This window comes from Gouania willdenowi, chromosome 5 (genome assembly GCF_900634775.1).
Source record: "Gouania willdenowi chromosome 5, fGouWil2.1, whole genome shotgun sequence".
Lineage (NCBI taxonomy): Eukaryota > Metazoa > Chordata > Actinopteri > Blenniiformes > Gobiesocidae > Gouania > Gouania willdenowi.
Genome location: NC_041048.1, coordinates 31,789,119 through 32,074,389, shown reverse-complemented (window position 1 = coordinate 32,074,389; position 285,271 = coordinate 31,789,119). Strand labels below are relative to the sequence as shown.

The 285,271-nt window shown below is 37.4% G+C and overlaps 1 protein-coding gene and 1 pseudogene across 7 annotated transcripts; one reads left to right on the top strand and one right to left on the bottom strand.

Moving 5' to 3' along the window:
- Positions 1 to 111,322: 111,322 nt before the first annotated feature.
- On the top strand, positions 111,323 to 261,366 carry chl1b (cell adhesion molecule L1-like b). Of its 7 annotated transcripts, none has more exons than XM_028446725.1 (28): positions 111,323 to 111,443; positions 186,148 to 186,322; positions 189,002 to 189,019; positions 191,644 to 191,752; positions 191,889 to 192,079; positions 194,566 to 194,688; positions 196,747 to 196,917; positions 197,147 to 197,170; positions 197,247 to 197,358; positions 198,367 to 198,548; positions 201,732 to 201,863; positions 205,028 to 205,168; positions 209,119 to 209,230; positions 210,973 to 211,139; positions 211,235 to 211,400; positions 211,498 to 211,622; positions 215,110 to 215,211; positions 220,838 to 221,035; positions 221,259 to 221,329; positions 222,114 to 222,336; positions 226,075 to 226,190; positions 226,298 to 226,502; positions 226,644 to 226,766; positions 240,985 to 241,164; positions 253,285 to 253,416; positions 255,685 to 255,757; positions 255,909 to 255,977; positions 260,050 to 260,174. In XM_028446725.1, the coding sequence occupies exons 2-27, from the start codon at positions 186,229 to 186,231 to the stop codon at positions 255,967 to 255,969; spliced, it is 3,351 nt and encodes a 1,116-aa protein (XP_028302526.1). In that variant the 5' UTR covers positions 111,323 to 111,443; positions 186,148 to 186,228; the 3' UTR covers positions 255,970 to 255,977; positions 260,050 to 260,174. The 7 variants fall into 7 exon arrangements, with proteins under 7 accessions (XP_028302526.1, XP_028302527.1, XP_028302520.1 ...); XM_028446726.1 differs by having other exon boundaries at positions 255,909 to 255,988; positions 260,050 to 260,167; XM_028446719.1 differs by lacking the exon at positions 255,909 to 255,977 and having other exon boundaries at positions 260,050 to 261,366.
- LOC114464150 (uncharacterized) lies at positions 244,344 to 244,461 on the bottom strand (annotated as a pseudogene).
- Positions 261,367 to 285,271: the final 23,905 nt, after the last annotated feature.

The following is a 285,271-nucleotide window of genomic DNA, read 5'->3' as shown; positions in this document are numbered from 1 at the left end:
GGGCCATTTTCAATTTGACTGAGGTTGCCCAAAAGGGGCGGTACTTCATGGAGCACGGCCCTGTGTTGATTGGACAATGACATAGAGAGCAGCTTAAACTGTCTAGAACTGGCACAGCCCTGTAACACTGTGGAAGAATATGATTGAAAAAATCCCTCCTTTTTCCCTTTTGGTAAGGCATCGCCCTGATTGCCCTTATGAAGAAACCGCACATGCTAAAAGTTAAAATGTGTATTTGAGTGAGAAAGGCCTTTTCCAGCCACTTGAAGGTATTCTTGATATCAGCCACTTCCTCTATCTGATAGTGGTATTCTCCATGTTGGGGCTTACCCCTCCATGCTGCTTACTCCTCCACCATGATGCCCTTTTCTGGAGATTGTCTGAATCATTCACAGAGCAGCTTATCTTTTGGATGTATTTTCTTCTTGATTTACTCCTGGAGTTTGGATGTTTCAACCTGGATAGTGGATAGTGGTTCTGATGGTTCTGATGTTCAATAGTCGTCAGACTCCCTCTTTCTGCGAAGTGTATGTGCTAGACTTTTTGAACAATAACGTCACAGTATTTGCAGCAGAACTGCCAAATTAAGACATCGACTCCAGGCCCAACACTTCGAGCAATCCGCCATTATTATTTCTCGCTTTTATTTTGTAGTCCAAGCTCAAGGATGCCGAAGTTACGAGAGGTTAAGTCAAAATGTTCGGTTGTTGGATATAGTAACTAACACGCTTCATTACACCGTCTCCCAGCATCAGAACCTTTTCGAAGTGCCTGGTTGAGTGCGCCGTGTGATCGTTTTAGATCCTTGATGATATGGCCTACGTGATTTAATTTAAGTCTAAAGTTTTCATTAGTCATTTCATTTTGCCGTTTTTCTCTCCGAAAAGACTGTATTAAAATGCATTTTGTGACGTTAGCTTGGCGCTAGCGTTAGCTCAGCGCTTGTGTTAGCTCACTTGTTAACATCCATATGAAGACGTTGTTCTGCAGGTTCATCATCATTTTCATCTCGCTCCGCCGGGTCCGACTCTGGCTCGAACATGTAAGGCTGGATGGACAAGTCTTCCTTTGTTGCCATTTTGTAAATAACGTGTGAAGAAAAAGTTTCGGCGCCGCTACATAATCGTATATCTCCTATCAAACTACAAAAATGGCCGAACAGGGTGGAGTTGAACCAAGTGTCACCTCTGCAACCTGGAGAGGGGGCGGGGTATGAAGTGTCTCATTTGCATTTAAAGAGACCACACCAAAACGAGTTGCTCTCAGAAGCACATCAGAAAAGGGGTAGAAAAGGGGCCTGTGGAGCTATAATAATGAGGAATTCAGACCCAAGCATTGCAGTTCCGCTTTATATAGACCACAACTGTATGATTTATATGTAAAAAGGAAGGATTTAAAAGCACGATTTGTCTCCTTTAAAGGATAAAGTGTATTTTAACACTTAAACACATCAAATCTTTCTCTATAACATGTCAGTGAATGAAGACCCAAATATTCATTGCAAACAAAAAAAAAGAAAATTAATCAGTGCAATCTTTTAGAAACTTAATAGTTTTTATAGTTCTTGTAGTTTTTAATAGTTCTGATGCATCAGGTTTATATATACTAGTACAGTGCCCGTTGGAAGAACGCATTCATGTGGGAGCATGAGGGGTATATTTGCGGGTGCAATTTTCCTGGTTTAATTCTATGGGACATGTGCATGACTTCATCATCACTTTTATATTTTTTTGTTTGGTGTATTTTTCTGTAACGTATGTTTTTTGGAGTCATGTGTATTTTTGTATCTTTCTGTTGCGTTTTTGTGCATTTTTTGTATAATAATTGTTTTGTTGCCATTGTAGTGTGATTCTGGAGTCATTTTGTGTGTAAATATTTAGTTTTATGTATTTTTAGTATAAATATTTAGTTTTGTTGTATTTTTGTTGTATTATGTGTAGTTGTGTTACATTATGTGTAGTTGTGTATCTTTCTGTTGCGTTTTTGTGCATTTTTTGTATAATAATTGTTTTGTTGCCATTGTAGTGTGAGTCTGGAGTCATTTTGTGTGTAAATATTTAGTTTTATGTATTTTTAGTATAAATATTTAGTTTTGTTGTATTTTTGTTGTATTTTTCTGTAATGTATGTTTTTTGAAGTCATCATTATGTGTATTTTTTATCTTTCTGTTTTCTTTTTGTGCATTTTTTTATATAATTGTTGCTTTTTTGCTGCCATTGTAGTGTGATTCTGGAGTAATTTTGTGTATTTTTGTTAGTTTTGTTTTGTGCCTTTCTGTTGTCATTTTAGTGTATTTTTCTGTATAAGTAATTAGTTTAGTGTATTTTGAAGTCATTTTCATATTTTTGTTGTTGTTTGGTGTTTTTTTCTGTAATATATGTTTTTTCTCTCTCACACGCGCTGCAGAGAAATGTGTAGCTTTCAACACAGCAGCCATTGCCGTCAATCACTTCCGGGTGAGGTCCGTCCGGTCTAAATGGCGTACGGTCAAACTAACATTTTGAAACGATATCTCTAAATAAGAAAAGGTGTTTATTTTCAGGTGCAAAATAAAACAGCGTGTGCGATTTCCCTGGTTTAATTCTAAGAGACATGAACATGATAAATGTGTTTGTTGGCTCACTTTTATATTTTTTTTGTTTGGTGTATTTTTCTGTAATGTATGTTTTTTGGAGTCATTATGTGTAGTTGTGTATCTTTCTGTTGTGTTTTTGTGCATTTTTTGTATAATTATTGGTATTTGTGTATTTTGAGTATTTTCATATTTTTGTTGTATTTTTCTGTAATGTTTTTTGGAGTCATGTGTATTTTTTATTCTTTCAGTTGTCTTTTTGTGCATTTGTTGTGTTTCATTTTACTCATTCAGTATTAGCGCCAATCAGAAAAAGAACCAAACTGCGCAAAACAAAATGTAAAGTTCCAAAACTACATGAGTGAGTAAGTAAATTAAAGTATTACCTACAATTCGGCTGCCTTTGTTAAAAAACAAAAATAATTTTTTACCTAAGAACCGAGTGGTCAGAGCTTAGCTTCCATGCACGGCACCACAGAGAATCTGCAGTTTTCCAGATGGAGTATTGAACAGGTTGAGGTCAATACTGACTCTAGTGAAAGAGCGCGTTATTGAGCAACAGTTATATGGTTTAAACAATGGGAAAGTTGTCTGCAAAAGACTCACCAGTGGCTGATCGTTTTAAACGATCTATTCAGAGAGCTCCCGTGTTTGAGAAGCTAACGATAGCATGGCACAGGAGGAAGTGGAGGAGGAGTGGCTGCACACGTGACTCTTGCTCGGGTGAGGAGCTGTGTAGTGAAATAGATATAGATGGTGCGCTAGCGCCCCCTCACACCCTGAGATCAAAAGTTGAATAGGTTTCATTTCGGGGCCGTCCAGAAGTGAAATCAAATTAAAATAAATAATTTGAAATGACCAAATTACTCCAAAAAAACAGATACACACACTTGGGGTATTTGGAACCCGTTGACCGAGTTTCAGGTCGAACTCGCACCAAAAAATTAGTGAATCCTGCAACGAAAATGTGAAATCCTTTGTTTGTCCTACCACACTCCTGGAAAACAGGTGGTCACCAAATCCGGAACGTCCTTTGCAGACCTCTCAGGTAGCGGCATCACGTTGGCGTTCCATAGGATCCAGTCCGTGGGTTGCACAGCTCAGTCCTTGGATGATTCAATCAATGCAATAATAAAAAAAAACCAGCCTGCACAAAACCGTGCAGAACTATTACTCAATATGCAAAAAAACTAAATGTATAATCAACTGAAATAAATGTGCATCACATTTGCAATTTTCAAAAAAATAATAAACCATATATCTATATCAACTGTCGTCTTTTTAAATTATCTTATTTATTGACCAATAATCAATAACTTCAATAATAAAAATAACAGCGTAATAAATGACAAACAAAAAGAAATAAATGTATATTACACTCGTACTGGCCCACAGCATCACCCAACACCTGCGTGTGTTAGCTAGACCCACATGTTGTGCATCTGTTACAGGCCACGTGTGGGTGCGCTAGCTTAACTCGGCTAACAGAGGTAAAATCTTATTAACATACTGTAAAAATCATATTGGTCACAAAATATCATATCCTGAGTGGTTTATAGTTTCAAAGTTCACAAGAATTCACATTATTTGTTCCCTCATAACAACAGAAGTGCTACATGCATACACATCCAGCAACACTCATCAGGATATTCTTTGAAAATACTTTGCTTTCCTTGGCTCAAAACATCACAGGACTCGACAACATCACTTTCCAGTTTACAGGAAAAACTTCCAGCGCTCAATGTTTCCAGAGCCGCTTTTCCTCACTGACTCGCGGAGAAAGTAGTAGAAAGTTCTGTCTCTCTCTAACGCAAAATGACGTGTGCAGAGCTGCGGTGCATTCATGGTGCATGGGAAAAAACAATACTTTACATAACAGTCAAACGTCACTTTCATCATAAAATAAAATAATGATTCTAACAGTAAAATTACCCTGAGTTACACTTTTATCGCCAACAGACTGGACTATTGTAATGGTTCAGAATGTTGCAGCTCGGGTCTTAACCAGAACAAAGAGGTCAGAGCACATTGGTTCACAATGTACTTAAAAATAAGTTTAGGTTCATAAATCACACTGCTTTGTAGCATATCTATCAGTGCATTGGGTGGCCATGACAACACAAGTGCAAATCAGCAAAAACAAAAAAAAAAATATTTATTTATTTTTCTGATTTCAGTGGAAATTATTGAGATAGTCCAGAGTGTTTCTTACTCTAAATGAGTGTTCAAAAACAGGACACTAGTGGACACTATTGTTATTGAGCCACTGCAAGATCATGCTTAGTGTTCAACTTGTGTCTACTTTGACTCCAGTTGGACCAGTGCACAGAAGCCTTTTTCACACAAGTTTCAGGCCATTCTTTATTGCAGAATTGTTTAAACTGCAATATTGGGCACAGATGGATACAGCCATCACATCACTGCACCAGAAGTGGGAGAGGCTTGCCAGGCCAGATTTGATTTTCATCATCTGTTCACTTTAGCTCATCTAGTTCAATGCTTTCACTGGGCAAGCATGTGAAACAGTAAAACGCTTTTCAATTGTTTGTTGGTGTGGTAAACACCAGTAAAGAGACAAACAAAAGAGAGACTGGGAAGACGAGAAGTGAAGTTTACTGCAGAGAAATGAGCGGGGGGAAAGGCGCTGTGTTGCAGCGTATGCTCTTAACAGTTTCCACGCAGAACCGCAGCATGCACACGCTTTTGTGTGCACAATGATTGGGGAACCACAACTGACTCTACTGTGTGACGGTAAACCTTTATAACTGAGGGAACCCTGTGTGCAAAGACAAGTCTTACAAGTTGTGTGTGACAGCACATTTTGTGTTGAATATCCACTGGCCTGGCCAGAAGGGAGTCCAGGGATGGCAAGTTCATATCCTAGAAAGAGAAAATAAATATGATAAAGGCGCAGGCTGGGATTGTTAATACTGTAATATAGTTGATTATTTTTATATATTTTTTTATCTACTATTATTGTTGATATTGTTTTTATTTGAGAATATTTTACCAAATGAAAAACGCAATACCTTGTAGCATTTATATTGGGGGTCAGGCAGGATAAGCTGCCGAGAAAATTGTTATCCTTATGTTCTTCTTTTCTTTTTCTTCTTCCGAGTGAATCGTACCTCCCATGCAATCACCAAATTTTGCACAAAGCTCCAGGACCATGCCAGATTGCCTCAGCTGCAAAAACAGTTCACTAGTTCCAAAGTTGGCACTACAGGAAGTCTCTAAGTTTAGCATTTTGAAGATTCACAACAAATCAACCATATATGTGCTATAAATTTCCAACTTTCACCCAAATGTAGCCTCAATACTGAAGAAACATTTGTATACTCAAACCAATTGCAAAACTTGCCTTTTCCCCTCACCTATCCTTCAGTTGTTTTCCCATGTTTCTTTTAAATACTGGGTGCCTTCCATGCCCATGAGGACCCACAGTTTCTTCCATTCTTGTCCTCCCATGTTATATGTGATTGTCTTTCCATGTTTCTTTGGACGAGATGGTCTTTACCTGTCAAAAGCACTTTATAAATTAAATGTATTTACTTAAGACTTATTAAACCATCTCTTCCCACCAATTTTGCTCACTACAGCACATCTTTAAGACCTACTCAAACAATCCACACATATTTTAACTTTATTGAATAGTTGAGCTTACCTTGACTGAAACAATGTTGTAAACATATAATTGCACATTTTTTCCAAATAGATTTTTAATGTTCCTCAAAAAATCAACAAAATTTATGAAGATGTTTGAAAAATATCTGAATTGTGTCTCAAAAGAAAATTGAATAAATTCAAAAACAGCATTTTCAAATATCAGTTTTTGACCTATGGAGCCTATAAATCAATGTGAAAAACAAATTACCATCATCTCCATGCTGTTTGGATGCAATGTGTGTATTTTTGAACTTTTGTCTTGGTGAGTTTTTGAAAGCCATTTGAAATCTGCCTTTAAACATTAACAGCTGCTGTCTTGCACTTAGGTGACTGGCTTAGTCTATTAGGGGTCTAGGCGTAAGTCCAAAAAGCCGCGTAACGATGCTGTTTTTGGCTGCGCGCTATTCTCCCCCTGTAGTTAAGTCAGTCGCTGCGCGCCTTCATCCCAGTTACGCACTGTGGGTGGAGCAGCACTAGAAAAATGGACTTTGTTACATTTGAAGCCACACGGACTTGTGCGTCGTGCAGCAACAGCTGTCATCTCTGCAGCTGCATGATTAATTAAAACTCTGACAGACACAGACTTCTGTCCACGTTGGTCACAGTGATTCAACTATTTTCATACTATGTCCAACGTAAAGTCACAGTTTGATCCACTACAGAGTGAAACAAGCTGCCATATGCAGATGAGGATGGACCACAAACTGTTCCCACACATATATTGATGAGGCTCAGCTCAGGTCGCTTTAAACTATTTATATTTAAAACTGTATAATACGGAAGCCAATAGTTCTGTTTCACTGCAAACATCCCTCTGTATTAAACCAGGACGCACTGCGGCCAGGTTATTTCCTCATATCTCCAGCACATCTAACTCGGTCACGCTTTACAGCGATGATGATGATGATGATGATGATGATGATGATGATGATGATGATGGTGATTATAATTATGAAGACGATGATGCTGTCGAAGTGCTGATCAATAAGAGAGATTTTAACTGAGACTCAGACACACTACAATAATCTGATCAATGATTTGATCAAATCAACCAGTTACATTGTTTATCAATGAATGCGTTTCAAATTAAAAGTGAACTTTATCATTTTCACGGATTTCAATGACATTTACAAGCATTGGGAAAACTCCATGTTCTGTGATTTCTAGACAACCCAAAAAAATGACATCACCGCCTCCTTTCCTTCAGCCCGCCTTCATTTACACATACGCCTTTTTTTGGCTCCTTATGTGTGGTGGGCGTGTCAGGAACCTGGACCATAGAATACGCGTAGGAGAGTAGTGCGTAACTGCAGGCACGCAAAAAAGCACTTAAGTCCAGACGGGAGAATAGGTCCCTAAGTGCAGCTAAAGGTGACACTTCTCCGCCACCAGGAGATGTTCCACGATTAAAGGGGGAAACATTGAGGAATGGTGTTCTCAATGTTGGGTCAGCTGTTGGGTCAATGTTGGGTCATGGGTCAGCTGAAGAGTCATCAGCCAGAAGGCTGATGACTCTTCAGCTGACCCATGGGCACTGGAGTATGGGGCACCGATTGTAAAGTTTTCAATCTGTCCTGCTCATACCTGTCAAGTTTTGGATTTGAAAATAAGGGAAATTTTCTGGCGCCCACTACGAGCCGTCCCACCCGCCCAACTAAGCTCCAGTATCCCTTATATTTTAAAATAGGTGTATAAGAAATCTAAACACCCACTTGTCAACCACTTACTAAATACAATTATGTGATTAGAATCTGGTAGGTCACCCTTTATTAACAGCTGCACAATATCTGCACTCAGAAATCCATCTAACTGAGCTTTACATGCTGTTCTGAGAAGTAAAAGGAGCGACTCCTAAAACTAGTATTTTGATTCATAATAAGCTATATGAAATATTATGGTTTAATAGAAAACTCGATACATCTTGTATCTCGATATATATTGCCCAGCCCTAATTCCTAAATTATACAACAGCCTAAATAAAAACATAAATGTGTATATGAAGCACATGTGTTTATTTAATATACTTACAGTTTATATACAAGTCAACTAGTTGCATATTTACTGTTAATTTCACATTGTTTGTCTTTAAGTTAGACATTAACATTTGATTTTCATTACATATTTTCTTTTAGTTTCTCATGCTCACTCATGTGGTTCTCTGGTATTCACTAATGACTTATTAGACATATTTATTGCAGACTTTGCATCCTTTAACACTTTTTGAAAGCAGTGTATATTTGTGACGCTTGTGATTGGCTGATTTTTCATGGTGACTTCTTTCTGCTGTGGTAGACGTTAAAATCTCAGTTATTAATCTAACAGAACATGTAACTGTGTCCCATCATGCTGCTCTTTAGGAAGATAAACTAAAATACTAATACGGGAAGATGGCGGGAAAGAGGGGTAAAATACGGGAGTTTCCCGGCCAAAACGGGATACTTGACAGGTATGGTCCTGCTATCTGCGGACCGGTGGGTGCCTCCTTCCTACGGTGGTGGCCACCGGCGCGCGAGGCATTGCCTTGTGGCTTGCGCTGTCCGGTGGGCAGCGGGGCCTGGGCTACTGTCCTTGCGCCGTCTGGAGCTGTGCGGTCCTGCTAGACTGTGGCCGGTTCGTCGGCTGGGGTGGGGGGGGGGCGCTCCCCAGGGGGCTTCGCTCGAGGTCTCACCCTTGGGGGTTCCCGGTCCCGGGGGTGCTCTTGGGGACCGGCCGGCTTGGCCGTTCCTCACAGGGGTCTTCCGGGGTGGGTGCCGCGGGCCGCGCTCTTGCATGCCAGTGGGTGTGGCGTGGGATGGCCCCTGCTTGGGCGGTACCCGGTGAGGCCAGGGTCTGAGGATTACCGCCTCTGGTCTGCAAGTGCCGCATGCGGGTGTGGCTTTCTGGCTGGGCCCTTGGGGCGCTCTGGGGGGCTGGGTCGGTGCGCCTGGGGGCTGGCGGTGCGGCATGCAGTCGAGGAGATGAAGCACGAAACGTAGATTCTAATTATTTAGCAGGATCCAGCAAAGAGCTTCTGACAGGGTGTCACATATTTTTGGGCTAGCTGAAATATATATATAAATATAGATAAAATAGATGCCATTGGGAAGGGTGCAGAGGCATTACTTTAAATGCATCTGTGATGTCTGTTTTAGCCAGCCAAGCGCCCCTGCCTGCTTTTTTAATGAATGTATTGGCGTCGTCCACGAAAGCACAAAACAGGGAAAAGGGTGCCAAAGGAATGAGACTGTTTATGCTTGGAGTTTTATCATTGTGGGGAGCGAACAGGTCGATGATGAGGCACTTTTTCCCGGAGTATTTTCGAGTTGCCTATTGGATTATTTCGGGTAGTTGGAAAGGGAGATTTCTAGAATGGTCCAATCATGAATCCTTTTTCCTGTTGGGAAAACTCCATGTTCCGGGATTTTGAGACAGCCCCAAAAATAATGACATAATCCCCCACTCCTCCTCCTTTCCTTCAGTCTGCCTTCATTCACAGACTACCCGCTTTTGGTCTACTTACGTGTGGTGGGTGTGTCAGGAACCTGGATGGGAAAATACGAGCAGGAGAGAGGTTCGTAACTGCCGGCACGTAAAAAAGCGCTTAAGTCCAGACGAGAAAATAGATCCCAAAATATTTAATTTCAGCCATGATATTTAGATTTAACATTTACATTTAGATTTGTTAACATATAAGATTTGTTAACATATAAGATTTGTTAACATATAAGATTTGTTAACATATAAGATTTAGATTTATCACTTAGCTTTAGCATTTGTATTTAACATTTATATTTATATTCAATATTTAACATTTAACATTTAGATTTAGATTTAACATTTACATTTTACATTTACATTTTTTACAAGAAAAAATATATCACAAATATTCCTGTAAATCAGGTTAAAATTAACATGTTTTTTAAACGTGGTTTGTTGCTAGAGTTGCTGTTTATTTCAGCATGCGCAACTTTACAATCGGCACCCCATAATGGAGGAGGTGCAACAGGCAGAAATGCCGAACAGGAAACACCACCAACCTGTACTGAAAGAACACAAACTGCAGACCCCCGGCCTGCCGTAGCAATCCTCAATAGAGATAACAATCCAGACCATCCCCAAAATCAAATCACATGTTTCTTATTCCATTTTGGATAGTTCCTGAAAATGTCACTAAAATCTGTCCATTGGTTTTTGAGTTCACAGACAAATACATAAACACCAGCAAAAACATAATCATTTTGGCGGTGGTATTTATCATTCTCTACACAAGTGTTGAGTGGTAATTTCAGTATGGCTCATCCTTAAGATTTTTAGGTACAATGCTGAATATTGTCACTTAGTCAGCAGATGTAAATAGCTCAAATGAGTCATGTAAAAGCTCAGAAGCATGGAAAAGAAGGCAGTAGCAAAATAGATGACTTTGGGTGGGCTGTATGAAAGGCTGGGCAACAAGGTAGGAAGCCATTCACTAGTATAAAAGATGTGTAGCAGGTACAGTGATAGAGGGTAGAAATGGAAATGCATTAGTAGGTGAACAGAGTGTGCTGTGCGAATGGATGGAAAACCAGAGAAAAGGTCACAAATACAAAAACTGGCTCGGACTCTACAAGAAGGAAGTGAGGGCAGCATTGAGGAAAATAAAGTGTGGTCCACACAATGTATCACTGGAAGAATTGAAATACCTGGGAGAAAGTGAATCCTTAATCCGTGTAACCTTCGTTCTTTGGTTATTCCATTTTAAAACCAAATCAAAATAACAAATACACAGTGTGGTTATTTTAAACTGACTTATAGCCAAAACAAAAATACAGGAAAATAAAAAAAACAGACAATCAGTGTTCTTCTGTTTTAAAAGTAAATATTCTGCTTGTGTGATATTTGGGTATTTAAGGGAAAACTATGGACGAGAGCTTCATGTTTTAAGAAGGGGGCGGACTTTTACTCTGCTGCGTTTGATAAAACTGATCTTGTAGCATGTTGTCCACCTCCACCAATGGCAAAGAGGCGTCATTTGTGTTAATGACGTTTTGTTAAAAATTATTGATGCTGGAAGTCCGAATCTGTGAATTGCGTGCCAACTTTACCGAACAGTGTTACGGTCCAAATAGTATCCAAATAAACCGGTGACTGACTAGCTACTGTGAGGCTGGTGTGAGGAAAAAAGATGTGACACATTTGACACTTTTGCAAAAACAATTTTACAGCTTTTTTCAGTAAAACAAGTACGTTTTAAGTCCGCTAGCCACTAATGGCAGCAGTACCAGTAGATTCATTACACCACCTCTGGTTCCTTTAATCACATATCATGTGCATGCTTTTTGTAACATCCATTTAGATTTATTTATGCATTAATAACGTATCAATTAATCAGTAATGTCACTTATGCATTGCTCCTTTTTTGTCAGGGAGTAAACATCAGCCCCAGTCTCTGGGTCCCCTCTGTGTAGTGAGCTTAAAACATGAAGCTCTCATTCTAGTTTCCCAGTAAATATCAAACAAGCAGAAAAAGATAAAGTTTTAAAACAGAAAATGCTACTTGTCTGGTTGTTGATGTTTCTATATTCCTGTTTTGGTTTTAATTCAGTAGAACAAAATAACCACACAGTTTATTTGTTATTTTGATTTGGTTTTAAAACAGAATAAACAAAGAACAAACAATACACAGATTAAAGTGCTGTAAACTCTCTAACCAACTGTTAGATAACGAATATCATGCCTGCGGTGTTTACTTTTTTCTCTTCTTTTTCACTTCTTATTCAATTATTCCACATTCTCTCATCAAGCTCCTCCCCTACATGAGCCCTATCTGCAGTGAATGTGAGGGGAAATAGAAAGCTGGATGCCATATAATAAAGGACATTAAGGAAGAACAAAAAAGAGGTGCAAATTGATATCACACATTATTTAAAAAAAAAATTCCATCCACACCAAACCTCTTAAATGTGCTATCCACCAGTGAATGGACATCACTCTCTGTTGTTGGCAGCTTTCTGTATTGGGGTCCAAAGTGCACCGTTATAGCTTTGCACACCTGCCTAACAATGTTTGAGACCCGAGAGGATAGATGGTGCAGGCGGCACGCACCTAGCTGCGGCACCCCCCCGAACCACACCAGACCCGCAGAGCACGGCAGCACCCCCCACTCCCCAGGCACAGCTGGGCCCCCGAGTGGCCCGCCCCGCCGCAACAGGGTACGACCGCACAGCAGAGAAACCTTGGCCCACACCAGGATCAACACAGGCCCGCACGGCCCCATGATACAACAACGTCCACAGGGAGGTGGACCTGCCCCCCCCGGCGACAAAGGACACCATTAACCGCCAAAGCAGGGCCATCCTGCCAGCCACAGACCGACAAACGACGTACCAAAGTACCAAAAGTGACAAAAACGTGGCACGAAAACACTGAAAACTGACCAAAATGGGCAATAAGCAGTCAAGAGTGCCAAAAAATGGGCAAAATAAGGAAACAGGTGGTATGTATTTGTAAAAGATAACTTAAATGGGCCAAATGTGGCAAACAATGGTGAAAAAAAGCCAAAAATGTGAAACAAAATGAGGCTAAATGTAAGGAAAATGGAAACAAGTAGTATTTATTAGGCAAAAAGTAGCTTATTTGGATGAAAAGTGGCAAAAAAAGTTAAGGAAAGGACATAAATTGGATGAAAGTCAAAAAGAACTTGCAAAAATTGACAAAAAAGGAAAAATGTATTATTATTAGCAAAACGAAGCTTAAGTCTGAAAAAAGTGTCAAAACTTTTTAAAAATGGGCAAAAATAGGAGAAAGGAACTTGCAAAATGTCCAAAGAAAATATGTAAAAAGGGGTTTTCTGGAGGAATAATAATTAAAATGAAGACATAGAGCCAGATGTTGAGCATTATTGACTTAACGTCTTGTACGTGGTGTCCGCCCAGGCGGAATTTTTTGTCCCAGTCCACCCCTGTGTGATTGTACGCCCGGGTTTAGATGAAATTACATTTGATTGGGGCTCACTTGTCAAACCACACTCCAGAATCAGAAGCAGGTGGTGATGAACGAAAATAATAGCTAACCACTATTAAACAACAAAACAATGTGTCATTCATCCATGCTGAGTGTTTAGACTTGTCATTTGTCTTGTCCTTTATTCCTGGTTGTCATAGGGAGCCTATGCCTCTATAGCAAATCTGACTTGATGTCTCTCTGAAGATTTTGGTGTTTTAACTCATTCTCCTCGTCTGCCTAGATGTAGATCGCTCATCTAAGCCCTCTGCATCCTTCTTTTCTGCTTCTACAGTCTGCAGCTGCATGCAGTCAAGTTTCTTCCTGGAAGCGTTTGAATCCAGGCTCCTTTTGTTCTTTGAGCCTTGTTTACTTACTGGGGTTAGATTCCTATTGTTTTTTTTTTTACCCACTGAGTTGGGTTTTGGACTACATCTCATCCTACGTTTGTTTTTTGTGACCTGTTTCTATAGAGTGCATGGGATTTTTTTGTTTTTGCTGGAGAGCCTTTTTCTGCACCTGAAGATACTACACTGTGATGCCATACCCTGGTGAAAAATAAATCAGCCAAGTGTACTATCATTTGGCATACTTTAGTGTGCTTGCGGCCACATTAATCATTACTATACTTCAAGTGTGTTTATCATTTGTTAATTTGGAGAATGCTATTTTGGAACAATTTTGTACTAAATTACTTTTTTCAACAATCTAGTTGAAATTAAAATACAAGAAAAATAGAAGAAGCGCAACTTAACATGTATTTAGTATACTTTTATGTGCTAAAGTGGAACAACTTAAAGTACATGACTTTATATGCACTAATATATGCTTAGTAAAATGTAGGTGTTTGTAATATAAGTAAGATAAGTTAGTTGTTAGTGTCTTAAAAATATATAAGCTATACTTTTGATATTGTCTTACTTTGGTAATAGTATGTATTAATAGAACAGAATAGAATAGATAGACTTTATTGTATGTCCTGAACAGTGCTGGGCGGAAACACGTTACTTGTAACGCGTTACATCACTTTTGACAGTAACTAGTACTGTAACGCAATATTTTTCTAAAGAAATAACGCCGTTACCGTTACAATATGGTGCGTTTGTCTGTTACTTTGCTAGCAGCAGTGTACTTCCTGTTTACAATGGTGCTACATATTTTGGCGGGATGCCGTGCCAAACACGGTAAAACAGTAGAAGAAGAAGCATTGTCAGCGTGTTTCTGTTTACATCACGTGCGCCAATCATGGCGAGTCAATGCGAGAACAGGACGAGCTTCTCAGAGTGGAAATACGCGCATTATTTTTGTCTCCAAAAGATGCATCAGTGAAGCTAAGCTAACGCTGCGGCTGGATATTAACTGACCAGGGACAGGTCAGCCATATGTTGTAAATATGCAGCCTGTCGCAGCTGCTGAGTCACTGCTAAAAGCAGCTCATTAACCTGATATGTTTAGCATTGTGTAGCTGAGAAAAATAATGTGAATTAGTTTTTCCACATTTATTTTTATAAGCATTTTCAACAGCAGAATCTGCACCTGGAATATGCACAGCTTACTTTACATTACTGTGTTAAGGCTGAAAAATGACTGTCTTAATTTTGGGGCAGCTGTTATATGCACAACATTTATGGTTATTTTATAGCAGTTGATCAACAGTGGATTATTATATTACTACAGCACTGATATGAAGCTGTATGGACACAAATGACCAAAAATAAATAATACATTCTTTAATTCTAAGTAACTCAAAAGTTACTTTTTTCCAGTAACGCATTACTTTTTGGTGTAAGTAATCAAAATAGTAACTGAGTTTCTTTGTGAATGAAGTAATTAGTAACGTTAATTAGTTACTTTTTTCAGTAACTAGCACAACACTGGTCCTGAAGCAGTGACAAAAACTTTTTTTTACATGGCCACAACAGCAACACATTCAGCACAATAAAACACATAAAATTGGCTTAAAAACACACAATGAGGATCATTTTAAGAATAACAGATACAAATTGTTTGCAGTGTAATGTCTATCTTGTGTATCTTGTGTTGTTCAGAGCAGTTATTGCGGAGGGGATGTTTAATTGGTGTCATAGGGTGAAAGTGTGATGTGACAATACATTTTTATAGTGACAAAAAGTACAATTTCAGTAAGCTACTACAGAAAATGTGAATATACTTGATTACAATAAATTGCTTTTTTTTCACCAGGAAATAGTGGATCCAGATGAATGGCTTTATTCAATGAAGGGTTGGGGTACCGTTTGTTTTGTTTTGAGATGTGAAAAAGCATTTACATCCTATTAAATTTAAATCATATTTCCTTCCTATTTACTTTTGACAAACAACATAACAAGAAAGAAACATAAAAAGTAACGATTTCTTAAAGGAGTTCAAAAAGGAGTAGGAAGAAGCAGATTCTTTTTGAGTCCCCCACTAACTCTCCTCCTTTTGCATTAACAACAATTATTCTTCTACAATAGTATCTTAATATCTACTCAACCAGAAACATAAATTATATCGTTCCAAACAATGGACACTTTGTTTTTCTATATATGCATACCTACACATACTGTATATGTATATGCACACATACACATATACACACATACCTACAGTACATACGTACACTATTGGTCAAAAGTTTTGGAACACCCTCATTTTTCCAGTTATTTATTGCAATTCAAGTCGTGCAAGTCCAATGAATAGCTTGAAATGGTACAAAGGTAAGTACTGAACAGCAAAACCTACACACATTTATACACAACGGCTTAACTTACATTTTTATTACATTTTTGAACAATAACTTGCAGTAATTTCAAGGAATATAGTATTAAAAGTTCTACTTGATTGACGGGTTTTATTTCCTATAGTTGAAGAGATCACTAAAACACTCACGTCCCATGCAGGTTAAGATAAATTAGAGCCCAAGCAAACCAGTCTAATAAATGCTTTATCTATATCACATTAATAGTAGATTCATGTTGATTGTTGTTGTTTTCATACAGGAAGTGTGTTGTTTGACCACTGTAAACAGGTTCCTGCCACGACACTTCAGTCATGTTGCTGAGCTGTCTTCCTTGAAATAGCAGATAGCCCTGCTGAGGTAACCTGTGTCTGCAAGAGAGATGAAACTATTGGGTGGGATGGGGAGGAATAGATGGACAGCTAGTGTAGTGGTCCAGTTCACGTGGGGCCTTAACAGGCACAGCACTACAGCTGTTTGGACACAGTGGTGGAAAATGGATCAAAAAAAAAAATTCCCAGTATTGCTGAAAAGCTTGAGACTGATGGAGAGTGCTCATAAAAGGCACTGTGCTTTGATGTTCCTACAACTGAGTAGGAGGGCCATTTTAAAAAATTATACCCAGAGTCAAGGACATCACATGAGATTGTGATTAGAAATAATAATCCCACCTTCTTTTACTTTATGCCAGACATAGGCAACGTGCGGCCCTCAGTCTAATTCTGTGCAGCCCCCAAGACAAATCTACCAAAAATTGTAATTGGAAGTAATAAAACGCCCAGCATAATACAAAAAAATAACTCCAAAAACACATAAAACAAGAGCAAAATGCACAGAATGTTAACAAAATATACACAAAGCAAGAACAACAAAAACACAAAAAAAGATTACAAAAAATACACAAAAACAAACTCATAACACACACAAAAGGACATCAGACACACAAAACAACCACTTAAACGACAACACATACACAAAATGTCATCAAAGGGAACACACAACGCTAAACATTTCACAAAATGACAGAAAAAAACCCCAAAACAACAAAAATACTGAAAAGAAATCACCAAAAGGCACAGATCGACAATAAAAAAAAAAAGCAAACACAACACACAAGAAATAACAAAACACATATAATTCGCAAAATGACAGTTAAATACACAATAAGACAACAAACAATGACAAAAAAACCCTTTGTTCTTTCTTGTGTTGATGCTCAGATTGGATCAGACAATCACATTTTTGTGGCCCCGCTGTAATAACAGTATCCCATTTCAGCTTTATGCATTTAAAACAATACGTTTACAGGCTAAAAAGTGGGATTTTTGTAGTTATTTTATGAGACATGGATCAAGGTTTTACAGGGTGAAATATCCAGAATTTCTATTTGGTCTGGAAATATCATAAATATATTTCAAATAATTAAACTTTGGTATTTTGGTATTACAATCCCTTGGTAAATGAGTGTGGAAAAAGAAGAAAGCCCTGTTATAATGACACAAATACTCCATGCACTGCAAGTCTGGGGGAAATGTGTCAAGACTGCAGCTGAGGCACACGTGCATAAGTAAATCCTACCCTGGGTGTATTAATGATGCATGGAGTAATGCCTGAAGCGCAGCATTTTTTCTTATTACTCTGGTTTGACACGTTCATTCACACTGCACTTTCTAATCATCTTATCTGCGTTCTAACCTTTAGGGAATCCCACTTTATCAAGTGAAAATAATGTTACAATGCATTTTTTTTGTATCCTATCTTAATATGGTAGATTCATTTCTTAAAGCAGCACAAAAATACAGTCGTGTCACCCATGATGAAAAATTTTACCACCACATGTTTAGACATTTAGAGGTCCTATATGGGATTAACATCTACTAGAAGTGAAGGCCATGAGACATCACGCATTTTTCTGCTGGTCAGATATATAGTATTAGGTAAGGGTAAGAATCAGGTCATCAATGGGATGTGGTAAAGCAGGACATTACCTTAAAGGGGCAGTATTATGAGAAATGTACTTTATAATGGTTTTTCTACAGTGATGCATTCTTTTAGCCTCACTCAGACGGCCAAAATTGAAAATGTTCTGTTTCCTCCCTCCCTTGTTATTCCACATTTTGTAAAAAGTCAGCTCCAGACGAGCGAGTTGGATTGTTGCCCCCTTATGACTCATTAAGGCGGAAACTCCTCCTTCTGACAATCCTGGCTCCTCCTACCCTACATAAGAATGTGAGCTTCTCCCTCTCAAACTACCTCACAGGGAAAACAAACATGGCAAAGTCAGGTTTAATCATAGTTACTATCTTTACGTACAGTATATTATTATATATACTATTATATAGCAGCCGTTATAGAGCCTCGTATCATCTTTATGACATGATCTGTTTGTGACCAAATATGACGCAGTGGTTGGACAAAACAAATGACTATCACTTAAAAGACTACTCCTATGGTCAGAAGAGGTGAAGAGGACCAGAAAGAGACATAGCAGCGCTGGTGAGCGTTTGAAACAGCTGACTGTTAATTATTTACTCTCCTGCTGCTGATGTGATAAACACACACCCTGAAGCAGCGTTTGTCAGACTCACAATCATGTGTTTTACTGTAATATCTTGGCTGATAACAATAACAAGAGTGTGTGGATAGAAAAAGACAATTGCTAAGGTAATCAGCTGTTGGAATCCCACACACCAAACACAGACACAATATAGTATGAGTACAAGCCAAACCCTCTCCAAGAGTGAGGCATGGAGTCAATGTCTACAGTTGTGCCGACTCATGCGTAAACCACTGCCTGTTTTTAGGAGCGGTCTGAAAGTGACTTTTCAGAGGGCTAAATCTCTGGAAAACAGGTAAGTTTGGGAAAATAAACCTCAAATGCTATGTTGTTAGGGTTCTTAGAACAATTGGAGATGGGTGAAAAATAGCATAATACTGGACCTTTAATGACTGAGCTGCAGCAAATTGAGCTTTCAGCAGTTTGTTGAATCGCTAGTACAAATATTTACCATGGATTTCCACTGGATCCATAAGTGCACAGCACTGTAACAGCTGCAGCATGCTGGAGCCCTCGGCAGTAAATACGCAGCACTTCTATTACTGCTGGATGCTGTAGCTGTGCTGCAGCAATTTAACAAAAATAAACCTGTGCGGGTCAGGAAGTAGTGCATAGACAGAATCAAATATCCAGATTATTTTCAAAATAAAATACTTTGTGTTCAAGGCGGATCATAATTCCATCCATTGACAGAGGTTTCCCTTGACAGAGGAAAACACCGACCTTCCGGGACCTCCAGCGGGCCCATTTTGGACTACATCCAAAAACCAAGCATACAGTATATTCGGACTCGAGAGGACCAGACCTTTACATTGATACCATGGTTCGCCCGATCTGAGCACTTTTAAAATTGTATTTCACAAATAGTATTGCATTTATCTATGGTTGAATCACATACTGTATATGTATCGTGCGATTACAGGTGATTTAGCGGGATCTCCTGAGTCCTTGTTGAAACAGATGGATAATACTTCAACAAATGCTCAGCAAAACCTGAGGCAGTGGGGATTGCTGGACTGCAGATTGCGCTAAAGTTACGCAGCGGAGCAGTCTTCTTCTTTATTTACGGCAGAGGGGACGACTCTCCAAATCGTCGAGAACGTGCATCAGCATGATTTGACATCATGTCCGCAGGACTACGTGAGAAATTTGGGCCTCGAATTGCAGAACAAAATGCATCACACAGTCTGTTCAAGGCTCATTCTCTTGGGTTTTAAAAGCTTCATCAAAGCATTAGCATTGAATGTTTATTTTATAACAAATCCTGTCCTATGCTCCTTTAAGATCTGAATTCTAAAACTTACGAGAAAAATGTCACATCTGCCCTGGCTTGTATTTATCTTACTAATCTGGTAGTTAAACAATTTATTCATTTGCTGATAACTGTCTAAGGCTTGAGGATATTCCAGTATGTCACACTGTACACCAGCTTTCCAATCTGGAAAATCTGATCCTTTAAGAGCCAACACAATCTACATATAATCCAACATTTAAAGGGATGAGACAGCTGATGCTGTGACACAGTTATTTATTTACTCACCATTCACTTGACTGTTTACTACAAGACCTCCGCAAAACCAAACAGAAGTTTGGTCCACCGTGCTTATCTTTTTTTGGTCTCCAAGCGGAGGACACGCATTCAGTGTCATTTGACGTCACATCTGCAGAACTGCTTGGGAAATTTGTACCACAAATTGCAGTTCATAATGCAGCACAAGGCAATAGGGAGATATGTGTGTGAGCTCATTTTTTCTGGTCCCTTTAAAGTGTTTGAATCAGTGTTGATCTGTTTAGTAGTTTAAAGCATTCGTTTGAATGATCAAAGCCATTGTCATTTTATGATAAGACAAATATGGGAGTAAATGTGTTTCTTGCTACCAGTGTTGTTTTTGGCTGCTTTTTCAGTTTTTTGTCTTTGTCTTATGGATGGAAATTTATTCATTTTAGTCACATTTTTGTCATTTCTGGGCCTGGTTAGTAGTTGGATGGGAGACTGCTGAGAGTTCCAGGTGCCACAGTGCTGTGGCAGTCACTGCAGTGGTATTCGTCATTGTGTCCTTGGGCAAGACACTTCACCCACATTGTCTAGTAAGAATGTTGTGTGTTGGTGGTGGTCGAAGGGGTTGATGGCGCATTATGGCAGCCTCGCTTCCGTCAGTCTGCCCCAGGGAAACTATGGCTACAATAGTAGCTTACCACCACTAAGTGTGGAGTGAAAGAATAATCCCTTAATTCCGTAAAGCGACTTTGAGTGTCCAAAAAAACGCTATTTATGTATTATTATCATCATTTCAAAATGTGATAGTTTTAGTCGACAAAAACTCAAAAAGGTTTTAGTCTAATTTTAGTTAGGTTTTTTTAAAGTGCATTCAATTTAGGTCAACAATAATCATCAATGAGTTAATAAACTCAATCGTGCTTATGTGTGACTAGTGACCACAGAGGTGGGCGTGACCAAACAAGGCATTGCTGATATATATATTTTTTTAGCTTTTGACAGACAGGTTACCTGCACAGTAGAAGGAAATGTTGTGCATTTTGAACAGCTGACAGGTCATTCACTGACGTTTTCGTCCAGTCTCGTCACGTCAACGAAAACTTAACCATGTATATTGTCATGTTTTAGTCATAAAAGAGCCATGTTTAGCTCATCACTGTCTTGTAACCGTCATGAACAAAGTGGCGTCGATGAAATTATTTTGTCATAGTCATTGTTGACGAAGACAACACTGCCCTGTACATCCGTGACCAAAGTACATTTTCTCTGGACAGTTAAGATTGCTGTGCACTTGAAAAAGTCTTGCAGGGATTTGTACAGTGTGGGCAAAATGCAGACATCACACTTGTAATTCCTGAATTACCAAAAATATTAAAATAAATAATTCAGGTCAGCTAAATAAAGGCATGAATGGATGGAAGGTGGGAAACCAACAGCCTCCCTGTTGCTAAGGATCGGGGTTGCTAATGCTAACATGCAGATGCTTGGATTTCAACTTAAGTAAAGCAAAGCATTGCTAACCTCAGTTCATCTAGCAGCCCAGTGCCATCGATTAATATACAATAGGTTCTCAGCCTGAAACTCAAAGGTTCAACAGTCTTTCAAGCAATAATAGTTTGTCTTCATATAGAAATACATTTTTTTGTCATGGTGTGATTATCTTAACCAAACCTATGCTAATTCAATTTGTCAAATAAAAAATGGAAGAAAAGATCTAATTCTTACTGAAGTGCTGGACTTGTATGGGTTTGGAAGCTAAATGTAGGGAGTGCAGATGGATGAATACAATGTAGTTGGATGTTTTAACAACTCTACACAAGCTTCTTTGATTCAGAGAAAGACTTGAAAATGACTAAATGAAAACTGAATATGGTCAAGTTCTATAGTTATAAAGGAAGGACTTTTTCTATGAATACCAAACAGATTTACTGGGTGGAAAACCTTTCAATACGGCAGTACAGATGCTGGCAGCGGGATGAAGTATGTGAGTCTGAGAGCTTTTGTTGTTGATAATGAAGAAATATGTGACCCGGTGAATGGTGTAAGGGTGGCTTTTTTTTGTCCGTTCAGATGACAAAAGAAAAAAGGAAAATTTGTAACAGGCTTTGGCTGCTAAGCCAATACTTGGTATAGGTAACACAATGTGAGCCGCTTAACTCTCCCTGCTGTGATTGGGGCTTTATCCTTAGCTTCAGTCCAGGTCAGTTTGATGTTTAGTTTTCACATTTAGGGTAGGTAAATTTATGGAGCAGTGGTTTAGTTAGTCAAAACTTGTTTGTTTCGTCAGTTGTTTGGTTGTGTATTAAGGTGGGACACAATTTCAGTTTGTTTCTAATTTTCTTTCTGTTAATTATCTTTTAGTGTTTTGTCTGTCTTGTGTTTTCTTAGTTTCTAGATACTAGTTTTATCTTTGTCAATTGAAAGGGACCGGATTCTTCTCTGTGTCTTCACACCCTGTCTGGTCAGTATGTTTGTGTGAGAGATTGACTAATTTTTCCCGGTAGTACATTGGTGTTCCTCATCACCCAATTATCGTCCCTGCTAATTTTCGCTGTGGTTAAATAAACAGTCCAGTCAGGACCGCTTTAGTCAAAATAAAGGATTTATTTACAATAATAATGCAATCATTTTATATTGCGCCTTCAAGCGCTTTACATTGATGTGCATGCAATCTTTTATTTGGCGGTATGGGTCTGTTCAGGGACCTCCTTGTCCTTTTCGTGTGTTTACGTGGAAAACGGAAGGACGGGAGCGCACTCCCCCCTGATCTTTCATGGGCCCTAACTAAAAGGCTAAAGCATAGGCAGCAATTAGCAGAAACCCCCTAGAACAAAGCAAAGCAGATGTTAATGCCAGCGAAATGACATCCAGTTAGTTGATACATACTGACCTGGAGGGGTCAGTATGTAATCTCCAGGTGGGTTGTGAGATGCTTGCTGAGGAGGTATGAGGCAGCTGTCATGGTTTAAGTAGTGCATCCTGTATGCTTTGGCCAATAGCGAGCCAATCTGGGCTGTTGGTTGATTAAAAGTGTGTCTGGCTTGACATCCGCAGCTTGCCTGAACTAACTCTACGCTCAATGTTTGGTTAAATTAGTTCATCAGTAAATACTTTTGATTTTGGATATCTTAGATTTATGCTTTGTTGTAGTGACTCCTTTAACTCATTGACTGCCCAAAACATCTAAAGACGTCTTTTGGTTTAGTAACGTTGACTGCCAAAGACGTCTAAAGACGTTAATTGTGCTTTTCGGCTGGGGTTGCCAGGAGACAGTGTGAAGAAGCTCTCCTGTGAATATCGAGCTTGTACCATGATGTAGTGAGCAACTGGTGCCATGTAGTCTGGTAGCTCAGGAGTTGGTCTCCGATCTTTTAAAAGCTGTTGTTTTTCCTCAAAAGAAAGTTTCTTTATCGTCTATAGTGCTGTCATCCTCCCTGTAATGTTATCCCGCTTCTAGCTAGAGAACGAGGCAGCGGTCACGCTGTATTAATTCACTAATGCTCTGTGAACGTATGTATAGCATTTAGCATAGCACAGTTACGTCCAAAGGCAGCGTAGCAGTCTTCCTTTTTTACGTAAATGGTTTTCACATTGGGGAACTGACTGCGCATGCACAAACACATATAAACACAGGCTATGAGAGCAGTGTGCCTTTGGGAGTGGGTGTGGCCTCCTCCTGCCTTACAGCAAAGTGAGACTGCGCAGCGTCTCTACCTTACCAGGAAATTGCAATGTTTATTCATTTGGGCTATGAAAAGTACAAAATGCTGACACTTTCAAACGTATAGGTACTTTAGGCAACCAGAAATTGAAAAAAAAAAAAAATATATATATATATACATTCTAATTAAAGCAAATAATCAAAATATCAATTCACCTTTGGGTAGGCACTGCCTACCCTGACTGCACGTCACTGGTCTTTATCCATGCTGGGTCTGATCTTGACTTTTGTAAAAGGAGAGAAAGCAGAATTATTCAATTTCTCTTTCTTCATTTTGCTTCTCTTTCTATCGTCTTACGGCTTCACCTGTCAATCAGACACTTTATGATGAACGACGACTGTGACGTCAGTCCCTCACTTGGTGGGAGGGTGGTGTTATGTAAATAATCCGGCTGCATTCAACTCTGCGCAGCTGCAGACGGTCACCCCATTGACTCGTACTGAAGAGGAGTTACTGCGCATGTACAATTTTTAACCAGAGTAAATGGGTAAAGATTAGTGCGCCCTAGGACACATAGTATTTTTATTCATTAATAATATATATTATTTTTTTCATGTCTTACTCAAACAAACGTGGTGAGTGGGGGGGCGGCGCCCTAGCGTCCTTTGTTGGCCAGCCGCCACTGCCTGATGTTGAACCAAAGCCTTGGTCAATGCTCAGTTCTTAAATAATTGTGAGAAAGAGGACAACAGATAGATGTAAAATAAGAAGGTTTGTCTTTGTGTAGTTTTTGTTTAAATCTTGTTAGAGATGTTAAATGTTAAGTAACAGTAAAATGGCAAGGGACAAACCAAATTAGTGAAATTATTTGATTACATGTTTAAAAGGAACTCTCATCCTAAAAATCAAGGACTCAACTGAAAGACTTTTGTCTGAAATCTTTACTTGTATAAATGAGAGGTGATTTAGAAGCTGCATATGCAACATAAATCACTTTAAATGCATGCTTGTGATGTAAAGATTACTCAAGGAAGGGCCCCATTCATGTAACTGGTTTGGTTGAGGTCAAGGGCTTCCAATGGTAGCATAGACTTACCCGTTTTAAGGTATCTTCTGGTTTCAGCGGGAAAGCATGCCTGATTCTGTACGAGAACATAATATAATATGTGAATGATGATTGGCAAAAATTTCCAAAATGACTCACATATTGAAGATTATTATATGGTTTTGAAGACTTAAAGTTGATACAAAATGTGTTCAAAGATATTTCCCACATTTTAATAGCAAAGTTTTATAATTTTGCTTTAGACCTATTATTTAAGATGTGATATTGCTTTAAGAAGTTAAATGCTGATGTCTGAACTCTTTCCAACAATAAACAATAATTTGAAGAAATTTCACTCTGATGGATTCTTAGCGAGGGTGGATGAAAGGATGGACTGAAAAATACGTATTCTATACCTGGTTTGTGAAAACATTGGCTTGCTGCAGTCTGCGTGTCCTTGTTTTTGAACCCAAACACTAACAAATACTGCATCCACATAATACAGACACCTGAATAAAGCATAAGTGTGCTAGCTTCGTAATATATTGTGCTCTGTGAGAATAAAGGTCATCCAGCCTTTATTAAGATGTCATCCAGTCTTTATCAGGATGGAGAGCTCTAGTGGCAGGTGCATAGAAAAGTCTAAGTTGGCCGTAAAGGAGAAAGGCCATACGTGGGCGAGCTGAGTGAAAAATTGCACAAAAGACACATCTTGTAAATGGATAGTGTTGGTCAAGGCTGCAACCTTGCATCAGATGACAGTATTAAAATTATACTGTAATCAAGACTGGATTATATGAAAGTGATAATTTGTTTTGTGTACTTTTGCTGGAGTACACAGCTTTGCAGAGCTATAACAAATAACGTGTGTTGTTTGTTAACGCATCACTGGATCCCTCTGGTCTCTGCATCAAGGACAAGATGTGGTGTGGCTCTGGTGGAATAGCTCTGCTGAAATGGATCACAGCTGTGATTATTCTCTATATACCTGAGACAGCACGAAGAGAAACAAGCGCCAGAGGATTTATCATCCATAACACGAAGCTTGATGGAGAAAAAAAAAGACAATTTCAGGAGACCCTCCTGCTTTGTCTAAAACACGCACAAAAAATAGTTTTTTTTTTTTACCAACCGCACATGAGCTCTTCTATAGTGAAATACGACAGAGCAAAAGCTACAGTACATGTTTATATTCAACTGGATGTCCCAGAAAGGGGACACAAATTCCAGATGGTGTGTCTCGTGTTTTTCTGAGGCTGTCACTTTGTTTAGGCTGTGACCTTTAGTGAGATAATGCAAAACCCCTTTTTGCCAACCTTACAGCCAAGATTAAAATTAATGGATTTTTCTAATCATGCCATGAGTTGTGTTTGATAATCACATTTATATGAGAGCATTTACCCAAAACATCTAAATAATGTGATGATGAAAATCCATTTTATTTGTATTATTTTTGGTTTTCTATAACATTTAAATTAAAAAAACAAACAAACGTAGAATATAGATGGTGAGATAATTTCTAACATTTGAAATAAAACCATAAAGATGTGTTTTAAATGCAGACTTCCATTTTTAATGTGAGGTTGTTTGCACCCAAGTGTAGAAAACAATGTACAGATATAGTGTATATAGTGCATGTATATAAGTAGCATCTTTTTTAAGAGACATAAAGCAAATTGACAATTCACATCATAGCTGTTACATGATCTTGTGTGTTTTATTTAATACTTCATTTTAAAAAAAACATATAAAAGGGTTCATTTCCAAGGTGAATGTTTGGAATCTAATGAGGTCAACTTCAATACAAAGACTTAAGTTCACAATCAAAGAGCCAAGCTCTCAAAAGAATGAAAATTCAGAACAAACCAGAGCATGTGAGCAGAAGAATTTCTCTCTGAACCTCTGGCTCTCTGAACTCTTGGCTACATAGCATAGCCAGGAGCTTTGGGTGGTTTTGCAAAAGGCCCTTTGGAGACACTGATGTGTTACCAGTAGACTGGGGCAGCACAGCTATGGTGTTAAGGGAAAGAAAAATGTGAGGTGTTTTTTTTCTCAAAAGATAAGGGCATGTGAGGGTGAGGTGGTGGAGGTACTGGTAAATACCAAAGGGTATTCAAAAAATCTGTAAAAGGAGGAATAAGATAAACACAGAAATGTGGGGAGCATGAGGGAATATTAAGGCCCTGCATATGAGAGTATTCAAGTCCAAAAAGAAAGACAGAATCAAAGAAGATGCTGTGGGCTAGGGAGAGAGAGTTCATGCCCTAGTGACTGAACACAGTGTGCTGAGAAAATGGAACAAGAACTTTGGAAGCTGATTGATTGGGTGGGAGAATGTGAAAGACATACAGTGAGTGAAAGGTGGTAGGTCCAAATAATATCCTGTGTTAACAATGGCAAGGGAGGAAAATTTGAAGAATCAACAAGAAGGTTGGTCCAATCATCAAAACAGTTATTGTAGCTCAAAATATTAAATGGAGTTTGCAGTGGGGTCAAGGGTTTTCATTACAGTTTTTCCAAATTCATTCACTTTGACTTTAACATATTACTGTTAGTTTCATGTCACAGATGTCAGTTCTACCTCAGGTGTGTAGTATAAGTTTTCAGTGAAATGGTCCCAACTTTTGAGACTTTAGGTTGGTTCTTCTTCTGTTGCACAGTTCTTCTTCACAATGTAAATGGTGAAGCGAATTTGTAGCCAACATCATCTACAGTATGTTACTAATCAGTTTTGCATTATTGTATATTAGTACAGTGCCCGTCGGAAGTATGCATTCATGTGGGAGTATAAGGTGTATATTTGCGGGTGTAAAATGTGGGTGCAATTTTCCTGGTTTAATGTCATCATTATGTGTTTTTTTTTTTTTTATGTTTCAGTTGTCTTTTTGTGCATTTTTTTGTATAATTATTGTTTTTTGTTGCCATTGTAGTGGGATTGTGGAGTCATTTGGTGTATTATTTGTAAAAAATATTGTTTATTTTTTGTTTTACTCATTTAGTATATTATAAATACTGTGTGTGTGTGTCTCTCCATCCATCTCCTCAGTGCGTTATCTCATGCGCCCGTCTTGCACATAATCCATTGCAGGTTGTTAAGAGAGAAACAGAAGTACCACGAAAAGTAAAAGTTTTGCAACACCAAAGTCGCAACTCTCAAAACGGCTCTGTGTGAGTTCAGTATTTTCATCCCGGTGTAGTGCACGGACGTGCATCAGCCATGTGTGTGTGTGTGTGTGTTTACATTGTAGCTGCTAGCATCTTTCTTAGCACATAGAATAATATAAGAAAGACTCACCCTTGAGCAGAACAAACAATAATAGTGGAGCCGTGTTGTGGACCCATTTTTATTATTATTATTATTATTATTATTATTATTATTATTATTATTATTACTTCAGCCACTGCTTGTTACAGAAAAACTATGCGCTGATATGTAAAGCGCTTTGAGACTGCTTCAGTGTGGTGATAAAGCGCTATATAAAATCAAGTCCATTTACCATTTACAGTACGCCAGTCAAGTCAACTATTCATCAGCATGTATGGCTACGCTGTACACTCCCTCGACCAAAAAATCTGTGACCGCAGGGGGTGACAGTGACAATTCTGTGGTTTTGTAGACGGCATGAAGAAGAGAAGAACAACAAATAATCTGGACTTAAACCATTAAACCATACCTTCAACCATTTCTGACAAGAACACCGGTTCTTTGCAACAGACACATTCAACTTGGGTCGGAATTATTTAGCAGCAGTCGATTCTGATTTCCTGTATTTACATGCACGGAGCTTTTCTTATCTTCATGCCGTCTACAAAACAGCAGATTTGGAACTGTCGCCCCCTGTGGTCACAGATTTTTTTCGGGTCATGGATTTTGTTTATCAAATTTCGGTAAACAAAATAGGTTTACATCAACTTTTTTAACTTTTACTGATTTTTAGAGCAACCCAAAGCAGTACAAGTTGTCATTTTGACTGAAAAAGCTGCTAAATGATCCTAAATGCTTCACTACTTATAGAGCTCAATGGGCTGAAAGGGCCGATTGGCATCTCAAACGGTAAACTAGTCCCATTTTAAAAAGTTAATAAAATGAATGTGGTGCAAAATAATGCGTTTTGTTAGGCATAGATCTTCTAATAAGGACATTTCAAAGGTTTTAGGCCACATTTGTAAAAACAGTGGAGAATACCTTTAATAATTCAACATGATGAATTTTTAACCTCAAAAAGAGCTTTCCTGAGCATTAGGGCGAGAACAGGATCAGCTAAAGTTGAGAGACAGGTATTATCTACGGCTTATTCTAACTCTCCTTCCTTCACTTTTCTGTTTTTTTCCTACTGTGACGGCAAAAAAGAGGAACGGTGGAAGTAGTACAAATTATAGACAACAGTCAGATTTTGTGTTTCCATCCTGCAGTAAAGATTTTTTATCCAGTGTTCCAACAATAAAAGGACAAAATTAGGTCCTTTGATTTATGTGCAGTGGTTTGCTGTTTTTATATTTCAATTGCTGCAATGGACACCCATTGCCTTGTGCGATCAATGAATCAGGAACCCCTAAACCGAACATCATAGGGCTTGTGTAAGGGTGGTAACACTCGGTCTGTGCTCATAGTTACAAAGATAATAATATCAAAGTCAAATTGTTTGCTCTAATTCACTGTGAAAAGAAAAACCCTGTAATTTCCCATAAAATCTGTGCCTAATACAGGCAATTAAAATATTTTATTCTGTAATTTAATTGTGTTTTTTATCGTGTTAATGCATATATCTTAACACTGATAAAAAATGAAACTCATGTTAATCACAATTTTCTGTTCCTTTTAAGCCGTCCATCGTCTATAGTCCATCAGAGGTCAGTTCATATTCACTCAGTAAATTCATGTGATTAATCTCAATGAAAAAAAAAATATTCATTTAACAACACTTTTTTTTTATTTTTATTTTGTTTGTTCGACATCAGACATCTTTATTGACCATAATTATGCTTAAAGAGATTGACTCTTCTTGATTTCTTGTGTGACAGAGTTTTTTTTTGTTATGAATCCATAGATGGTAACCCCTGAGACAACAAACCCTTGTTCTTGCATGAGAATTTATCTTCTTTGTTTTTCGTTTTTTTGTTTATTTTTTCCCCAAATGTATTCTATTTATGTAATTCTTTTTAATAATGGCATGTATGCATTAAAAAAATAAAGACCAAATTAAAGCTAAACAATTGTCTATTATTAAGTGTCATTTTACAGTAGCAAATATATGAAATAAAACATTTCTTAAAAGTTAGTTTTGAGAAGGAGGAACAAAATAGCAACAGAAAAAAATAATTATGGTACAGTACTTTTCTTTAATCCAAGAAGCTGTACCAAGAAAACTGAAAAGAAAAATGATATAGTCTTTTAAGACAAAAACCAACAAACCAATTAAATAGAACTAAAAAAAAATACTGTAATGAATTTTAAAAGTGGAAGTAGCTGTATAAAAAGGATCTTAAAGTTGACCATAATGCTGTTTAAGGAGAAGTGGCTTTCCAAGGTTCTATTTTGATAATTTCATCCCCTTTTTGTTATTTTTGTTTAAATCTAATTCAAGATTTCAACTTTTGTCTTCGGTGGAAACCATCAAATATTCCCCTGTACTTCTGTGGAGTTCTGACTCATGCAAAACGTACATGTGGCGTTAATGTTCCTATTGACCAAAGCAGAATACAGTGATACCCATAATCTCTTCTAATACTCATTTAAGCTTTTACTCTGTGTGTGAAAATCATCATTTATAGTCATTTGCATTAAAATGAGCATGTTGTTAGCTCACATTGTGAAACAGCTGTGGATCTCACGGTGCTGGAATAGTGAGGATGTGAAATAACCTTTACATGATTATAGTATGCATTGCTCATTAGTGGCTTTTAACCCTCATAAACCACATGTTTCCCCCAATGTCTGCTACATTGATGCTATTTATTTGTGTGCACGCTGGGAAGTCGCTCACACAACAAAGCATGGTGAGAACACCAGTTAGCCATGAGAGGAGGTATGTGTTGGAGAATGAATGTTGGAAAGCGAAGTGTTTTGACCTTACAGCTCAGGATTGATCTGCGGTAAAAGGATTTTAACAGCGATCTCAAATTTGACTGAGTCAGGCTTCTGCACTGATAGTATCTTTCCAAATGACAAGCTGTACTTCACATTGGTGCATTTTTCACTTCTTTCTCACATTACCCAGATGATCTATAAACCCAGGGAGTGGTCCAGCCATCAGCAGACTCTGAGATGGGACTCAGTGACAGATTTCAGGAGATATCAAGTTTAGTGTCAATGTTTTTTGCCTGTCTGACCACAAAATGCGTCGTCAACCCATGTGTCTCAAATTGTCTCTTGCTTTTGATTTCCACTTGATACTTGAGTTGCTAAATATTGATGTGCAGTTGGTCCACTAAATTGACTCAATGCCACTCTTTATTCTAGATTGTCATCAGTCACTTTAAAACTACTTCTTGGGATGCATTGCTCACAATACACGCTTTACAACGTGGTATGACAGTATCTATCTATCTACCTATAAAAGCAAGGGAGGTCTGTGTGGATGTGTGGATGTGTGTGGAGCAAATATCTCCCCGACACAGTGCCAGTTCGACCTGAAACTCGGTCAACGGGTTCCAAATACCCCGAGTGTGTGTATCTGTTATTTTGGAGTAATTTGGTCATTTCCAAATGTTTACTTTAATTTTATTTCACTTCTGGACGGCCCCAAAATGAAACCCATTCAACTTTTGACCTCAGGGTGTGAGGGGGCGCTAGCGCACCATCTACATCTATCTCCACTTCCGGTTCTGGGTTCATGACGTTTGTTTGGGTTAAAAAAAAAAAAAGGTCAATATTAAAAACGTTTTTGTACCGCTAAAAGTCATTTAAGTTAATATTACATGGTTATTTAATATTATTCCCGTGATTCCAAACTTACTTTAAATCTCGGGTCACAGACTTCACTTCCTCCTTCATCTCCATGAGTGTGGGCGGTGGCTGTGCTGACGGTCGTTAGCCGATTATTTCACAAACATTCTGCTTCTTCAGACAGAGGAATGTAATGTTTTTGTGAGCGGATGGGTCCACTATGATTATTGTTTGTTCTGCGCAACGGTGAGTGTTTCTTCTTATATTCTTCTATGTGCTAAGAAAGATGCTAGCAGCTACAATGTAAACAAACACACACACACATGGCTGATGCGCGTGCGTGCGTGCACTACTTCGGCACACACACACAGTATTATATTATCTCTATCTAATCGTACTACTACCGTATTCTTGTTATTGCTATTCTTATATTATTTTTTTTTTTGTATTATTCTTTTATCCTATAGTTACTGGTATTCTCATTGTATTATTTTCTATTGCTATTACCTTATTTTTTTATGTTGTTATTGTTTTTACTGTATTATACTTACTGGATTTTCATTATATTATTTTGTTATTGTATAATTTTACTAGTATTAAAGTTATTGCTATTCTTATAATTACCATTATATTCTTTTTCATTATTAATATATATTTTTATTATCGTTACTGGTGTTCTCATTGTATTATTAGAATTGGTATATTATCATTATATTACCTTATAATTATTTAATATTGTTTATTATTAATATTGTTTTTAGTGCATTATTATATTATTTTGTTATTGCAATTATTACCATTAATACCATTACAACATTACTTTTATTACTATTACTACTTTCACTATTAATATTATATACCTATCAACATATTTATTATTATCAGGGCTCTACACAAACTTATCCAGTGGTGGCACTGGTGTGACAAACTTTCTCTGTTAGTGGAGGGGTTGTACAGCATAGACATACATGCTGATGAATAGTTGACTTAACTGGTGTACCGTAGTTACCGTGTCTCTCTTAACAACCTATAGGAATTACAAATTGCAATCCTTTGCTCTCTTTTTTTGTGTATTACTGCTGAACTGCTAACATGCTAAGCTAACCTCCTTGTCCGTGTGTGTTTTTCTCCTGTAGCAAAGGCATGTGCACGCAGACACATGCTCACAAGCAGCTTCAGAGCTTTCAATTGTGTCTTTCTTATCCATTTACCCGTATGGTTTACACCTCAACTCACACCAGAGCGCTACTGTTTACCTTGACAAAGTTTCAGGTCGAACACATACAGCAGCATCTCAGAACATCTCACAGTTCATATCAACAGCATTACAGTATTTGTAGGCTAGGAGCTAATGGGAGCAGGGTTCAAGCTATAATACCATGGCGTAGATAGGAAGAGAGATAGTCTTGAATGAAGAGTTTTGTTTTTTTAATGTTCTGGAGGTGAAAAGAGTGTCACACAAAGTGATAAGTTTGACGCTACAAATTAAAAGTTGATGCTCAATGTTGTTAGTGGTTATGCACCACAGGTAGGATGTGAAATTCTGGTGTGTTAGATGAAGTGACACTGAGTATCCCCAAAGATTAGAGGGTGATGATTGGTGCAGATCTTAATTGCTTTGTTGGTAAAGGCAACAGAGGTGATGAGGAATTGATAGGCAGGTTTGGTATCTAGGATACAAACACAGAATATCTGGTCATCTATTACAAAGCATTTTAGAGCACAATCCTACCAACGTTCTAATGCAGCTCGCATTATAAAAATTGGAAAATTAGATGATGACATCTTTTATAAGAGGATGCTATTGCACAGGGAACTGAATTATATAATGAATTGGAAAAACGGAACAAATTTACTCAAATTTACACACAAAAAAAACCTCTAAAGTTTTAGTAGACTGATGTTGCCATGGTTCAGGGAAGAACTATGGTACCTATTCAAAAAATAGGCAGCTTTACAAAATAGCCCTAAAGTTGGAAATAGAGGCAGAATGTTTGGTTTTTAAAGAAACCATACAACTCAGACAGGCAAAGGCCAATTCTTTTTTTAGACATAATAAGGCAAGCCCAAGGAAACAGCAGGGCAATTTGGAGCAGTATTGTCAACTAACTGGTAAAAAGAGAAGCAGAACTAAGTCATAGAGCATACAGGACTTAGCCAAAATGAATCCTTTGGCCATTGTGACATGTTGAGTGACAGCTTAGAGGTTATAAACTGTTGTAACAAGTACTTTATTAACTCAGTAAAACAAATTAAATGTTAGTAAAATCCTTGCTTCATTATGTAATTCCAAAGCAAAGGACACATGATTACTTACCCTTAGTGCTAGTAAAAAACAAGGAATTTTCTTCCACATCATAAATACATGTATGGACAATCTGCAATTGTGCATTCATTTATCAATTTGGTGAGCGACTTGAAGTAAGCAACTACTCGCCAATTAGCGTATTTGCCCATGAAAAGTTGGAAAAAGTGGTTGCAGACCCAAAAAAAAAAATGCATTGAAAAGGAACAACCCTATTCAATTCAGATTCCGTGCAAAGCATTTTACTGAAACAGCCTGCTGTTACTTACTTAAAGTCATGAATGCCAAACTGGACAAAGGAGGAGTGGTAAGGGGCCTTCTTTCCGGACCTAAGCAAGGCATTAAGATTTTGGAATCAGAACAACAAAATAATATTTGTGAAACAGATCGTGTGCATTTGTGAATCTGAAATACAACTGCGAAACAAATATATATTTGTGAACCAGAGTGTGTGCATTTGTGAAACAGATCGTGTGCATTTGTGAATCTGAAATATATATAAATATAAGACAGTTAACCATCACATTTAAAACTGTCTACAAGCACAATCTAATGGTTTCAGTCATGTCTGACTGGTCACTCCCAATCTGTAGAAATGAGGGACTAACATCGACCCAGTAATTTTGCAGTGTTGGAGTGCTGCAAGGGTTGAGTCTAGGCCCTTCACAATTCAGCATTTACATCAGTGATCTGCCTGCTGTCCATAGTGATACATAGACAATAATGTAAATCACATACCCCTTAAGGTCCACTCAGATTTCTGAAAAACGCCTGTCCAAGACACTCCAAAATAGGAATGATAACTGTTTCAATCCTTTGGTGAAATACAGTTTCAACCTCTTTTCTAGAGGATTTTTAACACGGTAGGTTCAGTAGAGGTGAGTTATATGAAATATGAACATGAGAGTACAAATATTTAAATTATCACCTGGCTTATTTGATCATAAACAGTTAAAATTTAGATATGTGTATCGCCCTTAAATAAAATGTATTAATTATTATCAAAAAAATATTATCTGTCATCTGATTAATTTTTCATCTTGGTTACCTTTTTAGGCTTCCTAATCAATGAGAATATTGGTAATAATATTTTTGGTGTCAGCGTCTGATCCTTTTATTCTGTCAGAATACCACTAGATTTAAATTTTGCTATAGAAATGGTAAAATGATCCTAATGAGAACTGACAGCTGGTGGGAAAAGTTACTATGAAACATATTTTAATAATTGTTAACTACGTATGCAAAAGTCAAAGAACTGTAAAATGGCTCTCCAGGTTTGCAGTTAATTATCTGTAAATGACAGTTTTTATAAAATTTCCATGCCAATTAAAATTACAAAGTCAATTATCTGAACTTCATTCCAATTCAATTATGAATACAACAGCAACAGATTTATTAGAATTACAGTTTACATTAATAATCACATCATGATTGTGATTAATTACTAATTACGGGATTACAATTATAATTGACCTTAACCCTGGTGTTAGATCTAGGTCAGGTGGTATATCTACTACTAGTGTATGGAAACACTGCATTACACAATCTGGAAATACTGTATGTATACAGAGCTGAATAAAAGATGATGTGATTTTACAAGTACTGTGATTAAAAGTTAAGTATCTCTATAAAAGCAAGGAATCTCTGTGTGTCCGTGTGTCTGTGTGTGCCTCAAATATCTCTGGTGTTCAGGGACAGACAGAGCTCGTACTTGCTACATCGCTGCAGCTTGGTTTAAAGCTGTGTGAAGTGGGATTTGTTTGGACTGAAATAGTCCATTTAAGAATTTCATAAAAAAATGTGTCCTTTGCCAGAGCCTTTAGTCATGCCCTCACCACACATAAATGCACAAAGATATACAAAATGACTCCAGAAACACATGAAATTACAACAAAAAACTACAAAATAACTGTAAATATACACAGAAATGCTCCACAAATACACATAATGACTCCAAAACACATAAATTACAGAAAAATACACCAAACGACTAAAATATAAAAATGAATTAAAAAAAACAACAACAAACAAATTTATCACGTGCATGTCTCATAGAATTAAACCAGGGAAATTGCACACGCTATTTAACTTTGCACCCGCAAATATACCCCTTTATAACACTACAGAGTACAGATTATGTACACCTGTTTGTACATCCAACCTTCAAACACATACTCATTTGGCCATAAATGACAACTCTACTCTACTTAGGCTCCCACTATATGAATACATACTTCGGACGGGCACTGCACTCGTTAGGTTCAAAGAAAAGGCACACAATGTGGAAAAGTGTGGCCTCCTGGCTGATAGTCAAGCAACTTTTACAAAGACTAAGACCCGTCTTATACTGTGTGATTCCTTTGGGGAATTGGGGAAATAACCGCTTCCACTGAGGATTGGAAGTCAGTGGAGAGTTTCTGCTTTAGGAAACTTTAGACAGCTTCTGTCTATCCTCATAGAACTACCCAATTAATTTGGGAATAAACTCCCACAGGGTTAAGTGTTTCATGGAGAATCTTTGTAAAAAGTAATAATGATATTCCTGAACTAACTAATCCCCTTTAACGTTTGCCGAAACAATAATTTTGATAGTTGGTGATTTTATTTTGGGTGACTGTATGAGAAGCTACACCACCTGATTAAAAGGTGTGTCATGAACAGAATGTCAGAATGTCATTGTGTAACTCAGGCCTTCCACCACTGAGAGCCAAACATGCCAGCACTGAAACAGACTGTCCACCCCCACACACTTCCCTTTCACTGTCAGACTAATAATAATAATAATAATAGTAATAATGGTGCAACGCCGCTTCTTGGCCTAGGGTCTCTGTGGCGTCAGTCTCCTTGGCTCCCATTGGGTGCTGCCGGCCTGGCTGATCTTGCAGGTCCATTGCAGCACCTAGGTTCACAATAGCGACTCTTGCACGCACATCAGCCGTGGATGCACTAGCATGCCTTATGGTTTTGTGATAAGCTCGTATTATCAGTTCCTGGTGTAAGCACCACCCTTTCCTTCTGTTCATGGCCTACTTAAGCAGGGTGTTGCCTCACCCTCTTTAACATTTGTCACCAGACTGGTTTAGTAGATTAAACCCCACAACACAATATACAGAATAGTAGCATTGCATTATACTTTTAGCATAACCAAAATAGCTTAATGTCTATCAGTCCTTCTAATGTCCCACCCTAACTCCTTCTTCCCTATTCTTTTTCACCTCACCAAAGTGAAACACTGCTTTATTTTTTTATATCATCTATCCATCCATTTCCAGACCTGCTTGTTCCTTTTTTCAGGGTCGTAGAAGTCTGCTGCTGTTTGAACAGATGCCAGTCCATCGCAGGACAACACACAGACAACCATTCACACTCCCATTTAGAGACTCCAAACAGCCCAACTGTCATGTTTTTAGATTGTGGGAGGAAGTCAGAGTAGCCGGAGGACACCCACGCTGCACAGGGAGAACATGCAATCTCCACACCGAAAGGACCCAAGTGTCCAACCCCAGGCTTGAACCCAGGACCTTCTTGCAGTGAGGCGAACGTGCTAACCACTAAGTCACCAATTACACAACTAAGCAATGAAATAAACGTATTTGTTTCATTTGAAGAATAAAACATGCATAGCTGTACATATAGTGTTGACCTTCAATAGCTTATGCAGGCAAGGTTGAAAAAAAAGTATAAAAGATAATATACACAAGCTTATTATCTGATAATTAGATATTTTGTTGTGATTGTATACCACAAACAGTTACAATTTTACATGCCAAAAGCAGCTTTTTGAAGTATAAAAGACGCAGGCTAATATTATCATTTGGCACTCAAACGTTTAAAAACCTATTCTAAAAAAGAAAATACTGAATACTTTAGGAGACAAACTCAATCAAAAATAATCACAGCGTACAGAAAGTAAAATAAAACTATAACAAATACAGTAAGTCTTTGATTTGTGTTGCCTTGGTAACCCATCCATACATGATAGAAGAAAATAGAAATGATTGAGAGGAGCTCAGTATGTAGCGTATGTACCATGTTGATTATTCTTCGCACCACTCGCTAACAAGTCTTCAAAGTATTTTTATGTGTCGAGGGAAAGCGGTTTCAAAAAAAATCAAATGTGCTGGGCAGTAATTATTGCCTCTTGCTCTCTCTCAGGGATTGAGGGATTTCATTCATGAACTTCCTCTCATTGGGCTTCAGAAAAGCAGACCTTGTGTGTGTTCTGAAAGACAAGCGAGCGCGAGAGCCGAATGTCAGTTTAATTGGTGTTTGCAGCTCCCACTGCATATGGCTCGCCAGCTGCAAATTAGTTTCAGGGTGCAACTGAAGGACAAAGGGCCTGACATGTTGAAATGTGCACACAGCTATGATCAGTTGTTGTGGGGGTGATTCCTTGAGGATTTTTACGTGTAGCTGATGTAAACGGGACATCTGAGGCTGTGCTAGAATAACCTTAAAGTAATAATCTTATAGATATGGCAAAAAGATTCACTTCTGGAAGAAAGTAATATGGTAAGATTGAAATTCGCAATATTGAGCACAATTTACAGTATTTTAAGGTATATTATTGAATTCCTTGACCCTGTAAACCTATAATTTGCCTCTAAGATCATACTTCTATGTCAAATAGAAACAAAGTTATGACAAAATATCCAAATTGGCTATACGGATGGTGACCTTCTTGGATTCCTTGATTTTGAATTGGAACCGTTGTTTTGCCAGCATGGTTTCCATTATAAAATAGATTCAGCATATTCAATAACCAGCATGTACAAACTTTCATGCTTTCTTCCAGAAGTGAATATCTTGCCCTATTACTGCTACATATCTGCCGAGCTATTATAATGCTGCTACCACGGTTTGGGTCATTTACATTTTTCAGTTACAATTGCGTTTTCAATTATCCATGTTCAATTACAGTTTAGAAAACTTGATCATTTTAATAATTGTTAACTACATATGTGTAGAACTGTTCATAGAACTGTAACATGGTTCCCCAGTTTTAAGATATAATTGACATGTTTTATAGAATTTTCATGGCAATTACAAAGTAAATTATCTGAACTCAATTACATTTTTATTATGATTACAACAGCAACAGATTTTTAAAATTACAATCACAATTATAATTATGCCATAATTGTAATTTATTATCAATAAGGCGATTACAATTATCATTGACTCCAACCTTAGCTGCTACTGTTGGGGTTATATTGTTTTTTGTATATTGTTGCATTATTATTATAATTTTATTTGTATTACTTTTTATATTTTATTTATATTAATGGTGGTTTTCTTATTTATTAGTTTTTCTATCTTTATTCTTTCATATTATAATTTTTTTACTCAATTATTTCGGGACTCATTATTAGATTGTTAGTTATATACGTGTTATGCACATAATGACAGTTAAAAATCCTTGAACCTTGAAAAGGGGGAAGTGTTGTCAGTGGACCATTTCTGCTGTAAGCCATTATGATTGATTCCTTTTTTGATATATATACACTCATTTTCAAAACTATGCATAATATTTCATGTGGCTTATTAACAACCAGTCTCTCTCTCGCTCTCTCTCTTGCACTGAATTTAAAAAATTACACTCATCATTGGGTGCTGATAAAGTTCCATCCCTTCTGATGCAGTTTGCCTCAAACCAAATTATTTTTGTTCACGACAAAGGTGCACTTTTACACCCCGAACGTTTCCTTCAACACCTACAGCTGAATATCCGGTTCAAGCATGATTTCACCAACACCAAGTACAAATGCACAGGAGCTGTTCGTCTATTCTCTTTGTGCTTTCCACACGGGCAAAGGAAGCAGGTGAAAGGAGAGGGTTTGAGACACAGCATGAAACAAGAGCCCATATCTTCTGGATATAGAATATAAGATAGATAGTGCTGCACGTGGCACATACTGTTGAGCTTATCTGTTCACGGTTCTGATAAAGTTCAGATGGAATAACTGGGGTGACATGAGATAAAGTCTCTGTGATAGATTGCAAACAGTAAAACAAAGATAATCATTGATTTGATGAATGACGAATGATAAGTAACATGCAATTACTGCAGGATAATACTGGTGAACACAAAAAAATAATTTTCTCTAAATGTGTCAGAAATTTTTTTATCATGTGAGGTAACTGAGCTCAGGTCACTATTTTTAAATATAATATTGTTGCTGATTTATTATCAGACTAAATCAATGTGTGTTTTTTTTTCATCATCTACATACGTACACAACCCAATTTAGATTGAAATATATGTTTGAAATAAATGAGCACTTCATCCGATGGTTATATATTATTACTTACTCATCTTACTAGTTTATCACGTTTTTAAGACTCAATTATTAAAAAAATAAAAATAAAATAAAACACTACTACAATTCAGCATCAACATATACTGACTGGTATAAATATAACACAGGAAAACAACACTACTGCTCATATACAGGGCTCTAAGTAAACCATTTGGGACCACAAACGTATTTATTCATCGACACAAATAGGCAGCACATAGAGGATTTTTTGATTTACATTTGAATTTATCATTTCTTTCCTCTGTGAACCTGTATGTCAACATGTTTAGAAGTCAACCAACATCCCACCTTACACTAGATTTAGTTTAGCACACCAAACTATAAATCACCGATGAAAAATGATTAACCATTCAGTTATCAACAACATTTACAGTAACATTCTCACACCTCAACTATATTCTATTGTGCGTCGGCAGCAACTACATTTTAATCAATGTATCAGTGTTATATTCTGAATTTTTGCCTTTACATGTATCAAAAATGGATTTAATAAAAGATTCTGGTGACATTGTGAGAAAATATTATGCAATGACTTGAAAATATATATTGATCATTAATAATCAAATCAACTAATACAAAGTAATTATTTTCCTTACATTTTTGGCTTATGACAAAGAACGTAACACTGTATGCACTCCCCGCCAAAAAAATTACTGCAAAGATTTTTGACAAAATTTTAGACAGCAAAAAAAGACTTAGGGACAGATTCACTAAAAGATTATGGGTATTAAACGTGTGCAAACGTCACTCCACGCGCTTATAAGGAGGAAAAAATCCCAGAGAATTAGTAGAAAATGGGAGGAGGAAATGCAAATAAATTAATGCAGTGGGTGCAATGCAATTCATCAAACTGGAACTGTTTGCAGTGACTGTTTCTGCGCTGAAAGTAATACGACCCGCAAAGTTACAGTCTTGACGGAGCAGCCACATTAAAATAGGGAGTAAAAAATAACATTAGCTTTTTATTTGTTTTTTTTAAATGAGCAAAATGTTAATTTAAATAGGGCGATCTCAACCATGCCTATCTGCGCAGCTATTAGTGGCGCAATGTCAGTGAATTCCCCACAGCAGGTGAAGAAACAGCGCCACCAAAGGATTCAGGGAGGCACCTGGTTTACCACCCTTTATTTCAGATCTTAGTGAATCTGCCCCTTAGAGTTTTAAAAACACAATAGGTTACCATGTCACCTTGTTTTGTAAAATAACTAATGATTGTAGTAGACTGAAAAAGCAGCTCATTAGCTTATCCCTGCTTACATCAGCACATAACAGGATCCCGCAACACATACCGGATCCAACAATCAAACAAATGCTATCATCCCTTTAACCTTTTTTGGAAAGTTTTCAAGCCAAACTTACATTTTTGAAACTATAGGAAAAAAACGTATGTACCCCGCAAGCAACTCCTAATGAATGGAACCCAGGGCCTTCCTTCTGTGACGCCAATGTGCCAATCACTTCATCACTCACATCAAAAAGCACACCTTTAAAATGTGTTTTCATTTTGGCATACTACACCAAAATTAGTCAAGAATGCAAGCCAAAGACAATTGGCATTTATTTCTTTTACCCCACTTGCTGTCTTGTGGCATTAGCAGCACATTTAGCAGCTGAACCAGTGAGATTTCCAAAGACAGGTCAGAGCACCAGGTATGCAAATTTGAAATTTCAGAGGTCCAAGTAAATACAAGCCTGTTATTCTGGCTGAATATTGGTTTGATGAAAAGGCTGTAGCTCTCTGAACAGCACTGATGTATTCACACAATCGTATTTTTCCTTTATGAAAAAGTTATTCAAAAATGAATGGTTAACTATTTTGTTTTACATAGCAGAGTAACAGATAAAGCGTCCTCTGTGCAGTCTTTATTTCATTAATTGATGTAGGCGGAAAAAGTGACACTGATTCTAACTTAGAGTATTAAAGCTTGCAAGACAGAAATACCCACATGTACAGCCCATCTGCTCCTGTGGACCACTGCTGTTTTGAGATGGTAGAGATGGTATGGCTCTGTCAGTGTAATCTGACAGTACCTGAGCAGCAGGATGTCACCGCCGCTGTCATGTCCTCACCCAATGCAGGGACCCTGAAGCAGGGACACATTTTGTCAGTCGAGCTTTTGACAGCTCCTTTCTTAAGACACAGGGACTGCTAAAGTTACCATTCAAAGATGACAGAACATCATGTTAATGTAAATGCTTCACTGAATACTGCTCTACCTATGCATGATGTTCATGAAAAATGCAAACACACAGATAATGTTCTACCAGTTGTTTAGATACAACCCTTTATATATAAAGTTTAACATCAGGGACAATGCCATCTGCTTTCACTAATCCTAATCAGTGTCTCATGATACTCGCATCTATTCTCATGAGCATTTAAAAAAGCAGATTGAATAGTTTTCCACCCCTTGAGCAGCAAGATGGAATAGCAGAACTGTCCCTGTTTGTGCAAGAAAGTTGAAATAATAGTTAATGATCTCATTTATATAACACTTTTATTACAACCAAAGTAGTCCCAAAGCGTTTTACAACTCCTTCACCAATTGTCTTACGCAAGATCACTTTGACAAGGTCACTGCAATAAATTTAATTAGAAAAAAGAACATACAATAAAAATTAAAAAAGAATAAGTGTTGTTGCAAGAGTAGAAAGCTGAGCCTATAGGGCAGACATAGGTAATTGCCAGTGGCGTGCCGTCAGGGTAGGCAAGGTAGGCAGTGCCTACCCAAGGGTGAATTGATATTTTGATTATTTGTTTTAATTATAATATGATTATAAATTATTTATTTTTCCATTTCCAATAGCCTACAGTACCTATAAGTTTGAAAGTGTCCGGATTTTGTGCGTTTCATAGCCCAAATTACTAAACAGTGCTATTTACTGGAACAGCTGCACAGTCTCACTCCGCTGTAAGGCAGAGGGAGGCCACGCCCCCTCCCAAAGGCACGTTGCTGCTCTGCCTCTGTTCCCATTGCATGGTTTTTACGTGTTTGCGCATGCGCAGTCAGGTCCCCAAGATGACAATCATTTACATCCAAAGGCAGCTCTCTACGCTGCCTTTGGACGTAACCGCGCAATGCTAAATGCTATACGTAAGTTCACAGTACATTGGTGAATTGATTCCATGTGACCGCTGCTGCTACATTCTCTAGCTAATGGGTGGGATAACATTACAGGCAGCATGACAGCGCTAGAGACGATAAAGAAACTTTTTTTTGAGGAAAAACGACAGCTTTTAAAAGATAGAGACCAACACCTGAGTTACCAGAGCTTCAGCAAAGGTAAGGTCAGAAAATGCTTCATACTTTTCACAGTGAATGGTACAAAAGGAAGGATTGGCTTTGTAAATGCTCCTCACTGAGGCTGTTCTAAGTTGTTGTTGTTGACATTTTCTCCTTGTTTCTGTGTTTCCAACACAAACAACGGATGGGCTGCCATGTCATGAGATACATCTTGTTGGGAGAGTATGGAGGCTATATTGAATAGTTGTTTATGTTTCTTTAATGGTGTTTTACGATGTTGATTTTGTTAGATGGCTAAATGCTTGTTCATGTGGATCTTGTTGGGTTTTTTCTTTTCTATTATGAATTTTATATTTTGATAAGCGCATTGAGATGACTTGGTTGGAAATTGCTTTATACAAATAAAGTTGATTTGAATTGAATTAACACTTGCCAGCAGAAACATATGAAATTGTCATTGGTGATGATATGTAAAGCGCTTTGAGACTGCTTCAGTGTGGTGATAAAGCGCTATATAATTCAAGTCCATTTACCATTAACTAATGTATAACCAACTATATAAACTGATTACTAGACATATGACTCTTGGAAAATAAGTAATAATGATATTAATAACACATTTTATTTGTAATGCACTTTACTTCAAAAGCAATCTCAAAGTGCAAGAGTTTTAAAAAATAAATAAATAAATACAATAAAATAAGCAAGAAGCCAACCAAAGAGGAAAAACAAAATGATTTGTTCAAAAATAAACTACATCCTTTAGCGATAATCTACCAGCAATAATTCAGTAATGTAAAGTCTTGTACGGTACATTTCAAGTAATTACTAGAAATAGTAACACTGTAATGTTACTTTTATTTTGGAACCACAAGCAGGAAGATATATACCTTGAGAAGAACAAGATAAATAATGACTGAATATGTTTTTTTTTTTTTTCATTTGTTCAGATTAAAAAGTCTAATATTTTCCATATTTTGTAGGATCATTAACAGTTTTGGTAACATGCTGTCATTAATTAAGCATCATTAGCAAAATTATGACACCTTTTGCTAAATTATGACACCTTTGGGGCTATGTTGGCATTAGGTAGAGTTAAAGGTTAGGGTAATGAAGGGTTAAGGTTAGGGAAACGAACGACACTTAATGACAGCCTTCGTGACACTTATTCTCTGTTATTATTTCTCTAATGCGTATGATTGAGAGGGAGATTTTTAATCATGTTATTGTTGATTTAACGTTTTACTGCTGATTTTAAACGTTTTTACTGCTGATTGTAATGTTCTTCTTTTCAAAAAACTATTTCGAAAATAACTACAAATTCGAAGTGTTACCAACAAAATGGTGTAGATACCACTTATATGATATGCGATGGGTGGTTAGCGTCTGCCTGCAGTATCATTAATTTCCCAGTAGAGGGCAGTAATGCTGAGTTGACGCTCTTTGACACGCGGACAACTGAATTAAAAAAACACAGAAGAAGAATTATCTGGATGCTGGCGGCGAGATTGATAAAAACAGGCTTTTAAAAACTGTTGTCATTTAAGACCAGTGGAGAAAAAGTTCCTTAATAGTTTTAAAATGACGGGAATTCCTCCTGACACGTGGCAGCCGCCCACAGTTGCTTTGGAGACCACGTAAGTTTGAGCTAGGATGTGTAATGCTAACAGAGCTAGCATTACAATGTGAGGTCCTACTGGTCCTGATGGGTGGTTTGTTTTAATTGTATTAGTCTTTGAATCGTGTATTTATTTATTTTTGTGCTCTATACGTGTTTTTCTGATATACTGGCTGTTGTGTTGCAGGATGGGGACACTGGTGGTGGAGCTTTACTGGAGCCATGCTCCCATTACCTGCAAGAACTTTGCTGAGCTCTCGAGAAGAGGCTATTACAACGGCACCAAGTTCCACCGGATAATAAAGGACTTTATGGTGCAGGGAGGAGATCCCACGGCTACAGGTAGATGTTTAATCCGATTGTTATCTAATGCAAATAACATAGCTTCACTACAAAAACAAAAAAAAGTATGCATCTTTATCTAACTAACTAATAACTGTTTTCTTGTTTTGTTTACTCTTGAATATCTTGTTGGGAGAGTATGGAGGCTATATTGAATAGTTGTTTATGTTTCTTTAATGGTGTTTTACGATGTTGATTTTGTTAGATGGCTAAATGCTTGTTCATGTGGATCTTGTTGGGTTTTTTCTTTTCTATTATGAATTTTATATTTTGATAAGCGCATTGAGATGACTTGGTTGGAAATTGCTTTATACAAATAAAGTTGATTTGAATTGAATTAACACTTGCCATCAGAAACATATGAAATTGTCATTGGTGGTCTCGATTTGCAACGTGCCTACCCAACAGTAGTGGTCACGACATGTCACTGGTAACTGCAGGCCCGAGGGCCACATGTGGGGACGGTCCAAAAACCTGCCTTTTTAGAAAGTGTCTCTTTCTAATTTTGTACGGCCCCCAATTAGCAAGATTTCTCTAAAAACACACAAAATGAAAAAAAGAAATACCAAAAATTGCAAAAAAAAAAAAAAAAGAATAAAAAAAACGTACAAAATTACAGAAAAAAATGCTAAAAGGACAACAACAAAATACATCAGTGTGCGCTGTCCTACAAAGCTGGCTAACGTCTTACAGAGCTAAATCATTATGGTAATTTAGGATGACCGACTAACCTGAAGCAACCTGTCCATTGTTAGCAGATCCTGGTTGGTGCAGATCTGACAGCTGCATTTAGGAAAGAAAAATTATTGAATGCAATCAATAATCAATATTAATATAATCAATATAATCAATAGTAAATGCAATCCTTTCATTTACCAATGACATCCTTGTGGAAAGATATAGATTTTGTATCTCATGGACTGATCTACAGTCAGCTGATGAAGCCCGTGTCTACAAAACACTAAAACACACAAAACAACAACAAAGACACTCAAACCCTTTGTTGTTTTCTGTATTAAAGCTCAGATTGGTCTTCATTCTAAACAATAACATGAATGTTGATAGTTTGGCCCTTGGATTGGAAAATTTACCTTTTTGTGGCCCCTAATGTGATAAAAGTTGCTAATCTCTGCTCTAGGGTCATCTTCCTGTTGATCTTGTATAGTTCCAGACATTCAGTGTGTGCTGCACTGAGTTGTAGCCTTTCTTGTTGTCAATCCATGAGGTGTAGAGACTCAACTCAAAGCTGATTGCCCAGGTCATGTGGCAAACACCATGGAGACACACTCTCAGCTCTGCTGTTCTGCATAGGCCTCAAACTTCTCGGTCAGATCATCAACAAGACAGGCTATGGATATCAATTTTGAATAATCAGTCCCCTGTTTAGCTGGATGGGTTCAAATAGAGGCAAGATGATCAGGGCTGAAGGAGTTGAGCTACCAGAAGGAAACACTGAAGATGTTCAGGACAGCTACAAGTACATTACCTGGGGATCAAGGAATTCAATCACAACCAAATACCTACAGCCGGTCCCTGGAATAATGAATCTATTCCTTGTTGTTGACACAGTGTTTAATAGTGGCGGGTAAGTTGATTCAAATATCAATACCAAAATTAGTATTGATTTTAATTAATATCCATGTAATGAGATCAATTCCCTACTTTCAGTTTCTCTCCTGTATGCGCTACGATATGAAGGATTGGTATGTCCATTTGTTTTGTTGTTTCTGTTCAAAAATGTGTGATAGCAAATGTTATGTTATTTTTATGATAAATTGAATAACAATAGTCTAACTTTCTCATTTTGTCGCGATAGCGGGGCCCTGAGAGTTTTTTATTCTTCAAAGAGAGTGCACCAGGAAGTTTGGGAACCACTGCTTGTTCGTTTTCCCATTGCTTCTTTGTTTTCAAACCTCACTCCAAACCCCCATGGAGGTTTTGCCATCCAGAAGGATCTTCCTCCTGTTGTTTTTCAAAAAAATACTCCAGTATTTGGTCTGGAGAAATCTCCAGCAGAACCAGGTTCAGAGGTGGCAGCCATCTGCTTCGAGTGGTTGGGGTTAGTGGACAGAAGGAAGAACAGAACAGGATAGAGAGATAGAACATCAGGGTGTCCCAGACTAGTTGAGCTTTGAGTTTAACATTTTAAAAACTTGAAAATGAGGGACCTGACTAACAGAAAAAAGTTCAAACTACCACCATTTTTCATTTAGCCTCAAGCGAATCATGTTCTCAAAATTAACAAGCTCATTTTTAAAATGTAAGGAGTAGAAAGTACAGATGTTTGTTTTTACAACTAAAATAACTACAGTAAAGATGTATTTGTACTTTGTTACTTGTCACCTCTGCATTTAAGGTGAATAATACATTTTAAAAGAATGGATTTACATGATGTTAATAACACATAAAGTTTTAATTATCTACCTTGTGTAGCATTAATATCCCATATAATACTATATGAAATAAAACAACAAAAAATATAAATAATGATAATACAAAAAATAAATAAAGCTTGTTGTAAATCTAGCAATACAGGCAAAAGCCAATAATAATTTTTTTTCCTCAGGGACAGCAGTGGCTTGACTGCATTTTCCTCCCTACGTTTTGCCGAGGGCAACACTCCATAGCTGCTGTCTGTGAAGAAAACATATACAGTTTTAATATTAGCCTACTGTTGATATCAGATTATATGGTGAACACAACTTTGCAGGGTAAAAGCTTTAAAGCAGATCATAAAAAAATAATTACCCATGTTCTAAAGTGATGGCAATGCTCTTGTGCTGAAAACAACACCAATTTAAAACCTACGTCAGATGTTAGATGTCACCGTGGAGGAAACCTCCGAGAACTGGCCGTTAGCTTTGGTTGCCTTATGTGGGAGGATAATTAATGTCAAAACAGCGCTATACTGTAAACAGACTTTGGCTGTGCTTGCGGGGCCTGACATGGCTATAACGCACCAGCAGGCTTCAGAGCCCTTCCAGTGTTTTAGCAGAGGCACATTCCAGCAGACTGCATCACAACAACCCACCTCCAAATAGTCCTCTAATGAGGTTTGGGACTGTCAACAGTCTTCTTCACTGCTTCTTCAGCTCAGCTTGGGTGCTTGTTCCCCATCCTTTCTGTCCCGCTCCCTCTGGGCACGCCACACACTTCACACTGGCTGCACCGATTAATCAAATCAGGTTCTCTGCTGCTTATTTTAGCATATTTTAAAACACTGTAGCCCTTGAGAAGTGGGCCTGACACTAATAATTGGGAGCTCTGTTGGTCTTGTTAGCCAGGCTAAACTAGAGTGCTCTTGTGCTGTAATTTAATATCTGCAGCAGCAGTTGCAACTCTTCCATAATACAGCTGAATGTTGTTATTGCATCATCCTGCTACACAATTTATACTGGGAACATTGAGCTGGGTGTTATGACAAACTGATTTTTTTTTTTTTTTTTTTTTTTTTTTTTTTTACCTGCCTTTAATTAGGCAATTTTCATGCTTGTTTTTTGGAATGTTGTTTCCAGAAATACTGAAATCTCACCCACACAAAACTGCTACAGTTACATGTATTTTCACAAACCAAGTAACAATTGTGCTGATATCTTGTAAGGCACTTGGAAAGTGTGGTCACAGGTACTTCAGCTGTCACACATTCCCTTCCAGCAAAACAGGCTGTTTTCAATTAATCCCCGCTAACAGATGCTCACTTACCCACCAAAAACTAAATAAGTCATCACCCTGAAGCAGAAAATACTGCACTGGGTTTTGTTAACAATTAACATCTGATTTACAACAGTTATGATTCCGCTCAGAGTAGGGAAACTGTCTCTGCTTGTCTTTTCTGACTCTATTTACTGGAAAAAGCATTTACAAACCAGCATGGTGCTTAAAAACAATAAATGAATGAAAAAAAATAATAGTTACCGTATTTTCCGGGCGATTGAACGCACCGCTGCTTAGCAATTTTCCAAGAAAAATCCACAGAAAGGCCGCACTGTGACATAGGCCGCACCCTATTGGCTGATGAGGGTGCCCTTCAAATGACTTGGCCAATCAGAACGAGTTTCCATCTCTACATTACGTCTCCTCCTCACTGTCCCACTTCTGCATATCGGTCCATTTACAGCTTTTTATGGTCACTTGTTACTGGAACCAAACTGATATACCGCTTTGTCCGCTCCCCGTGCACCATTAGCCTCAGCAGCAATCACGTTAAGTCATTGATCGGACTCTGAGTCAGACACGATCGCTTTTGAACAAACGTGGTTGTTTGACAACATTATGCTGTTTATTGTTTCTTTCTATCATTGACCGGCTGATTTTTTACTTCATCCGGAGGGTTTCACCCTCTCTCTCTCTCTCACTGTGTGTGTGTCAGTTATGTCAGCTGTCAGGCTGAGAGTCCAGTGTGCGATCGCTCCTCATAAACATAATGCAGTGATTTGACATCTTTATGCCGTTTATTATTAACTACTATCAAAAAGTGGCTGAGATATCTTATATTTTAAACCTTATTGTGCTGTTTATTCGCTCTTCCACCGTAAATGCTTACATGCGCACCGCTCCCCCATATTTGATTTTTATTTAAACAATTATATATAATAACATATTTATTTACAGAAAACAAGTATCACTAATCAGAACAGGTTACATGGAGAGTTTACAGAATGACTGACATCTGACAGGACTAATGGTTTGACAAACGAGTGGCCTTTCATTTTTGAGGTTGTTGCAAATAATCTACACTAGTATATATCATCAGTGTAAAACCTTTACCCTGTGGCAGTAAAGGGAAAAATAAAAAAAATCAGATTTATTGAGATTGAATGACACAACATTAGGGTTGAGGCCTTAACTTGGCCTCCACATTCTCCAGAATTTAATTAAAATTAACATTTGTGTTTGACAATACAAGTGTGATTTATGGTGGTTCTACCTGATTTCCATTTACCAAGGGACTTTGACATCATAGATCATAGGCAGGTGGTCATATAAAGGCTTGGTGTAAAACAAAATAAAAACATGTGAAATGTTATACACAACAATGTTGTACTTAAAACAGAGATGGTGAACTCCAGTCCTCAAGGGCCTGATTCCTGAAACATTTAGACGTCTCTGCCCCAACACACCTGAATCAAATGAATGGCTTGTTATCAAGCTTCTCCAGAGCTTGATGACAACACATTGGTTTAAACAGGTGTGTTGGAGCAGGGAGACATCTAAAAGGCTGCGTCCGAATAGTCCCTCCTATCTCCTTCCCCTAGGTCCAAACTGGAACAAGGTTACTTGAGAAAAACGAGCCCAAAAATATGAACAAATGAAAATGTGACACATACGGCAAAACAAGTTGGAGACATAGTTATGAGTGCTGATTTGTTCATAGCAGTAAAATATGTTGATTCAGCCATTTTAATTTCTTTCCTTTATTTTCGCCAATCAGCACATTAGTGAAATAGTATTAAAAAAGTGTCTATTCCCAATGGAGCACAGCCATCTGTTAAAGGAGGTTCTTTGTGGTAAAAAAAAAAAAAAAAAGTAGTCCTTGCTAAAAAAACACTATAGTGCTGATTAGTTTCTCATGCAATATAAAGTCTGTACTATTTATCACACAATGAAGTGATGGATTAATGAGTGGAGCAGTGAATTAGTCAATGAGTGGGTGGTCTTTCGATTTCAAAGTTTGTGGTTCAGTGCTGGATTAAAACTGCCAAACCTTGTTGAACTCTCTTGTCCAAGACACCAAACCATACAATGATCCCAATGCAGGGCTAAAGCTTTAGATCTTTTCACTACCGCATTACCCGGGAACAGTTATCAGTTGTGTCAAGGGTGAGTGATGTATTCAAGTGCTTAGAACGTATTCTATTATTTATTATAGGATCTGCTTTGTGTGTGTCTGGGCTCTACAGTTACCAAACTTCTAGTTAGTAGCATGCATGCTAAAACGTCTGAAATAGTGCATGGGAAAATACATATATAGCTCTTTACAGATGATAAGATGAATTAAAAAAAAGTGCACATGCGCAACCATGCATGCTGCCTGTTACAGCCTCCTACTTTTTTTTTTGGGGTTTTGTTTTGTTTTTTTTAGTTCATAGTTTTTCAACCTTTAACTCGTTTTAAGTCAAGCAATTTCCCCCTGGGATTAATAAACAAAATACAAAAGAGAGTCATAACAATGGTTCATTATGCTTGGTACCTTTATTTGATCCTTTGCACAGCAAAAACCTGTTATTAACGGTCATCCAACGAATGTTCATGGTTAGAGGGAGAATACAATTGAAGAGGGAATCATTATTTTAATAAACCGACTGTGGAATAATCTAGATGAAGACACAAAAGTGTGCATTAACCTAAATTAATTCACACACAGGTATAAAAAATCACTCTTGGTCATATATAATGAATAGGACAGCTAAGTTCATGCTTTTTATTTGCTTTTGATAGCAGAGCCCTATTTTATGTTCAAGTTGATGGTTTATTGTTATTATTAAACATTTTGGGATTATGTACAGTATGTAGGGTTGGGCATCGTTTGGATTTTAACAATTCAGATTCCGATTCTCAATTTCGATTCCTGTTGTAAACAATTCTTGATTCCGATTCTGTTACAAGGCAAAAGGTTGTGTCATGGCAAGCTTAGGACAAAGTCACTGGGAGCAACTCAGGTTTAAAAAAAATAAGTCCATTTACTTTCTGCTTTCAGTCCAGACAGCATATCTTCTTTAAACAACAGGAAAAACAAGGAGAGAATCATCAAAAACAAATACTCCATCAAGGGGTTCAATTCAGACGTGCTCAGACCTTTCCCTCTCCATGTGTGCTGCAGGAGCCATCTTGGCTTGTTCTCCCCTCCTCACCTTCACTTCCTGCAAAACTGAACCCTTCATAATTGTAATAAAACAAGAATTTTACAAAATATATTAAACACAATTTCTCACTTGCAAAACAAATTAAATACATGTTTGAAATCTACATTTAACAAATATTCAACATTTTAGTTGTGAGGGAGTTTTTGCTTCCTAACAGATTCTTTGAATTATGCAGGCAAACAGGTCACAGATTTCACAGGATATTTTTTCATTTAAAAAAGCCTTTACACGGAACATTTTTTATTGATTCACCTAGTTGATACAGTTTAATTTGGTTGCTGTACTGTAACTAGGGTATTCAATTACAAAGGTCCCCAACTGTAAACTTGCTTAAATAACACTACAAACTAAGAGCTACAGCCCAGGCAGTCATGTGACAAATCAATCAACAGTTCTTGTTGAGAAAGATTATTATTATTATGGATACAGTGGAAACAGAAACTATAAAAAAAAAAAATAGTTATATTTTGAACATGTTTATATTGTAGGGAAGATATACATAAACGTAATTGGAGTCTAAAACCACACAAAATTGCACCACTTTAAAAAGAAAAAAGACTAATATAAGACTTCTTTACATGGAGTATAAAACAAAAGAGCGGTGGAAACTTTGGACATTTTAGAATCCTTAAATCTGTTGAATAAAGTAAAAGTACCCCAAGTATTTTTTCTTCATGTACATATGTAAATTGTATTTGTCTTTAAATGATTGGTTTAAATAAACAGGTAAATGTGTGAATTGTATATATTGTAATAATTGTATGGAGTGCACATATATATCAGAATCAGAATGCTTTATTTGCCAGGTAATGTTTAGAACAATACCAGGAATTTGACTTGGTAGTTGCAGCGAAAGAATACACATCAACAACCGGAGCAGCCATTTGCTGCGCCCACAATCAATCAATCAAAAAATAAACAAAAAAAAGCAACAACTGGCCGTCACTGTCTGTAATTCCGAGGCAGCAGCCCCTCCCCCACTACAGAGAGACGCCAGCAGCAGAGGACTGTCCTACACTTCCTCATTTAGCGGGGCTAAATTAAAGCTGTTAACTTCTAAGTTGATCATTTGAACCAGGGAAGCAGAGCTGTCTATGATACGGCTGGAAAAGAAGTGATCAGCGCTCGTCTGTCAGCAGCTTCCAACCACACACACACACACACACACACACACACACACACACACACACACACACACACAGACTACAATCGCTACAGTCACGTTCTGAACGCACCTTACACAAACAGAGCAGGCTGCAGAAACAAACTAGTGCCGGCATTTAGGTATCGAAAAAAACAAATCGAAATTCAAACATCTTTGTAACGGTTCCGGGACCGGAACCTGTTAGGGGCGGTGCCCAACCCTAACAGTATGTGCTTATGTAATCCGTTTTGAAAGACATAGTTTGCGAATGTTTGGTTCGTTTAAGCCTGCTAACAGAGAGGAAACCATGTTATGTTCATCTAGCTTCATTGTACAGGGCCTCAGTGTCCAGTCACACCTTAATTATGGTGTGAAGGTAATTAAGAAGATGGGTTTCACCTGTGGAGATAAGGTTAATTAAAACTCACTTTGCACCTGCAGCAGACAGGAGTAGACACAAACCAAGGTAAAGCCTCAACTTGAACTGAAACAAACCTTTCAGAAAACCAATTATTTTAAACATAACATAGAGATTAAATTAAAACCCAACTTCCTAAAAAAAAAAAAGAAAATGTAACAATCCACATTGTGACAAGAACGTCATGAAACGTAAGCACCTCACTACAGCACAAAGGAAGGCCATGTGTTCTCGTCCTGGACAATACATCTGGAACCTTTCTGTGCAGGTTCTGCATGTTCTCCCTATGCTTGCAGAGGCTTTTCTCGAGGTAATTGATGTGTTAATAGTCTGTATTTATGTGTTGGCTCTGTGACAGACAGGAGAGGATATGTCAGTCAGTCACTGTCACAGGGCCAACAAATAAAGAGCTTTACCCTGCCTTGCACCTCATTTGAGTATTGACAAGCACAAGCAGACCCCTGTGACCCCTGTGTCAAACTAATTTTCGCTCAGGAGCCAAATGTGGCACAGTTTGATTTCCAGTGGGTTGCAGATTTTAGGAGGGAAAGAGAGCAAATTCAACATTACTTTGCCCTTATAACTAAATTATAAAGTATGTAAGCCACTGACAATATCCATGTGATAAATGACAAGTATTAGTCCCTGCAGGATTTTTACTTAAAGCTAGGGTAGGCGATTTTCTCCAGATACACTTTTTAAGTTTTTGGTTGAAATTGTCTTTATGTTAAAAAGGAATTAAGAAAATATGTCAACTGTACCAGCTGTAAACCTGTAATAAATTTGACCAATAGAAAAAAAAAAGTTTTTTTTAACCAATCACGTCTCTCTGTCTCCCTGATCGTTCTTGATCCCTCTCATGCACGAGCTCACACTGAAAGCGCGTCAGTTTTTGTTCAAATTTTTTAAACATATATAATGATAAACTTTATTGTTTACTCACTGCTGAGTGAGACATGACGACAATGTTTCTACACAACACAAGCGATAAGCTGAGCTCCTCTTCTGCAGCAGCTGTGCGCATGCAGAAGTGTGAAACGGAGCACAGAGGGGAGGGGGGAGGGGGACGTCAGGGAGGCTACATCAAATCATACTAGCTTTTGAAAATTGCCTACCCTACCTTTAAGAACATCCTTGATTCTGTGACAAAAGTTTCTGTAATTTTTGAGCAATGTTGTGGTATTGTTTGTGAGAAATTGCAGGATTTTAGAAAAATATAACTTAATTTACATAATGATTGTTTTTTTTCTATCATTTTGACTTTCTACTGCGGGCCAAATTGGATGCTCCAATTGGCCGGATTTTGCCCCCGGGCCTTGAGTTTGACACGTGATAAATAACATACAAATAGAAAGATGAGGATGCAGTGTTTTCAATAAACTGAAAAATATTGTGGCGAGTTTGCTTGTTCTGGTTCTTTTAGTTGAATTGTCAGCTGTTTTTTTCTTTGTCGCTAAGCCCTGTAAAAACTTTATTTCCTGTGCAGTTGTGGACTTCAAATGGATGTGTTGTTTGTTATCCAAAGGTTTTCAAAGAATGTTCATTTTCTGTGTTTACCACAAACTGTGGCCAACTTCCTTTCCTAATAATTGGTTGTTTTTTCTTTCTTTACTTTTCATCTTCTTTTTTCTAGACCTGTTACTGGTTTAAATTGTAACATTTGTGGATATCACACCAGGGCTCACAACTGGGTTTCACCTGAATAAATCCATCTCCTATGAACTCAATAACAATATAATTATTAATTATATGATATAGAAATACCATTTAGCAAAGTTGCCACATCAAATGACGGCAAATAATGTGGTTTATTTCATTTTTACTTCATCCACAGCTGCAACACACATTAAAAAGCTAAATCAATGTATTCTACTCTGTCATATATTGTATGTTGAACACATCTAATTAATTAACACAACAACCTTTTATAACAATTTTGGTCAAAATCGGTGCTGAATGATTGCATTCCAGCATGATTTAAAGCAGGGGTGTCAAACTCATTTTAGCTTGGGGCCAAATGGACCAGTTAGAGCGTAAGTGGGCCACAGATTTTAGGTAGCAAATTCAACAGTAATGAGCTCTGGTTTGCACTTTATAAGTAAGAATTATAGATATATGATATAGTATGTGAGTATATCTTTCCCTGCAGGATATTCGCTTAAATATCCCTGATTTTGGGAATTTGGGGAAAATTTGTGGAATAATTGGAGAAAAATTTGCTAGACTTTAGAGAAATTTAGAGTTCTTTCAACAATTTGAGATTAGAAAAAAAAAGGAGAGCCATCATGTGATATAAGAAATGGAAAACAAAGCTCTGCAAATATTGTGGATTTTAATTGATTTTTTGTATTTGGAGGAGCTGAGATATGTGTTTAATGGTTTTATTTAATCATTTTTACTTTCTCGAGCGAGCCAAATCTGATGCTCTAGACTCCAAGACTGGAGTTTGACACATAGGATTTAGATTGATTAGATATGATTTTGGCTCAAGTACCCCCTTTTCTTAGATCGAGATCTCATTTGAATATCAAGAATTTCTGGCGACTCCAAAGACATTTTTTTATTCTTTTATAGTTTTTGATCATGTTTGTGCTCAGATATGTTTTTTTTTTTACTGCATTTTAGTTGAACTAGATTTATATTTCACAAAGTGAAAGTATAGAAATACAGTTGTTTAAGATTGTGTTGTTTTAATTAACAAAAAGAATAATACTTTAAAAAGAACCTTTTATTCAGAAACTTTAGGCTACCCCATTTTAACTCTAACTAGTTTTCTATCATTTTCAGTCATCTCAAGCCTGGCGTGGAACCAAGACTGACCTTTTGATTGGTCATTTTCAACTCTCTCTCTCTAAAATATCCCCTGTATTGCCATCACGTACTCTTAGGGGTACACGTACGCCCATTTGAGAAACACTGATTTAGAGGAACAAACCTGAATCTGCTTAATGTGTCATCGGTCTGTCTAGGAAGAAGCCTCTGCTTGAACTACAGTGTTTTGTAGCAGGAAGATATTTGAGACGTGTTTGGACATGTTTGACTGATGCCTTCATGTGGAGGTGAAGGAGAATCCTTGATATTGATATAATATTGTAGTATCAGTGTGAGGGAAAATACAAGCTTCCCCTTCACTGAATTAAGATACATTTACACAGGAAGTTTGTTTGTACATTAAAAAAAAAGGCTTTAATTTTCTGCACCTTAAAGAGTCCCTAGTTGTGATGAACTGGGAACTCCTGATGCCAATGCACTAAAGTGGAAGATACCAAGTTAGGAAAGTCAGAGGGGTCTTAGTGTTGTTAGCTGTCACTTTCATAGATGGCATATTGGTTTTAGGATTCTAGTTCATGATTTATTTAAGAAATGTTTGGCCTATCAAATATGTTAAAGCTGATATCCGAAGTTTCTGAGAAATTTATGTTTATGTATGATTCTTTTGAAATGTGAAAAATACCTAACTAGTATTTTACTATGGTCTACTGCGGGTGGTCATTCATATACATTAAGGTATATAAGTCCCTCCTTTGTCCTATAGACCCTTATACAAATGAAACGATCGCCGAGTGCGCTCAGCCAAAAAGCTTCAACTTCCTGTTTTTGAGACTGTCAATCAAAGTGAATGCAGAACTGTGCACAGAAACAAGGCTGTGGTAGATTGGGAGAGGCAGTGGGCGGAAGTGAGGCTGTTTAGGGCGGGACATCGAGACGTTCCTCAGAAACTCCGGATATCAGCTTTAAGGGACAGTGCTATAAATTGGTCACTTTAATCCTGATTTTGGGTCAGAATAACTAAGACGTGTTGTACACCTGGGCAGGATAGAATGAGCGAGTGATGCGGCAAAGTGGGAAGTCCAGAGGACTGCCTGAATGATGTTACTTTATGATTGATATTCTGCACTACTGAAGAAATGTATCTTAATTCAGTGAAGGGGAAGCTTGTATTTTCCCTCACACTGATACTACAATATTGTATCAATATCAAGGATTCTCCTTCACCGCCACATGAAGGCATCAGTCAAACTGTCCAAACACGTCTCAAATGTCTTCCTGCTCCAAAACACTATATATATATATATCTATATATATATGAATCAGCTCATCAGACAGCCAGTCACCTGCAAAAAAACAAAAAAAACAAACAAAAAACAAGGAGAAGCTTAAATATGAAGGTGTGTTTTATGCTCAAAGCTAACATGTCATTTGCCTAATATCCCTGACATGTTCCTTATAGGTTTTTAATTCAAGGCTTTTATTCTTATGATAATATAAGAATTTATGTATCAGTGTGAGAATTGTATGGATTATCGCCTGGATTGTAATTTTAAAAATCTGTTGCAATCATAATAAAAAATGTAATTGAGTTCAGATAATTGACTTTGTAAGTGTAATTGCCATGAAAATTCTATAAAACACGTCAATTATATCTTAAAACTGGGGAACCATGTTACAGTTCTATGAACAATTTTACACATCATTTAGTTACCAATTATTAAAATGAGTTTCATTTCAAATTTTCTCACATTGTAATATTAAAAAAATAAATAAGACTAGTGTTACTGACACAACAAGGCTCAGACACCCACACCAAAAATATCTATCTATTTAACTTTAGTCATTGAGAAAGTATTTGCAATTGACTTTCTCAGGATAAAAATAACTGTAAATGCTGGTCACTATAATCCTAACTTCATTGCAATTGAACATGGGTAATTGAAAACGTAATTGTGGCTAAAAAAAATTTAATTGACCCCAACCCTGGTAGATAATTAAGTTATTATTAATAAAGGTTTAAAAAGCATCAAAAATAATGTACACAAAGACAAGCTACAGAAAAGCAGAACATTTATTCATCCAGAAATGTAACTTATTTTACCCCTAACTTCCTACGATCTAAGTTTCTCCCAGTTGCTCCTTCACTTTCAAATCCATCTCTGAACCTCGATGGAGGTTTTATCATCCAGGAACATCTTCTTGCTAGAACTTTTTCATTAAATCCACCGGTATTTGGTCTCTTTCAATCCATCTTAGACTTTAGGTTTTTTCTTCTCTCTGCGGCGTGTCACATCGAAACAAAGCGTCATCTTTAACGATTCTGTCATGTGTGTGTGTAAAGATACTGTAATTACATGATTACATGATACATCTCCTTAGCTTTCAATTAGTGGTGGAATTTCTTAGATAGAGCAAATATTAGCCGAATTACGGTGATACGTACTGTGTTTACCTCCGTACTGAGATTATAACCCGAACCCTAACATAACACCCCAAAACAACAAAAATAAACAAAAATGAATTATTTTTTTTAGCAAAAAGTCATTTTTCGGTGATATGAACTCATGACATGACACCGGTCTTTTAAATTAACATGCGTTCAGGATCTCTCGGAAACCCGGATATTTTTAAAATATATTCAGAGCATTGAATGAAGTTTTTAAAATCAAGCCGGACGATTCGGACAAGACGTGAAAAGAGGACACGTCCGGGCAAAACCTTTGGTAACCTGCATCCAGTCCCATGCCAGACTGAGTCAGCAGTAAAAACAGGTTAATAGTCCTAAAGGTGGCGCTACGCCAAGCTTTGTTTGTCGCTTGGTTCCCATTACAGATTTTTGCAAAATGAAAGAAATATTTATAAATGTCGACAAAGTATAATTGTGCTTTGAATTGGTTTCCATTGAAGGTTGTTTGGCAAGGCGCCTCGTAATTCCCGTGAAATCTCATCTCGCAAGACTTTGCAGCCGGAAGAACTGCTCCAAAACCTCCTTATAACACTCTATATTCCTTTGTTGTTTCACATCCTAATGTGGCAGTAATCATTTTTAGATATAATGCTACGAAATGTTCTGATCTCCTCTTCCGTTTACATGTACTGCATAATGTTTTCGCAGAGAAAAGTGGTCCTGTGATCAAGTACCTCACGTTCTGTGACTTGTATTTGCGGAAAAAGTGTTTCCATAGCTCTATTGCAACACATTTCGAAATATCAAAACATCTGAAATTCCTCCTCATGAGAGCGTCAAAACTTTATAGTAATATTTGTGTTTTTGGGTTGTTTTCCTTTAAATAAATAAAACGAATTGATTGAAGAGATGTGTTCTATACCCCTTATTAATAGTCAGGTAACACAACAACCTTTTATTTATTAATATGATTCTCTTGAAGTTCATTTTACCAAATTTTTTTTTCATTGCGCTATTTAGATTTTGCACATTTCCAAGGGTAATGGAAACACACCTTCTTGTGCCAGAAATTGTGAGTTCAAGCCTCAACTGTTTTAATTTTTGTCTTGTGTTAGGGTCAGCACCGACCCGTTTTTTTGTTTTTAAATGCATAAAAGAGCCACAAAAATGTGTTTATTGCATCAGGAACCTCTATTTCAACAAAATCAAAAAGTTTTCACTAAATTATTGAAATTATGACCTTTGTGTTGTTAGGGTCGGTTTCGACCCAGTTATAATAATGAGATTATAAAGCAATTATTAGAGCCAAAGCTGAAATCATAAGTGCCCTGTTAGCTGACACACACACGCACACACACACACACACACACACACACACACACACACACACACACACACACACACACACACACACACACACACTTTTACTCTGATTTAGCTTTGTATTAGTTTTGGAACTAGTAATTGATTTCTATTGGTTTGATTTGCTAAATGGGTTGTTTTATATTTGACCTAGCAAATCGCTAATTTGTGTAATAACCTGTTCTGCTTTTCATTTTTTTTCAGTTTACATAAAAGTTTTAAAGTTCTTTTGCTGAAAAAAATACTTTTTTGCTTTTTTTTTCTTGATGCAAATATATATGGGTCAAAATTGACACCATAGATGTTACTATGGTTGGAAAAAAATAAATAAAACATGTTTATAAAACATAAAACGTGTTCAATACCCCTTATTAATAGTCAGGTAACACAACAACAAATTGAAATTGAGGGGTATACTGACAAAAAAAAAATATTAAAACCAACATTTTCAAGGATAAGGAAGCCTAACAAGATAACAAAGAGATGAGAAACAATTTGAATGATAACTTATTGTTTTAGTTTATAGTTTAGTTTATTTTATAGCTGATTTAATACATGGGTCAAAACCAACCATTAACATCAGAGATAATAACAGAAAGCTAACACAAGAGAAAAGTTAATCTTTCTATGCTCAGCTTGTTGCTCAGAATTGCCTAATTTGGGCTAAAATTTGCCCGTAAGTCCAAAAAGCCGCGCAGCATCCCAGTTGCGCACTGTGGGTGGAGCAGCACTGAAATGTGGGCATTCCCATTCAAATCTGGCTTTGCGCAATCTCCGGTGTGCCTAAGTCCTTTTCCTCTTACGCGCTTCTAACCCTGGAATAAGTGCAGTGCCCCGATAAAGTGAAATTGCACTAGAAATATGGACTTAGTTACATTTGAAGCCACACGGACTCATGCCTTGTGCAGCAGCAGCTGTGATCACTCAGCTGCTGCTGAACGATTAATTAAAACTCTGACAGACACAGACTTTTGTCCATGTTGGTCACAGTGATTCAACTGTTTTCATACTATGTCCAATGTAAAGTCACAGTTTGATCCACTACAGAGTGAAACAAGCTGCCATATGCAGATGAGGATGGACCAGAAACTGTTCCCACACATATTTTAATGAGGCTCAGCTCAGGTCGCTTTAAACAATTTATATTTAAAACTGCATATTATGGAAGTCAATAGTTCTGTTTCACTGCAAACATCCCTCTGTATTAAAGCAGGACGCTCTAACATTGAATAGTGAGTTGGAGGTGTGGTTGCTGTTGGCAGATGGTGTGGGGTGTGAGATTAGACCAGGCACTGACACATGGCAGGAGGCATTGCTGGTGTGAAGCTGCTGTGGGTGAAAGTGAAGTTCACATATCTTCTCTATGGGATTTGCCTTTAGCTTTGAGGAGGAGTGGATCTACATACAGTATGTCTGCATCTCAGGCTTGGCTCCAGACTGGTTCTCTTCTACCTTAAGGGACCACTGCTAATTGCAACTGATTTCTCTTAAAGAAATAATCCAAACAGTCATCTAAAACTGTTGTGCTGTGTGTGTGTGTGTGTGTGTGTGTGTGTGTGTTTTCTTTCTCTCCCTATCACTGCGTCACTTTGGGTAACAAACACGTCAGATCAAGTCAAAGGCAATACGAGGCGATATAACGGGTACTAAAAATGGAACTGCTACGGAGGAGAAGTTTCCGCTCGCTGACATCAGCAAACTGAAACAGAACTTTTTCAACTTTGACCCTCTGAATGAGGCTAAAGGGATGTATATCACTGTAGCAAAAATACTGCCCCTTTATAGTGGAATTAAAAAAAAATATTTACCATGCAACTTTTATGTGATTACTTCAATAATAAGTAAATATGCTCTCCTTTGTAAAATGTAGCTAAATATTGTTTCCTATTGTCAGAAGTGTGATGGCCTCTACAGCACTGTAAACCTGATAGTGTTGTGTTCAAGACCGCACTATCCGAGACCAGAATGTACCGAGACCAAGACAAGACCAAGACTTTCGGGAGCCAAGACCGAGTCAAGACCAAGACCGAGACCAAGACCAAGACCATAAACATTTTTTTTTCAATTTAAAAAAATATACAAATAAATAAAATGATGGCAAGGTTCAACAGTTAAAAAACATTCTCTTTAATTTTAGTTTATTTTAAATACATTTGACGGACAAAAAAGGTGCCTGCAAAAAATGTACTAAAATATTAAAACTACTGATAAATTCACAATTATTCTACATATTTGAAAACAAGATTTTTATGTCAGCTGAATGTACAGCAAGTGTTTAAAAGCATTTCTGCCAAGAAATAATGATTCTTGATTCTGATTCTTTGAGTTGTACAGGTCACAGATTTCACAAGATAATTTTTTAGTTTGAAAAAGCCTTTACACAGGCCATTTTTATTAATTCACTTAGTTGATATAGTTTAATTTGGTTGCTGTAATATAACTAGGATATTCAATTAACAAAGGTTTCCAACTGTAACAGGTAGATGTGAAACTAAATAAAACAAACTCAAACCCTGGAAAAGTCATGTAACAAATCAATCAATAGTTCTTGTTGAGAATTATTATTATTCTGGATGCAGTGGAAACAGAAACTATAAAAAATAATTATATTGTGAACCTGTTTATATTGTGGGGAACATATTATATACATACATGTAATTGGAGTCTAAAGACACAAAAAAAACACCACTTTAAAAAGAAAATAGACTAATATAAGACCTCTTTACAGTTATTTGAGTCATTCTGGCTTGTGCAACTCTGCGGCGATGACGCGCTGGTGACGACATAAACCAAGATGAAGGCGGCCCGGACTACAGCCGACATTATGTAATAAAGCCTTAAAAGACATGGATATAATGAAAAGATTGGATGGACAGAGACATAAACATGCAGACTTTCACACGGACACACACGGACTTATTAAACACACACGGACTTATTAAACACTCACAGGCTGTAATATCATCAGTTTATCATTTTACCAGTTGTTAGATCTACTGTCTTTACCAGGGAGATAATATTTATTACTGGTGATTGTTTTCTGGAGTTTTACTGGGATTTTTACTGGTGATTAGTTCATATCTCCCTTGCGCTCCGTGGTCCAAACTGACACCGTAGCCACACACGTATGAGTGTGTCACACACGTCACTCAGTCACATTAAGGAGGTTGTGGTCATTATACAGGGTGGATTAAATAATGAATAAAAGATTGTTTTATCCCGTTCTTCTCCGTGTTATTATCACATTATAAAAAAGTTTAAAAATAGCAGGATTTAGTGCTGGTCTCAAACGGTCTTGACGGAAAATCCCGAGTCCGGGCAGCCCGAGTCCGAGACAAAGACCGAGTCAAAATGCTTCAGAGTCCGAGACGAGACCAAGACCTTTAAAATTTGGTCTCGAGACCAAGACCGGTCTTGACTACCACAACACTAAAACCTGAACATTCAAAATAATTAAATAGATTAAATAGTTTATACTCAAAGCTATAAATGAAGTTCTACTTGTTTAATTATCTCAAGTTGGTGTAACATTTTCTTCCTTTTTGAGCAACTTTAACTAATATTTTTTGAGTAAATGGAACTATATTTGTTTATAAGTAAGCATAACTTAAAAACACAAATTAAGTACAACATATAATTAAGTAAGCAAGATAGTCCTGTTATTTATGTTGTTTCAAATAGGGATTATTTAAAAAAAAATAAGCGTAGTTCATATAGCACTTTAATTAAACTGTTATCAAAAAGTACAAGTAGCCAGTCATCCTTTGTTTTTGTACTTTTAGCAACTTATTTGGGTTTACATTAAATAATCCTGTTTCAATAAATTACAAGAAAATATAGTATGTTATTGAGCAATAGTAATGTTTGTTTGTGGTGAATTTGTCCAAAAATGTAGCCTAAAAAGGAACGAGGAACATTTCTCAGATTATTCATTAATTTTAGATTACATTTTAAATCTTTCCGAGTACCCCCTGTAATGTGCTCCTGTACTGCCAGGGGTACACGAACCCCTGTTTGGGAAACAGGGTTTAACAATATTGCTATAATAAAGGAAATAATTGTGCTAAATGAGTTATTTATTAACAATTTGACCTCATAACTCTCTAAGATATATCATGTTATATTTCAGTAGGGACAACTTGTAATACCTGCTAGAGACACTGGAGAAAAAGGGCTTTAATGATATATTCAAGAGAAAAATGGATGATGGGAAATAATGGGATTCCCCAGTGGCAAGGAGAGCTCAAAGTCAAGATGAGCTAAAAAGAATATTGGATTATGAAAAAAAAAAAAAAAACATATTTCTGTTTGATCCTACACTGCAGGTAGGTGGTCATAAATCATGATGCTTGATCATTGTTTAGGATTTGACTACATTAACAAAATGAGGGATCCATTTGCAGCAAGGGGTTGCAATTCATTCAATGCTCTGGAAATGTTTTAGCTTCAACATCGAACACAAAGTGGCTGATTTATTTATTTTTTCTAAACATGTGATGACATAAATGCCCTGAAGAGGGAGACAAACACAAAGAAGAAAAATGAAGGCGTTATTCTAGAGTTTAGAGCTAGAGGGCAGAGGAGGATCACTTTTACTCAGTTTATGTCTGAAAGGAAACTGCATTCAAAGCTTTTTTTTATTATTCTGACGGTGAGTTTTCTCAGAATATGCATAAAACAAAACAATGCCAGTTAAACCGTTTAATCTTAAACACTTATAGACTTGATTAAGCTGCTTATTTCTTACCCTTTTTAATAAGAAAAATACACTGTTTTGAGGAAATCCAAAAAAGAAAATATTGTCATATTTATACTGTACAACTGTTTGAAAAGTAATACTGCCCTAGAGTGTTAAGCCTGTGATTGCATAGGCCAGTATTCTTCAAATGGGGGTACGTGTACCCCTTGGGATACGCGATGGCACTACAGGGGGTACTTGAGGGAGAGAGAGTGGAGTTGTTCCCACACATGGTGAGAGATGTCTGGAAAAGATAAAAACTGTAAAAATAAATCTGTTCAGGAACCACAAAATCAGAGTTTTTCAACCTCAGGTTGGGACTTCATGTGGGGTCACCTGGACTTTAAATGGGGTCGCTTGATTGAAATTTCTGAAAAATGAAAAAAGATTTTTGAAATGTTTTCATTATTGTTACTTCTTTAAATTAAAATAACACACAATCTTAAACAGCTGCATTTCTATACTTTCACTTTGTGAATCTAGTTAAACTAAAATATAGTAAAAAAAAAAAAAAAAGGAATGAATTCTAGAAAAAAATGTCTTGCCAGAAATTCTTGATATCAAAATGGGGTCACGATCTAAAAAAAGTTGGAAAACACTGAACTAAATACTGTTTCAGTCCACTTATTTTAAAATGAGATTATTTAAAATGTGTGTTATCACTCGTTCTATCCATCAATATGATATATGTAGTTGTTTTTAAATAGTTTTCTAAACAAAATATTGTATTCGAGGGGGTACTTGGATTCAGAAATAAGAAAAAGGGGGGTACTTGAGCCAAAGAAGTTTGAGAACCATTGGCATATGCCATGTGTCAAACTCATGGCCTGGGGACAGAGAAAACATAAATGTGTGTAAGTGTGTAAATGAAACTCAGTATTTGCAGGGGCTCACAGTTTTCTTGGTGCTTATACTGCGTCATTTTTTAACTCCAAATTTTTACAACACACAACATTTTCCTCAAATTATGACATAACATTTCTCTTAATTTAATAGAAATTGGTTACAAAATGTACGAAATTTAAAGTGAAGATCCTCTTGGGACTGATATATATCACTTATTGCTTGGACATGTTGTATTTTATGTATATGTAGAACTGCAAACTGGCACAATAATGTTGAAATCACTTGTTTGCCGTGTGCTCTGTATTTGGCCCCTGAACAAAAATGAGTTTGACACCCCAGGTATATATGCTAGGCAGTGATGTGCAGTCAGGGTAGGCAAGGTAGGCAGTGCCTACCCAAGGGTGAATTGATATTTTGATTATTTGTTTTAATTATAATATAATTATAAATTATTTATTTTTCAATTCCCATAGCATGTTTTTATGTGTTTGCGCATATGCAGTCAGTATCCCAATATGAAAACCATTTACGTAAAAAGGCAGCTCTTTCAAAGTTAAGGTCAGAAAATTGTTCGTATTTTCTACAGTGAAAGGAAGGATTGACTTTGTGGATGCGCCTCACTGAAGCTGTTCTGAGTTGTTGTTGTTGTCATTTTCTCCATGTTTCTGTGTTTCCAACACAAACAACGAATACGCTGTCGTGTCATGAGATCTCTTGTTGGGAGAGTATGGAGGCTATATTAAATAATTATTTATGTTTCTTTAATGATGTTTTACGACGTTGATTTTGTTAGATGGCTAAATGCTTGTTCATGTGGATCTTGTTGGGTTTTTTCTTTCCTTTTATGAATTTTATATTTCGATAAGCACATTGAGATGACTTTGTTGTAAATTGCACTATACAAATAAAGTTGAATTTAACTGAATTGAATTGAATTAACACTTGCCAGCAGAAACATATGAAATTGTCAATGGTGTTGACATTGGTGGTCTCAATTTGGAACGCCCTGCCTATCCTACCCTAGTGCTCACGGCACTTCACTGATGATAGGCAAACATTAAAAAGAGCCAATGGAAGAACTTTATGGCTTCCCAGAGATGCCCCGTCATACAGTTAACAATCCATTGTAGGATATGCACACACACAAAATAGATAATAATTGATTGGCACCATTATGATTTAAAGTACTACCAATAAACCTGTTGGCCACAAGCTACAAAACCAACCCTTTCAACTCTGCAAGCCTTTTAGCCTTATAGCACACTGTAGCTTTCTATAGACTACTAAACACAAAGGAAGTTTAGTGTGTTTATCATTGGAGCTTTGATCTATGGATGGAAGCATACATTAAGCTAATGTCGTTTACATCAGAGGCTAAACCACTGGCTTTCCCATTTTCTTTTGTGGGATATAAGTAAATAGAATGGATTCTATAAAACATGCATACTGTATGTATTGTGTGACAAAATCGAGGTCAAAACCATAACAGCTAAGAAAGTTGGACATTAAAAATACATCAAAACTTGGATGCTTTGCAAGCACTGACACTTAATATAGACGTTTCATTTAACTCAATGTGGTTGTCCATCCAAATAGTGTCAAAGCTTATTGTGCTAACTACTAATGTTAAACAAATGTGATGGTGGGGACAGTGAATATAGTTATGGAGTATTCCTATTTTAGGCAATGATAGAGAAGTCACATGACCACTGATAAGGTGGTCACATCAAACACCAGGACGCTATGAACTTGAGCTAGTTTACTTTTCGGTTTGTAGCTTTGTAATTTGTTTCAAACCATGTTGCAACAATTAATGACACAAATTAATATGAACATTTGGTATGTATTCAAAGTGCAAATAATGGAAGACAACCTGAAAACAGACCACTAAAAAAAATGTTTAAGTAATATTGTGAATCCTGGCACTAGTGAAACTCTAACACTAGTTCACAGGACAAACAAATATGGCCATAGCTACTGGTACGTTAAATGTATCCGTAGACTGCCACTCTATGGATATGCAGCCTCATTGACCTGTTTAGGTCACATGATAGGTGCACCACGTGACTTAAAGTTCCATCATTTTTATTTTTAGCTACTCCGTTAACTCTTTTATTTCAGCCCTAACCCTAACTCTAACTGTAGCTCTATCCCTGTTTATTTTTGTCGAAAATGTATTTTTAAAGGTGGAATTTGCCATGTTAAATATGTTAAAATGGCAAAAAAAAATTGGCAAATGTGGGATTCAAACCCACGTTAGCGTAACCAATGTTAGCGATAAGTGCGGCACCTAGACCACAAAACTATCCTGGCACGATGGTAAAATAGGCACATTGCGGAGCTATGGCTACGTTTAACGTACCTCCAGACACTTTCAACAAATATTACAGCGAATGAACAACATATCCATTTCTGTCAGAGAAATGAATGTTTGCTTCAAAGGAACAATAGCATTATGATAATCAAGATCCCTGTAGTGTTTTGTATTTTTAGCTATTTAATGAAAGCCCAAATGTATTGCATTTCATAAGCGCTTTTGTGTCCATGGTAGAAACTTTATCTTAAAAGATAAGCTCGATTAAAAATAGATTAAATAGATTTAAAAACAGATTTTGATTTGCTTTTATTTACATTACATTACATTTACAAACTTTATGGACAAAGTACATAGTGATAAATGAACAAAGGAGATTTTCTTATCAGCTTGTGTTTTATTTATGAAATTCAAACAATTTAACTTTGAGAATGAAGTTGCAATTTGACAGTGTGAGGTGTCTTTTGCTGGCCTAGCTGTAGACTACTGTATATCTACTGGTTTTACATGTATAACCAAATATAACAAAATACAACATTTATCACTCTTTTCAGTATGTGAAAATGACTAATGTGATGAAAGTGACTTAAGTGCCCATTCTGACACTAAATCTGTCAAACAGTTTTTAGGTTTTTAGAGTTTTAGGGACTGCTAGCACAAAGAAGCTAGCTGCTAGAATGTGTTCATGATTGGTCAGAAGATTCATAAAGAACAATATCGTTACAAGCTAATTTACACAGAATATATTTTGATCATACTTTGTCATTTTTGTTCCATATCTTAAAGTAAATAATTAAAATTTTATTTATTTGGACATTGTTGTTGTTCAAGCTAACATGGGGTAAATAGGGGGCAAAATAAATAATATAATTAAATATATATATACTGTCTCAAGATTCACGCCTACCACATTGTGTTTAACATATAATATTGCAAAAATGATTGATAACATAATTTGTAATGTTGACGAGACCAAAAAATTGTGTTGACGGATTGTTTAAAAAAAACAGGCCAGCGGCTGCTTTCTGCTTCACTTTTGCAGCAGTACCATACATGAACTGCTGGGCACACCATTTAACATTGTGAAGATGAATTGTCCAACAAAGAAGAACCAGCCTAAAGTCTCAAAAGTTTGGACCAATTTTACTGAAAACTTATACTACACAATTGAGGTAGAACTAACACTGTGACATGAAACTAACAGTAATATGTTAGCATCAAGCTATTTGAAACAATTATATATATATATATATATATATATATATATATATATATATATATATATATATATATATATATATATAAACTCAGCATACCCCTCCATTGCTCAAATGGAATATCCTGACTGAAAGACACAGCATGATAGAAATAATGTATGTGTGACAAAAATATTACTGATAAAAACATGCAAGATAACAAAACTCATTAATAATTAATTTCTGAACACATCCACGCTGTTACTACAGAAACAGACTACCTGTTAAGAATGGTGATGAATATTTATGATGTGCACTCAAGAGAGAAATCAGAAGACACAAACAGGGTTTAAGGAGTGCCGTGCTGTACAGAGAACAGTAAAAAGAAAGAGCTGCTGTGGAGGAGTGACTTCATCGGCGCACAAAGGGGCCGAGACGGAAACTCGATTACTGGGAAATGGAAGTCTGTTGTCGTGTGATGGTGACAGTGCAAAGGGTGAAGGGTGGGGGGTTTTACTCCAAGATGATACCATCAAAGTCCTCCTTTATTTTTCCTCGATGAGGAATAGATGCTAGCATCCCCAGAGCAGCTCGAGGGCAAGCTGATGTCATCTGCCTGTCAGACGCAATGACAGGAAGTCTGGCCAGTGGCGACAAGCTCCAGTGAAGTAATGAATGAATAAATGGACTCTGCTGGTGGATTCATCAGGTCCCACAATGAAACTGGTCCAAGACACATGACGGAAAGCGCATTAGCATTTTTCTCAGATACCGATATGCACTGTGATATATCCTGTGCTCGTGATAAGATGCGCTCTGGCTTTGATGAATTCATATTGCTTTTCATTAGTGCTGCTTTACTCATGTGAGGCTGCTTGGAATTCAGTGAGACACTCAGAGGAACTACGGTACTCTTGGGAGTTAATACGATACTGGTTGTTGCATTGCTGCTTGATTGAGTTGCTTTTATTGGTACATGTACTTTTTTTTAGTATATTTCTAAATCAGTAGTTTTACTTGTATTTAAGTACATTTTAAAAGAAGTAAAGTCATTTGTTACATTTCTACTCCCAACCATTACTGAGTAAATTCCCTTTTTTCTTTTTTTTCAAATGATCAATGGACATCGTGAAACAACATAAAATGAAATAACCAGACAACAAACAAATGCACATCATAGCTGACTAACCAGATTAAACGTAATACATTTACCTATACTTAGAGCTTGAGAATTTTTATATTTTGAATTTAATTCAGTGGTGTTAGAATTGTACATTTTGACAAAACTTTTATACAGATGCCTTTGTGGAAATTAAATAAAATTTCAATTGTTCAAGATCTCATCTCTTCCTTTTTAAGTTTATACATGAGATATTTACTGTATGGGAACTGTGACGAGATTTATTTCCAAAAAAAAATGTGGGGGGATGAAAGTAACTTGTAACTTTTGCTTGGAGTACTATTTAATTTAGCTACTTTTTAATTGTACTTGACTATTTAATGTATGACTTACTTGTACTTGAGTACAATTTCAATCAAGAAACAGTAGTTCTACTTGAGTAGGATATATCAGGACTCTTTACACCTCTGCTGATATGCACTGATACTGTATATCCTGTGCTTGTGATAAGATGTGCTCTGGCTTTGATGAATTCATATTGCTTTTCATAGCGCTGCTTTGCTCACGTGCGGCTGCTTGGAATTCAGTGACATACTCAGAGGACCTACGGTACTCTTGGGAGTTAATACGATACTGGTTGCATTGCTGGTTGGTGCTGCTCCACCCACTTATTCTCAGAGACACAACAGAGCTGCAAGTATTTTTAGTTATGCAAATTGTCACAACTTTTACAAACAAAAAAGTGTTCAACCCTCACGCCGGTGACAGGGCCACAGACGCACGCATCACTTCCTGAATGCTCTGTTGGGTAAGACTCCCATGAATGCTCATAGGAGTAAATCTCTGTAAAAATAAATCCCAGCCTTAGATACTCACCGCTGCCAGACATCATTTAATGAGATGCAGCCAGATTGCTAATTGACTTCCTCAAATTCCACGTAGCCTAGATTTCCATGGTAACTAAACCAGCCACCTCTTTTCAATCTTAAGGAAAGGAAGAAAGTTTTTTTTTTTTTTTTTAAGCTAGAGGGCCTCCATTCACTCCTTTCTCTTCTCGATACTACATCGACGTTACATTGCAAGTCTCATTTTAAGCTATTTGATTCTAATGTTATTAAAGAAGTAATGAGGTTCAATCAAAGCACGACATAATTAAACAGATTATATCTGTAAAGAGCATGAGCATTAATAAAGGCAGGCTTGTGGAAAAGGCACTGTGAGGTGAGCCTATTAAAAGAGAGACTATGGTGGAAGGATGAAGGGTTGGGTGGGGGGTGGGGGCGTGGGGTGGAGCTTGTCGACTGTCTGGCTTCCCTGCTGACACTGACATGGCCCCTTCTGTTCTCTGTCAATGTGACATACCCCAGCCCTGAATCGCGGTTGTTTGCCTCTTAATAGCGACTCTGTGAATCACCCTCCCTAACTCCCTAACTCGCCGACCCCCTCCATGGATCAGATGGTGTCCCCATCAGACGGGTAACGAGATCCAGGACGCAGCATCCTGTGAAAGAGACGCATGAAATGGGCAGTTCCTCCAAACAAACTTGATTTGGTTTAGGTTTCGCTAAGCTATGTTTGTAACAAACACCCGCTTCCTTTTCTCACGCCGGATATCATTATAACAGACATTGTATTTAATCCACCCAACGTTCATTTGGTACAGACTTGCTTAGTCTGAGTGAATTGACCCAATTCAGGATCAGTAAGCATGAAAATAGATTCTCAAATTTGTTCTTAAGACATTTCAAAACAGCCCTTTCAGGCAACTATGCATTTTGCCATTGTCCTCTAGAAATATGTTATATGTTTTTTTCTTATATGAGAAAGGCTGTTATTACAGTTGAAATTGGAGAAAGTGTTTTCTTGTAATTGATCTCTAAAAATATATTTTTAAAACTGTCACACTGGTCCAATACTTTTATGGTAAATTGAGTTATACTTTTAACGTGCAGAAATGAACCAACCAAAAAATACTAATTTATAAAAGAAAATAAATTATATAAAACATTATAAATGTGTATAAATATTTAAAATATCCGTCAAAATATTAAAGCATGCTTTGTCCTGGGTCAAAACAAGGCACATTCTTAATCAAAAAGAATTGCACACTCTTTATTGTACTGTTGTTTTACCATATTTGAGTTACTTTCTAGATGTTTGGGGAAATACACACATGACGAACATCCAACCATTATTCATAATGCAAAAAAGAGCCATCAGACAAATACATAACGCAGGATACAGAGAACACACAGATGAATTATTCTTAAAAACACCAGATTTAGAACACCCAGATCTCATCCAACTCAAAACTGTCCAAATGATTTATAAAACAAGTAAAGGTTCACTTCCAAAAGGGTTGCAGGAAAGATTTTCAGAGAGAATATAATTTAAGAGGAAAACTACATTTCAAGATCCAATATGCTAGAACAACTTTGAAAAAGATGAGTATAACAATAGCAGGTGTTAAATTATGGAACTGCCTAAAGGATGAAATAAAACAACTCACCAACATAAACCAGCAACAGTTTTACCTAGGACAGCAATAATATATAATATGTATATAAATGTATCAAATATATTAATGCATAATAAAAAGGTTTTTGTTAATTAATTTATTGCCACTCTAAATTTAATAGATGTAATTTGTGTCGTCAATATGAAATGTCAATAATAATATAATAATATTAATTAGTATTAATGTTAATTTTATGTTAATGTTATGTTAATGTTTTGCACATGTCATACATTCATATACATACATGTCTGATGTGAATGTATAAACTGTATATATAAAACTTGTGCAGAATATATATTGAATATATATCATGAAAATAGTAATATAAGATAAACATTTTTTGTGTGGGGTAGGTATATAGTATAAGCTTTGCTTCAACTCACACCCTTTCAGCTGAAGAATTACACAATTGAGTTTTTTTTGTTTTTTTGTTTGTGAAGATTGACAAAATTAAATTCAAATTAATTTTGAATTTAATTCAAAATTTTGAATTTAATTAATTCAAAATTTTTGAATTAATTAATTTGAATTTAATTAATTCAAATTAATTCAAAGCAGTGGTAAATTTGATAGATTTAGTTTACAATGGGCATGGAACATCATCTAGCTGGAGATAGGCCCCAACACACCCCGATGACCATGAGTGGAAAAAGAATTTGGTATAGCAATGGACGCATGAACATAAGATTATTTTACTCAATATTACTGAAATATAAAATCAATAAAGATGCAGATAAAGAAAGATGAGTTGTTTTTGTCCCAATTGTCTTTCTTCCTTAACAAAGACAGCAGATGCCCAACTTTCTTAAATCCTATGAGATTATTTTCTAAGATTAATTTGTGGTCTGAGATGTGTAAATTTGTCCAGAGAGTCGGTTCCAAACAGGGTCAGGGCAGACAATCGTAAATATTAAACCTGTTAAATATTCACAACCAAAAGTCTTCATGTGTGTTGGAAAGCCAACGACTGACGATTCCTGACGACGAGAAATGTGACTTTAAACGTAATGAAGCCAATCAAATCTAACCGGCATGGAAGCAGGCGAACAATGATTGTCTTTCTTCTTAGTTTGGGATTTTTCTGCAAATGAAAATGCCAAAATCCACTTTATTCCAACCTCTTGAATGTCAACTTCCATTTGTTGTGTTGTGATTTAGGTTGCTGTGCTGCAAAAGTTTCTTCTTCTTCTGTTTTGTTAGATCACGCTTGATCACACAAGATTTCAGACTCGGAGGTTGGACAGAATTGTTGTGTGTGTGGTGTGTTGAGATTATCTGTGACAGATAGAACTTTTTTTTAAGATTTAGAAAATCCTTTTTTATCCCTTACTGTGTTTAACTCAACTTGGAAATACCAAGATACTGTATCTCTCCATCTAGCTGCCTCAGCAACAGGACAACACTAAACCACAAAATTATTTTTACCACATAATAAACATGTCACTTGTCACTTTCTCAAGAGTCAAACACTGTCCTTTCTCTTTGAAGAGACTGTAATCATGTTGTCATGTCGTGTGAAGTATCTGTTGTGAATGTTATTCTAGGTGTTGAACACTTGGCCTTTCTTCATAAATGAATATACAACAAAACAAGAAGAGATCTTATGTAGAAAAATTATGTTACATTTTGTAAAATAAAAAAATAGATCATACCCACAAAAGTATGGGTGGATAGACAGTTTGAATATTAAATAATAATAATAATAATAATAATAATAATAATAATAATAATAATAATAATAATAATAATAATAATAATAATAATAATAATAATAAAATCAAGGTTTTGGTAAATTAGGCACAAAACAGCACAAATGAAAATTAATAGAAAATAGCTTCCTTGAAAGATCGTGATAGACACAAATCTGTACTCACTGAAAGTAAAGACAGGCTTGGTAACGTGGGAGGATGTGTTAGCATAACTGGGAATGTTGGTGTAAGTAATTAGGGTGTGCCAGAAAAAGGTAGGGGGGAAAATGTGAGGAAAGACATAGATTAGGAATCAGACTGGAACAATGATGTCTCAGTAGAGACAAAATCCCCAAAGGAGCAGCGCTAAAGAAAGACCCAGAACAACACAACCTTAATTAGATTTTTTTTCCCCAAAAAACTAAAAAAGACTAAAGAGAATGACAGACAAACAAATCATTCAGTGTGTTTATATTTACCTTGACTGCTGTTCCAAGTAATGATGTGAAAGTGGAAAAATAATGAAGCAAAATGGATAGATTTTACTTATTGATTCCTGTTGTTTTTTTTCTAATTAGCCCCAGGGTGGTGGGCGTGATTAGATGAATGTCTGATCCAAATATATTGATTTGTTGGTCCCTTAAGGCCACTGTGTTGGTTAGTACCTATCCCATATTTGCTCCCCTGTGGCCAGTGTCCGCCCCTCCACCAAACATGTAGCTGCACCATTGGTTAACTCCCCAGGATGTTTAATTGAAACAGACATGATAACACCACCTGTTATCCCACGGGCTCGGTTCTATTAGCTTCTTATGCACCTCCTCCCGGGACAGGTTTGCAGCCGCAAACCAAGTGTAACAACCGGGGCATCGCTCTCAGCTTCAAATCTCATCACTGAACAAGCGCACTGCAGGCCGCTAGTAGCTAACATTGGATTTGTTACACAGATTCTCTGTGTGACATCTTTCTTACCAGAGCAGTTGTGATATCTATAATCAGCATGCATACGAACAATAATTAATTGATATAGAAACACGGTTGTGCGTAAATGTTAGATCCTCCTGATGTAACTCCAGCCCTTTCTTCTGGCCCTGACAGTCCGAGTACGACTGAGAGGCAATTATTTGCATGATCACACAGTCATTGTGTTGCATCCAACCACAAAGAGATTTAATTATATTGTGGTAGATTCTTTCCCATCAGTAATATACTGATAGAACTGCCCTGTTTATGACTACGGTATAAGTTCCTTCACCCTGCATATCAAAAATTAGTCTGATATTTCCTGGATTACCCCCTTATGGAGAAGAAACATCACAACAGCACAATGCTGACCGGCTTCTAATTCTTTTAAAAAAAAACACCAACCATTTTGTTTAAATTCAGGGAGTATTATCCCCTTAAAGGCACACCGCGGACTTTTTGACATAAAGAGTTGATCTATATGAGTTATTCTAAATGATTCCTCAGGTCAGTATACAGTGCTTTACAGTATCAATGGTCCGTGCGGGACCGTCTTTGCCCAGGTCATGTGACTTGGAGAATGCCTAGAGAACGTTTCACTCTACGGCAGTCACGTGACCACAGGCTCGGATATACATAGTTCCCACATGACGTCACAACATACGGGCCTTTCCCGACCCGGCGCCATTGCTGTGGGCAGCTGAAACAAGTTTACCTTCTGTTTACAGCCAAAAGACTAATAGCCGCGATAGTTCAGTTAAACGTGGATTCTTTAGTAAGAGAAGTTGGCAAGTCAGATCCGTAACCGGGATAAGGATTGGCTCTCAGGGCTGAAGGAGCAGCCGCCGCCGCCCTCCTCTCCCCGCCGCCGAGACCCGGCCCCCTCCGCTGACCCTACTTCCGCTGCTGCTCCCCCAGCCGTGGCCCCGCTTCGCACCCCAGCCCTTAGAGCCAATCCTTATCCCGAAGTTACAGGTCAACTACTGTCTGCATACACAATCAAAAGACAAAGGAGACTGGCCCGACTGACTGTTTGTTGATTTTTGCGACAGTGCTGCGGCGCTTCTGGCCACTAGGGGAGCTTGACGTGAAAGTTACAGGTCTAGCTCCCCCTAGTGGCTAAAAGTTACACTGTGTGCCTTTAAGTCAACATGAGCTGCATTTCCATTACCTTTGGAGATGTGCAAAATCTAGATGGCGCAATAAAAATGGCTAATGGTAACTTAGAAAAAACACTCAAATATCGCTAAAAGGTTTTTACGCTTTCATGAGGAGGTATTTCAGACGTTTCAATATTTGTGCAACAAAGAGATCTGCACACTTAGATCAATGCAAGTAAAAATAAATAAGTGCCAAGCTTTGGGTTAGAGGACCTTCATCAGGTCAACCTGACATTTTGATATTGAAATGTATTGCAAAAGCACTATGGAAACACTTTTTTTACAATTACACGCCACATGACAACTTCTCTCCAAGAAAACATTTCTTAGCCTTATACTTTAAAATTATTACTGCCACATTCGACAGCAAACAACAAAGGAATGGGGAGTGTTATAAGGATGTCTGGAGTGTTCGTCTTTCTGCAGCAAAGTCTCACAGGTTGATATTTTCTGAGAGTTAAGAGGCTTCTGCCCAAAATAACCTTCAATAGAAACACGTTCAAAGCGCAATTATACTTTGTCAAAATTTTTTAAATATCACTCTTATTTTGCGAAAAAAAAGGCAATGGAAACACAGCTTGAGTAGCCTGTCCAACTATCAAACAAGAAATACAATATCCTCTTAGTGATGCTTTCAATGTGCACTCAAGCCAATTGATGAACGAAAGATTCTGTGGTCTTAAGTGAGCAAAACACACCATGTGTAAACCAAGAACCGGCACTTGGTTCTTTGTAGTGAAAAGAAATGTGTTATTGTTGATTGTTTACTTTCTCCTCCTCTAGGTCTTACTGTTAATGCACTAATGGCTCTTCAGTTGTATAACCACAGGATGAGAGGAGAAGCTTCTTTCCTTTGTCAGATGATTGACGGCCGCTTGGCACTAATCTCCAATGTTGGTTCAAATATCACTGCAGCAATATTTGGATTGCTATGGAAACAGCTTTTCTCCTGCGAGCACCCCCACCTGTGCACCTCCCCTGCCCCCCTCCAGACACCATGATGTCTCCCAGCTTTTATTACGTGTGAAAATGCTCCTTTCTCACTTTCATAAAGAGCAAATTATTTCAGCAAAGCACACGAGGAAGCTCCGCTAGCGAAGCAAAGCAACGGCCTCTAGGGAGAGTGGCAAAGTCTGCCACAGGAAACCGCCCTCTCAACCTGCCATTGTTATTAATTATGAGCCGTTGTGCCTGCAGCTCTGCCTGATGTGGGGCAGGGAGGGGCTAAGAGGAGATACAGATGTTGTTCACACATTCTTACAGTAGAGACTTTTGCTGCATTCTCTGTTCTGTGGTGCAGGTGAGGCACAAAGAGCCTGGGGCAGAAGGATGCATGCAATACATTCTAGTCAACCTGCATAATAACACACCATGAAGTCAACAAGAGTATTGTCTGGGATGACTTTTATGATGTACTTCTGCAATAGGACCTACAGCAGACAGCAAATAAACCAGAACAATTAGATTTCCTGCTTCCTCCATCTTAAACTATCAGGGACAGGGCAAGTACTAGAATGTTTACAAATCTCCAGGGTGCGATTTGTTAAAAAAAAAAAAGAAAACAGTGGCGGGGTGTTTTTCAAAAACATTTTAATTCAGAAAAATTACCACCGACAGCAACTGTTGTTTTTTTGAATAAACCTTACACTTAGGCTAAATACAGACATATTTTCTCAAAATATTTTTTCTAAATGTGCCAAACAAGAGTGAAACAAGTTTTAAGTCTTTCCCCATATGAGTTGAAATGCCACAACGTGCTGTCAAAATGCTGTTTTTTTTTGTAATCTGGTCATGTTTTCACCAGCGTCTGTCTGTCCGTCCGTCTGTCTGTCCGTCCATCTGTCTGTCTGTCTGTCCGTCCGTCCGTCTGTTAGGGCCTGCACTATGAAGCTGGATAAGTATATTTGGGATATCTCTCCATTAGTATATACGTATATATAACCTAACATTCTCCGTCACAGAGCTGCTGTATTACGAAGCGGGTTATCAACACGTTCACTTAACCCAGATGATTTCAGCCTGTGCGCGTTCACATGACAGGGATGGCGATTGCAGCGTTAGACCAATCACAAACACGGAGAAACTGCAAAGAAACTTACGTCACAATTTAGGAGAAATTCTTTAAAAATGTGAAGAATTAAAATCTATTTTTTCGACCAAAAACAACACTGTTGCTGCAGCAAAAGCAGGAAGGAATGCATGCATGAATTGATGACTGTTAATGCTTAATGCTTAGTAAGATTATACAACATCATTTCATGGGAGGAATTAACAGACATCTGATCAGTTTCACTTTTACAACGGCCCAGACCTGGTCTGTGGCTCTGATACTGCGTTCATACAGCTCAGCCTACATCATAAGGTGGACAATATTTGTATTTTACACAGTATGTATTATCTTGTAGTACTTAAGCTCTCTGTGTCGCCACAGTACATGAATTAATTAATGTATCATCATAAAGTTCCCGATGCACGCAGGTTTTCTCAGCTGACTAATGTAGGTCAGTCCATCAGATGAAAGTCTATGTTTCCAATAGGATGTCATCGGGTAAATGAAAGGATTGCGTCGATAATTTTCCAAAAGAACTGATTGGTCAGTAATATTATCAAGCACTTAACCGATTCCCAACCAGGTTAGCCGTTCAGCCCAAGTTACCGTGGATATTTAGAATGGTAAGAAGTTCACCAGCGTCTTAGTACAGATCACTCTGAATAAATCCCGGAAGTTAAGAGTTAAGAGGAAGTCCAGCTTTGTAGTATAGGCCTTTAATGTTTGTTAGCAGGATATCTGAAAATGTTTAGAAGGGATTTAAATGAAATTTGGTGAGTTGATAGACAATATCAGAAGGAAGAACAAGTGGAGATGATCCAGCAGGTCTTGTATTTATGGTCTGTAGTGATTAGTACTAGGGGTGAGTATTGGCACGGATGTTGTAATACAATACGTATTACGATACTTGGGTCACAATATGATATTATTGCAATATATTGCGATATTCTACTAAGTTAATATCAAAATTAAACATAGCAATGAAAAATCAAGTTGTATATGTTCAAATTGAGTCAAAACTATTTGCTTCAAAACATCCTATTTATTATTTTAGTGTTTTTGCACATTTTCACTGAAAAAAGAAAATGCAGTGTTACACACTGCCATCGTAAAATAGAGTGCAACAAGTTTATTTTCCCTGAAACTACTGTGTAGAAGTCTCAAAGTAACCATTACAACATAATGACGGCATTAAGGATAAATCACCCTGAGTTACTGACAATGTCTATTGTGTCAGTTTAAACACTGATCTGAACAGATTATATGAAAATAGCTGTGCATACATAAATATTGCAGACATTACACATTGCCATCATAAAATCAAGTGCATCAAGTAATCATTGCAACACATTAAAAGCATTACAATCACTGAAATATTGCACAAATACACAAACATATTAATTAAATATCCCCAAATAAAAGAGAAAAAAAATATATTTTTTTTTTAATTAAAAAAAAAATTTATTTAAAATCAGGACCCAAAAAAATTGCGATATATCGTGAAAGCAATTTTTTCACACCCCTAATTAGTACCCAAAGTCATAAAGTCATACAAAAAGGAAAAATGGTGAAGTTACAACACAGCTATGAGTGGCCAAGAATCTCTGGTGTCTCCTGGAAGTGGAGACTTTTAATGCTGCTTTTACACTGACAAGGTTGTGTGTGTGGACATTTTAGCGTGCACACATGATAAAATGATGATAATGTGATTGGTGACATTTGCCAGGTGGGATTTCTCATGTGTTGTTTCGTTTGTGGGGGAAGGGAAGTTTTAAGCAATCATGGTTTTGTCAGAAATCTGGACAAAATCTTGCATTTTTGAAGTCTGTTTCCTGTATATTCAAGTTGTTGCAATGCCTTTTTGCCTTTTTTGGACATGCTAACACTTCTAATGGCTGCTAGAGTGTAATAAATCCACTAACTGATTACAGAAAATGGCCGGCGGACGTGTGGCTAAATCAGTTGTTTGACCTCATACACAAGGTCCAGTATCCAACATTACATGAAAAATTGAGTGAAGAATATAAATATAGAGTGGTCTAGTGTCTATCCCAAACAAGTTTAGGGTTAGGCGTCATAGTGGCTCAACCCTACGGCTTCTAAATAAAGATAATACACACAAGAATGCTAGAAGGCTATTTTACCAATTAGCTATGCTGAAAAATTACTTAAAGTGCTAGGATACATTTGTCAAACTCAAACTGATGCCCTTTAAAGCATCTAATTCGGCCCGCGGGAGAAAGAAGAAATTACAGACAAAACATGTTTCATTGTGTAAAATACAAAATAATTCAGCTGGAGATATCTCAGCCCCTCTAAATACACATGGATACAAATTTACAAATTTCTTATGCTTATATAACATGATGACAGTCGTTTTTTGAAAAAAAGCAATGTTTTTGATGTGAGCAATGTAAGTGATTTTAAGTTTATGGTCACCTAATGCTTGGATATTGTTGGGCTCTTATATGTTTTATATGTAAATAATACCTGGAAGTGCAAATTAGGGCATATTAATGTTGAAATTGCGCTTTTTCCTACCTAAAATCTGTGGCCCACTGTGTTTGGCACCTGAACTAAAATGAGTTTGACACCCCTGTGCTAGGAGAACATCCAGGGAAACCAAATCACCATAAACTACAGTCACACAACACTAAATTACAAATGGCAGACATTAAGCTTTAGGCAGGAAAAGTGATGCCATGCGTTATAGCTTTGAAACAATGATCTCCATCAGTCTCGTGGACAGCCAGCTCCTTTGAAGGGGGCGCGCCTTGCTGCCATCCAATCAGCTCCGCCGCTCACCAGCCAACCTCTGTTGAGTCAGGGCTCTGCTTTTTGCGCTCAAAGTTTTAGATTGTGGGAGAGCTTTCGCTCACTGTCGAAGACGTACAACATTGGCTGGAGCTGTAACAAAAGGCAACATGAAAAAGTCTTCAAATGTTCAAAGCCTTTGCAGTACTGCTTCAAATAAATAAAACACTGCACGGCGTTGTTATGAGCTTTGGGCAACACAATCCATCTTAATTTTTGATGAAAGCCTATGGCTGTCGAGCATAGAGCGGTAAAGGCAGTGCACAGCCTGCATATTTACTTCCAGCTCATTTATTCTCATTATGCAGCCCTGCAAACGTCAATGAGGGGATTTCTACCCCACAGTGATATTCTATGATACAGAATGAGTGTGAGGAAGAGATGTATAGGGGAACACGCCAAAAAAAAAAAAAAACAAGACGGAAGCAGGACGTTGGGGGTGCATTTATTCATGCTCTGCTGGTGAACTTTGACACCTTTGACAGAAGTCTTCTCTGTTTCCAGGCCCTACAACGACTACACCAGTTCATTCTTTTCCTCTCGCTGAGTCTCCGTTGGAGAATTTTCTATAATGAGGCCCTGCCCTGTCTAGCTGCTGGGGAGGTGCCAAGATTTTATTAATGAATAAACCTCTTAAGCTGTAGTTATAATGCCAACATTGAGCCACCAGTGGATTAGAGAATATAGATATTTTATATAGATTACGTACTAGAACCTTAATTGTTATTTGTACGAACTGTATCCATGGAAAAAATATTTTAAATATATATTTTAAATCAAGAATAACGTCAAATTACACTTTCTAATTAAAAGAAAATGATATTACTTAGGATCACTCTGTTATCCAGATGTTGTTTTAGCTCTTAGTTTGTTAACTAAAAAAAAAAACAAGTTGCTTTTTTCTTATGTAAAGTATCTCTCAATCTCAGCCACCATACTTCAGGCTTCTTTTACAATATTTGTTTTTCAGTTTGAATATAATTGGAATTAATTAGCTTCCACATAAGGGTGTAGTGACTGGCGCCCCGTCCAGGGTGCACCCCCACCTAGTGCCCGATGACAGTGACCCTGAGAAGGAGCAAGCGGGTGAAAGAATGGATGCAGAAGTGTGTATAGGAGGAGAAAGAGGGGGTTGTTTCCTCTTTGTGGCACTCCTTGATCAACAACCCTCTTGACACATTTTGCAATGTGAGAGATATTTTAGTGCACCCGCAAAAAATTCATGCACATTCAAGGAGAGGAAAAACAGTTTAGAGTGCACTCACACTAAGAAATCTGTGCTTTTCTCAACCTCGTTTATCACTTCAAGTACAGTTGAGGCCAAAATGATTAGCCCTCCAGGAATTATGGAGCATTTTCCTAAAATTCTTCCCAATGTTTGCGGCATTGATAAAACTTGATACAATCAAACATTCACCAGTGTATTTAGTAGCTTTTGGTACATTTGGTACATATAAAATACAATTTTAGGATTGCTTTATATCAAATATAGAGAAGAATGGGGTGTTCAAAATTATTAGCCCCAATATGAATTCTTGCTTTCAAAACACACCTAATAAACCAATCAGCTTTCAAACCACACAAAGCACAAACCAACAGTTAATTGGCTTTCTAACAACACCTGCACATTCAATCGTCATTAAAGGACTTCAAGGAAAAAAGCACTTGAACACATTTTTGAGAGGGACTACTTTTACTCACCACGTCAAAGACAAAGGAAACAGTCTTGAGCTCAGAAAGAAAATGGTGGAGTCTCATGATAAGGGGGTAGGCTATACTGCAATTCCCAAGTGTTTCACAGTGTCTAAAACTGCTGTATGTTGCATCCTTGCCAAGTACAAGGAGACAAATACTGTAAAAAACAAACCTCTGCGTGGTCGTAAGTGCAAGTTTTCAAGAACTCTAGAGAGGGAAATATTCAAAGATGTCAGCAATAATCTCCAGAAAACTGCTAAGATGATTGTTGCCTACCAGGCCTCTTCTGGAGCTTATGTTTCAAAGAACACAGTCTATTGTGGTGGGCTTCAGGGCCATTGTGATAAGAACCCCAATACTCAAAGAGTGGCACATCAAAGCCAGACTGAGGTTTGGGGCTGGGTCTTCAACAAGACAATGACCCAAAGCACAAATCAGAAGAATCCTATAACCAAGGTCCTGGAGAGGCCAGCACAGAGCCCAGACCTCAATCCTATTAAGAATTTATGGCAGGTGCTCAAAGTGAATGCCCATGCTCAGAAACAACAATTTGGACCATCTGGAACAATATGTGATGAGAGAATGGGCCAAACTCCCTCAGGAGACCTGTTACAACCTAGTAAAGAACCACTCTTACAGGTTGTTGTCAGTTGTGGCACAGAAAGCATACACTATTGACTAATAATGGCCAGGGGGTAATAATTCAGGATTTGTTTTAACTTATTGTATCAAAAAAATATCAGAATCAAACTTAGTGAACATTTTGTCTTTTTTATTCTGGAAACAAATACACTACAAACACTTGTTGTTATCAATGGCCAACTAGAGAAATCAAGATTTAGATTTAGACAATTCAGTTTTTGCTGTCCACCAGGTCACACATACATTCAAAACAACAGAAAGCAGACAAGACAACAATAAAAGTCAGTACACTGACAGAGATTCTTATTCCACATCAGTTTCTATCCACCATGTAGTTCAGCATCCATAGGCTGAAAATAATAAATAAATAAATAATACAAATCAATCAGTCCATAAGACTCCTATCCAAGTTTAACAGTATGATGGCAGAAGGAATAACATAATTTGCATAATTATTTGTTCTCCTACAAGGTGCAATGAAGCAACAGCCTGAGGGAATTAAAATAAACTCAGAGCACAGTATGTGGTCATGTTGGGAAACCATACCTTTAGCTATTTTCACCACCTGTTTCTCCCAAAAAGAATCCAGATCTCTCTGCTGAACTCCAGTGATTTTGGAGCAGATTTTAACAATGCTGTGGAGACTATTTTGGTCTTTGACAGACAGACCATCAAACCAACCAAGGAAAATGTCAAAAGACTTTCAATAAAGGACTTGTAAAATATACCCAGCATTTTGTTACAGACATTAAAAGACTTGAGCAGCAAGTGGAATCTTTGTTGACTTCGCTTCGCGATACTTTCAGTGTTCAGATCAAACTTTAGCTGGGAATCAAACACAGTGCTTACATACTATGATAAATATATGATTCAACAATTTCAACATCTTTACCATGAATGGAGCTGGCTTTAGGTTCAACACAGTTTCTCCTTAAATCAACAATAGACACATTTAAGTCCAGGAAATGTTCATCACACCAGTCTATAAAAGCAGAAAGAGCTCTACCATGGTCTGACTCTGACCCTTGAAGAAGAGTTAAAAGTGCTGTGTCGACAGTGAAGTTCACCAGGTAGCTCCCCTCTTTAGGAGACCTGTAGCTGTCTATGTACAGGATAAAATAATGTAAAGAAGTGGAGACAAACACAACCCTGAGGAGAGCCTGTGCTAGACACCAGGATGTCAGATATGACTCCATTAGCTGTTTCCTGTCCATTAAAAAGTTTAAAATCAACAATAAGAACTGATCAGGCAACTTTAAAGTAGTACTTAAAATGTGCGGTTGCATCTTGTTAAAAGCTGAAGAGGAGTCAGTGAATAAGAGTCTAGCATGTGATCTTGGCTTCTTTAGATGCTTAAATCAAGAGTTTTTTTCTTATTTCATAAGGGGGGCTAATCATTTTGGCCTCAACTCTGCATTTATATACATTATTCCTGTCTGACAGGAAGCAGCACGTGAAGCTGGGAAAAACCATCTCTGCTCCCCGGACCATCAGCACTGGATCTCCTCAGGGCTGTGTTCTTTCTCCTCTGCTCTTCTCCCTGTACACCAACAGCTGCACCTCCTCTCACCAGTCGGTCAAACTCCTGAAGTTTGCAGACGACACGACCATCATCGGTCTCATCTCTGATGGAGACGAGTCTGACTACAGGTGGGAGACAGACCGGCTGGTGTCCTGGTGCAGCCAGAACAACCTGGAGCTCAACGCTTTAAAGACAGTGGAGATGATAGCAGACTTCAGGAAGAACCCAGCCCCTCTCACCCCCCTCACCCTGGGAGACTCTACAGTGAGCTCTGTGGAGTACTTCTGCTTCCTGGGGACCATCATCACTCAGGACCTCAAGTGGGAGCTGAACATCAGCTCCTTTATCAAAAAAGCTCAGCAGAGGATGTACTTCCTGCGGCAGCTGAAGAAGTTCAGTCTGCCAACAAAGATGATGGTGAACTTCTACAGCTCCATCATCCAGTCCATCCTCTGCTCCTCCATCACCATCTGGTACACTGCAGCTACGGCCAAGGACAAGGCCAGACTGCAGCGTATCATCCACTCTGCAGAGAAGGTCATCGGCTGCAATCTGCCCTCCCTCCAGGACCTGTACGCCTCCAGGATTTTGAGGTGTGCAGGATAGATTGTGGCCGACCCCTCCCACCCCGGTCATAAACTGTTTCAATCTCTCCCTTCTGGAAGGAGGTTTCGGTCCATCAGGACCAGAACCTCCAGACACAAAAACAGCTTCTTTCCCTCTGCCACCATCCACATGAACACACCCCAAGTCACCCACTGACCCCCCCCAGCCGATCACCACCTCCATGATGACATTGTCTGCTGCACTGTATATATATATATATATATATATATATATATATATTTTTTTTTTTTTTTTTTTTTTTTTTTTTTTTTTATATGTATCCTATTTATCCTTTATTCTCTATCTATCCTTTATTTATCCCTCATCCTTTATATTTATCATTATTATTCTTATTATTGTTGCTGGGTTGTTCTTTGTTTTTTTATTATTTTTGTTGTTTGTTTTGTGCACCAACTACCAAGACAAATTCCTTGTACTGTCCTTAAAACTGTACATGGCCATTAAAAACATTTCTGATTCTGATTGCGCAGTAAATAAATAGTCAGGTGATGCGTTTTGATTAGCACGAGAAAGATGTAGCTCCTTGTAATGTTTATATAATTGTGTGCAGAACGAGGGACTAGTAAATATAGCTGATATTAAAGCAACTCGCATCGGATCAACATATGCGAGCTTGGATGTGTTGGGTTGAAATGGGTTTGGCCTGAAAGAGACATAGGCTTCAATTGAGTTGGACAGGTTCGGGTCGTGTTCTGCCGGGCTTGGGTCAGGCCTGGTCTTCTTTTTTCAATATTGAATTTTTGGCCAATATTAGAAATTGAATTTAAATCAATATTTTACAACTAATTTGTCCGATGACCGATCTCAATACCGATATTTTTCCCCTCTCAGGCGAGGTGTATTTCCAGGTTTTACCTGAGGGTCTGGCTTAGCTAAACTGGGATCTAACTGGAATGGAAATGGCGTCTGTGGCGCTAACCTGATCATTCAGGATCCAGCAAATCATAATGAGAAAGCTCTTCATATACAGAGAGAGAGAGAGGGTGTTCACAGACAGGTTGGACCACTAAGGCTCCCCGATGCCAAAATCCATTAACAATATCTCTTTTTCGAGACGTGTGCAGTCTCATAAAATACAAAATTAATATTACACGTTGTAAACACTGACAGGTGTAAAAGAAAAAAAAAGACATTTATAACAACTTTATTATAATTTATAACGGTTTGGGTAAAGGTTTAATCTGGAAGGCCTGGTTCTATAAACACTGTAAAATCTAACAGCATATTTTAAAAGAATAGAGGTAATGGAACAATAATGCTCTAATAAGGATTATTGTACCTTCTATATCATAAAAATATAACAAAATCTTCTGTATACATGTAAAATCACTGCTTTTACTTTGTTTCCCACAATTTAATATAATTATAATATAATGTACAATACAATTATGTAATTAAACTACTACACACTTTTCTTGTAAACTGCAAGTTTTACATATTATTTAATACCACAAAATAGTGCTTTAATGCGAAGGCTTTAGTAGTTGTCCTGATAAATTACATGGGAAGAAGCTGGCTGTTATAATTGGTCCCGGGTTAAATGGCAGCCAAAGTGGAGATGTTCTAGCGGGAGTCATGTGACATTCTCCTGTATGTTTCTATGTCAGTGGCTTTCAAATAAGAGGAACTTGTCCTTTTTCTTCCATTTCACTAACTCAAGTTATAGACGGAGCATCGTGACCAGGGGCCCTAGGCACAAACCTAACACGGGCCCCTTGCCGTGGAAAAAAAGTTTTTATCCATGCATCCATAATACATTAATGTTAATTAATTCACCTCTAATGTTTTAAAAATCCATAACAAACAAAAAATTACACAAACACCCCTGTACAAATGGTTTGTCCCAACACCAGCCCACCAGACACTCCTATTTACATTACTTGGTTTAGTCCTTCTGGTTTCCTGCAAACCTGGAAGTGCTGCTGTTAAAATGGTGGTGAGTTAGCTGCTAACAAACAAATGCTGGTAGGCCTTTCCTTGCACAGTGGAAGTTGTTTGACTGGTAACATGGTTATCGAAGAGGGTGAACAAGCATAATGAAACCAGTAACCAGAACAATGATAACAGACAGATGAATGGAATGATGATGGCAGTAGCAACAAGTCAACAGATGTTAAGCTGCCGACATTAGCTGATTGTGCTCACTACCTATAGTGTGAGTGTCACGGCTCACTCCATGACAGTAGAAATGTGGAAAAATGACTGTTAATGCTTAAATTTGTGAGATAAATCACTGAATAAATCCCAGAATTTAAGAGGAAGGTAGTGCAGAGGTTGACAAAGCTTCTTCCTTTTTGCTTTACGAGAAGTACAAACTGAACTGTATATAGTGTAAATAATAATTACACATACTTTTAAAAAGTAGAATTAAATTCATGCATAACATGTTAAATGTCCCATATTATACTGCTTTTCATTTGATGTACAGTATATTGACCCAAATGTGTCTGTTTTCCTGAATTTCAGCACTCTAAAAAGTTGCTCTCATGAGCTCCCTTCAGAACAGGTGGTTTCTGAGTAAATATTCAGGTCTGCAAATGAGCTGTGTTTGGCCACGCCCACTTTACATCCTGCTCTGGGAGAGGAGTGTTCACATATCTCATATTGAATATCCTGATATTGTTTGCTGTTGAGTGTTAATAAACACAATGTTAACATCAGTAACTGAGTAGTGTTTGCTTCCGTGCTAAAGCTACGCTGACATTTTAACAGCCATCAGTGTATCATGTTAGTTAGGCTCAAAGTGATATGAACTTATATTGTCCACAATAGTGCTTGTGTCATGAGGTGTTGGTATCGCGTTATACTTCATCCAGAGTCTTTGAGCTAAGCTGGCTCGGTACGGGTCCATATTTTGTTCCATTGTTATTCCTCTTATGATGTCATAAACAGAGCTAACTCAAACTTGCTTGTCTGAGCACACATTTCACAAAATGTGAAGCAAACAAGCGATGGAGGAATCATACATTTTCACTGTTGGAGCCTGAACATGAGGCTATGGAGATACATATTGCTGTTGGATAATGTCTCATAGAATTAAACCAGGGAAATCACACACACTATTTCACTTTGCAAATAAATATTTATACAAAAAATACACAAAATGACTCCAGAATGACAGTACAATGGCAACAAAAAACAATAATTATACAAAAAATGCACAAAAAACACAACAGAAAGATACGCAAATACACATGATGACATAATGATTCTGTAATGACATACATTACAGAAAAATACACCAAACAAGAAAATATAAAAGTGAGTAGAAAAAAGCAGCAAACACATTTATCATGTTCATGTCCCATAGAATTAAACCTGGGAAATCGCACATGCTGTTTTATTTTGCACCCGCAAATCAACCCCTTTATAACACTACAGAGTACAGAGTATGTACACCTCTTTGTACATCCAACCTTCAAACACATACTCATTTAGCCATAATTAACTCTACTTAAGCGCCCACATGAATCCATACTTCCGACGGGTACTGTACTAGTCATAAAAATACAACAAAATCTTCTGTATACATGTAAAATCACTGCTTTTACTTTGTTTTCCACAATTTAATATAATTATAATATAATGTACAATACAATTATGTAATTAAACTACTACACACTTTTTTTGTAAACTGCAAGTCTTGCATATTATTTGATACCACAAAATAGTGCTTTAATGCGAAGGCTTTAGTAGTTGTCCTGATAAATTACATGGGAAGAAGCTGGCTGTTATAATTGGTCCCGGGTTAAATGGCAGCCAAAGTGGGGCTGTTCTAGCGGGAGTCATGTAACAGTCTCCTGTATGTTTCTATGTCAGTGGCTTTCAAATGAGAGAAACTTGTCATCTTTCTTCCATTTAACTAACTCAAGTCACAGACGCATCATCGTGACCAGGGGCCCAGGGCACAAACCTAACACAGGCCCCTGCCTACATAGTGTGCGCACCGAATTAACTTTTCCCATCACGTTGACGCCACTGGAACGCACAGCTCTCTGCGTTTCCTGAAGCGTGTAGAGGATGTAGATCAGCAATAACAGACGTCAGAACCAGACTTCACTGTGATCATCTGAAGGTGTTTTTCATCAACAACTTAAACGTCTGGTATCATGCTATTTTTCACTCATCTTCATTTGTTCTAAGAACCCCAACAACATAGTATTTGAGGTTTATTTTCCAGAACTCGCCTGTTTTCCAGACTCTTATGATGTCATAAACAGAGCTAACTCAAACTTGCTTGTCCGAGCACACATTTCACAAAATGTGAAGCAAACAAGCGATGGAGGAATCATACATTTTCACTTTTGGAGCCTGAACATGAGGCTATGGAGATACATATTGCCGTTGGATAACCATTAAAAATTTAAATTTGTATAATATGGGACGCTGAAGCTATTACAGACCTTTAATACTTGAAAGTGTACAAATTTGTGTGTATGTATATCTTCCTTTTATTTTGCACACAATACACATACTTGCTTAACTACCCTCTTGTTTCTCTTCTCCTTCAATAGTGTTGTAATGTGTTTGGGTGGCAATACTCAACATTTACCTTAGGTAATTGTTAAATGCCAGCACAGAGACAAAACATCTCATGTATCGATGAAAGGAGATAAGGTCAGTAGTTCCTCAATGTCAACATGTCTGAGGGTGTAATCACCCATGCACTAACTTTCCTGTAAAGAATTGTAGTATTGATGTATTGATTTCTATCATATGCACTGGCAGTTGAAAATAGTTGTGTTGCCATAACAGAGAAGCTAGGTTTAGTCACACATTTTTTTTTTTTTTTTTCTTTCTTTTTGTTGCATTTTACAGGTTTAGTCTATAATTGAGTTATAAGCTAAATCTTTGTGTGATATCCTGTACATAAACAACATAAATCACTTATATGGCTTTCTCCTATCATTTAAATTCTCCTGTTTTTAAACTTACCCCCCTTGTTTTCTGTTGATGAAAATGCAAAACATCTTTAGTTGAAATAAAAGAACCTTAATTGTATGATTGATCATTGAAATTTACGTCAATGAGCATACTTTTTACAACTACACAAAAATGTTAAAACAATGAGATGCACTTCAACTTAATGTTCGAGATACAAAGAAAGGAATTTTATCATATATTTATCTCTTCTATCTACCTGTTATACCTGCCTTTCCAGGCAATAATTTCAAAGGACTGATGCAGGTAGTTAAAACTAATCAGAAGAACACAGTTATTGTCTAAAGTGGAGGAGTTTTATCAATGTACAGCAGTACCTTGGTACAGAAGGAGCTAAGTTAAAAGGTTTTCCAGTCAATCTACATTCCTACCATCACCTATGGTCATGAACTTCCCAGCATGTCCCACCTGGAGGAGGCCCAGAGGACAACTGTAGACCAAACCTGTCAAGTTTTGGATTTGAAAATAAGGGACATTTTCAGGCGCCTGCTACGAGTCGTCCCACGCGCCCAACCAAGCTCCAGTATTCCTTATATTTTAAGACAGGTGCATAAGAAATCTAAACTAGCCACTGGTCAACAACTTACTAAATACAATTATGTGATTAGAATCTGGTAGGACGACCTTTGTTAACATTAAAATACTGTGAACATTCCTACTAGGGATGAGCGATATGGACCAAAACTCATATCGCAATATATTTTCTTAAAATGGTGATATACAATATAAATCTCAATAATTTTATTCCAGATGAAGTCTGACCAGAAAGACAATTCTGGGTTAAATTTGCTGACACAAAATGCTTTATTAACAAATAGCTGCACAATATGTGCCATTTTTTGTTTTTTTTTTACCTGTAAGGGACAGCACGTATGAGTGAATTCTGTAGTGTAGCCTGTTATGGGGAAGGTCTAGGTTAGGAATCCACCTAACTGAGCTTTACATGCTGTTCTGCCCCTAAAAGTAGTATTTTGATACAAAATGAGCTTATATATATAAATGCAATATTGTAGTTTTCTATATCACCAAAATAGAAAACTCGATACATTTTTAATCTCGATGTATATTGCCCAGCCCTAATTCTTAAATTATAATACAGCCTAAATTAAAACATAAATGAGTATATGAAGCACGTGTTTATTTGATATACTTACAGTTCATATTCAAGTCAACACGTTGCATATTTACTGTTAATATCACGTTGCTTGATAAAGCATTATAAATTATTTTATTTTAATTTATCATGCTCACTCATGTGGTTCTCTGGTATTCACTAATGACTTATTAGACATATTTGTTGCAGACTTTACATCCTTGAATACTTTTTTGAAAGGAGTTTATATTTGTGTCACTTGTGTTTGGCTGATTTTCCTTCCCTCGTGGTAGACGTTGAAATATCAGTTACTAATCTAATAGAACGTGTAACTGTATCCCATCCTGCTGCTCTTTAGGAAGGTAAACTCTCTGTCACATTTTCCAAGGTGTTTACACAAGTTTTTTGTTTCATCATTCATCCATCTTTCTTCTGAGTTGTTTCCGGGTTTGTTGCTGCTGTCGGCACTAATCTAATCTAATCTCGTGAGAACTGCCACTCAGGCCATTTCAGGTGGCAGTTCTCAAGAGGCTAGTTATGGCTTTCAGTCTACTAAGGCATCTTTTAATTATTATTAGATTAAAATACAAGATATTTACAGGAAAATACTAATACGGGACAGTAGCGGGAAAGAGGGGTAAAATTTGGGAGTTTCTTGGCCTGGGAAGAGAGAGAGGGAGCTCTGGGCATTGCTGCAGAAACTGCTGCCACCGTGACCCAACTTTGTATAAATGGAAGCAAATGGATGGATAGATTATACAAAGTATGCACAATCTAACTTTTATTATTTGTTTTTAAAACTGAACATCTGCTTTCAGAGGTGGGGAGAAAGATAATGACATTAAGAGAAAAAGGTTTGTAGTCTTTTGTTGTAATAGAAAAATGCAACGTAGTAAGCAGCCATTCTTTTTTTTCCACTCACATTTTTCATCAAAATCTGATATTATTCACTCTGTTTCCATTCAGCTGTGTTTTTCTCTGCATTTGCCAAACAAAGCAGCTGCTTCAAAGGCTTCCCTCACATGTCTGGGTGAAATCAATGTAATGACATCATGGTGGCTTTGAAGTCCAATATCATAGCTTTAATAAACTCAGATATTTCAATGTATTGATTTTTGTTTTTCATCCTTTTCATAATCCTGTTTAAACAGGCGGTTTTAATTCACTATGGAGAACAGTGTAGTGAGCCTTGTATGGTACACGTTTTCTAACCAAAGGTTTTCATTTTCCCATTCCACTCTATATTTTTTAAGCATTTTTTTTTTTTTTACCGCAGAGAAAAAGCAAACTGCTCCTTAGGGATGAGTTGAATGCAGATAAATAACTTCAAAACACACAGACAAGAGTGACACATGATTAACATTGCAATTAGCATAGCCTTGAAGGTCACATGGAAATAACCATCTTGCTAATGTCCAAATTTGACTTCAATATTTATGATGAGACCATCTGGAGAGTGTGTCATGTGTCACAGGACTTTAATAATCATCTTATCTATACCTTCTTTTTTCGCCCGAACTTGAGTTCTTTCAAGGTCAACCAACAAATGCTTCTTAGTCAACTGTAACATGTTTAACACTTCAAGATGAGTCGGTTCCTGTTGAAAAGGAGGAAGCAGATGTTCCACCTAATCTAATTAGCTTTAATAAGAGCACTCACTGTAACGTGGAGCTCCTTGCAAAGGTATCTTATTACATCTATTGCACAGCCAAACCATTGTGTAATCCACTCAGTGCCATTTTGATACTCCAAATCAGGTTATTAGGATAGAAGTCAATCTGTTCCTTTCCCTTCATGGTGTAGCAGAGAGGCCTAAGCCTTTCCAGTTTTGGTGCCAGTTGGACAAAGATAAATCTTTTGTGGACAAAACACGGCAGACCACCTGGCTCTGAATCCTCCTGTCAGCGACTCTTTCTTTACACTTTGCATTGTTGTTGTATCCCTTCCCTGTTCAGGTTTCCACTCAATCCCCACCAATTAGCTTTTGGAAAGTCCCTGTGTTATTGGTTAGTTCCTGTGGAAGTTGGAGGGTGAAAGAAGAGCTTGAGTAATATTTGTTTTTTAACCTTAAAGCAAAACTAGAAACAAATCTAGTGACTTTTTCTGGTGCATCTAGTTGTGTACTTGTATCCAGTTGCCTTACCATGTGTCCCCTGTCCGGTCCCATACACCTTAACTAACTACCATTAGACCCGCCAGTACCTCTCTCTAGTGTTGTAGTCAAGACCACTCCAACTGAGACCAAGACATTAGAGAGTGCTTAGATCGAAACAAGACCAAGACATTTAGAGGTTGAGATTAAGACAAGACCCAGAAATTTGGAGGTAAAAAAAAACAGAGTTGGTCCAATTCAAGACTGAGGCAAGACCAAGTAAAAATGTGCCAGAATCTGAGATGAGACAAAGACTCACAAAAAATGCTCTTGAAACTGGTTTCGAGACCAATCTAAAAATGCCAGATTTTTGAATGAGCTTTGAATGAGTTCAATGGTCAGATAAGCAACGTATGACTTTAACCCCCTGTCTTGAAATCTGGAAAGTTTTGGAACTCTACATATCAAATATAACCAAAGACCAAAGGACATGGAATGAATGAGTGAACCAATGAGAGAACAGAATAAGACTAACTTTGGGCATGGAGTTATTGCCTAATTCTGCGCCATTAAGAAAGGAGCTCTTCCGCATCTAAGATCTCACAATATTATTCCTCTGTGCTACAGTGGTTATTCGCTGGACTACATGCAAATTATTAAATATTAAAATTCGACTATGGAATAATCTAGCAAATACTGGCAGGGACAGCCAATGGTGACTCTCTCTGTCACTGGGAAATTGGCGACACTGATTAAATCATGTATTTTGTAAAGTTTAGCCTGAATCAACAGAACTTGTTCCTACAATTAAACAGTTTTGGTCATGTACAAACTTTTTCTAAAACCTAGTTGTTGCAAAAAGATTTCTGCAAAAATTTACTTGCAGAGCGGAAAAAATTCCTGCTTCACCAATTTAAAATTCAGTGACAGTCACAGACCCTGGCTTCTCTTCCATCCCATGCATACAAACTGAGTTTAAGGTGTTTGACAGTTTCAATAAACTCCTATGCCTGCTTGTGTGTCAAAGTACCTTTGGGTACGAAACTGAACACCAAGTGACTTGCAGAGGAGGATTAACCCCTTGCATGACATGCTCCAATGTTTGTAAATAACTGATTATGGCTGACAATGTAAAGGTTTTTGAAACTCTTCAGATACTGATAAAAACAACATATATATTTATTAGATTGTTGGCAGCACAAGTATCACACGCTCTTGTTCTTTAGTTGATCACATAAATCATTTGGTTCTTCTCAAGTGAGCTTTTATATCAGAAACTAATAGAAACCCTTGATATAAAGCTAATAAACTATGTTTGACCGCTTCAAATATGTAATATTTCCAATTATGGCTGCTAACCTTTTTGAATATAATAATTCAAAGTTATAAGAACATTTACATTTGCTGCAATGGCATTTAGAAATGTAATCTAATCTAATTTGTGCACATGAAGTTACGCACAAATCTATTATATTTATTCTCCCATCCAAACTTCTGACACGCCCACCGCACATAAACAGATCCAACGCACGTAAGGCTGTGAATAAAGGCGGTCTGATATAATCAATTTTTGGCAGTCTGGAACGTGGAGTTTTTTGATACTTGTAAAGGTCATTAAATTTTGTGAAAAAGATAAAGCACACTTTATTTGGAAAGGCATTATTTGTTGAAGAACAATGTTGGTTTATTAATTTATTAGTTTTTTATTTATTTAATAAGATTATTGCAGTGTGCGGATCGCCCACATTTTTCTGTCCAAACCAAAGTTAAAATCTCTTTTTTTATTCATCATACTAACACATTTACATTTGTTCGTGTGGAAAGCCCGATTTTATTAAGCTACCGAATATGCAACAGACATCTGTCATCAATACCCTGTGAGCTCTAGAGCCTGCACAACTGTGATGCGCTGCAGGTTTGAGGGAAATAATGTGAGGTGGACTTTGACAGTGTTTGCAATCCCGCAGAGCACCAGGCTTTATTACTGAAATGCTGTGAAACAAATCAATTGGCTTCTTACATAATAAGCTGTTTTACATGTTTTTACAATACATGGCATGAGATTCTAAAATGGTCAATGTGAAAATATTTGTTTTAACTTGCATTAACTTACGGTAACAACCGATTTCTTTTACACATTCTCAAGTGAAGCATGCAATGAAAAGTTCGGCTTAACATAATTTTTTTTTTTATTAAAGTGAATCTTTGAATTTTTTTTTAAAGGTTCAGTATTATCAGTGACGTGCCGTGCCAATGTCCACACCAATGACAATTTAATATGTTTCAGCTGGCAAGTGTTAATTCAATTCTATTCAATTAAATTCAACTTTATCTGTATAACGCAATTTACAACAAGGTAATCTCAATGCGCTTATCAAAATATAAAATTGATAAGAAAGAAAAAACCCAACAAGATCCACATGAACAAGCATTTAGCCATCTAACAAAATCAATGTCGTAAAAAACCATTAAAGAAACATAAACAATTATTTAATAGCAGCCTACTCTCCCAACAAGATATATCTCATGACACGGCAACGGTGTTGGAAACACAGAAACATGGAGAAAATGACAACAACAACTCAGAACAGCCTCAGTGAGGAGCATCCACAAAGTCAATCCTTCCGTTCACTGCAGACAATACGAATAATTTTCTGACCTTACCTTTGCTGAAGGTCTGGTAGCTCAGGTGTTGGTCTCCCATCTTTTAAAAGCTGTAATTTTTCCTCAAAAAAACATTTCTTTATTGTCTATACCGCTGTCATCCTGCCTGTAGTGTTATCCCGCCCACTAGCTAGAAAACGTAGCAGCAGTGGTCACGTGATATCAATTCACTAATGCACTGTGAACTTACGTATAGCATTTAGCACAGTGCTGCTATATCCAAAGGCAGCGTAGAGAGCTGCCTTTTTTACGTAAATGGTTTTCATCTTGGGGAACTGACTGACTGCACATGCGCAAACACATAAAAACACGCTATGGGAACAGAGGCAGAGCAGCAATGTGCTTTTGAGAAGGGGTGTGGCCTTTTCCTGCCTTACAGCGGTTAGCAAATAGCGATGTTTAGCGATTTGGGCTATGAAAAGCACAAAATTCTGACACTTTCAAACTTATAGGTACTGTAGGCTATCGGAAATTGAAAAATAAATAATTTATAATTATAATTAAAACAAATAATCAAAATATAAATTCACCCTTGGGTTAGGGTTAGGGTTAGCCTACCCTGAATGCACGCCACCAAGTATTTATGCTATTTTTCACCCATCTCCAATTGTTCTAAGAACCCCAACAACATAGTATTTGAGGGTTATTTTACTAAACTCGCCTGTTTTCTGGAGTTTTAGCCCTCTGAAAAGTCACTTTAAAAACAGGCTGTTTTTATAATAATAATAATAATAATAATAATAATAATAATAATAATAATAATACATTTTATTTGAAGATCAGCACCTTTTAAGTCACCCAAGGTCACTATACTGTGCATAATAAAATCACAACAGTACATAGTATAAAACCACACTAAAAATGTAACCTAAAACAGAATAAAAATAACAGTAAAAGTTAAGCTAAAAACACAGAGACAGGGAAGTGGTGGTCAGGTGGGAAAGAGTCCATGTTCCTGAGATCCAGAGGTAGTGAGTTACAGAGCCGGGGAGCAGAGCGGCTGAAAGCTCTGGCAGTGTGGTGAATGGCCTTAAAAGTTACCAGAAGGATCTTGAAATGGATGCAAAACTGAATGGGATGCCAGTGGAGCTGGTGGAGAACAGGAGTGATGTGGGAGATAGAGGGCGATTTGGTGATGATGCGGGCAGCTGAGTTCTGGACTAACTGAAGTTTATGGAGGGATTTGCTGGGGAAACCAAAGAGAAGAGAATTGCAGTAATCAAGTGGGGAAGTGACTATGGACAAGGATAGCAGCAGTGTGAGGGAGGGGCAGAGATGATTGATGTTACGGAAGTGGAAATATGCAGACCGGATGACATTATTGATGTGGGATTTGTAAGATAGAGTGCTCTCAAGGATGTCACCCAGACTCTTGACCTGTGGGGAGGGTGAGACGGAGGAGTTGTTGATTTGGATGGAGAAACTATTGGATTTGGAGAGTGTTGATTTTGTACCAATGAGGAGAACCTCTACTTTTTCACTGTTTAGTTTTAGGAGATTATAATTTACCAGGATTTAACTTCTGTGATGCAGTCGGTAAGGGATAGGAGTGGGAGAGTAGAATATGGTTTGCTGGTAAGGTAGAGCTGGGTGTCATCCACGTAACAGTGAAAGTGAATACCATGTTTACGGATGATATTGCTTAGGGGAGGATATAAATGATGAATAAAAGGGGCCCAAGGACTGAGCCCTGGGGCACACCTGTGGTGACGGGGCAGGAATTTGATTTAAAGGATTTTACCTGGATGAACTGAGTGTGGCCCCTTATGGGTAATAACTAACTCATCTGTTCAGAAGGGTGGTGTGAGAGATGGTGTCGAATGCCATACTCAGGTCAAGGAGGATGAGGATGGTGAGGAGTCCAGAATCAGCTGCCTTGAGGAGGTCATTGGTGATTTTTGTCAGTGCTGTTTCTGTGCTATGGACGGGTGTGCTATGTTCATAGAGGTTATTGTGGGATAGGTGAGAGCGACTGTTTTTTTCAAGAATTTTGTGATGAAGGGGAGATTGGAGATGGGACGGAAGTTATTGAAATTGGAAGGTTCAGCACTGAGTTTTTTCAGGATTGGAGTTTGCAGCGGTTTTGAAGGATAAGGGAACAGTTCCAGTGATGAGCGCGGAGTGGGTGATGGCACAGATGATGGGAATCAGATAGGGGAGGGAGGCTTGACCAAGAACGTGGGAAGAGGGTCCAACTGACAAGAGGACATGGGTGGAAAGAATTCAGAAAAATTTTACTTAAGTAGAAGTAAAGTTACTGGTGTAAAAATCTACTCGAGTAAAAGTAAAACGTAGATCACTTTAAATGTTATTTTTTTAGGGGGGGCGCATCGCTCCCATGCAATAAAAAAAGTACAAAAATGTGTATAAAGATCAAACGAGGTTATTTTTTTTTAAAAATTATTATTAAAGAACACCATTTCAAAATAACGTGCATGAGAACAAGAACCTGGATAAATAAAATAAAATAAATGTCAAGGATGTCAATTCGATGAGGTAAGTGCTTGTGTCAATACATCCAATGTGTCAGAGCATCCAATAAAATTTTCCAGTAAGAGAACAATATTCCTATCTTTAGGAAAAGCAGTAACAGTATGTTATATAAAGTCTATAAAACATTCTATGTGGAATGTCAAAAACTTTGTATGCATCTTTGCATTTAAAACAAACTGTCTAATGAACAGATTACATTGGTTATGCATAAATTGTGCATAAGCATCAAAGAAAACGTTCAAAAAAATGCTTAATGAAAGCATGAGAGGTAATAGTGCTTGTGTCACTGCAGAAGTAACAGAACCATTCTTCAGGGGCCTCATTTATAAACGCTGCGTACGTAAAAAATAAGAAAGCGTACGCCACTTATAAGCAACGTTTGGTGAGATAATGTGCGCACTTCCATGGCAGCTCTGACCCTGCCGTATCCACAAAATCATGAGAAACGGGAAACTCCGCACCCAACAGGAGAAGAATAGAATTAAAGACAACTCTGTGAAATTGAAACATTTTTGTGAAATAATAGAACATTGCACGTTTCACAACACATATTATATATGAAGAATATATTTGACAAAAACGAAGGAGGAAAATTTTTTACTGACGCCCCAGAGTGATGTGCGCACGCCTACAAATACAGTTTTATATTATTAATAATAATAATAATAATTGTACTTAAAATCACATGATCATTGCGCAAAACTGCTGATCAATTGGCTACAACACCTGTAGCTGTTATAAAAAGTTACGCACACACAATGCGTATAGATGCACAGTTGCTTATCTGGCACTGTTGGAGGACCAGGTGCACGGGAAACCCCGTAAGGAGGAGATCTACAGAGACCAGCACTATAGGCAGGACCCGCCCCCCAATATGGATGAGGTCTGAGATTTCAGAGGGAGTGGGGAGTTGGAAGGTGGAAAAGGAATTAATAAATGGGAACAATTCTGGTGAGGTGGGGAGAGGAGAGTTCTGACTGAGGTGGTGATGAATGTTCTGGATTTTTGAGACAAGAAATGACAGAAATTCACAGGATGTGGGCGAGTAGAATTGAGGTGGTAGTGAGTCAGTGGGACAGATGTGTTTTTTTGAGGAGAGAAAATAGTCTTGGTGTTACCATTATTCGCAGTGATAAACCAGAGTATTGGGATTTAGTTTGAATAATGGAGTCTTTGTACTGGAGGAGGTGATTATTGTACATGTGTTTGTGAATAGTGAGGTGGTTTCTAAGTGGCAACCTCTGGCTTTCATGAGCCGGAGTTCGTGTGTGAACCAGGGAGCAGGAGTGGAGAATGAAACAGACATGAATTTTAATGGTGCCAGAGAGTTGAGAATGGAGTGGAGTGTAGTGTTGTAGTGCAAAACCAGCTCATCAGGGATGGACAATGTATTTGTGTCCTGGTGGTGGTCTCAACACCTTCATCTCCAGTATTGATGGGGAGTTCATCAGCTTAACAGTTGAGAGGGGTGACACCAGAGCAGCAGATTAAATCAATAATATTACCTTTTGAATGGGTGGGAATGTTAATATGTTGCTGAAGACCAAAACTATCGAAGCAGGATGTAAAATATCCAATAAAAGGGTGATTAATGTTGTCCACATGAATGTTAAAATCTCCCAGCGCTAATATTTTTTAGGAAAGGAAGGATAAATGAGTGAGGAAGGCAGCAAAGTCATTTTTTAAAAATCACTGTTGGATTTAGCAGGGTGGTAAACAGTCGCAATGATGGTGGGAGTAGGTCCGGAGAGTTCACATACTTTGGATTCAAAGAAGTGAAGACTGGGGCAGACACAGGAAAGACTTTGATTTTCTTCACCCTGGCCGGAGTCACGTGGTTTCCAAGTGGAGTGGATTCAATAAGTTGGGAGAAGTGGTTTCCTTGTTGCCATGTTTCAGTTAAACAGAATAAGTCAAACTTACCGTCAGTGATGAGTTTGTGGATGAGTTGTCCTTTACTCGTGTGAGAGCGGATTTTTAACAGACTGAAGTTGACTATAGTGGAGCCACGGTTGGCACAAGCGCTAGCCAAGCGAGGGAGGCTGGCAAACACAGAGTGATCAACCGTCTGGCCAGTATGACGAGGAGGACATCAAGCGCTCGACCAGATGGACTGGATGCTAGTTGAGGTATCCGTACGAAAGTTCTGACAGGACACACGGTGGATGTATCTCCGGGGTAGAAGAAATGAGATGTTCGGGTGGAGATATAGCGAAGCCGGCTGAGGAGCAGACAGGTGACGACGCAGATGGAAGAACTCAGCTGCGGAGTACTGGTACAGACCCGCCACGAGTATGTCGACAGGCGACAGGATGAACCAGACGCAGATGGACCGGATCAACATACCGCCAGCCCTCATTGCAGACCAATCCAGACGAGGAAGAACAGAAGGAGAACACCGGCTGACAAGGCCCGGTAGTCGGAGCGTGGCATCAGACTGCCCTGAGAGTTTCAACATGGCTGCCGCTTGGTTCAAGGATGTGCGACGTCAAATTTGTTTGGACTGCAATGATACCGTTAATAAATTGTTTAATGACTATTGTCCACCGGACCCACCACAGTCATGTGCACGCCAGAGCCAAGCACTGCACACCGTAGCCAAGTGCGCACCAGAGTCAATCACTGGAGAGCCCACCCCCACACCCCAGAGCCAATCACTGGAGAGCCCACCCACACACCTGTATGTTCTTGCATGATGTGACATGCATGATGATTGAATTGCTCCCATTTTGCTATATGCATGAATATTACATGTATTCAATCATTTACCGTTTATGATTTAAATGACCCTCATTAACACTAACTCTCACCATTACTGAACAATTTCTCATTCTAATAAAATCCTCGCTGTGCTACAACAGCCGTCATTCTCTATCTACCTTCCCAATTTCTTAAAACAAATTATTCAAAACTTAATATGTTTGTGTAAACATACTAAGGGTTTGCGTTTAACACCAATGCAACAGCATAACCATGATGGATAACAAATTCATACTTATTACAATATTCAACCATACATACACTTTAATTATCCTTAAAAGAGAAATCTAACCAGATTTAGCCTTCAAAACACTTTCAAATATCATGCGGTTGCATTACTGTTTTTGCTTTTTCCCAATGGCTAAAAAGGAAAAGGCACTGGTAGTTGTACTTTCACATTAGTGGAATGGGGTTCAACTCCCTACAGCGTCCTTGCTAAAAGCCGAAATATTTTTTTATTTTTATTTATTCAGTTTATTTCCGACATGGTTACATTCACTTTTTTTTTTTTTTTTTTTTTTTTCTTTTTTTTGTACATGCCGAAAAAGGAGACGAGAGAAGCAATTTGCTTATCCGGGTCCCGTCCCCTGTTTTACCATCGCAAATTTACATGGGTTTACATGTCTCTCTGGTCAAACATTCTTGATTTCTTCTGAACGTCCATCTGTAGTCAGTGTTGTCCTCTCTATCTTTGTTTGTATTGGCCTTGTTCCCTGCCAGACGTTGTTAGCATTCCTCCAGTTCAAGAACAGTTCCTCTTTCGAAGGTGTTTGGAAGGTTTTTCCCTTTTCATCCACAATGTCACCTTGTTTTGTCTCTACATCAAGGGTAATCCAGCTGTTGTTAGTTCCATTGGCAGTGTTGTATCCTCCACTGTCTGATGATGGGATCAGATCCAACTTGTATAAACACATCACTACATCCCAGTTCACAAGCAAGGCAGTATTTTAATGTATTATATCTTAGTTCATAAGCGTGTTTCTAACTGCTGTTGTTAGTTTTATTGGCAGTGTTGTATTTTCCACTGTTAGATTTAACTTGTATAAACACATTATTATATCCCAGCTCATAAGCAAGGCAGTAATTTCATTGTATAAAAAAAAAAAAAACGTGTTTCTAACTGCACATATGACAATAAACACTTTGAATTTAAATTTAATGTAATCCTTACTCACCCCACCACCTAGTAATTGAAATGAATAAATGACAGACCTTTTTTATTCTTGGTTTCACATTTAAATCGGTCTCCATAAAATAATCACAGTCTGAGTTTTGTTTCCAGTGTTTATATAGATCTGGGTCCATATCCATGATTACCATCAGTAGTGTTGTTGTTTAGGTGGATCCTTCGTATTTTCCCAAGTTGTCCATCGTTTTGACGAGAACTGGTTTTCCGTCCTCTTCTTCCAGGATGTAAATCCTGCAGTTTTTTGACCAAGTCTTCATAATCTTTCCTTCTTTTTTTATTTGGCGTGCTTTCCATGCAATGCTTGCATTTTGTTTCGTCAGGTTTTCATTGATGTACACCTTCGTTCCCTTGAGTTTATTTCTTTGCTTGAGTATTTCTCCTTTGAATTTTATATTCGTGAAGGTTATTTTTACAGCTCTGGTATCATTTCTCTTTGGCAGGAGATGGCAGGAGTTGATGTTGTCAGGGTTCAGGACAATGTCCTTCGACTTCAGGAAGTCAATGACCTGTTGTTCAATCGATTTTGTTTCTTCGTCACTCCTGGGTTTTATCTTTAGGCCTGTGATGATGACATCTTTCTCTCTTTCCTTTTGTTCCAGCTGTTCAACCCTCGCGTTCAACAATTTTATCTCTTCAGCATTTCTTTCATTCTTTTCTTTCAGTACCTTTGTTTCGCTTTGTAGTCTTTCCAGTGAGTTTTCCAGCGTCTTTTCCAACGACTTTATCTCGGCAGATAGGTTTTGTAGACCCTCGCGTATCATCTCCTTGACCTCTTCCAAACCCGAATTGGGTTCTGAAGGGCCTCCCTGCGGTTTTTTCACCATTTTCCTTCAGTCTTGGGCCCAGTTTTTCAGGCTGTTCAGGCTGTTCAGCTGTAGCCAGCTGTAGCCAAGGTCGTGTTATCGGAGAAAACGAAAACACGTCTGCTGTCTCCAAAGACCAGAGATTTCTGTGATTTCTGTATATTAAAACACAATAGTTATCACTCTAAATATTTTAAAACAAACCTAAAGGTCCCTGACGTCCCACCATCAAACGCAACCTCATTTGACCATCCATGAAAAAGCTTCTTAACCTCCCACTTTTCTATAACAATACATACTTCCTACGGGCACTGCACTAATGAAGTACATTTTTCATAATGCTGCCCCTTTAACATATTGATATTCAAAGACAATAGAAATGGAAACAGACCTGATCAGGAGTTGTGGGCCTCTTACAGATGCTCAGCAGGCTGTGCAGAAGATAAACAAGCCTCCACGAGGTTTAGATGTTTGGTCCATGCTTAAACTCAGCACAGCACAAGTGACAGGTGCATCCTGCTACTGACAGTCAGCTAAATAAATGGGACACGGAAGATGGATGTGACCAAGGGGAAGGGGGACTGTCTTCGGGTGAATGAGAAAGTACTTCATCTTTGAGACTAAAGTGACATACTCATCTCTGATGTGATATCCAGACACCCTGAAGGTAGCCGGCCTGAAACAAACAGTCATATCTCCTCGTCCAACCCACTTTGTCAGAGATTACCAAAAATGAGCTTCTGAGCATTACTGGTAGTGGTGAGTGGTCTTCCCTCTTTGTCATTTCCAGGTGAAAAATCCAACCCATTTCTCTGTGAGGGTCCAAGATTATTGGATAAATTGATTTTCAGCTGACCTTTGCTTCCCGCTCCACTGATGCAACGAGTTCTTAATGATCTTGTGCTGTCAGAGGTGCTGAATTCATACACCCCTCCAGACACTATTACTGTACAATGGACAGGCTGGCATTATTATGAAAAGAGGGAATTGGGTTGATCTACAGTAGATAGATACAACAATGTAAAACACCTGTTAATGTAGAGCTATACAGTTAATTCTACATTTGTGTAACAAGTAATTAGAACTCAAAGCAATGCTAGTACAGTACATACCCTATTTTCATCGTTAAATATGTATTATTTTATCTGTAATATTTTTGCTTTACATTTTGCTGCTTGATAAACATGTTTCTCCTGAATCAAAATGGAAAAAGTGTTAACAAGAGAAATTGTTTGGCAAGGTTATGATTAAAGTTATAATTCTGTTAGATCTGAAATAATAGGTGTGACCGTGCAAGTGGTGTAAAAATATTTTTTCAATTAGTAGTGGTTGGGCGATACTACAAGATATGATATCAATCCATTGCCAGGTAAGTACAGGGCCAGTATTTTGATACCAATAATCTTTTTTTTTTTAGCTAAAGTTGAAGTATCATCATACTGTTGACCTTTAGGTGTTTTTTGGGGATTTCTTCCTTTAAAGTCTTGCACAGAATATGGGTAAAGTTTATTGGTGACTACAAACAACTTTATTATCATGATTCAGAAACAATTGAAAAGGGACAAAACAAATTCCCGCAAACATCGTTATATGGGGATTTTTCTTAAAGGGGACATATCATGCTAACTCCACTTTTTTAGCCCTTAAATGCATTTTGTTGTATATTTAGAGTGCTTAGAAGTACTGAAAAATTCAAATTAGTCTCTTCAGGTGCTCCGTAGATATCTTTATATTCTGTTTTGCTCATATTTTTCAATCTGTTTCGATTTTTCTATTCTCTATTACGTTTTTTGAACTATAACATCACAGTATTTGCAGCGGAACTGCCAAATTAGTACATCAACTCCAGGTCCAACACTTCGAGCAATCCGCCATTTTTATTTCTCGCTTTTATTTTGTAGTCCAAGCTCAAGGATGCCGAAGTTACAAGAGGAGAAATCAAAATGTTCAGTTGTTGGATGTAGTAACCCACACGCTTCATTACACGGTCTCCCAGCATCAGAACCTTTTCAAAGTGCCTGGTTGAGTTTTATTTTTCACGGAAATGTACCCACATCTGTGGGTAAGGTCATTTTTGTGTGCGCGAAGCACTTCAAGGATGACTGCTTCAGCAACCTCCGCCAGTATAAAGAAGGATTTACAGAAAGACTTTGTCTGATTGAGGGTTCAATTCCTTCTATCTCTGGAGACGACGAACAGAGCACTTCGGTAAGCTGTAAATAACGCTAAAAAGTGTGATGATAAGACGTCCCTGTCATTGTTTTGTTAGCATTAGCGGTTGCACCGTCTTCATATGTTAGCGCTGTGTGCTCGTTTTAGATCCTTGATGACATGGCCTACATGATTTAATTTAAGTCTAAAGTTTTCATTAGTCATTTCATTTTGGCGTTTTTGTCTTTGAAAAGACTGTATTAAAATGCATTTCATGACGTTAGCTTGGCGCTAGCGTTAGCTCGGTGTTTGTGTTAGCTCACTTGTTAGGGTTCTGCAGGTTCATCATCTTCATTTTCATCTCGCTCCGCTGGGTCAGACTCTGGCTCGAACATGTAAGGCTGGATGGACAAGTCTTCAGTTGTTGACATTTTGTAAATAACCTCTGAATAAAAAGTTTATGCGCCGCTACATAGCCGTATCTCTTCTATCAAACTACAAAAATGGCCGAGCAGGGTGGAGTTGAACCGAGTGTCACCTGAAAAGGGGGCGGGGTATGGAGTGTCTCATTTGCATTTAAAGAGACCGCACCAAAACGAGTTGCTCTCAGAAGCACATCAGAAAAGGGGTTGAAAAGGGGCCTGTGGAGCTATAATAATGTGGAATTCAGACCCAAGCATTGCAGTTCTGCTTTATATAGACCACAACTGTATGATTTAAGGAAGGATTTAAAACCATGATATGTCCCCTTTAAAAAACTTAAAGTGCAGAAAATATCACTGAAGAGCAAATGGAAATACAATATTTTTTGAGGTAGAGAGGTGATAAACTACAATACAACAATATAATATACAGTATATGAACAGAAAACGAAAGTAGAATATCTATCTATCTATCTATCTATCTATCTATCTATCTATCTATCTATCTATCTATCTATCTATCTATCTATCTATCTATCTATCAAAATGTAATTAAAACCAGATAGGAAAGGTATTAGGGTAGGACGATACACTGAGTTCACAATTTGATACTTTAGATGATATTGGCTCATGATAAAGATACAATGCAATATTTTTGGAAAAGCAAAAAAGGCAAAGAAATAAAACTTTAATGCAGTTGGAAAAGCTATGCAATCATTTAACATTAACCCTTCTTGATACATAGTGACCATACCATTGCCCGATCTTGTTAGATCTCAGAAGCTAAGCAGGTCTGGGTCTGGTTAGTAGTTGAATGGGAGACCACTGAGAATTCCAGGTGCCACAGTGGGGGACAGTTGCTCCAGTGGCATCTGCCATTGTGTCCTTAGGCAAGACACTTCACCCACATTGTCTAGCATGAATGTAGTGAGTGTTGGTGGGGGTCAGAGGGGCCCATTGCGCACTATGGCAGCCTCGCTGGCTACAATAGTAGCTTACCACCACTAAGCGTGGAATGAAAGAATAATCCCTTAATTCTGTAAAGCAACTTTGAGTGCCAAAAAAAAGCGCTATATAAAATTGATGTATTATTATCTTTTGACATTTTTTGTTGCACAATATTATAGACCAACCAGTTATTGTTAGCATGCTATGTTTTCGTCTTGTATTTTGATTTTTTAAAAATGTTGCATGTAATTTAGCCTTTTAAATTCTTCTAAAATGTCTTTATTTTGTTAAGAATTGAAAGGTGAAAAACATTCATTAATAAAAAAAAGACATCTGATTACCAACTCTTCAATGACGATATTTATCACAAGTGCACAAGAGATGTATTTATACATATATATGTTTTAAAATGGGAAGCATTAGGGAAAGTTTTTGAGGATGTTTTGAAATGGTCACAGTGATGTCCTCTATGTAGGACAGGAACACGGAGACAACGAAAAAAATGCAAGACTTGCATATTCAGTTCTCTCTCTGTGTCTGTATTTTACAGCAATAATAAAACACATGTTCCACATGAAGTTTGAGGCAGCACGATCAAGGTAAAAAAAAAGGCTGCATTGTTCAAGAAATCAAACTCTTGATTTTAGGGGACTGTGGCTGCTGAAAGGCAAAGGACTTAACATTCTGTCATAGATTTCTGTCACAATTTGAGTTTCTGCTCATCCTGCATGGAACTGTGGGTAAGCAGGTACAAAAAAAACATGGTATCTGTCTTCTGCTATCTGGTACCAGGTACTATAGCCATATAGGAGTTTTTAAGCTGTTTAAACTTACCAATACATAGTCATGGTAAACTTTCTTTGATTTTACAACATTCAATTAAATCAAATGGCAAACTGCATGTATATAATGTTGACATCCAAAGTTAATTATTATTGCTAAACTAGTTTGAATAACCTTTACTGTGAAACACAATAACTGGCTTTCAATAGTAAAAAAAAGTTCACTACCCACATAGCTCACACACAAAAACAATATTGACATTATGTCTGTGTCGTTTTACACTAAATACAAAATACTATTTTTTTTGCACTCAATTCATCTAACATGCACCAATTATGGTGCAAATCTATGACCTTCGTGGAGTGAGTCAGAATTGCGAAACACTCACTGAACTGAATGAAAAAGACAAAACAAAATATTTGATTCTGGCAACACTAAAACTCAGTAGTGCTGAAGGGAAATGGTGCATAAAGTGAATGAGGAATAAAAGGTGTTACCACTGCATTATTCTGGTGCCCTTGAGGTGCCCAACATAAGACTGTAAACAGGAATAAGTGAATAGCTTCTGGGCAGGGCCAGTGTTGGAACATGTATAGTGTAGTCTTTATGAACTGAACAAGCATGACAAAAACAGCCGTATCACAGGAAGGGGTGTGACACAGTGGAAATGCTACAACAGGGATCATTCCTGCATGCTCAGACACAAACACTAAAGGACAGGTTTTCACCTGTGATCTTAAAGGTGATACCCTGCATCTCTGGCAGATACTGTAGCAGGTTCCCAGGTTATCTGGGTGCCACATGATCTCTTAGTAAGGAAAGCTACAACATCACATTGCACTCTCACTTTAAATCATTAGACTTTTCCCCACCCCTTCCATTGTCCTACCCTGACTCTCTCTTCCCTGTTCAGTTCCCCCCTCACCAAGGTGTAACACGGCCCTCTCTTTTTATATCCTCCCTTTAATAAAGTTTTTCATACCCTTCCTTTGGGAGGGCAGGTGATGGTCACAATTATGCAACATCCACAATACACATAACAAAACATCCATACACCTCCATGTAGATCCTTTAGTCAGGGGTACCTTCATTCTAATGAGAAGACAGTCCGAAACATGTCACAAGGTAGATTTACATGTACTGCAATCTTATGTTAAGGTTTCATTTATCAAGACTGAAATCCACTTTGATTACCTGACATATTTTGAATGACAACTGTCAGTCTTCGTCAGAGGTGTTTGCTGATCGCTTTGATGTTTCAAAGCAATCAGCAGCATGACAAATGCCCATTGCGCTTTTTTGACAATGGAGAAATTATTACAAAAGAGCATAAATCACATCATCTACTGCAGACATGGACAACTAGCAGCCCGCAGTCTCATTTAGTGCGGCCCCCAAGTAAACACACAAGAGGACCCCCAAGAACACACAAACGACAGCAAAAATACACAAAATTAGTCAAAAAACATGAGCTAAAAAAATACACAAAGCAACAACAAAATTACTCCACAAACACGCAAAATTACATAAAATATACACAAAAAAAACAGAGGTATAAAGAGTACTGATATATCCTACTCAAGTAGAAGTACTGTTACTTGGTTAAAATTGTACTCAAGTACAAGTACAAATAAGTCATACATAAAATACTAAAATACAAGTAAAAAGTAACTCAATTAAATAGTACTCAAAATAAAAGCTATTAGTTACTTTCACCCCCCCACGTTTATTTTCGGTAATAAATCCTACCACGTTTCCCTTTCATACAGTAAACAACTCATGTATACACTTTAAAAGGAAGAGACCAAATATTGCACAGTTGGAAATGAATGTATTTTCCACAAAGACATCTGTATAAAACAAAAGGTTTGTCAAAATGTACAATTCTATAAAAATGAATAAAACAATAAATTAAATTGTTTTTAAAATTGCCAGGCTCTAAGTGTAGCTAAATTAATGAACTCTAAAACAGTGCCATGCCAAATGCGCCATGTGGGTAACAACATAATATGTAGGAACGTGGCTGGGAGTTAATCAGAAATGGCAAATTAGAAAATATGGATTTTGTTCAATGTGCCTTCATAAACCTGAAGCAAGCAGTTTATGAAGAGACCATGCAATGGAAATAACAAAAAAATAATAATAATGATAATTAAAAAAAAAATAATAATAATAATAATAATAATAATACTAATTGAATAAGGATTGTGGAAATGTAAGAAATTACTTACTGAAGAACAAGTAAAATTACTGATTTAATAACAGTAACTTTCACCTTTCACCTCTGAAAAAACACAAAATTGAAAACAAAACACCCACACACATGTGCGCATGCACACACACACACACGCACGCACACACACACACACACACACGCGCACGCACGCACGCACACACGCACTAAAAGTTGTTCTGATCGTCTCTCTACAGGTGGAGGTTACCTCAGCATCCTTCCCAGCAGAGCTCAGCTCTTCCCATAAACTCTAGTAATGACTACAACCCGTTTGTAGCGTGGGAAGTTTGTGTGGGGTTGTGATAAAAAAAAACAAAAAAAAAAAGAACAATGAAAAACATTGGGTTTTAATTCCGTCTTTGTGAACGAGAAGGGGGAAATAAATTAGATTTTTTTTTTTTTACACAAGAGGGGGCGGGCTCAGGTTCAGAAGTGCGGTGCAGCGAGGCGGTGTTACGTGAACGTCTCACCCCCCTCTCTCTCTCTCTCTCTCTCGGTCCGTGAACGCCCCAGCCTCTTCCTCTGCCTCCTCCTGTTTCTCAAGCGTTGGGGAAAATTCAACTTTCTGAGCGGCAGGCGCGGCATGATTTGCATCTAAGGTGAGTTTTTCCCCTCTATTACCTTCTTCTTTTGCCTTTTCTGCAGAAGTAGAAATGATGAAATCATGCATATTTCACCCAATAACTGTTGGTAGTTGTTGCACATGTTAAATCAGAGCAGGGTTAAAAGCGGATGCTTTTTTCTAAAGGTGCACCTTACCTATTATTTAACAGAATACACATTGAAACCATGTTAGAAAAATGATATCTGTTACAGTCTCTTTCAATGATATGTCTTTGTCGGTGAAATCTGGATTGATACACGTGCAGAATATCTACCAAAGGAGGTTTATATCTCTTGAAATCACCATAGTTACGGCGCTTCTAATGGTGATGCTTATGAGTTAAAGCTCCAAAAGTTATATTTAAGCCCTGTTTATGTGAGTGTAAGTAGTAGTGTTTATGTGGAGGGCCAATCAGCCCCTCTTCTCTAACCTCACTCACACTTGTTCAGGGAACAGGAGTGATCCAGTCCCATTAATCACTGGTTCAGAGTGGAATCACACCATGTCATCCACTGGGCTGAATAGGCACTATGTCATCCTCTGTGGACATGCATTTTCCTTGCTGTGGAGCTAATTTGGAAGTGAAAGGTTAAGGTCAGAACATAAATTTTGTTGGATTTTTTTTTGTGTGTGTGTTTTATTTGTTTTAGAAAATACATGTGTGGTTTCTTCTAATTTTTTTGAAGGTTGCTAATTTGCCATGTGGAGCCAGAAACAGATATGAATGTTTTATTATCTTCTGGCTCTCTCGACACTTGTGTAAATTGTTTTTATCACTTGCACAGCTGATGAATAATGTGTGCACGCTATAAGATTAGAATGATGAATGAGACTTAGATGGCTCTCATTAAAATCCCAATACAGATCCTCAGCGTGGTTTGTAGTTACTGGTCCTATCGTTGGTAATAAAATGTTGTATTACTCACGCCTTTAATGACAATACAGCTCAGACCTGTCAAAACATGGGCTTTTTACTAGATGTATGAAGGTGTGTGCTGTGGTATCCGGTACCAAGACATTTATGTTAGATGTTTTTTTCAACCTACAAATATTTGATTGGACTGGGATCGTAGGTCGACCACTCGTTCCTGAGCTATTGCGATTTATCATTATTGATATCACTTTTAAGATCTTATTTTTCTTATTCTTTCATACGTATTTTAACTTGCTACGACTCTGCCAATCCTTAACCGATCTACACCACTCAAGTACCAAAATGTTGTCCACTCTTTAATCTACAAATCTATGATTTTTGTAGTGGTTGAACTCTGACGAAATGCATTCATACAAATGTTCTAATTGACCCTGTTTGTCATGCTGCATGCAAATCTTAATCGATTTACACCATTCAAATATCAAATTGTTCTGTTCCTTAGTGACAATGATATCTAATTTGTGAAATGCTAACTCTCTTTACTTTTAATGTAATTTAAGGTTTTATGCAAATGAGGCTGCTTTTGCAAGCCTTAGAGTGCTTGATTAGGCGCGAGAGTGTGACAGCTGTTGCTCATGAACTTTGAGGAAAACTCCCTTAGTTCGTAGCTTAAAATGTTGCTACAATCTTTCTCTTTCTTATAATTATACTTTTAGTGGGAATACTTAGCATTCATTTCTTACTTTGCTGTACAATTGCGTTCATTGACAATAAACAAATACAGCCGAAGGAGTTGGTGATCCTTTTTCACATTCCCACTTGCATTGTCGCGGCAATGCAAATTTGTCCAGTTATGTTTCTGTTCCAAATGAATTTGATTGAAGAATTTGTGTTTTTGCATATTTGTAATCAAAAAGTAATCATTTACATGTATAAATGATAAACTGGGACACAATAGAGCTGGGCAATATATCGAGATTCAAGATATATTGAGTTTTCTAATTTGGTGATATAGAAAATTACAATATCACTTATATCAAGATATATCTTTAATTTTGTTACTTGTATTGATTTAATCGATTGCCTCAATTTTTTTTTTTAAGTTGATTGACTTAGAAATCGAAATTTTCTAGAACTTAAAAGGTTGGATAACTGGCTACTTGTGCTTTTTGAAAACAGTTATAGTGCTATATGAATTAAATTAATTTTTTAATGATCCATTTTTGAAACAACATAAATAACAGGACTCTATAATTCTTAAAATGTAATTACTTAATTCTATTAAGTTGTCCTTAAGTTCAGTTATTAAGTTATGCTTACTTAAAAACAAATTATAGTTCCGTTTACTTTAAAATTATTAGTTAAAGTTACTCATAAAGGAAGAAAATGTTACACCAACTTGAGATAATGAAATAAGTAAGTTTTCTATAGGAATGTCCCGATACAACTTTTTCATTTCCATTATGATACCAATATTGCAGCCTTGCGTATTGGCCAACACAGATATTGATTCGATATCAGCATGAATCATATATACTTTTTTTTTTTCTCTCTCTTTTTTTCAATTAAAGAAATAATAATTACTTATTTTGTAGTGTGGAATGTTAGAAAAGGCTTGATCAAGTGATGTTACTCAAACAAAGAACAACAATCAGCAACAGTAGGTATGAGAAAAACTGACCCATTTATTATTAACCAATTGGTTACATAATTTTAACCTTCATCATAATATCTACTAGGGATGTAGCGATTCACTCAACTCCCGATACGATTCGATTCACGATACGATTTTCTCACGATTTATTTTACAAAATGGGAATGTTGACAAATGACTGAAAAATATTCCTTTATTTTTTTGGAAAAAATACTATACTATTTTCCTTTTATTTTTCATTGTCAAAAGAATCCCTTGATAAACTATTCAAAATGATGCAATTTAACTAAAAATAAATCTTGAATGAAATAAATAAAGGAATAATACAAATGAAGAAGAAACCTATTAATTTAAATTCTGGTTCTATAGTAAACAATTCAAAACTGCATAATAGTTGTTTTTCTTTTTAAAAGTGCAACTGAAAATGTATTTTGTGCCTTAACAATTGGACTTTTTAAAAAAAAAACAAAAAAAAAGTCATTTTACTGTATTTACGTCAGATATTTGTTTAGACCAGCAGAGGGCGCTGGTAACCCAGTGGTCGGTTGGCATGCAGTTATTCCACCAGTGAAGAAGAGAAGCTATGCTAGCAGACAGAGCTAATAGAAAAACGGGACTTTTACAGATATTCACGTAATATTACAGATATTCTTTCGGTGCTAAAGGAGTAAAGAATCATTTATGAGCATGTTTAACAGTAAATGGCGGCCAGAAAGAAAATAGTAGCAGATTCCACCCGTCACGTCCGCTTCTGGAAGGATTAAGGATTAATATATATTAATCGTTACATCCCTAATATCTACAGTATTCTACAGTTGAATAAAATAAGTAAAAAATTAATTGAAAAAAAAAATTGAATCCGATATTTGTTTTCAGGCTAATATTGGACTGATATTGGATCGTTACATCCCAAGTTTTCTATAACTTTGAGTATAAACTACTTAATCGATTGAATTACTTTGAACGTTCAGCTTTACAGTGCACATGGTTCTCTCTCTCATTTACTTTTTTCTTCTTCTTTACTTTTTTACGATTTCTGTCTGGGCTACATGATCTGGAATAGTAGCACTGTTTTGACAGCCACTGTCAGAGTAACCTCTGTCTGTATGGATGGCAGTTACCAATATTTCCTTGTAGAACATTAGAACATTGCCTGGAGCATCACGCTCTGATGCCAGCTGGCTTTCATCCCAAAATCAGCATCAGCATCATCTGTACTTTGAGCAACAGTAGGTTTGATGCATGAGTACACGCAGACCAATCATGTGCTTCCAAAGTGCATTATCCAAGCTCAGCCAGCCTTAGCCATGCTGTCATTATACAGATATTCATTTATTAGACAACTTTAGATAGATGCTGACCATTCTAGACCAGGAACAATCCGACTTCGCTGCACTTTCAGTCATCTTGCCGTCAAAGCCTCTGTCGGTCACACACATTGTTACCAATTTCCAACTTTGAGCGCGTTAATCTTTACGATTGCTGCCAAATATGCCATTGTATAAGAAAGTAGTGCCATTTTTAAGAAAGTGGCATAAAGATGGTGTATCTCATGTGGTTTACACAATGTTCTCTCCACAAATATGAATATTTACAAAGTATGCTAATTATTTGCACACTGTTTTGGAAGTGCTGGTGTTGGATTTGAATGTTGCGGCTCCTCCGTGGGGTTTTCTCTCGTCTTATTACAGATGATGCCTTTGAGAAAACAGACTTGTAACTTGATAATTGTATTCACTTTGATGTTTTTTATTCCTAATTCTTGACACATATTCCATATTACGGAATGTAGCACAGTTGGATGGCACATTTACCCAAAAATGGATATGTATAGTTTAATAACTTATTAATAAGATGAAGTTTTTGATCATTTTAGCTTGGCATCAGAAATATATATTAATTATATTTTAATATGTATTTTATTTTATTTAATGTATAAACTACCATAAAACTTTTGTAATAAAATAGTGAAATTATTGTTAGTTGTTCATATTTAAGATATACAATATTTTCTGTGATGATTTGTTAGGTTGTTGTAGTGTTAGGACTCGGGCTGGGTGATATTAATTATTAAGTCGTATCACTCTCTAATCTTATTCATGTTTTTTTTTTTAATCCATTTTTTTATTCTTAATAAATTCTTACCAAAAAACTGTTTTGGGTTAAAGTCATTCGTGCAAGATGCCTGCACGTAGACCGACTTTGTTTTTTGTTTTTGTTTTTAACAGACATTAACATCAACATGTGAGCTATTAAGCCACTTGTAGCTTTGTCAAGGGACAGCACGTGTGAGTGAGTTCTGTAGTGTGGCTTCTTTAGGGGCTGGAGCCTGGACACAGTTACAGTCTGGGTTCAAGACATCCTTCTTCATATTGTAACTTATGTTACTGTTGTAGGAAGGGATGTCCCGATACAACTTTTTCACTTCCGATACGATACCGATTTTGCAGCCTTTAGTATTGGCTGATATCGATCCAAAACTTTATCGGCGCGAATCATACATATTTTTATTACGTATTTTGTAGTGTGGAATGTTAGAAAAAGCTTGACAATAGTCAGCAAACATAGGTATGAGAATGACCCATTTATTATTAACCAATTGGTTACATACATTTTAACTTTCAACATAATATCTACAGTATTCTACAAGTGAATGAATATGATATAATATATATCGGAGATTTTAGATGTAGTCCGATAGGGCTGGGTGGTATACCGGTTCATACTGAATACCGATATATATTTTTGTTATTATATGAATTTTTTATATACCGCCGTACCGATGTATTTGATTACACAACTTTGGCAACACTACGCTGCGCCACGTTTCAGACCGGACCCTTTTCAATGTTGCACTTCTAAATAGGAAGGTAAACAGTAGCGCTCCGGTGTTAGTTGCGATGTAAACATACGTGTAAATGGATAAGAAAGACACAATTGAAAGCTTTGAAGTTGCATGTGAGCATGTGTCTGTGTGCACATGCCTCTGCTACAGGAGAACAACACTCACAGAGGCAGTTGGCGGTTCAGCAGTAATACACAGAAAAAGAGAGTAAAGGATCGCAATTTGTAATTCCTGTAAACCGGAAATAAGTCCTGGTGGAGCTGCAAACAAAACGCGACCTTATTCACCATAAGAAGCCACCACACCACTGAGTATGCAATATTTAAAGCTAGAAATCAAGATAATGCTAAAACTAAGCTAGCATGGCAAACAGCCATTGGGCTGCTGTTGCAAAGTTGTAATACTACTAAAATAGATCATCCTAAGTCAGTCTACTGCAGTAATTCCTCTGTCAACCAGTAGAAAATGCATTGAACACCTGATTATACATGAAAAAAAAAAAAATACCGTCATATACATTTTTGGTCCGCCCTACAGACTGTTTTCTGGCTGATATCGGACCGATATATGATATCACTATCGAATCGGGACACACTTAGTTGTAGATTTTAGAAGAAATTATTCATGCTCAAACATTTTTGGTGCAAAGAAGAGTTTGTGTGACAGGTAGTGAGGAAAGAAATGGGCAAGTATTTTATAGCAAAATAGGCTTTAAAAAAGCTAGATCGATATAAACAATATTGTGTTATTCTATATTACGTTTGGAAAAATTTTGATAAATTTTGTGATACATATATTTGGCTCAGCCCATATTCTTTCTGATAAAGTAAGTCAGAAACTACTGCTACTGTATAATAAATGTTATAGACTCAGAATTGGTGGCTGATAGCTTTAAGGGTCATTTCCTAAACCAAATAATGGTTTAAGTTAAAAAAAATACTTTAACTCTCCTCCTAATGTAAACTTTTTATTGATTTTTTATGTATAATTGCTGGTGTATACTTACCTCTGTTATTTAGGTTTAAACTGTTGTTTTAGTTTTTTGGGGGAAAATTAAGAAGCCAAAAACCTGTATAGGCAAAGCAATAAAGCAGTTGATGTATTGGAATTTTAAAATTAAATTAAATAAAAATAAATTCCTTTATTTAAGAAAGTGATTAATTACGCAATGGATAATGGTAAATTTATTCACACCATCTTCCATGTGTTAGTATGAGGAGCACCCTGACTGTGTCTCCTCTTGGAGCTGGTGGTTAACGGTAAAGACCTTGAAGTGAAGGTCAGATGGTCATGAGTGACTTTCATTTTCTTTGGCTTTATTGACATTTTGATGAGCAACAGCTAATTAAAGAGGTTTCTACCAGTCTTCATGCTATACTGGTTGGTACTGGTGCTGCTGCCTCATGTCAAACACAAAGACCTTGTGAAGGTCAGAATGCCATTACTGAGTATAATCACCCACGCTGCAGGACATATTAATTTCCTCCCCTGTTAAAATTGGAAGGTTGCACCAAAAAAAAAAAAAATCCCATATGTTGTCTGGTGTTGGTAGCAACAATCATCCCAACACAGGTAAATTGCATGGATTGAGTATCTAGGCCAAAGACAAGAGCGTCTAATGACACTTGTCATCACACGTGGTCCTCAAAGCTTCTCTGTATTCAGGGCAGCGGTGCTTTGTGTCCAGAAGTAGGTCGAATGCTTCTCACCAAACAATTTGAACAAGAGCCCGTAATTGGGCAAGCAAAAGTGGCAACCATTTTCTAGCCGGTCCATGTCAACCACTTAATATGCAGCTCCGACCTGCCGCATTTCATGGCCCTTTTTTCATTCTTTTGATGACAAAATGCAACAAACAAAACTTTCTTTGTGAGGATAGATGGACTCTAACTTACCTCACTTTTAGCTGCCTGAGAGTTTACAACATACCAGATCATGTTACTGCTCTGTAGAATCTCACCTTTGTGCAGCATGCTACCTGACTTTCCTCTTTGTGCTTACAATAAGACAATAATGGGATGAAAACTCTTCACAGTGTTTTTTCATCTTTTCACCCGAGCCCCACATCCTGTCAAGACTTTCTGCAGTGATTTTGGTTGCTTTCACCTGTTCATACAGGTGTGTGTTTGCCTTGTGGCAGACATATTAGTGCTCATGGCAGGCGTGCCATGGCAGGCTATATTGTCCTGTGTATGGACGGAAAGATAAAAGGATTAATAGTAAAAAGAAGAAAGAGAGACAAACAGAACAGCCTTCAATGTGGTCTGGCTGTTTACACATGAAATATGTTTGTGTCAGAAGAATACAGTTTGGATGAAAGCACACAGCCCCAGTAGTCCAGTCTGGGAACCAGTTTCTTACATTTGAGAGCAGAGATTGGGCAACTTTTATAAAGATGGGGCAACAAAAATGTCTTCCAATGTTATCAAAGTTCATGTCAACATTTAGAATAACGACCAACCTGAGCATTAATATAGGAAAAAACAAAGAGTTGTCTATTATTGTTGTCATCATTACCTTTGCCAAGGTAGGGCGACCGTGGCTCAGGTGGTAGTGGGTCGTCTTCTGATCGAGAGGTTGGTTGTTCAATCCCAGTACCTGACTATGTGTCGAAGTGTCCTTGGGCAAGACACTGAACACTAAGTTGCTCCCAGTGGTTGACTAGCGCCTTGCATGGCAGTCCTGTCCCACTGGTGTGTGAATGTGAGAGTGATTGGGTGAATGAGCTGATATGTAAAGCGCTTTGAGACTGCTTCAGTGTGGTGATAAAGCGCTATATAAATCAAGTCCATTTACCATTTGTACAGGCAATATTTAATGATAACAGGACAAAAAATACTCAATGGATTTTGACAAATCTTTATCCAAAGATAGACCTTATGCAATGAAAGATTCCAATACATTTTGGAGCTGATCCAGATCAATATACTGATTCTCAATCAGTTTAAATAATCCAAAAATCCCTATCTTTATCTCTCATCATTGGGGAAATTTCAAAAATACATTTTGACTCAGTTTGAGTAATTTTATCCCACAGTTTCATCCAAATTGGATCCAGATTTATTTCATCACGATTTAAAAAAAAAAAAATTGCGGGTTTGGATCCACAGTATTGTTTTTTTTTTTTTTTTTTTTTTAAGGATTTTTTGGGCTCTAGTGGCCTTTATATGACAGTTGCTTGACAGGAAAGGGATCAGAGAGAGCAGGGAATGACACGCAGCAAAGGGTCCCAGGCCGGGAATCAAACCTGGACCGGCTGCAGGTGAGGAACTACAGCCTCAGTACATGGGGCGGGCGCTCAACCCACTGAGCTAAACACCACCACCACAGTATTGTTTTTAATGGAGGAAAAATGTGTCTTACAAGCCTTTGAAATGTGATTGATCATGGTGTCATGATCAGAATCATTGATCCAGATAACTGCCACTATCTGGCAAAGAGGAGAATTGGCGCTCTTAGTGCTCTTATTTAATTTATTTATTTTTTATGTTTTTTGTCTTTTGTTTATTTTTGTGGTTGTTATGTGTTTTTGGGTTAATTTAGTGCATTTCTATTGTCATTCTGGATATTTTTCTGTCACTTTGTACGTTTTTTGGGTTTTTGCTTTCTGTATTTTTGTTGTCGTTTTCTGCGTTTTGTTGTGTGTTTTTACAGTCATTTTGTATTAATTTGTTGTCATGTTAGATATGATCTTTTCTGTGATTTTGTTAATGTTAATTATTGGTATGTGCGTTTTTGGAGTCATTTTTGTGTATTCACTTTAAAGGCCAAACAAAATTAGACCAAAGGCTGAATGTGGCTTCTCGGGCTGCCAGTTGCCCTTGTCTCGATAGAGGTTACACTTCTAAATCATATTACCAGAGCAGGTTTGATTGACTCCTAGCCGACATGCCAATACTTTCAGTACTTTCTTGTGTTTACATCTATATGAGCTTAAAAACCATGTCTTTTCTAATATTAATCAGTGTAGGTGAGAGTGCCATTATAGCTATAGATTATAACCCCCATTTCTCTGTCTAACCTTGATAAGCAAGTTTACAAAATGGTCTCACCATCACTTTCTTGAAAAAGTCATCATTTTTTCTTTGGTGTGAAATATTACAGTGGTGTAAATCTGACATTGTGTGTGCAGTGCATCTTAATCCTGAAGGTCTGCTGAACATCTTTGCAAATATGCTTCCATTACTCACTTTCCACGCTATCACATTTCTTGATTATGCTTGTCTGCTGTGCATCGAAACTTCATTATAATGTTTGCCTGGGCCTTATCGGGGTGCAGCTTGTACAGGATGCTCTTCTTATCAGCATCACAAATGTAATTTCAGGTTATAACACAGCCTGTCAGATGGTATCAGCAACAGTGTCAGATGGCTGTTAGAGATTGGAGAAAGCAGCCATCTCTGAGCAAGAGGGTACGGCTGTATCAGAATCATGGTCCATTAGGCATTCCCCGCTATCACCCATCATCTGCACTGTGGCACTGGTGCTGATGCAAAACTCATGTGTGTAAAGAGGTTCTACAAGCTGAATATAGAGTGTAAACGTAGACTATGATTATGAAGATGATGATGATAGAACATTACGGTGATACCTTGTTGTGTTAAGATGTTTTGAATGTGTCTCACAGACGGACACCAGAGGTCTGGAGTCTTGCGAGCACACCCAGGTCACATAATTGAGGTTCAGCTCAGGTTCTGGCGCTATAAGCAATTACAGTGACTATTTCCCAGTGCTGCAGGCAGGGCTGAGAGTGTCGCAGTGTAGCCCTTTAGCAGCACACCTCCTCTTTCATGTGCATCACCGATGACAGGGAACACAATTTCAAAACCGGAGTCTTACAGAAAGCATATTTGGTAACATGAAATATTCATTCCTGTTATCTGGTAAATATGCAAATGTATTTCTAAGATATAAACATGGAGTGTTGGAAAGGATTTCCTCTGATGGGGTCAGGGGCGGATCCTCTGAGTTTTTAAAAGACAACCACATTACCAAGATCAATGGTTTCACCTACAATTAATCAGTGAATTTAATACTGAAGGACAAAGCGTCAGCAAGGTCAATGTTATCTCGTATGGTCAGTGCTGCGTGTCCCAGCAGGATGGGGTAAGAGGTCAACACGAGCCAAGACTCACATGTACGCCTGCTTTGGTGCCTTAGCTCACCATGTTAGCGTCTTTGTCTTTCACATCAGTGGCTGTTTTATTGGGATTTCAGATTTATTTTCTTCTAATTCAGTTTTGGTTTCAGTTACTACAACATTTTTTTTGTCTTCAGGTTGAGTTTACATCTTAAGCTGTGTTTACATTACCCTTGGAAATGCACAAAATCTGAATAGCGCATTAAAAACTGGTAATGGAAACAACTGATTTTCGAAAAAACACTGAAATATCGCAAAAAAAAATTTATGCTTTCATGAGGAGGAATTTCAGACGTTTTGATATTGAAATGTGTCGCAAAAGCGCTATGGAAACACCTTTTCTGCAAAAAGACCATCTATGTCACAGAACGTGACGTAGATGATCACATGACAACTTCTCTCTGAGGAAACATGATGCGGTACGTGTAAACAGAAGAGGAAACAGGGACATTTCTTTGCGTTATACTTAAAAATGATCAGAATCAGAATTCCTTTATTTATCCCAGGGGGAAATTGCTTTTGTTACAGCCGCTCAAGAAAATATCACAAGAATAAACGTTAAAGAAAGACGAAAGAAAGAATAAATGTTAAATAAGTGTATAATTAAGTAAAAGACCGTTAAAAATATTTATTGCCACATTAGACGTGAAACAACAAAGGAATACGATGAGTTATAAGAAGGTTTGGATCGTCCATCTTTCTGCAGCAAAGTCTCGCGGGATGAGATTTCACAGGAGTTATGAGGCTTCTGCCCAAAACAACTTTCAATGTAAACATGTTCAAAGCACAATTATACTTAGTCGACATTTAGAAATGTCGCTTTTATTTTGCGAAAATCATTAATGGAGACCCAGCTACAGTCAAGTCATCTATTGTAAGCCCATTTGCACCCTTTTTCTTCAGTTTTTATATCTACCCTCAGGCTTTTAGTGATCCCTGTTTTACAGCAATATATCATCCATCTATAACATCCATCCATCCATCCATCCATTTTCAGACCCGCTTTGTCCTATTCCAGGGTCAGGGGGGTCTGCCGGTGCCTATCTACGGCTCACACTGGACATTAGGCAGGGGCCATCTATAACAGTGTTTCTTGGGGTACACAATGGCACTACACTTATGAGAGGGAGAGAGAGAGAGGGAAATTAACAAATGAAAGCATTAAAAATATTTTTTATGTTTATTTTAGTTAAAAATGCTAATCATAATACTGATAATGGAAATGATCTTGATTAGAACATGAACTGAAAATACAAGGGACAGTCTTGGTCCCACAGCAGGCAGGAAATGACTAGAAATGATAAAAACTATCGAGATAAATCTTTAAAGGAAACACTAAATACTGTTTTGTTCCGCTTATTAACAAAATCGGATCATTTAAAATGTGTTTTATTACTAATTCATTCCATCATTGTGCTCTATCTGTTTTTTTCATAGTATTCTTACAGAACACATACCAAACAACACCAAAAACACAAACACTAAGAGATAATAGTTTAAATAATACTAACAACACACAGAAAACAACAACAAAAACACAGAAAAATAAGATGAAAATATACTGAATAGATAAAAGAAGAGACAAACCACAACAAAATACACAAAATCACACAAAAAACACAAAATGATGATAGAAATGCTCTCAGTCACATCAGGTGGGAGATGACCGTAAATGCTAAAATGCATAGAAATAAATCTAAATATTGTTTCATTTCACTTATTTGCAAAATGAGATTATTCAAAATGCACGTTATCACTCAGTCATTCCATCATCATGCTCTATAATTGTTTTTTCACAATTTTGGACAATTTGGACAAAAGGGACTTCTTGGATTCAGAAATAAAAGAAAGGCGGTACTTGAGCCAAAAACGCTTGAGAACCTCTGATCTATAATATATACAGCTATTATAACGTTTTTGTAGTTCTTTGTGTTTTCTGAAGTCATCTAATTTGGAGTTGTGACTTTGATGTATATTTTTTCTTAAATTAGGGTTCAGATTTAACCAAACGCAACAATGAGAACCAATTAGGAGGAGAACCCCTTATTCGATTGCATTTGCCTGTCAATCTTTACCCCTTTTTCCAATTATATTGGCCTATGTTTAGATGCCTGTTCAAAATTATGCTAAACAGTTGTATTAGAGATTTTAAATGACATGTTAAACTTGGTATAAAAGGGTAGCGGATGCGCAAGATCCTCCAACAACAACAAACATGACACATGCTTTAAAGAGTTTGAAGTTATTGCCCTGGACACAGAGATGATTTCCATTTCAATTGCTTGCTCGATTTGGGATAACTCATGCATACAGAGGTAAGAAGAACAAAGGAATAAAAGTGACAATTGTAGAGAATGGGGCAAAGGAGACCCTGGTATCACAAGCTTTGTGTCCCATGAAGGGTATTGTTTGGGACTGGATAAGGTTACAAGAGGACCCTTGGGAGATGAAAGTGAAGGGCACCGAAGATGAGGGAGGGCCGGTATGACAGTTAGAGGACACAACGAGGATGCATCAGGATGGAAAAGAACCATTTGAATTCATCGCTGTGAAGTTGGTACTTTTTTGTGTTGAAATTGCTTTTCAGACATTGAAACATCCTGGACTGGTTACATTGAAATAAACAGAAAACATTCAGCTTGTATCCATATCACTCAGAAGCCAAGTATTACTAAAAGTTTGTAATCAGGGATTGACCGATATGGAATTTTTAGGGCCGACGCCGATACCAATTTTTTCCATCAGTCTTCGCCGATTTTCTTGAGCCGATATTTGGAGCCGATACTACTCTTGCTCCCTCAATTTACATCGTAAAATTTACACAATGATGATAACAAATGGTACGAGTCTCAATTTTTAAAAAAGGAACATTTATTGAAATTAACAAAGGTGAGGTGGAACGACAAGTAAAAAAATGTTTCAAGTAATAAAAAGCAGGTGATGTTGAACAAGAACAAGTAAAAAAATATTTAATAAATATTAAAAACAGGTGATGTAGAACAAGAACAAGTATAACATATTTAACAAATATTAAAAACAGGTGATGTAGAACAAGAACAAGTATAACATATTTAATAAATATTAAAAACAGGTGATGTAGAACAAGAACAAGTAAAAAATATTTCTGCTCTCTGTAAATAATGCATATGCAGCTGCCCACATCGGCCGATGCTGATACACATAAATTACGCATAAATCAGCCGATAATATCGGCCGGCCGATGTATTGTTCTATCACTATTTGTAATTCTATTTGAAAAAGAATTTTAGGAATGTCACAGATTATTCCATAAATTACTTATCGGCAGGATTTATAAGTATGTTTGTATTTGAAATAAAACCAACGTCTTTAAATATACAATTTATATTTGATTTAAAAATAAAATAAAATAATGGTTTATCTGAAATCTATTATTGTGATCATGAAGCTAATTATTATGGGCTCTATTCTCCCATGTGCGCAAATCCAAAAAGCCGCGAAGCAGCACTATTTTTGGCTGTGTGCTATTATCCCCCTGTACTTAAGTGAGTTGCTGCGCGCCTTCATCCCAGTTACACACTGGGTGGAGCAGCCCTCAAATCTGGCTTCACGTGCATTCTCCGGTGTGCGTAAGTCCTTTTCCTCTTACGCGCTTCTAACGTTGGAATAAGTGCAGCGCCGCGATAAGGTGAAACCAGCACTAGAAATATGGACTTTTCTCATTTATCATTTTCACGGATTTCAATGACATTTACAAGTGTTGGGAAAACTCCATGTTCCGTGATTTCTAGATAGCCCAAAAAAATGACATCACCACCTCCTTTCCTTCAGCACGCCTTCATTCACAAACTATTAGGTTTTGCTCTACTTAAGCACGATGGGTGTGTCAGGAGCCTGGATCGGAGAATACGCGTAGGAGAGAAGCCCGTAACTGCAGGCGCGCAAAAAAGCGCTTAAGTCCAGACGGGAGAATAGGTCCCATAATCCTTATCTTTTAAGTAGACTTTTGTTAAATAGGTTACTCTATAACATGGTGCAAAGCTTTAGATACAGTAAGTTTGACTTCTTTAGTTTGGTCAAATCAATGGTACACAATGAAAGGCAATGACTTAAAGTAATAAATGCACTAGCAATCCTTTCAAAGTATGTGTTGATGTAATACTTGTTAAAGCTAAAACGTGGCAAAGCTGCTGTTTTCTGTTGTTTTTTCACCCAATTTACAATCAAAAAACTTACAAATGTACAGTTTGTAAGTTTTGTGTTAGATCTAAAGAAGCTTAACTGAATGGTTTCTGTTTTGCATTATGACAGTATATTGTGATTTTGTCTTGTATATCGAACAGCAAAATTTAACAATTCAGGTAGAGGTCTCAACTCAAATGTTTTCAGTTTTTTGCTGTAGATATTGTATCACATTTTGATCATGTTTTGTCTTGTCTGTTTTACGTGTAGCGCAGCGGCGCTCCGTGAGAACGTTGAACAGTTGTGCTTGGCTAACTAAGAATAACTCAATCTATGTTGTTGTTTAGTTTTTTTTTTTTGTTCCAGCCTTTTGTCCGTGCCTCATAGGTAAACATTCACAGTCAGCAAGCTACCTCAAGTACAGTCGTTTTGGTGGGAACTTCCGGTTTACAAAATAAAAGTCCGTTGGAGCAACGTTATTAGAATGTTACATTCGAACAACATCTCATCAGAGCTACAGAAGATAGGATTATCTAAATTAGGTTAATTTAAACTAAATTGATTAAAACTTAATCAATAAACCTGATCAGATTCAATAAACCATTGATCCCTGAGAGGGAATTGAGTGACATTAATGCAGTTCTCATACATCTTTATATGACATAAATAATCAAAAAGGAGCAGTCAGAATAATCCATGTCACTACAATGTAAATCTACTTTTTATTTGTATCTTACTTTATTTTTGACATACATTTTTGTTTACTTATGAGTTTTTATATTTATTAGTATTAATTTTGTTTCCTCACAGTAGTTAAAAACTAATATTTTCTTTAAAAATTTTAAAATTCAAGTGGAAAACATGGAATTTGGAAAAAAATAAAATGGATTTTATAGGGCCCTAATAATGTTCCATATTAATCAAGTCCATTTAGAATTGAAATTGCCAGTTTTACTTGTAAAGTTAGTTTAACAATTCCTAAGGAATAAAAAAAACTGAATGATATGAGGATAATGTTTGGCTAAAGCAATCAAAGTGTTTTATTAATTCTGGTTGTGTATTCTAATATGTGTGACTGTATGTACATAGAAATTTACATAAATTATAAGCAGTTTAAATAATCTAAGGAGAATATTTGACCAAAACATCTGTTAGCCTGTTTGTCAAGTTGTTACCACATGTGTAAGAATTTGTACTGTTTAGTTTGAACATTTTGGGTATATTCACAGTCCCTTGCTAATAGGGGTCCAACACAATTTAATGGAAATTACTACCAAACATCACACAAACATCTGTTTTTGATTATTTTGAGGGAGATAATGTATCCCCCTTAGTGGAGTCCAACACTGTCAAGATGCAGGTGCCCATCTAATGTTGGGGGAGCACAGGTCAATGTCCAGACCTCCCCATGGGACCTCATTACCTATGGTTGGGATGCTGTTAGTAATGGAAGTAGAATGTTACTATCCCTCCAGACATCCACCTACCAAAGCTGGTGTAGCTTCATGTTATGTTGATTTGGTGCAAACATGAATTCCCAATGTCTGCTTTGCATGTTAAGAGTGTATTTATTAGTCCCTAGTGAGGCCCAGAGTCAGGCACAAGCTGTAGCTTCCAAGTGGGAGATTAGAGAGGAGATCAAGCAGTAGTTTGTTTCAGGAAAACAAAGTATAGAGGATGAGTGGGCGATTTGTTAATTAAGTGCCTGATGGGTAAAAGCAAAGTTCAGCGCTGGATTGCTGTCGTTCACGAGCGTTTTTTGTCTTTGAGGTATGATCATCAGTGGAGAACAGTTCCAATCTAATACAATCAATTTACTATGTAAAATGTTGAATATAGGCAGTTAATATAGCAAAATAATCAGTTTATTAGCTTTTTCGTACATCACAGCCACGGCTGGGCGATATGGAGCAAAATTCATATTTCAATATTTTTTCTTAAAATGGTGATATACAATATAAATCTTGATTTTAATTCAAAGTCTTACAAGGAAGACAATTCAGCGATACATTTGTTGATGCAAATTGCCACACAAAAAATAAAAAAAATAACTTGTGCGTACATCACAAACATGGGCAACTAGCGGCCCCAAAGGCAAGTGCACAAAATGACAGCAAAAGACACACAAAATTATTACAAAAACACAAATTAACTGAGGATTACACAACATAACAACACAAATATTTAATATGACAACAAAATACAACAAAGGGAATAAAATTCACAGTGGGGCAACACAAATATATACCAGAAAAATGTACAAATAAACGGAGAAATACACAAAAGAACAACGAAATTAGACAAAAAGAGAAAAAAACAACAGAAATACATAAAAGAACTAGAATAAACAAAAGCACAAGAAAAGACATAAAAGGAGAAACAATACACAATGGAAAAGCAGCAATCCAAGAACAACATACATATCAATAAATCCACAAAACGACTCAGAAAGACATCCAAAATTACCAATAAAAAACACAAAAGAACAACAAAAATACAGTACATAGGACAACAAAATACACAAAAGGAGGAAAAAAATACACAATGGGACTGGGACGTTTATTAACAAGCAGCAGCACAAAATGTGGCACTTTTGGCCCTTTCTACTATTAAAGACAGTACATGTGAGTGAGTTCTGTAGTTTGGCTTGTTTAGGTGAAGGTCTGGGTTAGGACACACTCAGAAATCCATTTAACTGAGCTTTCCATGCTGTTCTGAGAAGAAACGATAGCGGTGACTCCTAAAATCAGTATTTTAATACAAAATAAGCTAATTTTCTATATTTGCAAAACAGAAAACTCGATATATCTTGAATCTCAATATATTGCCCAGGCCTAATCACAGCTTTATTTTTAATAAAGCAATAACTGTTCAGTAACTATTTTTCTCAAGCAGTACCAGTATTTCTAAATGTTTTTGGCCAAGTGTCAGTATCAGTTGTCCTTTAGGGTCTTCTACAGAGAGCCAACAATCAGCATGTCTGTTAAGGAATGTATTCGCCCTGAGACAGAGCAAATGTTGACTGAGAGGATCTTGCCAAGCTGGTACAAGTCCAAATTCATTATTCAGCTTGGGGAAACAACAAAGTTCATTTCTTGTAACCGTGAGTCAACGACCACCAGCTATTAACCACAGACCTCCTTGACCTCATTATTCTTACAGCCCCAGAAAACCTAGAGTTCTCGTGTCGATCTGCAAACGATCACACCTTGTACTATTTTCTGAGCTTTTACAGCATAGTTAGAATGAGTATCAGGGGATAGATTTTACTGGTAAAATGACACAAACCTTGAAGTCTCTTTGTGGTTTATACGGCTGTTAGGGTGCTGAGACTCAAAGAAAATCCAATTGTGCCAAATAACTTAGCATTTTATTCACAAAATGACTCATTTAGAGATGCAGAGGCCCCGTGGTAGGGATACATACCAATTAATTTCAGAGCACAACTTGTAAAATGTAGTGTTGGTTAGGAAATGCCAGTCGGATTAGTTTCCCGTACATATGCTTATAGTTTATACAGCACGTGTGCAAAGTCATTTTGGATGTGAATCTTAATTTCAAAGACAAATTAGCAAATTTACTTGGGGATCTTGGTTGTATTTTTTTTTGGAAAATTAGATAATTTAGTACATTAACATTCCATATGGACCAGGCAAATCCTCTACACATGTTGCTTCTAAGGCTGTTTCTCAAAAACATCCATTGTTTTACAGAAATACAGCAGCAGGGTAATTTCAATTTGGATCCCAGAAGAGTAAAATAAAACAATTGCGTTCTTCCATTATGGACATTTCTATTGAAGAAGAATAGAAAATATATTTTTATTATTATTTTTTTTTTAAATAACTGGGAAAAGTAAAAATACTGTTTCGGTCTAACTATAAGCGTTATCTAATGAGAAATAACTATTTAAAGTCAGTGTAAAGCAGAAATAAATCAGTGTTATGAGTTTGTCACACCATAGAAACATGTGTCATTGACCATTGAGCCAAATTTGAAAGATGAAAAAAATTGTTAAGTATCTGAAAAAAGGTCTCAAAATTATGGAAAAACAAGCACTTCTCTCTGCTCTGAAATGCTGGGGGCGTGTCAGTTAAAAGCGCTGGAACCACACCCATGTGCGAGAAGGGCGCCTCCGTGTACTGTGTCTATGAGAGAGAGCAGTGCGAAAGCGGCTCCAGCGTCGATAGTGCTTCATTAGTTTTACAAAGGTGCTCAGATTGAGCCAAACAAGGTGTCAGCAGAAAGGTCTGCTCCGCCCGAGTCGGGATATGTACATCTCTCATGGGTAGACTTAGAACTGCGCCCGCTAGAGGCAATACACACAATCGTGGTGCAAAAAAAGTGCTCATTTCATGGAAAATGTGGTACCAGCGAACACGTTTTATTCCCCCGAGTCTGAATATGCAGTTTGTTTTTGGCTGCGGAAGCTTGGTGTGCTTCAGCAGAAGGGTCGGGTTTATGCTAATGATGGCTCTGTTACGTAATGCGGCTATGATTTCTGACCCGCCCATTAAATCCTGAACACAGAAATTTCAAACAGTTTGTGAAGCCGAGCTCCACAATTCAATTATCAATGGTTGAATGGCCTATTTTTCACCCATCTCCATTTGTTCTAAGAACCCCAACAACGTAGTATTTGGGGTTTATTTTCCATAACCCGCCTGTTTTCTGGAGTCTTAGCCCTCTGAAAAGTAATTTTCTGACCCATTCTAAAACCGGGCTGTTTGAATGGGCGTGTCTATAGACGCAGACTCCACACAACAGTTGATCACTCACGACTTCCTTTTGCTATTCAAACACTCTTGTTATTGTTTTCAGCCAAAAAACTGCACATTACAGTAAAACACATGGATATTTAAGCGGTCATTTTGACTCAGAGTCAGAAAAACGCTGTTTCGTGAAGTGTATGCGCCTTCCAGCAACAGCAGCTTCAGCAGCAAAATCAGCTGTTTCATCTGCTTCAAACACTTACCGGAGCTGCTGCGTTGCTTTAATGTCATCCTCTCATGTAGAGATTACAGGAATAGTCAATTCAAGGTGATAGTCCACTATTTTGTCCGACTGCTGCGTTGCATTGTGTCACAAACACAGTGTTGCCAGATTCATGTTTCGGCTGTTTTTATTGGAATGGGCTGGAAATTGTCAATTTGATCTGGCAACACTGATTCTCAATTTCATTTGTGACATCACAAATGTAGAACAGTTGAAACTGAGCAATATTACACAAACCACAAACAAATGACTGGGCGGTTTTATTTCACATTTTCTGTGCTGGTAGACACTTACATTACCTCATATGTGATAAAAAAAACAAACTGCAAAAGTAGATTTTTTATAATATGTCCTCTTAAATGTGTTTAGAAGAAAATGGCGGAATTTGTTTTACATAGTCTTTAAATAAACAGATGAGACTGCTTAAACTAAAAAAAATCTATATTATTTTTGAAAGAATGTGGTATGGTTAGTGGTTCATTGCATTCCAAAGCAGCTGCATCTGCAGCTTACATCACCAAGTGCAATGCAAGATAAATGTGAATGGTCAACCATTTTGAAAGAGCTGGAAAGCTAAAACAACAGCTTTGTTGAGACATTGCTTTGATATTTCACACTTTTGCCTATGAAGTTTTCCATCAGTCTTCTATCAACCAACAAATAGGATCTTTGGGCATTTCTTACTTCTTGTGTTTGTCATTGCATTCATTTTGCTGACCTGACTGATTCGTATTGTTGTCTCAAAGCAGAGACGCCCAGTCAGTTGTTATCAGACGAGAGGATCTGGTTGATCCCTCTTTCGTAATATTAACTTTCAGGTCCAAAACTCCTTAAGGACTACAGCACTGCAGCCATTGTCTTAATCACCAGCATTTGCATTTAAATTGACTTCATGCCGCCATGCTTTTTTTTCCCAGGGAGAGCAACCACATTTTGTCGACAGCTTTGCAAGTAATTCTCTTGCTTCTGCTTGAAGTACGATAACCAAAGCTGGATTAATATTCATTGACTTTCTTCGCCGCACCTTTCTTTTAATGGTGGAATGTGGTTCCTAGGCCAGCTGCTGACCACTTCTGTAAACAAGTCGTGAAAAATTTATGGAACACAAGTTGTGTTCTAAAAGAAATTGTGATATTTTAATAATGCAGTGTGTAAACTTTACTGTGGTTCCAGTTTCAGACTGGCAGGAATTGTCAGTCTGGCAGCGGCACCGTAAGTTTTTGCATTTTAAAAAGGAAAATTCTGACTCATTTTATTATTTATTTTATTTTTGGATTAGTTTAAAACTTAAAAAGCTCACACAGAGTTCAAAGTCACATTTAAATTAATAAATATGCTAATAATAATTAGAGGTGTCCCGATGCGATATTGATATCGGATATCGGTTCGATATCAGCCAGAAAACGAATATCAGATTTGATCAGAATCTAAAATCTCTGATATATATTATATTATATTTATTCAATTGTACAATACTGTAGATATTATGTGGAAGGTTAAAATGTATGTAATCATTTGGTTAATAGTAAATGGGTCAGTTTTTCTCTTACCTACTATTGCTGACTAACTTTAACTTTGCTTTAAGTCACTTGATCAAGCCTTTTCTAACATTTCACACTACAAAATAAGTAATAAAAGTATGTATGATTTGTGCTGATATTGGTATCGGCCAAAGCTCAAGGCTGCAATCGTATCGGAAGTGAAAAAGTTGTATCGAAACATTAATAAATATAATACACAGTTTTTGCTTCCTTTTTTCAAATTATTTTCAAAATATCGAATCATATCAAAATCATGAACTCAGTGTATTGTCCCAACCCTACCAAATATCACTTATTCTAATTTTTTTGGATCAAAAGGACGATGTTCTATTTCAATAAAGTCAGACCAATGTCACATCTGTGAATCATTCACCGAACAAAAGTATTGTAAACAATAGACTACCCACTCAGCAGGGGTTGTGATCATTTGGAGGTGTTAAAATGACATGGGAGGGATGCCATCACCGCCCCAGAAAGCTCATTTAATTGACACTGTTCGACTTGAGGCCTGTCAGCGTTCTGACAGCTGATGAGCGCCAGTGTTTTCTTTTCATAGCAAATTCATGCCTCCTGTGTTTTCAAACCATTTGACACCTCAGTATTCCCCTTCCAACGCGCTGTTTGCCCCAGCTGAGCCCTACTTTGCACCTCAAGCTCAGAGTGTAAATCACACCCCAACACGCCTTTGCATAAGCCTGTCCACAGGTCTTATTCCCTCAGTGTGCGTCTTTTTGCCTTCTAGTTGAACCTGTGTTGCACTGGCCCCTGTAGTCTTGCTTTGACTCACCTGTGGTCAATACATCTTGATCGTATCTCAGAGCAATGAGCTGCCCCTAGTTCTCTCTTTTACTGCCAGAGCCGAGTTACAGATGGCCCGACTTCTTCCTGTGGTTCCCCATTGGAGGAGGTGAGGGGAGGCTGAAGGTTACAGGCAGGTCTTCTTCTCGTGTTTAAAATGTTTCTAAATCTCTGAGGGTTCTTTAATATTTGAGCCGCTCTTTTTTTCACCACCTACAGTGAGATAGGGGGTGGTTGAAAGTGTGCCAGATAAACTGTTATTAACCCTATGTATTGTGACCTTTAATTGAGGGCAGTCCGCTGGCACGAAGGTCTCCCTCCTTTGTTAATAAAACAGTTTGTGTTCTTCCAAATGAGAGTGGACATAGCTCGCTGACTTGCCAAGAATGTTCTTGGAGATTTCTTGCACCTCTCATCCCCTTCATTCATTGCTCTTTTTTCAACTTCTTTTAGGACCATGGGACTTTTTCTTCTGATTGGTTGAGCTATCTCCGTTATATAGTAAACTCTATCTTCCAGTGTGTAGGGAGCTATTCAAACTAGGCAGAGAAAACAAAGACACTGCTCCAGTGTGTGTGGGCGCATGTCTTAACTTTAAACAAAGAGAGACTGGTGCTATGCTTGTGTTAGCGTGACAGGGTTGAAACAAGGGATTTCTCGTAGTCTTATTTTGACAATGGCCACGGTTACATGATGTTTTATTTTAATTCAGAATTAATTATTCCAAATTAAACAATTTGGAATTAAAGTGTTCTGCTTTGTGTTGACATGGAAATAGTCATTCCGATATGAGGTTTACATGGAAAACAGGTTCATTCGGCTTTTTTTAATTCCGCTTTAGGTCTCGGGGTTGGGAAGTGTTCTTATTGGACAGGGGGTGAACGTGACGTATTGAAGTCTATCGGGGAAAAAACACGCAACAAACCTTTTCTTTTTGGGCACAACATAGAAGACCACATCAGAACGATTTTCACTTTTATTTTGATTGTAGTTTTCAAGCAGCAGCAGCTCGACAATAACATACTGTTTCACTTTCGTCCGCAGAGCAGGAGGAGGATGATAGAAGACTGTACTTTGGTCAATCAAGGCCAGCAGTGCAACAGCTGCTGTACCTCCTATACAGGATGTTGAGTGAAAAATGGACTTCTAATGATCTGCGCGTCATTAGTGAAGCTCTGTGGGTCCGTTGCTTCACGCCCCGATGAAGCCTGTTCTGTTTGCCGATGTCCGTGTGCGCATAATAATTCCCTGTGTCCGCATGTTTATACCTCTGTCTATCCAGTCTTTTCATTAAATCCATGTCTTATAAGGTTCTTATTAAATAAATATTTGCGGCTCCAGTCCGGGCAGCCAGCTTGGGCTGTGTCATCACCAGTGCGTCATTGCGACTGGCCAAGCGAAATTAAGTGTTTACCAGATTGAGGAATTATTTATTTCGGAATGAAAATTGGAATAAACCTGCCACCTAACTCGGATTTAGGTTTAATTTGGGAATTACATTTGCATTTGGAATTAAGCTGTGTTTACAAGGTCAGTTTAAAGAGGAATTAACTTTTATTCTGAATTAAAGGGGAATTAAATCTCCCATGTAAAAACTGCCAATGTACTGTATCTATCTGCAGGTGCCACTAACTTTTAGTCTTTGTATTGCTGGTGGGATCACGTCTGTCTTGGGCCAAGACAGACGTGATCCCACTAGCAGTTGGCCTCCAATACTGATCAAACCAACTGTAAGCTAGGTTAAATGTGGAGAGTTCCATTACACAGCTTAGACCCCACACAGCTCTTAAATTCAAAAAGAAGGGGGATTTGTTGTACTCAACAAGAGGTGAAAATGGTTTCAATTGCCCACCCCCCACTCCTTCTATTCCTCTCTCCTCTTACCACAGCGGCTGATTTATATGACTCTACATCCCCAGTTTCCTGCAGGAGGAGGGCTGATTAAACTGATGGTGTAGCTTTGCTTCTTTGTCATTGTCGGTAACCACAGCACCACGGGTAAAAGCCTGGTGGTTTTTTCTTTGATTTGCTTTAATTTGCAGAGGCTTTTTTTCACTTTACTTTGATTTTAAAAAGAAAATCAAGAGCTTTTTTCAGACCAAATGCTGTCATAAAGCATTGATATGAAAGAGAAGATGCAAAAGGATGGGCAGCACGTTTAATCAAAAGCCATTGAGGCTTCAGTGCTTTTAACTGCCATTTCCATTATGTCACGACCAAATAGCTACTAACATGACTGCAGCACGTTGAGGGTGGGGGTGAGGGGACGGGGGCTCCTTACATGTATGACCAAAGCCAGGCACCTCAGGAGCCCAGAATGCAGAGCACAGCAAGTCCACAGCCATCATCATTAGAGCCGCACTGCTGTGGACACTAATGGCTGTCCCTGTTCTGCTGCTTCAGCACATTCAGTGGGCTCATCTGAGCCATGATGGTGTGAACATATGAATTAATTCACAGGGGGTTGGATTCATAGTCGTGGAAAGCTTTGCAGCAAAGAGACACTTTGAGTTTATTTGATGTTTTCTTTCCCTCTTGCCCTTGAATGGTCAAAGTAAGCTAATTGTGCTTGTTTATCTTCATTTAAAAGGCACAGCAAGATGTTGTTTACTTGTCTCAATATTGCAAAGGGAGTCATGAAGAGGAGCAACAAACAGTAGTAGTAGTGTTGAACTGGGGGATGGGAGCTGGTTGAACTGATGTTTTTGTTTTTTGAACACTAACTAATTGTCTTTAAAGAGTTCACTTCAAACAGCAAAATAGGAGCATGGAGTTGATGATACGAGTAATCTGTGTGCATGCCCCTGCCAAAAGAAGATTTATGGTTAATTTTTCTGGAAAAGTGTTTAATCTAATATTTAAAAATCAATACATTGTCAAGGCACATGCCAACTTGGTTTATTTCGTAATTAATGGTTGGAAGCTTTGTGATGCCTATCCTTTTTCCATTAACATACAAAGGCGGACACAGCGGAAAGTCACCCCCCTCTACTGGGGTCTGCGGTGGCAGTATGGATTCCCGGTCATCCAAATGAACCCTTAGAGCCCGCAGTTATCGTACATGGTCTGTTTGGTGCGCCAATGGAATGTACACTTTAACAAATCAATAAGCTTTTAGAGCAATTCAATGCTGTATGCTCTAGAGAAATTTGGGTAAAATTGCTGTATTATAATTAGAGTTACATTTTGTGTAATTCCTTTTACCTTTTCTTGATTTCTGAATCAATTCGTACCCTTACAACAAAAGTACATGTTTTTTCCACAGCTCAGAAACCCCTTTCTGTACCAATATTCTTACTTTGTTTAACAGATTCCCCATCAGGATTCTGAACAAAGTTGTTCCAAGGGCAAATAATCAGCTGTCAGATCTGTGGAGAAAAATATTGTAAGCTAGTTGAGATATCTGAAGGAGTATCTTTGTAAAGATTACAAAACACTGCTTGTCTTAGATATACATCATTGCCATCAATTCTGATAACAATCTGTCTTTGTGAAGCCAATATCTGACACCACATTACCATCAGCCAGGCACATGTTTTGAGGATTAATCATATCATTCTGATTTCTTATCAACGTGTAATGTAATTAGTCGTTTTAGCAGTGGAAATGGGAAGACTGAAAACTGAATTAAGCTTGATGGAAAAGAGATACATTTATTCTTCCATGGTGGTTTAGAAAGGTCAGAAGACCCCAAAATGAAATTGGTGGATCCAGAATTAGAAAAAGAACCTGAATATTAATAATTTGATGTCATAGATTTAACTACAAGCATAAAAACATCACATTGTAGGGAGACGCTGAATTGTCCAAAGCACAAAAGCTCATGATTACCACAAACACACACAAAACAACCAAAAGAATTGGGACATTAAACGAGATCAGAGCAAAGGGATACAAATAAATTGTCAGATGCACAAAATGGATGCAAAGTAATTTTAAAGACACTCCATGTTTACGCTGGGTTGTGGTCAGGATCTTCGAGTTGTTGTTTCTTCGTACAAAAGGCAAAGATTCCACCTCAAGTGATTTGCTCAAATAAATCCTTTGTGTACTTGATAAAAGATGAAAGATTCTTGGTAGTAACATTTCCTTATAATTTCACAATACAAACCTCTTCTAGTCTAGTTATCAAGTGACTGACCAGGCTTATGTCAGTGGGAGCATTTAATCCTCTTATTGCAAAAATACCACAAATCCCATCACAGTGTGGCAGAACAAGCCCCAAAACTCAGTTTGCCGTTCTATTTTCTCGCTCTGAGAGCTTCACTATAAGAGGTAGACTTGCATTACGATTAATGCTGTTTTCAATAACCTCATTCTGCACTGGCAGCTGTGCAGCAATCGGAGATAGAGAATCAAAGCCGTTCGCTGAGAGGTGTGCACATGTTGCTAAGACACAGCCTACCAACCATTGTTCATCTTCAGGTCCAGTGGAGAGGAATGCATTATGGATGAGGTTGTCATTTCGCTCGTAAAATGCAGATGAAAGCTGGCATGGCAGACGTCTGCCTCATGCTGACCACAGATCCAGCAGTTAAAGCATTATGGAAAGAACTGAAGATCAATCAGCACTCCTATTAAAGAAGCCATGGAGCAGCAGAGATACATTTTGTAAGTTCTAATAGAGGTCTCATTAAAATCTTACAAAATGTGTTGGACACTTGTGTCTTCCTTGTTTGATCTGGCCGTATGTGAATATAGAAGAAGCAGGGGGTGGGAATGAACATTCTGTCTCTTCTGTTATAAAGTATCAAAGGGTTAGAAATATACTATACGTTGCTGAAATTGATTCACTCTACTTGATTCACCCATTTTTGTGCTGTAGCTTTGTACGGCATTGTTGCAATGGTGTTTGATTTGTGTTGAACATGCAGCTAAGCAAAGTGTAACAGAATAGGGAAAAAAAATCTCGAAGTAGTTCAAAATAGTGAAGCATTAAAACAGTGAAGATAGTTTGTATTTTGCTGTTTAATCCTTATGGGGAAAGCTTCACATAGCCTACAAGTACCCCCTTTCTCTTAGTTCTGAATCCAAGTACCCCCTTTGTCCAACTTCAACATTTTGAAAAAACAACCATAGAGCAGAATTATGGAATTAATGAGTCAGAACACACCTTTGACAGAATCCCATTGTAAATAAGTAGAATTAAACACTATTTATTGTCTCCTGAATTAATATATTATTATAGTTTTTATTATGTCTGGTCATCTTCCATCTGGTGTTGGACCAAGACTGACCTTTGTATTTTCAGTTCATGTTCTAATTCATATCATTTTCATCATCATTATTATGATTATCATTTTTAACTAAAAAAATAAAAACATTACAAAACCCCATTATTTTTTAAAGTTTTTGTTTTTTAATTTTCCACTCTTTCTCTGTCAAGTACCCCCTGTAGTGCAATTGCATACCTATTCACACCGAATGCGTCTTCTGAACAAGTGTACTGACTTTAGCAAGTGTCATTGATAAGAAAACCAGGTGTCGCGGTGAATAGATTGGTACATTATCCGATTCCTTCTCCAACACTCTTTTTTTTGTTTGTTTGTTGTTGAATTACCATGGGAGGGTGTCCAGAAGTGTTCTGGACCACAACCTCCCCTTGCTTTTTAGGAATATAGTGAATGTTTACCTTCAATCTTTTATTTACAAAACTGATCCACAAACTATGTAATGAAAAGGGCTAATTATGAACAAACATATAACTATATACAGTATATATAACTTTAAATTGATAGCATCTACACCTTCCTTTAATTCGCAAAAGTTTGGTCCTTGCCTGTTGTGTGCTGGAGGGTTATGAAGTGATCATGGATCATAGAGTGAATCATAGAGTAATCGTGACTTGATGTGTATGAGTTTACAGACGTTTACTCAAAACAAGAGACCTAATTGACTTTCTAGTTGTGACCAATTCATTTTTGAAATTGAAAGAAAAATTTTGCGAATGCAGTCCCCACTAATTTTTACTTTTGACAGACAGCCTTCTACTTGCAAAACAGAGTTTCTGTTTCCAGAGTGCAGTCACAAAGTCACAACTTTAGTTGGATGTACCCTTAGAAAACCTGCACACTTTGGGGAAAGAAGCCAAATCTAAAAGACCAGAAAGCTATGTTAAAGTTACAACTAGAAGTTACCAAGAGTAGTTAATCAACTTCATGAAATCTGAAAAAACCTTAACCTCTTCTATGTGCTTGTATAAGTCATTCTAAAATCAATAAACACAGTGAATCCAAAACCAAAAGTTGATAAAAAAAAAAGAAAAGTTTTTTAGTAAAATCCTAATCAGTCAAATGTTCTTCACATGCTGTCCCAACTTCAGCATGTCCCAAACAGAGCAATTCCTAAACCTCCCTTTAATAGAGTCTTTCAGGGAGGCACAGGAAGAGGAACAAATGCCGCCATTCAGCAGCGTCCAAAATGCTAATGCCTCTGGCTCTTAACACGTTTATAAGGGTTCCCATGTCACGACATGGCATAGTCCACCCCTCACCACTTCTCATTGTGGCTGAGGCCTGTTTGACGAAGCGAGACACGTTACAAAACATGTGAAATATGAAAACAACTGTGGTGGTTACCGAGGAAACCGGCATCTATTTCTAAATACCAAATTTTAAAATAGAAGAAGTACACAAGCTGAACTTTGGAGCTTCCCTTTCTTCTTCTGTGGACCCCTGGCATTTTAAATATCCATAAAAGTGACAGTCTTTGTGTGACTTGTTAATGTAACGACGCTCCACAGTAAGGTTGTTAGCTTTGACTGGTTTTAAGAGGACAAAAAGAGGCAGTAAAGTGACCGATGGCACAGGTGCTGTCAGTCAACGGCTTAGGCTCTATTGAATTCCACTAACTAAGTGCAAGCATTTTCTGCATTGGTGATACTTTCTGCTTGCAAGTAAATAAAGGGCAAGATGGTCCACAGTGATTGCTAGGGAAAGTAATTATCCTTATCTACAGGGGTGCTGGAAATGAGTCCAGCTTACTTCAACCCCAATCCCCCCTCAACCCAGCCCAACACTTCAATTCTTTCTGGTTTTGACAATATTTCAGCAACTCAAAAGCTATTTCTCAAGCACACTCCAAACCAACAGGCACAATGTTATATTGACATGTTATACTGATGAGAAGAAAGAGTCAAACCATTTTTTTTTTTTTTTTTGTCGTCAGTGCCTAGTTCCATTTTCAATAGTTACTTGTGGATTCAAAGTAAATAACTTCAAACAGACTTATTGACAAGACAAACATTAGATTGACACTGCTGAACTGCCCAAAGGTAAAAGACTATGTTTAGAATGATGATCTAAAGCAGGGATATTTTCTCCACATCCGCCAATTTTCTAGACATTAGTGGTGTGCAATGCTGCAAGATTTGGTACCAATCTGATACCGAGTAAATACATGTTGCCTATACCAAAACTTTTATAACAATCCAGATAGATACATCATCAAATTGCAAAACATGAATGTGTTTTTATGACCTTTCAGTATTTTTGTAATTATTCCCTTGTATTATTAATTAGTTAAAATCCAGGTGAGATTTCAGACAAAGTTTATAGGTAAACATTACCTTTATTATTACCTTTATTCATAGTAACTTTTGGTTTTCTAAAAGCTTACTTACCACACTGCACTCCCTTCCTCTCTGTGATCTGCTGCTTTGTCTCTTCACTCTATGTGTGTGTTTTGAGCTGAGTTACATGATGGCGCAATGGCCACGTTTACATGGGAACTTTAATTCCTCTTTAAAGCGGAATAAAATTTAATTCCTCTTTAACCTGCCTTGTAAACACATAATTCCTAATGCTAATTTAATTTGGAATTAAAGTTAATTCCGAATTAGTTGGCTGGTTTATTCCGTTTTTAATTCCGAATTAGATAATTCCTCTTTCTTGTAAATCATTTTCCGCTTTAAGTTATTTCTTGTCGTTCTGTGCTTGCGCGACTCCATGCCACACCAATCCAAGATGGCGGCGGCCCGGACTCCAGTCTAGACTATTTAATCAGAGCCTTAAAAGACATGGATATAATGAAAAGAGTGGATGATAGAAGCATAAACTTGCAGAATTTCACGCAGACTTATTAAACACACACGGACTTCGGTAAACAAGGTAAACGAAACAGGCTTCACCGCGTGGCAGGCACTAGGACCCGGAGGCGGAGTAAATGCGTTCCCGTATTGCATGTACAGGCTGTAATATCACCAGTTTATCATATTACCTGTTGTTAGAGCTTCTATCTTTACCAGGGAGCAACTATTTATTCCTGGTGATTGTTTTCCAGAGTTTTACTGGGCTTTTTACCGGTGATTAGTTCCGCTACACGGTCCAAACTGAAACTGTGTGTTATTGTCGAGCTGCTGCTTCAAAACTACAATCAAAATAAAGGTGAAAACAGTTCTCATGAGTGGTCGTCTGTGTTATAGTCGACAATAAAAGGTTTGTTGTGTGTTTTTCCTGATAGACGTGATATGTCATGTTCGTCCCTTGTTCAATCAGAGCCTTCCCAACCCCCAGACCTAAAGCGGAATTATCTAAAGCGGAATAAACCTGTTTTCCATGTAAACCTCATTGGGGAATTACCATTTCCATGTAAACACGAAGCAGAATACTTTAATTCCGAATGATTTAATTAATTCGGAAATTATTTATTCCAAATGAAAAAAACATCATGTAACCGTGGCCAGTATCAAAACACAAGAGAAGGAAAAGGAGCAAAGTGTGCCGGCTGTGCACAATGATGGGAATGACACACTTACACATCTCCATACAGGAGAGAAACTTAAGAGAAAAACTCATCACACTCATGTCGATCAACTTCAATACCAACGTTGGTAATGATGGATCGACCCACCAACCACTAAATACAAAAAATGCTACTTTTAAGTGCAAGTAAGAAAACTTAAACACAACCAGCTTCTGATTTAAAGACCCCTGACTTGTTTAATCGTTAATTAAAAAAACAAAAAATAAACACGCAGGCCTATTATGTGCAAAAAGATGAAGTGCTCAGGTGAAGGTCTGAGTGTTTATGTTTGTGCTTAAGTGATGAACAGATAAAGACTGGGAGGTGGGAAGTAATTAGCCATCTCACTAATGTACATATTACTTACAAACATCTATCCTTTCAGCTGTTTTTTCAAACAGAGAAATATAAGACATTACCTGTTCTTTTAATTCTCTGTTTGTTACCACGTCTTGAAAAGCCTTTGCACTTTAGATTCTTTCTTCACAAAGCAGATGGAATAACACACATAGGCCTTGGGTAATAATCGTTCAAACTCCTCCGCTGCTTCACCAGAACATCCACGCATTGCAGACTGCGTCACTTCTCTGTGTAACTACTGTATGTGCTGTCTCCTCAAACAAACGCCTTTTAGAGCCAATCGAGTGGATTGTTAATGTGTATTTGGAGATTTTTTTGAAGCCTTTTAAAACAGGCAAAGTAACACTTTTTATCGCACATCTACACCTGTGTGCATATTTATTTTTGACATCTCTCTTCCCTTGATCGTGCAATGTTTTCATAACAGGAGAGTTCTAGCGCATAGACGTGAATACAAATTCCCATCCATGGTTGATCTATGGCGAGGGCGCATCTACATATTCACAGTATATCTATGTTCTGACGAGCCATAAACAGCATCAGTGCTGCAAAATGCTAACAAGTGTCACAAATGTATGTACCGGTATGTATAATTCATCAGCTTTGGCCCTTTAACGAACTTGGTCTGTCCCGCGTGCTGCCAGTTGCAGAAGTGTGCCAATACATAGATTATTAGATTAAACACGATTTGACACGTGACGATTCGATAACAATTCATAAATGTTCATAAATTATTGTTTTTCATAATAACTAAATGACAGGAACACGGCCTCTGCTCGCGGAAAAAAAGTGAAAGTCACGAGTGCCGCCTGAACACCCGAAGGAACGGACCAGGTGAAGGTGGTGATGGCGACACCAACTCTCAGGCTACAGTCAGTTACTCAGCGTGAGATTCACTCATCCAAAATGAAAGCTAGCATTTGAAAGAATCAAGTGATGTATCCTATGATTTCAAAGTTGGCCACGTGGCGTTGACATTTCCTCCATGGCGGTGCGCTGCAACCGGCTCTGTGGTCTGGAAGAAAGATGCATAAAAAATCGTGATAATTGTTAATATCGTTGATTGATCGAATTGTAGCACCCTGCAATGAAATGGAATCGTGAGGTTCACCCATAGCCAATTGACTAGCCATGTTCTAAAGGAACACAAAGGTATTCTAGTAGACTGTAGAGACATGCCCGGAGCTCATTGTTGACACTGCTTTATTTTTTCACCACAAGAATTGATTCTTTACATGAACTCTAAATAGTTCCTCCTTGATTCATAAACATGTTTATAAATATTTATCATGAAACAATAAAACACCCCTTTTAGTTCTTGCATTTGTTTATTTTTAATCCTTGTTTGCTGGAGCACCTTTAGCTTCAACTTTTCAAGGGGCAATTAAATAGCATACTGTGTTTTAATGTATGTTACACAGGGTTTGTACTTTGTAATATTGAAATCATTTTTGATTATTTTATCAGCTCCCTTTGTAATGTTAAAATATGTTGAAAGTAATTAAAATCAATAGACAGTCAGGCTTTAAGATGTGGACTCGGATCTTATCATAAAACGGCTTAGTGAATTAAGATAGATATTGCTTCATAGTAAAAAGATAGTGGTTTGATTTGTGTCTGGTGGCTTTTTGTTGGGTGAAAGTGATTCTCAATATGTTGATCATGATTGTAGAACAATCTGATTGCACCAATAGTCCTCTCTATGGAGTCATAGGGCATTGTGCCAGTCTATTAATTACACCACAGTGCTATTAATAATCCCATTGAGCTGGAATCTTACTTCATTATTTTTGACTGTAGGTTGTAGTCCGATAAAAACGAACGATTGTAATGTGTATAGTCTTTGATATGTAATTACAGAACTCATTGTCTTTTTTAGTGTGTGTGTGCGTGTGTCTGTGTGTGTGTGTGGATAAGTTTAACATTGTTAAGGGGTTTGTTTAGTAATGGATTCTGAACTTCTGCAGTTTTCTTGAAGTTCTTGCAAATTTTATTTAATAAAACACATAGGATTGTTCTGATCATTCAGTCACTATGCAGTCAGAATTTTCTAATGTTCAGCCAGTGATTATCCCTCGGGATTGGGATGCATTGATATGGATTTTTTAACAAACAATAGGGATGTAACGATTCACTCAACTCCCGATACGATTCGATTCACGATACGATACTCTCACGATTTATTTTACAAAATGGGACTGTAGACAATTTTTTTTTTTTTGGGAAAAAAACTAGAAAATACGGTACTATTTTCCTTTTATTTTTCATTGTCAAAAGCATCCCTTGATAAACTATTCAAAACAATGCAATTTAACTAAAAATACAGTAAATCTTGAATGAAATAAATAAAGGAATAATACAAATGAAAATGAAGCCCATTAATTTAAATTCTGGTTCTATAATAAACAATGCAAAACTGCATAATAGTTCTTTTTCTTTTTAAAAGTGCAACTGAAAATGTATTTTGTGCCTTAACAATTGGACTTTAAAAAAAAAACGTGATTGCACTGATTTACGTCATATTTGTTTGGACCAGCAGAGGGCGCTGGTAACCCAGTGGTCGGTTGGCATGCAGATATCTTGCAGTGAAGAAGAGAAGCTATGCTAGCAGACAGAGCTAATAGAAAAACGTGACTTTTACAGATATTCAAGTAATATTACAGATATTCTTTCGGTGGTAAAGGGGTAATGAATCATTTATTAAAAATATTTAAGAGTAGAAGGCAGCCAGAAAGAAAGTATTAGCAGACTCTGCCCGCCGCCTACACTTGTGGATAGTGCCCTCTGCTGGTTAAAAAAGTACTGCGATTCAATTTTCAGAAAATCGATATCAACCGTGATACCTATGAATCGATTTTTAACTGCCTTACGATTAATCGTTACATCCCTAACGAACAATAACCAATATTTTTCCACTTTTGAAACCCAATGACTGATAATAAATCAATGTTCTTTTCTCTCCAATTTAAGTAAAAAAAAACCAAATGTGTCCTGTATCCCATGAATGCGTTTTTATGTCTTTATAACAAATGACAAAATAAATGTATTATAGTCCCTGAATAAAATGCTGTAGTCTACATATGTGGTCCTTCTTTGTTTCTACACATTCTTTATCAGACAGAGTAATACTGAACTTGTTGAACACAGTGCGATCATTGACAAATGCTTTGAGTTTTTTATTTGACTGTATTGTGTCAGAACCTGGCTAACGATGGCAATTTTCAGGTGCACTTAGGCACAGAGACCATGCTATACAAATACAAACACACATTGAGAAAATCAGCGCTCGAGGCACACGAGAGAGAGAGAGAGAGAGAGAGCCGGCATTCAATGCTATTTTGGTGCCGTGCATTACGTTTAATCTGGTTGGTCGGATATGATGTGATGCATTTCATTGTTGTTGGGTCATTTAATTCTTTGTAGATTTCCAATGTCTTGATTATTTTAAAATGAAATATATATATAATTTACGCAGTAACGGTTGGATGTAGAAATGTAACAAATTACTTTACTTCTTTTAAAATGTACTTAAGTACAAGTAAAAAAAAAGTACCCATTAAAGCAACTCAATTACAGTGATGTGAGTAGGCCTAGTTGCAATCCATTACTTTCACCTCTGTCAGCCATTCACAAGCGTCCGAGGGAAAGAGCGTGACTTGATTTAATACTTTGTAAGCTCTTTAGCATTGATAGAGGAGCTATTTTATTTTATTTTTTTTCGGGACATTTTATCAGTCTAAATTGTCCTATTAGTGAAAAAGGGCAAATATCAGCCCATTATCGCAGTCATTGTTCAACAGATCCTTTTCGATGTGTTTTTTACCATCACAAAACACACTAATTGTTTCTATGTGCTGACATCATCAATAGGAACCTTCAGATTTTCAGATAGTCCACATCCTGTGTTGCCTTTGTAATGTCAATCATTGAACGTTCTGTGTTGTGTGCTCAATCATCATTTAACCTGATTATTTAGCTACCACATGGGGCACAGATAGATCAGCACCATGCCTGCCTCTTCCTTCGTTTCCCAAACCCACTAAACAAATCAATGCGGCACTATTGTCCCTGGCAATATGTACGAAGACAGCACAATACAAGTGTCTATGGCTGAGTGTATGGAGAGGGATGGCGTGCCAACACTAATGATTTTTCATCTTCATTTCCTTCCCTCGCCCCGTCCTAATGCACATTCGATTTCATGATTGGGCAAATTGGATTTGGTCCCAGTCAACCGCAGCTCAGCAGCTAAATGATGCTGCTCCATCAGCACTTGAACCGACACTCGAAAACGTGAGGAAGCCACTCCCCCTTATGCTTCACACACTCAACACCTCTTAAAATCTGAATGAACTCCCTTTTGTTCATTTGAAATGTAGAGCTTTTCACTGCTCTTACCTCTCAACCTCCTGCTGCTACAACCTTGTTGCCACAAAAAACTGTAAGAACCAAGCAGATGTTATATAGGGCTTAAGGGGCTTGTGTAACCATTGAAATACTCTAAAAAAAGGAAACCCCGAGCAAGATAATCGTAGTAGTGGAAACACGAGGCCAGCAGGCAAAGCAGGGACATGTAAAAATAAGCTATTGATTGGCCCACATAGACTGCTGTAACAACTGTCTTTTTTGTGCTTGTTTTGTCATGACACTAATTAAGGAAACTGTACTATTTGCATAAGCCTAAGGCACCATCAAGAGGTGATAAAGTACAATACATAAAGTTTAAAAAGAAATTACTCCAATGAACTACCATTATGGGATGCAAAATTGGTGTTTCAGTACTGACAACAACAAACAATTGGTGCAAAGCCAGTATTACCACAAGGAGCAAAAGTACAACATTAAAGGTAAATATGCTACAAAACATACAAACATATTTTCCACTTTCACACGAGAAATGTCCTTTATTACATACAATTGTAAAAATAATTAAAAACAATTGATTATTTCCTGCAGGCTTAAGCAAAATTCATTTCAATTTGAAAGCCACAGTAAATAGATACGTTTCAGTAACATAATTAGCCCAAACTACAATAAAGTAACTCACAAAGATAAATGTGTAACTGTAAAATAGATATAATTCTGCTGCACAAAGAGATACATGGATGGAATGGGTTTTCATAGAAAAAGACTGAAAGCTTGAAGGATACTAGGGTTAGGAAAAATGCAAGTTTCATACAAAAGTGGAAAGTTAATTAATTAAAAGTAACCTAAGGATAAAACAACTACTGAAATGCATAACTCTTTGTAAATCATTAGAAACTGACACATAAATGGAAAACCACTAATATCCTGCTTGTGCATTTAAGCATGATAAAGAAAACAAAGCTACCAATGAAACAAATGCACACACTGCATTGAAAAGTAAAACTACCATAGGAGCAGTGTTGGAAAGGTTACTTTAAAAAAGTAATTAGTTATAGTTACTCACTACTTGTTCCAAAAAGTAACTGAGTTAGTAACTGAATAACTCTATAATAAAAGTAACTCAATACCAAGGAAAGTAACTATTTGCGTTTCTGTTTAAAAAAAAAAAAAGTTGCTATATGTCAAAGAATTGAGATTTTTTAGATGCGTGTGTCGTTGTGAGGTGCTTCATTAAATTTGACGGATGTCGATAAAGTCTTTGCTCCTGTATATAATGTACACTTCACATGTACGTTCTTGCCTTTGACCACAATTCATTTAAAGTAGTGTTTCTATTGCCACCTTAAAAATGCCAACTTTTCATCGGACTGCTCCACGCTCGCCATCTCGGAATAAAGATGCATATAATGTCTGTCTGTCTATGTTTGCCCTGTGATGGACTGGCGTACTCCAACCTAGCACCCTTTGAGAGCTAATGATTGGCACTAGCAGATCCCCATGACCCAGAACAGTGGTTTGAAAGAAGAATGAATGAATGAATGAATGAATGTGTTTTGAGACTGTAAGTCCTGTCATGGACTGGCCACCTGTCCAGGGTGCTCCCTAGTCTCCTCTAAGTCAGCTGGAATGTTCTCCATGTGACCTCTATAGATTGATGTGGTTTTTTTTCTCACTTTATTCATTGAGTGTGTTGTCTTTCATGTTTAAAGCTTCTTGACAGTGACATAAGGAGTAACATCTGTGAGATCCCATCTGTATGACTCACAGCAGAACAAACAGCTGAACTTTATCACACGCAACAATGACAAAGATATTCTGTCATTAGACACTGCTTTTGATGTTAGTCTGACAAAAGCGCCAACTGTAGAAGGCCCTTTCACTTTGTTTTTTTTTGTCTGTTAAATGTCTCATAAATCCTTTCAACTATTGGAAAGATATTTTTCTGAGTGAGCCTCGCGTTTCAAGCATCCTTTTAGAAGTTGGTGAAGTCTTTATCTGACTCTTTGGATTGATTAGATATTTCCAGGAGATATTAACATGCTACGTACAGTATTTTTTTTTCTTTTAAAGTAGCAAATCTAGCCACTTTTTCAAATGTATCTAGCAACTGGTGTCCAGTTAGTCCCCCTTCCAGTCTCATGCAACTAGTTGCCATAAAAGCGGTCAGTACCTCTATCTAACAGCTTTTATTAGCTGTCTAACCTGTGTATTTCCCTTGAGTCGACATCCATTCATCCACAATCACTGCATGCCAGAAGTGGACAATATTTGAATGCTTTTGGTGAGACGTTCAGGTCTGGTGCCTGCAATTGCTCCGTAAACAAGCAACCCTTGATATCTAACCCGCTATCTGGGAAGTCTAGAGACTCAAATACAACCAAGAGATGAGATCATGCATGTAATGAATGTGTGATAGATAGAGGAGCTAGAATTAGACTCACTCTTGGTTTGGTCATAGATATCACCTAGTTCAGCAGCGTGAAGAACTTGGTGACAGTCCACGACAGGAGGATTATTACAGTGAAATAAAAAAATAAAAAAATTCAATACAAGAAATGTTAGTAGTTCTAAACATAGAAGTGTTAGTGTTTCATAGGTGTTTTAATTTCTTTATTGACTTAAGGCGGGCATACACTGTGCGATTTTTGGCCCATTTTGAGCCATATTTTTGGGGTCCAAGTCTCTGCTAAATCATGTGTCGTGCATTGTGTAGTATTTTAGCACCTCACGACCTGCTCCCAATCAGCAATCGTATGGTTGTATGTAAATTAAACGTTTGAAATCCTGGTCCTGAGGGTATCGCACTGTTGAAGCAGTGCCACGGACCGGCTTACCTCAAACTCTCACATTGCGTGTGCATGAACACCGTAGGACCGCTGTAAAATTGACGGACCATACTGCATACATCTGTCCGTACAGTTCCTGGTCCATCACATCACCCCCTTTTCTTTTTTAAAGCTTTTTTTGCTGAGATTTGCGATTATCTCTTCACTTCACTTCTTCTTCTTCTTCTGTTTTAATGGCAATACTTCAGAGTTCTTCTTTTTCTTCTGATTTATACATTGCATTTCCGGAAACAAGGCCCCGACGTGTCGTGTATGGACTCAGATTATGTCAGATTATGTCAGAGTGTCGGTCCGTACAGTGTGAGAACATGAATCGTGAGCTGCGCACATTCGGACTCTGCAATTGAGTCGCACAGTTTGAGCTGGAGCTGAATGCAACGATTGAAAAAATTGCACAGTTTCCGACTGTCTTCAGTTGCTGCCATAACCTGATTCCTGGCCATTTGTGGGCTACATGCAAATAATGGAATATTTAAATTCAGAGGAGACCTTATCTCAGTACTTCTAGCCACTTTTCGGACAGCCATCGATGAGTTAGCAACACTCACCAGATGTTGCTTTATGAATTATCATTTGTTGCTCAGGTAGACATTCATTTATTTCTTGACCCATGTAACTCACAAAGTTGTGAGCCAGTGTCACGTTCTTGTACCCAACAGGCCCCTGCAGACACAATGAATAATTTATCTGGATTTTAAGTTAGACTAACTGCACAGTCCCTCGGCACCTCTTGCTGCATTTTTTAGAAAATTATGTAGCATAAAGAATATAACAAGACAGTGATACGTGCAATCCATCAAAAGAGACCAGAAGGAGTTTTTGCATGGCACAGGCTCCAGTACACTCAGAAATTGTGCCTTTGGGCTACTACACTTGATGCTTGTTAATTGGCTATCAAGAGAGACGCTGAGAATAATGTAAAAGCAGGTTTCCCACCAACACATACCTCCTGTGGTAAATATAGACAAAAGGCCTTTTAATAACCAGTGTGGGTTGTCGCTAACCATTGTTTCTCTAAGTGGATAGGAAACCTTTACACTGTGCGTTTTTTTTCTTTCTTTCTGTACAATACTTTTAACTTTCTTTTACTTAAAGTTCTTGCTAGTTTTCTCTCTACATGTTATTGAAGCTAAGATTGTGGGTATCATGGTGAGATTGTATTGCTTGTAATTATTTTTTTTCTTACATTTGAGATAATCTTTATATTTATTTTTTGCTGTATTAATAAATGGTGCTTCCTTATTTCGTACCAAGTAGCATAGCTTTAGTGCTACCCACTGCCAACTAATGACAGAGGTGAAAGTAATGGATTACAAGTACTCACGTTACTGTAATTGAGTTGCTTTTATGAGTAATTGTACTTTTTTATTGTATTTCTAAATCAGTAATTTTACTTGTACTTAAGTACGTTTTAAAAAGAGTAATTTGTTACATTTCTTCTTAAGTACTATTTCATTGAGCTACTTTTTACTTGTACTTGATATTTAATGTATAAGTTACTTGTACTTGTACTTGAGTACAATTACAATCAAGTAACAGTACTTGAGTAGGATATATCAGTACTCTTTACATCTCTGCCTAATGACATGGATGAACATTCGATTACCGGTACTTTGCAGATTGATGTTAAAGCCCTTGATGCTGTAAACAAAATGATTGCACCAAGCGGAAAAAGGCTGCCTTAATTTGCACTTTATCTGTCAACCAAAAATGCAGTATTCGATAGAACAAAAATAAGAAGGTCCGAGATGAATTAGTTCCGCATTCTACGTTTGTTGGAAAGATAAAAGAGGAGATGAGAGAAACTGAGGTCATGAACCCACTGGTTTTAGAAACTCTTTCCTAAGCTTACATAGTCTAAGGTACATACAAGGCAAACCATGGATTTTTCTGCTGTTGCTAAGGGTGAAGCAACATCAGCCCACACACACTGAAGTGCTGCCTTTTTGTGTGCTTGGTGAATAAAAGGAGTTTTAAAAAGTTGTGAGGGCAGCCCTATCGATGCGTGCAAAAAACACACACAGCTGAGCCTTCAGAATAAAAAAAAAACCCTGCACAAACCCTCTTTTTACATCTTTAATTTGTTTTAGATATTGGTCCTGACTTCTCATCCCTTGCTGTGCATCCATGTGAGACGGAACATTTTCCACTAGAGGATTAGTGCCGCAGCATTATGGGCTGCTCTGCCTCAGTGGTCTTCAGAGGCTGACCTCGAGGTGTGTGTGTAAAGAGGTGGCCAGCGGGACGCTCCTTTAAAGGCTATTTGGTTCTTGCTGCTTGTTATAAGAGGACGTGTGACTAAATTATCAGATCTGCTTCCTCTTGTTGTGGCATTATGGGTGGAAAAGTCTGTTTTCCAGAAATAATCAATCTTTCATGTTGGCATAGTGTTGCTGTGGAGACCTCAATATGTATGTATATATCCACATGAATCCATTTATCATGACGGGTGGGCTGCTGCTTATCATCATCTCATTCACCTCCCTCCTGATAGATCATGCTATCATGTGGATATATGTCTGTGTGTGTGTGGGTGTTGATCCCTCTAGCCGTTTGGCTGGCTAAGTGTGTGTCAGGGTGCACGGGCAACCAATGCAAGGCCTGGTTTCCATGCCTACCAGTTTTGCTGAGAGACACTGCGTTTATCTTAATGAATTCATTTTCCAGCTTCTGTTTGCCTCTGTACTCTCTGTCAGCTGTGTACACATTCTAAACGGTTGTAGAGTAGGATAGAAGGGTTTTTCATTGCAGTTGTGACCCAGGGGAACAGGTTTATTGATTCTTGGGGGAGGGGAGATGATAAAATTGAGTGGACACTTCATCAAATCTTGTAAATTGAAAAGTAGACAATATATGAATCTCTTTGCTTTTCAAGGTTGTTGAGAAAGAACAAAGGCACGTCAGGGAAGCCTTCAATACTTGTGGCCATCCCAGGTGGATCTATATCAAATCCACCAAGAAACAGCATGCCATTCCATCCCATCCATCCATTTTCATACCCGCTTATTCCCGTTTAACAGGGTCGCGGGGGTCTGCCGGTGCCAATCTCCGGCTCCCATAGGGCACTGGGCTGGGGTACACCCTGGACAGGGCGCCAGTCCATCACAGGGCAACACAGACACAGACAACCAATCACTCTCTCATTCACTCCTATGGTCAATTTAGAGCCTCCAATCAACCTTACAGTCATGTTTTTGGATTGTGGGAGGAAGCCGGAGTACCCGGAGGAAACCCACGCAGCACGGGGAGAACATGCCAACTCCACACAGAAAGGACCCAAGTCCACCCCAGGGCTTGAACCCAGGACCTTCTTGCTGTGAGGCGGACGTGCTAACCACTAAGCCACCGTGCGCCCGCCATTCCATATATTGTAATTGTATTTAATATATTGCGCATTCATGCCACTCTAGGATTTGTTTATCTAGAAAGTCTTCTTCATTCAGACAGGTGTGAACGCGCAAACAAAGTCTAGAGCGGATCAGGCAAGCAAAATCTAGAGCTAGAGATTTGACAGAGAGGTGAGTGAAGGTAGCAGCCTTGCAGCACAAGTAAAGTGCGAAAAATACCATGAAACATTAAAAGACAAAAACAAAAACATGTAGATGTTTGAAGAAACTCACCGGAATAACCCAGTTTTAGCATCTATACGACAGGCGATGCACTAAGTTTTCCCTGTGTGCTGCCTGCAGGTACAGTGGGCTGTGACATGCTGAGAAGAAATATGTGTTTGAGTCACTGAGATAAATCTGAGCTAAAATAGATGCTAGAATGTTCAGCTGCACTCTGCCCATCTGGCCTAAGTGTGGGATTATAGCGATGTGAAAGTTGCCTAGGAAACATCATATTACTGTATGCTTTAATACTTCAACACCCTTTAACAGAAACTGGCTCACTCTAAGAATACAATACACAGACACAAACAGCAATGTAGTCCTTGCAGTCCAATGCCAGTGGGAGTTCACAGACCTGTGCATTGGCAAAACTGAGCAACCACTAGAGACCACCACATAGCCCAACACAAAAGGGCCAACACCTCAGCTCAGGACTCAGCAGTTCACCTAAGGAAATTGGAAATTTGTTTGAGGGCAACAATGTACCGATCTTGACAATAGAACATAGATAATTTGAGAGAGGCAAGAAAGAGGCCATCTTTGTAAAGCAGGAAATCAGAATAAGAAAAGCTTTTTTTTCTGTCAAGACAGAAAATTGTTTTTGATGTCAGTGCAGAAACACACAGCTCCTAAAAGCTAGTCGGATAAAATATTGAAACATAAATAATGTACAGTGTGTCCACATGCTGGAGGTCATTTATTAGGTTGTTTGTTTGAAATGTTTATGGCTGTGTGGATCAAAGCGTTTTGGCAAGTGTTCTTGGACATGGGGTCTTCATAGCGGTAACCTGGTGGTAGAAGCTGAAAGGACTTGAGCTGGATAAAGGGGGGTTATCACTTCTCATCCTCTCTTAGCTCCCCAGATGACTTCACAACAATCTGCCTCAGTCATCTGACACCAAGGAACCTTTATCATGCTAATGACTCACACCATAGGTTAATCATGGCTAATCAGTTCCCCAGTATAAATCCCGGACTCCCAACAAGTCAGTATTAGAACTGAAGAGGCCTCTTACCAAAATACCCGAATCAATATTACCTGGATCACTGAGCACCTTCACAGTCATTATTTAGTTGTTGAGAAAGCAAATGTGGCTTCATTTCCAAGTTAGTGGTCATTTTGGCAGTTTTTTTACATAAGGCTGACATTACACTGTCATTATTATGACATGACACCTGTCTTTAGCATGAATAAGTTGTGATGAAGGCTGTCATTGAGTGTTGTCTGTTACCCTAAAGGTTCAAACATACTCGGGCGGACACCCGCAAAGCTGCTGAAACAGAGCAGGAGAGATGAACACGAGCTTAGAGGAGAGACTGGCAGACGAGCGACGACAGCAGTGACACCTTTAAAACACGTTCCAGAAGTACAAGGACTACAGAGAACCGCTAAGAATCATGGGACATGTAGGATTTTAATGGAAACTACTACGCTGCGGTGCGCCCAAGTATGTAAACTCAGCGGACAGTCCGCGCTGAGTCCGTTGTGCGCGGGGTCCGCCTGAGTATGTTTGAGCCTTAACCTTTAACCATAACCCTATATAACCCCACTAGATCCCTCCACCCAGAGCCGTATAGAGAGAGAGAGTAGCGACAGCCTCACAATAGTTCCGGAAGTGAGCAGTTCACTGTTGTAGCCCAATAGAGCTCGAGCGAAGTAGACAGTTTGTGATGCATTTTTGAACGGTAAGACATTTAAATCATATTGATTATTATTATTATTATTATTATTATTATTATTATTATTATTATTATTATTATTATTATTATTATTATTATTATTATTATTATCAACATATCTAAACCCATTAACGTGTGCATTATTAACTAATTATTAATTAATTAATAACACATTTGTAGCATATGATGGTGTACTGTATAAATATTGTAAATCAATGCAGTTATTGACGACAAATTACCGAAAATCCCAGTTATGTCATCCGGAATCAATGGATCAATGAGATGCCCGTCAATAATTTTCGAAACTATTTCAGTCTATTTCGAACTTCCGTTGTCGCAACTCTGCCTCCACCTAACCCAAAAAATGCCAACATAGCTCCAAAGTTGTCAGAATTTTGCAAAAAACACTTCTTCACTTATTCAGGCTAATGATTTAAAGTATATTAAATAGAGACTGTCTGAAGTTGCTTTATTTATCTCTTATATTGTCTTACCTGGCCTATTGCTCAGAAAGCTGGGGTAATATATGTAAAACATATATAGATCCATTAATCAAATTACAAAACAGAGCATTAGGAATAATACATAAATTAAATTCCGGGCACCTACTAACGAACCTAGAAATAAAAACAATGTACATTTAGAACAAATGTTTGAAAAAGATACATTTTTGTTTACGGTGTTAAAATTTGGAATTATCTTGAGGATCACTTTAAGTTAATGAGTTCACTATCTATGTTAAAAAATATATTAAAAAAAAAAACGTTTTGCACCTATTGAAACATAAGTTAATAAGATGATGAACGAGTTGAGCAGTTACTGCTTCAGCCCATTCCATTTTTGGTAGTTAAAATGAATGTTTATAATTTATATTTTATTGTTTTGTATATGTTTGAATGCAACCAATAACAAATAAATATCTATGTAGTTAAGGACAGATAATGACAGCGTTTTGCCTGCCTTACGTATAAAACTTCAAATAAGTGTGACCATATTTACTTTGCATTGAATTGTCAGCAGCATGGCTGCTATCATTCCCATACCAAACTGTAGCTAGACCCCAACATTATTGTACCAAAGGGAAACTTTTGTTATTATACCTGTCCAGGGTCAGGAAACGGGCAGGTAGCATCACTGCAGACCCCTCACACCCTGCACACAATCTGTTTAAACTCCTCCCCTCTGGCAGACGCTACAGATCACTGTACGCCAAAACAACCCGCCATAAAAACAGTTTCTTCCCCCAGGCTGTCACTCTGATCAACACTAAACAGTCAAAGAGTGTCAGTCCTGTTTCTGTGAAAAAACCCTGGAACCAAACATAACAACCTTGGATCAATCTGACACTGAGAATGTTCATGTACATACCTTTAATTTAAATGTTCTACTGCACTACTTATCAATGCTCTACTGCACTATTTTCCTTTTATTATTATTATATTTTATTATTATCTTTCTTTTCTATTATTTTCCTTCTTTTATCTTATTTTTAATTTTTATTTTGTATCTATTTAATTATTTTTTATACTATTACTATTATTATTATTATTATTATTATTATTATTATTATTATTATTATTATTATTATTATTATTATTATTATTATCATCTTGTTATTTGCACATTCTAGTCTAACTACTGTTTATATTTATACTTATGTTTATACTTATTATCATCTTTTCTAGCTGATTGTTTATTGTTGAAAAATTTTTGTTTTCACTATTGGAGAGAGCACAGTTGACCGACTCAAATTCCTCGTGTGTACAACATACACTTGGCGAATAAAGATGATTCTGATTCTGATTCTGATTCTGATTATCTACTTACCCTACTTTAGCTAACGTTAGCGAAATAGCTTTTGTTAGATTCTGGGCTTAATTAGACAGATGGTCAAGCTCTCCAGTTTGACCACTACATAATAAAACGAATGGCAGAGGGAGAGAGAGTGGCTAAAACATTTCAACTTACTGAAATATGTTAGCCACCTGTTCATTATGGTAACTCTCTAAACAAACAAAGCTGCTAGTCAGTTAACTCATTTTCCTGCCACTTGGCAGCTTTTAGTTCTGACTGAATCTGGATCACTTCTCTTGATATGGTTGGTGAAAGACAGAACTCATTCACTGTTGGTGACTGTTGCCATGTTTACTCCAGGTTTTTTGCTGCCAGAGTTTGAACAGACGTTGTTGTGAACACTGTGTTCAGTAGGTGTGCTAATCTGGAGCAGAGATTCCCCTGATCGCTGCCATGATCTGCGGGTGCACCATCTGGGATGCTCCGATGGCCTGCAGTTTGGCCACGAGGGCTGGAACTGTGTTGCTTTCTCTGTTTTTAGTATTCTCCTGTTAGCTTTACATTCATAAGCTGGTGATTTAATTGCCTGAATGCACTTGAAAGGATGCAGATAACGCTTAAGTGTCAGACAAACTACATGAATAAATTAGCAGGGTCCTGATAATAAACATAGCGTGTTTAGCTGCCCTTACGCTAAATAATGAAACAAGATAAATCCCACTGCTATTGTCTGATCTGTGTGTGCGTACCGAACAGAGGCAAATAAATCATCCAACAGTGTGGGTCTGGGAATAATTGAGGAGGTGGTTAAAATGTCACACATAATGGAGAATGCACATACATGTGGGTAATTTCATGGCTTAGATATTTGTCTGGCTTTCATTTGCAGTTGCAGCCAGTTACATTCAGATCCTGCCACATCTGTGCCCTGAAAGTGGCGGGTTCTCTCAGAGTTCAAGTACAACTACAGCCTGTTTGTGACAGTATTTTCCAAACTGGGAACTTACTGAAATAAACAATGAAACCGACCGAAACAAGCAGCTCCACAATGCTTTGACTAAGAGAAAACTTCCACGAAAGATCAATATAAAGATATGGCCATGTAACCATGACGACAAACAAGAAAAGCGTGAAGAAAAAATCATGTTTATCAACCGGTTCAGAGCAAAGAAAATACCACCCTCCATCCTTTATCAGCTGAAGGCAGATTGCCTCGTATCTATCTGTGAGTGCCAGGTTGAAGGTTTCTGACCGCTTCTTTTTAACAGACTGAGTAACAGACAACAATTTTGTTTATGGGCCGTGTGCCTAAAGTTCAATTAAAAGCCTTGCTCCGTGTGCACTGCAGGCACCCCATTTGCCAAATGGAGAGAAAAGGATAAATCATGCTTTCTCAGCAATTTGGCGGTACTTCAGGATTACTGATGACACAGACTTATTTTCAACTCTTTTTCGTGTGTGTGTGTGTGTGTGTGTGCAACTTTGGACTTTTTTACGACAGGCTGGAATCACCTAAATCCGTTTTACGGTTTTAGTGGGGCCATGAACTGCTGGTGGAAGTCCCTGTAAATATAATCTGGGGGGAAACTATTGATGTAGTTTCAAATGAACCTGACTTTTTCTTCTTTATTATTTTTTACACACTCATGTCTTGCCCAGTGTGATCAGCAGGTCAACAGAGCATTATTGTAAATCCATCCTATACAACATGCGCCCCCCCCAGAGGTATAAAAAGTACTGAAATATTCTAGTCAAGTAAAAGTACCACTACTTGATGAAAATCTACTTAAATACAAGCAAAAGTACTGGTCCAAAAATGTACCAAAGTAAAAAGTAGCTTGTTTAATTTACTCAACTTCATAATACCACTGGTAATAACACTTTGAGAGAATTTTAATGTTTACATAGTTGATCATTGAGACTTAATGTTAAGTTGTATTCCTATTTGCATTCAAACAGATGGTTACTTTAATAGGGAAAACATTTTTTTAGCCAATTATCATTTGTTTCTGATGACCACCCAACACCACGAGCAAAATTAATTAGTCACATGCTACTAGTGACCAGCAGGTTGCTAAAGCCAACCAACAAAAGCAATGTTAAGCATTGATGTGTTAATTCAATGCCAAATTTGAGGAAGGTTATTATAAGCTTAAAGCTGCAGTATGTAGAAATTATGAGACCTGTTTCGAACATGACCTACTTCCTGTTTCCCTGTTGTTTACCGGCATCCTCCTGAACGCACACGCCTTTTATTCCATTCGTTATCACTCTTCCTCTTTGACTCTTGCTTCCTGTTTTTGACTTGCTTTGCCGTGTAAGCCGTTGTGCCGAACGCCACAATATGCACTTTTCCTGCTGGAATGTCCACCATTGCACCTTCACTACCATTAGGAAGTGAACGCGCTTTGACTTTTGTTGAGCAGCAAATAGCAGCACCCAAAACACCTCATGCACTACTTGGTTTGTGAAAACATCTCTGATTGGCTGGAAACATCCTGCTCCTTGAGTTCTCAAGCTTGAAAAAGTGCTAAGAGAAGGTGCAGAGGTCCAGTGTCCACTTTTAACTCTCTGAATTACAATACACTGAAAAGTTATTATGGATTTTTGAACAAATGACTCCAAAATTAAACTTACATACTGCAGCTTTATATGTGGAAGCCAAATAGCAAATCAACGATGAGTCTTGTAAAATAGAGTTATTGTTATTTGAACCAATTTCTTCTGTATATGAATAAATGTTCAATACACTTCTGACACACAGTATTTATGGCAATATTAAACAAAATTAAAAACAATCAATACAAAAGGAATCCAAATTGTCATGTCAGGCTCTACGTAGTCTGCGCGTCTCACAGCGTTGCGCATCAGCATCAGAGAGGAACACTATTGCTGACACGTAAGATGACGTAAGACCCAAGCGTCCCAATTTAATGGGTTTCACTTTCAGCTGGGACTGCACCACTGGTGTCAGGCTGCCCAGTGTCTGGAAATATGGCGTGTGCAAATCTTTCTTTTTATTTATGCTAATATTTTTACTGGGTAAAAGATGCAAATTAAATTCTAGCGAAGTACAATACTTCCAAAAAAACATACTAATGTAAAATTACTGATTCAATTCCAGTAATGCCAGTAAATGTTATTTGTTACTCTCCACCTCTACATGCCCCATATGCTAATGATCACTTGATTTGATGATTATTTTAGAGATTGCTGTTGGAGAGAGATTACTGAAGGTGAAACTGTAATAACCTATTTTTAATAATAAAAAATAATAAATTAATAAATTAAAATAAAAAAGAAGATGCACATGAATTTCGAGCACTTTCCAAAGAGCATCTAATTTCTCCATGAAGTATGGTGGGATCTATTCAGGCATTCTGTCAGTGCTGTTCTTTAACTACTGTTAAGGGGTTTTATATTTGAGTTTGTTGAAAGACTGAATTAATGTTGCTTGTCATGTTTGATTTAGCTGAGTGAGTTAAAAGTGTGAATGAGTTGATGTGAGCACTAGAGGAAAGAGGAGGACGATGTTTATCCCCCGGAGGCAGAGACCAGTACAATGTCTGGTTTGTCTTAGTCCGATAACACTAAGCACTTCCTAACTGGCAGCTTGCCTTTCTACCTTCCCATCTTGCGCTGACTTCCAGAACTCTCCGGCACTGCAGCACTAAGCATTTGTACAAAGTTCATCAGGCTTCTTTCTGTTTGTGTGGATGTACAATGGCAGCTCCATCCTGTTGCTGCTCAAAGAGTGCTTGTGGGCTCCGAGGGTCTGGCGCTGCCTTTACAGAGGCGTGTGAGTGTTCTCAGTTACTGACTTTGGTTGACTGGACTCATTATGAAAAAGACCAGTGTCCTCCTTTCAACCCTGAACAACCCCACCCACCCACCCCTTACCCCCCAGACAGCTCTGACTCTCCGCCTCCAGTGTCTGGGGCTGTGCGAACACAAGTCTGATAGATTCATCAATTCTGTGAAATTGTGAAATGTAATGTGTAGTTTTTAAGACTAAATTGTGTTACATTACAAAAACAAACAAACTGTGGGGTGATTTTACGTACAGTTTGACATTAAAGCTGATATCCGGAGTGTCTAAGAAACATCTCGATGTCCCGCCCTAAAAAGCCTCACTTCCTCCCACTGCCTCTGCCATTCTACCAGAAGCCACGCCTCTACTTTTCTGCATCACGGAACATAACAAGGTCGCATTGCATCACATTGATATAGGTCTATGGGTCAGGTAAGAGCCAAAATCATATTTACCTGTTTGCTGTTGTGATGCGCGGCCTTGTTTCCGTGCACAGTTCCACATTCGCTTTGATTGATAGTCTCAAAAACAGGAAGTTGAAGCTTATTGGCTGGACGATGACGGCGCTCGTTTTCATTTGTATAGGGATCTATAGGTCCAAGGCGGGACTTATATACATTGACGTATAGGAATAACCACCAGTCATGTTGGACTTCATGAATTGAATATGAAGTTAGACGCATACATTTTCAGATGTTGATACCCTTAAATGGCAGTTGTTGCTGATTATTATCATCAATTCTACGTTGCCATAAAACAATACCTTGGTTAGAGTGACTTGGCAGCACCACACTTGGCATACAACACACAGGGTTGGGGTCAATTGCATACATGGTAATTAATTACAATTATGACATAATTATAATTGTAATTGTATTTGAAAAATACAATTGAGTTCAGAAAATTGACATGGTAAATGTAATTGGCATGAAAAAGTCATTTACAATTTAAATAAATGCAAAACTGGGAAACCATGTTACAGTTCTAAACATGTAACTATGTAGTTAACAATTATTAAAATGTGTTTCAGATCAAGTTTACTGGACACTTTTTACCATTTTACCATTAAAATAATTTCAGTGGAGGGGGGTACTGAACCAAAAAAGGCTCAGACACCCACAACAAAAATATTGATACCAATATTTTTATGGATGAGAAAGCCTAACGAGAGATGAAAAACAAATTAAATGACAAATAATATTTTTTGTGTATTTTACAGCTGATTTAAGAGACGCTAACAGAAAGCTAACACAAGAGGGTCTTTTATTAAAGGTAATTGTGATTAATTGTAATTGAACTTTAGTAAGTGAAAAGAGAATTGATGTTCAGGAGCAAAATTACAATTATAAATACAATTTAATTGTAATCATTATTGAGTTGTAATAGAAGATAGATAACTAAAGACGTAATTATAATTTTAAAATGTAATTGACCCCAACCCTGCTTAGTTTTGTGTAATATAGGTCTTATTTTGAAATGCATCCATCTGAAGTAGCTTGAGCTATTAAACATCAGGTGCTATAATGAAACAGGGCAATATATTCTGCTGAATAGAAATGGCAACTCTCAGCGTTTAGAAGTGACATCATTTATAAGACCAGGGCGATAACAATCGTGTCATTTGCAGTGGCGAGCTCCGTTGAAGCAGGTGTTTTTCCAATGTGGTTACTACCAACATCAGCATTATTCAGGCATGGCCCTCCTCCCCCTTTTCATTTTCTGCCTTTCTTCCCTGTTAAAACCCACAGTATTTGACTGAAGTATCCACACCATACATCATCCAGACTGGGGGGGTTGCTACCTCCCTTCCCCCTCCGTCTTGTGCTGTGGGAGAAAGAGAGGCGGCTTTATTTTAGTATTTGTTCGGCTGTTGGAAGGCTCTTATCGAAAGTCTCAGCACTCCTTCCACATGTCACCCAGCCTCCGCTCATGGCTGTCTGTGAGGCTAAAGAAATGTTGTTCCCGTCCACCGATGTGGAACAATCAAGTCCAGTCAGGCGCAGATTTCAACAAACGTACATCATTCACAATCAGGTTGTTTTCTGCTGATATCAGTCCATAATAAAATGTTAAATCAAAGATTTAACAATGGCCGACTAATACTTGGAGATAGGGCTGGGCGATTTTGCCTAAAAAAAAAACTCGGATTTTTTAAAGACAAATTTGATTTTCGATTTTTTTTTAATGTACTTAAAAATGACTGCAGACATCAGATATATTGTTAAAAGTGCAACTTTATTACTGTGATTGTCCTCAAGAGTTAGAATGCATAGAACAATCCCAAAATTAAAAAGTAAACAAGGCTCAACAATTTCAAGCTTTAACCCAGGTTTAAGCAAAAGTAACAGCACCTTCACAGTAGCTTCAATTTTCTGATTAGGGAATCAGATAACTACATATTCTATAACATATAACATTAGAATTAAAAAAAAATAATAAACTCTTCCCTTAGCATCTCAGCATAGTGCAAATAAAAAAATTGAAAATGCCTGTGGCACACATATAGCCTATACTCAAAGGGTAAACACATGTAAATAAAGAGGGGGCTGGCTCACATTGGAATGCGAAAAAGTCCGAAAAAACTGTGGTGGGAAAAAATAATAATTAAACTAGAATTTGCAAAATAAAAATTGTTTTTATCTACAAATTTGATTAATCAATTAAAGCGATTTTTTGCCCAGCCCTACTTGGAGACAATCTTCAGCCATATTAGAAGGTAGGGAGCTTATCACTTTGATTTCACCAGGTAATATAATAACTGCTTCATATCAGGATTTCCTTAGTGGATTATTTCAAATATTGAACCTTCATTCATCTTTTTAATGATGTTGGAGGGGTGGGGACAGAGGAGAGGTAAAACAGGCATTTCTTTCCTCTCTTTTTACAGACACATTGAAAAGGCTTCAGATTAGTCTTTAGGGGGATAATTGTCAGTGGCTTATTGAGCCTCTTTGCCCAGCTAGAGGCTTTTGGCAACATATGTGACGACAGTGCTTCTGTTCATCAGCCTGTATGACACATCACAATACGAGCTCCATGCACTGCTTGATACTTTTTAGGGTTTTTTTCAGAAAACTGTATTTTTGTGCCTCCTTTTTCATTGTTCTGCATTTGAATGTGGATGTTCTTAATGTTCTCCTATTAATGTGTCCAACTCAGTTGAGTAAAAAAAGTTGTTGTAAAACAAAAAAAGCTGTACGCAAACCATCAAATGAATACATTGATATGATCTAGGGTCTAAAGCCGAATGATAAAACTGTGTTGCTACTTTATGTGTCTGCATTGGTTGGATGAGATAAACATTAAAGCTGGGACAATATGATTTTCTCCCAATTTGATTTTAACCACGATACTTGGGTGCTTTACTTACTCTTGTGGGATGTTTGGTCTGAAGTTGCCGCCCGCTAATGTACCGGCCAGCGGCTCTGGACGTAAGGACGGTCTTCTTCTACTTTTTATTGTAAAGCGGGACTATGCCGTTCTCATTCATTTTTTAAGTTTTCCGGTTCACATGAGATTTTCCAAAAGCGGAAATACCGTCACTATTATCGATTCTAAAGAGAAAAATCATTTTTGGTATCATCACCCAAAGAAAGTCGCGATATATCGTTAATCGATTTTTTTCCCCCACCACTCTTCAAGCTCAGCCAACTGATTCAGACATGATACACAAAGAGAGGGAAAAACACATATTCAGTGTTTTCAACAAGCAATAAAAATGTCTTAAAAAAGTGAAGAGAAAGAGTAAAATTGGGTTTGATGCATGCTTCTTGCACATTTTTCCTAGCATAGCATTGTTCATTTAGCCTAAGTGGTGTTTTTTTTTTTTTTTGGGGGTCAATTCCACATATGTATTTGTGTTTACTGTTGGTGCTTTGGTTATTAGTTATTAGATTTGGTTTTCTGCTTCTCCTTTTTTTTCATTTGAGGCTACAAACGAGGAGTGTCCCGACCCGATACCGATATTGAATATCGGTCCAATATTAGCCTAAAAAAGAATATCAGATTCAAATTTCTGGATTTTCCGATTAATTTATTTTTTCCCCCCAAATTTAGTTCTTATTTATTTTATTCAATTGTGGAATGCTGTAGATATTATGTTGAAGGTTAAAATATAATTGGTTAATAATAACTGGGTCAGTTTTTCTGATACCTACTGATGCTGACTATTGTTCTCTGTTTGAGTAACATCACTTGATCAAGCCTTTTCTAACATTCCACACTACAAAATAAGTAATTAATATTTTATTAAAAAGAAAAGAAAAAAAAGTATGCATGATTCATGCTGATATCGGATCAATATCGGTATCGGCCGATACGCAAGGCTGCAATTAGGGGTGTCCCGATCCGATATTCATATTGGATATTGGGCCGAACGTTCTTTTCTAACGTGGAATGTTAGAAAAGGTTTGATCAAGTGATGTTACTCAAACAGAGAACAATAGTCAGCAACAGTAGTTACTTTGTTGGAGTGTGAACCACAGTCACCTATGGATGGAAGTGCTGGAGCGGAAAATTTTATCGGAAAGCTTTTATCGGTGATTTTAGATGCAGGCCGATAAAATCCAATATTCGTTTTCTGGCTGATATCGGACCGATATCCGATATCAATATCGGATCGGGACACCTCTATATGTAACCAATTGGTTAATAATAAATGGGTCAGTTTTTCTCATGCATACTGTTACTGACTATTGTTCTCTGTTTGAGTAACATCACTTCATTATTATTGTTTTATTAAAAAAAAAAAAAAAAAAAATGTTTGATTCATGCTGATATCAGATTAATATTGGTATCGGCCGATACGCAAGGCCTAAATATCGGTATCATATCGGGAATGAAAAAGTTGTATCGGGACATCTCTTCTACAAACTGGTCATTTGTTCTTAAAATGATCACTTTTCTATTAACCACACATTTTAAACACATTTGTGTTGCCAGTTTGTTTTAAACATAATATCATAATACTGAGACAGAAATTTAACTTCACACTGAAATGAAGGTTTAATTGACGGCTGTGGCTCAGGTGGTAGTTTGTACCCGTCATTTTTAGCCGTGACGGATTTTGACAGAATTTGTCCAATTTTACTTAACTTAGAAACATTTAGACAGCAAATGATTAGCATTGTTGAACATCTATAGACATATATACATATGTTGGCAGTTCAGAGTGACAGTGAAGCCCATCTGTGTCAGAGAGAGGAGAGCGATATAGCAGCGTAACACTTGCCTCATTATGACACGCATTGTGTAATGGTGAGCGCCTTTAGTGGTGTTTGAATTCAACTGATTAATTACATAATTTCATCCAAAAGTGGAAGCCCTATAGACCCTTGTTGAATTATGAAAGAAACTAAATGGTTGGGAACAAAAACCTAACAAAAGCAAAAATCTGGAATGTCTTCCTCTGAGGTGTCAGCAGGAATCACGTAGCAGAATAATAACACAACTGTGGATGTCTTACTATCGTAGGCCTGTCATATAAATCCATTCATCAATCTTCTTTATCCACTGGAGCCTATCCACTCTCGTATCATATCAGGTGCAACTTTGAGAACACCACGCATCGGATGTCTGCCTGTCGCTGCAAAACATACTGTATATAGACAGAAAACCTTTCACACACTCAAACACTGCTGGGGGCTAATTGGACACACCTAATAAACCTAACATGTGATTGGACTCAGTGTGGGAGGCAGCTGGAGCATGAGTACCTGCAGAAAACTCACCAGATCAAAACAAGATTATATAAACTCTACAATAAAATGATCCATAGGATTTAACATTGAGCTTTTTTTTCAAGTTGCACAGAAATATGAAGAAATTGTGCTTAAGCAGGGACAAAAGACTCTTTGATTGTTTGTAAACATTGTGACCTGTTTTGTAGGGCGGGGCTTAGCCTGCAGGCAAGGCCACAATTGTCTTCGTTTTTCCTGAAGACGAGTGTCCGCTGGAATCCTGTAAAACATGAATTTACATCAACTAGGGCCGGGACTACGCGACGATGTCATCGATTGACTGAGAATAACTAACGCGAGTGGCTCCTCCCAGTTTCAAAAGTGCAAGGCAGTGAAGACACACACACACACGCACACACACACACACACACACACACACACAATTCTTAAGGTAAAAGGAAAGTTAATTTTTTGTTGGAAAAGCTTCTCTGTATTAGCATTTGGAATTTTGAGTGTAAGAAAAATGTGAGTGGCAGAGTGTATCACTTTAAGTTGTTATTTTCATGTGAATGAAGAATTAAAAATGCACTTTTTTTCACTAAGCTAGGCCTATGGGTGTTTTCAACATAAATGGTAAATTCTGTTGATTTAGGAAGGACACCATGACAGGCTGCCGGCTCCCACCGCCTTTTTATTTTATTTTATTTATTATTTATTGAATGTTACCTCTGACTCTGAATGCATTATTTTGTACTTTTATATTCTTAGTTGAACTTTATTTTGGAATTTTGAGTTGAATAGCAATAAAAATATATCGCAATGTTAAGGAATTCATGGTTTTAGAAATGTAAATCAATATATATAAATTACTTTTAGTCAATTAATGAGGAGATGATCGAATCAAGTTGAATCAAACTGGAAAAGGAATCGTTAGATTAATCGATGCATCAAAAAATAATCACTAGATTAATTGTTTAAAAAATAATCGTTTATCTCAGCCCTAACGTCAACTAACATTATTCTGGCACCCAAACACACAACAAGACGACATTCTGAAGCTGTAACATTATTAGCCTCCATAGTCTTTAGCCAGCGGCGTTTCCTCCTGCTACAGTTGACGTGGGCCATTAAGGGGTCTGTACTCAAACTTTAAACTCTTGTGTTATCACTTCAATTGTTAACTACCTGCCTTACCATTAAAAATACTTCCGTATTTAGTTAATTGTTTTTTGGAGGGTTTTCATCACAATATCTGGAGCTTTTCAAATAACAGTGAAATGCTTTACGCCAGTAGTTCTTAACCTTTTTAGCCCATGACTCCCCGAAATAAAGGTGACACCGGGGACCCCCACTGTACCTGAAGGTGGTTGAACACAGACATGAACATTGAAGAACAGTCAGGTGGAGACAGGGTCATGTATAAAGTCTGGAAAAGGATGGTCCATTGTTCTATGAATCTGTGATAAACACATTTATTTATTAATCTGAATAATATCCAGTTATCCAGGAACTCTATTATTATTATGGCCATAATATATAGTCATCTTAAAGATGTAAATGTTTGTTTTAATCAGAAATAAAATGGGTCAACAGTGACCAAAAATGGTGGAAAGGTGGTGAAATGGGATTTTTTAAAAACCACAGAAATTGGTTAAATGTTGCAAATTGGAGTGGCAAAAAACAGGGAAAAAAAGTGATAAAGAGGGTTCAAAGTGTCAATATTGTCTTAAAAGTGGCAGAAATGGGGGAGGGAGAGTTGGGGGTATTGCAATTTAAAAAGTAGGAACAATTAATTTTAACCGGAAAATAATGGGCATGAGAAATCGTGAATGTTGTTAAATTGGCTAAAATAAGCATTAAATATTGTAAAAAGAGAAAAATGGGTCAACATATGTGACATTAGATAGAAAAGTGGTGGAGAAGGTTTACAAGTGCTGAATATGTCTTAAAAAGTGGAAAAAGTGTGCAGAAAAGGCGTTACAATTTGATGGAGAAGTGGCAAAAATGAAACTAATGCAGCAAAAATGCATTAATATGGCAAGAAAAAGTGATGTAAAAAGGTTAAAATATGGCAAGTTTAGTTTAGTTGCAGAAAAAAGGGTAAAAATGAGCAAAAATGGGCTCAAATTGTTAAAAAAGATATTCTTATTTTCATGAAGGCATCTGGCGACCCCCTCCCAGTGTCTTGTGACCCTAAATGGGGTTCTGAACCCAAGGTTGAGAATCCCTGCTTTAGACAGCTGTTTGCCAGACAGCTCCCGCTCTCCAAAACTAAAGGGTTGAATATGTTCTCATATCACAGACAGAACTTATCACTTTGAACTTATGTATAAGTGGAACCTGACGGCATAGAAATGTGAATGTAGCAACACATTTAGGTCTGTAGTACAACGCTGGGTATTCCTTGACATTGTAGAGACATGAGAGATTCTCTATAAAATAAATCACGTCAGGGGAAAGACAGAGGGAAGGATTCAGAATAGAAGAGCCATCGATCATGTCTTGCCGTGGCACAGTTTTCGTCTGGGGAAATTGCCAGCATCAGTCAGACTGAGTGGATGAATGTGGAGCGGCACACGCTGTTAGCTCACACTAAATAATATTCCAGTCCCTGCAGTCCAACTCGCGAATTTCTCCTTCTAGTGGCTACTGAGCGAGGATCACACAGTGATGTGATTACTGTCCTGGGCATGGCGGCACTCCTGCTGAACTTCAAAGTGAGCAGATCAGAGAGAAAATGAATAAAGAAGCTGTGCTCTGTGATCTGGACTGTTGCAGAACACTTTTACAAAGCTTTTTTTTTTTTTTTTTTTGCCTCTAGTTTGAACAAGTTGCAAGTGAGGATTTTGGCAGCATCTCCTCTGCATACAATTCAATTAAGTGCAACTTTATTTACATAGCACAAAATACAACAAGTCATCATATCACAAAATATAAAGTTATGTTTTAATGAAAAAGCGATGATGGGAGAGGAAAAAACTCCCTTTGAAGATAAAGAAACAGTTGCACATACTTCCTGCATGATTTATTACCTCATCAGAAGATACGATCAGGTAATCAGGTGAAGTGTTTTCATTCAAAATTATGAATTATGCATCAGGCTTTAATTAAAACTCATATTCCAAACAGGTTTAGCCTGGATAAGATTGACTGAAGTTTTATTTTGAAAGGACTATTCCATTGTAACAAAAGCATCCCCATGACCCTAAAATAGGAGCAAGCGGGTCAGAAAATCAGAATTTATTGTCATTATACAATTGTACAACAATATTTATTTGGCTTCACCTTAAAGTGCACACAGCTAAAAAGAAAAACCACAGAAGAAGAATATAAATAGTAACTCTAATTAAGTTATGATGGGCTAAGTACGGTAGAAGTTATTTATAGGTAGCGGCGTAGTAAATTATGAATAGGTATTGCAGAAAATAAAAATAAATATTTGCACAGTATGGAATGTGAAGTGTTGAAAAGATTAAATATAAATATTGCGCAGTATGAAATGTAAAACTATTGCAGGAATATGAAATATAGTTATTGCGCAATATGAAGTAAAACTATAGCAGAATTATAAATATTGCTCAGTACGAAATGTAAACTATTGAAGAAATGAAAATATAAACAATATAAATATTGCACAGTATAAAATGTAAAAACTATTGCAAGAATATAAAATACAATTATTGCACAGTATGAAGTAAAACTATAGCAGAATTATAAATATTGCACAGTATGAAGTAAAACTATAGCAGAATTATAAATATTGCACAGTATGAAGTAAACTACAGCAGAAATAACAAATGGATGGATGGATATAAAACTCATTAAACGTTCTATTTTGACAAACCAACAGCTTTTATTTTTTTTCAGCTCATTCGATCCTTCCAAGTGACCTTTAAAAAAACAAAAAACAAAAATAACCCAACTTCAGGACTTGTGTGAACAGATTCTTCCTGCTCCAATACAAGTAATGCAGCTTATCAAAATATTACTTAAGAATCGTAAGTGCATTCATGATAAACTCTCACATTTATAGTAGTGCAACTGAAATGCTGTTTTTATGATATAAATCACTTTTTGCTTAAAAAAAACAGGTAAATATACAATATTCGTCTTTAAAATGTGTTAGAGTGAAAATAATAATTATCCCCACCAAAAAAATACTCAAGTAAAGTACATATAATGTGTTAAGGTTTAATTATTTCAGACAACTGTTCCTCAGGAAATTGATTTTGATCTCCTGACATGTTTCGACTGACAACTGCCAGTCTTTGTCAGAGGCGTCTGTTGATCGAGGATCAGTTTGCTGAATGAATGAAACCGTGACATTTTATTCAAAAAGAAGACAAAAAGAATCTGGCTGGAATTAGTACACAGAAATCAAGGAAACTTTCAAGGAGACATCAAAGCAATCAGCAGACTCCTCTGATGAAGAACTGGCAGTTGTCAGTCGAAACATGTAAGGAGATCAAAGTGGATTTCCTGATGAACAGTTGTCTGAATGAATGAAACCTTTACATATTATTCAAAAAGAAGACAAAAATAGTACTTAACTCATTTCAGCAATTGACTGATTTTTAATGATTTTTAAAGACCCACAGAATATTTTGTACTATGACATTATTAAATATTAGAGTCTCTACTTTTATCAGACATGTTTTTTTGTTTTTAACTTGTTTTGTTTTTCCGTAATCAGCAGTTGAATAGAGACAAGTTTCACACAAATTGCCAGTTTCTGACAAAAAGCTGAGAAAACAGGCTTTTTATTAAAAAAAAACTCAGTTACTTTGAAACTAATTTTTTTTTTCTTTAGTGACACCTCAACATTGGTTTCCTTCTATAAAACAACAAAAACAACACTGAGACTGGGCTTTTGATGGCAAAGATATTATTATTTTGTTATCTGGGTCAGAATGAAATTGATTTCTTACTGTTTTTGGCCTTGCTCCAAGTCTCTCCCCCCACCGTTCCCACACACACCATTTCCTCCCCCCACCGGACATGCGGAGTTGACCCGCTTGCCTCGGTTCGGTGATCGTTTTGTCTCATCATTGCAACACTCTCAATAGTCCAGTTAGTTTCACGCATGCTCTGGTCGAGTGTGAGCTGCTCCCTATTGGTGATGTTAATCATGGCTAATCTCTCATCCAAAGGTGCGCTGCTACCCCCTACATGCCTTTAGTTGGTCACTACACCATAGTACAAGCCTGATATTCACAGGAGAACTCCGTCACACTGTCTCCTAGCAACCCCAGCCGAAAAACACAATTGACGCATATATGCGTCAGTGGCAGTGAGTGAGTTAAGCATAGTACATTGGTACATTTACTTTGTTTTTGTTCTCCACTGCATACCAGTTACAATCTGAATAGTATTTTAGTTATATATGCTTGTTATTATCACACATATGAGATTGTGCATGCATTAGTGCTGCCAGCTGGTGTAACTGGTGGCCCAAGCACTGCATAAAACCCTACAGGGTCACCTGAGGTTACGTTGCTGTGCGTCTCCCTCTCCCTTCAGCCTGTGATGGGGGTTCATGTTGGGTCATAGAGGTCAGTCGTCCATAGTAATACAGAACGGGGTCACAACCCAGAGTAGATCATTAGTGCAGATTCATTCTCTCTCTTTCTGCAGCTCATTCTCATTCCTTACAACTTTTATTTTCACCAAAATGAAAGTAAACAATGCTGCCTCTGTTGCAGGACTGCAGCTCCAGTTCATATCCACTCTTTATCTGCCCTTTTTTATGCAATGGTTAATGTTGGGAATAACTCAACCCTACTTTGCAGTGATGTAATCTTTGATGTATATCCACATCTGTTGCATCTTGACCTGTTAATGGAGAAGAGGGGGTGAGCGGAGCCACTCAACGTGCCACTAATCAATGCTGCTTTTTCTGTCTGGGTTAAAGCTGCGCTAACTGTATCACCACTGCTGCGTTTTGACCTGCTTTTTATCTGCTTGTTTGATTTTTTTCAGTGTTGCAGACGGCTGTCGACGGCTGAGCTCTGATAGCACACTACATCAGACATTTATAATTAGGCCCGATACGACACGATACAACTTTTTCACTTCTGTTACAATACCTATATTGCAGCCTTAATATTGATTGATACCAATATCAAACCGATACGATATCAACACAAATAATACATATTTTTTTTACTTATTTTGTAGTGTGGAATGTTAGAAAAGGTTTGATAACTGATGTTACTTAAACAGAACAATAGTCAGCAATAGTAGGTATGAGAAAAACTGACCCATTTATTATTAACCAATTGGTTACATACATTATTTACAGTATTCGACAATTGAATAAATATAATATTTTATATATGGGAGATTTTTATATGCAGTGTGACAAAATTCGATATTCGTTTTCTGGCTGATATCAGACCGGGACACCCCTATTTATAATATATCACAGTTGTTTTTATCTGGTCACTCTTGCTACCCTCAGTTTTTAACGTTCTAACTCAGTGGTTCTCAAACTTTTTTGGCTCAAGTACCCCCCGTTCTCTTATTACCCCCTTTGTTGAGCTACAACACTGTTGCTCAGAATACTATAAAGCAGTGATTCTCAACTGGTGCGTCGGGACCCAAAAGTGGGTCGCGGACCTGTACTGGGTGGGTTGAGAGGAGCTGGCCAAAAATAAATTAAAAAATACATACTCTCTCATGTTGGACTTGTCTTTTATTTTGAAAGAAACTTTTCTTTGACATGTATGCTGTGAAATGCATGTTGTACAGGAAAATATATAGATTTATGTTTCAAAAAGATTATATATGTGTATTTTCAGCAGCTATTTTTGAAAAACTAAATTTAGTTTTAGTTGTTTGAACTCTAAAAAAAAAAAAGACAAAAAAAAAAGTGGGTCGCAATTTAATTATCATGGCAAAATGTGGGTCCCAGGGTGAGACCAGTTGAGAACCCCTGCTATAGAGTGTAATGATGGAATGAATGAGGGTTAACATATATTTTAAATAATCTAACTTTGTAAATTAGTGGAAAGAAACAGTATTTTTATCATTTACTGATGTTGGAGCAAGACTGACCTTTGTATTTTCACTTCATGTTCTAATCAAGATAATTTTCATCACCATTATTATAATTATCATAAAACCCCATATTTTTATGCTTTTATTTGTTCATTTTACACTCTCTCAAGTGAGAGTGTTTGAGAAACACTGTTCTAACTAACTGAAGACATGCTTTATTCATAGGTACACTGTGAGATTTTCTGCCATGCCATAAGCATCCCTTCATTTTTGTTGTGTTTGTAGCAGTAGCGGTGCCAGGATTTAGATTTTGGGTGGGCCCCCAGAAATCTGAATGGGCCCGTTAAAATAAAATATCGTGTTTCCCTTCATCTCAACACTGACGCTGCGTTCAAGGTAACTCTGAACTCTGCCTTTCTCATTTGAACATTTTTAGAAATTACAATAAAGGCACAAAATGTTTGTGTGATTAAAGTTCTGATAATTCTGAATAACATTTTTATGTTGGCCCAACAAAGCAACGCAACATTATGTGGCACATTTCATTTCAGCAACAATGCATTCAAAGTGATTCATGTAAGGCTTTAAAAACATGACAGTGCTCAAGGTGAAACAAAATGAATGCATTTTAAGATCATATAAATAGCAACATAAAGAAAGCCTGCAGTTCTGTGTTCCACTACAGCAGTATGGAATTTGTGAATATTGTATATTATTTCCTAAAGTTTTTGGCATTAAAATGATTTAAATCACTGTTTTACTACCAACATGTGTCTCTGCACGGTGCCATTGTTGTTATGAGACGTCAGACAAATGATTTTTTGAGGAAGAGTGTCGGAGCTCCGCCTCCTAATGGGACGCCAGGTAGATAAACCCAGGATTCTGAGTTGTATTGCACACAGCATGTGTACAGTGACTTCCTGGTGGCGATGCAGCATGTGGGCGGGCTTAAGAGTCTACATGTGGGGTGCAAGCCGCTGATTGGCTGAAAATCTTTCACTCAATTCTTTCCTTGGACTTTTTATTTGATGAACAGCACCTGGGTGGGCCTTGGTTTGTGGTGCCACGGGTGGTTTGAAGCCACCTTTATCTAATTCGCCATTTCAATGTTAAATGGGGCACCTTTTATAAATACCTGTTTTCTGAAAAAATAAAATACACATTTCTATAATAATTGTCATTCAATCACATTTTAGGATCCCTACCATTAGGGGTGTGTATTGCCTTGCATCTGACGATTCATATCCTGATAGGTGACTGTACGATACGATGCAATATATCCCGATATTAAAGTATAAGGCGATTATTGCGATTTTTTTTTATATATATGACTTAAGAAACAACTAATCTGTAAATTTGTACACTTTCATGAGAGCATTATGTGTGAAATATATTTTATTGGCATATTTTACACTTAAAAGCACAGAACCTGGGGTGACAGAGCTTTCTCTGTAGCTGCCCCCACCCTATGGAATTCCCTACTGCAACTGCACCGACCTCCCATCCTTCAAATCATTTCTCAAAACTTGTTCAAAAAATGTTTCATTCAGCTTTTAATGTTTAAACCACCCACCCACTCACTCACTTCTTTTCTCTGTCATATTTTCTTGTTGTTTTCATGCTGTAAAGTGTCTTTGAGTGTCTTGAAAAGCGCTTTAAATAAAATGTATTATTATTATTATTATTATTATTGTAAAACATTGACTTTCCCGTTGCCTGTGCCAACAACTTAAAATAAAAAAAATAACATACAATCTGCCTGTGGCTTTTAAACCAACTTTGACTTTAGTGTAACATGACTTTAGTGCAACTTAACTGAGGTATATGCCTAGAACAACAAATAAATGCAGAAAGTTAGTACTTTCTTTTCAGATTTTATTGAAAAAAACACAAGCTGGTCAACATGCCCAGGTTTCAGTGCACTTCTGTGCAGTTACAATGTCTCCTGCATTGGAAAAGACTTTCCTAGTTAAATACAGGTTAAAAAAAAAAAAAAAATACATATATATATATATATATTTATATATATATTGATATATATAAATAATAAAAAATCGATATGGATGCATTTAGAATCGATCCGAGAATCCTGTGATGTAATATCGCGATATATTGCCGAATCAATTTTTTTCAACACCTTTACCTACCATAAAAAATGTGTTGCTTGTTTAAAGTGTTTTCTTGAGCCAGTTAAACCGAGGCATATTTGCATTAGCAGGCTGGTATCACCTCTCTACCTCAGTTTGAGCCAAGAAAAACCCTGTAGCCAGTCCAACAATAGAAGTACATGCAGGGCATGGTGGAGAAAAAGGCTTTTTTTTCTCAATAAACTACGAGCAATTCCAAGAAGAGAAGAACTTTGTTGTTTCTTTTGGAAAATGTGTTCCTACTCTACTAGAGAAGATACAATTTTCTGAAATATTAATCGTCTGATAATGAACTGTCATGCTTTGCGGTAAATGCGATAAATTGGAGCCTAAATCGTATTTAGGCAAGCATAATTTATTACCGTATATTACTCCCACTTCCTAATCTCTTTTTTTGTACTGCTACTAAAATGTTAATAATTCATTAAGTGTATTAGGGTTTCTGTTGGAATGGTGTTATTGTTTTTCTAGAGGTTACAGTGCAATCATCCCATTAAATAACATGTTTTTTCCCGAGAGCGGAAATTTAGTGTTGACCAGAGTTTAAATATTCATGATAAGTACAAGAGTTCTTGGAAGTATGTGATTAGCAAGCCTAATGAGCAATTGATAGAAAAAAAAGAAGGAGAAACCTGTGAAGTCATTACACATTAAAAGCACGCGAGTCAATTGCAGCTTAGAGTTAATTAGCTTGGCCGTTGTTTTAATTGTTCTTGAGTGATCAAAAGGGAATGAGTGTGGTAAGCAGAGCGGCTGTCTTCATGTCGCTGGGCTTTAGCGCACACACTATTTTAATCCGTTCTGACAAGACGAGGATCTACTTAATCCTATTACAGGCTTGCACATTAAACTACAGTAGACCCTCACTCGTGTGCTTGTTGTTTTTTATGTGTGAAAAAGGAGCAGTACAACAGGAAAGTGCAGTAAACTTTGAATGGATGTTTAGACCCCGCCCGGTTTCTAAAACAACACATTTACAACTGCAAAAAATGCTCAAGGAAACACCTCGAAAAACCCTCACACAGAGCAGCGCGTGACCCTTTTTTCATTACACGTTGTGTTTGTGTGGGAGTCTAGGTGTAAAACAGCACCAGATGGCTGGAGTGTGTGAGCCAACCAGAGCCAGTTTGCCAGTTTCTCTCTGTGGAGATTTGCCAGAAGTCAGAAAGCGACACAGTGTGACAGTCGCCAATGTGAAAATTACAAGGCTTCCTCTAAGGAAATACACACAATCTTGAATCCATTTATTGGCAAACAACAGTTTCCTACCAGGAGGATACCCTCTAACCCCAATGTTTAAATCTAATCCTAATCTCCGTAATCCTGCCTAAATATGCATGTATTTAGCACCACGTCTGTTCGACGAGCTTTAATCCACCAAAATCTAACCTCCTGTTGTAATAAAAGGACTAAAGTCAGTGAATTCAGGTTTTCAACCGAAATTGAAACAAGTTGGAGTTTTGTGAAAGGAAAAATTGATTTGTTCACATGAATAATATACATTATGATGGATTATTGTGTTCAGATTAGAACTACAGTAACCCACAAGGTACAGCAGTTCAAATCCCACTCAATCTAATTTACCATCTTTTCAACATACCCCGAGTTTGCGGTGCGAGGGGGGATGGGTGTTTGCCCCCCTCCCTAGTGGTCAAAAGTTTTCATTACAGTTTTCCCAAATTCATTCAAAAAAAATAAAATTATTAATATAATGTACATAATATACAAATATTTGAAGTGCCATAAAACAATATGTATTACTATTAGTTTCATGTCACAGATATTAGTTCTACCTCAAGTGTATAGTATTAGTGTAAAGTAAGTTTACGTGAAATGGCCCCAGGCTGTGTTTGAATAGTCCCTCCTATCTCCTTTCCTATTCTTTTTCCATAACCCCATGGATGATGTCACGGGGTTAAGGAAAGGTGTTAGGAGACGAGTTAGGAAAAAGTGATCACGTTTGTTTTGACGATCAGACGCACTTCCACTAGGCGAGGTAATAATCCTATGGTCACACCTCCTTCCGAGGGTTAAAAAACAGTGGATAGGAAAGGAGATAGGAGGGATAATTCGGACGCAGCTCTAGTCTTTTGAGACTTTAGGTTGGTTTTCTTCTGTTGCGCAATTCCTCTCCACAATGTAAATGGGGAAGCGACACTGCGCCCAGCAGTTCATGTATGGTACTGCAGCAAAAATGAAGCAGAAAGCGGCCCCCAACCTGATTTTATCATGAATTTACATTAAACGACTCGTCGACGCACAATTTTGTCATTAATAATTTTTGCGTTATCGTATATGTTGCACACATTGTGGTTGGCGTGAATCTCAAGATTGTCTTTATATTTAATTCCATTTTTTCTTTTGCCCCCCCCAGCAAAAATTTCAAATTTCGCCTGTAATTTTAGATCAGTTTTGGCTATAGATAATCTGGCTGCGTTGGCTTTAACTGTCCCCTCCCCCACTGTGACTTCCTCTCTGTGTCCGTCCCCTCTGAGCTATGGTGAAGTAACCGCGGTTGGATTTCATGCCTTGCCGACCTCCTCACAGTGTATAGATTTTAACCTCCTGCCAGTTTCATCAATCTCCAACTGGGCTGATTGTTCCTGTCGGGATGGGGGATTAAGAAAAGCCTGGGGTCTGTAAATCACACCTGCTAAAGGAGGCGAAGAGGGCCCCTTCTCTCCTGTGGGTCTTATAGGTTTAGTCAGCAGCTCATACTGAGAGGTCAATGTAGATATCATTACAAGGCCCTGAATTGGCCTCTCTTCTGCAAAATGGGCATGTAGCTCTTTAAAAATGTTTATTGAAAAGGGAACAAATGAAATTAAAAGGCAAATAATCTGACAAAGTTTCTATAGTGGATTGTGTAAGAAGAATTGGAATTACTCTGCAATTTGTTCAAACCTGAGATAAGTCAGAGAGACAGAGACATCGGAATTTTTTTTCAGCCAATCATTTGTTAAAAGACATTATATCAAACAGGAAAGTAAGTCCACAGAAATAACAATTCATTATGGAAAATATAATGGTCTTTACTGACTAGTTAAAAATGTGGGGCGTGTTTTGTCAGGCCGGGTCAGGTCGTCTTGTTATTTTTGGCCCAAATAAAGCTCTACTGTGTGCATCCTTTACTTTGTAACTCATAATCACCATTCAATATAAACAGTGTGCTTCCTAATCTCAGAATTAATGATTTGGGGGGCGTTTCCATAACAGTCCCAATATTACTGCGGGTCTCACCTAATACATAATTGAAATTTAAAAAGCGTATTTTGGAATCAGTCTTTTGAATACTACAATATACAGTGTCTGTGACTATTTATTAGTGGAGGACCTACAGTATACCAAGCATGAATAACTCTCTACCTACATTCATCATGACCCTTTACCAATTCAACAAATAACTTTTGGCTTTAAAGTAAGGCAGTAACAAAGATAAATAAATAAATTTAAAAAAATCTTCACAAAATTTGGCCATCAGAGGGTTATACATTTTGCTGGACTGGCCTACAATACCTCACAATCCCACTATGCTGTGAGAAATTCCCAGTGAGAACCCTAAATTCTATATTTTAATGTATGTGATTTGGTCATTTGATGTGCACCTGTGTGTTTATTATTTGCTGTTATGTAAATAACTATCAGATTGCAAGTTTTTTTTTTTTTTAAATAAGAATTACTGTGTGCTTTTCTAAATCTTTTTTTTGTCTGTCAGCTAGATTTGTTTATCAAAGATAGTGTTTTGATGGCGTAGCGTTGACTTCAGATATGGACAGCACAGTAAAGTAGGGAAACTGAACAGAGAGGCGGACTGATAAAAACATGAATTATGTTCAAACTAAATGTAGATTACACTAAAATGTAGCCGTTAGCTTGATTGCATTATTATTGCATTATTTTTTTTTTGCATCATCCACCAACACAAATTACTTGTATTGTGAAAACTCTACTTGGTTATATAATTTTTTCAAACCACTTGAATAACTATGCTTTTTAGAAATGACTCTTAGCTGGGAACATCACATGATTATGAAAAAAATATATATTAAACTTAACAATATAGATTGTCTGCGATGGACTGGCGCCCTGTGCAGGGTGTACCTCCGACTAACGTCCAATGAGAATCCAGAAAATGGATAGAATAGAGATTGTAAGTCTATTTATTCAAATTGTTCATGTGTGTCAACAGAAGTTATGTCATCCTTTAATTTGGACACAGACTAAGATAAAGAAATTGAAAATTCCTCTGTGGGATAGGAACCACATCCATCTTAATTTTAACTGTAAGCCAATCTTACAACACAGCATCAGCCAATTAATGCAAAAGCCCTTATATGTTGAAATGTGTCTGTGTTTTGAAACGTGAATCAATCAGTCTGGGAAATAATAAACCCCTGAAACGCCCTCAGGCATTTCACCAAATCACTGATAACGTTGATGTGCGCTAGAGATAAAGTCAATAGGTGTAAATTGTAATCGAGTGGAGAAAATGAATATAAATCATAGACATGTGACCCCGCTGTTAGGCTGCGGTTGGGTCAAAGGTTAAGGATGGGTTTTGAAAGGTCAGTATTAAGCCTCAGTTAGAAAGAGCAGAGTTCACACTCATCTGTAAACAGGCTCACACTAAATGAATAAAATCGACCTTTTTTGTTTTGTGGTCAATTTTTCAATTACATTCCTTGAACAGCAGTTTGACCCTCCTGTTACTTATTGAATGTGATCATTTCGACCGTGGGTCGTCTTCTGATCGAGAGGTTGGGGGTTCGATCCCAGTACCTGACTATGTGTTGAAGTGTCCTTGGGCAAGACACTGAACCCTAAGTTGCTCCCAGCAGTCCTGTCCCACTGGTGTGTGAATGTGAGAGTGATTGGGTGAATGAGCTGATATGTAAAGCGCTTTGAGACTGCTTCAGTGTGGTGATAAAGCGCTATATAAAATCAAGTCCATTTACCATTTACCATTTCAGCAAGGGAATGTGCACAAGATATATTGTAATCATACCTGATGTTAGACAAACATTATATAGAGTTGCATTCAGTTTGTTTGGCTAGTCACATGTTGGATTAAGGTAAAAAAAAAAAAAAAAAAAAAAAAAAAAAGATATCATATGTTCAACATCTAATCACAAATTGGCCAGTGTGTAATGTACTTTGTGTTGTGAGTCATGTGATCCACTAATGGTAAGAATGAAACCATACAAATAAACAACTGTACTGTTTTCCAGATTCTAAATTACTACTTTTTTGTTTAAAATTAGGTGAGTGACTTATTTGGAATGTCATATTGATGCATTTGTCAGCAGCATCTTGCAAGAAAAAAATTTGCATAGTGGCTTCTCACTTAACACTTATTGTAGGTGTGTGTTGTGAATCGGTTAAATCATGTTTAAATAACAACGTCCCATGATATGATACATTTTAGGCTTTGGAGCATTGTATGCATTTACTGCTATAGAAAATAAATAACAATATTTAAAATATCATCATTCGTAGCCAGAGTTGAATTCCAGAAATTAAAGCTGCAATATGTAGAATCTTGAGACGCTCTACACTCCCCCCTCCCCTCCTGAACAAAACTTACTGGTCTTCTTGCGAACGTTTGTGCAAACGTGTACAACTGTGGAGCTCTTAGCGACTTTTTTTTTTAATAGCGACTATGCCGCACATACGAAGTCAGAGGGACCTCCGCGAAGTTTGTTCCTCCCGAACACGTTTGTGCCTTCATTCTGTTGCTTCTCCACATCGGTCTTCCTTTTGATTTTGCTGTGCCAAAAGCCGCGATGGAGACTTCTGCTGGAACATCTGCCATGGGACTTTCACTACTCTCAGATCGTGAACGCGCATAGACTTTTGACGAGCAGCTCAAGTAGCCAATAGTAATGCTTTAAACAGCTCATGGGATTGCCCTGTTGGTACAACAATCTCTGATTGGCTGAAGTCTAGCGTCACGCTATTTTATCTTTAAAGCTGCTTTTCAGGGCCAGGAGAAGGAGAAAAGATTCACTGTCCACTCAGAACACTTTGTATTAAAATATGCTCAAAGATGATTATGGATTTTTGACCGAATGACACCAACAAAAACGTACATACTGCAGCTTTAATAACTGGCAGGAAGTAAGTTGACTCCGTAGAACTAAAAAGTGGACTTGCAAAGTAGAGCTGATAGACAAATAGCAGCCTGATTACATTAATAAATGACCATAGAAAGCTGAAAATGGGCAGTTATACAGATGTGGGCCAGTAAGGAGCACCAGGTATTTGTAGATGCTTGTTGAAACTCAGTAGACTCTATATGATTTGTTAAGTTGTCTATCTGATCAACACTCTCTTCAGCTAATAGTGTTCCAAGTTACAAAAAAGGAATACTTATAACCAAATTAAGCCTATTCAACAGTCTAATATTCAAGCATGCAATTCACAGCCATGAACAACTCACGTGTTTATTTGTCAGCAAAAAACATACATTTCGTAGAATTGGACTGATAGACTGGTGCTACATATGGTCCAAGTGTAAATATAGAACGAGTTGCTTACAGATGTTAGTAGCTGCCACCATACACCCCAAGCATGTGAATAGATCATTGAGAGTTCACCGTTTCTACATACAGTATATACTATGTTGGTGATATAACTGACATTTTACCTACAAAATAGTGACAACCTTTTCAGCTTTTCTTTACAGAACATGCAAAACTTAAACGCAAATACACCAGGATTCTTTAGAAAAAAAGGTTTTTGTGCATATGTTAAAGGTCTCGACCACATGTTGGAAAGCTAGCATGGTTTTAGCCAGTAAGACTTCCTCTAAGCTCCACCCTCTCCTCCCCTGACCATATGCGCCTATCAGAGCTCTGTCCAAAACCACGCCCACACAAGCTTAAACACACATCTGCTATAAAATACAAAAAATTCTGTCCAACAGAAAGAAGCTGTGTCACTTTTCAGGCCCTTCAGATCCCTCATTTGTGTTTGATATTACCAGGAACAGTGTCACGTGTCGAGTGTACACACAGAAGAAGGCAGGGAAAGAGGGGTTGAGACTTGAAGGCATCTGATTGGTTCTTTGTATTTGGGCCGAACGGCAGGGATTGGTCAGAGTTTTAACATGATTGCAGCTGCTACAACGATGTGATTCTTTTCGGGGTTGTTTTTCTAAATATATACGTAATTCTACTATCAGGATGGAAGGACCATTTTATCCAGTATAACAAAATGTGTTTCTGAACAGGATTGTGGACTTCACCTGTAGGGAAGATGTTTTGCCTTTTGAGATGTGAGCTGAAAGCTTTGAAATTCACTAGATGTAGTGGTGCACTGATTTAGACTGATTTGGTAGGATGCGATATGTACCCCACATTATTAAACAAATAATAAAACAATGCACGAAGACCTTCAGTTTTTTGTGTATGCTCGAAACCTTTCAGGAGGAGACACCATGAAGACATTAAGCTCAATGTCACAATTTTCATGTGTGATGATAAATGGGGTGGAATAGTAACACTGAGTTCACAATACCATAGACAATAATGTACTTGCCCATAACAATACAATATGATATTTTTTAAAAAGAAAAAAGGCAAAAAAAAATTCTAATTGGAAAAATAACCCTACTTTTACTTGATTTTACATACTTTGTGTGGGCATGACCTTTTCAACTCAATAGGAATAGAACATATAAAAACAAACCAGAACAATCTGGTGTGTAGTAGATCGTGTGGATTTTTTTTTTTTTTTTTTTTTCTGACCGAAATATATACTGTCTCACCTTTAAAGCTGCAGTATGTAAGTTTTTTTTTTTTGCTTCATTTGGTCAAATTCCATAAACACCTTTGAGCATACTGTAATTGAACGTGTTCTGAGTGGACAGAGATATTTTAAGTAGCAACAGTCTAAAGTTCCAATCATTCTCGGTGTGGAACAGACTATTCCCTGTGACTACGCATGCCGTATTGGTTTCAGAGGGAGAGTGAGAACAGATGGGTTACATTGCATGTAAACCTAAGATAACCACATCCAACGTGGACAGAACAGACAACATTTATTTTGCAGTCTGTGCGAGTTGTGGTTGTCAATCAGCTCTGACCGCCTGTGTGAGCTGGGTGGAGGGGGAGGAGCTCACGGCAGCAGCCGCTGTTCAGGGCAGTAACTAAAAAACATACATGTTCAGACAAGCTTATGGGTAGGAATGTGCGATATTTTATTGTTTATAATTTATCGTCAAAAACATTGTCACCTGTAAGAATATGTCATCCCACGATATAAACGATAAATTCCCATGTCTGAAATTACAGAGGCCATTTGTCCCTCTGTCAGATCCACCCAAAGTTCCACACACACGGGGACAGAGATGAACCTGTAGCAGGGATTATGAACTGGAAACTCAACTAAAGCTATCTATGCTAAGCTAACCCACCGACACACTAACTGGGCTAAGAGCTAATGCTAACCACTCCATATAAGGAAAAGACCAAGTAAAAAGATTAAAAGAACACGTCTTACTGTCAGAAAACCACAGAGAGCCACTGATTTGTTTATGGTCAGATTTAACACTTGTATGGAAGGATAAAAGCTAAACATGTCACACGTTGTGTGAAATAATGTTAACATAAATTCTAATGTCATTATTCATCTGTCCCAACTTCTGAAAGACATTTTTTTTTATTATTTTTCACGTGTTCACAGACAAAGTTGGTCCCATTAGACTAATGTAACTATTGTGATTATTACACCTAAATATACTGAATGATTAAATCATCAGCTTGATCATGTTTAATTATAGGAAATCAGAGAGTTATTTATCAATCATAACTTTATGTAACTCATTATCAAATATAAAATTAACAAGATTCATCAACAGTAAAAACACTATTGGAGTTATTTGTGCTTTTTTTTTAAGAAAATAATTTCAAGTGAGGAAAGAAATAATTTGCATACAATATATTCCATAAAAGCAGCTATTGTAGCCTCTTTTTAATATGTCTGGTGTTGATGTATTCAGATTTATTTGTGTTTGTAAGGATCCTGTTTACACTAAGTTGTGAATTTTTTTATTTATCGTGATTTTTATTGTTATCGTGATAATACCAGAAATTATCAGGATATTTTTTTTGTCAATTATGCCCATCCCCACTTGATGTAAATAAGCAATTTTATCTCACTGTTTACAACATTTTATTTGCATCATTTGATGGAAAGCACTTTGTGACCTGTGTCTGTAAAAAGCGCTCTATGAATAAAGTTTGCTTACTTACAGAGTGATACGTGCATTCATGTCAGTCTCTAAAACATCAGAAAACCCTCCAACAACACAAGATAACGTCCATACATTTTTCACTTGTCCATATTGAGAAAAAAGTTGCTAAGAGCTCCACAGTGCGTGTTCATAAGTCTACCGGTAAGGGATGGTAGGTTTCAAAACAGGGAGGGGAGGCAGAGCGTGGTTGATTCTATACAAGTCTTACAATTTGACAGCCTCATAATGAATAAATAGATAAATAAATAAATTGCCTTCTAAATAATTTTTCACTAATAAAAGTGTCTTCTGACTGTCAACAAACCAAATGATCTAAAAATCCAAAGCTTGTGCTATTTTCGTCATGTACTCAGATGGTGAAACACTGATGACTATTAAAAGTTGCGTGATGTCAACAAATGATGCAGATTGAAGAACTCCGGAGGAACCTCTAATTATGATCTCCGAGCAACTTCAGAAGTCAGATACAGACATAATTGCTCGACTGTTCTCCTCAGTAGAATCCACTTCATCTTAACAAAGTAACGTTTGTCTGACATCAACACCCCAAAGACGTTTGTGAAGTGTTTTGTTGTCGTTCTCCTTTTGTTGTTCTGAGTTGTATCCTGTTAATTACTCGAGTGTGACCTGCTGAGCTGGGACGGAGCCAACACGAAGAAGACTAATGAGCTGACGCCCCAGAGGCTCTGCCCCACACATTAGAATTCCCATACATACCTGGCCCATCTCCATCCTCCTCTGTTTCTGTCCTGCAGACCAATGATGCACTCATTACGCTCCAGTCTCTGGTCTGTAAGCTGGAAAATCATCTGGCACTTTGTACTGTGCAGCCTGTCAGCGTGTGAGCGCAGTCTGACTGCTAACTATGTACTATAATTTTATGTATCACAACCCGCAGGCAGCGATATTTAGCTGTTAAGAATTGTAAATGCAGTGAAATCGCTGTGAGTCGCTCTTATCAAAAACATGCAGATGCAGAAGAGGACAAGCACAGTGGTTAAATCAGCCTGGCTTTGATCGGAGTTTTGTCCTGGCATGGGATCAGATTGAAATGCCTTTATTTTCCTCTGTAATGTTGAGCGTCTGCCACGCATTAATAAATCCACAGGCTGGTTTATTTATTCATATTTCTTTGCAGTTTGACAGACTACACAACAATGTGAGCCCCAGGGAAGATGGGATGATAGCAGAGTTTAATGTGACTACTTCTTTGTCACAACAAGATCTGATGCCACTCACAACAGAGTCAGCCAAGTCCCAGCTTGAATGAATGAAAATGTGTCTTGAGTGTGTTTGGTCACAAGGGATTCCCGATGTTTGTGTTTCGTCTTTTCTGTCCGTCTGACTTCCAGCACATGAGTGGATTCTTGAAGCCTTCTCTATTTTGTTTTATCTACAGCTACCGCCACGTCTTCACTTCATCACAGAGAAGATCTGAGAACATAGAGGAGTACATTCAGATCAAATCTTGTCAGAAAACATGAGGATGCATAGAAGTCTGGGTCTGGCTGCTGTGGTGGTCACATGTGTGTGTGCTATTCATCTGGCCACAGCCTTTGAAATCCCACTGGAAGGTGAGTGTTGGCTCTTTATTGATAATCAATAAATGATTGGAACATCTTTCACAAAAAAATGTTGTTAGATAATTGCATGTGTTTTATGTTAAAGATGCAGTATGTAAGTTTTTTTGGTGTCATTGTGTCAAAAATCCATAATCACCTTTGAGCATATTATAATTCAAAGTGTTCTAAGAGAACACTAGACTTTGGTTCTACATGGTATTTTTCTAAATTCTAACAGTTTCACTGTATATGACGGTATTTTATTTTAAAAAAAAATGTATGGATAATCAAGTGTTCACAGCATTTTCTACTGGTTGAAAATCAAAAAAGTTTATTTTGCCGAGTAAAAACACAAGCAGCAATAATAATAATAATAATAATAATAATAATAATAATAATAATAATAATAATTATTATTATTATTATTATTATTATTATAAATATAAGGATGAGGGATAAACAAAGGATAGAGGATAAAGAAAAATAAAGATGAAATTAAGAGAGGAATTACTGCAGTTGATTGGCTTAGGATGGTCTATTTTACTGTCATGATGAGTGAATATTGTTGAATAATACCACACTAGTAGTAATACAAGTTTGCAACAGCAGCCCAATGGCTTTTTGCCATGCTAGCTTAGCTTTAGCATTAGCTTGATTTCTCGCTTTAAATGCCACATACTCAGTGGTGTGGTGGTTTTTTATGTGAAATAAAGTAGCGTACGTTTTGTTTGCAGCACCACCAGGACTTATTTCCGCATTATAGGAATGACAAAATGCGATCCTTTGCTCTCTTTTTTTGTGTATCACTGCCGAACTGCCGACATGCTAAGCTAACCGTGCCTCTGTGTCTGTGAGTGTTGTTCTCCTGTAGCAGAGGCATGCGCACGCAGGCACATGCTCATATGGAGCTTCAGAGCTTTCAATAGTGTCTTTCTTATCCATTTACACCATAACTAACACCAGAGTGCTACTGTTTACCTTCCTATTTAGAAGTGCACCGTTGAAAAGGGTCCGGTGTGAAACGCGGTGCAGCGTAGCATTCCGAAAGTTGTGTAATCAAATACATCGGTCCGGCAATGTATTAAAAATTCATATCATAATGAAAATATATACTGGTATTCAGTATGAACCGGGTATACCGCCCAGCCCCATATATGAGCTTTAGAAATCCAGGGGTGTGACACTTCTTTTGAACCAATCAGAGATCTTTTTACCAACAGAGTGGTCCATGAAGTGTTTTGGGGCTTTACTATTGGCTGCCTGACTAAAGTCGATGTGCGATCACGTCCTCTGTAGTAAAGGAGTAATGGCGGACCTTCCAGCAGGAGAAGTCCCTATTGCGGCATTGGGCAAGCAGAACAATGAAGAGTGACGTGGAGAAGCATCAGCCTAAAGTCCCAAACTTACACTACGTTCACACTGCAGGTCTTAATGCACACTTCAGATTTCTTTTTTTAATTCGATTTTTTTTTTTTTTGCGTGATCATTCATATCACATATTAAATGCGTCTTCAATCAGTTTGGAGTATGAACAGAATGCAACCCTGAAGTGACTCACATGCACAGAAGAGGTCCTAAGGTGACCCATAACCCCACAGGCACGTACAGTGTTTACGGAAGTAAATATGGAGATATCCAGGGGAGGACTGTGTGTTGCGCTGATAAATTTTTTTTCCAACAGAAGTCAGCACATTGTCCACTCTCTACTGGATCCTCTACCATGGCTGTTGTTTTTCCACGTGGCTTCTCCTGGGACTCAGAATTATGACGTTTTCACATTGTGATGACGTAGGAGTCAAATAGAAAGCGCCTCGGCCGTCCAGACTGCAGTCGCATTGAAAAAAATCGGACATGTATTGGATTTAGGACTACATATGACACTTTTTTGATTTCTTAATCAGAACATTTAAGCTACTGTGAAGGTGCTGTTACATTTTGCTTTAAACCTGGCTTAAAGCTTGAAATTGTTGAATGACAGAGCCTCATTTACTTTTTATTTTGCGATTTTTCTATTCATCTTGAGCACAATCACAGCAATAAAGTTGCACTTTTGACAATATATCTGATGTCTGCAGTCATTTTTAAGTACATTGAAAAAAAAAAACCTAAAATCGAATCGAAACTCGAATTTTTCATTAAGAAATCGAGGATTTTTTTTTTTAGGAAAAATCGCCCAGCCCTAGTATGCTGGGATAATATTTTCTCTTTTGCATTTCAACACAGATTAGTGGTGCTCATTTTTAAATGTTCATTCATTGTTACAAAGCACAATTAAAGCTACTTTAAGACAATCATTCAGCAATCAAAGGAAGATAAATGTGTAATTGTGTTTTTGTTTGTTGTTGCTCATCTGAAGGTAATTATCTGTCAAGATGAATAATCTAAATGGTGGTAAATTATTTAGAGTGCTTGAACTTGTCAACATTTTCGTGAACTGAATATATTTACTTCTATTATCTGGTGTTTTGTCTTTTTTGTTGTTGTTGTTGTTCTTACCTCGGAAACTGATATAATCCCTTCTAAATTTTACCCATTTATCTTCACGGGCCTGATAACTGGTTTAAGTGAATGCATTTGATCCCTGTTGAACTCTGTTACATTAGATGTTGAAAAATGATAATAGGACAGGTATTATCCTAAACTGCTGACTGCTTTACTTTGATTCTCCCGCTTTGCTGCTGTGGATCGTAGCTTTAGATCTCATGAACAGTAAGTTGGCTCCGCCTCCTGTAGCTTGTATATATTTTCTTGTCTTTCTTGCACGGTGCTTCACTGACAGCCATATTTGTTGAATCAAAACCTCCAGTGTCGACAGTCATAACCATCATGATAATACTCGTCTAGCTTCTAGTACTTGTAGCAGTAGATTTCCCATTGTCTCTCATCTTTCTCCCATCGTTGTACTTTTCACCCTCATTATATCACAACCATCCACCTAATATATAAGTCGAATAAATAATTGTAAATATATTTGACTTGTCTGAGAACAGAGCTCAATAGTTTTAATCTCATTTGATCATCTTCATAGATATTCTACATGTTTTGCAGTTAATCTATAATTGCACATTCCCGTGTTCAAGGTTTAACAGGAACACTTTTTGTTGTTTACACATAAAACCATATACTGTACATCAGATCAGTGGTTCCCAACCAAAAGCTTGAGACCATCCCTGATTTCTCCTTATTTAGCTATTCTTTATAGTGTCACCTTGTGGCTTAAAGGTGCAGTCTGCAACTCTTAGATCCCCTCTCTCCTCCTCCCTCCTCGCTGCTCTCTTGCCCTGCCTCCAAACTTTTCAAAGTCCCTCCCTCAGAGGAGCTAATAAGCTAATGTTAGCCAGACAGCAACATCACAGTAATATAACATGCTCTGTTAAAAACATATTAAAAGCATATTACTACAGCGCTTCCCTCTCTCGATGTCCACACACCTCAGCAGAAGCAGCAACAACACAGTGTCACACACAGCAGCTCACATGGAGGCTGCTGCGCACACATTAACAACACATGCACTACAGAGTTCTAGTGTAACAATTACAAATCAAACATAATGTAAATAAAGCAGCAGTAATTAAATTGCAAGCAGAAAAGTCGCTAATTCCGTCTTCTACTCCTCCAGAACATACGCTGTAAAAAAGACGGCACTACAGCCTTTGGAAAGGGGCGGGTCCTGTGAGCAACAGCTGTCAGACAGTCCATCAAACACAATCCTGGCTCTGAAGAGTTGCAGACTGCACCTTTAATATTCATTTTTTTTTTAATTCAGTGATTTCAGAACACCTTGCAACAGATGAACTACTAAAGTTTGTCTTGTTAAAAAAGGCAAGACAAAAAAGACCATTACAGTTTGGTCCCAGGGGTAAATAAATAACCTACACAATATGTGGCAGATGGACATTTGCTTAGATATTGTTGCTGCTGAACTGTATTACTGTTGCAATACAGATAAACAAAACAATGTTAAAACCAGTTTGAGTTCAAATGAAAAGACTGGCTACTTACTGGATATGCAGGTAAAAGCTCAAGTTGGTTCCTTTTGTGATGAACACTGTTTTTTAGGAGATTCCCAACCTTTTTTTTCAGACTTGGACTGATTGCATGCAGAGAAAATGCTCAGCGTGTTTGTGGAAATAAAATGATTCTCTGCAAGAACAATCATAAATAACGTTGTATTGTATTACCTGCAAATTATTATACATTTGCATTTAATTGGTTTGCTGTTAAACATTGTGCTTTATTTATTGTCGTAGTTGACTAATAACTTCAACATTTCTGTAATGAAATTAAATGAACATTGTGTATGAACAGACATGTGCAACTGGCAGCCGTGGGGGCCAAATGTGGCCCTCAGTTAACAAATCCCCAAAGTGGCACAAAAAGCACACATAAAGCATCGACTGCAAATACATAATTGCAAAATACAAAAACACAATAGAAATGCACAAAAATGACTCCAAAATCACACTTAGCGACAACAAAAACACACAAAGTGACTCGTAAAATACAAAAACAAGAAAAATCTACTTAATGACTGAAAAATATGCAAAACACCATCAATACACAAAAGGTCAGAATACACAAAATACACAGAATGACTTACAAAAACAGCAGATAAATACACAAAAAGGACAACAAAAACACTCAAAACTACAGCAACAGCATTTCCTGTATAAATGCTCAGATCAGACAGTCACAGTTGTGTGGCCCCTGCTGTTAGACAGGTGGCCCTTCTCTTTGTTAGAATTACAAGTGTTGAGTAAAAACATGTGGCTTTATTTGGAGAGAAATCCACCAAAGTGATTCAGACACAAAGCAGGTCCCAGGTCACATGATTTACAGCATGAACAGCAGACGTGGTGAGAGTGGGGAATTTAAAGGGGCAGCTGAGGGAGACTTGGATCACAGTTGAGAGGTCTCAATGCTATGTGGCTTTATATGACGAAATGCCCCGGTAAAAAGGTTGACAACCCCACATTCTTACCTGGCACTTTAGGGATTGTATAGGATGCTTACTTTAGAGACGATAAAACTGAGGAGTAAAGGGAAAAATCTATCCCTGAGGGCTCCAAAAGCTTTAGGCAATTTCTTTTGTGCCCTTTAAATCTTTTATTGGGCCATTTTTGACTTCAAACCTTATCACTAAGGCTAAACGTATTTGAAATATTATCCAAGTATTGTCCCTAGTGCTTATCCATAAAGTCATGAGGGATGGTCAAAGGGCGCACATTTTGGGAACCACAGCTCTCTCATACACCATGTGCATTAAGACCAGTATACTTTAATATCACAACCTGTGTTCAACTTGTTCTTTCTTCTTGTTTTTGTTGCCTTAGTTGAGCAACTGCCCACCATCACAGCTCAGTCACCCAGCTCCCTCATCGCCTTCCCTTTCGATGAGAGCTTCCCTATTACATGTGAAGCCAAAGGGAATCCCCAGCCTGCGTGAGTACAAAGGCTAAAGTTTTACAATCCAGTTGGTTTGGAGCTTTGTTAAAAAAAAAAAGAAAAAAAAAAAAAAGTGCATTCACCATTTGTGGCTGAAAGACTCAACATTTCCATACTGACTTTCTTTGTGTAGGTTCCGATGGACAAAGAATGGCGTGGAATTTGACCCCTTTCTCGACCCTCGCCTGATGAAAGAGGAGAATTCTGGGACCTTTGTGATTCCCAATAAAGGGAACCTTACAGAATACGAGGGAAGCTACCGCTGCTATGCCTCAAACAAACTGGGGACTGCAATATCGAAGGAGATAGAGTTCATTGTGCCCAGTAAGTAATCTTCATCAGTATGTGTGCAAAGTGCTCTGCTACAGTGCTTGCAAAAAACGGTGTTCAATGAGACTCCCACTCTCTCTATTATGGGATTTTTAATGCATGAAAGGCCTTCCACCAAGAGCTCAGTAGCACTGATAAGGCTCAGATAGTGGCAGTGATGCCCGTTTAGTCTCTGTGACGAGAAGGTACAAACATCATCTGTCAGACTGGAAATCTTATTTCCCGTTAGTTTGCTGCCATCTGCTGGAGCAGAAGTTAAGTGCAAGCTTTATTAGAGATGAATGTAAGATGAGCCACAATTAGTCATTTGCTCCAATTCACAGGGTAAATTAAAGCTGCTGGTGCCAGTTTTCCATCCAATAGCCAGTGTCCCCTCAAAAAACCAAAATCACATTTCTGGGGTGGTCATCGATTGAAAGTTTATCTAAATCAATGGCAGATGTTGATATTGTGGCTTCAACAGAAACAAAAAAAATATTTAATTGTCTCGCGGGCGGACGTCATATTACGAGGAACAAACCAGAACAAAGATGACGTCTAGTAAATCACTGGCTTAGAAACGCATGAAATCGTGGTAAGAATGACTTAAAACGCTTCTTAAAGAAACTTTTACACTTCATCGTGTCTTTGCATTTGTCTAGAGGATTCCGAATCCCACAATGTGATGCGCAAAACTTTTCCGTAGTTCAAGTCAAATGACTATGTAGCAAAATTCCAATGTTTGTGAGTAAATTATCTTGTTTTTCAGAAGAAATAGCTTTCATTTATTGATTTATGAGGCCTAAATTATGTCTTCTGTTACACTATTTGTGTTTAAAAACAGTATTAATCTCCAACAGCTTTAACTCAAATCGATCACGTCTTTTTTTTTTTTTCTGAACAACAATAAAATGTATGTATTTTGCAGTGACGTGCCGTGACCACTAGGGCTGGGTAGGCACGTTGCAAATCGAGACCACCAATGACAATTTCATTTTTTTCTGCTGTCAAGTGTTAATTCAATTCAAATCAATTTTATTTGTATAAAGCAATTTCCAACAAAGTCATCTCAATGCGCTTATCAAAATATAAAATTCATAATAAGAAAGAAAAAACCCAATAAGATCCACATGAACAAGTGTTTAGCCATCTAACAAAATCAACATCATAAACACCATTAAAGAAACATAAACAATTATTTAATATAGCCTCCATACTCTCCAACAAGATATATCTCATTACACGACAGCACATCTGTTGTTTGTGTTGGAAACACAGAAACACAGAGAAAATGACAACTTAGAACATCCTCAGTGAGTAGCATCCACAAAGTCAATCCTTCCTTTTGTACCATTCACTGTGAAAAGTATGAAACATGTTCTGACCTTACCTTTGCTGAAGGTCTGGTAGCTCAGGTGTTGGTCTCTATCTTTCAAAAGCTGTCGTTTTTCCTCAAAACAAAGTTTCTCTATCATCTCTAGCGCTGTCACCCGCCCACTAGTTAAAGAACGTAGCAGCAGCAGTCACGTGTCATCTATTCACTAATGTGATGTGAACTTACGTATAGCATTTAGCATAGCGCAGTTACGTGCAAAGGCAGCTCTCTACGCTGCCTTTACGCGTAAATTGATGTCACATTGGGGACCTGACTGCGCATGCGCAAACACGTAAACTCACGCAATGAGAACGGAGGCAGAAGAGCGACGTGCCTTTGGGAGGGGGCGTGGCCTCCCTCTGCCTTACAGCGGAGCGAAAAAAAAAAAAAAAGACTGCAGCTGTTCCAGGAAATTGCGCTGTTTAGTAATTTGGGCTATGAAATGCACAAAATGCGGACACTTTCAAACTTATAGGTACTGTAGGCTATTGGAAATGGAAAAATAAATAATTTATAATTTAAAAAAAAAAAAAAAAATTATAATTAAATAATCAAAATATCAATTCACCCTTGGGTAGGCACTGCCTACCTTGCCTACCCTGACGGCACGTCACTGGTATTTTGGGTAGAAATTATTTTTCCAAGTTGTCTTGGGTACAGCCTGGTTCAAATGATGGCAGTTTATTTTTAATTTGGGTTGTCCCGATACAACTTTTTCCATTTCCGATACAATGCCGATATTGCATCCTCAAGTATCGATCAATTCCGATTCGATCTCGGTCCAATACAATATCAGTATGAATCGTACATAATTGTATTAGATACTTATTCTAATGTTTGAAAAAGTTGGATCAAGTTATATTATTCAGAGAACAATAGTCAGTAACAGTAGGTATGAGAAAAACTAACCCATTTCTTATTAACCAATGGGTTACATACGTACATAGGAAAAATAACCTAATTAAATCAAGTTTAAAAAAATACATCTTAAATTGGAGATGTTTGAAGCAAACCGATATAATCCGATATTCTTTTAGTTTTTTTTGCTGATATCGAACCGATATCTCATATCAATATCAAACCGAGACACCCTTACCATTCACTCTATCTTTTGTTTCTTTTTAAGGTGAGCCAAAGTTCCCAAAGGAGACTCTTGATCCTGTTGTGGTGGAGGAAGGTCAGCCTTTTATTTTGAAGTGTGACCCTCCAAAAGGCATACCACCCCTGCAGATTTACTGGATGACTATTAGTAAGTATTGTGTGTGTAGTTACAGTATTATTACTAACATGTGTTTGGACATACACTATTCAGGCTGGCTTTATCGGATGACTCTGCTTGTTTGAAGGAGACAAGAATTTAGCCATATTTTTTTTTTCTTAAATCTTGGCTTTTAAGTCCTTTATGTTTGTAAAGTAAACACTTTGCTCTCACATTGTACTAAGAAAGGATGTTTGTAAGTCATGTATCTGTCACGTTGTGGTAAAAAGTTGCATTACAAGGCTGGGAAGACTAGCAGGAGAGATGTTTATCTGGTCGTTTTATTAGAAGTGGATATTGTAGCTACTGCAATGCAATTAAACATTCATCAGCAGAATAAGTAAATATTACTCAGTCCCAGTAGGTAGCACAATAATAGTAAGAAATACGTAAGGTTCACCAGTTTTCAGAAATTGGTTACAAACCATTCCCATGTCAGGCATGCATGATGTTGCTTTGTACTAAAATGTACTTAAAGGCACCATATTTATTTAATTGCCTTTAAAAAATGGGACTATTTTACATTTTTTAGATCCTCTGCTCCACCATGTTGAAATCACATGATTGATGACATCACACGGCCCTATTGCTGGCAAACATCCAATTGTTTTCTATTGGAGTGAAGCATTTAGCCTGCTTTTTAGATTGTTTAGCTTTTTAGACTGTTTTGGTTAAAATGCTAACTTGTGCTGGTTTTGGCTGCTCTAAAAAAAATCTGGAAATGTTAAAGATGCTGATGTAAACTTCTTTAATTTACTGAAAGAGAATAAAAACAGCTGTTATCCAAAAAAAAAAAACCTGTGGTTCCAACTTCACGGTTTCGTGGTATATAATGAAGCAGAGAAGAAGAGCTCTCCTAAGGGGCCTTTACTCTGCCTTAAACGGTGTTTCCTTGATACTCTGATGGCTGACGTTAGCAAGTGATCATGGACTGTTGAAGATACACAACCCCTGAGGATAGAAGTCCTTTTTGGTGGGAGTTCTTCAACATTTGAAGTTTTTCCACAATAAATGTCGCCCTCTCATACACAAAGAAAATAGGGTTTAGGAGTATTCAGCTCAATAGAACAGCAGAAACCATGAACACAGAAATAAACCAAACCACACTTAGAGCGTGCACACCTTCACTCATAGAAATACTTGTATTTGTCAAATGAATGAACCAGTTTACCAAAGTACACACTGACACAGGCAGAAAGCTACAGAGGCATACAGATACAGATGTTTAAGATCTGTTAATGTAGTATGCATGTCATGTACTTTAACCCTCCTACTATGCTTGGAGTCAATTTGACCCCATTCAATGTTTATCATTCAAAAAATAATAGTTGATTTCATTTTTTTGCTTCATATTTAATGCCTTTTCCTGATTTGATGTGTACAATTGATTTAGCGTTACATTTTCATGATGATATTTATTTCAATGTGCTGAACACATTAAACGCATTAGTGTTCCCCTCGGGTCAATTTGACACCAAACTGTTTTAACTATGTGAAACGTATCTGTCTGTGTGTCCCATGTCTGACCTTACATCCCCACACCTGCAGGTGCAGAATTCATAGTTTTGAGTCAATACATAAAATGGGGTGAGGGGGTGGGGTTAGGGGGTGAACCCCAAAATTTAGATGACATGTTTTCAAGATACACAAACTCTAAAACTGCAAGTTTGACCTGATGGTGGCACTATAGGAAAGGTCATATCATAACCACAACTAATAGGGTTCACACTCTTGTGGTCATTAATTTGAGAAGATTTGTTTGAAAACTATTCAAGATAAATTAATTCTAATTTAAAAGTCAGGTCAATATTTAATTATCAAGGGTTTATTAATGTATTAAAAAATGCACAAAGTACCTGAGACAAAAATTGGTCAATAATTTTCCAAAAGTTATTTTCTGGAGACAAATCTCCCTGGGGTCAGTTTGACCCTATGTGTTAGTCATGTTTAATGATAATATGAGGGTTAGTGTGTATAGTTCTACCTGATTATTTTGCTGGACTGTTTGATTAGACTGGTTCTAATCCTGACCACTCTTTCCACACTCAGACCTCCAACACATTGAACAGGATGAGAGGGTCTCAATAGGCCTGAATGGAGACCTTTACTTCTCCCATGCAGAGGAGAAAGACAGCAGGAGGGACTACTGCTGCTACGCTGCCTTCACCCGTATTCGAACCATTGTTCAGAAGACCCCCATGTCTGTCGTCGTCAAGACGAGTAGGTCTCAAATCTTCTGCTCCTGTTTGATTTTCTTTCATTGGGGTCATTAGTGAATCGCATACCTGCAGAAACACCATCCCAGCCTCACACTGTTGAGTTTATGTGCCTTCACTCAGTTTTTTTTTTGTTGTGAATTTGATCCTGGTAATGTTTGTCGCACCGGTCTCATGCTCAGTGTGTCTGTTTTTGTTTTCATTTTCCTTGGTCTCATTCACCATCATCTCAGAAAAAAATGACAACCCTCAAAGTGGTGAGTTTATAGTCTTTCCAGTGTGTTTTGGTCTTTACACAATGTCTCCCACTTAGTTTGTTATATTCTTTCACAGCCAACGCAATCCCTGAGAGAAGACCCTCTCTTCTGACTCCCTCTGGTGACCGCTCAGAGGTACTGATGGTCAAAGAGGAAGACCTTAAAATGGAGTGTATTGCTGAAGGACTGTGAGTGATCAGATATACAAAAAAAAATCTTTTTTATTTTTATTTTTATTTAACTTTGAGTTAAATTTTAGCAAAAAAAAAACCAACCCTTTTGTTTCCATTCTGTTTGTAATCTAGTTTAAAACACATTTTATGATCTTTTGAAAATTTTGAACATTTATTGTGTTATTATTTACAACTAAAGCAATTAACCCTCCTATCTATGGAAGCCAAAAAATTAATAATTAAATAAATAAAAACAAAATTTTGAAATAAATACCTTTTTGATAAATAACAGACAAATATATAATATGGCTATTCAATTGTAAAATAAGGTAATATTATTATGAAATATGTTTTTACTATTCTCTTAATATGTAATTGTTATTATTTTATTGTAATTAGTTATTCCATAATGATTATTTTAACAATGTCCTAAAATTATTATTTTTTAATTTTTAAAATAATGAAAAAAATAAAAAATAAAAGATTTTATTAAAAAAATAAATACAATTCTAATTTGGGGTGTCATACCCCGTCCTCCACAACGTGGTAAATATCAGTTCTATATTGGCAGGTGTGAGTCGTAAGTCACACAGATACACCCACACGCGTTCTCATGAGTCAGTCAATTCAAGTCAATGTTATTTTGAGAGCATATTTAAAAACAACAGACGTTGACCAAAGTGCTGTACAGAAGTTATAAAAGTTTGCACAAATGAGAATACTGTCGCCCCCCAGTCACCCATTCATATGTCATGTATCAACTCAAAAGCATCAACTCTGCAACACACCTATTTTATGCTTCATCAATTTTACCCATCAAAGTAGGAAATGTGAAATGAAATATGAAGCAATAAGAAAAAAGTCAACTATTATTTTTTGAATGATAAACATTGAATGGGGTCAAATTGACCCTAAGGATTGTAGGAGGGTTAAGTAGATGAATTGACATAAATTGGTATTTTTGGCTTGTTTTGTTGCTCCCTAACATTCCCATCCTATACACGTTCTTCTCTTCTTCACCAGTCCGACTCCACAGGTCGAGTGGGTGAAAATAGGCCATCAGCTTCCTGCCAAAGCAAAACTGGAGAATCATGGGAAGTTGCTGATTGTACCACGTGTTGAACAGGAGGACAGTGGGAAGTACGTATGCAAGGCCAAGAACCGACTTGGAGAAGCCGTGCACTATTTTACAGTGAGAGTGGACGGTAAGTGATGAGTCTTCATCTTATCTACTAACACTCAAAATGAAATTCTTTGTTCAGCTTGTATTAATAATCAGACGTAAAGCTGTTAGATGCTCCTTGTTTGTAAAAAGGTAAATGGACTTGATTTTTTAAGCACTTTAAATCTCATAACAGTAATCCCAAAGCGCTTTATCAGCAACATTCACCAAATAAATGGGACAGAGCTGCCATGCAAGGCACTAATTTACTACTGGGAAAAACATAAGGTTCAGTGTCTTACTGTTCACAACTCTGTGATTGATAATCTTCCATTTTATTTGTTTTTTTTTTTTGTTTTTAATTAAAAAATAAATAAATAAAATAAAAAATTAAAAAAAAAAAAAAAATATATATATATATATATATATGTTGGATATAACAACAGCACATTGAAAAAATCTACTTTTTAATAAAGATGATGTCATCACCTCTAATGTTCTGTGTCAGCCTTGTCTCACAGAGGATCATAAAACTGTCACATAAAAGAATAGATCTGTTTTTTCGTGCTTGCCAAGACAATTTTATCATTTTCATGCTGCTTGGAACAAATGTCAAACTGAAGTTATTGCCATAACTGTAACCCTGAATAAAATGTTCTATTCAGCTGTAATTAAGGTTGAAAAATGAAACAATATCAAACACCTTTTTTGTGAAGTGTGTTAGCATGTTCATTGTGTTAGCATGCACGAAACAATAGAATAATTAACGTGTGTTGATACAGCATCTTTAAAGTGTCCTTTCTATAAAGCTAGCCACATGCTCACCATTAACACCCTTCCATCCTCTGTTTTGAATTGATTTACTTCTCATAGCTACATTAACTCATTCAGTGCCATTGACGTAATATGACGTCAATTGCGTTTTATCACGGAGATTACTGAAAGACACCCTGGTCGAGGTCCCTCATTAATATCTAAGCCAGGGGTGTCAAACTCCAGTCCTCGAGGGCCGGATTCCTGAGACTTTTAGATGTGTCCCTACTCAAACCCTCCTGTTGGAGACCAATGTGTTGTGATCAAGCTCTGCAGAAGCATGATGACGAGCATCATTTGATTCAGGTGTGTTGGAGCAGGGACACATCTAAAAGTCTGGGGAATCCGGCCCTCGAGGACTGGAGTTCGACACCCGTGATCTAAGCTGTAGCGTGATGTAGTGACCAACTGTGCCCTGAATGTGGCAGCAGCGCACCTTCAGATGATAGATTAGCTACTGATGCTACCATTAGCTAACGAAGAAGAAGCAGGCACGAGGGAGATTATGGCGCTATGAAGTAATATTATGAAGTATCCAGCAGCTCACAGCTCCACATACTAACACAGAACATGTGTGGACCTGAGTGGAACCATCAACTAACCAGGCTAAACGGGTCATCTCTGCGTGTCGGGAGGAAGAGGAAGTTACGTCTGTGTGATTGACATGGCGAGGAGATCCAAAATACAATAAGCAAAACATTCAACTGTGAGCCAGATAGCAAAATAATTATTATTTTGTGCTCCAAAGTTACTGACAGATTTTTTTTTAGAAAAAGCCTATTTTCTCAGCTTTTTGCACTGAAACTGGTGATTTGTGTAAAACTTGCTCTTTTCAACTGCTGAATATGAAAGGAATAAACAAGCTACAATTTTTATTATATTTTTTAGATTTTTTTTTGGATGAAAGTAGAGACTTTAATCTTTCAGAATATGGTTTCTGATAGTCATAGTACAAAATATCCATCCATCCATTTTCTTACCCGCTTATTCCCATTTTTAACAGGGTCGCGGGGGTCTGCCGGTGCCAATCTCCGGCTCTCATAGGGTGCTTGGCGGGGGTACACCCTGGACAGGGCGCCAGTCCATCACAGGGCAACAGAGACACAGACAACCATTCACTCTCTCATTCACTCCTATGAGCAATTTAGAGACTCCAATCAACCTTACAGTCATGTTTTTTGGATTGTGGGAGGAAGCCGGAGTACCCGGAGGAAACCCACGCAGCACGGGGAGAACATGCAAACTCCACCCCAGGGCTTGAACCCAGGACCTTCTTGCTGTGACGCGGACGTGCTAACCACTAAGCCACCGTGCGCCCTAGTACAAAATATGCTATGGGTATTTAAAAACCAGTCAAAATGCTCTAAAACGGCTGGCACTGAGGGGGTAGAAATTCTGCAAATGGCTGGCACTGAATGAGTTAAGTGTAAGGTGTAAGAAAAGATGATTTGTTGATATTTTGCAATATTTCACTTCACGATTATTGTATCAATCCAAAAAATGTCCCAATCGATTTTTTAAATCATGGATTTAATTTAACATTTAATTGCAATAAAATATACATACGTAGCACGTAAATGCCCGGTCACTAGGTGGCAGTGAACCACATCACACCTTGTTATTTTACCTCATTCCTCAATGTATTTTTAGCTTGGAAGTTGATTGCACTTGATTTTGGGCACTTTTGAAGATGTATGTGGTTAATCTTTTTTTTTTTCTTAGAATTTAAGAACTTAACAGAATCAGAATCATTTGTAGAAGCAAAAGTTTAACCTTTTTGAAAAATGTAATATAACAGTATCAGTCTGTATCCAGTAAAAGGTGACCATAATAAGCTCTAAATCGACTGATAGGTAGACGTGGGGCAGTGAGGAGAAGACTTTATGTGAAGGTGGAAACTTATCAGTTGAAACACGGATGTCTCCGTTAAAGTGAACAGAAGTATATCAGTCCACCTACCTGTCCGCTCTGATTGGCCAAGTCATCTGAAGGGCACCCTCATCAGCCAATAGAGTGCGGCCTATGTGACGATGCAGCCTTTGTATGGATTTTCCGCGGAAAATGGCTAAATTGTTGGAATGCGGCCAAAAAAGTGGTGCGCGTTATAGTCCAGAAATTACGGTATAATGTATTGTGACATGCAAATCGTAAATCATATTGTATCGTCAGAGTCATGGCAATGCACACCCCTAATTGATAATTGTAATGAACTGTACAGTACGTAACACATGTAAATCAAGGTGTAGGCAACAGGTGGGTCAAACAGAAGGAATTGAAAAGACCAAAATATTCCTTAGCTTAAGTTAGCAAAGCTAGCCAAAAATTCCTTTTGCATTTGTATGCCAGGGCTTTGCTTTCCCACCTGTGTCTATATAACATTGACATTGTTGGTTTGATGCCCTCTTTCTGACAGAGTCTCCAGAATGGCAGTTTGAGCCAGAGAGTCAGCTCAGCATGATCGGCTCAGACGTGCTCATCAAGTGTTCTGCCAGTGGGATTCCTCAGCCCACTACCACGTGGAGCGTCAACGGAGTTCCTCTACACGGTCAGTCGCCCCGACAGAGCTGCCCACTTCTCAGTGTTTGCATTTAAGACGCCATGATACCAAAATAGTTTTAATATAGATGCACAAAAATGTGTTCAACTATTTTCATGAATAGCTAAAATTAGCTTGGTAGCGTGTTAGCAAGCCTTCAGCACAGCTGGCTGATTACATGGACTAGACTCAGGTGTGTTCGATCCATGGTTGGGGTCAATTACATTTTTCAGTTACAATTATGTTTTCAATTACCAATGTTCATTTACAATTCAATTACGATTACAGTGACCAGCATTTTTTCAAATGACCTAGTAAAAGTGAACCTTCCTCTTGTGCTAGCTTTCTGTTAGCATTTCTTATGATAACAGGTCCTAAATCAGCTGTAAAATACACTGAAAACAAATATTTTATATGTTTATGTTTTTGGTGTGGGTGTCTGAGTCTTTTCTGTGTCAGTATACCCCTAGATTCCAATTTTTTTTAATGGTAAAACCTGGGAAAGCTTGATATGGAATATAATTTAATAATTGTTAACTACATATGTTTAGAACTGTAACATGGTTCCGCAGTTTAGCGTTAAATTATAATTGACAATTTTTGTAGAACTTTTTTGACAATTACAATGTCAATTATCTAAACTCAATTATAATATAATTATGATTACAACAGCAACAGTTTTTTTAAATTACAATTGCAAATATAATGATGCCATATTTGTAATTAATTATCAATTGTGCGATTACAAAGGCAATGTTATCTGCAATGGTATGAGTTTGATGTAAAAGGCTGCACAGAAATAGTATTCTGGTGTATTTAATAGAGGTGGAGCTCCAATGTCTTGCTAATATTTGAGAGCTGTGCTGCATTCAAAGGGTTTTATTTAGAAAAAAAAAAAAAGCCTTTGAATGTTTCAGAGATAGTTTGACAGTTTTCTTATGAAGTCAGATGTTTTATTGTTGAATGGACTTTTTCACTTTTAAAAGTTCAAAAGAGAAGCAAATCTTTACAAGCTGTAGGTTAGAAAATGCAACAGCTGATACTAATGCAACACAGAATCTCCTGTTGAACATACCATTCTCAATCATTGGCAGGTGTTAAGTTTTAGCAAACACATGATTCAGCAAGCTAATACAGTTTTTAATATTTTTGTTAGTATGTTTTTGATTTTTATACATATGATCATGTGGTCAACATGGAAAAAATAAAACATTAGCCATTCCTCCACATGAGGGGGTAAGTATGGAGGAAGAATAAAGGAAAATATTATGTTAATAATGACCAGACTTGCTGCAGAATATGAAAGAAACCCTGGAAATACCTAAAATTAGCATGTATTGCATTTATAGGTTCAATATCTACAAGTGTATCATTACATTTTCCAGAAATAACATTTAGAAAGTCACTTGTCACTTGAAAAGTTTTCCCCTTTCAAGCAGGTGAGTGATATATGTTGTTTATGCTTCGCACACTGTTTAATTTGTGTAAAGTATAAAGGCTACTACTTGAGTAATTAGTTTTATACTTTAAACCCCAAAACTGCTTATTTTTCAGCTAAACACAAATGGATTTGGGTATGAAGTTGTGTTGTTTGTTAAATCTTGTCCAACTCCGGACATGAATCTTTAATTGTACTTAAATGTGTGTGTGTGTGTGTGTGTGTGTGTGTGTGTGTGTGTGTGTGTGTGTGTGTGTGTGTGTGTGTGTGTGTGTGTGTGTGTGTGTGTGTGTTTGTGCGGGTGCGTGCGTGTGTGTGGGTGTGTGTGGGGGATATGCATTTTCGTTAAACGTATTGGATTCTATTGACTAAACTGTCAACTTCAATTTAATTAAACGCAAACCTGGGGTAAGGTGTTACAGTTCTACGTGGTTTAAAATGATTAAATTAGGTTTCATATCAACTTTTCCCACTGTTGGTTTTCTTGAGGATCATTTTGCCATTAAAAAAAATAATAAATCTACGGGTATACTAACACAAAAAAGGCGAAGACACCCACACCAAAATACCAATATTTTCATGGATGAGGAAGCCTAACAATGTAACTAAAATATGAGAAAACAAATTGCATGATAGATAATATTTTATTGCGTATTTTACAGCTGATTTAAGACATGGGTCAAAATTGATGTTAACAGTAAGCTAACACAAGAGAAAGCTTATGTTTTATGGGATTATTTATTAAAGGCTCAGTAATTGTTAATAATGTAATTTGAACTTCAGAACTTAATTGTAATTCACTTTCAGGGGAATACTAATAATAATAACTAATAATAATAATAATAATAATAATAATAAACAGCGCCGGTCACAGTAATCATGATTGAGTTGTAATTGAGCATAGATAATTGAAGACAGAATTGTAATTGAAAAATGTAAATAACCCCAACCCTGTGGAAGTTAATATAGCATAGATTTTATAGTGTAGACCAGTGGTTCTTAAACTTTTTTGGCTCAAGTACCCCCTTTCTTTTTTCTGAATCCAAGTACCCCCTTTGTCCAACATCAACATTTTGCTGAGGAAACTATTTAAAAACAACTATAGATCATAATTATAGAATGAACGAGTAATAACACACATATTAAATAATCTCATTTTGTGGATAAGTGAAAAGAAACAGTAATTTAAAAATATATATATAATGTAATAATAATTAAAAGATTTTTCTGAAGTTTCAGGCAATCCCACATGGGGTCCCGACCCCAAGGTTGAAAAACACTGATTTAGTGCCTCCTGAATAGATTTATTTCTATAGTTGTGATATATTCCTGTCATCTCACGCCCGGTGTGGGACACTTTATTTGTTAATTTTCCACTCCCTCTCTCTCAAGTACCCCCTGTAGGGCCATCATGTACCCCTAGGGGGGCACGTACACCCATTGGAGAAACACTGGTGAGAATTGGGTGTGTCTTAACTGCTCCAGGAAACCCTGCGTGTAATCAAGGCATTTTTTGTAATTCCAACTTTGTTTCACGTCTGCTAAAACCTCAGGTTTTTAGTTATTCTTTAAACTATTGTGAAAATGGCTCAGTTTACCAGAAAGCACCAGGAATCTGGAATACTGGAATCCAGTCGCCAGAATTTACTGGGAGCGTGATGTGTCAATCAAAAGGTAGGATTTAAGATGAGCATTGATGATATCACTGAGGTTATTTCTGTTTGATCTGTTGCAGAGTCTCCAGCAGCCAATAGGAAGGCGTTTGATGATACGATCGTTCTACATAACGCTAAGGCCTCTGACAGTGCAGTCTATCAGTGTGAGGCTTCAAACCAACACGGGTCCCTTCTTTCTAATGCAAACATCATGATCATGAGTAAGTATGACACTTTCATTATAGTGATCCACAGTTTCCATCAGTTCCACCATCAGCCCATTCTCTTGTAAGTGAAAATACAATACACACAAAGTGTTTGCCTCACACTGCTTGAAAGTCAGATTTGGCCCACGGTCACCGGGGGAACTGTTTGATGGATGTGAGTCGGAGCGCTGCCGCTCAGTCCCGTACAGCAGTGTGTAAGGAAAGGAGTTGGTCCACATGCTATACTCTTTCATTCTGACTGTTGGTTCTCCCTGAGGAGCCACCAGCGCTGTTCTCTGCCATTTATATGCTAACAAGTCCCTCTCTATTCCATGCTGATTCCGATGCTATAAGACAAACGCGCTGCTTTAAAAGAGAAGATTAAAAAAAAGAAAAACCCAATGACTGAATGCTGCCTCGCCTCGCATCACAATGCCTTACACTCTGGGTTTGGTCCCCATGACACAGGACCTAAAAAAACAGGACAGTCTGGGAGTCTTTTAGACAATTAAGTGTGACCAGCTTTTTAATTGGAGGCTTAGACTCATGGCCCTACTTAAGGCAAAAAAGTCGATTTCATTGATTTAGCGAATTTGTAGATAAAAATTATTTTTATTTTGCAAATTCATATTTATTATTATTATTATTATGAGGGCAAAGTTTATTATTTTTTTTATTGTGATGTTATATGTTATAGAATATGTAGTGTGACCCTTAGTGTACTCTAAAAAGACAAAAAGCCTTTATTTAGCGTAAATTTACATTATAACTCAAATGGAAAGAAAATTCTAACTATTAATTATAACACGTAATAGGGCTGGGCAAAAAAAATCAATTTAATCGATTTATCGAATTTGCAGATAAAAACGATTTTTATTTTGAAAATTCGAGTTAAAAAAGAAAAAAAAAATGTTTTACATTATTTTTTCTCACCACAGTTTTTTCTGACTTTTTTCATGTTCCGTCTTTGTGAGTTACCGTAGCGCGATGTGAGCCAACTCCCTCATTGTTTACATGTGTTTACTCTTTGAGTAGGCTATACTGTATGTGTGCCACAGGCATGTTTAATTTTTTATTGGCAATATGCTGAGATGCTAAGGGAAAAGTTTATTAATTTTTTCTATTTCTTTATTGTAATCTTATATGTTATGAAATATGTAGCTATCTGATTTCTCAATCAGAAAATTGAAGCTACTATGAAGTTGCTGTTGCACTTTTGTTTAAACCTGGGTTAAAGCTTGAACTTGTTGAATGACAGAGAATCATTTACTTTTTATTTTTTGATTGTTCTATGCATTTTAACTCTTGAGGACAATCACAGCAATAAAGTCGCACCTTTGACAATATATCTGATACTCATTTTTAAGTGCATTAAAAAAAAAAAATGAGAAAATTCAAGCAAAACTAAAAGTTTTCTTTAAAAAAACAGAGATTATTTTTTAGGCAAAATCACCCATTCCTATCTCTACTAAAAGTGTGCATTGCCATGAATCTGACAAAAAGATACGATTCACGATTTGCATGTCACGATACGATATATATATAAAGATACATCCTGATACTAAACAATATGATATACATCGCGATATATCGCAATATCAATAATTACAAATTTCACCTTTACATGTAAAAAATGGTATGAAACCCAATTTATTTCATTTTTTAAAAAGTAAATGGCAACTAACTTATTCAAGTACCAATTTCAAGAGCAAGTGCTGCTACAATAGATTCTGTTAAGTTCTTAAATTATTGAAAAAAAAAAAAAAAGTAACCACATACATCTATAATAGTACCCAGTATATTTTATGGAAATAAAATGCAATCAACTTCCAACCTAAAATACATTGAGGAGTGAGGTAGTTTAACAAGGTCTGATGTCATTAAAATACTTGATTAAAGAAATTGATTTGGACATTTTTTGGATCGATACGATAATAGCGTGTTGAAATATCACAATACATCATCCTTAGGCCTTACTCAGCTATTATTATACTGATTGTTTTCCATTTTGATTAAATTTGAATGTTTTTCTAATTGTTGAGCAAAAAGGAGGGTTTTAACTTTAGAGGGAAACTAAATTCGAAACAACATTATGCTCGGACCAATTTAAAAAGATTTCCATTTGTGGTGTTGTTTTGTGGAATGATCTTGACGAAGTATGAATATAATGCAGTCTTAAAAGAATGTACGATAACACTTTACTTGAATTATTATACATAAAGCTGACATTACGCAGCCATTATTTTGCCACCTGTCATTATCATGAATAAGGTGTCATGAAGGCTGTCATTAAGTGTTGTTTGTTACCCTAACCTGTTGTTAACCTAACCATAACCTTAACCCTACCTAACCTAACTAGATCCCTCCACCCAAAATGTAATTTCTGCCAGATTCTGACCGGCACCTATTTGATTGGATCCAGCACCTCATTTAATTATTATTATTATTATATTTTTTTTTAGCACAGCTGTGCTGTGCTGTGCTGTGGCTGTGTGCTATTATCCCCCTGTACTTAAGTCAGTCGCTGCACGCCTTCATCCCAGTTATTCACTGTGGGTGGTGCAGCCCTGAAATGTGGGCGTTCCCATTCAAATCTGGCTTTACAGGCATTCTCCCATGTGCGTAAGTCTTTTTTCCTTTTACGTGCTTCTAACCCTGGAATAAGTGCAGCGCCCCGATAAGGTGAAACATTATATTGCATTAGAAATATGGACTTAGTTACATTTGAAGCCACATGGACTCATAATATTGCAGAAGAGATTCCCGGAAATAATCGATCCAAAGTGACACTGACACGCTGTCACGGGTGGGGGGAGTCACACAATCACACCAAAGGATTGACCATCAGCGTTACTAATATGTTCACATTTACCAGTTCTAGACGAGACAAAATGTTACATTTCATTATATACTGTATTACCTGTGCTTATCAGCTGTGTGTGTGTGTGTGTGTGTGTGTGTGTGTGTGTGTGTGTGTGTGTGTGTGTGTGTGTGTGTGTGTGTGCTGCTACAGCTCGTTACAGACTCTGACAGATGTCAGACTGATTAAAGTATTTTAACACTGTGTACAACGTAAAGCCAGTTTGCTCTCACTACAAGAGTAAATAACAAGTGAAACATTAATGACAGATGATGATGATGATGATGATGATGATGATGATGATGATGATGATGATGATGATGATGATTGAGTGAGAAAAAGACACTTTAAAAAAAAAATGTATTCCATGAACAACACCCAGCGTTTGTTCCTGGGCCAGATGATTTACAAATTAAGCACTGCCTCCACCGAACCCACAAAATGCCAACATAGCTCCAAATGTGTCATAATGTAGCGACAGCCTATTTGACACTTTATTCATGCTAATGAAAGATAATGACAGCGTAATGTCAGCCTTATGTATAAAGTAAAGTGTTACCAAATGTACAAAAGATATATCTTTGAAAAGTGCAAAAATTAGTATGTAAGTCTGACAGATGTTGATTTAGTTTTAGTTTTTTGTTTTTGTTTTTGTTTGTTTTTTTTTTATTATTATTATTATTTTACTAGCTCGATTGAAGTATTTGTATTGTCCATTTAGTTTAGTTTATTGGATTTTGCATTTGTTAATGGTGAAAAATGGGGGTAGGACTTCACAAGCTTCGGCTTCTTCTGATCTCTTGTCGAACGAGTTCAATGTTTAATATTTTTTTTTGAATTTTATATAGATTTCTATTGAGATTTGTTCATTCATTTTCATCTATTTGTTATTTGTTATTTGTTCGAAATAAAAAAAAACAAATAAATAAATAAACCAACAAATTCTATTCAGGTAAATATTGATTTACTGGCCCTTAACTATACTTCTTCCTTCCAGGTGACCCTATTTTTGCCAGTTGCTGTTGTCTTTAACTTGTTTCCAGACCTTGTGGTATTTCTTTCGATAACCCAGTTGGTGTTTTGATTCTTCCGCCTGGCTTTGCAGATTTGCAGCCTATGATTCTGACACAGGAGGGGGAGAATTACTCGGCCGTGGAGGGCAAAGGAATCACGATGCACTGCAAGGTCTTCAGCTCTCCTCCTTCAGAAATCACATGGTAAGTGTGTGTGTGTTTCTTTAACACACCAGCAGGGAGCAGTAGATCTCAACCATTTACCTTGTTTATATGCTGCTTTTAAAAATATGTAATATATTGTTTTGTGTAGTTTATATTAGTCTAAAATAAACTGAGTAGAAATTAATTGCCATGTGTGTCTGTGGCCTCATTTTCTTTTCTTTTCTTTTTTTCGCTAATGAAGGCAGCAAATAAAACCACAGGTAATCTGAGGATGGACTCTTATTTTCAACTGAATTTTGAAAATGAAATTGAAAAACATTTTGGTTTTGTGAAGCCTTTGAAACGCTTCTACTGGCCAGAGACTTGTTTAATAGTTCCACTTATTATAACATTCTTAAATAGATGCTTTCTGTACTTAAAAGGAATGTTTGCTTTTCCTAAAACGCTTCTTTTTATAATATCCAACTAGAAACTAAAGCAAATCACACATCAAGGTAACTTAAACAGCCTGTAACCAACGTTCTATATTTTGTGACTGATGCAACTAATTGTTCTATACTAACTGCAAAAGATATATGTAATTATGTGCAATTGCTATTTTAAGTATCCTAAACTAAATATAGACATAGATTATTCATAATTAGCTTTTTCAAAATGTACCTTTAAAATAATGATTATTTTATATTTTATGTCTTTTGCATTTATTTATTTATTTTATTTTTTTCCTGAAGCCGTAACACCCACATCCCCCCCTTATCCCACATCTCACGTGCACATTGTGGGTTGCCATTTTTTATACTGCTGCTGCGTTGGGGTTTTTTTGTATTTTGTTGTATTTTTATTGTTTATTTGTATTGTGCTGTGCATATTATATTTTAATTGCTGGTGTTTTTCTATGTATAATGTTTTATACTATTATTCTTTAACTCTATTTATTTTTTAAGGGCTTAACAGGAAACTTGGGAATGTTGCATATTATGACAATTTAAAAAACTTGAGCCCTTGATTTAAACCAATATGAAATACACACAAAGTATTCTACAGTGTATGGATTGATTTAAATGTATAGTGAAGCAGGGGTGGACTGGCCATCTGGCATACCGGGCATCGTCCTGGTGGGCCGTTGACCCCAAGAGGGCCGGTCCAGTGCGCTACGTTTTTTGTTTTTTTTTTGACTAATGGTGGCAGACATGTTAACAGGTGGCCAAAAATGGTCCAAAAGTGGCAAAAAAATGCCAAGAAAAGAGTAAAAAAAATGACTAAAATGGGTCAGAAGCAGTCAAGGGTGGCCAAAAAATGAGCAAATGAAGAGAAACCAGGTGGTATGTAATGGCAAAGGGTAAAATGTAAATGTCCAAAATGTGGCAAACAATAGTGAAAAAGGGCAAAAATGTGGAAGAAAAACAGGGAAAATGTAAGGAAAAAATGAAACAATTTGGACAAAAGTTAGATTATTTGGATGAAAAGTGGCAAAAAAAAATAAAAATTAAGAAAGAACAAAAATTGGATAAAAGTGGCAGGACCTTTCATAAAGGGTCAAAAATGAGACAAAAGAAGTTGTAAAATGGCCAAAGAAAATAGGCAAAGAGGGGTTTAAAATGTTTGCCCTTTTTAAAGTGTAATAACAATTAAAATGAAGACATAAAGAACCATGTTGAACACGTTGAGCATCACTAACTTAATAACGGATTCTACATGGTGTCGCTCAGAACACACCTGTGTTACAAGTCCGTGACATGTATTTTTACAAACTGGACCTTTAACCATCAACTGTTTTCCAGGAGCAGAGATGACTCCTCGGAGTCCCTGGAGGGGCCACAGTTTACTGTCCATGACAACGGGTCACTGGAGATCTACAACGTGGAGAAGGGTGATGCAGCACAGTACACGTGCATGGCTAGAAACACAGAGGGATTCTCTGCCATCAATGCTGCACTATATGTAAAAGGTAGACTTCTCTTCATCTCCTACATGCATTTCTTTTCTGTCTGTTTTTTTGGAATGTAAATAACTTTGGAATGTAATTGTTCCTCTTTGCTAAAGATCCCACCAGAATATGGCAGCCCCCGGAGAACCAGCAGATCCTAATAGGAACGATGGCCCGGCTCTCATGCCTGGCAGAGTACGACAAGTCCTTTAGCGATGACTTTGAACTCCTTTGGGAAAAAGATGATACAGCGCTAAACCTCAACGACACCGAACATTCAAGGTAGGATACAGTATTTCTCTTACTTGATTATAGCAGGAAGACTGCTTTACGTTTACCGCTGTCAATCAATACTGTGTCTCCGTCTCTCTGTCAATAGATTCTTTGTACAGGATGGTGTTCTTCACATTACCAATGTAAGCCACAGGGACCAGGGTGTTTACACATGTGTAGCAAGAAGTCCAGTGGATGAGGCCACGGCCTCAGCTCTGCTAATGGTATTAGGTAAGCTAATCACGTTGGTGCCATGTTAGCAACGCATCAGGCGCCTTTGATCAGGGTTCACTTGACACATTTATGTGGGATGAAATTTCAAGGGAGCCAAAAGTGGATCACAGAAGTGTCGACCTTGTCTTTCTCAGTGACCAGTTTAAGCTCTAATCGTTAAATTGTGGCCTGTAGGATCCCAATTTAAGAAAGCAAAATTTAGTGAGCAAAATAAGTTTGACTTTACGTACTTTTAATTTTCAACTGCCAATGCGGGTGCAAAAGTGGTGAAAAGAGCCAGTTTAAATTGGAGATTTGCACATGAATCTGTTGTGGGAACATAGCATGGCTGAGGAGAATGAATATGACATTTTCAAGTTGTTAGTGAAAGAGGTGAATCATTTTATTATATTTAGATTTTTTTTTTTAATAGATTTTCTTTTTCTATGGTGAGCGACACTGAGTTTGAAAGAACGTCATCACTTACTAATTCTATCTTTTGGCTGTCTTGGGAACGCCTTGAGACCCCAGAGAAGTTCATAGAATTGGCTTTGTATTTGTATTTCTTCCTCCCTCTATTATATTTGATCTATCCATATTGCATATTTGTTATAGGCAAACGTACTCAATAGAAATAGATTGCTTGTGGTATCTTTAATGTTTAACAGATGCAATCCTGATAGGTTAGTGCAGTGCTTCTCACACTTTTTTTGGTACTTTGAATGAACAGTGCCAGCCCTTGGTGCCCCCTTATGGTGTTTTTTTAAACCAAGTAATTGATATTTACATTATTGTTACATTATTATCAGAATCATTTTTAACACTTGCATAGTGGTCTTCATCATACCCACAAAGATGCTTTACATAAGGAGAAAACATGAGCAGAATTACTTTAGACTTTTTTTTTTAAATTTTGATAATAGGGTTTCACATACACACATAAAAGAACACAAACAAGTAAAAAAAGCAAATTTAATTATACTGTACATCTTAGTAAGAGGTTCAAAATACAAATTATTAATATTATTAGAGTAAAGTAAGGCATTGCACAAAAAACAAGATAAATATGAAAGGCTTAATAATAAATTAAAAAAAAAAAAACTAACAAACCAAACAATAATCGAACTTAAATAGCTGCAGCTTGTAGACTTAAGTCATATTGTTATGTTTGCACTTTTATGGAGTTGCTTTTTAAATCTCATTGTACTATGTATAATGACAATAAAGACTTTCAATTCAATTCGAGTGCACACTGTAACTTTGCTTCAAAAAAGAGAGATACATTTAAAGTGCCTACTAGTGATAGTATGGCTCATCAAGTTTAAATACTTATGACTCATTTTTTGTTATTGACATTAATATTTTGTGAAAAGATCCATAACTTCCAGATTTAACATTACAATACTAAAATTTCAGTAATGAACACACATCAACATAAACAATTGCAGTTCGCACATGCATTGCACAGAGAAACTATTTAGCAAAAATAGTGTTATTTTTTAGGTGAGGAATAAAACTCTATTTTTTTTATTGTCATTAAAACTAATTATTAAAGGGGCAGTATCATGGTTTTTTTTCTGACACATAGTACCATTCTATAGCATACGCAAATAACTCAAATTGTTAGGAAAATGCAGCAAAAATTTAAAAAAAAAACATTTCCCTCTGTAGCACACAGTTCATGATGCTTCGATTTGGCCTCTGTCTCTTTAATTAACTCTTTGCCTGTCTGCCATGCACATGAACACTTTAAGTGTTCTTAACACAAAATGTTATTTATTTATTTTTAATGCGTACATAAATGAGTTCAGTAACATAAGCCAGGGGTTTCTTAGAAAAGTATTTGAAATACAGTAAGTAAATTAAAAGCTAAATCTGCAGAGGCGGGTGCTGTGGGCTGGACTGAGGAAGAGAATATAGGAGGGGGGAGGGGTTTCGTCCCCTCCAGCAAAACAGCAGGAAAATGGCTGCTGGCAAGCTATGTAAAGATTATTCAAAAATATGTGAATGACTCTGTGCAACACTGGAGGTATGTTTTTCAGGAGGGAATGACACACTAACATGATACAAAGCTTTAAAAAGTGACTACGGGTCAGCCTTGTGAATGAAGGTGAACTTTCAAGCCCCACAAAAAACACTGAGACAGGGCTTTTGATGGCAAAATTATTATTATTTATCTATCTGGGTCAGAGTTGAATGGATTTCTTACTGTATTTTGGCGTTCCTCCAGGTTTGCTCACATGCAACTTCCTCTTCCTCCCGGACATGCAGAGTGTCACTGCGTTCCCCGTTTCTTTTATTGTTTTATCTCACCATCGCCACATTATCCATGAGTTCCACACATGCTCTGGTCGAGTGTGCGCTGCTGGGAACGTCAACTCTCGTACATAGCGCCATTTTCTGTCTCGTAAATGCCTTTCCTCCTCTCCCCCTTAGTTTAAGTACTTTTCATTAACATTACTAAAAACAATTATTGTACATGTCATTGTTTTTTGAAAAAATCTAAATGTTGTAAATTTACATTATAACTCAAATGGAAAGAAAATTCAAAAACACCCAAAATCGATTTAATCAATTTATTGAATTTGTAGATAAAAACAATTTTTATTTTGCAAATTCGAGTAAAAAAAAAAAAAATAATAATAATATTTTTATTTATTTATTTTTCCCACCACAGTTTTTTTCTGACTTTTTTCATGTTCTCTTTGTGGGTTAACGTAGCTCGATGTGAGCCAGCCCCCTCTTTGTTTACATGTGTTTACTCTGTGAGTAGGCTATATATATGCGCCACAGGCATGTTTAATTTTTTATTCACACTATGCTGAGATGCTAAGGGAAAGGTTTGTTAGTTTGTTTTTAATTGTAATGTTATATGTTGTAGAATATGTAGTTATCTGATTTCTTAATCAGAAAATTTAAGCTACTGTGAAGTTGCTGTTGTACTTTTGCTTTAAAAAAAAAAAGCTCGAAATTGTTGAATGACAGAGCTTCATTTACTTTTTATTTTGGGATTGTTCTATGCATTTTAACTCTTGAGGACAATCACAGCAATAAAGTTGCGCGTTTGACAATATATCTGATGTCTGCAGTCATTTTTAAATGCATTGGAAAAAAAAAAATCGAAAATCTTTTTTTCTTTTTTTTTCGGCAAAATCGCCCAGCCCTAACTCCTAATTATTATGAGATGTTTTTCTATACTACGCTATTATCCCTGACATTTGCTAATCAACACATTACATCCTCTTTCACATTTCTACCAAAAGTAGTTGCCAAGATCACAAGTGAGTCACTCCACCTCTTGCTCTTTTGAAGATGCTGTTTTCACCCAAATGTGTCAAAGAAAAAGATACAAGGTTCCAGCTTGTTCCACATCCTCTTGTTTCCAATATGATCCAGTTGAACATTTCTCACTTTGGCCTTTTCAGTCTTTCTTTCTCTGCAGAGCTTGATGTGTCTCTTCCATTTTTTTTGTTTTTTCCAATCATTCTGCTTTGATGACTTTCAGATGTCCCTGACGCTCCTGAGGACTTGGTTCTATCTGAGCGCAAAAGCAAAAGTGTGAAACTGAAATGGATCCCTGGAGATGATCACAACAGCTCAACCACAGGTAAAAAATAAGAGCTTCCGTGGGTTTCTGAGGAGAAGGAACTTTTTTTTTTTTTGCAATGAATGATGTCAATGTGACATCGAATTCTAAAGCTGCGAGGAACAAATATTATTATTTTTTTTTATCAGATAAAGACATAGAGTTGGCCTCATAGAGCAGGGTTTCTTAAATGGCACTACAAGGGTACTCGGAAAAATTAACAAATTTAAACTTCAAAGTAGGGTTTTTTAATGTTTATTTTTAGTTAAAGATGATAATGATAATATTGATGATGGAAATGATTTTGATTAGAACATGAACAGAAAATACAAGGCTCAGTCTTGGTCCCATACCAGACGGGAGTGACTGGAAATGATCAAAACTATAAGAAATAAATCTATTCAGGAGGCACTAACTACTGTTTCATTCAACTTATTTATAAAATGGGATTCTTTAAAAAATGTGTGTTATCACTCGTTCATTCTATGAGCTGAGATCTATATACAGTATATTATATATCTATGGTCACACCTTCAACGTAAAGGAGTTTTTGTAGACGTAAACAAGAGTTCCATGAATCAGTGATTGATTGCTCAACCTCGCAGACGGAAGTGTGTCTCTTTGTAGTGAAACTGAATTGCGTACAGTGAATCTGAATTTGAGAAGCAGAAATATATTGAATTTTTAAAATGTATCCTACTAAGATTGTTTTTTAACAGGAAAAATTCAGTTTCAAAACAGTAAATTCCATTTCAAGTTGTTACTTTCAATTCAATACCAACTATTCAAATTCAGCTTCAAGTGGCACAAATCTCAGCCCATACATTCCATCATTATGCTCAGTAGCTCGTTTTTTCATATTCTGTTGTTCGTATTCTGAGCAAAGGGGGTACTTGAATTCAGAAATAAGCTAAAGGCTGTATTGAGCTTTAAACAAGTTTGAGAGCCTCTGATAGGGCAATAAATTGAAAATGATTTGCTCAGAAAAAATGTTGCAAAAAGTAAAATCTGCTGCTCGTTTGTTTTGATCTCCACCTCCTGAGACACAGAAGAAAAAAGGTTTTGATATTCTTTATTTTTCATGGAAAGAAAATGTGTTGCAACCAAATTTTTCTCAGAAATGTTTTTATTTTGGTATTTATCATCTATAGTGATGCATAACATAACTCTGTATTCATCTTTTGTTGATTCTTGTCTAAACTTCTTTACATTTGACCAACATTATAACAGATAGACTTAACTTTTTTTTTCTTTAAATATATATATATAAAGAAAAAAAAAGTTAAGTTTTTCCTTCATCTATCTGTTATAATGTTGGTCAAATGTAAAGAAGTTTAGACAAGAATCAACAAAGGATGAATACAGAGTTATATATATATATATATATATATATATATATATATATATATATATACAACATCATCTCACAATACATTTGTGATTAAATAACATTTTGTGTAATTGATTAACCTGGTCATCAATGGACTGCTTAAAATAATCACTTTTTGCATTCAGCATTGCTATAAAAATCTAAATGCTAAGTCGTTTGCCAAGTTAAACTTTAAACTGTGTGCGTCTATGTGTGTGTGTTTGCGTGAGTTCGTGCAAAATGTGTGTGTGTGTAAGTAGTAAGTAAATAAGTAATCTTTATTAAGAGTGCTTTTCACAGGTAAAAACCACAAAGTGTGTGTGTGTGTGTGTGTGCGCGCGCGTGTGTGCGCGCATGTGTGCTTGTCCGTGTGCATGTGCCTGCGCGTGTGCGAGAGCGAGAGAAAGCATGTGTCAGCATGAGACATGTGATTTTCTTTTCCCCCTCCACACAGTGGTACATATAACCTGACAGCTCTAAATCTGAATCTCCCTCCACAATTCTTCCTGCCTCGCCCAAGCCTCTGCTTCCTGAAGTAGGAGAAAATGGTGAAAAACCGGTGTGAGCAAGTCCTGCTGTGTATTACAAAGGACACAGAATAAGATTATGTTTTGAAATAATCTTTTGTTGAAGAAACAATTTGATTATTAACAACAAAAACATTATGTCAGCAAAAAGAATGTTGACTTACCCCCCTTGGTTCCATAAAATGAGGAAGCTGAGATGTCAGCCATTTTGGAAAAACAGGCCATGGCTGTGTTTGAAATTGGACAACTAAATAGTATATACTAGTGTCTACTATATACTTTTAGTATGGTTTGGAGGATAATTATAATGACTGTTCCCACTGAAGTATACTTCCAAGTTTCCCAAGATGCATTTCAAACCTATAACGACGAAAAGCAGAAGCACACTGAGGCTAAATATCTTTATTGATTCGCCACCTTTGAAAGTTCTAGAAGCAAAGTGACCAAGTAGGATATCAACATGTGGGCATTTGCATTGAAACCATTTCATTCCGACATTCCATAAATTCTCGGAGACCCACCAATGTGCCACCGACAAAACTTCCGGTTAACTTCAAAACAAGAGCCCTATTTACAAAAGCGTTAGAAACTAATGGAAGAAAAGAAGAGTTGCTTTTGTTTTGAAAAGGGGATGTTTAGCTTGAAGGCAGTCCCAGGATGATTTTACATTCCGCTCACAATGGGGGCATCATTGAGCGGTTGAGTATGACTAGTGTGCCCACCGTGCATACTTAAAAAATGACCCGGCATAGTGTACATCTGGGTATTTATCACGTACTCACTCTTTCCATACTATCTAATGTGAACATACTACATACTCATTTTGATGTCAGACTTAGTATGAGTAGTACATTAGTATGCAATTTCGAACACAGCCCAGGTGTTAATTTAGCCACACCCCCACAAGTAGGCCAGGTCTCAGTGGAAATGCGTAACAGTTAATGTAGAGATCTTGTAACTAGAGGGACACTGGTTCGAATCCAACCTGGTCCGTCACTGTGGGATGTAGAGCAAGTCCCTTAACCTTAACTGTTGGTGTACGTCACTTTGGATAAAAGCATCTGCTGAATAGTAATCTTATAAAAATAAGTAGTGCTTTGCTTAGGTATTGCAGACTGACGTCCCCTACTGACGGGTCTCAGAAGGTAAAGTTTGCGTTTTGGGATATGGAGCACGTTGATGGATGCATACAAGTGTTTTTCCTTCATTCTTACTGTGATGTCTTGTGTTTTTCCCCAGACAAGGACAGTGATTGGCTTTGACTAAATTTTGTTCTAGCTTGTTCCTGCAGTATGTTCCACAATATAAATTTACATTTCATTTCGGCCATATTTGCAACTTTTTTTGTCAGCCCCAAAAATTAACATTTTTTTTAGCCCCTAAAAACACCAGAAATGTGTTGGGAAGTAACTTTTTGAGAAAAAACACAGGAAGTCATGGTAAGAATCCGCCTCCAGGACTCCACATCCAACAACAATGTCCATAAACAGCGTTTACAGTGGAGATCAAAACAAACTTTCAAGGGGCAATTTCAACCTTTTGCATCTTTTTTTTAATCAAATGATCTTTGACAATTGATCTATGAGGTTCAACACTAGTGGTTCTTAAACTTTTCAGATCGTGACCCCATTTTGACATCACAAATTTCTGGCTACTCCAAAGAGACTTTTTTTCTCTATATAGTTTTTGATCATGTTTGTTAAACTGTGTTACATACACTGAACAGCCAGGATTAGTGACAAGTTGCACCAGCACAGATATTGTTATACTGCAATTTATTTGAACTATAGATTCATATTTGAGAAAGTCAAAATATAGAATACGTTTTTTTTTTTTTTTTGTGAGAATGTGTGTTGATTTAATTTGAAAAAAGAAAAATAACTTTTTAATCAGTAATTCTTTTTTTTTTTTTTTTTTTTTTTTTTTATCAATTACTAAACACATGGCATATAGGACGCTATTTTTTTTGTTTAAAGTTGGGGATGCGGCTAATGCTGCGGTGCGCTCTATGTGTGGATTTTTTAGTCAATCGCACATGTGTCCAGTGAAAGTGGGTGTGACTGAACTGTAACAGCCACTGAACGGTGAACGTTCAGAAACGAGCTTCAGATAATGTGGGGAAAGTGAAAACACTCACTGCTTTAATAACTCAGGACGGAGACATCATGGTCCGCAGGACGGTGTCCGATTGTGGAGGGAAATTGCTTCAGAGCGAGTGACAGCAGAAGTCATACATCTGTTGCATATTTGTTTTTATTTATATATATATATATATCTATATATATATATGCATTTACGGTGGGAAGAGCGAATAAAAAGTACAATAAGGTTTAAAATGTGAGCTCTCTCAGCCATTTTTAATAGGAGTTAATAATAAACAGCATAAAGTTGCCAAATCATTGCGTTACATTTATCAGGAGTGATCACACACAGGACTGTGACAGGCTGACACCTCACGTCACACACACACGGAGAGAAAGAGACAGCATGTGCTGAAACACTCCGGATAAAGTAAAAGCCGGATAATGATACAAACAAAGAATGAACAGAATAAAGTTGCCAAATAACCACATTACGTTTGTTCAGAAGTGATCGTGTTTGGATTCTGTCTCTCGACGTAATCGCTGCTAACGTGATGGTGCACAGGGAGTGGACGGAGTGCTGTATCAGTCTGCTTCTTGTAAAAAGTGACCATAAAAAGCTGTAAATGGACTGATTTGCAGACACGGGACAGTGAGGATGTGCATTTATGTGGAGATGGAAACTTGTCCGTTGAAATTGATCAGAGTACACAGAAACCTCCGTTAACAAGAGTATAGCAGCCCGCCTACCTGCCTGTTTTGATCGACCGAATCATTTGACGGGCACCCTCATCAGCCAATGGGGTGCGGCCTATTTGACGGTGCGGCCATTACGTGGATTTTTCTTGGAAAATTGCAAATTTTTTTGGATTGCGGCCAATACAATGGTGCATTCAATAGCCTGGAAAATACGGTAAATTCCCGGCAACCCCACGCCGGGAATTTAATTCAACCCCAAAGTTGAAAAACCCTGCCCTACACTCAGAGTCGGCGCCAGGTGGTATTAAATGGGGGGGGGGTGTTAAGAAAACTGCGGAGGTTACAAAAACCCTCCGCTTTGATTATTTCAGACGGCAGATTCTCAAGCTTCACTTCCTGCCCTCCATCTGAGTTTTTCGCTCTCGCTTTGTCGCAATGCAGCAATGTGAGTGACGTCACGTGAATCAACAGAGCAGGCCATAGACATAAACACATTCTATTGGCTGATCCTAACAACAGTTCTAGGGTACGTTCAATAGCACAAATGTGAAACAATTACACCACAGAAAATGATATCTATGGAGCAGACTCCCGTTCACTGTCAGTGAATGGACACAGTCAGTTGCGATAGCCAATCAGATATCTTTGATTAATAAAAAGCTCCCCCTGTAATGAGAAGAGTGTGTGTGTTTGTGGGGGGGGCGCAGTAGGTCAGCTGGGGGGGCACTGCCCACAAATGCCCCCTCATGACGCCGACACTGCCTACACTGTCTTTATATGATAAAAAATAGCACCCCCAACAGCTTTAAATATTCCTCTTCATGTAAATAGGTTTCCCTGATTCCATTGTGTATATTAGTTTGAAGAGAATTTGACAATCAAGTTGTTAAGTAATAGTTATAATAATATAAGTAATAATTTAGCAGGAACATTATTTGGTTTCTTTAATTTATCTTTTTTGCATGTCACAGAGTTTATCATCCAGTTTGAGGAAAGTCAGTGGGAGCCAGGCAACTGGAAGGAGCTCCTCCACGTACCTGGGAGCCATAATTCAGCCCTCCTCAAACTCAATGGTCACGTGGACTACCGTTTCCGTGTGCTGGGAGTGAATGACGTCGGAACAAGCCTTCCGAGCGAGCCCACAGAGAGATACAAAACCCAGCCAGCAGGTCTGAGATTTCCTCTCTTTGTTGTTTATTGTATTTTCTATGATGAGGTCCTCCAGGCTGTTTGATCTGCCAATGCTGCGACTCTTTGAACTTTCAAGCACTCAGACCTGCTTTGTAATTGATTCCACTCTGGTTGAAAATATGCTTTGTTTTGTGCCTTTTTTCACAGGGGATTTCTCTCACTAACAATGCTGACAAAATCTATATTCTTTCTTCCCTGCAGCCCCTGACAAGAACCCTGAAAATATCAAAATTGAAGGTCATTTGCCACATGAAATGGATATCAACTGGGAGGTGAGGAATAGTTTGCTCTTTTTTTAGTGTATGACTGCAAGTTCTACATTAGTTTTTTTTACATTACTTATATTCAATTCTGCAGTGGCTTTTGTGAGTCAAAAATTGCTTCTTGGAAAACAGTAAGGAATTATTATTTTTTTTAACAATGCTGCACAGCCGATTACAAAAAGGCTTTTGAGAAATAGAAATGGCCCACTTCTGATATCTTCAACTGTGGTTCAGATCTTCAGAAAAGACATTTTCCAGAATAACCATGTATGAGCTTGGAATAAAAGCGTCTCGTTCTTTTTGATTGGAGACAGAAAGAAGAGCTATGAAAAGAAAAAGATGTTCTTTTAACACCACCGTTAATATATTTGCAGTTATTGAAGAAAGATGAATCTCTCCTTTGCCCATAATCTGGTCACCCTGTCTTTGCTTTCCTGCTAATAATGATTTGCTTTTGTGCATAATGGCGTCTCGGTCTTTTTTCTCACAGTCTGACTTCAGTGAATCTTTATTAACTCGGCTGTCTTAACAAGCTCTATATCAGAGAAAAGCCATGCTGCCAGGCCAAGTCAAATGTTCCATTGTTTTATTATGGGGGGAGATAAACCACAGCTAGAATGGGTCATCATTTTAATCCCATGGAGACGCGGACATTGAGTGGTGAAATACAGTGGAAATCTTATGCAACAGTGAAATGATCTATGGAACCCTTTCCGTTGTTCATGTTCTTCTTCTACTCTGATGTTTTACTATGGTTTTGTGTCTTTGTTTGTTTTTTTATTCTTGTATCTAGCCCTTGTTACCTATTGAGCACAATGGTCCAGGACTGGAGTACAAGGTCAGCTACAGGCGGCAGGATTTAGAGGAGGACTGGGTAGAGCACATGGTGAAAAGGCATTCATTTGTGGTGAAGAACACTCCAACTTTTGTGCCATATGAAATCAAGATCCAAACCAGGAACCATCAAGGTTGGGGCCCAGAGCCCAAAATAGTTATTGGCTATTCAGGAGAGGATGGTAAGTAACCAATTTACTATTTAAAAGTGAATAACAATAACCAGCTAATGATGATGTTCTCCATGTAAAATTGCACATTTATGCTTTTTACTATTCATGAATAATTTACCGTGGGATCCTGTATTGTGTTGTATTGTAAGATGTCGTGTGTATCAGGATTATGTATTTATCTATTTATCTACTTATTTTGTAGACTGTGGCAAATAAAAAAACACTCATATTAAATTTAATTGCATGTTATTGTCTACAACAGGGATTCTCAACCTTGGGGTCAGGACCCCATTTGGGGTCGCGAGACACAATAAATTTTCTGCACATTTTTCCACTTTCAAGACTTTTTCGGCACTCCACCACTCTTCCACTTAATGTCACACATGTTGACCCTTTATTGTCACATTTAACCTCTTTCCACCATATTTAATGCTTTTGCCAATTTAACCACATTCACAATTTGTCATGCCCATTATTTGCCAGTTTAAACTAATTGTTCCAATATCGACACTTTGAACAATTTTTTTTAACACTTTTGCACGTTTTAACCCATTTCTGTGGTGTTTTAAAGTCCCATTTCACCACTTTTTCCACCGTTTGTTCACTTTTAACCCATTTTATTTCTGATTAAATCAAGAATTTACATCTGTGAGAGGGCAATATAATAGGGCGGAAATAATAATAAACTTCCTGGGTAACAGTGGATATTATTCAGATGAATAAATAAATGTGGTTGTCACAGATTCATTGAACAATGGACCATCATTTTGCTGACTTTATGGATGGGCCCCAAAACCCCTTCCCTTTATTCCCCCTTAGAGATGGCCCTATATATATATATATATTTATTTTTTATTTTAACTGTTACCAAACACTATTGGTTGGACTACTTATACATTCTACATTTGTGAATCTAATTGTGAACATTGTCGCTATGGCTTATAACGTGTAAATCTGGCCCTTTGGAGCATCCAACTCGGCCCACAGGAAAAAAGTTAAGATTCACAAATAGAACATGAATCATTGTGTAAATTACCAACTATTTCAGTTGTAGATGAAACAACAAATTAGTTCCAGGTCTCTGTTTTCCTGTGCTTATATCTTTTTTTATTTGCAAATCAATAGTTTTTTCTGAAACCCTGCAGTTTTTTCTCAAATTATTCAACAACATTTCCCTAAATTAATCAGAAATTGGTCATAAACCCAAAAGGAAATTCAAAGTGAAGATCCTGCAGAGATTTATATCTGATATTGTCGGTGCCTCACACACACTTTACACATCATTCATCTGCGAAGAGCAAACTAGGGCACAATAATAATGAAATTGCTTGTTTTCCCACCTAAAATCTGTTGCCACCTTAAGTTCAAACTGGTCCATATTTGGCCCCTGAACTAAAATGAGTTTGAGACCCCTGGTTTATAATCGAGTCTGGGTCCTAAGAAGGCAAAGCCCAGACGAGGACAGCTATGCTCATTGACTTTAACGGGGAAAAATAATCTACCCACGTAATGGTTTGGTCTAAAAGATGAGCCATGGTTGTAATGTATTTCAAAATATGAGATGTCAGAATACACAGTGCCTTGCAGTCTGGTGCGGCAGCATTGGTTCATAATCGGCCTGTGAGGAAGAAGGACCACGGAGCAAAGGTTAAAAGTAGCTTTTTTACATTTATACAGGGATCACATATCAAAGAGAAAGCATTTTCATGCTTTGGGGCATGCCTTTAAAGTGAGTGTGACACGTTTGTGAACGATGTTGCAGACAAAGCTCACCTCTTCATTCAAACAGGATTCCCTGATGGCTTCTTTCAGCGGGATATGCTCCCTGTCCTAAGGCGAGAACAGTTCAAAACAAGTTGGTGACAACATTGGTAATAGCATTTAACAGAGCACAGTTTGAATCCCTAACAGTTACAGTTTCATTTATTGCATCATTAAAATTTACTTTTTTTTTTTTTTTACCTTCAGTTCAAAGAAACTGCTGAAAAGGCTGAAGTTTAATCTCAATTCCCAACAGGAACATTAGAATATTACACTATATGCAATTAATTTACTTTGTTTGTTTTTTGTTTTTTCCCACTAATTAAAATTTTCCATGGAGACAGAAGTAGTATTACTATTTTTTACCTGTTTCAGTGTTGCTCATATTGCGATAATTATTTCTTGCAGCTTTGTAATTTAATTTGGATATCATCAGCTGTAGAATTCAAGCAGAATTGTTCAAAGTATAATTGCTTTAAACTGCTCTAAAAGAAATTAAATGATACATTTCATGTTTATTAAAAGTTGTGGACAAAGGGGAATGACTGAAGTTTTGTCGCATTTATGTTTGTGTATTTTCTTCATTTAGCTTATTTTTGGACTTGTCCTCAGGATTTCTCCTCAGGTTATGAAAGTTCTGCACTGCTGTTTATCACTTAAATGTGGTGTTAGCGCCCCCTAGTGTAAACAATATACACTAGTTTCCTGTGTTTAGTGTGTGGCTGTGTTCGAAATTGCATACTGACGTACTACTCATACCACTACTCATAAGCCTGATGTCAAAATGAGTATGTAATTCACATTAGGGGTTGAACAGATGAGTCGACTTTAGTGTTGTCTTGCGACTCTGTCTATGTGACATCGACTAGTCGCAGTACCTGACTATTGTCCAAGATGGCGGCACAACACAGCAAACGAGGGTCATAATACCCCTGCATGGCAAGGCAGCACAACATCAAGCGTTTCTCGCTCCTTTCTTGTTTGTGCTCAAACTGCAGCTGGTAGGCAGATACTACGGCTAATATACATGCTAACGTTAGCTGTAGTGGTAACATGTCTGTGTATTAAGCAGATCTGGAAAACATCAGCAGCACAGGATGGAGGCTCCTTTAACGGGGGAAGACCGCTGTTGTGCCAATATCTGTGACCCCAAAAAATCTGTGACCGTAGGTGGCGACAATTCCAACCCCTGCGGCTTCTGGGCGGAGCTATTTACTCCCCCTTAAACATGTTTGTAATTCTTCTCCAGTCTGCATTTACTTCACCCACCGGTGCGTCATGTTTAAGGGGGAGTAAATAGCTCCCTAATCATCTTAATCATCCTAACCATACGATACGTATATAGTAGACAGTATATACGCGTTGAGTATGCCATTTCGAACACAGCACGTGACTATTGTTTAGTCGTGTGTATGGAGGACCAAACTTGCCAAAGTTAAAATTAAATTAATCAAAAAATCTAGGTGAAAAAAATAAGGAAAATTAGAAATTAAATACAAATAAATAAATGATGTAAGTGGGAAAAAAGACAAAAGTCAAAATATACAGTATAAATACAAATATAAATACATCATTAAATAAATAAATGCAAAAATAAAAAAATGTTGCCCAAAAATGTAATATAAATTGATAAATAAAACTGGAAATAAAACATAAAATATAAATATAATTTATCTTTAATTTTGGCAGGTTTGGGTCACAACAAAATGTAAGTTTTTTTTTTTTTTATTTCTACTTTATCAATATATCAATCTATATTTCATTTTTGGACAAAACTTTTTTATTTTAAATTTTTCCACTTATAATAATTAATTTGTATTTAATTTAAAATGTTCCTTGTCCCTTGTTTATTTACAGTGTTTATTTTAAATGTTGGCAGGTTTGGTCCTCCGTACCTTAAAATGTTAAACTTTGGGCTTGTTGCTCAGTTTTACTGGATTTCCTCTGAGCTTTGTTTTGGATCCAAATGCATTTCTGCTTTTTTAGTTCCATCTGCTGCCCCTGAGGATGTAGCTGTGGAAGTATCGAACGGTTCTGTAGTCAAGGTTAGCTGGATAAGAGTGCACAAGGACAAGGTGCACGGACATCTTGTAGGCTACAGGGTAAGACTCATTCTCAGAGAAATTTAGCCATGATTTTGTACTAAACATTTATCCTCCCACGTGTTTTCCACACATTTTTGTGAGCGTGTCTTTCTTTCCTCATGTAGATAAACTTCTGGCGCCTGCGTAGCCTGCTGAACTCCAAAAAAAGTCACGGAGACAAACAGACGCTGACCGTCCCTGGTGATCGAAACTACAGCACGGTACCAGGACTGATGCCCTTCTCTGAGTACAGCCTTATCGTCATGGCCTTTAACGGTCGGGGCAACGGCCCAGGCAGCCATCCCCTCAACTTTAAAACCCCAGAGGGAGGTAGGATTGTGTGGAGAAATAAGAACAGCATGGAGTGTATTGATTCATAAATACAGAAAAGAAAATCTAATAATAGCCGAGGAAACTGGGCTGCAGAGTTTGAATGCTAACTCTGTGTGTATCATCTTTTTCTTTTTAAAGTTCCAGAAAGAAATCCAGTTTTCAGAGTCACAGATGTACAGAGACACACTGTGTCCCTGCTTTGGACGCCTCCACTGGAGCCTAATGGGATTCTTACTGGCTACCTCCTGGAGTACCAGCTCTGTATGTAACCCTACACCTTATCCTGATACTTAATGAAGTTAGATATAGTAGTAAAACTCTGTAGTGTCTTGAGGTGATAACGGTCTTTCTGTGTCTTTGTGTTTGCGTCCCTCTATATTTATCAGCCTATCCCCCTTTAAAGAAAAAAGATATTCTTGGCACTTTATAGTGCAGTTGGTGAAACGTGCTGTCTCATATTTTATGTTTTTCATTTCAATGACACATACTGTGCTTCAAGTGGGTCATGGAAGAAGGAGGAGAGTAACTATGTAACCTAGCCGGGCAAAAGTTTATTTCTAACATTAGTTTTTAAATAGAATGCTTTTACATTTAGAAATCAGTTATTGCAGTTAATTAAAGATGACAAAATTACAAATGACGTACAAGATTATTCATTGATTTATTATTTATCATTGAGGGGTCTAATGTGTGTGCCTATTTGATTTATTTGGTTTATGCATATGAGTTGTTGAATGTGTATTAAGTTTAGTATTTAAAAGAGAAGACCAACTTTTTTTTTGTTAATTTTTTAAATGTTTGTACTTGCTGACTGTCCTTGAGGAAATCAGATGTTTTCAAACTCTTTGTCCTTGTTCTAGAAAGTAGGCCTCGAAAAAGATGACCTGACAAAGGACATGGTTTTATTATAAGGATTATTTACGGCGATGTAACATACGGACATAAGTAATTATAGTATGTCTTAAAGAAACAATAGATTGATAATATTTCACATTAACAGAACCAAAAATGATTCAAAAAAATAATAATTCAACTGGAAACGTAGTCAATGGTCCCAACATTTCTGGGGCATTTGAGGCTTCAATGGTGAAGGCACGAACCACCGCAGGAGAGTGGAGAATAGAAATGATCACCTGATAAAATATTTTCATCACCATGGGCTCTATTCTCCCATGCGCGTAAGTCCAAAAAGCTGCACAGCTGTGCTGTTTTGGCTGTGTGCTATTCTCTCCTTTACTTAAGTCAGTCGCTGCGCGCCTTCATCCCAGTTACGCACTGTGAGGGGAGCAGCCTTGAAATGCATTCCTCTTATGCGATTCTAACCCTGGAATAAGTGCAGCGCCCCAATAAGGTGAAACTTTATATTGCACTAGAAATATGGACTTAGTTACATTCTAAGCCACACGGAAGCGTGCGTCATGCAGCAGCAGCTGTGATCACTCAGGTGCTGCTGCGTGATTAATTAAAACTCTGACAGACACAGACTTTTGTCCACGTTGGTCACAGTGATTCAACTATTTTCATACTATGTCCAACGTAAAGTCACAGTTTGATCCACTACAGAGTGAAACAAGCTGTCATATATGATGAGGATGGACCATAAACTGTTCCCACACATATTTTAATGAGGCTCAGCTCAGGTCGCTTTAAACAATTTATATTTAAAACTGCATATTGTGGAAGTCAATGGTTCTTTTTCACTGCAAACATCTAATGCTGCTTAGGTTGATGCAGCATTAGCACGGAGTGCTAACAGCTGATGTGTGTAAACAATGGGTCCGTGGCTCCAAGCAGTGACTCCCAACACAATCAGCAGCAGAAAAAGTAGTTTGCATTTATATATATGACTGACAATAAAGTTTAATATATATTTTATATTGGACCGCACTGTTGTTTTAGCTGTTAAATAGTTGGAGAGGGAGGAGCTCACATTTTAGGAGGCGTGTTTGGTGATGTCACCTGCCAACGTGGGCAAAATCCAACTTGCCCATTTAAAGCTGACTTTTTACAAAATGTGGAATAACAAGGGAGGGAGAAAACATAACTTTTTCAACTTTGGCCCTCTGAATGAGGCTAAAGGGATGCTTATCACTGTAGCAAAACCATTATAAAGTGATTTTTTTTTTGTTTTATTTGAAGGGCTGATATAAATGAAAAACTTTGTTGTGCTTTTTTTGAAAAGCAAAGGTTATTGGAATATTTTAAAAAAGGCATACTATTCAGTAAACATTTACTTTCTTTAAAAAAAGCGTGTGTCTACTGTAAAAATGCATTCTATGCTTTTTATGCACTATTAAAAAAAATAGTGAAAAACTTAACCGCATTCAGTATTCGGTATTATTTGGTATTCGGCCAAGCGTTTATATTTTATTCATTTTACTTCAAATAAAGTCCTACCAGGAAGACAATTCTGGGTTATATTTGAATGCCACACAGGCTAAAATAACATTGCAGTGCTTTAAATAAAAAAAGAAAAAAGTAAATGTACAAAATGACAGCAAAACAAAAACAAAATTGCTACAAAAACACCAAAAGAAATACACAAAAAAACAACAAAAATACTTAATAGGACAACAAAATACACAAAAGTAGAAAAATACACAATGGGACAACAAAAATATACAAAAGAACAAAAAAACCCACCAAAAGAGAAAAAATGCACAATGGGACAACAAAAATGCGTAAAACAAATGAAAATAAACAAAAGAACAACCAAAGACGCAAAAGGAGAAAAAATACACAATTGGACAACAAAAATCTAGGAACAACATACATTCCAAAAAATACACAAAACGACTCAGAAAGATGTCCAAAATTACAAAAAATACACAAAAGAACAACAACAACAATACATAGGACAACAAAATGTACAAAAGGAGGAAAAAAAATTCACAACGCAACTCTGACATTTATCAACAAACATCTGCACAATATGTGCTACTTTTGGCTTTTTCTACTATAAGGGACAGCACATGTGAGTGAGTTCTGTAGTGTGGCTTATTTAGATGACGGTTTAGGTTAGAACGCACTCTTTCTGTGTCTTTCATGCTGTTTTGAGAAGTAGCGATAGCAGTGACTCCTAAAACAAATACTTTAACACAAAATAAGCTATAGAATACAAGTATTTTGATATAGACGTATATATTTTAACTTTCTATATCACCAAAATAGAAAACTTGATGTATCTTGAATCTCGATATATTGCCCAGCTCTAGTATCAGGTTGTCCTTTGAGGGTGAAATCTGCTGGCCTGCACATCACCATGATGCCTCAGCTTATGCTGACTAAGCGTGCCGTGTCATAGCCTGTTAATGTCCACGTTTTTACTGACCTAGACGTGTCTACAGGGGACATCCTCAGCCCCACTCACACCCCTGGGGGAAATCATCACTGAATGCATCCCTCATCGCTCACACACACTCTGCTGTCCTTAAACAAGAGTCAAACAAAGCTAATGACTCACGTCCAACTGTGTTTTGCAGCACTTCCCATCTAATTGCGTTTGATTAGGGAGTTACGCAGAAAGACCAAGCTTCACATGCTATATTTTATAAGGAGACTTTTTGATGGAGCTCCAGCTATAACGCTGGTGCATTCACTGAAGTGCGACTTTGATTTCAAGTTCCCTTGATGGATGTTGTGTGTGAAGTGTTGATAACCTTAGCCAGCTGTCAGCAAATCACAAGCAACCATAAGTGGCAACACAGCGCTCCTGAGTAAATACTCAGGTGTGCCACAACAGCTGCCTGAAATAGCTCCACGTCTTGTAGGTTTGCAGGTCTACTTTCCATTAAACAAACTCAAAGGATTGCCACATTCAACATATTGTAGACATAAAGTACATTCAGGCTGTTCTATTCCATTGAATCTGCTGGGGATAATATTTTTTTTAACAGTTAACAACAGTAAACAAGTAGTTCTCTAGTGTGTCGACCAAAAACACTGATAAAATGCACATTTCTGTTGTTTCCATAGAATAAAAGTGGTAAACAAAACCAGCAGATGTTTATGTTGTGGTTTACACAGGAAAATCTGAATGTGGCCACAGTAGATTGTCTCGCAGAGTGACGTCATATTATGGGAAACTAAACCGGGGGTGGGGGGGGGCAGTGGCCCAGGAGTCATTGACAGACCAGCCCACTTCATGCACGTTGTGGGGAGCCAGCCAGCCGGCAACACAAGTTTCATGTACCTTAATGAAAAAACGTATTTGATGTTACTTTGGACCATAATCGTATAGTAATCATTAACTTCAACCCTTAAGTAGCCTACAGTAAAATAATTACAGCGGTATAGTGATTTTACAGCATGTAGTGATTTTAATGCAAACAGGTCATACAATAAAATGTGGCTGACCCCCCCACCACCACCACCATACTCCAGTATCCCTTATATTTTAAGACAGATGTACAGGAAATATAAAATAGCCACTTGTCAACCACTTACTAAATACAATTATGTAATTATAATCTGGTAGGCCGACCTTTGTTAACATTGAAATGCTGTGAACATTCCTACTAGGGCTGGGCGATATGGAAAAAAAATTAAATCTCAATATAGTTTCTCAAAATGGTGATATACGATATAAATCTTGATCATTTTATTTCAAATGAAGTCTGACCAGAAAGACAATTCTGGGTTAAATTTGCTGATGCAAAATGCCACACAGGTTAACAAACAGCTGCACAATATGTGCCACCTTTGGCTTTTTCACCTGTAAGGGACAGCATGTATGAGTGAGTTCTGTAGTGTAGCCTGTTATGGGGCAGGTCTGGGTTAGGACGCACTCAATCCATCGAACTGAGCTTTACATGTTGTTCTGAGAAGTAAAAGCAACGACTCCTAAAACAAGTATTTTATACAAAATACGATATATATTGATTTTTGCAATATTATAGTTTTCTATCTTGACAAAATAGAAAACCCGATACATCTTGAATCTTGACTTACAGTTCATATACAAGTCAACACGTTGCATATTTACTGTTAATTTCACGTTGCTTGTCTTTAAGAGACAGTAACATTTTATTTTCATCACATATTTTATTTGAATTTTTCATGCTCCGGTGGTTCTCTGGTATTCACTAATGACTTATTAGACACATTTGTTGCAGAATTTAGATCCTTTAACACTTTATAAAGCAGTGTATTTTTGTGGCGCTTGTGATTGGCTGATTTTTCATGGTGACTTAGGTGGTTCCTTCCACTGTGGGAGATGCTAAAATCTCAGTTACTAATCTAACAGAACGTGTAACTGTGTCCCATCTTGCTGCTCTTTAGGAAGGTAAACTCTCTGTCACATTTTACAACGTGTTTACACGAGTTTTTTGTTTTTTTTCACCGGAACGTTTTCATTCATCCATCTTTCTTCTGAGTTGTTTCCGGGTTTCTTGCCGCTGTCGGCACTAATCTAACCACCTCAAATGGCCTGAGTAGCAGTTCTTGCAAGGCTAGTGACAGCGTTCAGTTTTGAGAGGCAGAGGAATTTGGGATATTTACGGTAAAATACTAATACGGGACGATGGAGGGAAAGAGGGGTAAAATTAGGGAGTTTTCCGGCCAAAACGGGATTTGTCACTTGGCAGGTATGTTTAGTCCTGATTTCTTTTTCACTTTCTCATGGCCCACCGGCCCACTGGGGAAATCCCCCAGTTTCCTGTATGCCAGTCCGCTCTTGCCATCAAGCGAATCACTGCCTTCATTTTTGGGCGAAGAAACACAAGAAATGATATGTTTAAGAGTATCTAAACTCATTTTTTTCTGCTGAATACAAATATATTTGGGTATGAGGTAGTGCTGTTGATTGATTCTGATCCAACTCTCAACATTTTAGTCAAAGTGTTTCAATTTGGCATATTTTGTTGTATAATGTCAGAGTGACTGCCCTCTATGGGTTGAAACCCGACTATTACAATTGATTTTTGCTATTGGCTGAGAACAAGATCATGTGACGTTTTGGGACCATCTTGCACTGTTAGCCCCGCCCATTTTATAAAAACTAGCACCTGTGGGCTCTACAATCTGTGATGAGTAGGTTGGATTGAGAGAAGAGTGAATAGAGGTATATTGAGTAATGCTTAGCTAGTTAGCATAGCATAGATTGTTCATTGGAGATTTTATAGTATAGACTGGGTGTGTCGTAACTGCTCCAGGAGCCCCGCCCATAATTGAGGCATTTTTTTTACTTTCCCTCAGGACAGGAGAAAGACTTTAGTTGCTCTTTAACAGTTTCATTTATTCAGGCAACTTTTTTCAGGAAATTTACTTTGTTCTCCTGACATATTTTGATTGTCAGCTGTTGTCTGAAAAAAATAATCATTAAAATATTATTTAAAAAAAGAAAAATTAATGAATTAACACAAGAAATAACTGTAAGATAGAAGCAAAAACACTTCTTTGCATCTGTTTTTGGCTTCCACGTCCCACAATGTAATGCACAAAACTTTTCGGTAGTTTAAGTCACGTGACCATTTATCAACAAACAATTGTATTGATACAGACGAAAACAGGCTTTGAGCAGCAATCTTTACGTTCAATTCACTTAAAACAAATCTGATTTTGTTATAATTTTTTGTGTAGATAAAAGTAGTGAGAATTTGCAAGATTTCTGGAAATATTGAGAGTTCTTTTACCATTTACAAATAAAAACTACTGCTGGCAAAATGAAAACTTTACTTGACAAAAAAATTCTTCTATTACGATATAACTTCCTTATTCTTCCTTACCTAAATTATGACTTGGAAATATGGGGAAACAACTACAAATCCAATACTCACCCTTTTTTCATACTTCAAAAAAAGGCAATAAGTTATAAATTATGAATTATCACTAAAGCAGATTTCTATGCACCAACAAACCCTATTTTTGTAGAACTAAATTTATTGAAAATCCATGATCTTGCTGACCTTAACACATTAGTAATAGTGTACAAGGCACACCATAATAATAAGCTTTTTGAATGCAGGAAAAGTCAGTGTAACTTCAGAGGAACCGGCATTTTCAAAAAAGTTAAAGCTAGAAGAAATACAAAAAGTCGATGTATTTTTGTAAGAGGTGTTAATCTGTGGAATGACTTGAATGATCAAATATTACGGTCTGGAACAGTCACAGCTTTCAAAAAGATGTGTAAATCTACTATAATTAAAAATATATATAAGCTCAGGATGAATGAAGTAGCAACTAATGAAAATACTTTAATAGATTCATAATGGATGAAATTAATTAAATGATGACATGATTTAATTTAAAAATAAAAATAACTAAAACAAAATTAAATTTATGTTAAAATAACTATTCTAAATACATGTGTATTTCTCTTCTGTTGGACACTTGAAATTGTTTATTATAAATCTTTGTGTTTTTGTCTCGTGAAAGTCTGTATACAGGGTTAGGCATAATAAGTATGAACTTCAGCCTAAACCCTTTTGGTCATACTGTACACGAAATAATGGAAATGTTTTGTTTAATGTTTAAGGAATGAAATGACTGAATAAAAACTACGACTACTACTACATATAAACAAAGGAAAACCACAAGCCCCTAAAAATATTGTTAAGTTTGATTACATTACATTACAATTTTAGATATCTACAACTGCATTTTTTTTAGTAATTTACACAATAATTAATGTTTTCTCTGTCATTTTTTTCTTTCTTTTGTGAGCCAAATTGGATGCTCTAAAGAGCTGGATTTGGCCACTGGGCCTTGAGTTTGACACAAGTGCTCTACATTAGGAGAATTCTTTAAAGTGATGTTCCATAGAAGGTGTTTTACATCACAGCCAGGGTCCGGTGCAGATCGCAGACACAATGCTAGCGTTCACCTCCATTAACAGATCTTTAAACACCAATTATTCTGGGAGGAGACGACAAAAAGAGTCTCTGCACCTGAGCTGTGCACCGTAGCATTGTGGGTACAGCCTGTGTCTATATCTATTAAACAAGTATCATCCCCAGCAGCTTAAAATATGTGGCATTACAATCATGAAACATTATTTATTTTTTTTCTAAAATGATTTGATTTGCTTAATCACTACAAATGTAATAAGTATTTTATTAACACCAAAACAAACACTGCTGTTATTTATTCAAGTTTTAATAATTGGCATCAAAAAGACATTTTGGAGAGAAATCATTCATTCATTGATATTCCACACCCATTTAGCCTGCACAACAGTGAATGTTAACTGGTCGCCCCAGGCAACATCCAGCCTCCCAGGGCTTTCCAATTTAGACCTCCATTCTTATATGTATGTGTACTGTACATGGATACATGGGGCAACATTAAAATGTAAAAAGTAAAAAATGGAAGTCCCCTCTGCAGTTATTCCTGCCACAAATAACTTTAAATGGATTTCATACTTATTCTTATCTCCCTAATGTAGTTTGTACTTTCTCCTAAAAACAGAAAAAAAAGCAAAGTACAATTTAATGCCAGTTGTAACCAGATGGTACTTTATTCCATTTACTGCCTCGTTGTAATGGAAGCTGATGGTTTTTTTGGATGTCTAACACAGAGACGGACAGGCAGGGCTGTACAGAGGGATCCCGTCACTGTAGTCTCGAATCAATAATCATAACTGTTGTCTCACTAAGGTAACATTTTATCAACTTTATTTAAAAGAGCCAAGGCTGAAAACAAGGTACTGCAGATAGGTCATGGCTAGGACAGTCTTTTTCAACCTTGGGGTCGCATGAAATTTAAATGAGGTTGCATGGAATGTGTTAAAAAATAAAGATGTATTAAAAAAGTACTAATTATTCTTTTAGAAATTAAAACGCAACACATCATTTTAAATAATTGTATTCTATACTCGCTTTCTCAAAATGTAGTTTAAAAAAAAGAGAAAAAAACAAGATAAAAATATTGTGTAAAAAATCTGAGCTGGTGCATCTTTGTCACTTTGTGCATTAATCCTGGCTACTCTGTATTCTTTTTTTTTTTTTTTTTTTACAAAGTATAACGAACTTGATCAAAAACTAATAATAGAAATAAATATTTAGAGGTGCCAGACATTATTGATATAAAAATGGGGTCGTAATCCAAAAAAGGTTGGGAACCACTGTGCTGGGCTATTTGCAATAAGCAAGTAAAAAGCATGAGTCAGTTACATTTTTGCCATTTCTAAGAATATGTGTGAAAGATAATGAAATAATCTAAATGTTTATAAGTGGGTGAATAATTATTCATTTATCTTTTTATTTGGACACCAGCCAGACTATTAGCAATATATTTAAATTAAAATAAATAAATTCAATATTTATAATTGCCACAACAATCTAATATTATGTGGCAGCGGCATACTGTATATGTTTTTACTCATACATTGTTATGGCTCCCGTATGAGCGACGGATGTGTTTGAAGGACCGTACTCTATATATCATCTCAGCTATAGTGAAACAGTATCAACCAAGATTTGAAAGACATACTGTCGTAACCCCTAACATCAATCAGAAGAGTCTTAAAGCTCTCGCACTCCTTTTTACTCTTCTAACATAGACGACATTTCACTGTATCAGTTGATCCTCGCTGCTCTTTCAGGGTAAAGTGCTATTTGTATTAGAAAAGCAATACGTGTCCGATCAAATGTACTCTTTGTTTTTAGCTAAATAATAAATAAAATTCCAAATATGATGAGTGAATGCATCCTGAATTTGGCCTGAGTGGGTTCTGTATCACACTGCCTGAGAGAAGTGTTAAACTCTCAAAGGCCCGGAGCACGACGTGGCAGGAAAGAGTAAACGTCGAGTCATGCAGCCTCTCAATTTGCATCTCAGAGTCAGACTCTTGATCTCTCGTTACCATTTAAAATTCATTTTTGTTGTTTAACTATTTGCAGTACAGCTACGCTTATTCATTTTATAGTGAAACACACTTAAAGATTGAAAATTTGATAACAAACGCTTTTATCAGTTATTAATCATTTTTGCTCTGTAATTAATTCGTCTAATGAATGTATTTTTTTATCTTACCATAAATTGCTGTGAAACGCCCTCACCTTGAGGTAATTTTAGTTAAATTACAGTATTATGCCAAATCAAAAGATGTTGATGTTCAATTACAATTAATTGAACATCAGGCAACCCACAGTTCTCCCGTTTTTGTCTCCAATGTTATTTGTTATTGTTCTTCAATGTTCTCTTTAGACGGGATGATACTGACGTTTGTGTAAAGCACTTTGTGGTTTTTTACCAGTGAAAAACGCTCTATAAATAAAGATTACTTACTTACTTACCTACTGACTTACCTTTTCTGTAATACATCATAGTGAGGCTGACACTTTGTAAGGTAACGATGGAAATGTCATTTTCAAGCCTAAGAAAAACAAATAGAAGGAATATTTCTTATTTAGCTAAAGATGTTGCCTGGTATCACCACACATTTATATATATATATAAAAAAACAGACCAATACACTCCTGTCATTGTTTTCATTGCTTCTTACTTTAAAGGCATTGGACTTCTTTCAGAGGAAAGGTCAACTTGCAGCCCGCTCTGTTTGTTTTTCTTACAAAGACCATAAATGCCACCACACTACCTACTGGGCTGCTTTACACACTGAAAAATGAGATCCTGTCACTGAGCTGACAGATTGCAGACAACAAGAACAAAAATAGCTTTTTTGCCATAAAAAAAAGTGGAGGACATCAAACCCCTGCTTACTGAAACAAATTACATTGCACCAGGCCGTTAACCAAAAAAGGACACATTTCTCCGAAGGGAATGCACATGGCAAAACAATAAGTGACATTTGGCATCAGTGAAACGTCTCCTCGTTTTTTAAAGTTTGATATAGCAGACATTTGTTTTTTTTTTGTTTTTCTCACTGCATAGAATCCAACCAGCCAGTTGTAGCATAGCATAATTCAGTAAAATAAAGTCAGAGCGATCATACAGAGGTGCATACTTATGGTTAATTAATGTGTAATAAGCACAAATTAACAGTTAATAATCAATGGTAAGATGATATAAGATGCTTATTAAAAATAATCGACCATATGTGTTTATAAAAGTATTGTAATAACAGTTCATGAATGCTTAATAAGCACTTGTTAACAGTTATTAAGCATTTATAACGTGGTAAACTACTAGTTATAAGCACTTATAAGATTTTTTTTTAATTTATATTTTTTTTTCTAATCTGCTGTAACGATTATTACAAATAATAAAGACTATATGAATGTTTATTAAGGTACTGTTAATTACTGCTTAATAAGCACAAATCGACCGTTAATAAGCACCTATATGACAGTATATTAAGAGTTAATAAGATGGTATAAATTATAATTAAATGAAGCATTTATAATGTGGTAAATTAACAGTTTTTTTTTATTAAAAAGTCTATGTTTTATAGGGTACTGTAATAACAGTTAATTAATGCTTAATAAGCACAAATGAACATGTAAATAAGCACTTATATGATTAAGATGGTATAAAATGCTTTTTAAAAACAATAGACTATATAAGACAGGGGGCTGTCTGCAGAGACTTCCTGGTGATAAAATGAGACAGCCTTGGATAGCTGGCTATGGGAGCCAACAGGAAGAAACAATGTATATAATTTCAAATATCCTTTCTGCATTATTCCGATAAGGTGGCCTTAACTTGCAAGCTAGGCACTCAACTTCTCCAAGTTAGTTTCAATTCCGTGTAAATGATCTAAAAGTAGCTCCTGCTTGCTTTTAAGTTCATTCATCACGAGTCTGAGTGTTGAGAGCCCTGCCCCATCCTTCAGAAATCACTGGCAGCTTTCCCAAAACAGTTGCCAGCGTAATACGGACTTTGCGATAGGTCAGAAAGCTGCCAGCTCCAATCAGCAGCATACCTGCTACCATACTTCCAATCATGTAGATGTTTTCCACGTCTTCCATGACAGACACACATTTTACCACTTGTTCCAAGGGTCCAGTACATATCCAACCGCAGACGTCCCGCTTGGACACGCATGCTCACCACTGCCCGATCTTTTTGTCAAAAATATTTGATCGATTGCATTGAGAGACTAACTGTAAATAGGTGTATATTATAAGAAGATTATATGTATAGTATTAGATATTACAAGGGGTAGGATCATATAAGTATATAATTCCTATATATCGTGGAACATGACATTATCATCATGGATCACATAATAAAGCTAAATTTTAGGATTCCAGCTCCTTGTTAAACTCCCGCCCTAAATAACTTCCAGTGTAAATACTGAGCCCTGGGATAATGGACCAGAGTTTCTAATAGAGCAGAGTAACTGTGTGCTGTTCTGAAGCAGCAGATCAAATTTACGGCCCGGATGTCTGTGAATGAGTGTGAAATTAAACACCGTGCTCTTAGGTTCCCACTTGAGTTGTCTCATCTTCTGGTGAGAGCAGATCCTTCCACTTCAAAGAACAACGTTTGATCTCAGAGTCCTTTGCTCTTCTGGAAGTGAAAACTGGCTTAGTTTACGCAGCGAGACTTGCATTTTTTATGTAGTGCTGTAAATTTGTGGAATAGGATTTGTTTTGAGGATTATTCGTTTTCAATTACATTTTTAGCAAAAAATGGCCACATAAATAATACAATAATTCACTTATTTGAAAAGCAGATTTTAAACGGTAAAAAAGGCAACACCGTGGAATAGGGATTTACTCCAAAGATTGAGACCTGTGTGGAGTTTCCATGTTCTCCACATTCTCTATATACTTTAGTAAATACACATTCCAGATTGATTATAAACTCAATGGCAAAATGTAAGGAAACATGTTCGACAGCACTTTATTAAGGAGGTAAAGTGTTGGAAACATTACATTGAGTTGCATTTTTTTTCAAGGCAACTAATGCAATTAAAGAGAACGTGGCATTAATTCAGCTAAAATGTAACTAAAGAGTGGATTGTACTCTCAGGATTTGTAGAGAAAACTATTTTTGTGAGAAAAAAAATCAAAGCAGGAAACCTCCATCACAGTTATTGAGACAAATGGACATCAAGCATCAATATTCTCTTCAATTTCCCTCGTATTTTCTTTTATTTATTTATTTTTTTAAGAGTAAGAATGTGAGATGCATTGAACATCCTTAACCTCCAAATCTGCTCTGAGCCAGTTGTGCTGAATGTTGAATCCCACTTGATGGTAAATTGAATTTACAGCTGATTAGCATATGTGACACCCATTAAACAAGGGCAGGCATCGGGCCATATGACAACAGCTTTCAATTTGAGAGATGTCACCAAAAAAAGAATCAAGTAAGAAAAAAACTTTAGGAGCAGGGAAGCGAAATACCTGAAAAATGTAATATGTCAGAGCCTCATGGCTGGTGTTACAGGCACAGCAAAAACAGAATATATGCGAAGCTGTTAATGACAGTGTCAGTGCAGGGTGTTTTTTCCATCACAAATTGGAAAAATCAGGTGTTAAAATTATTTTTTAAGATGTATAATAAAGTAAGTTACACTATTTTGTGTTTCTTAAATTAAAATGTGTTGTTGTGCATTTGACAAACATTTGATAGGCTGTGATGTTTACTTTTATTTCAGTACAAGTGCACTTGACCAGAGTTTTCATAAGAAAACATTGTTAATCCGTGTATCATTCGTTCATTCATTTTCATTATGTAACAAAAACATGAAAAACAAAAAAAAACACTCATTATTTGATATTTGTTTCCAAAACCAAAATGAAAAAACAGAAAATGCCTTGTTTTTCAAATTCAAGCTCTTTTGCTTCGGTCCAGAAAATGGAAAACAAACACCGTTATTTGTTTTCTCCATTACCGATTTGCCAAAGAACGTGACCCGGAAGTGAAGCATTACACATTGCGAGATATCTTTAGCTCTGCAACTCTTAGGAGTCTCTAAATCCTTCAAAAAAGGAGGTTCTGTGCCCAACACCAGCTAAAGCGAAAAAGACACGTTTCGGATGCACAGTTGGAAGCAGCGATCTTGTCATGCCGAACTGTCGTTAGCATAGCCGTTAGCGTCGGATGAGAGTACACTTCCGGGTCACGCACTTTGGCAAATCGGTAATGGAGAAAGCGAATAAATGTGTTTGTTTTCCATTTATTGTTTTCTGTACCTAAGCAAAAGAGCTTAAATTTGAAAAACAAGTTTTCCGTTTTTTCATTTTGGTTTTGGAAACAAATATCAAATAAGGAGTGTTTTTTCATTTTTTATGTTTTTGTTACATAAGGAAAAATGAATGAACGAATGATACACGGATTATTGTTGAATCTGAACAAAATACAAAAAAAAAAATTCACCATTTTTTTGTTTTTCTCTTTTTTTTTCCTTTTTTTAAAATTGTTTTTCTTTCTTTCTTTTTTTCTTTTTTCCTTCTTTGTTCTTTCTTTAAATTCTTTTTTTTTTCCTCTTCTTCCTTCCTTTTTGCCCGTTTCATGCATTGTTGCATGAGGCCCAGTTACAGTAACATTCGCTGTGATTTATGGCAGAAGTCTTTTACAGGCTAGAGCCCTAAACCCCACGTTTTGTTTCTATATCAACATCTAGTCAATGACACAGAGGAAGTGGGGGCCATGCAGATGGTGGATATCAGCAACCCCGACACCACCAAATGGACCCTGCGTGACTTGGAGCCTGTGAGCAAGTACATGATCTACCTGCGCTCCTGCACCACAGTGGGCTGTGGACCCGTCATCAGCCAAGAGTGCACCACCGCCCTGGAAACAAGTGAGTACAGCAAGAACCCAAAAATACAACTAAGTGTTCATAGACGGGGTGATCATCTAAACCAGTGGTTCTCAAATGGGGGTATGCAATAGCACTACAGGGGGTACTTGAGAGAGACCGAGAGGGGAAAATTAACAAAAAAGCATTGCAAATATGGGGTTTTGTAATGTTTATTTTTAGTTAGAAATGATCATAATAACCATGCAACTCAAAAAATGACAACAAAAACACACAAAATAGGAGAAAAATGTACTGAATAATAAAAAGAACAGACAAACAACAACGAAATATGCAAAATTACACTAAAAACACACACACTAAGAGAGAAAAATACTTACTATTACCAGCAACACAAAACGACAACAATGACACACTAAATGAGAGAAAAGCACACAAGGTCACTACTAAATACACACAAATAACAGAGGAACATACGAAATGACATAAGAAACAACTAAACAACACCAAAAACACACACAATGAGAGAGAATAATTTAAATAATACCAACAAAACACAAAAACACACAAAACAAGTGAAAAATATACTGAAAAATTAACAAAATGACACCAGAACACACAAAATGACACAAAAAAATGCACAAAATGATGATAGAAATGATTGATTAGAACATGATCTGAAAATACAAGGATCAGTCTTTGTCCCACATCTGGAGGAAGATGACCGTAAATGATAAAAACTTTAGAAATAATTCTATTCAGGAGGCACTAAATAATGTTTCTTTCCACTTATTTACAAAATGACATTCTTTGAATTGTGTCTCACTCATTCATTCCATCATTATGCTCTATAGTTGTTTTTAAATAGTTATCTAAAGACAGGCATACACTGTGCGATTTTTGGCCCATTTTGAGCTGATTTTTCACTTGTGTGTCTGTTTTTGAGATCGGGCCGATTCTCTGCTAAATCATGTGTTGTGCATGGTGTAGTATACATGGTGTAGTACACATGGTGTAGTATACATGATGTAGTTCACATGGTGTAGTATACATGGTGTAGTACACATGGTGTAGTATACATGATGTAGTTCACATGGTGTAGTATACATGGTGTAGTACACATGGTGTAGTATACATGGTGTATTACACATGGTGTAGTATACATGGTGTAGTACACATGGTGTAGTACACATGGTGTAGTACACATGGTGTAGTATACATGGTGTAGTACACATGGTGTAGTATACATGTATACATGGTGTAGTATACATGGTGTAGTACACATGGTGTAGTACACACGATGGTGTCCCATCGCTGCCTTTTTTTTTTCAAAGCTCTTTTTGCTGAGATTTGCAAGTGTCTCTCCATTTCTGGGTTCTTCTTCTGTTATAATGGCGACTTTTCTGCGTTCTTCTTCTTCTTCTTCTTCTTCTTCTTCTTCTTCTTCTAATTTGTACGTTGCATTTCCGGAAACAAGACCCCAAAGTGTCATGTATGAACGTACAGTTTGAGCAGTCAGATCATGTCAGAGTGTCGGTCCGTACAGTGTGAGAAGGAACATGAATCAACGATTGTAAAAACTGCACAGTGTCTGCCTGCCCTAAGCAAAATATTGTAGTCGGACAAAGGGGGTACTTGGATTCAGGAATAAGTGAAAGGGGGTACTTGAGCCAAAAAAGTTTGAGAACCACTGATCTAAACAAAGCAGATGATAAAAGTTATTTTGTGCCAGAAAGCCAAGCTTTTTATCTCCCCTTGTGAGTAATTTTCTTTTGAATAAACATTTTTCATACGGCTGCAGTGGAGGTTTTCATTTGTCACTGTCATGAAGGAGCAAGTGCTTATTGATTTGGTGAAGAGAGTGAGCTATGAAACAATCAGCTACGACAGGAAATTGCTTTGAGCAGAAAGGGAGACCAAAGGTTTTCATACTGAATTCTTATAATCACAAAAAGTCAGCGTGTAAGTATAATCATAATGAGCTTGTTTGCTGTTTGTGACTTTTTTTTTTTCTTCCTTTCATTACTTATCATTTGCTGTTGAGATCTGCAGCAATAATCTTCAGTTGAGCGTGTGTTTTTTTGCTGGTGGTGTTGACAGAAATCAAACAGGGTGACACGTGATAATAGATATGAGGTAGTGTTCATGCAAATGATTATTATTCACCGTGTTATTGTCTTAATACATCATTCATGCCACATCAGTACGGTTTTTGAAGAAAAAAAGGCATTTACTCTGTGATCACCATCTTCTTGCTATCGAATTTGGTCAGAGGATTTATGGTTCTCTGTCGAGGTTCCTTTTGTTTGGAGACAGAAGTACAAACCATAGGTACTTGATTGATTGATTGATTCATGAAATAAAATAAAAACTGTTTTTAGGCTAACTGGTTTCACCCTGAAATCCTGATTGTCCACTCGCATTCTACCCTGCAGAACTGGCTAGTAACTTATTAACTACACTATGGGCCTATACTACGAAGGGATTTATCTTCGTTAGCGGCCTTCGCCTCACCAAACATTCTTCGTCAGAGAGCAGCTGTACTACGAATTTTGATTACATCTCACTAAGTTAAGCGCGTTGATTTCAGCCTGGCTACGTGCGCGCTCTTGTGACAGAGGTGGAGATTACAGCGTCAGACCAATCACAATCACGTTTACCTTGTCTGTGGCTCTGATGCTACGTTCATACAGCTCAGCCTACATCATAAGGTGGACAGTATTTGTATTTTATATTAACTTATAGGACTGAGGCTCTCAGCGTCACCACAAAATACTAGTAATTCTTAGCACGAAATCTTAGCTTAAAAGTGATTTAGGAAGTTTCTGAGAGCCACTCTGAGCAGGGAGTTGACAAAAACCTTTATTTTAGTGCGGAGGTGTGGTTGACCCCGTTGCTGGGTCTGATGCAGTCTGATAAGAGCTGTGATTGGTTGTTAGAGAAAGGGAAAAAAAAAGAAAATGGAAAAAAAAAGTGCTTTTTGCTTCTAGTAATGAATGGAGAATAAAATCAACTGATCATTAAGAAATTTATTTAATTTGTACACAGCTTAAAAATGTTTGAACCTCGTTCACATGTCGATTATGATATTGATTTGTTTATAAATCAATATAAATAAATCATGTGCTGCCCGTCCGACACTCACACACTACATTCATACTAGGCAATGTGGGTGAAGTGTCTTGTCCAGGGGCACAGATACCACTGAGGTGACTGCCACCCCACTGTGGCACCTGGAATTCTCAGTGGTCTCCCATCCAACTACTAACCAGGTCCAGACCTGCTTATCTTCTGAAATCTAATGAGATCGGGCAATGACAGACTGGTATGGTCACAAGAGTATTAAGTGATATAAGCCGTTAGTGTCTTATTAAATCACTGTTGCAGCAAAATTACTTTTAGGCTTTTTAAAAATCCTCCTCACTACTCCTAACAGTTTTTCACCTTAGGAGCTTTGTTAGGGCCTATGATGCTTTGTGAATTCCTTCAATCTTAGCACAGAAAACTCTTAAAATTCGAAGAATTCTAAGATTTTTCTAAGAGTGACATCACTAAGAGCTACTTTTAGCCTTAGGATGCTTTGTGAATACGGGCATTGGTTTTCACTGATGTAATTAGTAATTCTCTCAATCCAACCCACTCACCACAGATTGCAGAGTTGGGTGCGTTCACATCGAACGCAACCGCAGCGCAGCAGTAGCTTCCATCTCCCCTGATGTGTCGCTTGCACATAGTGGTGCTTTCTGGTCACTCCATCACTTCATCGCTCCAGTGACACAGTCACCAAGGAACAATGTGCGTGTGGGTGTGGGTGTGGGTGTGCGCGTGCGCGTGTTGAGCCGGGGGTAGAGAGAAAGAGAGAGAGGTTTGTTGATCACTTCTTTTCCTTCCTGCTCCGCTTTACGGTTTAAATGATCAACTTATGGAGATATTAAATGCTGAGTTCACTCAGAACGTGTTATTATCAGTAGTTACTGTGGTTCTCAAGAAGGTAACCACTTTAATTTTGCCCCGATAAAATGAGGGAGTTGTACGGACCTCCGCTGCAGCCGTCTGCACTGAAGCAGGGAGGGGCTGCTGCCTCAGTGAAGGACAGGGGATTTGTCGCTTTAAGTCGCTTAAAAAGTTTAGATTTTTCAACTTTGAGCGACGAGGTCGAGCGCAACCTCATCGCTCAAATTACATATGTCACGTCGCTTTGGGGGAGTTAACTTGAGGTTGCATAATTTACATTGATTTAAATGTAATCAAGTTCCTTCCGTCACTTCAGTTGTGTTCGGTGTGAAAGCACTGTTAGTTGGTAGGTGCTAGTTTTTATAGGAGGGGCGGAGCCAACAGTGACATAAGTGGCCTGTACTACGAAGCTCGATAATAGATCGGGGATATCTCTCTTGCAGAGCAACTTACGTTAAAAATGAGGAATAGTTCTGAAAAAATATGAAGAACCGAAATCCATGATTCAGACCAAAAACAACACTGTTGCTGCAGCAAAAGCCAGAAAGATCGACAGATAATTAATGACTGTGAATGCTTACATTTGTGGGATTATACAATATTAATTCAGAATAAACGGAAATTGATCGGATTCACTTCACCACGACACAGACGCTTTTCAGAATCTGTGGCTCTGATGTTGCGTTCAGCACAGAGGCTCTCAGCGTTGCCAAACAGCATAAATATATGAATACATGATGAATGAATAAATGAGGCTCCATCAGCTGACTAATATTGCACAGTCTATCAGCTGAAAATTAATATATTTCCGATTATATGTCATCGGGGAAATAAAAGGGTTGCATCAATCCATAAAAATGATTTCTCTCCTGTCAGTTGTCAGATCTGGGGTGACCGTGGCTCAGGAGTTGAGTGGGTGGTCCATTACCTGAAGGGTTGGGGGTTTGAATCTCGCACAATCCTCATCATTGTTGTGTACTTGGGCAAGGACCTTGCCTCCTATGAATGGGTATGAATTGTGCATGGATGTTGGTGGTGGTCATGGGAGTCCTAGGCACAAAATGTGTGCCCCAGGGCGGCTGTGGCTACATTGTAGCTTACCACCACCGGTATGATTGGTGTGAATGAATGTTTTTTTCTGTAATGTGCTTTGAGTCTCCTTGAAAAAAGCACTATATAAAATCCAATCATTATTATTATTATCTGATCCACTCAGCAACGTGCACAAACCCGCCCACTCTTGAGCAGGTCATTTTCCAAGAGGTTTGATTGGTCAGGAGATAGTGCTTTTGTAGCAACATTTGGCTACATGCCCCCTAATAATAAAACACAATTTCAAAGTTCAGCGCCACGGATAGCGACAAAATTCTGCCATCCATTTTAACTGTTTAATCTAATGAGAGCACAGCAGCCTAGTGTAGCTATAGCCATAACGTAATTATCACATATGGGCTGAAGTAAACAGGCTGCTCACAACTATTTGAAGGGCATGCAACGAGCCTTGTGCTCTGCGTACGTGCCCACAATGTGCTATGTCCATGTTCTTTGCTGTGTCATTCTCTATGGAAAATATGGCAGCTCCACTGAGTCTTTCCTGTCCTACGGTGCTTCTCAAGCAGTATTTTAGGAGTTTTAACTTGGAGAATGAGCGCTCAGAGGTTGAAACGGTCATGGGAAGAGTGAAAAATAAAAAGGCTTATCCTTGTTCTCTTTTTCCCTTTCTCTGTGCTTTCTCCAATTTTGTGGTGATATGAACTGCCGCTCATGTCGACCTAGCTTGCGCTTTCTTGACAAGTGACTGATGAGGAAGCTGGTGGACATTTAATGACTATTTTACCCAAAATACACTTGGAGACAATGTCTGTGATTCACTTGTAAATTTGCACATGATAAAGTTAAGTGAGAGTAAAAACAAAGCCACTCATGTAGCACAATATTTTATTCATTATTTAACCCACTTCCATCCTGACTGGGCTAACTTTTTTAACCCCACACATATCCAGCACACCCCGTAGTAGTGATTAGAAAGTCATTCAGTATAGCCCACCTGCCTTCCCCTGCTTAGCCCTCCCCCTCGCCCAGCCCCGCTAGAAGCTCCGCCTCTGTGATTTACCCCGGTACAGTAAATTCAGCTTTGTAGTGCAGGCCTAAGAAGCCATCAAAACATCACAAACTACTGATTGTAATAGCCGGGTTTCAACCCACAGATTAGGTTTCAATAGTCTTTCTGGGACTGTCTTAGTTACGTTACTAATTACTTAATTCCAAAAGTAACTAAATTAAATTAAAGGTTACTTTATTAGTTACATTCAACAGCCACTAATGACACCCCCCATCAACTCAACGAAAAAATGACAACCAATTTTGTCAAAACTTACTGTAATGGAAGTGTTTTTTTTAACAGTAACATCAACAATTTACTGTATCTCCTGATTATTACCTACTATTGCCGAAAAAAATATAGGCTTTTATAGAAAATAAAATAACAACTTTCTAGTATAAAAGTATAAAGACGATGCGATGTATCATCTTTTGTCTAACACGTATGTTGTCGCAAACATGAGGTAAATGATATTGATAATAACTTACAGTGATTTGGATATGTATTTTTAATCTAATTACTGGTTTGCAAATAGTAACACGTAATATTACCGTACTCGTTACTGAAAAAAGTGGTCATATTAGAGTAACATGTTACTAGTTACTAAGTTACTGGCATCTATGGCCTTCATTGCCATTAAAAAGGGAACTGTAGAAACGTTTTCATATCAGTTAGAGGTCACAAGCATTGGATCAAAGGCCTAGAGCTGGGAGGGCCCCTCCAGGCCCAAAGAAATATCTTAAGTAGAGCCTCAAACAGTCGGAAACCTTTTATTTGTTCTGTGCACATTTAAACCTTTACAAACACACTGCTCCCATGCAGACAACTGACCTTGTCATTTATTTACCCTTGCCATCAGGACAGAGCCCTTTTTTGCCTGAAAACTCAACTTTGGCTTTGTAGATTCCTCCGTCATATTAGTCAACCTAATTATGAATTCATATTAGTCTGTACTCTGTAGGTATGTATTTTAGCTGTAGATACAGGTACACACTATTAGACACCTAGTCACTAACCCTAGCCATAAAAGCATGTCTGCTAACAGTAGTGCATAGCGCCCCCTGGGCTTTTATACACTCCAATAAATAACCACAAGGTGTGTGTTTTTTTACAGGCAAGTCTGCTTTCCCTTCACCTTCAAGCACTCCAAAGTCCTCAGTGACCAAACCCACTCGTTCCACCATAGGTACATCTGAAGCACAACCTCACACATGCTCACAGCTAAAAGAAACCATTGCTTCACAATGCAATGACACCATATACGTTTTAAAATGCTTTTTTGTTTGTTATTTGTTGTTTTAATCAGTGAAAAAGTAATAAAGTGCTACATAACAGGTGTAGATAATGTTTGTTTGGTTGAATTTCTCAGCTGTACCAGTGGGAAATCTAGATTACTAGATCTAGGTCTATTGTATGGGACAGATATGTCTAATTATAAGCGATTGATTTGTTGGTCCTACTTGTCCAACACACCCTCCCTGTACAGCAGTGTATTGACTCGATAGCCACCTGACTTTTCGATGTAATCTTAAACTGGATAAACAGTGACACTAGAAGTTGGGAAGGAAGCATCTTTACCGAAAGAAAATGGCAAGGAGAAACGTCTTCAAGGACCCCTTCAGCGTGAGGGGGATATTTACAGAACACTGAGATAAGTGGATAAGAAGAAGCTCTGGAAGGTGCTACGTCGCTGCTATATTTCCTAGTCACTTCCTATGAAACATCAAAAGATAACTCCCTGACTTTGACAGGATGTCTTCTCTCGTATCTCCTCCGTGCTGGTAGAGCAGCTGCTTTCCTTGGCATTTATTAGAAAACTTAGTTTCTCTGTGACAGAAAAATAGAAATTGCACAGCAGCCTGAATCGGGATGTTTTCCATGCCAGGAAACCTGTGTCATGTGGAAGTCTCAGCATTGTACCAATGACTGGAATTACCATAGTTGCAGAGAAATCCATCAGCATTAGCGACATAGTGTCATTTGCAGTGGTTAGGATGGTTGATGCAGACACAGGTGTCCACGGATGCTGAATTATCACCTGGGCAAATAATGCCCCTGAGCTGGAGACCCAGCAGAAGATTTGCATGTTTGCTTCAGTGAAATGAAGTGGTTTGTGCTTCGCTGACTGACTGAGACAGCTGCTGTGACAACTTTAACATACTCTTAATGCAAATTCCATTATGGACGGAAGAAATGATGACTTAAAAAAAAAAACAAACCAAAAAAAAAACATTTGACTGTCAAAAAAGGCATAACCTCAGCTGCTTGTCCAAGAATAAATAAAGTAAGGAATTTGGTTTCAGATGAAATATAAACAAGTAATAAGCTTAGCTAGCTTTGAATTTGATCAGGTGAACATAATACATGCTTTTTGGGAATACTCATATTGTTTTACCTCAAAGTGAATTATTGAATAAGACAGTTTTAAAATGATAAAAGCAAATTTTGCTGGAAAGTTTCCCAGCTGCTTTGGGGCACAAGGTAAGTGAGTGTGAAATTCTCGTCACAGAAAGACTGGAAAGGCAATTGAAAATGTACAATCAGTACAACAAGAACATATTCAATGCAAATATTCAGTTTTGTTTAGTTTTTTAAAATATTGGAACAGATTTCATTGAACACTGAAGCCAGCACATAATTACTCAGATGACTCCAGTTATCGCAACAAAATATGTTCATAAAATATGGACGAATACCAGAACACTTAGAGTTGCAAAAAAAGTTCTGTGGGGTAGTCTTTACCCTTGGGGTCAATCTGACCCCAGGGATATATTTGTCTCCAGAAAATAATTTTCAGAAAATTTTTCAAGAATTTCTTGTGTCAGACACTTTGTTTATTTGTTGAATACATAAATAACCTCTTGATAATGCAACCTTGACCTGTTCTCTTGCGCCACCATCAGGCCCAACTTTTAAATTACAATTCATTTATCTTGAATACATTTCATTCAAATCTTCTTCTCAAATTTACTGACAACAACAATGGCCACAACATTGTTGTGAGGATATGACCTTTCCTGCAGCGCCACCGTTAGGTCAAACTTTGAGTTTTAGGTAGTGTATTTCGGGCTCAAAGAACTCTCAAAGAATGAACCATTTGTTGTTTTTGCTTTTTAAAGGTGTATATATATATATTGGTAGACATCATTTCCGCAAAGGCTAACTCATAAAATGACCCAAATGTTTTTGATGTTTAATCTCCTTTATCATCCACGTAGTTGCTCATTTAGTTTTACAGGCTCCACCTGTGCTTTCATTTCCATACCAACATTACTCTTGTCATCCATGCTGTTATGAGAGCAACCCAACATCCACTTCTGTCACACGTAATTGATGCTTCTTAACAACATTGTAAGGAGAAAACACTCCCCTTTTCCTATCCATGTGACAGACTCGTTCTTCATCACACAATGTCAACTCTCCTAACCACCCCATAAAGGCTCTGATGTGCTTTGTCCTTTACTAATCCTTCCTTGTTATCTCTCTTTCCCTCTTTCCTTCCTATTGCCCCATGTCTTCCATCAGCACTGCATAATATTGGCTCAGCCGTTAGCGACAGCTTTTTAAATATCAGCTGGGTATATGGAGTTCTGTATTGCATATATGAAGAAGACGTAAGCTCATCTACCATCTGTTACCATGCGTGTAATGTCTATTAACTCATTACCCTGTGTACTGAGTGTGGACACAAACCTGATTATTCACCTTCGTGCTCAAGTGAAGGTATCTAGAGAATATTTAAGACTTTAACACTTTCAATGTCATTGATTGGCTTAATCATGAGACTGATTACACCGTGCTCTTTTTTCTTACAGACAATTTAATAATTGTAGTATAATTGGAGACATTATCAACTCTTGGCCATTAGGTGACAAAGACAACAGAAGAAGTATCCCTTGTGTGTGTCTGTGTTTCCCTTACCATTCAGCCAATACTGCATACGTCTCCGATTTTAAAAACTCAAGATCTCTCTTACCGGCAGCGATGTACCATGACCACTAGGGTTTGGTAGGCACGTTGCAAATCGAGACCACCAATGACAATTTCATATGTTTCTGTGGGCAAGTGTCAATCAAACAAAATCAATCTTGTAAAACACCATTAAAGAAACATAAGCAATTATTCAATATAGCCTCCATACTCTCCCAACAAGATATATCTCATGACATGGCAGCGCATCCGTTGTTTGTGTTTGAAACACAGAAACAAAGAGAAAGTTACAACAACAACAAAAACTCAGAACAGCCTCAGCGAGGAGTATCTACCAAGCCAATCCTTCCTTTTGTACCATTCACTGTGAAAAGTACGAAACATTTTCTGACCTTACCTTTGCTGAAGGTCTGGTAGCTCAGGTGTTGGTCTCCCATCTTTTAAAAGCTGTTGTTTTTTCTCAAAAGAAAGTTTCTTTATCGTTTATTCCTCCAGTCTCTCCCCCCGTCTTTTCTCCACACGCGCAACTTCCTCCTCACCCCGGACATCCCGAGTCTCACCGCTTTTTGGTCATTTTATTTCACCATCGCGACACTCTCACTAGTCCACTTATGTTGTCACATGCTCTGGTTGAGTGTGTGCTGCTGTGAGCTGCTGGGAACTCTCATAGAGCCATTTTCTTTCTCTCCCTCTGAGCTCTGCCTATCACAGGTGATCTCTCATCCAAAGGTGCATTGCTGCCACCTACATGTCACCAGTTGGTCACTACATCATGGTACATGGTTAGATATTCACCGGAGAGCTTCGTCACACTGTCTCCTAGTAACCCCAGCCGAAAAACACAATTCACGTCTATAGAGGTGAATGGCACTCAATGAGTTAAACTTGCAGAGTGTTCTGAATTATGTAAAGTGTAATGATTATGTTTGTCAATCCCACTCATTTACAGATCTACATGTTTACTGATCAACAAGTAAACATTCTTTCCTGGTCAGTTTTGGGAACCATCTAGGTTTAAGGATTTCCATTACAAAAGAGACACTTTCATGTCTAGACGTCTCAGTCTGATCATCTGTAAAGTTCCAGCCCTTGTGGAGTGTTTCAGGTCTGCATGGGTCAATATCTATCCAAAGATGTTCAAGGAAGGAACAAAAAGCTGTGAAGCAGTGACAAGGTTACAGGTGGCTGAGCACATCAAATAACAATGGGGAACACTGGCTTCCCAGTGCTATCCAACTGCTTCTGAGAGAAAAGTATGAGAACACCCACTGCGTCACAGTTGTCAGTCATCTTCAGAAACACCCATGCAGATTTGGATCCATCACTAGTGGGTTGTTGATATTTAAACTGGACAGTAAAGACATAACATTTAGCATGTGTTTTATAGCAAAATAAACTGGAAATCAGTATATTACCTCTAAAACAATATCAACCACCATCGAAATATCTAAATATTACAATAGATGACAAATACTCAATATAATATACCCAACTGCAAAGCACAGACCTCTGCCACACCATAGCAGTCCCCAATATTGCAATGTCACATATTTAGGAAAATCCATTTATTCATAACAGTGGTTTTCTTCCAGATCCAGATGAAACTGGACAAAAACCAACCCTACATGTCTGAGTCAAATACCGGTCAATTACGAGCCAAGATATGAATTTTTTGGGATGAATGAGATTATTCTTCTTCTTTCTTGGTTACTGATGTGTTCCAACCAACTTGAATAGGTTCATATCACCAGCTAATGTACAGGTTTTATTTCATTACTTTCTCATTCCCTCAAATGGAAATAGGAAAGTATTGCACATAAGACAATGTAAATACAAATGGGATTTGTATTTACATTGACAAGGCCATCATTGCTTTCCATCCCAACTTTGCTTAAATTGAGGTTGTAGAACTAATTGGCCCACTGACTTGAGCAGTAAAGTAAGCCACGGCGTGTGGTCCTTCTTATTGTCACTAAGATTTAATTTGGCTCCCTGAGAGGAATTACATCTCTGCAGCGTTCCTTCCTTGATTAATTAGATAAGGAGGATTAGCTGTTTAATATTTATATTGGCTTTTTTCCCATCAGCCACGCTTAGTATTAGATAGCCTTTGTTGATGTAAACAACATCGAAAGAACCAAGGTGACTCTAAAGTCATGGACTATTGTTCTTCTCAGGTCTGGCCAGTATCCACGGAGGGATCTCCACCCAGGGCTGGTTTATTGGCCTGATGTGCGCCATCGCCCTCCTCACCCTCATTGTGTTGATCGCCTGCTTTGTCAACAGAAATAAAGGAGGGAAGTATTCAGGTAGGTGCTGGCACGCACACTGACAACACTTTGTTTGAATACTTGTTTTTCTTTCTATTTTGTTGTTTCACGATAAAAAAAAAAATTATCACTCCACCTAGAAGCTATGAATACACAGGGATTTTCTATTCCTCAATGCAAATATCTCTGTGAAATACACTGCTGTAATAGTTGGGAAATGAGCATTTCCTTATATCCAGCATTCTGGTTTTGCATTAATGTGAAGGCTGCATTTTTGTAATGACACACAATCCAAACAAAGACCAGCCCACAGTGAGACAAAATGCAAATGCTGCACACTGGGTCGCTGCACAGGGACTGATGACATAAGCTTCTGTTGTATCTCAATGTTATTCCTTGTGCTGGGAAAGCGAGAGCACTTATCTGCTTGATTATTCATGGCTAATAGCCATCATGTTTTCGCCTGGGCAGCGATCGCTTTGCTCGTCAGCAGAAAAAAAAAGACTGAGCCACTTCTCCGCCCTTTGTTTCCTCATTAAGTTCTCATTACTGGTCACAGCAACCTTTTCTTTAATTTACCCGTCTTGTTTTTTTTACTCTATCTTTGTTCCACCTTATATGAGACTATACATTACAATGTTTGGCATACTTCATCAATGCAACCTTGTTCTTTTAGTCATCAATAACCCAGGAGCTCAAGGATAAATACGCTAATCTCTTTAATTCATGGTGCTGTTACTTCCTTATGTGCAGCATCCTGTTGAAACAACACAATGTCAGGGAATTGTGACACTGTCACAAAGTAGTGTTTCAGTTTTTGTGCGTGCTGCCACAAATTCAAAATTTTTTGTGCTGTTGACACGACTTTTAAACTTATTAATACACAATTTATTGTGCGTAATTGAATTTCAGCACTTCCTTCAGGGTTTAGGTAACAGTTTTGGTTAGTTCAAGGGTTATGGTTAAGGTTGCTTTGCAATCCCCACCATAAAGCGCTACAACAATTTGTGACGTGCAGAATAGCAACAAAAAAAATTCATATTTTGTGCTACGGAGTACAAATAAATATTGTTTCTTGCAGCACAAAAAGTGTGACGAAATCGTGTTGCCACACACAAAAAATGAATCAAAGTCAATTTTGTGCCATTGTCACAACTTTTGTGAGACTGGGCTGGTGGGAAGGGTCAAGCTTCCATTTCTGACCTTTCACAATAAGAGCCCTCTGTAGAGGCTGTATGAATTTAATCGAGCAATAACCCATACACAACTTAAAACTTGGAAGGTAGTATAGCATAATACAAAAAAAAATATTTTGATGATAAAATGTAAAAATAAAAAGGCTTATCAAAAGATATTATATAAGATTGTTTATGTATGCACTCAGTTTGGCTAAAGGTCATACAGAACATTCGTTCTTTTTCATTTAGACATGGTGTGATTCAGTTTAAAGTGGTACACCGTCTGCACTGGTCCAAAGACAAGCTGTTTAAGTTCAAGCTGGTCGTGGATCTTTCATGTGACCGCTGCAAACAAACTCCTGCTACACTTCTGAACACATTTTGGACCTGTCCGAAACTTTTTGGATATTGGCAATCCATCTTTGAGGCTTTTTCCAGCATTTGTAGGATAGCGGTATGCCTCTGTCCTTTGACTGTTTTATTCGGGGTGATCTCCGTGGATGTTCCCTTAAGTAGGCATCAAATCGGCATGATTGCTTTTTGCTCAAGGTTGGCTCGAAGACTAATATTGTATAAATGGAAAGATCCATGTCCTCTGACATATGGTAATTGGGTGAAAGAGGTTATGGGTCATATGCATTTGGAAAAAATCAGATATACACTGAAAGGATCTATTAAGACATTTTTATGACCAATGGCTGCCATTTTTGTCTTATTTTGAAAGTGTTTCTGCTGATAAACTTTCTTAATTTACATAAGCTCTGTACTTTGTATACAAATCAGTGCCACATAAATATGTAACCTCATTTTCTGATCCAGTATAGCAGGTGTTGGGAAGGGGTGGGGGGGTCTTTGTTTTGTTTTGTTTGTGTTTTTCTTGTTTAACATTGTAAAAAATAAATTAAAAGACTTCGATTAAAAAGATTGTTTATTTTTATTACTGACCTTTTGAAAGATATAGTTTTTTACAGTTTATTACAAAAATAACCTAATATGAGTTTGTTCTTTTGTAATCTTATCTCACTTTCATTGTGAACAATTGTTGAATGAGGGACTGCCATTCTATCTATGCTCAGTGGTAGAACTTTTTCAGACATTCTCTTATTTCTTCTATTTCTTTGTTGAACAGTGAAAGAAAAAGAAGACCTTCACCCAGATGTGGAATCCCAGGGAATGAATGATGACACATTCTGTGAATACAGGTGAGCTTCACTTCCTCACATGTATTTCACCAACTCTCTGCTTCTTTGCACAAATTTAAACACCACTGGCACTTTTTGTCTGTCTGCTCTGAGTTGAATGTTTCTTTCTTTCTTTTTTTTCTTTTGTTGCATTTTTCCTATTGTTGCAAAGAACACTCAACACGCGTGAGACTCACGTGGAGCCTCACACATCTCCTACTGAAGACATTTGATGAACTGAGTAAATGGACCGTATGTGTTAAACAGCAGTAGAAACTTCCAGGCTGTTTACACATCAGTGTTTGCCGTGCAGTAGCATCCCTTAATGTTGTCTTAGCCATCATGTTGTGTTGGTGTGCTGTGAACCACATTGCATGGTGAGGGAGCTGCAGGGCTGGGTGGAGCTAAACGCTAGCAGCCGGGCACACAGCAAGACGCTAAAACTGATCAGAGTAATTGAAAGCAGCTCATCTCCAGGGCAGCAATATCTGGACACATCCCATTAATCCTTTAGCGCTTCTATTCATCACAGTCTCCTAAAATATGAGTCCCAGTCTGATCCTCCAATCAGTGGAATACGTGTAGCAAGCAAATGCTAAAGTAATGAAGTCAGCAGCAGCCCTCAGCGTTGCTAACACTCAATCACGGCCTGTTTAGAGCTTTACTTCAGGGGCCAACTTTCCCTTTTTCACCATATCTCCCCAACTTATAATACTTTCTTCAACATTTGAAGCTTTGATTGGTTAATAACTGCCCAAATCTTACACAAAATCGGTGGAGCAAAAATATTTTACTTTTTTCAGTGAACTAATGCATAGTTTAAAAACAAAATGTTGTGCATGGAAAAAAATACAGAACAATTGCAACACAATATCCTTCACGATTTGCATGTCACAATCCGACATATATTAATATTGGAAACTGTCACCTTTGCAAGTACAAAATGGTATGGAATAATTATTATTTTTTTTTTTAAACTTGCGAGAACAAAAAATGGCAACTAACTGTAATTCAAATACTGATATCAAAAACAAGATGTGTGTTTATCAAACTGTTGCTTCTAAGTTCTGAAAGTCTTTTTTTTTAAAAAAAAAAAGCAACCACATACATCTATAAAAGTGCCCTATATGTTTCATGAAATTAAAGCACAATCCACTTGTGGTAGTGTGGTAGTTTAAAAAGGTCTGATGTGGTTCACTGACACCCATTGCATATGTTAGCACAATTAAATGTTTTTTTTTTTAAACCATGATTAAAAAAATTGATTTGGACATTTCTTGAATCAATACAATAATAGTGCGGTGAAATATTTTGATATATCGCCGACTCGATTTCTTCTTACACCTTTAGTTCAGGGAAGCTGAAAAAAGGAGGTGCAGCTGGTATTTATTCATGCAGTGGTAGCTTGACATAAAACCCCAAACCAAAAGCTATTCTGGGTTTCAACCTCAAGTGCCCAATTTAGAAAACACATTCCATTTATGTAACCCTTCCTACAGTTTGCCTCGCAATCTTTTTCTCAAACTGCAGATGAGAAAATATTAAAGTTCTTCAGATTCTATTGTACATAAACATGCTGAAGCCTTAAAGGGAACAGCTGCTTAGCTGTCATATGTAATCAGTCAAGCTTCTACTATCCTGTCACTAAAGAACAAGTGACAGGATAGTAGAAGCTTGGTGGCTGCTTGCAATTGGTAAATGAAGTATATAGATCAGGATGTTTAGCAGAGCTAAACTCCATGAACAGCTACTGAAAAATACTTTAAATCAGTGTTTCTCAAATGGGGGTACGTGTACCCCTAGGGTTACGTAACGGCACTACAGGAGATGCTGGAAAATTAACAAATGAAAACATTAAAAATCTGGGGTTTTGTTCTGCTTATTTTCAGTTAAAAATAACATTGATAATAATGATGATGGAAAATATTTTGATTGAAACATGAACTAAAAATACAAGTGTCAGGCATGGTCCCACACGAAGATGATTGCAAATGATAAAAAAAAAAATATATATATATATATATATATATATATATATATATATATAGAAATAAATCTACCCAGGAAACACTAAATACTGTTTAATTCCTTTTATTCACATCATTCCATCATTATAATCTATAGTTGTTTTCTTTTAGTATTCTGAACAAAATGTTGTTGTCGGACGAAGTAGGTACTTGAATTCAGAAATAAGAGAAAGGGGGTACTTGAGGCAAACAAGTTTGAGAATCACTGCTTTAAATCTTTAATTATTTACTAAAATCCAGAGATAACATCCAGTGTGTAAGCAAGCAGACATCTAACCTCTAATAGTTGGACCAAGAAATGAATTTGGAATAATTAAAAGATAAATAAGTTGGCTCCTGAATAATTTTCACTTCACACAGGGAAAGACTAGGCATCTGAAACCAGCGTAACATAATATATCTTATGTAACATTGTCTCAACTAAAATGCATCCCACAACCATAGCATGTGACCTTGACCATTTTAATCCCCTCCTTGAATTTAATGTGATCCTATTGTTGTCACTTTTTCACTATTAAAATCATTGTCCCACTTCCAGTTTAGGCTACGTTCACACTGCAGGTCTTAATGCACAATTCAGATTTTTTTCAAAAAAATTGTGTTTGATTGGCCGCGTTTACATGGGAGCTTTAATTCCTCCTTAAAGCAGAACAAAAGTTAATTCCTCTTTAAACTGACCATGTAAACACTTCATTCCTAATGCTAATTTAATTTCGAATTAAACTTAAATCCGAATTAAGTGGCAGGTTTATTCCGATTTTGATTCCGAATTAGATAATTCCTTTTTCTTGTTAACACTTGCTTAATTTCGCTTTAAGTTCATTTGGGTCGTTCTGCGCATTTGCGATTTACCACAATGATGACACAATCCAAGATGGACGTCCGGACTAGAGCCGAAACTATTTATTTATAAGAGCCTTAAAATACATGGATACAATGAAAAGAATGGATGTACGGAAGCATAAACATGCAGACTTTTACATGGACACACACGGACTTATTAAGCACACACGGACCTCGGTAAATGCGGTAAACCGAACAGGCTTTACCGGACAACTGGCACTAGGACCTGAAGGCAGAGTAAATGCGTCCCCGTACTGAATGTACAGGCTGTAATATCACCAAGTTTATCATATTACCTGTTGTTAGAGCTTCTATCTTTACCAGGGAGCTAATATTTATTCCTGGTGATTGTTTTCCAGAGTTTTACTGGGCTTTTTACCGGTGATTAGCTCCTATCTCTCTTCCGCTCCACGGGCCAAACTGAAACCGTGTGATATTGTCGAGCTGCTGCTTCAAAACTACAATCAAAATAAAAGTGAAAACAGTTCTGATGTGTGGTAGTCTGTGTTATAGCAGACAATAAAATGTTTGTTGTGTGTTTTTCCTGATAGACGTGATACGTCTCGTTCTCCCCCTGTCCAATCAGAGCCTTCCCAACCCCCAGACCTAAATCGGAATTAACTAAAGACGAATAAACTTGTTTTCCATGTAAACCTTAATTTGGGAATTACTATTTTCATGTAAACACAAAGCAGAACACTATAATTCCGAATGATTTAATTCGGAATAACTAATTCCGAATTCCGTGGCCATTGTTCATATTACATTAAATGTTTCTTCAATCAGTTTGGAGTATGAACGGAGTGTGACCCTGAAGTGACCCGCGGTGTTTACGGAAGTAAATATGGAGGTGTCCAGTGTAGGACTGTATGACGCGCTGAGAAATGTTCTTTCCATGTCTTTCCAACAGAAGTCAGCACTTTATAACTTTAAGGAGAGTGAAAAAGAAGAGAGCCAGGTTTATCACTCTATCCATTTGCTGTGTAATGGATGCTACATGGTGATGACGTAGGAGTCAAATAGAAAGCACCTCATCCGTCCAGACTGCAGTCGCATTGCAAAAGATCAGATACGTATCGGATTTAGGACCACATACGAAAATGACCTGGGTCGGATTTGAAAAAATCGGAATTCTACTGTTCAGACTGCTCAGTCTTTAACAAATCACAAACAGGTCGCATATGGGCAAAAAAATCGGATTTGGGTTGCATTTGCCAGCAGTGTGAACGTAGCCATAGCCTCTGCATTGGTATGTGTATCCTAATTTCCTATTGGTCAGCCAGAGGTAGAAACTAATGTCAATCACAGAGGCTTTCTGTAGAGGCACTGATAGTACTCCTGCATCTACCCTGGTCCTCCAGCCTTGTACCCTGTTTAGTAACCCACAGAGTGAAGCCACGGGTGAAATGAGGCTGTTGTAAATCCACTGTACATCTCTTGCAGCGACAACGATGAGAAGCCACTGAAGGGCAGTCAGCGCTCGCTGAGCAGGGAGATCAAAGCCGGGGACAGCGGGGACAGCTTGGTGGACTACGGAGACGAGGATGCTCAGTTCAATGAGGACGGCTCCTTTATCGGAGAGTACGCTGGGCGGAAGGAGAAGAAGATGTCCACTGAGCTCAAAGCCACTGGTGAGACCCCCGGGTGAGGACTGAATACCTATCCGTCCAACGTTTTTCCCCCATCCCCGCCTCCCATGAACATCACTTTCCTTAAACCTGTTGGAAGCAACAAATGGAAGAGGAAACAGACATTATTCATACTGAGCACAAGTATTGTGACAAACCTTTTGCGTTATTGCCAACGGCACACTGCCTTTTTCATTTTATGAAGCTCTGTTGCAAGTAGCAACACAACGGTCATTACTAAATACTGTGTATGTATATTATGTATATTTTATGTGCAGTGTCTTTCTTTTTATAATCATTGTTATGAATACATTTAGAGATGTAATTTTTTTAATTACTCTTTTTATTTGTCGTCCTTTTTGTAACCCCTGCCTCCTCATTCAAACACGATTATAAGGAGCGTTTCTATCCACATGTCAAGTTGATATTTTTCAATTGAAGCCAATTTTACTGACCTTTTATAGTTGAAATGGAATCTTTAAATATGATGTAAGTCAAGATGTGTATAAAGGTTTGCCTATTAACTTATTTTTTCTGTGGTTTTATACCTACATCGTGGGAAAAAAAATTGCATATCATTAAATATTTTAAAATTGGTCATGAATCATCCTGTGAATTTAAAAAAGTAGTTGTAGTGAGTTTTTTTTTGTAATTTTGTTTATGGTCATTTTAGAATTTAGATTTTAGACTGTTACAGACTCCATGCACACAGAGAGTGGTACAAGATTTAGAAAGTAATTGGAATCTATTACAAGGTAATAAAACTTTCAATTCATTAAACCGATTTTTATAAGACTATGTGGTGACTTTATTTACTTGTTATCGTTTGACATAATGATAAAATAGGATAAAATTTCTACTTTTCCTTTAAAAATGCAAACAGGTTATTTGGTTTATTAGCCTGACTTGTTGATATGCTTTCTGGATAAGTTGGTTATATCAGAGAAAAGTAATTTACTATAGAAAACACTATATTTCAAAGGGAACAAACACAACAGGCCAGAGTTTTGGATCTAGATTGACAGTCATGAGTCGTCCAGCTAGCTTAAAAAGTTTAACGAAGGATATCATAAAAAAAAAAATAAATAAAAAAAAATCACATATTACATTCTCTTTTAATACACTCGAAAAAGGACATCGGTTTTTATAGACTCACAAATGTCAAACTATATTAAAATAATCGTGGGTTGATATGGGTTTATTACTCGCTAGTGCAATGGTTTCTATTGTAGCGCCGCAATGAGAAAATACTACTGATACAGTAGCCAGACTTACACTGTAACCCACAATAATTGGTCTTAAATTTGGATAAACTTTGGTCATGTTGGAACAAAGCGTAAAGCAATATTACAATTGGTAACCATTTAGAAAGCTACACATTCCCAGTGCACGTGTGGAGTCCACTGATGATGCAGTGGAATTATTTCAAAGTTATTTGACTAAGTTCGTAAATTTTGTTTTAATATATAGCTGAAGGACAGAAGCTTCAAATCCAAGAATCTGATTATTTTATTTAACAAAACGTCACAACATTATGTTGTCCAAGAAACACCGAAAACAAGCAAAACACCGTTAAATCTACCAACATGAAATTTGAATTGAACTGTTTGGTTTCACTTCTTTGATATTTATGTTAAATTTATTATTTTGACAAGCTTGGAAGGTGGATTTAGATTTTAGACTTTGACATTGAATGCAGAAGTTAAAAAACACAAACATTCTATGCAGATTAAAACAAGTTGTGCCTATATCATCCAAATTTGCTAAACTGTGGGAAACTGTTAACTTGACTGATGAAATGTTATTCTGATCAAAGAGAGAGAAATTAGCTTCATCACTGCATTATAAAATGGTAAAAATTAGGAAAACCTTAACAGTATCAGTTAAATTATTGCCATATACACGTTGCTCACTGTACTGTATGCTTTGCCACTAAGCAGGAAGAAATATGAAATTCTCTTTTAAAAACCATATTTAATCTTTACTAAGAAGAGAATTACATTGCTTTTGTGCTTTTTTTTTTCCCCTTTCTTCTGGAACCCAAAGGACTTAGGTACTTTTCAAAGGGCACACACAAGGACTCCCTCTGCTACTACGGATAAAACGGTACTCTTGTTAATTAGTGTTGCTCATTAAAGAGTGTTGTAGGACACGGGCATATTTCAGAATGATCAATGAGACAGCAAAGGTAAAAAATATTCTTTCTTTATATAATTTCTTGCAGGACCCATATCATCCAGGATACTGTACGACTAGATTTAAACTCAAAACAGCCTCTGGAATGCTCATCACAATGTTGTTTTCTTGATTAGATAAACAAATGAGTAACTGTAATGACTTTTTTTTAATCCAAGTACTGTTTGGATTACTGTAAAATTGTGTAATCTGATTACTGTTTGGATAACTGTTGTCCCAGTGACTGCTACACTGGTGCTAACAAGCCTTACTTTCAGTCTAATGCCACTCGTAACCAAGTCATCACACAGTGGAGCATTAACATTAGATACGCCTGATCAGAAAACTGAAATGTTTTGTAAAATGCAACCATTGCATGTCACATTTGTTGAATGGTGTTATTTGGATGTCATTAAATTGTTTTACTTTCCTACACTTGGATTGTGATGTTTGATTTCTGCAGTATTGTCCCAAACCTCACTTAGCTGAGTTTGACTACATATTTTCTCTCACCTCCACTCATCAGTGAAATATAAATAGAGAAATCCTTCTTCATTTAGTGCATTTCGAATAGAAATAAATATAAATAGAAGATGAGTGACAAAGTGCTCTCCTTTGTTGTACTATTTAAGATAAAATTAAATAAAAATGGCATTCAATGCAACTTTATATTTTGTAGTGAGTACCTTGACATCACTTGTTGTATTGTATAGTTTTTAAACATCAAATAACTTATTTAAAACAAACTTCACAGAACAATGAGCACTTGAACACAATGTAGGGTGATAATAACTAATGATCACAGCAGAGTTTTGGTTTGGAAAAAATATATGTGACAAGTATTTTAACTTTACAGTTTGACCCACATCCCATGTGTTATCATTAAGGAAGCAGCCGTTATAACCTATGCTGCAGCCAGTCAGCAGGGGGCGATCTAAAAATAAAAGCTTCACTCCACCGGGGAGTTTGCCTCATCCATAGCCGTATATAGAGAGACTTGCGACAACAGAATTCCAAAATGCTTGTCCATCCATCACATGATTCATGCAAGACTGAATTTTGTCCCGGAACTTATTGACGGGCCATTCAAATCCATTGATTCCTAGTGAATTAACTGGGATTTTTGGTTATTTGTCATCAATAACTGCATTGATTGACAATATTTATACAGTACACCGTCATATGTATGTGTATATACAATATGTTTATGTAGTTCCATAAATAGTTTTTTCCCTAAAGTAAATTTGTATTAATGATTAGTGTAAATAGCTAACTTACCTGCTTTTTTGACAAAGTTAAGACCAACATTAATTTGGTTAAAAAATGTGTTAATATGTTTTATATACAGTATGTAGTGCTTTGAATTTAATTTTAATTATGAGTCATTTTGTCTGTTTATGTGGTATTAACTAATTTGTATGTGTTTTTGGTGTTATTTTCTGTGTTTTTGTTGTTATTTTGTATGTTTCTGGAGCCAGGTTATGAATGTGACCTGGGTCGGATTTGAAAAAAATTGGAATTGTACTCTTCAGGCTGTCATTAACAGATCGCATACAGGTCGCATTTGGGCAAAAAAATCAGATTTGGGTAGCATTTGCTTGCATTGGGTAGGTAACCTAAATTACTGGGCGCTAGATTAAGGAAGCCATCGAGATCAGAAAGCGGGGCTTCAACACCATCAACTGGGATAAGGGAGCATTTTCACCAGGGATGAGCAAGTACAGCATTATTTGTATCTGTTTCTGTTAACCATATGAATTATCTGTATCTGTACTCAGAGTGGGCGGGGCCAAACCCAAAAGTGGGCGGGATTTAACCAGGGAGTAGGTCAGGTTGTCTTGAAATGGGCGGGGCTTTACCAATATGTTATTTTAAGCATGCAATTGATATGGGTTGATCAGAAATTGTTATATTTATTGCTGATTAGAACATTATTTAACTCAACTTTATTTATATTGCGCAAATTACAACAAAGTCAAACGCTTAACAAAATATAAAGTCCATAGTCAGAAAAAGAACCCAACAAGATCCACATTAACAAGCATTTAGTGACAGTGGGAAGAAAAAACCCCTATGTTTTATAGGAAGAAATCTCCAGCAGAACCAGGTTCAGAGGTGGCAGCCATCCGCTTCGACTGGTTGGGGTTAGTGAACAGAAGGGCAAACAGAATAAGATAGAAGGATAGTCCATCCGAGTGTCCCAGACGAGTTGAGCTGCGAGCCATCGATCAGGAACCACCACCTCCAGCATCAAGACACCTGAAACAGGAAAGAGAGCGGAGGGCGAGGAGAAGGCACAGGACAGCATCAACATTGAGCTTCAGATCAATGGTTTTGATCACACTAGCAAACTATTTACAGAACAAGTTTTAATTTGCAACAGTGAATACAACACATGCAGTTGCAATTCTGAAGTAAAATGTAATGAACAACAGTTTTCATACTCAACATAACTTTCTTTTTTGAACTTTTTTTTCATGATCACCGTGATTTTTAAATGAATTTTTTTGCTTCTTTTTTTCACACCAGGTATGTGTGTGTGTGTGTGTGTGTGTGTGTGTGTGAATGAGAGAGAGAGAGAGAGAGAGAGTGTAACTTAATTTGTATTATTATTTATACCACTACTACCTTTATTTTTTTAAGAAATACAGCAAGAAACTGTCAGACACTCAGTGAGTGAAGTCAAAAAAACTGGTTAGACCCAGCTGACAGTTGACAGGCAGAGTTGTATTCCACCAAGCATCACGTCTGAACGAACCCACGTTAACCAGAACTCTACTGGTTAATAAGTAAGTGCAAACCAAAGTAAAAGCAAACCTGAAGCTGAAGAAACCCTAAATGTTAATGGAAAAGACCCGCAAACCTGACAAACCAGTGACTGAGCAGAAACAGAGCTGTTGTGTGTGTGTGTTGTGTGTGTGTGTGTAGGGGAGGGGCGCTCTGATTAGCCTGCAGAACACAGACACAGTCAGCGCCATTGAGGCTTTTCTTTCAATCCAAGCACAGATATTGACTCATATATAACTCGGCAAAAGTGCTTTATCTGTACCGGATACTCGTTTCAGCCATGTATCCCTAATTTTCACTCTCCGAGACCTTGTGTCTTCTCCAGAAAACATCGGGTGGCAGGGGGGCGTGGCCAACCTGACAGGCCATGCCCAGTAACGACATATAAGAACACATCAAAGTGATCAGCAGACGCTTCTGAGGAAGACTGCAGTTAAGCAGTCATAACATGACAGGAGATCAAAGTAAACCTCTTGAAAAAAGTCTGAATGAATAAAACCTTACATATCCTTGGTTCTAAACCTGAACTCCATTATTAACTCTGGAACGCACTGATGAGAGATTCTAAAATGTCTGATAAATATGATTCAAACCAACCTCTTCCTTTATACCCAACAGGACTTTCCAGTCATTGCAGCAATAGAGAACAGTTATCCTTCAGCTGAGTCGGGTGTCTTGTTTGATTACGTTTTGCTTTTCGAGAGAATTGCAGGACTCCTGAGCATTGAGCTCAGGCAGGCATTGAGTCAAGAAGTAAAAGCTGTAATCATCCCTGATGGCAGATAGTAGAAAGTGAAGAGTGCCAGCATGAGAGTTCTCCCACTGTGGGTTTCATCTGTCTACATACTTTCTCATCACTCTAGCCTGGTTTGCAGTAACTCGCAGGACTCAGGCACTTCAACTGTTGGACAGACAGCCTTCAGGTGTTAATAATAGGCTCTTTGGTCTCCACAGTAAAAGTTCTTGGACTGAACTTGTCTCTGTACTTGCAATCACAGCTGGGGAACGCTTTTCTTAAAGCCTAATTGTAGACAAAAATGACTGCTCGCCAGTGAAAATCTGAATTACATCACAGCAAGAGAATAATAATTACTAACGCTGAAAAGCTCAAATAAGGAATTAAAAAAACAATTCACACACCCTTCTGTGTTGTTCAATTGACTGTGTCCTCATGAATCTGGTCTCTAACGGTGCTTACTTTTATTGAAAACAACAGAAATTCACAATGAATTCTGCAGCCAATGACACACATTTATGTCTTATATTTGTTTCACAGGGTAAATATAAGTGCTTGAAATCAGCCAAGATACCAAATAAGATAAAGACAATTTATTGGTAACAATAAGAAAAAAAACATTTAATTTCCAATTCCTTTAAATCCCTTAGCACATGATAATGATATGTATAAAGGTCAGATCAACTGCCTGTATTCGACCGTCACTATGGAAACTTACATGACCTAAAGGTTTACTCAGCTGAAATGGGACAACAGACCAACATCCCAATGTTTATTGTTCAACTTTCAATGTGTGTCATAATTTTTCAAAGCAATCTGTGAATAGGATAAGTAGGGACAACATTCTCTACATACTGCTGTTATTTACCCTAAGGAATGGAGAGTACAATCTAAAACTAGGGACCAAAGCTAATAATTGTATATATTTTTATTTATAATTTCTATTTACTGCTGTCAACCATATGTGCTAATATTACCATGCCATATTTCCTAAGCTACTTATAGGTAGAAAAACACTAACCAGAAAGAGGACGGTTAACATGAAGGTTGTAAAAAAATATTATCAAAAAATGATCTGTAACTGACTTAACCCAATTTGACCCCATTCAATGTTTATCATTCAAAAAATAATAGATGACTTATTTTGCTTCCTATTTCATGACTTTTCCTAATTCGATTGATGAAGCATAAAATGTTCACATTTTTTTTCATTGTGCTGAACACATATTGCACGCATTGGTGTTCCTCTGGGGTCAATTAGACCCCAAGCTGTTTAAGCTGTGTAAAACGTGTCTGTCCATGTGTGACCTTACATCCCCATTGATCTGAAGGTGGTGCTGCAGAAAAAGTCACATAATCACCACAACCAATAGGGTTCATACTTTTGTGGTCATTAAAGTTATCAATAAATTTGAGAAGATTTGGATGAAAACTATTGAACGTTAGTTTATTGAAATCTAAAAGTTTGGCCTGATGGTGACGCTAGAGAACAGGTCAACAAATTCAAATTCAACAAATAAAGTACCTGACACAAAAACTTGGTCAAGAATTTTCTGATAATCATTTTCTGGAGGCAAAAATCCCTGGGGTCAGATTGACCCCAAGATTAAAATGTGATATGAGGCTTAAAAGAGTATTTTAAATAAATAAATCTGTGATTTCACTATTCAGCTTTACTTACTTTACTCCTGCATCAGAGTCACAATGAAATAATTGAGGTGAAAAAGAATTTTCATATGAAAAAAGTTTGATCATCAAATTCATTTATGTTTTCAAATTCAAATTTACAATTTAATCAAAATGTAAATGAAAGTAAGCTTGTTTTTTTTTTTTAAGATTGAGTACAAACACTTATTAATATTTGTTAGAAGTTTAAATTAGTAAATGTAAAGGAGCTGTTCAGTAGCTGCATGTAGTAGTTATTGAGTTTTTTTTTTTTTTTTTTTTTTTTCAAACGCTGCAATTAAACAATTTTAAAAAAAATGAGGAAACAATGCTAAAAAAAAAAAATCCTGCATTTAATTGCGCTTTTGAAGAAAATTGTTTGCAAAATATTGATTTAATTTTTTTTTTTTTTGCTTTAGGATCCTGAAGGGACGGTTTTATGTTAAATTAGCTCGTATCCAATGATGGTGCAGTAAGTTAATATGATCTAACAATCAAGTGTAACACTTGGCTGCTGGTTTGATATTTAGCCATATTTAATTGGAACTAATGCTTAGCTCATATCATACACAGACACACACACACACACACGCACACACGCACGCACGCACACACACACACACACACACACACACACACACACACACACACACACACACACACACACAGAATGGATATCAACAGTATGATCATTTAGTAATTTGTGCTTTAAAGGACTACTGCGGTTTGGAAATGCTCAGAGGATTACAATTTAAATGTACCAGTTTATGATTAAATACTTTCAACTAGAGTAGAGCAGAAGGAAATTAATTAACAGTATCACATGGAGAAAAAAATCCCAGATATTACCTAAGTCCCTCAGTACCTGTGCTTTGCCATTTAGTAGCATCAAAGCCCTGCAGTACTGGCTGAACCTTGACATGTATGAATGAGTCCTATTGTGTTGTGAGCACCGGGTCATGAGTGCATATACCGCGTTTAAGGCTAATTCTCTTCTGGGCAGAGGTGAAACGATCTGCATGTAATGTACAAGCGAGAAAATGAGGTAACATTAACATAACTCATTTTTTTGAAATTATAACTGACATTGAGTATCATAAAATAACCCTCAATCCACTAAAAAAGATCAAAGATCCAACAGATTCTTCGTTGTATGTCTGTACATGGTAGTCACAGTGAGAAATATAAGTCAACTTTCTCTCTAGACATTGCTTTTGTTGAGCAATGAATAGAGGAGATGGAGGTCAATAGTTCAAAGTACAAGTTAGACCTCTGAGAGTGCAAGCAGTGTAGAAGAAGCACTTAACTTCTCTAATGGTATTATTGGGTGTTGGGTATGTGGCTGAGAAGTGCAAAACACATTTACAAATGCCACAACAAATTCACCATTTTGAAAACAAAAATACATATACAATTATCTAAAAAAAAAGTACAAATAGCAAAACACATTTACAAATATGGAAACACTTTTACACTTGTCAGTATTTTGCCATTTGTATTTTTTTTTAGCTAATTATGCAAACTTGTTTTCAAATTTTTACATTTGTTTTCAAAAAAATTCACTCATTTAGTGCCAGCCATTTTCAGAATTTCTACCCCCCTCAGTGCCAGCCGTTTTTGAGCATTTTGACTGATTTTTAAAGACCCACAGAATATTTTGTACTATAACAATCTGAATTCTAACACCAGATTATAGTCTATAAATTCATCAAAAAAAAAATAATTTTGTTTCTAGCTTGTTTCGTTCTTCCATAATCAGCAGTTGAATAGAGGCAAGTTTCACACAAATCGCCAGTTTGTGACAAAAAGCTGAGAAAAACATATTTTTCTGAAAAAATTATTAGTGACTTTGAAGCAATTTTTTTTTTTTTTTTTTTGCTTTAGGGACACCTCAACATTGGTTTTCTTCAATAAAACTACAAAAACAACACAGACCGGGCTTTTGATTGGCAACATTATTATTATTTTGCTATCTATGTCAGAGTTGAACGGTTTTCTTACTGTTTTTTGGCGTTCCTTCAAGTCTCTCCCCGTCATTCTCCACACACGCAACTTCCTCCTCCTCCCGGACATTCCGAGTGTCACCGCTTGACCCGTTTTTTGATCGTTTTTTCTGACCATTGCCACACTCTCAATGGTCCACTTAGTTCCACACATGCTCTGGTTAAGTGTGCGTAGCTGTGAGCTGGTGGGAACTTCAGCATCAACTCACGTAGCACCATTTTTTGTATCGTAAACTCCTTTCCTCTCCCTCTGAGCTCTGCCCATCATGGGTGATTTCTCATCCAAAGGTGTGCTGCTGCCACATACATGTCACCCATTATTTTGCTATCTGGCTCACAGTTGAATGTTTTGCTTACTGTATTTTGTATCTCCTCCCCCCTCAATCACACAGACGACACTTCCTCTTTCTCCCGACACGCAGAGATGACCTGTGTTAGTATGTGGTGCTGTGAGCTATTGGATAATTCACAATATCACTTCATAGCGGCATTATCTCCCCGTCCCTGCTTCTTCCTCCTTAGCAAAGGTAGCATCAGTGGCTAATCTCTCATTCAAAGATGCGCTGCTGCCACCTTCAGGGCACCATTTGGTCACAACATCACATTACAGCTTAGATATTGATGAGGGCCCTCTGTCAGGGTGTCTTTTAGTAATCTCCGTAAAAAAACGTAAATGACGTAATATTTCGTCAATGACACTGAGTGTATGAATTTGAAATGACGTAATAATACGTCAATGAAGAAGAATTGATAACAGAAGAAGAACTAATCTAAAGTCCCAAAAAGGGACCATTTTACTAAAACCTGAGGTAGAACTAACATTTGTGACATGAAACTAGTGTCAATGTTAGAATCAAAGCACTAGAAAACTACTTTATATATATTTTTGAATGAATTTGGAAAAACTGTATTGAAAACTTATGACCCCCCAAACTCTGCATATGGGTTTAAACTCTGTCTCTTCCCAGATGTGTCTAGTCTCCAAAATACATTCTAAACACTGCCTAAGGTTTGTTTGAATGCAGTATATTTGCTCTGTTATTGTAATGTCCTCAATGCTTGGCTGTTAAGTTTTGGTCATTTTTTGTTTTGTTTATTATCCCCCGCCACAAAGTGTAGAAGGCAGATATAGGTTTGAGGTCTGTACGTCTGAGTGAAAGCGGACAGCTTTTCTCAGAAACCGGTTAAGATAGGATAACCACATTCGGTGTGTGGCTTCATGGTATCAATACCTAGATGGAGTTTGAAAATGAGAAGCGTTATTGCCCTTGTTTCATTTATTTTGGGCGGGGGATATAGATGACTATGTCTTCTTGTTTGTACCACGTAGTACTATTGTTCCTTGTGTTTTGGATATTTTTACTTTGTATGATTTATTTATTTATTTATTTTACATTCAATGGACTGTTTGACCGGTCTGTCTGGCTGCTTTCCTGCAATAAGAGGAAAGAGTTCCAATATACCATATACATGATTTTATATATACAGTACAATACATGATGTTTTGATATTATACATACACTTTTTTATGTGACAATATAACACTTTTGTGTGATAGTACAAAAACACTCATAGATCATGTAATCATCGACCATAAGAATCTTCAGCTCAAACTGAAATCTGGCCTGTGTGGCTTCTTTTTTCTTCCTTCTTCATATCACGATTCATGCTCATGCAGTGATTTTGATTATTATGTGTCTTTTCACGCATATCAGAGGACATTTACATTACATTTCATAACTTATTACAGCGATAAATATACACCTATGATCATTTGCAGGGTTCTGCCTCACCTGCATCTCTAGACTTCCCTTCCCCGCCTGTGACTCTTAAAATGTGCTCAGGGACATCTGAGGAATGGATCTAAACACATCGTAGTTTGCTGCAAATGAGTTTGTCCCCTGGGTCTCAAAAGCTGTCAGCAACTCACTTTGTATGAGAGCTTCATTCATCACCACATTTTTTTTTTTCTCCACAGTAAGCACCGCGTCTAAGAGGAAAGAAAATTGGAGTTTAAAAAAGCCTAGCAAAACAGTTGCTTAAGGCTTGCCCGCCTAAATGTGCTGCTGAATACCCATGAGGAACATTTGTAGAACAAAATTTAATAGCAGGGCCTGACAGCTTGTTATGTTTTTGAGCAGGGTGTAATACCAACAATCAAACCTCTAGGGGATTCAGTTTTCTTTTGTAAAGTAACATGTTGGCACGTTAGAATTAGTCCCTATGCTGTATAAATATTAAGTTCTTTCCTTGTTATATTTTAGCTTTATCGTTTGATGCAATAAATCTGAAATTAAAAATGAAATTGTGCTTCCTGGTTGTGTAGCAACTCATGTTACTTAAGATTGACATTACATGGTGCTTGAGAGTACTGTAGGTAGTGTTTAATTTAAGGGTAAAAGGTGATTCAAATTCTAAAACCTCTGTGCCAATGTATTGCTGCACAATGTAGCTGTTCCAGTTTTAGTTTACAGATAAGCATTGATTATAGTTGATTATAGCCCTAATTCCTAGATCAGGGATGTCAATCTCATTTTACCTTAGGGGCTGGATCCATTATTTTAATGTAATTTTCTTTACACTATTTAGTGACACAACACAAGTCATCTCAGAGGACCAAGGGCATCATACTGCTTACACGAGTTTCCTCTCACACAGTTCAGAAAGACGTCATCTAACTAGTGGACATCAGTTGTTTATCAACACACAACTGTCATAATTGCTGTATTTACTAAAGTAGAGGAATTATTACACAAAATACTAGTATTGTCTCATATTTCTGAGCCATTACCCTCAGAAGATGTCTGAACAAAAACAATAAATAAGAATACAATAGATAAAACATATAGAGCAAAAATGTGATGAACAATCCACAACATTCCACTCTAACTAGCACATGCAGGACAGTATGCAAGGGTGTGTGTGTGCGTGTGTGCAGTGGTATTGCTCACATGTGCAGAACACACTATTTGTTTTGCAGTCCTTCTTTGGGGGTCAGAGGTTACTGTGTGTGGGTTCTTGCAGATTCTGCACGAGAAAGTTTTAGCTTTATATGAGTTCAATCAGTAGCATCTCGGTTTCAATTTGTGTGTGTCTGTGTGTGTGTTTTTGTTATTTTTTATGATGGGTCAAAAATGACCCCAAAAAAACCCTTTGTACCATGATGGCACAGCTTTCACTTTTTATTTTGTTGGAGTCACTTTCGGAAAAGTCATCAAATTTCAAGTTAGACAAATATAATTTAAGTTGGTTTTCTCTTCTGCTGTTAAACTCTTAGAACAGGAAAGTTAAGACATTGACATTAAACTATCATTTTACAACACTGAATGGTCAAATAAAGACATAGCAGTTACATGTATTACTTTCTCACAGCTGGCAAATTCATTTAGTGGGCCGGTAAAATATTCTTTTGATTGACTGAAATGCAAGCCATTTTAGTCATATACCTACTGTTCACCCAAACTATTTTCTTTTATTTTTTAAATCATCACTGTACTCTCATTAAACAAGGCAGTGTGTAGCTTCATTAAAGCTGATATCCAGAGTTTTTGAGAGGACGTCTCAATGTCTCGCCCTCAACAGCTCCAGTTCTTCTCCCTTCCCTTCTCGATCTATCAGAAGCCACGCCTCTACTTTTCTGCACGCGCATCGCAAAACATAAGGTTGCATTGATATAGGTCTATGGGTCAGGTAAGAGCCTAAATCATATTTACCTGTTTGCTGTTGTGACGCGAGGCCTTGTTTCCGTGCACAGTTCCACATTCACTTGATTGACAGTCTCAAGAACAGGAAGTCGAAGCCTATTGGCTGGGCACAGTCGGCGATCGTTTCCATTTGTATAGGGGTCTATAGACGAAGGAGGGACTTATATACATTAATGTATATGAATGACCACCAGTAGCAGACTATAGTAAAAGACTCGATAGGTATTTTTATGAATTTCAAAAGAATGATACATAAAGAATAGATTTCTCAGAAACTCCGGATATCAGCTTTAAGCATCAATTTGAAAAATGGTGACATAAAGATTTCAAGTATCTTTAGAAAAAGGTATATTTTTATTTTTTCAATACATTTTAAACTAGAACTGCAAGCAGTTATGAAAGGGGGCCAAGCCTTCCCACGTGACTTGGCCCCAGGTTTCGCGGAGCCCGTGGGAGTACGTCATGAAGGATGTGTCCTGACACAGGCCAACGTGCCATTTGCTGTGAACAGATGGATATGAAGTTTTGGAAGATGTGATTTAAAATATGAAAGTTACAGGCCAAAATGCATTTGCTCCCATTATAGCACCACCTAAAGGTGCACATTTTAGTATGGGTGGTCTGTGTACTCTTATATATGTACCCTGTAAATTTCACAGCCCTCAACATAATAATTCAGCTGAACACGGCCCCAGGAGCAACCCAATGTCATACCCACCAAATTTGGTAAAAATCGGTCTTGGCATTTAAGAGATATAAATTTCCCATATTTGCAGCACCCCCTAGTGGCATGAATTATAAAAATTTTGCTTATACCCCCACAGTCACATGCCAACCAAGGATCTCAGATTTGATGTTGTTAGCATTTATTTTGACAAATATATGTCAGTTATACATTTTTATAGCTAGCTAGAAAACTTTACTCAGTAATTATTTGTGCATATTTTGAGCCAACAAATTTTTTTTGCTGAACTTTAGATCAGGTCCAACTGAAGACTCTACGTGCCAAGTTTCATGCTGATTGGACAAAACCCCAAAGAGGAATTCAAAAAAGTAGGTTTTTGATATGTAGTGACTTACAAAGAGCAATGTGCTGTGGGAGTGGGCGTGGCCTATGTCAGAAGATGTATGTAATCTATGTAGGAAACATGTGGATATGAATTTTATGAAGATGTGAATTAAATCGTCAAAGTTAGAAGCCAAAATTTTTTTGCAATTATAGTGGCACCGAGTGGCACAATTTTTGGTATGGGTGGTCTGTGTGGTCTTCTATATCTACCCTGTAAATTTCACTGCCCTCAACATAATAATTCAGCTGAAATAAATGTTGTTTATTTATATGTTATGATGTAATAAGCCACGCCCACTTTTACCAATCACGAATAACTTTGAGAAATCGCCTCAGGAGGGACCCAAGATCATACCCTCCAAATTGGGTAAAAATTGGTCTTGCCATTTAAGAGATATAAATATTCCTTATTTACAGCGCCCCCTAGTAGTGTAAATTATTAAAATTTTGGCGTATTTCCTCACAGTCACATGCCAACTAAGGATCTTAGATTTGGTGTTTTTAACATTTATTTTGACCGAGATATGTACCAGTTCGCGTTTTCGAAGCTCGCTAGAAAACTTTACTCGTTAATAATTTGCGCATATTTTGCCCGAACATACTTATTTTGATAACTGTAGATCACGTCCAACTGAAGACTCAATGTGCCAAGTTTCACGCTGATTGGAATAAACCCCCAAGGAGGAGTTTGAAGGAGTTTTTGCGATTTTGCTCCGAGAAAAGTTTAGTCGGAAATGAGCGTGGCCTAGCCCAGGTGATTCAGTGCTGTGGATATGAAGTTTTTGAATGTGCAACAAACGATGTGGGAGTTATAGGCCAAAACGCATTGATTTTTGTTATAACGCCACCTGCTGGCGGACATATGTGAATTTTTGCATCCAAGGTACGGGGGGTGGTCTGGACCCAACCCCCAAAAGGGCATCGCCCTACCTTGTACGGTTTAGCCTGCAGCCTGCTTACATACGCGGTTCCCTGGCCCCTCGGGCTTGGCCCCCTAATTAGACCATATGTACTGCACTTTTAAGCTTTTATATTAAAAAATAAAAAGACAATATTACAGGACACATCAGTTCAACACCTTTTGGCTGGCCCTGGTTGCATTCTATTGAAATGAGTCAGCCACAAAATGATTCGCCTTTTCAGTGTTTTTTGTTTTTTCTTTACATTGTGAGATCTCAGACAAACAGCCTCTTAAGAATTACACTTCAGCTAACAACAAGCTTTTAGGACATCCTGTAATTTCCGGAGCACTTATGGGATGCCACTTGAATCCTTGCAACCAAATACAATGTGACTGTAATGATTACTCAATATAGACGTGTGATTCAGACTCTTTGACAACATGCTGCTCCCTCTCTGAGGGAGTGATAATTTAACAGAGATGTGTAAGACGAATATCTTCTCCGAGCTGCAAGCAGGGCCAGCACAGACTGACATATCTAGCACAGACAGATGCTGAATATGTTTTCTGCTGACACCATTTTAGAAATGTAGGCCACTGAGGAAAGTACAGCAGGGTAAAGGTAGCAGGGGACACAGCGGGGTGGGTTAGCAGATGGGCCTGAATAGCTCATCAAAGATTGGTCCGCTTCCCACTGGATGCATCCCAGTACCGGTGGGTCACGGGTGGGAAGCCCCAGCCGCTGTGGATTTATGTGGCTTTTAAAGACACGCCTTTTTATCCCCTCAAAATACATGCCTGTGTTAGATAGTTACGTTATTAAGCTTTTTTTTTTTTTACAGGACGATTACTTAGTTTTTCATAAATAGTCAAACGTTTAATCACATTAGAAAATCAACTTTCAGTTTTCAAATGAATGACTTGCATGTTTACTTTTTGCTCTGGTGTCAGGGTGTAAATTAAATGTTTGACAGTATTCTCACAGTAAATTACCTAAAATGAACTTGATTTCCTTTTCCAGTAAGAAAGAAGGAAGTAGGAACTGCAGATTGTAGGCGAGCGAAAGAAAACAATAAATAAAGAAAATAATTATTAACGCATAACTCCAAGTAGGTCAAACTACAGTATATGAGCTGTGTTCTCGGAGAGTTATAACGGTTCTACATTTCAGCAATTTGTAGTAAATACAAATACAGATACCTTTCCTTATCGTTCCTTTTTGTTTCTCATTCTTGTTCACCACTTCATGTTTCTACTACATTATATGAAGGTGTTTGAAGGCCACAGCACTTTAGTTATTGCAGTTCCCTCAGGATGATACATCCACACACCCCATGGCTTGCTAAAGCTCGCTGCACACAGAGCGGACCAGGATGGATTTTTTTGTCCTGGTCTGCAGTGTTTGCAATGTCAGCATAAAAGATTTATTGGTCCAGGATCAAGTCGAGAGCAATTCTGGCCATATAAAAAAAAAAATGATACTGTATTTTCAGACAGATCCTGAATGGTTCGGGTCTGATCCTGCCTGTTTGTGCTTTTGTAGGATCACTACTGACAGATTCATGTTGTAGAATAGCTCGCTGGTCTATAGGAGCAACACATGACTTGCGTACTGGTGAACTGTAACAGTATGAATGCATAAATAAATTAAAAAAAAATTGAACACTTGAACACGTAATTAAAGAAACCAGAGTTTATGTTACATCTACTGGTGTCCCTTTTTTCTTATGGATTTATCTGTTGTGTGCTGCTTTTGGTAGCGCTAGCTATTAAAACTTAAGAGTTTTACTGGCCAAACAAAATGTTCTATTATTTTGTAAAAGTCTTTGATCATATATTTTCTAACATGTATTGTTTACCTTACACCACCAACACAGCCTATGGCCGGACACCAGTTTATTTGGAAACAACCAAAGACTGCATGAAAACATTTAATGCCGACTCTGGTTTCAAATAAAGGTTGTTTTGAGCAGGAGCCTCGTAACTCCTGTGATATCTCATCCCGCGAGATTTCACAGCAGGAAGATGGATGCTCAGGTCCTTCTTATATCACTCCGCATTCCCTTGTTGTTTGCTGTCTAATGTGGCAGAAACATTTTTTTGTATAATGCTAAGAAATCTTTATCTTCTTTCCACACGTACCGCACCATGTTTTCTTGAAGAAAAGTGGTCATTTGACTCAGTATGTCACATAATGTGACCAGGTACGTGTAATTGTAGAAAAAGTGTCCATTGCGCTATTGCGATACATTTCAATATTGAAACGACTGAAAAACCTCCTCATGAAAGCATAACAATTTCTATGCGATATTTAAGTGGGTTTTTTTTTCAAAATTCAGATGTTTCTATTTCCAGTTATTAGATGTTGTGCATTTCCAAGGGTGATGGAAATGCAGCTACAGCCTGCTCCAGCACCTGAGGAGTGAAAACAGGTGACGTGGACTTCCCAGGATATTTGGTTCTGTCTGGTCCAACAGAATCTGCTATGTTTACGTGCTTAAATCTCCCAGGATATTGCCAATAACTGGTTGGAATTGGCACTAGATTAATCAAAAAAGCACATGTTATTGAGTTAAAAGGTCCGTGTTAACCTACATTGACTTGTCTGTGCTTTAAACATCATAAAAGTGCTGTTTGGGCTTCATACACATGCCCAAAGTGTTTTTTTCATTGATTCCCTCAATCGTTAGTTAGAGGGTGATTTGCTCCTTTCTTACTGCAGACACGCCCACAAAGGTGAGCCTTTCAGCATCCTTTGCTCAGTGCTATATATGCATTTTCTACAGTCTATGTACGCCCCCACGCTCTGTCTCGTGTTTATAAGCAGTATGAGCTCGGCTACGGAGTGGGTGGGAGGAGGGCGAGCCGTCCTCTGGCCATGCTTCACCGTGCGGGAAGGAGGAAGTCAGTGTCCCATCTATAGACACGCCCACTCATGAATATGCATAAGTAGGCCGCAAATCTGCCTGTTTGTGTAGAGTTGCTCAGAAAGTGACTTTTCAGAGGCTAAAACTCTGGAAAACAGGCGAGTTTGGGAAAATAAACCTCAAATACTATGTTTGTGAGGTTCTTAGAACAAATGGAGATGGTGAAGAAGAATAGTATGATATGGGACCTTTAAAGGGCTAGACCCAAACTCCCAAACTGCTGCCATTGTCTGAAGCTTAAACTTACAGTATGTGCTTCAGTCTGTGCAAATTGTCAGAAACAGATTACAAAAGGCTAGCATGAGTCCACAAGTGGTGGCTTTGCTCACAGTCTGGCACCATGCTGCCCATTCGGCATTTGCTAGAGAAGATATAAATTTGCAGATTGACTATTGGCACCCAGTTCACTCTGCATATTAGAGTGTGTGGCATCAACCTCCAGAGGTACCTTGACTGCAGTTTTGGCTGGAGTTTGTCAGCTGTTTATAGATGATGACAGAATTGGTGTTTTGATAGTTGCCAGATTCAAAGCCCTGGGTTGAATCAGGCCATTACTGGACATCAACTTTCACCGCCTCCACCTCCAGCACCTCATAGTGTTTCAGTGATGTATCCTAGCACAAATTTAAGGGATGTTTCCTTTCCAGTTCAATCTCAAGGTGGGACTAAAGAGTCGATCTTAAATGGCCAGAAACTCACCAAACTCTTTCTCTAGTCTTCTTTGGGAGGTTATTACAATAAGTAATGTTTAAGTAATGCTTGATATACATTTTTTAAAAAGAGAGAAATAAATGTGGACGTAATAAATCATGTCATTTTTTTCAGGGCCCACAGAAAGCTAAAGGTTTAGGTTTGTTCTACAATGATATCCAGTTACTGCAATATTGGTTTTACTGTCGACGATTGTTATTTTTGATCTGACTAACTTGTCAGTATGCAAAAAAAGCAAAACTGTATTGATTTTAAGATTGTAGTTTACTTTTTCAGAATTAAAATTCTAATGGTTTTACAATAGTAAAGCAAGATATTCAACCAACATTCATACAAAACGGTGGACTTTGGAGATGACACTTGGATACTCTTCATCGATTTTCACATCTCTTAAAATAAACTGTCTGTAAGTGAACGATTAGAAGTTAAAGTGAAAAAAAAATGTGTTCAGAAAGTGAAAAATTGACTTTACGACAGTAACAAGTGGACTTACTTTCTTACCTCTGCATCATACCAAGAGGTGTTCATATGGTCTGACTTCGCACTGTAGTAGTCAATGATGGCAACTTGACAGCATTTCAATAGATTTAGTCATAATGCAGCAGCATTGACTTAGTGTGGAAGACTATTTTCAGAAATGATGACCTCGTTGACAATGATCCTCTCTGCATGATGATGGGATGAGCGGAACAGGTGATCTTATCTGATGTTAGAGCAGCTTATCTGATTTCATTGTCTATCTGACCGGAATCCTGCTGCGACTCTTTGGCTTCTGCAGAGCTCATGTATCTTGACGTGATCTCTGTCTATAAATGAATCTTAGGCTTTGCATTTTTTTTTGTCATTTGAGAAAGTAGGGGGAAAAAAAACAGGTAATCCATAAAGGGACAAACTACCAGTAAACAGTATATGGTAGGGGGTGTAATTTTAGCTTCACCTGAACAATAATATTTGACAGATGTCATTTAACCCAGTAATAGTCACAAAATACCAAATGTATACAGACATTCGATTAAGGGGCGACATAAAAGGAAAACAAACTACTTTCGCAAAGTTAAGGTCTTTTTTAAAGGTGATGATGATTGCCATTTACCCCAAAAAAGGTCACCTGGATTTAAAGGGTACCTGCAGTGGAAATGTATATAATGTAAAATGTGTGTTAATTCTAGTGTTAACATTTGGTCCCACTTGTTTTCCGAGATTTTGCTCTTTATTAAGCTTTTTTAGTGCTTTACATTTTTTTATATATAAATGTAATTATCACTACGGACAACTCAAGGATGTGTGTTTGAGCTACTTTGACTGTGTATGAAGCTGTTATTAAAGCCACAGCTTGTAGTCAGCTGCACTTATACACATGAGATGAGGCGAAGATCAAGCCACATGACATGGGTGATTACGGGTCCGGTAGGTCATTGAAGCCAGTTAAGAGGAGGAAAATCCAAATTAGTAGCATCTGGTCAGATATAAATACCGGTGTTTAAAGTGAGAAAAATGGTGGTGACCGTAACTCATGGATGGGCAGGTTCTTTCTCCTCCTGGCTGTTTTAAAAGCACTTGTAAAGTAAGTAACTTTATTGAACTTCTAATATTATGCATCTTTTGATAGAGTTTACGATTAAAATCTCCTACAGGTCCATTTTACATAAGCAAATAGGTACAGTAAGAGCCATGGTAATGTTTCAGCTGTCAACAAGTAAACAGCCATATCAAAAGACACGTAATCACGGAAAATATGTATATTTGTTTCAGAACGGCATCCGTCATACATAGAAAACATCTTAGTAGAGTGTAAAAACGATTAAATCGGCTTAAGAACTGTCCAACGCATTATTAAAAATTGGAAGACCAGTAGAAAAATGTGATTTTCAAGCACATCGGTTTGTGTATACGGTGGCATGCCTTAGGCTGTGGGATAAGCTGGTATTGGACTTAATCTTAGTTACTTTGATGCCAACTATCACTTCTTGGTGTAAGCACTCACCCTCTACCTCTGTACACTGCCACCATCAATATACTTAAAGGGGCAGTATTGTGAAAAAATCTCTTCATAATAGTTTTGCTACAGTGATATACGTCCTTTAGCCTTATTCAGACAGCCAAAGTTTAAAAAGTTCTGTTTCCTCACTTGTTATTCCACATTTTGTAAAAAGTCAGCTCCAAGCGGGTGAGTTAGATTTTTCTTGGTACTTGACACCTAGTGGAAACTCCTCCTCCTGACAATCCTGGCTTCACCTATCCTGTAATAATGTGAACTCCTCCCTCTCAAACTACCTCACAGCTAAAACAAACACTGTGGTTAATAAATAATACATATACTTTTGTCATATATGTAAAGCTACATACATGAAATATGTTCTCTGCATTTAACCCCCTCCCTGAGGAGCAGTGGGCAGCAACGATATAGCACCCAGAGCAGTTCCATTTTTAGTGTCCGTCATATCGCATCGTATCACTTTTGACTTGATATGATTTGTTTGTGACACAATGCAATGCAGAGGTTGGACAAAACAAATAATTATCATTTAAATGCACTATTCCTGTAGTTAATAAGGATGAGGAGGAGAAGAAAGTGACTTAGCAGCTTAACACTCTGGCAGTGTGCGAACTATGTTGGGGGGGGGCTCACTTATATGAGGGACGCAGTCTGCGCGTGCCTCAGAGGGGTGTGCGGTGACGTCATTCTTGGCGCGGGCACCTTGCAACGTCCCGCGCCCGTGAAGCATAAACCAGGCTTTGCAAAACACATTCATTATTACAAGCCTGTACATCTGCTTGCCTTATGTCAGCACATGTAAGCACCTATCACATCCAACCTCCACACTCGCATCAAAACTTAATCAAATCTAAATCAAAACCAAAACATGTCAACCTGTCCACAAGGGATCAAGTCCACATCAACATGACACACACGACTATCATAATAAAAATCTGCAGCATTCAATGTAATAACCCACAACACAGTGCTAACAATTATTAATACAGTTTATAGGCCTACAGATTAGCACTTACCTAAAAACAGAAGCAACCACACAGGCCTGGGATCAGCTACCTTTGCTGTTGGTCCAGAAGCCCATGATGTGGACAGGCGATGACCTGATTTAAACCAGGATGTGATGAAGGGTGTTGGGTCTATTCTCTCTAATGAGGGTCCATTAAGATCCACAAAAAAGAGAGACGAGAGGCTGTTTTCGCGCAGTCTATTGCGGGTTTTGCTGTCAGTATTATTGACGGCAGAACATCCTCACATTCTGATGAGGTGGGTAGATATGTTCTGCTTGCTGTACAAAGCTTTTCCAATGTTTTGTCTGGTGGTTTATTTTGCAACTTCCAGTCACGGAACTCATCCACTGCCTTTCTAGCTGACTCACCAAGTTTTTTAGCAAGTGTCCGTACTTGGCCAGAAGTGCTTATTCAGGGCTTTTAACATGTGGACAAGGTCTGATTCTGGCATTCGTCTTTTAAGGCTGTCAATCACAGACTGCTCAAGCGCAAATGGTCCAGCGTGGTCTTTCCTTTTTTTTTGTTTCTAATGTCTGACTTAAAGTGACATTTAAGGCATAGCGCCCCCACACTTCAATGGTGAGGACAAGAACTGCATGCAGGCCGGCTTCTTTGTTAAAGTGAAATAGTGATCTCTTCTTCATCCCGTCTATACGAAACAGCAGAGCTGGAATTTTCGCCTCCAGCGGTCACAGATTTTTTTGGCTCACAAATTTTATTTAGCAAATTTTGGTAAACAAAAGAGGTTTAGGTGCATTTTTTAAACTTTTACTGATTTTTAGAGCAACCCAAAGCAGCACAAGTGGTGTGTGAATGTGATTCACACACCACTTAAGTTACTTAAGTTGTCATTTTGACTGAAAAAGCTGCTAAATTATCCTGAATGCTTTCGCTCAATGAGCATTATATTAGGTAAAGCAACAGCTTACAGTAATGAGTAACAAGAAGAGAGGTAAAAACATAAATCTATATATTGATAAATAATTCATGTTATTATCACAGCTCAATACATATAATGACAAACTGGATTTAAATTATTTATTAAATCCATAAATGATGCTTTGAACGTTGAATAACTTGGATTTTATGATTATTTTTCCTTTTAGTTGAAATTTTGTATTAAGTATTTTTATTGGTTTAATGGAATGTAACTTTCTTTATTGTCATGGTTGTTAATAGAATTAGTAAGTAACTAAGTTAGATTGATTTATATAGCACTTTTTGCAGATAAAAATCACAAAGTGCTGTACAAACAAAGGTGAAATTAAAACAACAGGAGCAACATTATAAAAAGATAGTAAAAGTGAAAAGCTATAATTTAACCAAAAGCTTTTCTGAAGAGCGCGATCTTCAAATGCTTTTTAAAAGAGTCCACACAGTCAAGCTCACGGAGGGAATAGTGTATGCTATTCCAGAGTCATGGTGCTACAGCCAGGAACACCAGGTCTCCCCAGGATTTAAGGTGAGTCTTTGGGATCATAAGGAGACCCTGGCCTGAGGACCAAAGTGTGCGCCTTGAAGTGTAGGGACACAAGTCAGTGATATACTGAGAGGCCTGACCATGCATCGCACGAAAAGGACTAAAATTTTAAACTCAGTACAAAATTTGACTGGAAGCCAATGAAGACTGGATAAAATGAGGGTAATGTCGGCTGTTCTCGGTGCACCGGTCAAAAGTCTGGCAGCAGCATTCTGTATGATCTGAAGTCTCTTCAGAGTCTACAGAATTACAATAGTCAATATGCGATGAGATGAACGCGTGGATGATCATTTCCAGATCGGATTTTGACAACAAATTCCTACTTTGGAGTTAATTCTCAGGTGATAAAAACTGTTTTTGGTCAGTTGAGGACAGTGACCCTCCAAACACATTGACTTATCAAACACAACCCCAAGGTTGCGTTTGATAGGTTTCTGAGGCTGGTTTTATCAGATGCGCCCAGAGCACCAAAGGAGTTCTTGATGCGAGGGATCTTTTTATCAGGAGCGATGATCAGAGTTTACATTTTTTATTAGAATGCATCTGCAAATAATTCGATGTCAACCAGTTTTTGATGGCAGATACACATTCCAGGAATTCAGATAAGAAGTTAAACTCTGAGTCATTGAACGATCAATACAGCTGAATATCATCTGCATATAAATTATAAGACACATTTTTAAAATCACTAATCAACCGACCAAGAGGCATCAGATACAATAAAAACAAAACAGGCCCCAGAACAGAGCCCTGGGCCACTCCACATGACAGGTCAGACACATTCGACATTACATCGTTAAGAGTAACATTTAAAGTTCTTCTATTTATATAAGAAGTAAACCACTGGAGAACAGCACCAAAAAACCCCATTGATCGACCAATGTCAAAGGCAGCTGTCAGATCAAGTAAAACCAAAACTGTGTATCGACCAGCGTCAGCGGCCATCATCACTTCACTGGAAACTTTCACAAGAGCAGTTTCAGTCGAGTGGATTGACCTACTGTAAAGCCAGATTGATATTTATCATAAAAATCACGTTGTTCCATGAATGAGGTTAGCTGCTTAGCCACTCCTTTCTCTATGATTTTTGAAATAAAGGGAAGTTTAGATATTGGCCGATATGTTTAAAGAAGTTGGGGACTGAACCAGATAGAAGTGAAAGGTTTATCAGTTTTACTATCCAAGGACCGACAACATCAAAAACATTTAAGAGCAGTGAAGTAGGAACAATGTCCACAGGGCTTGATGAGGGTTTTAAATTTTTCCACTAAACCTAGTGTAAGTATATTACTTTTCTTGTTTAATTTGTAATCATGTGCAATACAAAGTTGTTGCCAATGAAAATGCTAATAGCAGAAGTCTTTATTGTTTTGAACGTAAATGTTTTAAATCCTTCATAACCATTTGAATAAATAAAGGTTTGATTTTGAATGAGTCCCTACAATTAAATGTCTCCTGTTCTGTTTTATTCAACTTCACAGTCCTAAAAAAATGGGAACCGTTTATCAATGAGCTGTGAATGACTGTTAGCATTATTTTAGTTTGACCTTAGCAGTAATTTCCTTTACATGATGAGACACTATTTGAGTAATGCACAAAAAAGTGCAAAAAGCTTTTTTGTAACTCTGTGTTCTACAGATAATAATTCTCTCAGGAGATAATCTGAAGCAGTCTCTGACAACTTATGAAAAGTGATTTGCTGCCATGGAGAGAAAATAACTCCCAAGATTGTTTCAGCAGAATCAGAGAGCTGCTTGAGTCATGTGTGGAGCAGGGAGAGAATAGCTGCTGTCCCTGAAGATGAACAACTTCAAAATTGAAAATGCAAACTTAAACCTACTTGGAACAAAATCCTCCTGAACTCGTGCGAGACTGA

Coding starts and splice junctions, on each gene's coding strand:
- chl1b (XM_028446719.1), top strand. CDS start 186,229: ATGAGGATGCATAGAAGTCTGGGTCTGGCTGCTGTGGTGGTCACATGT. Junction 196,918..197,146: donor GTCTGTCGTCGTCAAGACGA/GTAGGTCTCAAA, acceptor CCATCATCTCAG/AAAAAAATGACAACCCTCAA. Junction 226,191..226,297: donor GACATCTTGTAGGCTACAGG/GTAAGACTCATT, acceptor TTCCTCATGTAG/ATAAACTTCTGGCGCCTGCG.